The 281,368-nt window shown below is 51.3% G+C and overlaps 2 protein-coding genes across 3 annotated transcripts; one reads left to right on the plus strand and one right to left on the minus strand.

Moving 5' to 3' along the window:
* The first annotated feature begins 6,327 nt into the window (after positions 1–6,327).
* On the plus strand, positions 6,328–232,526 carry NCOR2 (nuclear receptor corepressor 2). Its single transcript, XM_059484874.1, has 47 exons — positions 6,328–6,492; positions 76,341–76,541; positions 88,873–89,000; positions 97,671–97,848; positions 116,579–116,758; positions 121,847–121,960; positions 133,598–133,654; positions 138,272–138,324; positions 146,918–146,984; positions 151,980–152,167; positions 153,634–153,730; positions 156,040–156,218; positions 159,448–159,502; positions 161,614–161,712; positions 175,743–175,864; positions 176,721–176,893; positions 179,569–179,631; positions 188,607–188,749; positions 192,972–193,128; positions 195,532–196,087; positions 200,339–200,459; positions 201,370–201,607; positions 205,814–205,969; positions 206,381–206,520; positions 206,602–206,707; positions 207,384–207,488; positions 208,313–208,416; positions 210,819–210,969; positions 214,300–214,452; positions 214,776–214,862; positions 215,322–215,596; positions 216,383–216,746; positions 217,492–217,722; positions 218,125–218,370; positions 218,498–218,647; positions 219,063–219,197; positions 219,308–219,470; positions 219,998–220,431; positions 221,892–222,035; positions 222,134–222,276; positions 222,602–222,795; positions 224,265–224,411; positions 224,717–224,862; positions 226,117–226,170; positions 228,057–228,284; positions 229,900–230,079; positions 230,198–232,526. Exons 2-47 carry the CDS (start codon positions 76,437–76,439, stop codon positions 230,371–230,373), a joined length of 7,485 nt encoding a protein of 2,494 aa, XP_059340857.1. The 5' UTR covers positions 6,328–6,492; positions 76,341–76,436; the 3' UTR covers positions 230,374–232,526.
* A 15,585-nt stretch (positions 232,527–248,111) lies between these two features.
* On the minus strand, positions 248,112–258,958 carry RFLNA (refilin A). 2 transcript variants are annotated; one of them, XM_059485375.1, is made up of 3 exons: positions 258,734–258,958; positions 250,102–250,211; positions 248,112–248,445 (listed from the first exon to the last, which is right to left on the minus strand). In XM_059485375.1, exons 1-3 carry the CDS (start codon positions 258,941–258,943, stop codon positions 248,112–248,114), a joined length of 654 nt encoding a protein of 217 aa, XP_059341358.1. In that variant the 5' UTR covers positions 258,944–258,958. The 2 variants fall into 2 exon arrangements, with proteins under 2 accessions (XP_059341358.1, XP_059341359.1); XM_059485376.1 differs by having other exon boundaries at positions 258,752–258,943.
* Between the last annotated feature and the right edge of the window lie 22,410 nt (positions 258,959–281,368).

Raw genomic sequence — 281,368 nt, forward strand, 5'->3', positions numbered from 1 at the left:
AAATGAAAAACCTCCAGAAACACAATTTCCCAATTACTACATATTGCAGCATATCCAAAGCAGGGAAGCAGTTTCTCAAGGGTGGCATTGGAGGAGTGACAAGGGGATCTGACTTCAGCTCAGCTCTTTTGGCAAAGAAAAAACCCTGCTATCCCTGCAGGGCCAGGGGCTGGAAGGAGGGGGAATCTCCTTTTGGGAGATTTTGGTGCAGGGGATGCTGTGGGGCTGGAACACTGGTGCTGGGGTACCTGAGCCCCTCAGGGAGGGACTGTCCCATGTAGATGGGTGTCAGGGCACTGCCACCGAGCCAAGCAGGCTGAGGAGTTTCCTTCTGTCTTTCTCTCTGCATCCCCAGCTGAGAAAGAGCCAGAGCTGTCATCACAAATGCGCTTCACATCTCCTCCATGGAGGGGGAAAAGTGCCAACACGACCAAAAATATGCAGAAGATCAACTCACCATTTAGAAGTGGCCTGGCTACCACTTTCAGTCTCAGGGGTTCAGCTTTGCTGTGGGAAGCCCTCATCATTTTCTACTGTTTTACTCATAGCCAAAAACATGACGAAACCAGAACTGAATGTTTTTTTATGTCTCATTACAGTAAGCATCATAAATTATTCACCCATGAGTGAATTCAACCACATTTCTTACTCAAAAGGAGCCTCCTTTCCTCTTCAGGGCCCTGGAACCCAGAGCCTCTTGGGCTGGTGGTGGATTTCAGGGCTTTTCCACCAGCTGAGCACATGGGGACATCACTGCTGGCTCCTCTTTGACATCCCCCAGCCCCTGACTGTGGAGGTGTTTGAGGGTCCCCAGGACGAGGGAAGGGATGAGAATCTTGACTCCATGTTTCAGAAGGCTGATTTATTATTTTATGATATCTACTATATTAAAAGTAGATGATATATTAAAAGAATAGAAGAAAAGATTTCATCAGAAGGCTTGAAAGGAATAGAAAGAATGAATAACAAAAGCTGGTGACTCTCAGAGAATCCCAGCCAGCCAGACTGTGATTGGCCATTAATTAGAAACAATCAACATCGACCAATTAAAGATGCACCTGTTGCATTCCACAGCAGCAGATAATTATTGCTTTTCTTTTCCTCTGAGGCCCCTCAGCTTCTCAGGAGAAAAATCCTGGCAAAGGGAATTTTCAGAGAACATCATGGCTACACCTGACCCGAGTGCTTCCATGGTGGCACCAAACTCCCCTTTGGGGAATGGGCAGAGATGGGGCAGGAGAAGGTTTTGGGATAGTCTTGGCAGGCAGTGGGGATCCCCATCGCATCACCCAAAATCTGAGCCCCCTGATCCTTCTGGAAAAACACATCCCAGGACAATGCCAGCCTAATCAGCGCCCTCTTCGTTAGCAGGGCGCTATAATTAGAAGCAGCAGCCAGCCATCTGCTTTTATCTGTCCCCATCGCTCGGTGCCTCTCGCTGTCCCTTATTACCGGCCGTCATCCGAGATCAGCGTTTCCCCAGCCCCGCTCTGATCTCGCTCTCATTATCGCTAATGACCCTGGCTCTGTGCCGGGAGCCAGCGCTGGGGCTGCTCCCCAAACCTGTCCTCTTCCACCCCTGCCTGCCCATCGTTGCCTCCCATGGGGTGTTTTTGGGGTTTCACACTCTGGCCAGCACGCCTTCCCCAAATATCCTCTGCCTCATGCCAGGAATGGGCCCTGGGGTTGAGAACAGGAAAGTATTGGGGAAAATATTGCTGGTTTCAAATATTCTGAGGGTTTTCAGCTTGTAAAGTGCTTTCCTAAGTTTCCCCTTGCGCCCTGCTGCCAGTGAGTATGACACCTGGAATAGGAAAGCATTGGGGAAAATATTGCTGCTTTCGAATGTTCTGAGGGTTTTTTGCTTGTAAAGTGCTTTTCTAAGTTTCCCATTGCACCCTGCTCCCAATGACAATGGCATCTGGCATCTGGAATAGGAAAGCATTGGGGAAAATATTGCTGCTTTTAAACATTCTGAGGGTTTTCAGCTTGGAAAGTGCTTTCCCAAGCGTCCCCTTGCACCCTGCTCCCAGTGAGGATGGATCTGGCAGGACATCAAAAACAGCACCTTGTCCACAGCCAGCAGCTCAGGGCTGCAGGGTGCTCAGACCTTGGAGGAAAGAAAGGAGAAAACCTATTTTTATGTATCTTTAAACTCGGTGCCTAGACAAAAGCATAAGACATATAAATGGATTAACAGCCATGGTTTATTAGCGCTCCTTAATTCACTTCACAGGGCTGAGGGAAAAGTTATTAGCAGATGTATGGCCAGTAATAAGCTAATTATAACCCTGTCAGATCAGAGATTTGAAGAGGTGGGTAGTTTTGTGTGTGAGATAACTGTAATTGTCTGTTAAAGATTATGAATTAATATTGATTTAATAAAGCTGTGGCCATTTATTTCTGCGGTAAAAACTAGTTAGTTATTCTGTGAGCTGCCCCATCACCGTGGGAGGCAGGAACCATCTGCTGGAGGTGTGTGTTGGGGAGGGCAGAATGCAGTGGGACTGGTCACTGAGCCTGTCCTGCGTGTCACTGTCCCCACGGATGGCTTTGACAGGGACAGCTTTGTCCCCTGGCTCTGAATTGACTCCTGGTGCCTCTGTGCAGCACAGCAGCTCAGCCCTGGGGTCACCACGCACTTCTGGGAGGGGAGAATGAATGCATTTGCTGCTTTTAGCTGGAGTTAAAACCAACCTGCGCTCATGTGTTTAAAAGGTGATCCCCTCAGCAAGGACATGACCCTTTTGGGGTCCTGTCTGTCCCCTGATGTTTGAAATCTCAGGGCAGGCAGATGGAGCATGAGCCACTGCTGGCCCTGGCACAGGGTGACCAAACACAACCCAAAGCCACCGAGGGAGGGAATGGGAAGCTGCTCAGGACCACCCAGCCCAGCCTTTTGGGAGAGGGGGCTGAGGAAATGGCCAGGGAAACAGAGGCCAAGGCTCGGGAGCGGCTGGGAAAGCAGAATTTCATTGCAATTGCAGTGCCAGGGTGCTGCTGGGGTCCCTCTCCCTTGGTGGGGCTGATGCACAGGGTGGGATCACCCTTGCACCTCGGGAATGAAGGCAGCCTGGTGTTGCTTGAATCATTTCCCAGTTTACAGCCACCAGCCAGGATCACTTCAATTTCCCCTCTCTGCACGTAGCTGCGTGCCACTGACATTGGCGTATTTCACATTGCATAATTTGTTTCTGTAAATCATTGGCAGCTTGAGGGAGAACACAGAAAAAGGCAGGATTGGGGAGTGGGTTTGAGACCCCATGGCACCAGCTGCATCCTCGGGTTTTGCCTTTCCCCCTTCCCCAGGGAAACATGCAGAGATTTTTACTTTGGTTGGTGTTTTCCCTGAGACAGATCCACTTCCCCAAGGTGAACTCCATCCCTTCACATCTCCCGGGTCCCACCGGATTCCTGTCGTGCCTGGAGCAAGTAAAGGCAGGTCACCAGCGGCTGGGAAGGTGCTTTGGAGGCAGCTGTGTTGCATCATGCAGGGCAGGGCTGCGAACCTCCTGCTGCCTCCTCCCTTTGCCAGACCTGCCCCCAGTCCCTCCCTGGGACCAGCAGCTCCAGGACCCCTCATCCCTCATCCCTGTGCCTGGATGTGTGGTTATGGAGGGTAAAGCCCTGCCAAAGTTCTCACTCACGCTGGTCCTGGTGGGCTGATGCTCAATAAATTCAATTGCAGGTTGGCTGGGGCTAAAGGCTAGGCTTGCTTTAGATGTAATCACTTTCCCCTGGAGCTTTCTATGGGAGGGAGGTTTCAAAGGGAGGGTGGCTCCTGTTTTGCATCTCACTTCTTTTCCTGGAGGAGTTCAGGTCAAGCTAAGCAAGAAAACACCCCAATTTCCTTGCATTTGTACCGGGCATGGGGCAGGTTTAATGCAGACCATCTCAAATATCTGAGGCAGGACTCCAGTTTTCCACTGAGAGCTGAAATCCCCCTCTTTGCTGCTGGCCGGCTCGCATTACCATTTTATCTGATGGAGCAGCTATCAACGGCAGCTTCCAAGGAAAATCTGTGTAAGCTCTCTGCAGCACAGACACACCGGGACTGCAGGACAGCCAGGCTCTGCCTCCCGGCTCCAAGGGCAGTGTTTGTGTCCCTCTGCAGCACAGCACCCACGGCAGCTCTCCCTCTGCTCCGGGATGCTCTGGGCAAGCTCACCCTGAAATCTCAGCTCCCAGAGCCTTGAGATGCTGCCACGATCCTATCTGTGATATCTCTAGCTCAAGAAGCTTCCAGTTTCCAGGGGAAAAAGGTTGAAAACAAAAGCCTCAAGGCTCCAAGAGCTAGCAACGCACAGGGAAATTATCCCCACTGTTCTAAGAGCAAGGCCACTGGAAAAACACATATTCCCACTGGAACACCAGCGTGGTGATTCCCTTTGGCACCATGGCCTTCTTCACTGCAAGAACAGGCAAAAAATCCATCTGTGCTCTGGCAGGGTATTCGGTGTGGCTGGAAAGTGTGTTCAGCCCTAAGGGGTTTATTTAGACACATTTGATTCTAATGCTGTTCTAAGGTCACTGGGATATAAAAGCCTGGCTCCTGTAAAATTAAAGTCCTGGGACATTTTGCTGTGGTACAGGACTTACCTTCCATTCATTAAGTGAAACGTCACAGATATTAAAAAAATTTTAAAAAAAGCTCAGAAAATGCTAAATGGAGCTGGAGCAGAGAAGCCTTGCAACGCAACAGGGATAAATTCAGTCCTTTATCTACCAAGACAAACATATTTTTCAAGAGAAAGATCTGATCTGCTCCTTTGCTTTCACGAGACAGCCTGTTGTGGATAAACCAAAATTCCGAACCGCACCAAAGGTGCTGCCCTGAGCCAGCAGACACACAACTGCCACAGGCACGGCAGGGCAGCTTTTCCTGCTTTTTGTGACGCGCCAGGCTCATCTCAGGCAATTTGCCTGCTGCTCCTGGTGTTTGTGCTCGCACAGCAGCGTGCGCCCGTGCTTACACAGCGGGTGCGGTGACTCAGGGAGACCGAGCCCAGGCCTGGGAAAGTGCCTGTGCCCTGCAGCCGTATTGGGACAAGGAATGCCGAGAGCTGCCCGGGAGATGCGGGGAAAGAGCAGCGAACTGCAGGGCACCCCTGCATGCCCGCATCTGCTGCTGCAGCGGGGTTAGGGCTAGGGTTAGGGTTAGGACACACTGAGGTTTTTACAGCTGCTGGAGCAGGGGAGGTTCGCTGGATGCTTTTCCAGCTGTTGGGGTCATGCATCACTCGTGGCAGGGAGAGGGGTGGGCTCGCCTGGCAGGGAGACCCAGCAGAGCAGCGGGAACAGTGAGAACTGAGGAGATGTGACCTTCCTCGGCCCCCCTGGCAGGATGGAGGGGAAGAAAAAGTGTGGAAAAGCAAGGTATTAGTTAAAATCTGTCAGTGACCTGGGTTGCCTCAGTGCTTATTCCTGTGGGAATTTGCTCATTAAATTATTCAGATTTTCCTGCAAAGATCGCACACCGAGAATGTTTTTTATGCAATCGGGATCACAGCACAGACACTAAACCAGGGCTGGGAATGTGCATCACGGGGTCTTCTCCTGAAGTCCCCCACCTTCCCTTTGCGGGAAAACTGAAGTTTCATAACTATGGAATGCTTAACTATGTTGCCGTGCAATGCTCTGGACAATTTCTCAGGGCTGAACCTTTGTCAGGGCTCAGAAAACCAAGCGCTGCCCGACCTCTTCCTCTGAAGTGTCCGAAATACCATCGGCACGAGGGGATTGTCGGCCAGCTCACACCACAAGTGAGAATCCCTGATTTGCACCCAAAATATCATCAATGACACGCAGGGACACAAACGCACCGGTAACGCTGGGAACACCAGCGGCAGCACCGAGGTACCCGGTGGCACTGATACAGCGATGGCAGGGGTGAGACGAGGGCAGCGGCGGGGACAGGGATGCAGCTGGTGTCGCGGTGCTACAGCCGGTGTCGCGGTGTCGCGGTGCTACGGCCGGTGTCGCGGTGTCGCGGTACTACAGCCGGTGTCGCGGTGTCGCGGTACTACAGCCGGTGTCGCGGTGTCGCGATCCGCGGCTCGGCCGGGTCCCGCCGGGCGCTGGGCGGCGCGGGCGCGTGCGGCCCCTTTAACGCGCGCGGGCGGCGCGGCCCCGCTCCGCCCCGCCCCGCCCGGCCCGGCTGTGGGGCGGCCTTAGGGACCGACCGAGACACCGAGCGAGCCACGACCGAGCGAGCGAGCGACCGCCGCCTCCCGCCGCGCCGGGGCGGGCAGGGCTGGGCTGGGCAGGGCTGGGCGCTGCGGGGCCGGCGCTGCGGCGAGGGGCGGCCCGGCCCCACGGACGGACGGACGGACGGACAGACGGGCGGGCGGCGCGGCTCGCAGCCCCATGGCTCTGGATTTATAAACACGGCGCAGATGGCGGGGCCGCGTCCCCGCGCCCAGCGCTGCCCCGCCGGCCGCTGAAGCGGGAGCGGCGGCGGCGATGGGGGGCGGCAGCTGCCGGCGGGATTAGGTGAGTCGGGAGGGGGGAGCCCCGGGGAGCCCCCGGTGCCGGGGTGCGGGCCGGGCTGGGGGGGCCGCTCCGCTCCCCGCAGGTGGGGGAAAGGCGGCCGCGTTACGTAAAAATGAAAATGTGCCACGGGAGCTGCTCGCCGGGGAGAAACTTTCTCTTATTATTTTCTTTTTTTTTTTTTTTCCTGTTGGTTTTGCTGGTTTTGGCCTCAAGGGAACGCGGCGCCCGGGAGCGGCGGGGCTGGGGAGCGCGGGGGAGCCCCGCACTGGGCAGACTGGCGGGGACACCCCTCTGCGGGGTGGGGGCACCCAAGGGCCTTTTTTTACCCCCCATTTCTCTTTTTTCCTCCTTTTCGTTCAATCCCGCTGTGTTTGCGGCTTCAGCCCCCCGCACGTTGGGGGCCGGTGGGTTGCAGCAATGAATGAGGGGCAGCGGGGCGGCCCTGCCGTGCCCGGGGTGCGGGGGCACGGCCGGCTCCGGGCCATGAGGGGGCACGGCCGGTCCCGGCCATGACGCGAGCCGAGGGCTGGCTCCTCGGGCCGTGTGCCGTTCGCCGTGTAAATATTTACGCGAGGTAACTGAGCCGGGTGTCTGCAGGCAACAAGTGCACGTTTCTCTGAACCCCAGCTGAGGTCTCCGGAGTAATCGCTTTTTTTGTTGTTTTTTTGTTTTTTTTTTTTCTGTTGATTCTTATAATTTCCTGTTCCCTCTTCTCCCTCGGCCCTTCCTCCTGCTCCCTTGCCCTGACAATGCACAAAGAGCAGGCTGCAGTGGGTGCAGGCAGCTGCCTGCCATGTGGGCTGCTGCCAACACCACTGAAGCAGCAAAACCTGCAGGGCTCGGGCTGGGGCTGCCCGGGCCGTGCTGACCCGACAAAGCCATCGCTGCTTGCAGCGCTTTGAACCCTCTGGAAGCCCAGCACGCCTGCGGGCACTGCTGCCCGCGCCCGAGGCTGCGGCTGCTCCCTGAACTTTGTGTTTTGGGTCAGCTCAAGAATGTGCGGGAGAGGACAGAGCTGTGCTGTGGGTGTTTCCCAACCCCTCGGTCCACAGGCGTTTATGGTTTCCCTCGGTGTTCCTGTGAAGCAAAGGTTGGCGCTCTGGATGCCTGAAAACCGTCAGGGTTTTGCTGAATCTGGTGGTTTTAATCGGTTTGGTGGGTGTGATGTCGTTCCGCTGGTATTCCTTGGTCATGTGGGGTGAGAGTTTTTCCATTTAGTATATAGGGGTTTTATCAGCAAGGTTAAGTTCAAGTTTGCCGTGTGCTTTACTGAGCAGTACTACTACTGATTCATAAAGGGAGCCAGTGTGAGTTGGGACAACTGGGTGAGCATTTCCCTCTCTTCTGGAAGTGGTGACAAAACTCTTCAAGGGCTCTCATGAAGCCATGTATTCCTAGATGATTTTAATCAAATCATACTTAATTCTCTGAGTTTCAGTGCTGATGTTGGGTGACTTTGGGATTTAGCTCAAACCTCCTGTGTGTCTGGGTCTGTGCAGGACCTGTGCCTTGGGTGAGGAATTCAGTGAGCGAGGCTCGCAGAGTGTGTTGGGGTTGAGTCTCACGGTGCCATGGCAGGGAAGTTTTGCCTGTGACAAATATTTTATAACTTTAGTTGAGTAAGTTTCACTGTGAGAGAGACTCTTGCAAAACGTGTTTAGTTTATTGAAAGCAAATGCACTCAAACCTCAGTTTGTTGTTGCCAAAAGGGAAAAAGTAGAAGCTATTTTTGGTGTGAGAGAGGAGATGGGGCACGCACATGTCTGGGGCAGGAAAACACTGGTACTTTGTTCTCCTGGCTTCATGTGGGTGGTGGTTTCTGTTACTTAGCTGTGTGTTTCTGCCAAGTTGCAAAACATACCTGGTTCTGAAACCCCTGCGGAGGTCAGGGCTGGCTCTGGAGCTGGTCTGGGCCCGTGTGGGAACACCTCCCACATCAGCATCTCCAGCCCTGCAGAAGCATGTGGGTGCCTCTGCCTTCACACCTTGCAGCTCCAGGGAGGTGACTGGCATTTTTTTTGCGACAGGATCTGCACTGAAACCATAAACTTGTTTTGTGCAAGCCACCAGCCAGCTGCTGCTTGGCAATACTTTTCGCTTGCTAATGGCTGTGGTTGGAGCTGAACCAAGCTGCCTCCAGTGGAGGTTGTACTAATCCCTGGAGCCATCCTGCGCTAAATCCGAAGAGGGTTTGGTTCAGGCCGTGTTCATGTCTTGTAATTAGGAGATGCAGTGTGGTGAAGGCAGTTCTGTTGTGATTGGCAGCGATGGTGTGCAAGCAGCTGTGCTGATAGCTGCACGTGGTGAGAGCTCCTGTCTCATCTCCACGGCTGGAATTGGGTCATAGGAGATATCTTCATCTTTTGTGACATGGCTGTGAATTATTTGTCCCCCTTGATGGCTGCCAGTGTTCCTGGTTCTGGTTTTTAGTGGCTCTGCTGCAATACAGTCCTTTTTGCAATGTGTTTGTCCTGGGAGAAACCTGTTTGAAACTGACTGTAATTGATGTGCCTGAGATACCATCATCGTGTTGTCCCTGCGGGGGGAGGAAAGCTACGATCTTGTGTCAGTTTCTAGATGAGTGGGTGCAGAAGGAGGATTACATCGGTAACTTTTCCGAGGTGCGTTTAGGGTGGTTGATTTGAGCAGTGCTGAAGGGCAGTGGGTTGGAGGAGAGCCTTTGGGGTGCTGTACTCCCCATCCCTAACCCAGTGTCTCATTCTGACCAGATCACTTCACAAGTCGCTAAACTGAGGCTGGTGGGGTTATGTGAAGTTCAATGTGTCAGAGCAAGTCTGCTGGAGAGCTGCTCAAGAGTCTCTTTCTCCATGAGTGCTTTGCTTGTTCAGTGTGAGGGCTCGTACTCCCAGTGGCAGAGTGCTGGTTCCCCCCAGGTTTTGTGCCTGTGAGCAGGGGTCCCCAAATGCAGCCCCTGGGCCCGGCTGCAGGGGTGCACAGGGATGGGAATCCAGGCCAGGGTGTTCTCTGGAGCACTGTTACTTTTGTGCAGCTGCGTTTTGAGGAGCTGTGGCTCGCTTTAGTCTTCGCTGAGAGTTTTCAGCAGAGAGCAGGGTCAGCTCTAATGGAGCTGGAAATGAGGTACAGCAGCACCCAGTCGCCTCTCTGATTAGTGACTGAGGCTTTTGCAGCTGCCTAAGGATTTGGGCATTGTGAGGTCACGGATTCTCATCGAGGCTGCTGTGGCACAGGCTCCTGCACGGCTTTGAAGGGCCCTTGCTGTGTATCGACATGGGAAGCAGCAGAGAATTGCTATTTATGGCTGGGCTTGTGCTGGCACACAGGTGTTGAGGGCTCTGATTTGCCCTGTAATGTCAAGGGATAGATCTTTGCATTGCAGTAGAAAATGGAAATGTGTGTCATTTAATGAGCGTGACTAGGGCAGAGCTGCTTTCCCAAAAGGAAGATTGAAGAGGGAGCTGGAGCTGCAGAACAGAGGGCATGAAAATGCCTGTAAAAGCTTGATCAGAGTGAGGGATGGATCTGGCAGGAAGGGAAGGAGGACAGAAGAGCAGAAGGAAATGAGTGATTCGTCAGTTTTGGGAAGTGATCCCTGACCTGAACACGAGGCAGCTGCGGGACTTTACTGGGAATTGAGAAATCTGGGCTGCACCCCCAGTCCTGCTGCCCACCCTACTTGTCACTTCCCTTCTTGAGGCCACCAGTTCTCTGTTCCTGCCAACCTGCCTTTGGCAGCTGGAGTCTCTCTGGGGTTGGACTGTTCCTGCTGAAGGTGAGCAGGGTCCCCGGGAGGGGATGTTTCTGGTGAGCAGGCAGTGCTCACACAGTGGCATTCCCCTGCCACCTTCAGTGTGTGGAGCTGAGAAATGTGACCTGGCTGACGAGGCAGGTGACGAGGCACTGATTGCTGATGATCTGAATCTGGCCTGGAGAGGCCCAGAGAGGAGCCCTGCCTGCAGGGGAGAGGAAGAAAAGCAGTAAAGATGGAGGTGGTTGTCCATGGCTGTGATTGTGACCACAGTGCCAGAGCTGGAGGGGATTTGGGGACGGGGAGAGCACAGCAGTGGTTATGTGCCTGCTGGGTGCATGCAGGATGCTGATAATGGTTGGTGCTCTCTTTATAGCTGCGGAGCACTGAGCAAACATTAATGAATGTAAAGGATAGCAGCTCTGTCTAGTTACAGAGAAGGGAAGTTGCTCCAAATTAACTTTATGATCCGTGAAACTGAAGGTTATTTAAAAAAATAATAACGTAAATGGAAATGCTGAAGTTTTTCAGAGTCGCTGAGTACGCTGCTTGTTGTTTAATGCCTTCCATTTTTTCACTCCAGTCTGTGTTTTTGGCTGGGGAACAAATTATAAGCAATATCAGCTTACGCTTGGATTTGAACCCGCATTGCTCTTAGTCAGCTGAAATGTTTCCCCTTATCGCTGCTCCCATAATGTTTATTTTAGACCGGATAGCATCATGGCTTTTCTGCTCACTGTAGGGAAGAAGCCAGTCTTTGAAACAGCCCAGCACCTTGGAAAGAAATGATCTCATAGCCAGTTTGGTTTCTGAATGAGGTACAGCTTAATTTTCCACCAAGAGGTTTATGCGAGCCTGGATCCCAGAATGTTTTGCGGCATTAAAAACCCAGGAGGTGGCAGATGGATGAATTGCTGACAGATTTAAAATCGTACGACAAACATAAAGCATTGAGACGTGAAGCCAAGGCAGCAGGAAGGTTGCAGGGAGAAATGGAGGCAGAAAGGTTGAGTAAGTTATTCTGGGCAGAGGAAGATGTGCAAGCAAAGTGGGTTCAGCTGGGAGGGGAAGGGAAGGCCATCAAGAGGAGGGATGTGTCCAGGAGGGTGTTCCCATCATAGCACAGGGAACCCCTGGTGTCCTGGGCTGATGGTGAGAGGAGGATGAGGAAGGGGGCCAAGCTGGGCATTGGCAGCAGTGGTGAGGCTGGCAGCGGGGTTGCCCTGGGAGGAGGCAGTGTGGTGGGGTGCAGATAGTTTCCTCCTGTGGGAAGTTTTCCTCCCATGAGGGAGAGTGGCAGCCTGCAGGGAAGCCAGGGGTGGTGTGGGTATTGTCTCTGGAGGCTGCAGGCCTGGCTCTGGCTCTTGGGGTGGGTGGTGCGTGTGTCAGGGAGGGAGGCAGAGCCGGCAGGATTTCCTCTCTGCAGCACTGGCTCCTGGGTTAATAACTAACCAGGCAGCCTAGGTTTATCCTTTCATTGTGGAAGAGAATTATTTACATAATACCACTCCACGTAATCTTTATTTAGCATTGTTTCCCTGGCGTAACACTGGACAGAGCGGCGGTGCCCAGAAACGCAGCTTTGGCCAAACGTGTGGGAAGTTAACTCTTCCAGTTGGGTGTGCTTCTCTCTGCCTGCTCAGGGAACTGGCTGTAAACTGAATAAATACTTCAGTGAATAAATACTTCAATCTATCATGTAGTTTTTGGGACTTCTGCGTCCTCTAAACTCTGTTTTCTGCAAGCTCTGGCTGGTGCTCTCTGCTGGTGCCCAAATGTTGCCTACCAGCTTCTTAAGCAACACAGTTTGGGTTTGTCCTGTGCATGTTAGGGCAGGAGAGGACTTTGCAGTGTGCTCTTCCTTGTCTCTGTGTTGAAGAAGGCAGAAGGAAAGAAATGTGTCAGCCCGTGGGTGGAGTATGACAGGATTTGGGAAGGTTCCTGCTGCAGATCGTCCCATCGTCTGTGTTCAGCCCCTGAGGACTTGCTGCCTCCCAGGTGGGCAGGGTTCATCCTCCTCAGGGAGCGTTTAATTGCAAGGTCTGGAGGCTTAGGTGGTTGTGTAAAGAGCTGGGGCCTGATTATTGCAACAGAGCACGGTGAAGGACAGAGCCCTGTGCTTGGGTGTCAGTGGGATGTGGTGGGAGAATTGAATTGCTGAGTAGGATGACAGGCAAAGAGCTTTCTGAAAATCTGCCTGTGCCTCCAGCCGTGCAGTGCTGGCTGGAGAGGGTGGAGGGTGTCTTTTCCTCTGCACTGCGGGATCTGTGGGCTTCTAACAAGCTGTGGCAAACAATGGAAAGTTGGCTTTCTTCTGAAAATATTTTAAAACCTTATAAAATTACTCCAGCGGCTAAATTTTTATAAGACCAGCTCTCAGCTGCATGGTACTTGATCACTTCATAAATAGCTCAGTCTTTGGCCTCCGCAAACTTCTCCAAGCCGTACCTGCAGCGCTGCCAAAGCCCTGGAGAGCAGTGGTTTATCAGAGGCAGCACCTGGCTGTGCAGCACAAGCTCTGTGTGAGTGTTTACTGCCGAGGCCGCGTGATCTCCTTGCTGTGGTGTTGCAAGGAGCTGGTTTGGGAGGCTGTGAGTCCCCAGTGAGTTACCCTGGATTGCCTGATGGTGCAGGCAGGCTCTGGGCTGGATGTTGGCTCTGGAGGCCTCTCTGCCAGCCTTGCCGAGGGCGATGCAGGTCCTGTGGCAGTTCGTGCTGCTGATGTGGACGTTACTCGCTCAAGCCTGAGACTTGCTGGGACAAATATAGCTTGTGAGCACCCTCTTTGAACCAATTACACCTGGCAGGGTGAGTTTGGATCAGTGCTGAGACTGTGGCGTTCCTGATCACTGCTTGAACAAGCTTTGTCTACTGCCTCCTCAAGCCTGTGCTGTTACCATCATACATTTGTGACATGGTGTGGTGTGTAAGTCTTGGGTGTCATCAGAGCAGTGGTGTATGGTACCACAACTGTGTGCTCAAGAAGTTTCTTCAGTGGTTTTATTGGGGTGTTTTTATGGCATCTGAACCCCAAATAACTACGTCCCCTCTTTGGTGTAAGAATTTCTTGTGTTTAGCAAATAACTACGTCCCCTCTTTCCTATTGGAAAAACTTCCTTGATCAAGTCCTTGCTTTTCTGTGGGTACCACATAGTTTATTTCCATTATTCCATTAATAAACTTTTCAAGCTCCATCTTGAAAGCAGCTACAGCTTTTTTTTCCCCCCCCTTTGCTGCAGAGTTTCAAGCTCATGCCAGAGTGTCAGCTTCATTTCTAGGTCACCGGTCTGCCCTTTCATTTCCCCCTCACGCTCAAGTTGGCTGGCTTGTTTTGATTTGGTAATATGTGAGGTGGTGTCCACAGACAAAACCAGGCAGGCCAGTGAAATTCATGTTTCCCTGCAGCCTTGTTCCTGTTGTGTGTGTGAATAATAATTTCCAAATGCTAGACCAGAGGTGATTAAAAACTGTCAAAGAAATAAAATGCAGCAAAGTCTGCATTACAAGAATCTGTGTGTTCAGTGTTTTGGGAGAACTCTCTGAACTGGCAGTGGAAAAAGCCTTCAGAATTCTTATTGAAGGCTTCCTAGTCTTAAATGTCCCTTATTCAAGAGGTGCTGCTGAGGCAGCCTGAGCACACCCAGGCTCTGCTGGAGGTTGTTGCTGCTGTCTGGGGGCACCTGGAGTCAGTAGCTCTCCCTTTGCGGAGTGTTTTGGGATCCAGAGCTGCAGCTGAGGTGTTTTTGCATGCTGTGGGCACAGGCACCTGCGCAGCCAGCTCAGCTGCAGCCTCGTGGCTGGAGCTGCTGAGCGTGACTGGCAGAGGGCGGAGGGGTGAAATGCTGCTCTGCAGCCCGAGTGGAAATGAAGCTGAAAACCTTTCTGAGGAGCGGCGCACGGTGTCTGTTGCTTGCTCTGAGTGAGTAGAGTTCTTTTTTTTTACTGAGCTGCAAGGCAATGGGTATTCAGAGGTTTTTATGCAACTTCGGTGTTGGGACGTGAAGCAGTTGTCATGTCATCAGTTAAGATGTGTTGAGCATCCTTATTTTTGGAGCAAATGATCCTGCTGGCAGCATGTATAGGAGGTGTCAGCCAGCCCTTTTTTTCTGCTTCCTCTCTATTTTTTTTCCTTCATTTGTAGGTTTTAGTTTTGGCTTTACTTTGATATCTTGACAGGGTTGCTACTTAAAAATTGTTGGGGTGGGTTTTTTTTGGGGTTGGTTTTTTTTGTTAGATTTTTTTTTTGGCTTTTGATGTCTACGTGTCTTGAGATGCACATAAAGAGCTGCTGTGGTTTTGGTCCCAAACCCAGCCAGCTGCCAGCAGCGTTCCTGAGGGCTGTGTGGTGTTGGAGTGAGAAACACTGCAGGGTTTTGGGCTTTCTCCAGCATTATGAAACAGAAGTAAAGAGAGAAGTCAGCATGTACCTTAAGGCTTGTGTTTTTATTTTAACTCTCTCACTGTGCAGAGCTGAGGTTTGCATCTTCTCCACCGAGACTGGTGCTCATGAAATCTAACGCGCTTTTGTGAACGTCCTTAAACTCTGCCAACAGCAGAGAGGGCTGAGAAATGGGGAATTTGCTTTGCCCTGAGGTGGAGGAGTCGTGCTGCAGAGGCAGACACAAGCACCCTGGTTGCTCCTGTTTCCCCTGCCAAAGGCGGAGTGAGTTTTGGTCTGGCTCAATGAGACGAGCGCTTTAAGCTCCATCTGTGTCTTATTTTTTTCTGCATTTTGCTCGGTTGTGCTTTTTAAACGTCTGTGGATTTCTTCTCAGCAGGAGGTTTCAGTCCCCACACAATGTATTATTGTGTTTGCCCCGCTCCAGTTCCTTGTTTCATGCGGAAACACCTTGAACCTTTGGCTGAGTTGGAAGATGATGGGTGCAGAGTCAGGAACAGCGTGTCCGTGCACGACTGCTCAGCCCGGGCTCACCCGGCTGCTGCTCCAGGCACAAAATGTGTTTGGCTAACACAGGCACTCCCCTGCCTTCTGATCAGCCAGCCTGCACACACTGAGTTTTGTTTGAGAGGCTGATCCCCAGGGTAAGAACACCATACTCAGAAATAATGAGTGTTCACACTTGCCTTTACAAACTTCTTGAGTGTTTTACCAATTAATTCTTAGGTAACAATTAATTACTTAGGTAACTTAGGACTTAGTTCTTAGGTAAAATATCTATGATAAAGGACACAGCCAGGAATGCTGCTATCCCTGCTATTCTTCACTCATTCCAGTTTATGCAAAACTTGAAAAAGGTATCCGTGCTGTCTTGGCTGTTTGCAGTCTGCCTGATGAAGCTTCTTAACCAGCAGGAAAAAAAAAAGTGTAAATAAATAATAAATACAGCAGCTTTGCCTTGCAGCTTTGCCAAGTCAGTTTGGTGTGTGTTGAGGGGGCAGAACAATTAGAGAAGTGAATGGTGTTCTCCATGTTCTGTGCTCCTGTCGCATGGCCACTCCCAGGTTTTTGGTAAGTGTAACAGAGAAATCTGTATGAGCAACTATTTATGGCATGTGCAGAGATGGGGGAGGCTGACAGCTGAACATTAACCTACTGAGAAAGGTGGGGCTGATGGTAGCTCGTGGTGGGCTTGGCGCTGTCAAACAGGGGTGATTGTTGTTCCCCTTTTCACAGCGCCTAGCTCACTTTGTTCAAGCTGTATTTCTGGAACTGGGGGACTTTGGCTGTAGTGCTGGTTGAAGGAGTTTGCCACCTCCCTGACATGTTCATGTCTCAGTGCTTCTCTCTCCTGTTACTTTTGACCTGAGTAGTTGAATCAATGTCTTCACCAAGCAGCCATGGTTTTGTTTAAGTCAGTTCAAAGTATTGGTGCCGCAAGGACAGATGTGCCAGGAGACACAGGGCCTGAAATCAGGGAAGAGTGGCTGTGCTTTACACAACCTGGTTGGGCTTCAAGCCTTTCTTTTGCAGGAGTAAATTCCACAGGACTGAAATACCCTCCTAAGAGGGGAGATGTTCCCCCCAAACTTGTGCACAGACCTGTTTGCAGACATGCCGTGTGTCTCTCAATGTGGGACACACCAATCAATTTTGCACCAGGTGACAGAGACCCTCAGGGAGGGTTCTCTTGGTGTTCCTGCAGCAGTTTCAGCTTGGGGTCAAGCTCAGGCACTGCTGTAGCAGCTCAGTCATTTCTGCCATGGTCTGTGGCATTTGCTCCTTTGCTGTGAGCTGGAAATGAAGTGCTTGGCTGGGAGTGGTGATTGAGAACGTTCCTCTGTGGCAGGCCTGGGTTTTTCACATTGTTGCTGCTTTCTGCTGGCTGCAGCACCTTTGTCCCTGGAGTCTTCTTGTGCACCCAGGAGAATCAAGTGTTCTGTGCTTTTGTGGCGTGGCCCTGCATGCCCAGGGCCGGCTGATGGAGAGCAAAGTTGGGCAGAAACCATCCTCTGTGCTGTGTGGCAGCTTCTGAACCTGGCTCAGCGAGGCACCTGAGGAACAGAGGGTGAGAGCAGAGTCCTTGCCTCAAGGGAGTTTAAACCTGCTCTGCCACAGCAGCCTTGCTGAATTACAAATTGCTTTTTCTCTCCCACTCTTTTCTAAATCTGCTGCCGTTCCTGAAGTTGCAGGAGGTTTTACTCATGGGTGCTAGTGCTTGGGTGAGTGTTTGCTGCAGAGTAGCGTTGTAAGCAACTGACGTGATGTTGATCATAATGTAACTAATGACACTTAAAATGTTTGTTTGTGATATGCTGTGGTTGCTTTCCAGGCTCTGGAATTGACAGACAAGCTTCAGCTGTATTTGGCATAGTGTTTGCAGAGATGGACAGCTTTCTGTCACTTCTTTGACAGATAGGCATTGAATTTTTAAGAGAAAACAGAGCAGCTTTTTGATTTTTCTCCCCATTCAAAACCAGCCAACCAGAAGCCAGGTGGAGGGGAGCTCTCACATGCATTCTGTTTATTTTTATGTGCAAATGCATCTTCTCGATGTGTCATTAACTTGGTTGGGCTCGGTGCTATTTTTAGCAGCCTTCTGGACAGGGAGCAGTTCCAGTAAAGGGTTTGTGAGCAGCCCAGCCCAGGGGCTGGCACAGAGCCCAGGGTGGCAAGTTCCTTCCTCCCTGCCTGCCCGGGGGCCTGCAGGGGCTGGATGGGCTCCCCTGTCCCCAGTCCCACACAAGGAAATCTGTGTAAAGCGCTGCTCTTCAGTTCCCGTGGCCATGGTAACCGACTTGGATACATCAAACTTGACTAATTAACCTAATGGAGAGTGGTTTCCAGGCTCAGTCTCTCCCCTCGGATTTCAGAGCTGAACTTGTGCTGTCTGATCAGCCAGCGCAGACTTTTTCAGGGTGGTTTCTTTCACAGATTAGTTTGAACTGGGGAGGATGGCTCAGATCAGTCTTGGGTCAGTCTGATCAGACTTGGATCAGTCTGATCTCTTGCTTTTCATTCCCCTCTCTGGGTAATCCCTCAGATTCCCAGGGAAGGAAGGTCCCAAACTCAGATGGCAAAAAATTGCTCTGATTTCTTTCTTGGACTAAGTGAGGTGAAAGTGGATACTTTCCTGCATCTCTGCTGTTTCTGTACTGCAGGATCTCTGCCACCCTGACTTTCTGTTTAAAAATCTGTGAAATCCTCAGGCTTGAAACAGAACAGCACATCCTGGAGATGTCTGTGCACATCTTCAGGTCCCCTCATCTTAATGTACTAGTTAAAGGCATTGCTGCTTTGCACTGTTTCTCTTGGGTTTAATTATTATTTCAGTGATTGGAGCTGCAGACTGCAGCAGGGACTTAAGAGTTCAGCCTCAATTAAAAACCACCCTGTGCCAGGCAGATAGCAGCAGGCAGCTCTGCTATTCTCAAGTGTCTCCAGCAGTCCACCGAAACACCATGTGATTGGCTCAGTTGAGAAATCTGAGTAGGCAGAAAGCAGTTTCTGGGATAAACCTTGTGAGTGCTTCTCAAAATAGCCTGAAAGCAAGGTTTTGCTTTCCACAGCCCCTCTTGGTCCTTGAGGCTGGTCAGAATTTTTTGTGGATTACTAAATATTGCGAAGGTCTGATCCTCAAACACCATAAAATCCTTTTTCTTTTTCTTCTCCTTTTTGATGCTGCCTCTGGTATGTTTAAACTTAAAGGATTTGCATTTTCATGTCTTTTTTAGCCTTAATTGTAAGCACTAGGACCTTCCTTACTTGCAGCTCCAGCTTTTTCTATTTTTCAGCAAAGCTGATGACCTCGTGTTTGACCCTTGGAAACCTCTTGGGCAGCCCAGCAAACAAATGTGGTGTGAGAAGAGCACATGATAGTAGCCTGAGCTATTACCCTGGTCAGTCATTGACCAGGACTCTTGTTTTTTTTCCCTTTGAAGATTTGCTTAATCATTGGCATTGCAGCCCCTGCTGTGCAGGGCACCTGGAGGGGTTTGGGGCTGCTCCCCGTGATGTCTGAGGTGGCAGGGGGGCTTTAGAGAGTCCAGCACTGTAATCGGGTTTTACTGGGGAGGAGATTGTCATTGATATCCCTGGGATTTGGCATCTATATAAATACACCAGCCAAGCTCTGTTGAAGTGTGCAGGTTCATGTCAGTTCATTTGTCTGGGAATGGGGCTGGGAGCATCTCAGCACCATGGTCCTTGTGTGTGATTTCTGTTCCCAGTATAACCCGCAGCCTGCTGAGGGTAAATCCCTGGAAATGCAGCTGGAAGGGAGTGACTGCTTCAGACATGGCTGATTTTAGGATGAGTTGAGAGATGGGGATAAGAACTGCAAGGCTAAAAGTGATGAGGACAAGTGCCCGTGAGCCAGGGTGCTGCATGAATGGCTGAAAGCTGTGAAGCAGCTCTGAGATCTCAGAGCTGGGAGTTGTTTTTCCACCCTTGTTTACTGTGGGACCTCTGGGTGACACAGAGCGTTCAGCAGATGCTGCTAAACTGAATTCTACAGCTGAATTCACACTGGAGAAATGAGAATTGCTGCTTTTTGTTGGGGGAAAAAAATAAATCTGCTTTTATCACATCCTTGTTATCCTTACAGCTTGTGGCTTGGAAAACGAGAGAAAATTGATAGTGAGGTCTGAGTGGCATGTGGAGAGAGGTAAAATCCTGGCTTTCTGAGGGCCTCATTTCATGAACTTTCTTGTCCTTCCTCCGTTTGCTGATGTGTCAGTGGAGCTGAATTTTGTTGGTAAAAATATGATTTGAGTGGATATCTTAGGTTAACTCTCAATTGCCTGCCTAAGGGTGATTTTAAGCGAGGTTTCCAGCAGCATCCCTGCTCTTGCTGTGTCTTTGGCTGTTGCTCCCAGACTGGCTGTCTGCACCAGGGGCTCTCTGCAGAGAGCAGCCTGTGTTCTGTGCCCACGTACTGTGCACAAGCCATGAAAAATGTTCCTCAGATGACAGTGATTTGGGGTAGCTCTAGAAAATAATTTTCTGCTGGTGGATAGTACCAAACTATTTCCTTTCACCCCTCCCTCCCTTGCCCAAAACAAAAGAAGAGATGAAAGGATTCATTAGGAATTATTCACTCAGCCCTGCCGCCTGTCTGAGATCTGGCTGTCTGCGTTCATCCCCCAGCTCAGGGAGGGTCAGAGGGCATCTCCCTGGGGAGGATTTGCTGTTGACTGAATTGCACTCTGTCATTATCCTGCTGGATAACGAATGCAGTGGCCTCATTGGCACTGCCTTCAGAAAAAGCACGGTCATCTGCATGTGGCCTTGAGGCGGGAGGAGCGAACCTAAGGGGAGCAGGGTGGAAAACCTCATCTTGTGGGAAAGATCTGGGACAGACCAGGCAGTTTGGCACAGTGGTTTAATTGCTGTGTGATGCTGAGCAGGTCTGTAGCTGTTCTGGACCTCTGTGTTATCTTCTTTGAGGTGGGGGACACAGCAAGTGGCTTAAAGGACAAAATTCCATCTGGTGAGGTGAAACTAGTTAAAGCTGCTCCTGTTTTCTTCAGTAGAAAATGTGGCATTCTTGCGACACAGTTTGAGGTATTTTAATGAGATTTAAACAATTTTTCCCCCCCTCTTTGTTTTGTTTTCAAATAGGCTTCCTGAAAGAAAAACATACAAATCCCCCTGAGCTAATTGGTGTGTGATTTGAATTCAGCTGCTACCTTGGAAGAGCTTTTCCAGCAGCTGATCTGAAAACAGCCTTTCCTGCAATATTGTGGGTTGTCAGTCAGTGCTGAAGGATCTTGAAGTTGCTGGTGGGAAGGAGAGAGATGTGTTTTGTTTGATATGCTGCATCTTTTAGTTTGAGTGTCATAAAATACTGAGAGATGTGGGAAAGACCCTAATGGAGAGGAGCTAGCAGAGGGATAAAAATCACGGTAGCTAGAAATGTGTAAGAAACGGTTGTGGGTGCTGGAGCCCGTTGGGCTGGCTGAGGAAGTAGACAGACCTGAAGCAAATTTGCATTTTAAGCACCAATTTCAGATGTTACCCACTGCCTGGTGCCTTGATCTTGTGGCAGCCACAGCTTAGGAGGGTTTAATGCTGTGCCCTTGCAGCATGTGGCTGCACCTTGCTGAAGCACGCTGGGGTGGCCAGATGCAGCCCTGTGAAATAAAGTATTAAAGCTTCAAATGTTGGCCTTCATTGCCTTCGGGCTAAGTCGGTTCCCTGGAAGACGCTGTGATGAAATTGCTGGCCCAGGTAATTTGTGTCCTGATGATGAGCAGCAGAGAGGAGGGCAAGAGTTTGTGTGCCTGCTTATTGCTGTCATCTGTCTTGCAATCAGATATTTATGAAATGGCCTTTTGTGTTGCAGTGCGGGGTGTGTGAGTGCATATTTAAGTGCTTAGTAAATATAGTCAGTTGCTAGATTGGATCAAATCATCCTCTTAACAAATATAGACAGTGATGTTTTGCATCTGGGTGTTTTGACAGTAAAGTACAGGAGGAGGTGGTCTTAGTGAGTTTAACGTCTTGTACCCGAAGCAGGGCAATAATTGCTTAAAATCACTGTAATTCTGCTGCCAGCATTAAAGGATATAAAATTATCCTGTGCTGTAATAAATAAAAAAAATTACCGCTGCCTGGAAAAGTCTTGTTGCTGTAATCCAGGACAAAGTGTGTGTGACTGGTTGTGAGTCAGTTTAATTTCTTCTGGGGTCTGACCCTCTGGATTCCTCTTGCTGCAAGAAATCCTCCTTGGAAGGCAATCATCCCCAGGCTGGTGCTCAGCTGAGCCATGCATGACCAAGTAGTAGCTTGTAGCATTTATGAACTGGGGCAGAAGTAGATCCCTTATTCAGACAGAGCTGTATAAGCCTCCAGTGCTCTACACTAGGCCCCAAATTTGCCTACATTATAAATAAGTCTGTGGCTGTGTGCTTGTGTGTTTCTTTTTTTAAGCTGAAGGCAACCCCTTAAGCTCTTTTCTGCAGGTCTGTTCAAGCTGGGGCATGGGGAATTCCTAAGAGGATTATCATGGTTTACTTGATACAGAACTTGAACTTGAGCAATGGCTTATCTTATCAGTGATAAAAGACATGGAAATGAAGTTTACGTAACCAAAGAGGCCTTGAACTGTGGCTTTTTTTCTTTCCTGGAAACTGGAATGACAGATCTCCTGAGTTCTTTGCTCACAACTGCAGTAGTGTTTATCTGCTGTGTACTGTCTGCTTACCACTGGCATTCATTTCTAGTGCTGTGTTTGGAGCTGTCCTGTGAAAAAAAAGGGGTTGAGGCGGAGGCTCAGCAAGAGGAGTTGTGGGCATTTTCTGCTTTTGCAGAAAGCTTGGTGTCCTTGCTGGAGAGATTGGTGCCATGTGGCTTGGTTGCAGGCCCCTGTGCCACACTGAGCTCCGGAGGTGATTTGAAGAACAGCAGAGAGCAGATCCACGTCACCAGTGGGCTGTGAGCACGGGGCTGGAAAGGCTCTAAAGCTGTGCGTGAATTTTACCCTGGGAATAGATGGAGATGCCCTGTCTGTTCCCAGTGGCAAAAGTAAATGAGTGGGGAGGGCCAGGATAATCTCTTGGGTGGCAGCTAGAAAATGAACGCAGACAAATGAGCACTGCTGTGCTCTGGCTGTGCTGCCTCTGGCACAGGTGGATGCAGTGCCCAGCCCTCTGCAGGGGTGAGGGAGCTGCTGCAGCACCCCAGCAGGAGGAGGGTGGCCTGAGCATCGCAGCTCTGGTCCTGCTGGATGGGCTGAGCAGCTGCATGCACTGCAGGGCAGGACAGCCTGGGCCACCTGCTCACCTGCCCCCTCCCCTCTAAAGGGGGGACACAGTGCTCAGCAGGCAGCCCTGTGAGCAGGCATTGGCAAGGAGAGAGGAGCCTTTCCACCCTGCCAGGTTACAGTGGGTTTGCCTGCCCCGGTGTCCTACACCTGCTTTGTCTGTGCTGCGTGGGAGGAATTTTATTTTTTGAGCTCTTGCTGTCACAGATTGTGACAATGCCACAGAGGCCGTGCTTCCCACAGAAGGACTCGGCAGACAGTCGAAGGCTGGCAAGCTGACAGCACTTATTAGAGGTAACCTTCAGGAAATGCCACACACAGCCCTCGCTGAGCTTTCTGGCTCCAGGCACATACAGTATTTACACCACGCTTCTTGAGTTTCCCTGAAGGCTCTCAGCCTGCAGCTGCCTCTCTGTGCTCTGCCACTGCCCTGTGTCCTCATGCTGCAGTGCCTGGGTTGGGTTCTGGCTGCTGGGCTCCTCTGGCAGCAGCCCACCATGCTGGGGGGGCTGTCACACCAGCTCTTCCTCTGTCCTTTGGCCTCCTGAAAGGTGCTTGTCATAATCCAGTGCTGGAGCCTGGGGTAAAGCCAGCACCAAGTTTTCACAGTGGTGTGTGCAGGGAATGAGCTGGTAAGAAGTGCAGCCCTTGCACAGCAGCCCTTTGTTAAAGTGCAGGGGAATTACCCAGGATCAGCTCTTTTGATTGAGCAGGTGACTGCCTTGAGTGGCTGTGTGAGGAGTTAAAAGCCAAACTCTAAGTATTAAGATATGAAAAATTTTTCTCAGGTTGTCTTGATGGTGTTTTTTCATCCTACATGGGGTGGGAGGAAGGAAATGTGATACTATCTGGTTCTAGTAAATGACAGTGCTGAACAGCACCTGAGCACTTTGTGGTGCCAGAGCCTGGACTGGGTAGGTGTGGGGAGGCAGTGCTGTGCACCCCATTGGGACATTTGCCCCAAAAGCAGTTCAGGTATTTTCTCTGCTTCCTGGCTGAGAGACTGGGGAAGGTATATCTCAATGGTGGGCTTTCAGGATGTGCTCAAGCCTTGCTCTGCTGCCCCTAGAGCTGGTGGCTCATGTCTCTCCTACAGACCCAGAAGTGATGTTTTTCCAGCAGCAGGTGGCTGGAGTTTGATCCACCCACTCTCATCCTGCTGCCTGCAGTGTGCACAAGTTGCTTGGTGCTCTGCTCCCCTCAGTGAAGGGTCAGCTGTGATCCTTCATGACTGGATCTGCTGCATGAGAAGGAGAAGCCTGCTGTCCTGCTGGATGTTACCCTGTTTGGGGAGATGGGAACTCCCTGGTGGAAATGTCCTCTGTGATACACCGAAGCCTGTTTTGGCACATGCACTTAGAGAGATTTCTTCCCTGCTACCTTGTGAGAATTGTCAGAGGGGGACCCACGGAGTGGCATTAAAAACCCACTTTATTGTTAATTTCCCATAGTACTCAGGCTTGGAGTGCCTGGTTGCTTGGCCTTGCTCAGTGGGGAAGAGCAGGACAGACTGCCTCAAGCTGAGGTCTCTTGGCTGTGTCAGCTCTGAATCCTCTGCTCCTCTGGTGTGGATTTAATTTCCACGGTGCTGCAAATGCTTCCCCAGTGCCCAGCTAGAAACTGAAAAGCAGTGGGGGGGTCTGCAGGGGGGTGGTGATGGTGGGAAATGACTTGTGGTCTCCATGGCAACCCAGAGACGATAAATGGATCAATGTGCTGTTCTGCACCATCTGAAACTCCAGCAGCTCTGGCTAAATCTGGGGGCTGCCTTTGCCTGCCAGATCCTGCTTGTGGGGTCATTAGTGTGAGCCAGCTCAGCCCCAAAGCCTTCCCATCAGCCTGCCTCCAGCATCTCTGGGTTTGCCACAGAGCAGGGGGGTTTGGGCTGGAAACCCACACTTGGCTCACCCTTGGCACCCTTGGGGGTTTGGGTGTTCAGAGCTGCCCCACTGCCTTGGGTTTAGGTGCTGTTATGGGCAACTGGCCAGGCATCCCAGTCCCTGGGTTTGGAAAGGGTAAAGACAAATGCTGGCTTCCCTTCCAGCACTTTTAAAAACCTCCAGCTCTTTCTGCACAAGCACAGTGAGATTTATGGGTTTTTTTCTGTGAGTTAAAGGCTCAGGATCCTGGATTTGGTTTGTGTTGGGTAAGGACAGCTGCCTTTGTTCTCACTTCTGCTTCTGGTGGTGTGGATAAACAGAAAATCTGTCTTCTGAGCTGCTGCTCCAGTGTTCCCAATGACCACATTTACCTACAAAAGAATATTGATCTTTCCCCACTAGATTTCATAAAAACTTACCTCGTTCTGAAGTTCCAATCCACTGCTTTTTAAATAAGAGTCTTTCCAGTGCTGAGGTCTTTTCCATGCTCTGGAGTAGGTTCAACCAGAGACTCCCCAGTTCCCAGCCAGGAGCAGGGACTGGTGTGACTGGAGCCAGTGGAGGCAGTGGCTGTGTGCTGCTGGCTGGCTCAGCAGTGCTGTTTCTCCCCTTTTCTGTCTGTGTGAAGGGATAATCCCAGGTGTCTCCAGTGGTTTGAGTGCTGCAGATCTAAGGGATTGCTTTGTTTTGGTGTCAGAGGTTGGCTGTGGTGATGAGGATCTGTAGTGATGAGCTCAGGATCTGAGGCATTGCCTGGCCTGGGCTGCTCTCACATCTGGGGGCATCAATGCTTCTCCCTGGCAGCAGGAGGAAAACTGTTGCCTTCTATTTTGCAAAGGGGCCTGGAGAGATGAGTTGCCAGGGGCTGCACCTGAGGCTTGTGGTGAAGCTGGGAGTACCTCACAGAGCTCTTGAGCTTGAGTTTTCTGCCCAGACTCACATCTGAGATAAATACTGGTGTCTGTAGTGCTCTTCACACCTTGATTTCCAAGTGCCTTTTGGGGTGATTGGAGGGACTTTGATTCTTTGGCCAAGTCTGTTTGGGCAGGGATATGGGCACATTTCACTTCCAATTCGTGGTGTTATTTTGTAATTTTGTTAATGCAGACAGGAAGACCTGCTGTCTGCAGTGGGGTGGAAAATCCTCAAAGTGTGCTCTGAAACCACTTTGTGTTGTGGTTCTGTCTGTCCAGCTCTGCCTGTAGCCCCTGGCACATCCCACAAGCTGCTAGCAGGGCTGTTGGCCTGTCACACATCCAGAGGCCCCTTTGGAGATCACTGTTGCTGTTTCTAAAGGCTCAGTTGTGGGACAGTCTGGCCAAATGATCTGAGCTCGTAATTCTGTGCAGTGCAGCACTGAAATGTCCAAGAAGTCTGCCATCTCTGTTGCCTTGTGAATAATTTATGGATCTCTTGACTCCAAGCTCATAAAAATCGATAACTCTTCTTGGATTTTTTTTTTCCCCAGCAGCAGCTTGGTTAAATTCTCCCATTCTTTTGAGTTGCTGATATTGAAAGGCTGTGGCTTGTTCGCTTACCCTGAGCCATGTTTTCTTTTTCACAGCAAAATTGATCCAGGCTTTTCCACAGAGCTGTCTGTTGCTGTTCTTCACCGGGGTGTTTGGCTCAGGTTACTGAAGGAGACAACCTCCCTGCACCTTTTCCATGGGCTATTGCAAGTGTTTGGGCTGTTAAAACTTCTGCTCTGGGACAAAGCTGCAGAGCTTGGAGAGGTCAAAGTGCTTCTTGAGTGTTGTGCACTGGCTAAGAAGAGGTTTCAGCCGCTGCTGGGAGCAACTGGCAGCACCAGGCCAGTTCCTGCCAGTAGAACTTGCAGCCCCCTTAGCCTGATAATTCAGAAATGGATATGTTAATTTATTCCCTCTAATTTCTAGGCCTGTCTCTGAACACTGAAGCACTCTGATCTTTGCTCCCTGTCAGGCTTGGAAATGAAGCCTGAAGTGTACCAGTAACAGCTGTGCCCTCTGTGTTGGGTTATTATCCTTTCAGAATTTAATAACGTGACACCCATTTTTACTGGATAGCTTGTCCTTCCCTCTAGGAACAGATCGATAACAGACTTGTATCTGCTATTTGGATGTAATTGCTAGTGTCAGCTGATGTCTGGTGCTGTTTCTCCAAACAGCCCTCGGAAGCTCAGGAGGCTGTGGGGAGTGAGGATTTATTTTCCACACTGGTGTTGCACCACATCCAAGAAACCTGAAATAAAGAGGTGGTTTTGCAGAGAAGTTTCCCTGCTGCCTTCTCTTCCTGCTTGTATTTGGTGATATGTGGGCTGTGAGCTGGGGAGGGAGAGAGGAGAAATGGAGCCTCCAAAGGCAGTGCTGGATAACTGTGTCTGAGCACAGTGCTGTGTTTGGAGGACTCCAAGGAAATTAAAGCTGACTGTTTAGCAATGGTCTCGGTCTGCAGAGCATACAGATTTCATAGGCTGGCTGTAGATGGTGGAGGATGGGTTTGGTTTTGAGGGGGGAGAAGGCAAGAGGGTTCTCCATTGCAAGCAATTTATTCTTGCGGAGTCTTTAGGGTAATTGAAGAGGGTAATTGCTGTACTTTCATGCATCTAATCCATGGGTTGCCTGGGGAAGAAGGAGGAAATTATTCAGGTGTAGGAAATAGGGGAGGTTTACTCCAAGGCCAGCCACCCCCTGCCTGGTCTGGTCCTCTCTCTTCCTAGCTCCCGTTTTCTCCCTGGTTGCTGGGAGCTTTTGCTGGGGTAACTGATGGCACCGCTCTTAGCTGCTGGGGAAGAGAGAGGGTGAGTTGTGGGTAATCTGAGGACTATTTTTCAAGGGAGCAGTACTTTTTTTCATGAGTGGGTTTGAGGTGAGGATTATGTGCGTGGAAATATAGTACGCAGAAAATAGAGGACTATAGTGACTATAAAAAAAGTCTGCAGTATCTAGAACTAAAAAAAAAAGACTTTATAAATACTTCCTAGCCATGGGGTTGGCCTGTGTAATCCTACAAGGAAAGAGAAGCTGAGTGATTGATGGTTGGCTCCATCCTGCTTTATCCCTAGATACAGAGTACTGTATTAAATATGGTTGCCTCTTGGTATGAACACGTAACAAGAGGCATAATATTAAGTTACAGCCCGTGGAGCTGTCTGGGGGAGGTCCATGGGATGGCATTCCTGCCTCATTTCTCCCATAGATGGAGTCAAGGCTGGGCTCGTGCTCTGTGTATTTGTTTAATCACCCTGTCTCCAGAGAATGCAGAACTGCTGGGAATTGCAAAACCGTTTCATTAAGAATCCTTGATGCCCATTTTACTAGCTGAAAGCTGCGTGCCAGCATGGGCATATTTTTGTTTATTTATAACACCTGCATTTACAGCGCTGCGCAAATCATCTGGAGAATGGGGATGAGTACTTAAACCCCCGGGGGGGGCGGGAGGTATTTGGAAATATAAAACCTGCCCTGTGCAGCTGCATGTGCTTCCACTGACCAGAGCTGTGACCCACAGTTGGCCTGTGCTATGTGCTGCACTTCCCTCTCTTTTCTTTGCTTTTTTTTAAATTTCAATTTTCATTATTATTTCTATTTTTGTACTCAGCTAGACCGAGAGGTGGAGGGGTGGGAGAGTGGAATGAGATAGATGCATATAATGGGGCTAAATCCTGCCCAGCTGTTTTCTCAGCAGCCATCTCCCTTACAATCCCAAGGAAATAAATGCTTCTCTTGAGGGTCCTGGTGGTTAATGATGATTTGAGGAGTGCACACAAACATCTCTGCAGATGCAGCCTGCCTGTGAGATTCCGGTCATGCAGCGAGCCCTGGGACCCCGCTCCTCCCGCATTCAGTGCGATGATAAATCATTCATAGCCTCAGGAAATGCAATTCTCTTCCCTGCTCTGCACATAAACAGTCCAGGACCCTGAAGAAAGCCTGTGTTTGTAGTCCTTGGAGGATGAGGCAAGTGCTGTGACAGCTGGGAGGATCTGAAATTGAAGTTATGGGAAAGGCTCTGAGTGCATGAGTGTAAAAGCAATTTGGTATGGATGGGTGTTTTGTTTTGTAGCTGTTCCAGGGTGATGGAGGGTGAACAGGGAGGTGCTGGTGTCCTGACCACTCAAAAGTATTGCTGTGCTTATATCCCTTGTTTTGTAGGGCTCTGATTGCAGACGTTGATTGTGATGTGTTGGATGTGGTTCTGGTGTTCAGGGTAAGGGGAGAGGTGAAGAGGTGCTGGAGGGAGAAGTGGAGGAGCTCTTATTGTAGTTGAGTGCAACGCAGGCTGGTGAAGGTCTCTGGGTTCTGTTTGTTTGTTCCAGCCTGAAGTGTGCAGCAGGTTGGCTGGGTAAAGGGTGAGCCTGGAGTCAGCTACAGCTTGGAGGAGCAGCCTTGTGTAACATCCAAAGCAGGGAGCAGTGGCAGCGGTGTCCACATGAGCTCCTTGTGCTGAAGCTGGGGAGGAAAGGGAGAACATTAGGGAGGAATAGACCCTGTGTGGACACCAGAACCTCCCTTGAGGTCTGATTTGACCAGGCCTGCTCTCTCCTGGGCTCAGCTCATGGCCAGCACAGCCCTGGTCCCGTTAACATCCGTGCTTGCTGCCCCCTTTACGGGCAGTGTGTGGGTTCCTTGGTATTTCAGCACAATCCCCTGGAAACTCCAGCAGGGGAAATGCTCTTGGCCACTAACAGAGTGTGGGGAGGAGGGACACTGGCCTGGAGAGCTCCATCTCTTGCTGTTCCAAGCAGAGATCCAGCCCCTAATCTTCACTTCTGTGTGATTTGGGTTTCTGGTAACGAGCATGGCGCAGCTGCTGCAGGGAAGGGGAAAACACACATGCACCTACACAGGCTCTGGAAATATGTCAGAATTGGGCTTGCTGAGAAGCTCAAGCCCAAGCATGACCTACTTTGAGACTGTTGTAATCTCTAGGGGAATGCCCTCTGGATTAGATCAGTGTGATCCTATCAATTTGTGCTTCAGGCTGGAGGAAGCACTGACAAAGTTGCTTATTTTCCCTTTTTGTGCAGGAAGTTTGTTTTCTTTTTTCTTTTTTTTTTTTTTTTTTCCTTTTCCTTCTAGCACTGAGACTTGAGAGCAACAGAGGTGTGTTTGACAAGTACAACAGCCTTGGGCTCTGCTTTTCCATTATGGGTTTGTGTTGAGCACCTTCTTTCTAGATGGCTTCTTTCTGTACCATGGAGCAGCAAAATCCACCCTTGTTTGTGTCTCTGTAATGTTGTCTGGTGGAGGCTCTGGTCCTGGCCATGGAAAGATGCTGCAGCTGATCCCTCCAGTGCCATTTTAATATTCAGCTGTTTCAATCTGTTTGTTTGGGTTTGTTCTTTTTGTCTGATCTGCTGCACTGAGAGACGCTTTAATAAAATGTGAGAAATTTTCCAACCCTTGTCTTTCCTCTCGTCACCAGCCATTGTTTATGTAAGAGCTTGGAATCTTTATTTTTTCCCAACTAAAAAATTGCTTCCAGAGCTCAGCAAGGATGTGCATATCCCCAGCAAGAAGGAAATAAACAGGGAGGCTGCATTTAATTTCAGTGTCTGCCAGAAAGTGGGAAGCCAGCACTTGCCAAGGAGAGATTTTTGGAATAGAGGTGTACCACACTTAATTTTCCAGGAGACTTTGTGAAAATAAAGAAGCTGGAATGGAAATAAAGCTTGCTGTGATGAAGAGAAATCGCTACCCTGTTGGCTGGAGTTTGGCCTTTGATTGCAGAGGTAGCTTTGCCTCGGGTGGCTCTGGGGGGCTTATAAAGAGGCTTTTCTCCCATCTGCACTACCTGGCACATGGAGAGGAGTGAGGGCTGTTTGGTCCACTGGTGTGAATTGTTCTGCCAGACTTCAAAGAGAAGTGGAAATACCTAATCTGTCGCTTTCAAAGGGAGGAATAAAATATTCTGATAGATTCTAAATGGAATCACATCAGCGGTGCCTCTTCCACCTTTGCCTTTGAGCTGCTCACTGATCTTTCTGATTGGGGTAATGCAGTGAGGAGGATACAGTATTCCCTTGAGGGGAGCAGCTTGTGAACATTACTGTTCAGTCAGCCTGAAAAGCTCTATTACAGACAGATTTAGACCCGTCTTTGTGCGCTGAGAGGCACAGCCTGGCTTCCGGGAGCAGGCTTTGTCTGGAGGACAGGTGCACATGGGGCTGAATTATATTTACCCTTTTTATCTGCTGCCTGCACCACTTTCACCTGCCAGCTCAGAGAGGGGCTGCTGAAGGGGGAGAGAGGCTGTGGTTATGGGATCTGTCCTGCAGCATGGCTTGCTCAGCCCCAGCTGGGTTTGGCAGCTCTCCAGGCACCTAATGAGTTGTCCTCTGTGAGACCGGGAAGGTGAGGGGAGAAACAGATTTGCAAACAACCCAACCGGTATTGATTTTCTTCATTTCCCACATCCCCTGCCAGGTTTCTGTGCAGCAGCCTGGCAGCTGGGAGCTCTGCTCGTTGCCAGCGAGACTGGGTTGAGTTCACAATGTCTGCGGGGTGATGTGGAGGGGCTGCCTTGCCCTGGCCAGGGGTTCCCTGTGAATGTGGTCAAGCTCAGTTGGTTGTCATGTGCAAAAATGGGTGAGACGTGCCTGATATTAGCTGCTGCTTTTGCTGTCTTATGTATTTCCATGCCTTAGTACTTGAATTTCCATCCTGAGAGCCTGGTCTTGCAGTGAAAAGCACTTTTTCTGTACATGGAAAAAGTCCCAGAAGGTCTCTGAGTGTGTTACTGAGAGCTGCTGAAGACAAGCGGGGGAGATTAAAGTCAGGTGGATAAACCATCAGCCTCGTTAAATCTGCTGTGAGAGTGTCTTCAAGGTTTTGTCTGTGTTTCCAGAGTTCTGTAATAGCTTGCATTGAGCTTGAGGAGATGTCATGTAGGAGTTTTTGGATCAATATGAATATGGAAAAGGGAGAGGATTTCCTGAAAGCACAGTACAGACTGTTCTCTGTGTCTTGCAGCCACACTGGCGCATTTGAGATCATACCTTTTATCTCTCTCTGTCGTTGTGCTCTTTGTGTCCATCCCTTGAGGAGTTCCAGCAGGACAGATGGGATTGTTCAGCCTTCACAAAGATGCAGCTCTTCCACGCTTCCCTGTAGTGGCCCTATCTGTGATGCTCTTTGAGTGCTGAGCCTCCCACGTGTCCTGGGAAGACCACAGGCTTCCCTGCCTTGCTCTGCAGAAGCAGCACAGCTGGAGACAGCAGGGCCAGTGCCAGCTGCTCACTGACATGCTGTGGGATTGGGCTGCAGCAGGGAGCTTGAGGAGAAGCAGGCTGTAAAGCTCTTGTACTGGAAACTGAGGGGGAGGCATTCCTTGGATAGCCACAGAAATCAGTTGCCAGGGTGGTTTTGGTGCCCTGGCTGCTGTTAGAGGAGCAGAACTGTTTCCTTCCATGCCCTGAGGCCGTGTCTGCTCTCAGCAGGAGGGAGCACACATGGTGCTGTGCCTGGGGTCACAGCCTCTCCCATGGCCCTGCCTCTGGATTGTGTCCACTGGGGTGGGAGGGTGCCTTTGGGCAGCCTGGCCGCACAGCACAAGCAGCTCATGGAGAGCTCCCAGCTCTGGCACGTCGCTGTCCCAGGGCATGGCCAGGGTCAGCTCCACTGAGCAGTTTGCCAGAGCTGGCTTAGCACAGCCACAGCTGTCGGTTTGGGTGCCAGGGAAGATGATACAGAAGGGGAGGGAGGAAGGAAAAGTTCCCTTTGAGAAATGGCAGGGGCAGCAGGAGAGCTGCGAGGGTGAGGCCTATTGATTACACGCTCATCTCAGCTTCTTTTGTGCCTCTCTGAAGACACAACTGTGTGGACAAAGCAGCCCTGTGCAGCACTCTGAGGAGGGTGGTGGTGGTGGAGCAGGGTCTGGTGTGGCCTCTGGGAACCAGAGCTGCAGAGTCTGATCTGTTTGGACTTTAACCAAGCTTTGCTGGCAGTGCTGACCTCCTGGAGGCAGCAGGATGTCCATGGTGAGACAGATTTCCTGGAAGAGTTCTGGTTTGGGCTGGGGTCTGAGCGCTCTGGTGAAGGCAGCTAGCGTGTGGGCTCACAGAGCAGCTCTGAAATGTTGAGGATGGCTTTGTGCGTCACTGCAGGAATCCATAAAAGTCCTATTCATGCAGTTGGCATTATAAAGTTTAAAGAACCATTTATGCAGGGAACTAGTCTTGCCCCTAGAAAGAGATAGCTGGCTCAGCAGCTGTGTGCAGCTCAGTTGTCACCACATGGTCTAGGATTTATTCTGCTTGTAAAATGCTGCATTTAAAGAATGCTTCCCCCAAAGCCACTTGTACCACATTCTTTGTATCTGAGTATATTTCCTTATCTTTCAGCTCCCTACTTTCCAAGTACAATACAGATAAGCTGTGGAAAATGTCCAGTCCCTCTGGAGGATGTGGGCAGTGGCCACTGTGAGCTATCTTCTAAATTGAGAAGCTGAGAAGAACCATCAAAATGGTTTACCTGTTTGGAAACTGGGAGACCTGTGGTGTCTTCCTAATTCACATTGACATGTGTGGTTGTCTGTTTCAGTGTGTTTGGGTTCCTGCATCAGAGGCCCTTCAGTGTGAAGATAGTTTTGCTCCTCCAAATGACACCTTCCCTAAGTCTGGCAGCGCGTGCTGCATTCTCTTGTACTTGAGGCAGAAGGTGAGACCTGCAGGGTTTAGCATTTGGAGGGCATGTCTGTCATCTAGGAAGTGTGCAGGAGACAGATCTTAGAGCAGTCCCCTCCTCATGTTGTTCTGTGGCTGTTCATTTGTGTGTGAGAGCTGGGGGCAGCCTGGTCCTGGGAAATGCCTCCTTTTTAGGAAGGAGTGAAGAGCCAACATGAACAGGAGAAACAAGCTGGTGCCACCTTGGCAGCTGCCCTTGAAGAGGTTCTTTGGCTGGAAAACCTGAGTGTTGCTGGGTGTGGGCTGTCTGGAGAGGGACAGTTCTGGCTGGATGTAATGAGTGTGACCAGCTGATGGGAGCAGATTGCCTTTCACTCTGTGCACTCCTGCTAAAAATACCGGGGTGTCACGGGAAGGGAATGGTGTAGGTTGGAGAGCCTGTGTGTGGGCTGAGGTTTGGTAGCAGCCTGTTCCTCTGGAAATGCTGAGGGAGCCCAGCACACAGAGAGCCAGGCACTGCAGCTTCTCACCGAGGCATGGTCTCCTGGAGGAGAAGGGATGCTCCTCGTGGTGTTTGGGAGTGAAATGTGGTGGGTGATGCAGCTCCTTTCCCAGGTTTCTTAAAAATCTGGTTGTGTCCTCTGCATGTCGCTGACCGAGTAACACACTTGTTTTGTTGATTTGGAGTGGGAAAACATAGCTGGAGTGGGAGTGCACATGGCAGATGCTTGTGTTCTCTCAGAAAGCCTGGGGGTAGTAAAGACCTAATTAGCATTCTTGTGAAGGCAAGTCATAGGGAGACTCCAAGATTTAGGTTTGCAAGGAGGGAATTGGCATCAGTGAAAACAACAGATTGCTGGAAATGTGCAAACAAAGTACTTGATGCTCTGGTGGAGGAGAGAAGGCGGCGTGGCAGGGGCGGTGGGAACAGTCAGGTACGTGGTACAAGGGCACAGACTTGGTTCAACACTGATGGAATGGTGGCCTGAGTCAGTGCTAGTGCCTTGGACTTTCTGGTGAACCCCCCCCGGTGGTGCTGAGGTGTCTCAGGATTTTCCTTGCGGAGGGAAGGTGAGCTGTGCAGTGCCAGAGGGTCACCAGGTGCCCAAGTACCAGGCTGTTGACTGTCAGGAGTTAAGTGGCAGATTGCTTTGTCTCTGCAGTCCCGTTTCATTTGTTGTTTTGGAAGGTTTTCTTTGGAGATGATCCAGGAATAAAATCCTTGTGTGAGGCCAGTGATTTCCAAAAGTTTGTGATTGTTTTTCCCTGTACCCTTTTGTCTCTGAAGGAGAACTGTACGTGTGCTTATGTTGGCTGGGAGTGATGCTCTTGGAGAAAGAAAATTAATGTTTAAGACGTTGAACCTCCGGTGTAGAGCTAATCATCATATTTCTGCATTTGCAGTATGTTTTCTGGCTTTCATTTATCATGGTGAAGTTTAGTTGAGCACAGCTCTCTTGCTGGTCTTCTAGTCCTCTGCCTGAGGCACATATGCTTCCATTAATTTTCTGCTATTATCCACTCGGGTGTCCTGTGTGATCCAACATGCTTAATTTCATTCTACTGAGCACCAGCTCTTCCGATCTGAAGTTAGCAGTGTGATTTGCAAGCACCATAAGGAAATGAATCTTTCTTTTCTGGAGATAACTGCTTCCTGAATTTCTGTTCTATTTGTAATGCACTAATAACCTACATCCACCAAACCCTGCTCAACTGTTTGTGTCCCCTGGGTTTCTGTTGGGCTGGAGTGTTTCTTGTTGTGTTGTTGTTGCATACAGAGCCTGCTGAGGACCCTTTGTGCTTGGGGCTGTTCCAGGTCAAAGCTGCTCAATGTTCTGGACATGTTACAGGCTCCTCAAGGCGCAGTGTTGTGCAGAGCTGCAGCAGATGCTTGAAGAGTGGGTGTCAGAGGCCTTTGGAAAAGGGAAAATTACTACATCTCCATAGGCTGGGCACACGAATCCAGGGCACGTGGACTAGTGGTGAGTGTGGTGTAAAGCTCTGATGTAGAACAGAGTTGTTGGTATAAAAGCTGATTTTAAGCAGGCTGAGTTTCAGAGGTGGCCAGCCTACAAAGCATGACCAAGGGCAGAGTCTCTTTGGGAGTAGGAGAGCAGACAGAAGGCTGTGCCGTGGATTTGCTTGATGGTTTTCAAGTGTGGCTTCAAAGATGCAGTGCTTTGGGTGTCTTTGTTCCTGGGTGAAAGGGCTGGGCTGCCCTGTGGCTCTGACACCCTGAGGTCCTCTGCAGCATCCCTGTCATCTGCTCTGGTCCTCAGATAACTGTGTCTGCTTCTGATGCATCAGTCTGTGGGGCTGAGCTCGTTCGTAGCCTGGATTTCTGAGCTGGAAATGCCTGATGATCAGGCCCCAGAGCTGGACAAAAAATGCAGGAAACTTGTGGACTGAGCAAATACCTCTCATAGCAGACTGTTTGCACAGAGAAGTGAAGTTTAGAAGCAAAAGCAAACATGCACTGGCTGACGGAGAGGGCGAGGCAGGGGAAGAACACTGAGACACGTTTCTCTGTCTGCAGGTTCATTTCTCACTTGGTTGCTCAAGGATTTAACGCTGACGATCCAGAACTTGACAAGGCAATGTTTTGGAATATACTTGTTAAACCCCTCAGCCAGTGCAAGGCGTTGAAAGCCAAACAGTTTGTGAGACCTTCTGCCTGTGCAGACCCCTGTGGGCTTGTGTGACCTGGGGGGCTCTGGGTGAGCAGGGAGGGACCTGTGTGTTCACATCACCTTGGGAGCAGCAGAGAAGTGTGGCTGAGCCGTTTGTCTTTGGCTCAGGCAGTTTTGCTGTTCAGGGTTGTGTACAAGATGCCTAAGGGGGAGTCTCTGTGTTCCAGAATCAAGTATGAGCGGGCCTGTGGAGGAAGGAAGAGCAATGAGATTTTCTTTTACAACTCCCTTTATAGTGCTCATGTCTTTGAAATGCTTATGTAGATTCTCTCTTGGTGGTGCCAACCAACAGAACTACAGGGAGAAAATGATGCATAGGAAGTACCACCTAAATGTGAGGAAAGAACCTCTTTACTATGTGGGTGACCACGTGCTGGAGCAGGTTGCCCAGAGAGGTTGTGGAATCTCTTTCATGGGAAGTATTCAAGAACTTTGTGGATGCAATCCTGTCCCATGGTCTTCAGAATCACCCTGCCTGAGGTTGGACCAGATGATTTGCTCTTGTCCCTTCCAGCTTGACCAGTTCTTGGTTCATGGACAGTGGGGGTCTGCGAGGCAGCAGGAGGTGTAGGGATGTGTAATGATGGACCAGAATATTTAATTAGCTAATGATGTTCTATAATTTAATTAAAAGCATCTTAGAATATCTAGGCAGCAGGAGAAGTATGTCTTTGCCTCCCCTCAAGCCTACTGCTGATAAGTGTGTTAATCCATTTGCATTTGTTCTGTAAAGGCATGTTTCTATCAGGTTTTCAGGAAAGTCTCTTTCCTTTTAAATGGAAAAAAGATAAGGCAAGACACTTGAGTCCTTTGTGGGTAGAGCCTATAATCCTCCACATGAGGGAAGTTCTGTTTGAGGCTTTGTCTACCATTTCAGTGGTACAGTATGTTGCTGACTATTCTCAGCCTGCTTTGCATAGGTAATTAATTTGTCCCCTGCAGTCATTTCTCTGTAGTGATAATGCGGTAAATGCCAAGCTGAGGTGGTTATGTGTGAGTACATGTAAAAGAACTAGTCATGGTGTAAAGACTGAGATGATGAGATGGGTGTGTAGGAAATACCGTGCATTGAGCATTAGCAACAGACTGCACTGTTTTCAGCAGGTAATGCAAATAGTTCAGGCTTTGAACAATTCCTGGTCTGAGCCCTGATAACAGTGAGTACAAAGAGTGCAGGGCACAGCTCGAAAATCTCTTTTATGGGTGTTTTCCATTTAGCCCTTGCACTGGCAAAGTTTTTTTTTTTTTTTTTTTTTTTTTTTTTTTTTTTTTTTTTTTTTTTTTTGCTGTTCCTTTTTTTTTTTTTTTTTAAACAGATAGAGAAGTTGAGGTTTGGAGACCTTAAGTGACATGTTCCAGGAAGATGTTATCAGAGCTGAGATTAGCCGTGGGGTGTTTTGTGGCTTTCCATCTTGTGCTTGTGCTGCTGAACATCCTGCAGAGAGAGCACAGGTTAGACACCCTGAGACATGGCAGCTCTGTGTTCCTTGGGCTGCGTGGCAGAGTGCACAAATCCAGCTTTGCCTTTTTCCTTGGAGGGGCACGAGGGGCTGCTTGCCAGCAAAGAGAGCAGAGCTGGAGATGCATTAAAGAGGAGGCCCTGTATGCAAAGGGCACTGTATATAATTGGGCTGAGCTGTGTGTCAGCTGTTTCCTGCTGTGTGGCATTTGATCTGCAGCAGAGATCGAGTCCTGGTGACGTTGCCCATTGAAGCTTGTGCTGTTGCTGTTTCAAGGGAAGCCTGCATTACTTATTCATGTGGTTTTCAGAAGTTGTCCCGCAAGAATATGTTTGAGGGTCATCTTGTTTTTTGTTTTTCCTTCTTCAAATGCTTTCCATTTATTAGACATCCTCCTTGTCAGTCATTTCTTCAGAAGGAAATATTTCTGGCATTCTTGGTAGTTTCTGCTTAAAGGAAAAAAGTTGAAGATCAGCAAAGGCTTCAGTTGTGCGTGCATTTATTTCTTCGCGTGCAGGGTCTTTCAGTGCTCAATTCTAAACGGTTGAATTATTAAACTTGAAAAGCATCTGCTCTTTAGAAAGCATTCACGTGTCTTGTAAACATGATGGATAAGGCAGAGCCTAATGCAATTGACAGAGCTTTGTTCATGTTTAGAATATGGGTTTATGTGAACTGTTATTTTAAAGCTGTGGGGTTTATGCTTTACTGCTGGGGTAGCTGGTGACTAATATTGTCAAGTCAGCTCCCCTCTTCTGCAGGATTGAGCATGCTGTGTGGAGCTGGCTTCTCCTGAACCAACATGGTGGTAGCCCAGGGATGGCTCATGGTGGACATTTCACTTCAGAAAGCCACAGCTCCCCAGGCCAGGGATGTTTGCACAGGTGATGTTTTGGATGTCACTCTCTTCCCCACAGAAACAGCAGGCACCCATCATGACCTTCAGGGAGGCTTTGGGGACTGATGGATTTCCACTGAGGCGTTCCTGACTCCAGGGCTGCCTTTCCTGTGCTTTTTCCTTGGTGCCTCTGCAGCTCATTTCTTAAGCTTATGGATGTGCACAACAGTCAGTTCTGTCAGCAGCTGCCTGGGCAGCACAGGACGCTGAGCAGTCCTACCTGGAGTGTCTGAACCTCTGCTCCAAGGGACTTTTCCCCTCCTCCCACCCCTCCCCACTGTGAATAACCAACCAGTGCAGAGCTGATGGTGGTTGGGAGGCCAAACCGGACTTGAAAACTTTCCCACATGAAAGGCACTGGCAGTGCCAGCAGAGATGAGGGTGAGAGGAGATGGCTCTGCTGTGCCAAAGCACTCTTTCATCTCTTTTCAGCTCTCCCTGTGAGGGGTCCTGGCTCACAGCACATAGATGCGTTGTGCAGATGTCTTGGCTGGGAAAGAAGTGGCCTCTTTTCCCTCCCAAGCAGAGCAGAGAGATATAAGAAAGCTATTGATCTGCCTCTAGCCAAAGTGAGCTGAGCCAGGCTCTGCAGTGCTTTATTGAGCTGGCTTAAGGCTTTGTTTCTTACTGGAATTAAAACAAACAAAAAACCCTAACAACAACAACAGAAAAGAAGGAAAGAAATAAAAGCTGAAAGGTAAGGGTTTTCTTTGTTGGTAAACAGATGCTGGGTGTTGTTTACCTGCTGGTTATTGCCCAAGCAAGTGAGAGGAAGGAGCAGACACTGAACAAAGGCTGTGCTTTCTCCTCCTGCTCTGGAGGGAAGCAGACAGCCGTGGGATCTGCCAGGCTCAGGGCTGGCAGTGGGCAGCCAGAGCTGTCTCATGGCACAGTGTGGCAGGAGTCCAGTTGTTAATGGGCAGGTGCTTCTCCTGCTGGTGGGAATTGCAGTGGCCTTGTTAGCAGTGGTGAGAAAGATGCCAAGGAGAGGCTGTGATGGGAAGCTGAGCTCCCTTGTGGCCCATGCTGTCGGTCACTTGCCCTTGGTGGTGTGCAGCAGATCTGCCTGGCTGGGATTTGCAGCTCTATTTCACTTCTGCTGGAGAAAAAACAGAGCAAGTGCTCTCTGGGGTTCTTAATCCAGTCTTTTTCCTGAGCACTAAATTCAGCCTTGAAGTCTTTCCCCTCTGGTAAGCAAGTATTTTTGAGGAAAAACGGATTTTGGAAGCAGTGTAATTTATTTCCTTGGTACTCTCCTGGAAAAGTCATCAGTCTTGGCTCTGCATTCCCTTTGCTGCTGTTGAGAAATGATGTTTTGGTGCCACGCTGCTGGCACTGCCTGCCTCAGCCTGGGCAGGTTGGTTAGCACAGGGAGCCATGGCTGTGGTGGTGCCAGCATGGATGAAGAGCACTCTGGATCTCGTTCAGTGTTCACTTGGCCAGCTCTGCAAAGAGGAGGAATTGGAACTGACACTCTGTGTCTGAATGTGTTAAAATTTAACTGTAATTGTAATTTAATCTTGCTTGTGTGGTGAGGTGTAAGCATAGAGTCCTGCAGAATTCTTCTTTGGTCTTGCAGGCTTGAAGCTCTCCTTGGTGCTCATGGTGCAGATGGTTTTGCTTTACTCAGTGGAGCAGGAGTTTGGCCAGGAGCAATGCCTACTGCCTGTCTGAACTGCCCTGCCAAACTCACATTGTCTTGTTCCATTTTGGGGAAGGACTGTTGATTTGTGGTGCCGGGTGAACTCCAGCTGAAATGTTCCCTGCTTGGTGCTTGTTGCAGGAGTTGGTGTCACCTCCTCCTCCTCCTCACTTTGCTCACGTGCAATGGAAGAAATGCTCCCTAATCTTGGGAGGGGAAAGGGGCTTTTCTGGGTGCTTTCAGCTGCTACAGAGCCACAGTGATCTTTAATCCTAAGGTGCAAATTGCCATTGCAGCATTTTGCAGGGAAAAGCAGCCTTGAGAGGAAATGGAGCTATAAATGAGCCTGGCTGGGCTCCTGGCTGAGTGTTTTGAATCAGTTTGTGCTCTCCCTTTTGGCTACAGGCCAGGCTTTCAAAGGCAGCTTGGCAGAGCTGTGCTTCGTGCTCAGGTACCCCCTAACCCTCGCCTGCTGATGTTCTGATAAGCAAGTGTGTGCATGCTGTGTTGGGGCTGATCACATGTACACTCAGCCCGGCTTGCCAGTGCCGTGCTTTGAAGGCTGTAAGAGTGTGCTGGCATCATGCAGTTCCCCCACAGATTTTGAGAATCTAACCTTGTAATTTTAGCAGCTGGCTCAGCGCTGCCTCTGAGCAGATAGGCTGGTTAAAACAAACAAATAAATATACAGGCCTGTTTCCTGTGCCTGTCAATATTGGAATAATTTTAAATGGTGTGTTTTCTCCTGGTCGCTGACCTATAGTTTATTCCATTATCGACTGCTGGGTTACTGGCTCTTTGTGTTCTGTGGTGAAGTGAACTGTAAGGCTGAAATCACTTGGCTGCGATGGTGTTGCTGGGCAGGAACTCGGCTCTGGCTGACTCAGATCGGGGTGAAAGTGTACCCTTTGGCAACTCAAATCCTCATTTATCTCCACCTCCCCCCTAATAAACGGGTTAAACAACATAGTGCAGTATTGATCCTGCTTTCATCTGGCGACCCTAGGCTGTAGCAGTTACCTTTGTGCCACATTCCTGCTGCTTTCCCAACAATGCCTCGCATTTTCTGCAGAGCTGCCGCCCTCCCCTCGGTGACCTGCTCTTGCTTTGGCTGGGATGGGCTTGGCTGGGGACGCCTCCAGCGCTGCGGAGCGCGTTCAGCACCGGCGTGGGCAGAGCTTGGCAGCCGCTCCTGCTAAAGCTGTGCTGGCTTGGTGTGATGCTGTGAGCCCTGCAAAGTGCAGTTCTGTGGCTTGGTTCATGTGCTGTTGTTCCTCAGGCTCTGCTCTAGGAATTGCGGGCCTTGGGAAGGGTCCTAGAATGACCACACAGTTCTTTTGGGGTGTTACAGATGGAGTGAGGGCTGGGTGAAGACCTCAGTCTTTGTTGGTGCCACGGTTACTGGTGGATGTTCAGTGGTTGTCCTGGTCCTAGGACAGTCATGGACCTTTACCAATGCAGTGGCTTGTTTAAAACTCCGATTAAGACTCCAGTATTGCTGCTCTTATAGCAAGGCACTTCCTTCTGACAAGTGCCTGAAGCTTCTGACTGCTGCTGACCTCCAGGCTGCTGCTGGGGGATTTGAGCACAGCCCAGTGAGAGCCCCCAGACTGCCTTGACTGTGCCTCCTGTGTTGTGTAAAGGCTCTGCAAACCTGGGTGCAGGCTGTGCTAACACTCAGTGAGCCACCATCCCATTCCACACTGGCAGCCTGGGGCAGGTTACACAGGCCTGGGGGCCCCAGCCTCTGTGCTGAGCTGCACGTGTTTATTTACAGGGGAGGAGGGTGATTCACTCTTTTTCCCTGTAAGTTAGTGTGAACATTCACTCTGAGCCTGCACGTCCTGCCTGGGACTGCCTTAGGCTCTCTGGGTTTTTTGGCTGCTGTAGAAAAGTAGCTTTAGTACACAAATACTCAGAAATGCTGTTCTGTATGATCCCTTCATATTTCAGGTCTTATGAGGACTTGATCTTTGTTGGTGACTGCTTTGCGTGTCTTGCTTGTGGGCTGTGGGGGTGTTAGAAAGGCCTGTTTGTGTGCTGCTCAGCTTCCCACCAGATGCATCCATCATCTTCAAAAGAAGCAAGGGAGAAAGATGGCTTAGAGTTTTTTTTTTTTTTTGAGCCATCAGATTTGGCATAGAAATAAACAGGTGTTCTGGCATGGGAGCAGAGGAGTGTTTGTCTCTGAGCTCCTGTCTCTTGTCACGTGAGGATCTTCAGGGAGTCTCTATCAAAGAGCTGACTTTAGTAATGATGTAATTTTTTTTTTTCAGCTAAGGGATTGATGAATAACTGGATTCCTGGTGTCTCTGGCAGGGTAGGCTGGTGCAGGAGGTAAATGTCTCTGGAGTGCAGCCCAAAAATTGCCTTGGGTAGAATGAAACTTTCCAAGTAAATAATGTCTCTGCAACCTCTGGCCTTATGAGGCAAATAATTGAGGCTGTGAGTCCCAATGTTATGTGCTGTGTTCAGCTGAGGTCACATCTGCTGTTTCTGGTAGACAATGCTGGGAGTGACCCTTCAACCTCTCAGGAACCCAAGTCTTTTAGAGACTTGATTTTGGCACCTTGGCCTGTGAGATGGAAGATGCACCAACATTTTGTGTGCAGTTTTCCCCAGTCTGTTGTCTTGCCTTTGGGGTGTGACTTCTGAGTCTGGCCATGATGGTTGCTTGATGTGGAGAAATCCATCTGGATGGTTGAAAAAGCTTTCCAATGCCAGTGCCCTCTTGCCCGAGCCCTGCCAGGGGTGTGGCAGAAGAGAGGCTGGGCTTGGAAAGAGGAAGACAGCCAACCTCTGATCAGTGTTAACTTTGTTCCTTGGCTTCCTGGCAGTGCCAGTTTCAAGATAAGGCAAACACTGCGGTGACCTTATCCAGGGACCTCGCTGACGTCAGCGTGTGCCTGTCCCTTACCCTCGCTGGACTTTGGGTCAGGTTTCTTTGAAGGCTGGACATCGACAGCAAAGAGCGAAAGGCTTGCTGGGGTCACCCCGGCCTTCGCCGGGGTAACTGGAGCAAAGGCAAGGGGCAGGCTTGGGAGGGTCAGCCCACATGTGACTGAAGGCAGAGGGCTTTCCCATGGCCTTCTCTCTTGAGTTCTTAGCCAAACATCTCTTACAGACTTGCTGCTGGACCTCTCGACACGCATCTCCCTTTAAATGTTTGTGTGTGTGTGTCCTTGGGGGCACTTTCGGGCATCTCCAGAGATTTTCAAAGGATTGAGGCACCCAAGCGTCTGTGCACAGGGTCATCACGACATGCTTGGTTTTATTTTGTCCTTAAAAACACCCAGGCTCTGAGCAGATGGAAACATTAGCGTGAGCACTGTGTGCCTTTGTGTTTTAATGCTGTCTCCCAGAGCAGCGGGAGATGCATTACAAAGTTCTTGCTTTAAAGGGACCTCAAATGGCAGCAGCCAAGCTGGGGCAGCCTTGGAGAGACTTGTAAGGCATTTTTGGGTCGTTGTGGAGTGCTGTGTGACTCAGGGATTGCCTGTGACACTCTTTGTGACTCCTAAGTCCAGGTGCAAGCCTAGGTTGGTAAGTTTTAAGTGAATGACATTAGCTGGGCAGGAAATGTTCCTGCTTGGCTTTAGAGCTCTACAGAGCAAACAAAGGAACAGAAATAACAAACATTGGGTTTATTTAGGAGAAGTGTGACTTTGCTTTTCATTGTTAGCCACAGGAGAACAGCAACTTTCACGTAGTGTGATCTTCTTGTGAGCCACAGCCTCTCTGCCTACAGGCACACTGGTGGATTTCTGCTCCTCCAGTTGCCTGCTGTGCTCATCATGTGGATACCTGAAGTGTTTTGGTGCCTTACTGATTCTTCTGCTGCTCCTTTCCTCCCCCATGGGTGTGCTGCTTGCTCAAGGCATTTTGGCACCAGGGAGAAGGCAGAAGTAGCATTTAAAACATAAAGGATTCCAGATGTGAGCATGTCTTGGACACTGCTAGAGGAGGAAAAATGTGTAGTGCACACAGTTGTTCACATTATGGTGTGGCCGCATGGTTTGTGTGATAAATAGCCCAGATAAAGTTGATTGTTTTTGTAGGCTAGTTTCCTCTCTCTTTTTTTAAACTGTAAATTGAAATCCACAGTCTGGAAGCCTGCAACTGTATACCTGTTAGTTGCATTCCCTGCTGCAATGTCAACTTGATGGCTGAGGCTTCACATTCTTAAATGTCAGCGATTAGGTGTTGGAAGTTCCCCCTTCCTGCTGGAGGAGGCTGGAGGAGGCCCCTGAGAACTGTTTGCCGTAGGAAATGAGAATTGCCAGGATCCTGTGTTTCAATGGAGTCCATGTGATCCTTTCCCCTTGTGAGGACTGAAATAATGCTGATATTGCCACTGCAGCCTTGCCAGATAGCAAAGCCTGTTTTTTCTTCTGCTGCAGTGATTTGCCTCTGCCACCCCTCTACAAGGGTAGGTCAGCAGAGATGGCTTTGGGACTGCCGGTCTCCTTCCCCACTGATGGGAACTGGAATGCTTACACTTCCCTAATGCTGTGCAGATCATTTTGCAACTTTATTTTCACAGGGAACACGCAAATGGTCCATGCTGCACTTGCACGCTTATGAAACCAGATACTAGATTGCCTTGGTGAGAGGTTTCATTTTGAACTTCCTGAAGACAAGATCAGAGGGGGGTTGTGAGCTAGACAGTGTCATTTTCATGGGAGGTGGCTGGAAAACTCATCACTTGTGCTGCTGGTTCTTCTTGAAGGTTTTGTAGTGACTGAGGTGTTACTGCTGTTGGTTACATGTTGGTTTCATGACTTGTTGACTTTTGTTGATCATGATTGTTGATCTCTGTAGAGATGATTTTAGTCCTTTTGTTTACCAGGTAACCTCAAAATAAAAAACACTACCAGTGGGTCTGTATCTTTTCCATTGAGGTAGCAGATTCCCAAATGCCAGGTGAGGATTGGTCTGCACTCTTCTGAACTTCTGATGCTTCATACAGGGCCTGTGCATTGATTGGAGCAAAGTACATTGAGCTCCTGAATTCTTAAATTATTTTTGGGTCTGGAGTTGATTTGGAGAGTGAAAAATGGATGTCACAAGTGTGTTGAAGACACTGCCTGAGGTGATGATGTTCCAGGCTGTGCAGGGCCTGTGGTGAGCAGCACCTCCCTGCTAACAGGGCTGTTGCACAAGGAATAGATGGCTGTCCTGGGGTGCTCCTGGCTTTGTGCTGCTCTCCAGCTTTTTGTTCACGTGTTTTTTTTTTAATGGATGGTCAGAGTTCTCAGAGCAGTTTCATTTAAAGAAGAAATGTTGAGCTGAAGGAATTAAAAAGCCCCAGTCCAAACGCAGCAGAGGATTGCCTAATTTGAGGCTGGTGTCTGTACCATGTCACACTCTCTTACTCCTGTCAGTCAGGGATCTTTTAAAATGTGTCTTTTTAATTTTCTGAGACAGACCTTGCAGTCTAAGGCTGAGGTATCTTCCTACATACTTCAGGCTGTGTCAGGAATCTGCTTGAGGTGCTGCTGCCTCTTTTCCATTTCACAGCATGCAGCTGCATCCCTTCTGATCAGGGAGTTGAGGCTTTGGACTCCGTCCTCCGAGGAGACTCCTGAAAATTTCCCTGCCTGGGAAAATTCTGCTGTGTCTGAGCAGCTGCTGAGGGCAGGCAGAGCTGCCAGAGGAGCAGGGATGTGACTGTCTGAGGCACTCACAGTGGGGAGAAGGCTGCACACACTGACCAGAGAGGCTCTGGGAGCTGGATCCTCCGTTCTGGCTTTGATTTGGTGTGAAAGGTTTGGCTCCAGGCTGTGACCTCCCCAGCCCAGCAGTGTGCCACAAGCAGTTGCTTGCGTGAGACCTTTGCTGGTTTCTGTCCTGACCTGATGTGTCGTGTTCTGGAGAGGTTTTATAAAGATGCTCTTGGGTGATGAGTGAAGTGCTCTGATATATATTCCCCCAAGCCCCATGCAGTATTATTTTTCTGTACTTTTTAGGTGAAAAAGAAGAATCTGGCAACTGTGTAGGAGGCTGATGCTTTGACTGGAGTACACAAGCATTAAAAATTATAAATCTGAGGGTTTTACCTGGGATTTTTTGTCTTAATTTTTTTAACTCTTTCAGCTCGTCTTCTTTGCGTGCAGGTAGAAAAATAAAACCTTAGGCATGGTCAATGCCTTTGTCCCAGGAGAAATGCTGAGTGTCAGGGGATGGGCTTAGGGCTACAGAGTTCCCAGTTGTGGCTTGGGGCTACAGCATTCCCAAATGTGTCCTCTTGTGCATTTCCCACTGCATGGGGCCCGGAGCAGTTATCTGGAACAGTAGTAATGTAAATTGAATGAGCAGTCCAGTTAAATAAGTAATGAAGTTAGCAGGGTGCCTAATTAAATTAAATTCAAAATTATGTATGGATGATGCCTTTCTAATAATTGCTGTAGGTTTGTCATTGAGGAACTCCACACTGCCCTCTTGGCTGGAGCTTCCCCTTTCCCAGGTGAATGTTGGTACCACTGAGGGATGTGTTTTACACTTCAGTTTGCTTTGGCTCCTGCCTGATGCTCTTGTGACTGTTGCAGTAGTGCTTTCTGTTTTGTGTGGAGGGAGTTTGGGTGATAATAGTCTCTGCTGATCATATGATGGTTTTTTACATTGCTGCAGGGGGTTTCTGGTTTGCTTCCAGACCAACCTTAGAGCTGTTTCCTTGGTCCCTGTGCCCCACTGATCCCCTTGGTGGGACTGTTCCCTGTCCTTCCCATCCCTGTGGTGCCTGGCAGGTTGCTCCTGTTTCCACAAGCAGGATGGCACATCTGGTAACTCTGGGCACAATGATTTAGCCCATTTCTTTATTTGAAAATAAATCTCTTCATTTCCATCCTCCTGGGCTTCTCTCAAACAGCAGCGCTTTGAAGGTGTGTGTCAGTTGGGGGATAAACATTAAGCTGAGGCAGAAGAACAATTTTGAAGTGAGGAAAAGCTGCTGAAATTGAAGACACTTGAGAAAATGCAGCCATCAGAGCCACCAAAGGGAATTCTCTCTGTAGACAGCACGTTGAGGGCAGTCTCTCCCTGTCCTGGGCACACTCAGGCACTCTGCATTTTGAAGATGGGTTGTCAAGGCAGAGCTGGCTCTGGCTGGCAATTACTGACCTTTGAGGTAATGTGTCCTTAATAGGAGGATGTGAGTACATCAGAGGAAGAATTGTCATTGTCATTATCATCTTTTCACCTCCTTTTGAGAAGGGCAGGTCTATTAAAGGGCCTCTGCTCCAGCAGAACTGGTCCTGCCCCTCCAGGAGATGACTCCTGACTTTTCCGAAGAAAATGTGTGGGGAGGAGGGACAGCCTAAATGACCAGAGCTCTGTGGCTGCTTTTTTAATTCCCCCCCTGCCCCACTGTTCTTTTTGCACCAGGATTTATGTGCTAAGTCCCAGATGGTGTCTTCAGTGTAGTAGCCAAGCTTGCCTGATGCAGGGGCTGTGCTCCTGGGGACCCACAGCTGGCAGTGTGTTTTGGGCAGGGGGGTTGTTCTGCATGAAGCAATAAATGCTCTGTAGGGAGACACCTGGGACAGCAGCCACAGGTGATGAACGACAGAAGATTTTTGTCACGTTCAGGGCAGTCTGACTCTTCCTTGTTGATGGTTTCCCTGAGAAAAGCTCCAAGTGATGAACAGCAGGATCATGCAGCCGCTTTTTCTCCAGGAATGGCGAGTGCTCCCCCTGTGCTGCTTCATCAGAGACTCTGGAGGTCTTTTGCAAACCTTCAATTAGTCCTTGATTGGCCTTGGCACCTCCGTGCCCAGCGCCCCTGTGACAGAGCAGCAAGATTGGAGACCCTTGTGACCCCCATCTCCCACGTGGGAGTAGAAGGATCTTGGCTGGAGTCCTTGTGAAGGCAGAGGAGCTTGGTAAACCACAGGGTGTAGGGAGGGGTATAACAAAGTGATTTGCATGGGTGCAGTGACCTGAGCAGGGCTCTGCACATTTCATGCGCAGTTGCGTTAAAGGGATGCTGATCGTTTTCAGCATGACCTGCTAATTATCAGAGCAGATGAAAGCCTTTTTTTCCTCTTTAAATCCTCCTCCCCCTACATGCTCTCTTCTTCTCCCTGCTCCTTCCCCAAGCCCTTATCTAAGCTAATCAACATGACACAAACAGCCAAAAAAGCAGGATTCTTAGAGCAGCTATTAAGTAGAAAGGAGACAGCGGGTGTCTGGAGCCCCTCGGGACGGACTGGCCTGCTATAACCCACTGCTTTTAGCAGCCAGAGTGAGAGCTGCAGAGTCAGAGCAGAAAAGCTTTAAGCTTCTTTTTTTGAGGTCCTAATACTCAGTGACCTGTATGCTATGATGCAGATTTTTTATGAGACCCAAATGTGGAATTTTAGTGGTGATGAGAGGTTTCTCGGATACCTGATACATCCCGGATTGCATACAAATTTATATCAATAGCTTTTTTTTTTTTTTGGATAAGTTTTCAAAAGTTTGAGACATGGCTATGTCCTTCAAGGAGAGTCTTTCCATCCCAAATGTCTGTTTATTGTTGATAAAGCGTCCCTCAGCAGCAGAACACACAGCTAGAGGAGGGTTATGTTAATCTGGTGAAGTAGTTTCTGTGATTGCATCAAGCTGGACACAAGTTTGTTTTCTCCCATATTTCAAGCATTTGCTTTATCTGGAGCTGTGGGAGGGATTTTCCATTGTCCTCTGCTCTGTGCTAGATGAATACTTAAAAGTTGTGCTTGTGGTGTTAAGGGAGCAGGCTGAGACAGAGGACAGACGTGGTACGCTGGAGGGAGGCTGAGCAAAGGGACACCATGTTTAAATAGTGTGTCCTGGATTGCTTTAATTTGGTTCTTATTTTGTAAGCCGTTGGCTGGGTTTTCTGTCCTTTCAGAAATCAGCAGCTTCTTATGAAATATGGAGCTGTTTAAAAACAGACAGCAGCTGCTCCATCCTTGCGTCAGCACGGACTCGGCAGAAGGAAGGGGAATGGTAGACGCTTGTTTAGCTGTGATATTCTTCCCTTCATTGCTGTTGTCATATTGTGTTAACAGAAGGTCTGATCAAATATACACCAGGAAAGTAAGACTTAATGTTTCTTTGTTCTCCTGGAATGGTGTTGGGAGGGGAGTGGGGGAATGTTTGAATGAGACTTTTATTTATGTGGTTCAGATAGCTCAGCGTTGCCTGTGTTGGTAGAGATGTTGTTCTGCTCTTATTTCTTAGGCTGCTTGCTGTATTTTTAGCTGGGAAAAGTCTTTACTTTGTTTGTACAAAACCTCTGCTATGTGGTATGGAAACTTTGGGGGGTGGTGGCGTGAGTATTTAACAGGGAGAGTATGATCTATTCACACTGACTTCCTAACTTGTTTTAAACTCTCCTCTAAAAAAAAAAAAAATCTCAGCCAGATTCTTTAAAAAATAAAATGAAAAATGAGGAACATTGTTGCACAAGAACTGGAAAGAACCCAAATAGTTTGCTTACTGTTAAAATTGCGACATGACTGGAAACATTTGGTAAAGAAAAATTAATTGCGTGGTGTATTTGTGGTTTCCTGTTGAATCTCAATTTCTAGAGGAGGTTGAAAATCCCATGGATGTTTCCTCAGATTACTAGATAGCATTATACCTTGTGTGCATGATGAAAGACCTTCAGTAAAGCGTGCCAGATATCCATGGCTCGCTATAAAAAGTCTCTCCCATCTGGAACATGACTGTTTTCTCCTTTTTAGTAGGATGATTTGAACAGAGATAAGCATGCAATGAAATTTAGCCTGGTCCAATCTTATTCCTCTACCAATATGGGTTTCCTTGCAGTCTGGGAGTCACCTGAAGGAGAATGCTCAGCCTTTTAGTGAGCTTTGAAGCCATGGGCAGGGATGGCTGCTCAGGGAGGAGGGGAGGGCCAAGCAGTTGTCATTCAGCAGAGGATGGGCTTGAATGTGGTTGAAGATCTGCTCTGGGTCATCTCGCATCACTCCTGGTAATGATCCTGTGCATGCTGAGCTGCAGAGCCAGAGCTTGGGGAACCAAATGGGGGGACTACCAGGAGTGTTTGGAGTGCCCTTCAGCTGCCCTGTGAGAGTCCCCAGCATGGCCAATCACCAAGCCATGTCACCAAGCCATGTCACCAAGCCACTTCCATGCAGTGCTGGAGCACCTGGTTGTGAACGCGGTCACTCATAGGTGTGGCAGGATGGGAGGCAGGGTGGTGAATCTGGGGCAGAGTGCTGAAGAACATGGTGCTTTCCCCTGTCTGGAGGCTTGGGGAGTGTCTGAGAGCTGCTGGGTGAAACCCTGTGCTGGAGACATCTGGCCAGGGGTCAGATCAGAGCATTACATTGGCCACAGCCCCTGCTCTGCCTCCTCGTTTGATCACACACAAGATGTTTGTGTATGCAAAAGCATAGCTCATGATGACACAGGGCTTAAGGTTGTGAAATCTTTGAGGCTCTTCTGGGTATTCCTGTGGGAAGGGAAGAGTTATCCCTCAGATGATTTCCATGGGGAAATAGTTAATCTCATAAACACCAGAGGTTGTTTTGTAAAGCGAAGGCAGGGCTGTGGGGGAGCGTGGTTAACCATGTAGAGTGAAGACAGGCTGAAGCTCATAAAGGAAAAATGTATGTAGGAGTTTATAGATGTATATGCATGTATTAGAACTTCAATTTGAGATTGCTGACTGAGATTAGAATGAGCTGCTGTGGAGCTAAACCACTTACAGAGAGCTGAGAGCAGCTTTTTGAGATGGATGGTGGCCCCACAACTTGATGACTGAGAACATGCACAGTTGTTTAAAGTCTGCTTCTTTAAAGTGTTGGGGTTTTTGGTGCAGTTTGAAATAATGAAAAACTTATTTTAGGATTAATGCCATCCAACTTCCTGAGAATTCCTATCCAGTTTTGAATGTCTGTGTTCACTCTTGGGCTGTTGGGAGTTAAATTTTCCTCTTGACTCAATTGTGGAAACAGTCATCATTTATCGTTTCCCAGTTTAGCTCCTGTATTAAAATTATAACAAGGCTGGGATTTATTTTTGTCTTGTGTACATTTATCTCCTGTGTATCCTGGTGTCTATTTTTAGAGTCCTGCTCCATTGCTAAATGGATTGGCCGAGTTCTTGGGGACAAAATATTGAAGCATATGACTAGACTGCAATACCCCTCAGCCACTCTGCTCTGCAGTATTCATAGTGCCTGGGTTTACCCAACTTGTCACAGCTTATTTTAAATGCTGAGGATGCAGTGGGCAGAGCCAGCAGATAGGAGATCTTAAATGGCATATCAGTGTGTAAGTGAAAGGAGGGAGGAGGTGGACGTGGAGGGGAAGCTCCAGCTGAGAATAAACAGCTAACAGTGGTGTGTGTTTGGGAAGCAGCTGACTTGCATGGCCTGGGTACAGCCCTCTTGTTTAGAGTTTATTTGGACTTTTTTTTTTTCTTGACAGGATATTTCTGTTTCAGGAAATATCAGGAAATGTGGAATACTCTGGAAGGGCACTGGTGTGGTGGTTGGATGGCTATGAATTTATCATTTCCTGAGTTAAAAAACAAGCTTTACACAGGTTCCAACCATGTTTCAAAGCCCCTGTGACTTCTGCCAGGCGGTGGCTGAACACTTGTCCTCCAATTTCTCCCTGACTTCTTGGCTTGCACAGGAGTGATTTGTGTTTCCACTAATCTTTCCTTCTGGTTCCACATCCAGTCTGAGCTAGCTGTTTTTTTTATCTTTGAGGAGTTTGCTCTGTTTATAACTTTGCTGTTGAGTATCTTCACCATGTTCTTACTTTGCTTTCAGTATCTGTTTGTCCATGTGGCCTCTTACATGTCTGCAGCTCTCTCCCAAGTGTTAGGAGGATGCTCAGGGCTCTGCACAGTGTATTGTTATACCTTTCGGAGATCTAGTTTTTGATGCTTTTAAAGTATTTTTTAAAATTGCTGAGGCAGTGCTTTTGGCAAGGACATGGTCCAGAACTTACAGAAACACAGAGGGCTCTTACTGGAGTAAGGCATAGCTTGGGATCGGATTCTTGGTTTGGTTTTTATTCTCTTCCACTTTGTTTCACTAAAAGATGTGATGAGCTACTTCCCTACTCTGATTTCTTGGATATTTTTTCCCTTTCTCTGCTGTCTGCAGGGTATGCTCTGCTACTGGACTTCTTGATCCACTTGGAGAGGCATTGCCTAGTAATGCCAGCTTTTTTTTGCACAGATCCTTGAATGAGTCGTCTTTTTCCACCTCCTCCCTTCTTTGTGTTCCTCATCCAACATCCTTTGGTTCCTACGTACGTGCCACATGCTTCCTTTGTTTTGCCTGTGTTAACAGAATTTTCTGACGTTGGAGCCTGTTCTGAAGGATGTGGCTTGGCCCTTGCAAAGCCTTTTCTGTGCTGCAGGCTCTGGTGGAGGCAGGTGTGCCCAGTGTGCAGTCGTACCTAGGTTTGGGTGTGTGTTTTGGAGGCTCTGGCTTGTGGAGCAGAGGGATGGTTTAGCCCTGGCCATGCAGCTGTGGGTGTAGGGGACTTGGAGCTGCAGGGTAGGATCAGCACAGAGGGCTGAGTTCCCTAAAGGATTTTTTACTGTGGTCACAGAATTGCTTGGCAGGTGGAGGAGAGTTGATCAAACAAACCTGCTTCCACCAATTGTCCAGCTTTTGTATTTCTTTTGGGGATTTTTTTTTTTTTAAATTTCATGGACTTTAAAGCATGCGTGATTGAACAGTTTAACTGTGGGAGCTGCTGGAGAGAACTTACTGGGATTTTTGTGCAAACCTTGCTGTCCTTTTCATGTTTTTGGCTCAGCAGAGTTGCTGTGAGCAGGCAGGAGTGCCCGAGGATGTGGCCCAGGTGAGATGTTACCACCTGAGATCAAAGTGCCTGTGCAGTTGACTGTGCTGTGTAGGCTGGCTGTGTGATGGTGGAACCAGTCCCTGCTCTGGTACCCCCACCTGGGCAGGCTGCTCCTGGAGCCAAGCTGCACCTTGGGCACTCTGCTAATCTTTGGGTCATCTCCTCTTCCACCTGACACCTCAGGCTGTGTCAGAGGCTGTGAAACTGGCTACAGGAGGAGTATTAGCAGTGGTAGTAAAGTTGTAGGAGCTTTATGGAAGCCTGGAGGTTTGTCACGGCCTGCCAGCATGTGTTCAGAGGTTGCTAACAGGTGATATTTCAGCTTGCTCTCCCTGCAGTGGGTGGGTGAAGAGAGGTTCCCCATCACTTTGCAGAGGTTGTCATTCAGACCAAGTTCTCCTCCTGCTCCTGTCGGGAAAGTCTCCATGTCTGGGTCCCTTGGCATGGCTGAACTTGTGTTCTCCAGGCCATGGGAACCACCTGAGGGCTGCTACAGGAGCTGCAAGTGGCTGCAAGTGGCTCCTTCTCCAGGGAGAGCAGGAGAAGTGAAGACCCACCTTGGAATAATGGAGGTTTTAACAACAAGGTTCTGGCTTGTGTTTCCAGCTTTATTAGCAGTGATCAAAATTGATTTTCTAATGTGTTTCTCTTGTGATCCCAGTGATTTTCTGTGGTCAAATCTGCCTTCTTGTTTTGTCCCTGTGCATGAATGGATTGTATTTGGAGCTGGCTTTCAGGCTGCAGAGTCTGCTTCATCCTGACACCCAGCACTGAACGTGCCCTGGCTGTGCAGTCTGTCCAGAGGCTGTACATGATCAAACATGAGCCTAATTGCTCTGGAATTGTTAAAGGTCAAGGATATTACTCCAGAAGATTCATTTAAAAAAACCCAAACAACAACATTCTGTAAGAGGTGCTGGTGGTTATTTCCTTTAAATCCTTAGATTTGGGGTTTGAAGGGAAAAATTATTAAATGATGTCTTAAAGCTGAATAAAGAAGTTGGTATTGAATGTTCTAATGTCTTACAGATGCTGTGGGGTTTTGGGGTTTTATTTTAAATTTAACAATAGGAGTTGGAGTGGCTCCAGCACCATAAAGAATAGTGTGTTTAATTAAGGGTTTGAGCTGGAAGAGTGTGTGTAGTGTGATGCCATTTTAAAGTTTCAGCAGGGTTTTGTAGTTGTTATTCCTCATCTTGCATCATCCATCCCTGTGTCTGGGGTCATGGTGGGGCTGGGTGCTCCTTACCCAGAGAGCAGAGATTGGTCTGTGGAAGAGCAGGAAGGTTTCTCCAGATGTTTTAGCCCTGACTTCACTATTTTCTGTTTCTTTTGACTCCTGACGCCCACTTAAGGTGCTGTCTTTGCAGGCACATGCACATGGTTTGTTACACACAGGAGGAAATACCAGCTTTGGTTTTCCCCACTAGCTTGGGGGTTTTCTTCAGGCTGGGAAGAGTCACATTCATAGATGTCATCTTGGTAACAGCAAATTGGGATGGAGGGGAAGGGGCAGGAGACTGGGATCAAATGCAGCCTGCTCAGGAAGGTGTCCTGAGACACACTGAGGTTTCACTGGAATAGAGGAGTGAGAGATAGAGCTGTGTCTGTGGCATTCAGCAGAGCAGGACTAAGTCCCATCCTCATAGAAATTCTTAGAGTTCTCTGTGCCTCATTCACCTGTAACCTGCTGGGGTGAAACCCAGAAAATTTACAATTAAAAAGAGACTAAATTATTATTCTCACCTACAAAACACAAATGTTCCAGTCATGTGACAGAGTCCTCATTAGAAAAAACAACATTAAGGAGATTTAAGGTTGGCACCTCTTAATTTCATCCCATTCTGAGCTCATGAGATATTCAGCTAGATGCTCCATGACAGGTCTGGTTTTCTCTCCTTTCCTGTGTGGCTCTGCTTGGCTTTCTGGTAGCATAACGTGTATTTAATTATCAGCAGCAACAGCTGCTGCTCTTGGCCATCTTTGCACACTTTGGTACAGGAACCAGCATCTGCCAGGGTGTGCTGCATCCTGGCTTGTGCTGAGATGATTGCTTGATTTTTTTTTTTTTTTTTTTTTTTTTTTTTTTTTTTTTTTTTTTTTTTTTTTTTGGGAATTAGGCTCTTCTGTGGCATTAGGAATTGTAGCCTTGTATCAAAGGCTGAGCAGCTGTGAGCCTGACATGTACCAAGGAGCCTTTATGGTTTGCATTTAGTCTCTCCTGGTATGTTTATTCCCATAAAATAATTAATTGAACTAGAGCTCCAAGCAGTGTTATCACCTCTACACATTAGAAAATCATAATCATGCTCTGCAACTTAATGAGATTTAGAAAGAAATGTTCTTTTTTTGTTTGCCTCCTGGTTTTGAGTGTTAAAGACTCCCAGGGGTCGTGCATTCCAGCCTTTCCTGGAGATCAGGGGCCAGTGGGCTGGCCATGGAGAGTCACCAGTGCAGAGCAGCAGCCTTTGGGTTTCCCAGCATTCTTGCCAGGAATGGAGCTGGATTGTGAACACTGGCAACACTGTTTTGGGAACTGAGCACTGGGAATGGAGTTAACTCTGTTTTTTGTGGTGGCCTTGGCTCTGCTGTTCTTCAGTTTTCCCTTTAATTTCTATTGTTTTCTTTGCGTATTTGCTAACTTGCAAAATTCAGCAACTTGCGGAGGATCTCCCAGCCCTCGGGGTGAGTTTTCCTCAGGGTATGGCACTAACTGAGCTCATGATCAGCGGAGTAAATGCAGCTGGGACCTGCTGGCCTTGGGGTGCACAGAGTCTGTGCCAGGTGTGGAGGTGATGGGGTCATCCTGGACACAGTGTGGGTAGTCAGGGTAAATATTAACTTCCCATGATCTTGGGGGCTGCTCTGTGTGTGTGTGTTAGCTGCTCATTTCAGTAGGATTTGGTTGAAATGCAATCATAAGTCTCCTTAACTTCATCAGTCTTCCTACACCACTGGCATTAATGATGGCTTTGAGTGTCCGTTCCTCTCCTGTTGGAGTTTTGTTGCTGTTTCTCAGCCTTGCCAGGATGTGTTACTGCTTTTAACTCGTTCAGCTTCAGCCCGAGCCCCAGCAGTATGGGCAGGTTGCCCTCCACTGCCACAGAGGCAGAGTGCAGCTGGTTCTCCAGGACATCCCTGCAGTGCTGTCCCTAAAGGACACATGACTTCTCCCAGCATTTGATGAGGGAGGATTTGTGAAGCATCTTGCTTCCCTGCAGCTCTGCATATCACACCCAGAGCCCCACCAGCCTGCTCACAGGAGGGCAGTGACAGAACCACATGCACAAAGTGTTATTTTGTGGTCTGTTTTCTCTCAGGCCTGGCAAGCTGGAGGAGAACCTCGCGCGCAGCTCGCTGGAGGCAGCGAGCAGAGCAAATGTACCTGCTGAGTAACAGACTGAAATAACCCCAGAAGAGCCCAGATGGGCTTGTGGCACTTACTGCAGATGCTGTGTCTGTGACAAATCAACAAATCCAGTAGATGGGGAACGGTTCCTGCGTGCTGTCCCTGGGAAGAGGAGCGTCCCCTGCTCCACTGCCCCGTGACCCTGGAGCGTCTGGGCAATTCCTGCTCGTGGTGCAGGAAGGAAATGGTTAAAGGAGGCGAGCTTGTCAAGTTGGGTTAGCCATCAGATAGCTAATATTTTAGAGGTTTTTCAGAGCTAAGCTATAAAAAGGCCGTAGCAGTATTTCAACTCGCCCATTGTCTGCTGGAAGCCAGCCAGCGTTGCCATGCCGACGAGGAATTATTACTTGCTGCCAGAGCTGGAGGAAAAGCTCATACTTTTGGCTTCAAAACAGGAGGGGTGGACTTATGTAATCCACTGTGTTTATAGGCTGAGACTGGCAGGAGCATTGAGAAATAATTACAGGCTTTCCATTTCATTTCCAGATTGGTTTTAAGGCTGTGTGGCCTCGCTTTATTTATTTATTTTGAAGTTAAGAGAGTGGCTGCTAAAGATGCAGGAGGTGATGTGGGGATGCTGCTAGGTAAGTACCCCCCACTTCCCTCCCCCGGCTGGCTGGGAGGCTTTTGTTTTGGTGGCATTTTGTGTGGAGAACTAAACTAGGCCACAGCAGAAAGAAGTTGCTTTGGAAATCTGGGACTTGGCCCGGCGACACAGCGTTCAGTGCTGGAGGCTGAGCTCACACTCCTGCGCTCGCCCGGCTGCTTGCTGCTGGAGGTGAAGTGCAAGGTTTTGTGAGGCCCTGCTGCTTTCTGAGGTGATTTTTTTTCCCCTCCAGCCCTCCTTGGCAGGGAGCATGTAATTTTATGGGGAGGGTAGCAACAAGGGAAAAGGAGAGAAGAAGTTTAGGGATTTTTTTTCCCCGGACGCTTTGGTCTCGCGCGTCGGCTGGAGAGGGGATTTGTCAGTGGGATCAAAGCAGTTCTGTGCTTTTGAGAGGTGGATTGCAAAGTTTAGCCTGTAATTAATGTGGGTTTGTTCGTCCTGGAGCAGTCAGCAGATGATGCTGTAATTTGGGTTTGCCTGGAAAGCGGCGCTCGGTGTGTTTCCACTTGGGTCAGGCCGGTGCGAGTTTGCAGCTGCTGCTCTGGTGCTGCTGTCACATACAGGAGTTACTGCTGGAGAACTCTCCTGCAGAACTTTGAGAATGGGTGCTTCTGCTGGTTCTGAGGGCTGTAGTCCTGTAATCCTGGGGAAGACACTTGTGGTGGGGTGGGGGTTCCAGGAGAGATGGTGAGACGGGGCTTTAGCTGGGCTGGGAGGTGGCAGCAGGGACAGGGATGGGATGGGAGAGTGTGCTGGGACAGCCAGAGATGGGCTGAGCTGTGCTGCTCCTCTTCGTGCTCAGTTCTCCTTCAGTAAATGAGAATCTTGCAGCTGTGGCTTTCTAAATCTCTTTAACATTGGGTGTAAAGCTCCAAAGAGTGAAGGAAGCCCATTTTTGGAGGGGATGAAGAAGAATGCTTTGATACGCTGCAAACTTGCTGCAGGGGTTACAAAGGTGTATAGAATCTGCAGTGTGCTGTGATTTTTATTTTTGTTTTCTTTCATTGCACAGCATCCTACTAAGGAGTTACCTTCTCAGTCCTTGCTAATCTGCCTTCTTGCCACTGTTGTGCGGTGTGTACAGATGAAATATCCCAACTGCTGTGCCAGACTCCTCTTGAGAGTGGACTCCAGTGTTGACCAGCACTTTGTGACTCTTGCACTTCTTAGGGCAGCTGCAGTCCCAAATGAACATATTTGGGCTCTGTGTTGAAGCACAGGGGTGTCTCAGTGGAGCCGATGTACACAACAGCTTGTTGAATGCACACTGCAGAAATAAGCTGCTTTTTCCACAGTTTCCCACAGTTATGGGTAGGAACTTGGGAGAGTGGTGACATGCTTTCCCTGGGGAAATGTCCCTTGAAACAGCAGGTTTGCCTGCTGTTATCAGAGACTCATGGGTGTGTTACACAAAATAATTCAATCATTTAATGATCCATAATACTGCTCTAACTCCTACCACAGATGCTGTTGGATTCAATGCAAGTTGGATTTGTTACTGCAGGGGTTTTTGGGGTTTTTTTTTTCCTTTCTCTGGGATTCCTGCCAAGATGAACTGTATGTTCTGTTCGTAAGAGCTATGAGTAATGTATGTGTGAATCTATAACATAAGTAATAGGAGTATATAAAATGTGTGAGTGTGCAGGATCTGTGTGTCCTGTGTCTGCAGAGCACCGCACACATGCTCCGTGTGCGTTCTCAAATGGGGTGTGATACATGTCTGGGCAAAATTAATGACGTGCCTTGGAGTTCCTGCTCACTGCAGAGCCCTGTCTGATGGCCTCATCACAGAGAGCTGAGCTGAAATCCCAGTCACAGCCACGCTTTGGCTGCTTAATTGCCCTTTTGGAGGAGTTACAAATTAGAGAGAGCTGGAAGTCCCTCCCTGTGCCTTAACGGAAGCCAGCCTTAACAGGGAGGGGAGGGATGCTTGCTCCAGGGCCTGATGTGCTCTGTGGGGTTGGAGCATCACTGAGGTGTCTGGGAGTTTGTTCCTTGGAGCAGGGGGTACAGGGAGTCCTGGGGATCCCTCTCTGCATCCCCCCAGGTGGGTGCTGCTCCAGGAGCTGCTGTGTGAGTGATGCACTCCGAGGCAGGTCTGCTTCTTTTAGTACGATTTTTTTTTTTCAGATGAATAAAATGGGCTTTCACTCATAAATTATTTTTCTTATGTGAAAAATGAGAAGGTGGCAAGTAGCCAATTTCCCCGCCTCCCTCTTCCCAGCTCCGATGAGGTCATTGCCTCTTAAAGTTTATACCACGCACTGTGAGACATGGCTGGAGGAGCAAGAAGGCAACAAACGCTTCTCTGAGAGCGGGTGGGAGTGATGGCCGCCCATCCCTGAAGGGTTAGTCAGCCGTAAGTGATACCTGGGCAGACACAGAGGGGAGGGGGCCTGGTGCAGGTCGCTGGGAAAGCCTTACAGGGTCAGATTTGTGTGGGAGGGAGTGCCCTGGTCACTGCCCAGCCCTGCCGTGCTCTGGGTACCTGGCACAGCAGGGCTGGGGTGCTTTGGGTGCAGCCCCACGGGGTGGTCGTGCTGTTTGGTGGGCTGCCAGGGGGAAGGAGACTGGGCATGGGCTTTGGTGAAATGGGGCCAGCAGCAGTCCTGGCATTCCTTGTCTGAGCTTGCTCTTGTGTCCATTTACTTTTCCTCGGGAATTTCCTCAGCGCTGTTGTTGCAATGGGGTTGCGAAAGTTCATGACCCAATGAAGGATCTCTCCAAGACCTTTGTGTCCCTGCCTGAGTGGCTGCCTGGAGAAGCTGTTTTTCTTTTCCCTTGAACTCTATGCTGAGCTGTGTGTGGATTCCTGAGCTATTGTTTTCTCCTTGTCTGTCCCCCCCACCATCCCATGGTGGAAGCGACACGGAAACAGGAGTGCCCAGAGCAGGAGCTGGAACCTGGGGCTTTCCTACACCCTGAGCCCAGGAGGGTGGGTCTGGAGAGCTCTATCCTCCTCCCCACAGCCTCCACTGGCTACCTGGGGACAGTGGCCTGCGTTGTCTGTGGTTCTCAGGTGTAGCATTGGCCTGAAAACACTATTTCATAGGTGCCATAACTGATTATTGAAATGTCAGAGCTTTTTACTGCCTGGTGCCTTTGCTGTAGCTCTGATTTTGGCTGGGGTACATTCTGGGGTGGCCAGGGAGAGGACTCTTGGTGTGTCTCTAACTGTTTCCCAGCCCTGTCATTGCTCTGTGCAGGTGTGATGGGCTGGAGAAGTACAGGTGGAAGTTAGGGAGAGGGGGGTCCTACATAGCACTGGGCTTTTAGGCACAAACTTCATAAAACCCAACCTGTATTAAAATTGCTCTTCCATTGCAGCTTTTCTGTTCCCTGGAGATCATTGAAGTGTCCTGTTACTCCAGCTGCTCTTGTGCTGCTGCACCCCAGTGATATCTTCTGTTCACCAATTCTTTGTCTTTTCTCCTTAGCAGCCTCGTGGATTTTTTTTTTCTCTGTCGACACAATGCAATCACTCCTTGTTAGCCTATCTTGCTCTTTCCTCTTTCAAGGAGGGGAAGGAGCAGGGGAACCAGATCTGATAATTCCAGTGAGTAGAACTGTTCCCCTGAGCCCTTTATAAAGAAATAAAAAGGCTCTCCTTCTCTCTGCTTCTCTTTGAGTACAAGCACTTTACCCTCTTGGATTCCCTGCAGGCTCCTCATACTGCTAAAATTGAAACATCAAGATGTCTGAGGCAGCAGGAATTACCATCAGTGTTTTGACACCTGGAGGTACAATTTCTATTAGCTTTTATATAAAAACAACACCAGTTTTGCCAACAGAGTTCTTGTTAAATAATGCATGAAGACCCCACTCCTGACAGTAGGTATTTTTCTTCCACTTCCCTGGACTCTTGGAATATGGCTTAATTTTTGTGACCACTGGGGAAAACGATATGCACTCTCACACATGGAAATATGGATGTGGACACACACGTGCTTAACTCCCAGGCAGAGAATTAATTACCCCATTTGCTAATTAATGTGGGGAGATAGGGGAGAGCAATTTGAGCTTGGTCTGCTGAGCAGGCTTGGGTCATTGTTTTATTTTTTGGGAGCAGCAGAGCACAGTCCTCCTGAGAGCTTTGATGGCAAATAAGATTGTTTGTGTGTGATCTGGGAGGGTGTGCCTGCTCCCAGGCAGGGATGAGCACGAGGGTCATCAGGAACAGAAATGGGAAACTTGTGGGTTTGCCTGGATGATGCCTGGCATGGAGCATATGCTATGTGCTCACTTTTGGGGGAAATGAAGTACAACAGAAGGGCACAGCATGTGGATGTGACTGCTAATAGTGAGAATCAAAGTACAGTTTTGACATTTCTAACCTAATAAGTGGCACTGCGTGCGAGAGCCTGCTTATTTTCCTTTTTCACCATGAGATGCTTTGACAGAGGAGTAAAGTCCCATTTTGACGTTTCTGTCATTTTAACTAAAGAGAGAGATTACAGTAAATTGGATTAAGTGAAAATCTTCTTCAGATGTTTGTGGTTTGGGCTGATTTATGGATAGATGTCATTTGAACGTCATTCTGCATTTTTTAAGCATCTGCTTGATGGTTGCTTTAATGCTGTTTCTGCAAATAGTCCACGCAGAGGAGGGAAGGCTGAGCAAGCAGCAGCACCCCGTGACAGAGCTAATGCTGGTGTGTGGCATGGGGACAGCCAAGCAGTGTCCTTCTCACGCTCCTGGATCACAGTGCCAGACTCTGTAACGGGTGCTTGCCTCTCATTTCAGTTCCTGTTATTCAACTTGGTTATCTTCTGCTGAAAGTCATTTAAACAGGCTTTCAAAAGTATTTTTCCCACCCTGGAGAGTGATGGTTGAGCACACACATTCCTTCTCGTGCTCTTGGCCAATTTGGGGTTGCCTGTTGCCCCATGAGCAGCAGTGACGTTCTTCTGGTTACGCTCACGCAGAGCCCTCGCTCACCGTGCCTGTGACTTCTCCAGAAACCAAAATACTCTCCTGAACGTGTGCTGGCTCACTGACATCAGCAACAGCATGTGAAAATACTTTGTCCATGCACAGATATTTCCAAAAGATAGTGTTGAAAGTTCTTCCATTAAACTTACAACCTGAGACTTCTGAAATTTATACGTCCTTCGTGGCTTCCTCCACCTAAGCTATTTAGAAGCTGCTGGTGCCATTTGGAAAGCTGCATAATCTCTTGTGGGTGATGATGTAATCAGTGCTGTAATCAAATCTGCCAGTGATGTCATTGCTGGAGTAGTCCAGTGTTCCCTGGTGCAGTGATTAGTGGGATGGGATTGAAGTGTCAGTGCAGCTGGGGATGGAAAGTGGGATGTGTCCCCACCGAGGGAGGTGTGGGGCAGTTGTTGGCCAGCCCTGATCCTGGAGCTGCCTCTGTTCCACACCGTGCTCCGCACTGGGGTGAGACTGTAAAAATTGCCTTAATTCTCTCAAGAGATGTCTTAGGCTGTGTCTGTATTTATTTTAAGTGTCTTGAGGCAGGAGGGCACTGCCTATATGTAAGAAAGATGCCATCAGAAGCAGAATATATCAAACCCCAGCTTCTTGGGATAAGTTGGCTGCTGATGCTTCACATCTTCCCTCCCAGCTGAGCCCCTGGTTTGATTTGCAGGGTCTCAGCACAGCCAGAGTTTTCTCATGCTCGTGGTGACACCAGAGCTGTGGTGTTTTCTTTTCTGCCTCTCTGCCCACCTCAGTTCTTTGCAGCATCCTTGCAGTTACAAGACAAGATTTTTGCCTTTCACCATGTGAGCATTTTGTGTCAAAGGGCAATTCTTTAGACATTTTCTATGTTATTTTTCATGATACCATTAATAGTAGAAGATCACACTAGTGAGGGAAGATGAATTTGTAATCCTGCTTAATGGCTGATCTTATCCAGCTGAGTAACTCTCATTGCATAAGGGACAGTGACCTGAAATCTTTTTAAGCTGTTGGACTGGATGCCTTTCCCTTCTCTACTTAGCACACATGGGTGTGATACAGACTTTAAATGGTTTAAAGTTTAACTGTTTTACTTTGAAATTTGAATACCTGCTGATAGCCAACCTTTGGGTTGGTGTGCCAGAGAGGACAGTGGTGCTGCAGGGTGTGAGTGACTTTAATGTATCACTCTGTGTTAAACTGCATCTCTTGCTCTTTGGGATTGCTGAACAGCGTTTACAGAAATTCCCTGGCATGAATTACAGGAGAGCTTGATCACAACCCAAGGACTTGACAGGGGCTGGGTGGGAGCTCTGAGGATGCTCTGGCACTGGGGACAGCTCTGCTCCATCCCTCTCCATCCCACTGCTGGGTACCACAGAGAGGGTGGGTGGGTTGTTGGCACTGCTCCTTCCTTTACCCAAGGTGATGTCCTGGTGGCTGCCCCGGGAAAGGAAGAGGGTTTTTCCTCTTAGATCTGGGTGAATCAGTGCTGCCTGTGATGGATTCTCACTGCGACAGGCTCTAAATGGGAACTCCCAGGGGAAATTAGCCTGCAGCTTTTGCCTTTATTAAATATTCTCCAGTGCCATCCCAAAGGACAGCTTTTTAGTGCTCTGCAGTGTTTCATTTGTATTTTTAACATCACCTACGTGGAATGTGGCAATATATGGTCTATATTTACATTAAAGCTTATGCAAAATAGTTAAGAAATGATGGATTGCATGTTCTGTTCTTCAGATCTGCAACATGATGGGGTCCTGTACGTAGGTGTGGGAATCTCAGCTGGAGATACTGCAGATTATTACCAAGTCCAATAGCTTACTTAGAGTTAGGGCTTATAATGATTGATTTAGCCATTTATTCAAACACCTATTTAATGATTGATTAAGCCTTTATAAACTATTTGCAACTTTTAAAGTGGGACCTGATGTATTGTAACTCCATTAGCACCCAGCTAATAAAATAGGCTGTGGACCTGCAACACCGATTTTGTTGACAGAAATGATATTTCATGTGTTGAAGTACTAAGTACGTTGTTACAGTGTGTTTAAGGCACAGAAGTACAATGTGCTACCTTCCTTCTGTCCTTCCAGCAGCTCTGACAGAGCTCTTTGCTGCCTTGGAGCAGAGCTGGTGACTCTTCACGCACATCCCGACAGGCCTGGCTTCTGCTGGAGCAGGGGGGCTCCTGCACTTTCCCCTGGGGCCCTGTCTGATCTAGGCTGAGGGAGATTAAAGGTGTAAAGGGAACAGGGTGGTTTGTTTGGAGCCCTGGGACACCAAACTGGAACTTCACTGAAGAGGCTGGGTTGGAGTGGGAGAGCAGGAAGGCTGCTTTGAAAGAGGAGAGGTGCAGGCAAAGCTCTGCATCCTGCTCCATGTCCAGAAGTGTGCTGTCTTCTGAGTTTTACTAGAATGTCAGGATGGCTGGGGTTTGAAAGGACCTTAAAGATCATCTGGTTCCAGCCCCCTGTACCTTCCACTAGATCACATTGCTCAACTCCTCATCCAACCTCTCCTTACCTTTATTTAACCAAGCACCAGAACCTAGAGGTGAATTCTGTACACAAGATTTTAGAAGACAGGCTTTTTCAAATCTGACTTCTTTGTCTGTGTATAAAAGCACTTTTTTCCATGAACTGCTCAACTTTCCATTTGCTTGAGCAGTACAGAGCTGGCAGCTGGGATGAGCTGTGTAATGGGATATCTGAATTGCAGCAGGAAACCAGCTCCAGTTGAAGTAGACCTGATTTAAAAGCAAATTCAGTCAAACCAGTACAAGCTCCTGCTCAGAGGAATTAAAACTGCTTTGTGTCCAATGGATGGCACTTGGGCTCAGGTCAGGAACTGCTGCTGAGGGATCCTCAAGTGAACAAGGAGCAGAACCTCTCAAGGAGCAGGTTGAGCAAGGCACATCCCTGATGCTCTGCCCTTCTCACAGGGCTGTGGGAAGAAGGTAAATTTGGCAAGGGCTGACTTTTCCTCTGTCCCCACTCCTGCCTAGTGCTGACTTTCTGCTGCATGGTTAAATGATCTTGGTGAGTGGTGCATGCTTGGATGGCAGTGCTGTCCTTTTCCTTGGCAGGCTGAGCTTGTAGGACTTGGAAATATTTAGGCAAGGCTGATGATGTAAATGAGCACATGGGGACGTGGGGACGTGGGAATGGTCCTGCCCTGTGGGTGGCTGATGTAAAAACAAAACTGGGAAGCCTTTTCCAGACTTGGGCTGTGGAGCAGGGAGGTGGTTTTGTGGAAGGCTGCAATTAATATTTCTCTTTCCATGTTGTTAAACAGCTCAGCATTCATTTCTTTACCTCTAGCATCTGTCTGCAAGATTTGTGTGTTTGTTTCTGGAGATTTCCTACTCCTTGGCAATCAGGCATGCTGTAGGAAATGGAGGGAGAAGGGGTTGGCTCCAGTGGCCTGAGCCCATTGTTCAGCTCCCAGCCAGCTGTGCTGCAGCTGTTTGCAGGGCAGAGACCACAGGGACTGGAACAGAGGGGGATTCCCAGAGCTTACCCCAGGCTGGCCAGGAGGTGACAGAGGAGGGTGCCCTGTCTGCCTGTGCCCTTCCACAGGGATGTGTGTGGGTGTTGTGTACAGTGCTGCTCTGGGACATGGTGATAGGATGATGAAAATTAAGGTTTATTTACCCTAACTGCTCTAATATTTTCTTTCCTTGATTTTTCTCTCTCTGTAAAGTTTATCACTTTAACCCAGGGATAAGAAATAAACTGTGGGGGACACTAATGAACTGCAAGAGGGGAAACAGCAAATTCCCCTTCGGGTAAGAGTTTACTGTTCAGGCCTTGACCTTGTTAAAACTTGTTAACTCAATAAAAGTTTGAGTATTTAAAGACAAGCGACTTCTTCCTGCCTTGAGGGGCATAATTAAGTCATTCCACACCCCTTAAACCAGAGCTGTGGGAGGAGGACTGAGGAGCTCCCTATCCTACCTGAGTCAGTCAGCAGCCTTGCACCTGGGTCACCTCTGTCCTGCAAGGCAGCACTGCTGAGCTCTGTGGGGCTGCTCCTGGGACAGTGCTGGTGTGGGAATCCTGCTGTTTCCCAACTGCTGGCAGGATGGCATTGCTCCTTCTGAAGGGCGGGCAGTTCTTCCATTGGTTGAAACTGTGGTCAAGTGTTTTGTATTAAAGCAGATTCAGTTTCCTTGGTAAAGCATGCGACAGAGCTTCACAATGTGCGTGTTGTGTTCATCCATAAAAATTCCTGCGCAACTTAAAAGCTGGAGAGTTACCCAAATACAGAAACTTGCTGTTTTTCCAGTTTGAAGTGGCATGTCTGTGCCCACTGAGCACACCACAGTACCCAGTGGTGTGAATTCTTCTGGAATTGCAGCTCCAAAGATGGACAAATAAGGACTTTGCCATGCCAGAGGGGCCCAGGAGCACACACACACTGCCTAGCTGTGCAGAGAGTAACTCCTGATGTGATTGCTTTACACCTGGGGTGCTCTGATGGCCTCTTGGCTGTTTAAAAAGAATTTGGCTTCATTTTTAATTTTTTTTTTTCTTGGATTTGTGTTCCCTGGGTGGGCTCAGAGGCTTTGCAGGAGCAGTGGCAAGGGCTGTGTGCTGTGGTACCACAGCTGTTTTCAGTGAAATCCACCGTCACTGGCTACTCCCAGTGAAGCAGCAGGGCTGTTCAAGGCAGCTGTCTCATGGGCAGCTCAACTGCCCAAGTTGTGGAGATTTGGGGGCAATAATTGTCCGAGCTATGCCTGTGTAAGCTGCCTTGTTTCAGCTTTACCCCAGGAAACTCATTGCCTCAGCAGAGACAATTTTGGATGCCATGTCTTTTCTTGCTGTGCATGATCAGTGTTCATCTCAGTTTAAATGTGAGGCCTTCATCAAGGTTATTAGCTCAATGCATGGAAGTACTGGGAAGCATCCTTAAGTACCTCCCAGATGGACTCTGGAAAGATTATTATGCCATAATTTGTTTCTATAGCTCCACAAAAGCAGTATTTGACCTTGAGGCTGTGGCTCTCTCCTATTTCCTCTGCTGGCATCCCCAGTGCTCGTGTCCAGCCCAGCTTGGTGTGAGCTCAGTGAGTCGGGGGCAGAGCTGCTGTGCTGCCCACATCAGGAGGATTGCCTGGTGTCACACGCTGCCCTCGTGGTTTGCTTTGTTTCTGTGACATGGCTGGAGGGTGAGGAGCCCTCTGGAACCTTGGCCCCAGGACAGGCGGAGGGGGACAGGAGCTCCCTGTTTGTGCCTGTGCAGTGGCAACAGCAAACCGGGCCAGTGACTCACTTTAGGAATAGCTTGGCATTGGCAGCTCAGGGGTTTTTAGAGTAGTTATTAATTATTATTACTAAATAGCTTGGAGTTCAGCAGTTGCTAAACAGGATGGACTGATAGCCCAGGGACTGGGCATTTTGCCAGCACACAAGGCAGTCTCCCCTCCCTCCCATGTGACAGGGCAGGCAGAGCAGAGTTTTCTGACCCCAGTGCTCATTGCCTCTCCCTGCAGCAGCAGACCCTGTGAGATACCTCATCTGTGCAGTGTGAATTACAGTCACCTTTCAAGGAGTCCTGCAAACTGAGTCCTCAGGCTCCCAGACACCTGTAAATGACAGGCTGAAAACCATTGCCCCAAGCCCAGGAGAGGTAAATGACAGAGGTCTGGGCAGGCTGCTGTTGGAGAAGTGTCCTGATGGACAAGGCAGGACTGCTGGGGAGTGACTGACAGCTTTGGACAGCGTGCTGTCAGCAGGACTGAGCTGGCAGGGAGGCACTGAGATCCTGATTGTCCACTTGCATGAGTTCAGTTATTAAACACACCAGGAATCCCCAGCTGTTCTGTAAGCCTGTCTCTGGAAACACAACCCAAAGCCTGGCTCCTGCAAAGTGCTGTGTGCCTTGGAGTGGAGCTGGAGGGAGCTGGAGCTGTGCAAGCCTTTCCTTCTTTCCAGGGTAAGACTCCTCTGTGGATTCAGAGCAGGTTTGCTGCAGTCCAGGCCTCCTGCTGCACTGGGCTGTGGTTTATGTATGGGGTATCTGACAAGGGGAGGGAGGAGGAGGTGGAGGTGATGTTCTCCTGCTCCCCTTCCCTCTCTGCAAATTGCCCTCCTTGTATGCAAACATTGGAATTTTTTGGTGCCTCTAGAGAGACTTTGACTTTCTGTCTAGAAGCTATTAATTACCTAGACAAGAAAAGCAGAATATAGCCAATTAATGGCTGCTACTGCTTGGACCTGTCTGACTGTGAACTAATGAGCAGCTCCTTTCTCTGGGCCACCAGCGAGCCAGAACTTCTCATCAGTGTTCCTGGGGAGAAATGAAAGCAGCAGCAATATGCAGCAACAAATAGCTGGGATTCAGTTATTAACCTGGGCTGAAAATTGACTCTATCTGCTAGTAATTACCTGGAGGATGTTAGGAGGAAGGCCCAGGGGAGGGTTCAGAGCTGGTATTTGACAGACCATCACCAGTGGCTGAGGTAGCATTACCTCAGTTCCCATCTGGATTCTGGGGTGCAGGGCTGTGCTGGGTGTGTGGAACAACTGCAGTGAAAACCAGGAGTGAAATGGGTTAGTTTAAAACAACTCTGCTCCCAAAAGACCCCTTCCTTTAGTGATATTTTATGGCACAGTTGCATAGCATGTCATATATTTTTGAGTACCTTGGTTTACAGGTCATTTAATTTATTTGCAGGCTTCGTTTCGGTTCCCTAGGGTAATTCTGTTCCTTTGCACGTGTCTTCCTAGGGAGGCATTAAACTGTGCAGTTTGTCACAATAGTTCAGCTTTTATGCTGGCAGTTGGTGCTCTTCAAAGATCCTCATGTGAAGTTTAGACTCCTGAATCATTACAGGATCATGAAAGAAAAGGAATAATTTAGAAGGCAAAGATGTTTTGTCGCCTTTGAAAACTGGGAACGTGCGAAAGGAGAAAATGTTTAGTGGTACAATCTTCCTCAAAGAACTTATCTTAGGAACTCCAGAAAATGAATTTCCCTTCTTTATTCAGGATGTAAATAACTGAAAATGTCACTCCTGAGCTGAGTAATTTGTTCAACAAAAGGATCTGGAGGAGATGACTCCCCTCGCTTTCATGAATGTGCCCAAGACATCAGAGGACCTGTCTCTTTAGCAACATGAACTGAAGGGTTTGAAAATCAAATGAGCAGCGTGTTCTGCGCAAAATATATAAATAAATCTCGCAGGTGCTTTGTAATCTGCCTTGCATTTTAAAAGCCCTGTTTGTCTGGGCAGCCTGGGCTCTGGGTTAGCTCCTGGGAGCAGCGAGTGGACACAGTGGTGATGTGTTGTTACAGTGATGGTTGTTAATGTGCTGTTCAGTGCACTTGGGAGTGGGGCTGGAATTCCCAGATGCTTACACAGTGTCATTGTCAGCAAGGAATTGCGTGGGGTTTTTTTGATTTAAACTTGCTAGTGTGTGTTTATTCAGTGGAGATTAGAGCTGCGTAACAGCTCCAGCATTTAAGTCCATGTTTAATGTGAGATGGTGTAGAGTGTGAGCAGGGAAAAGAGAGAAATGGGGTCTGGGAGTGGGGAGAGAAGGAGCTTTGCCCTGGAACGGGCTGTCTGCACTTGCACCATGGTTAAAATTGCCTGGGTCCCATCCCAGGTGGATGTGGCAGCACAGGGTGGGTATTGCAGCATGCCAGGCTGCCAGACAGGGGGTTGGGCAGGAGGAGGAGGGTTTGGTTTGTTGCTTTGCACAGCCCATCTTGCCCCAGCAGATGTGCTTTTTAGTTTCAACTCTTGCATTTCTGGATCTGGGACTTTGGGATGTGTTTCCACAGCAAAATGGGGCATTTTTAGCTGTTTGTCCATCCCTGAGGTTTTACCAGTCAGTTCTGTTAGTCTGCTTTTGCTGTCCTGCACTGGTTTTCTTATCTGTCTCCTTTTTGGCATCTGATTTGTCACTCCTTTCCTTTCCTTCTCCACTCCCCTGCCCTGTTTCCCTTTGCAGTCCCAGTGCCCGGGTGGTTTCATGTTTGGGTTTTTTTTTTAATTTCCTCTCCAGGCGTTTCCATTTGTCTTTGCAGATCATCTTCAACAAAGGCCTTGCATGGTCTAATTTGTTTTCTATTTCCAGCCCAGCCTTAAAATAACTCCTTTGTTCCATGAATGGCCTGTGCATGGATCCAAATCCCACCTCCCCTTTTTACATTTTTTTTTTTTTTTTGAGTGTGGATTCCTGTTTCACTGTTCTTTGTCACTATCTTTAATTACTGCAAGTGTCCCTTAGGGCATGTGGGTTGCGTGTGGCCGTGTGCGTGCTGGCTGTCCCTGCTTCCCTCGGAGCTTGGGAAACTTGGGAATGGGTTTGCAGGGCTGTGGGTGCCTTGGCACAGGAGCAAGGATGCTGTTGCATAACAGGAGCAGCTCTGCCATCGCGTCCCTGCTGACAGGCTGGCTGCTCAAAGAGCCATGCCTTGTCTGCATGGTTTACCAGTCTCAACGGCAGAATCGGGAGGTGCTTGTGTTCTTCAGATGGATTCCAAGGGGGAATCCAACACTGGGAGTTGGGAGACTAAAGGAAAAGAGGCACATTAGGACTGGATTTGAAAAGCAAAGACTCAGACTGGCCATGTTGATGCTGACCTGAGGCTGGAGCCATGGCCAGGCTGGCACTTGGTGTGTGGCTTGTGCATTTTAATAAGACAACGTCCCTGCAGCTGGGGAGTGACGGCCAAGTGCTCCTGCAAAGAGAAAGGGGTCAGTCTTGTTCTTTTAAGCACATACGTGTCCCTCTGGGAACCATCACAAGGTCACTTGCAGCCCCTCCGCTGAGGGCTGGGATGTGTTTAAAGCGTGTGAAATCCCCTGCAAGTGCTCCCCTGAGGAGAAGGAGTGCTGGGGTGGGTGTGCAGGTGTCTCCTCAGAGTCTCCTGTGGGCTGGGGTCTGAGCAAGGGCTGTCAGGGACAGCAGTCACAGTGCACAGTCAGCATGTCCTTTCCAGAAGCATCAGGCTGGGAGCAGCTGGCCTGGCAAACCTGCATCTCAAACACTGCTGGGAATGGGGCTGGCAAAATCCAGCACTCTGACCTTGCTCCGTGCGGTGCCAAGATCTGTACACACAAATGCTGGCAAAGGTTATCTTGGGGCAGAGCTAAACACGGGTCCCATGCCCAAAATAGCTTGGAAAGATTGAAAAGGAGAAATGCAAGTGGCAAATCCTGCTTTGTGGCTTTGGGCAGCGATAGGAGCAGGGCAGAGAAGTCATCTTTCATCAGGGCTTGGAACCGGTTCTGTGTGGAGCTGTGCCGTGGCTGTGAGAGCTGATGCAGCCTGATTGCAGCTGTGAGACAGCAAACCAGCACGGGAGGCTTCACTCCTGAGCTTCTGTCAGCCCCTCCATGGCCTCAGGGAGCAGCTGTACCTTCTTACAAGGGCGACACCCTGCTCTGAGCAGCTCTCTGGTGGTGCTGCAAGGTCCCTTCTTCCCCCAGATCTGCTGCCATAATTGCTTGTGCATCCGCACCATTGGTCAGGCAAGGAAGAATCTAGTTCAGAAGTCATCTGGACAAAAGAGAAGAGGGAGGAGAGCTCTGCCAGCGGGTGAGCTGGGGAATGGGACCAGAGCTGTTTTGGTTGCTGATGTTGGGGGAGCAGCTGAGGAGTGTGACCATCGTGTGCGGGATGCTGCCAGTCTGCCTTGAATTCTGTGCTCCTCCAAAGCAAGGAGAATGTGTTAGGATCACATGCAGGTACAAGCCTTGATCCCTGGGGTTGAAATAACCTCTCCTTCATGCCACAGAGCTCAGGATGTGCCTGATTTTTCCTGTTGACCCCGTGCTGCAATGTTAATGTAAAACCTCTGTGCTCTGCTGTGATTGAACTGTGGGTTCCCGGACTGCAGACATTGACATTGTTATCTTTGTTGTTCTGAATAGAGCCCTAAATTTGTGGCAGACAGCCTGCTTTCCTCTTGAAAGGACTTCATAGATACAGTACAGACAAATATTTGTGTATAATGTCAACTGTCTTCCAAGAAAATTTCATGCACATATTGATTAGACAAATCCATTAACGTTACGTTGTGGTGCATTTCTTAGGAAAGCTCTCTACCCATTTTCATCACATCTAAATTATTTCTGCTTCCACTAGTCCTTTAAAGAAAGAGTGAGTAAATCTCTTAGCTGCTTTTTAGGTCTGTTTTTGATCTGGAGCTGCAGTCAGTGGGGTGGAGGCTGACAGGCAATGCTCTCTGCTGTGCCACACACAGCTGGGTGCTGGGGATTTTTAGGCACCGTGGTTGGTTGGACTCCTGGAGGTGGATGTTACAGCTTGGTATTAATTAAGCATCATTACAAAGGTCTCCTTAACTTTTATTTGAAAATGCACGAGTTGACTGGAGGATATGTACCTTTTATTTCTTCTTTGAGGAGGAAAATTGTCATGTATTTAGCATTTGATTAAAGATGACTTTGTTGTTTTTTCCAAAAACTGCATCATTTAATGTAATTAAATATGAGCTTTGTTGTCAATACTCTTCAGTTAAATGCACTGGTGAGTGCCAGCAGTATTTCTCTTATTTGCCATGTCTGCATGGTGTGGTGGTAGTAGTTGTTGCCTTTCAATAAGGGGTATGGCAGGCGTTTTGTGGGCTCCTCTTAACGTCTTCTGCAGATCACCCATGGTCCGTAGACCACAAGTTGAGTAACGTTACTCTGGGCTTAGGAAACAAAATATTCTGTTAATCTTATTTCAGCATGTCCTTGCTTTAAAAAAAAAAAAAAAAGTGTGTTTTGAACTGGAGCCCTGTGTTTTCGTTGGGATCTCTAAAACTCCTCTGAGAACAGGTGAACCAGTATTTTCTGTGAGCTGGGAGTGTCTTGTTGTTCTCACCTTTCAGATAGATGAACTCAGGCCCGGGGTAATTACAGCAACTGGCCCACATTTGTGTTGTACCAGTCAAGCCAGGGACCTCACCTGGGAATCCTGCTCTCCCTGAGGAGCCCAGAGCAAATCAGGAAGGTTGTCTCTAACTTTGAAGAGCAACAAGTGTGTTGGATGATGTTAATTAATTTTTTTTTTTTTTTTTTTGCAGCTGGATGTAATTGCAAGCCCCTTATTTTAGAGCTGCAGGGTTTAGCAGGGTCCTGCCTGTATCAGTGAGGCTTTGCTGTGGTAGGAGCTGCACTGAAGGTCCAGGCTGGAGCTGTGCCCAGGGGCTGTGGGCTGGGAACCCAGAGGTGGCTGCAGGGTGCTGTGGACTCTCTGTGCCCCTCTTTTGGATGTGAATGTGCTTGGCCTGGTGCTGTGCTCCCCGTTGGCACAGGCTGAGGACACTGCTGGCAGCTGGCTGGTGCTGGGGCAGAGCTTCTTGGCATGTGGGCCAGCCTGCAGCAACTTGCTGTGGCCTGTAGTGTGATTTTGTGGTGAGAATTGGGAGAACAGGTGATGGGGAAACAGTTTTAGATGGTAAATGGCACGTGAAGAGGGGAAACAGGAGAGCAGGGTGGTGGCAGGGGAGGATGGGGCAGTTTTGAAGGCTTTAGCAGTGGGGTGGAATCCTGTGAGTATAAACAGGTACAGGAGGCTCCATAGGCACTCACCTCCTCCACAGGTTCATGTTGTAGCCCTGATTCTGGTTGTGGTGATAACCTCCAGCTTTCTCCTGTTCCTAATCAGAGACCATAAATCTCCTGGTACCTAGAGCTGTAATGGCTAATGCAGGTCTGTGGGTAAAGCAGTCTCAGATGGAGACTCTGACTGGGGGGGGAAATACCTTTCCTGTGAGACAATGTCTGTTCTTCATCAAAATCAGTTGAGAAAGTAAGAACTAAACAGTTTGATTTTAAAGATTTAAGGAGCCTGGCCCCACTCTCTCTCTCATTCCATTAATCTGTTCCTATTGTTTGCGTTCCTCTCTTAAAAATAATTAATAGAGTTTGGGAGGAGGAGGCTTTTGCTGGGAATAGGTGTCCTGGTGGTGTCCCAGCTGCACCCAGAGAAGGGCACCAGTGCATGTCCTGCAGCATGTGCTCCCACTTTATCCCCAGTGGGAGCCCCCACAGCCCTTCTGCCTGCTGGGCTGGGCACTGGGGTGTAGAAATGGGACCTGAGCTGTGATCTGAGGCATCCGTGGAGCTGCCCCAGTGCTTGGGTGACCTTGTTTGGCTCCAGCTCAGTCCTGCTGTGGCAGAAACAACCAGGGCTTGTGCTGGGACCTTGCTGGTGACCTGCTGTTTGCAGATGTGGGAATGCATGGGCAGTGCCTCTCTCCTGCCTGCAAGGACCATGTGATTTCTACTTTTGTCTTCCCAGGGTTTCTAACGAGAAACCTCAATAGAGGCAGAGGTGGTTTGCTGCCCTTGTTAAGGAAAAATCCTTTTGTGCTGCTGCTGGCTTGTGATTAATGCAGGGCACAGCTCACAGGCACTGTGCCTTGGTGCAGGACGGTTTTGTTGGCCCCTGTGTTTCATCCTGTGTCTGTATTCCTCTAGTAGACTGTTAACTTTTTTTAGTTGCACAGACTGAGGCAAAAAAGCTTTTAAACTGTTTTAGAGCTCGACACCATGTGGCTTTGCACCTGGTGCTGTGTTTTAAGCTGAACTGCTGATCTGAAGAGTTAAAGAAAAAAATAATCCTATTTCTTTTACTGTGGACAGCTGCCTCAGCATGGTCAGGTCTACCTGCTGTGCTTCCAGGAAGCCTTGGCTTGCTGAAAGCCGCCATGGACTCTGGGTTGGAGTGTGTGTCTGTGTGTGTATATGTATATTTTTACATGTGCTAATTAACTTGTAGGTGGCTGTGGGCCAAGATGTCTGAGTTTGAATCTGTTATTGGGAAAGTACCTTAAATTACAGCAGATCCCACTGAGCTTTCAGAGCCCGAGAGCCCCGTGCACATGTCCTTGGCAGCTGCAGGGAGGGTTTGCCCTAGAGCTGGGCTGCAGGAGGGCTGGGAGGGTGCTGGTGTCTCCCGGGAGGGTGAGCACGGCAGGTTTTTGGGACCACGTGCCCCTGGCACAGCCCCCAGCTTGGGCTGGGAATGGGTGAGCACAATCCCATCCAGTCGGAAGCACGAGGGGAAGTGGGACAGTCATACTGGAAGTATAAATGCGCCTGTTCTGGGTATCTCTGAATTCCCCCGTGTGCTCAGGGGCTTTCCTGCCCGGCTGGATTGCGCTGAGCACGCCAAGCTCTTGCAGGGGGAGGCTGTCTCCTCTGCTCCAGGCCACCGGTGCTTCCCTGGGCTAAGGTAAGGTGCCCTGGGTCCAGAACGGGGGTGAATCCCAGCCCTTGTGCAGGGAGTAAGGGAAAGCAGGAGGGACCTGGTTGCCCCTTTGCACCCTGCCTGGAGAGCTAAACCTTGTCTTTTTCCATTTGTCACTTGGTGAAATACTTCATTCAGAGAGACTCACCTGTCCTCCCTCAGGAGTGTGGTGATGTCTTTGTGTGTCTGCCATGCTTAGGCTTCATGGGGATTTGCTGAGATGATTTCTGTAAGATTTGACCTCTGGGTGAGAGGGCTGCCTTGCCCTGGTGGTGCCTGGCTGCCAGGGACAGTTGCTTGGTTTGGTTTATTTCTGGCTGTGAGGTGCGTGGCTGCTGGCAAAGCAGAGAAGCAGCCCTGTGCCTGCCTGCAGCAGATAGCGAGGGGTTTATCAGCACGGGCTCATCTGTGGTCTCGCAGGAGAGAAAAGAAATAGAAAAAGAAAAGCTTCCTCTTTCTTTTTTCTTATTTTTTTCCCCAGCTTTCCCACCCCCTTTCTGGTTTTTGTGCATGCCAACTGCTGTTTCAGTTGAAATTGCGTTGGCTGGGGCTGGCTGTGCTCCCCATGCACAGAGACCACAAGTGTGGGGAGAGGCTCCTGGGAGCACTGCAGGTTTCCTTTGCTGTTCCTCATGTGCTGCTGGAAGAGTTTGATACGGCCAAAAACCTCGCACAGATCCATACGTAGCACATACCTGCACTGGGGAGGAGCTGTGTGAGCGTGCACAGCCCTGGCTGGGATGGGGAATGGGTCCCAGGGAGCTGATCCCTGCTTGGGATCAGTCCTGTAACATCCCCTGACCCGGGCAGGCAGCAGAGGCAATTTATGCTTTGTTAACTAGCTGTTAATTTGAGAATAATAGTTAATGCACCTCACACTCACAGCCATGAAGGGCAGCATTTAGACCTTTGTTACTTTTTGATTGTAATCCAGACAAAAACCAGGAGGCTTAAAATCATCACCAAGCAAACAGTGTGAAGTATCTATAAAAATCAGTAACTTGTAAATCTCCCCTTGGGGCCAAGAGGCACCTTCCCACTTTGTTGGTTTTCCCGATTTTGTTGCAGCTGCTAAAGGAATTGCAGCAGGTGGGAGAGGAGTGAATGTGTGGGTGACAGGGTGTTTGTGAAAATACCCTCGGGGCTGTGCTGTGTTCTCTGGCACTCTGGCCCCATCACAAGGGGTTGATGCAGGTGGCACTGAAGGTGTGTGACATGCTTTAGTGCTGGGTTTTATTGTCGCTTCGTGGAAGGACACAGCTGCAGGCGAGGTCAGTGCCTGGTGTCCCTCCTGCCATTAGATCAGGGCTTATCTCAGAGGGCTGCAGAAGTGGCCACAGCTTGGAAAGGATCTCACTGACATGTGAGACTGTGGAGGTTGAAAGGGATGGGCTGGGGAGGGACCTGGTGCCTTTTTGGGCCTTGTGTTGAAATGCCAAAACTCTAGACTGTGTTTTTGGAAACTGAGTCACCCTGAAAAAAAATACCTATCTCCAAGAGACTTAGAGCTCAACAGGACCCAAAGAAATAGCTGGCAGTTTGGTTTTCTACTCCTGCTGGGGGTGGGTGAAGGCTTTCCGGGGAAATTGGGTGGGATAAATTTGGAGAAATCTTACGTTTGGACTTCCTGTGATAGGAGTAATCTACAGAAGAAACTTAGCAGTGGGGTCTGCCAGATGGAGAATGGGGAATTGCGAGGGCAGTGAGGTTTTGGTGGCAGCCCAAGCCCTGACGCTCGGCTGTCTCACAGGACTGCGGCTGACTGGATTTTAACCTGCTGTTTTCCCGCTTCCTTCCAGCTCTTGCACGACGTGGGAAGCGCACACACGATGAAGAGGAGCTCTCTGCTCTCCTAATCCTCTGGTGGTGATTTGGAGGCAGCCTGGTCGTTGGCCATGTCAGGCTCCACGCAGCCCGTGACGCAGAGCTGGCGCGCGGCCGAGCCGCGCTACGCCCCGCACGCCATGTCCTACCCGGTGCAGATCGCCCGGCCACACGCGGTAAGGACACTGCCACATTTCCTGGAAAATCCCTTTGCTCGCGGTTTTTATCCTGGGAGGCTGAGAAGCCTCAGAGAAAAAGGAAAACAATTTTATCTCATTTGCTTCTCCTGTGTTTTGCTCTTTTGGAATGTGTTTGGAGGTTGTTTAGCCAACAGGTGGTTGTTTCATTGGGTTTCTGGTGAGTTGTTTTGACTCAATGGCCAACCAGTGCCATGCTGTGTCAGGACTCTGGAGAGAGTAATGAGTTTTCAATATTATCTTTTTAACCTTCTGTAAGTACCCTTTCTGTATTCTTTAGTATAGTTTAGTTTATTCTTTAACATAATATAGTATCATAAAATAATAAATTAGCCTTCTGAGAACATGGAGTCAGATTCATCACTTCTTCCTTCATTGGGGCACCCCCCCAAATACAATAGGCCATGGCTTTCCTACCCCAGCCCCTGGCAGGATGGGAGCCCACAGGGGTGTCCCCGGTGCCGCTCTGGGATGCGGCTGTTACATTTCCGTGTCTTTGGTACAGGATTTCATTGTTCCTCTCTCATGGGATCCTCTTTTGTTTCTCCATATGGTGCTTTCAGTTTTTCTCCCTCTTTCCAGCCTTTTCCTAAGCACTTGCTGTGGTGGTGCTCATGGGCTCTGGCTCATCATTTCTGAGTGCCTGTGTCTGTTTGTCCTCCTGGCAAGAGCACCCTTGGTTGGGTGTATCCAGCCTGGGGGCAAAGGGGAAGGTTTGACCATTCTTGTGGAGCAGGAGCACATGCCCTCCAGCCCTTTCTGGAATGGCCTTTCCTTGGCACTGAATCACAAGGGAAGGACCATCTCCTATGTGTGGGCTCGCTGCTTCCCAGTGAACCCAGTCCTTGCTCCTCACAACCGCAGGAGAGCTCTCCTGGTTCCCAGGCAAGCTGCTGAGAGTGAACCTGCCTCCTGCCCTCTGTTAGCAGGTCTGCTTCTCTTTATGCAGCTCTCCTGGGGAGGAAGCAGATAACTGAGCTGCTGAGCTTTCCATTTTATCCTTCCCCCTCTTTTCCCCCCCCTTAGTCTTGACCTGTAATCTTTTCTCTTCTTGGATCAAGGCATAAGCTGGAGATGATTTTTTTTTTTTTTTGGCTCTGCCTTGTTGAATGTACCAGAATGCACAGAGGTTAATTCACCTGGATCCAACCTCTCCTTTCTGTGCTGTCTCACTCATGCCTGGGTTTGCTCATCCTGGATGGGTGAATGTTTTCCGTTTAAGCCCTTAACAGAGGAAACTCTTCTTAGTGGAACAGCTTTAGTCAGCTCAGGCTGCTTAAAGGAATCTTATTAGGTGCTGAAGTATGGCTCACACTTCCAAGAGTCTTTGGAGCTGCTTCTTGGGGGATCACAATGAGGTGGAAGGTCCCTGAAATGCAATCAGGCAGGAGACCTTGTCTGGGGGTTGCATTTGAGAGTCACAGCTACTGAATGGTCAAATTCAGTCTGTGCTGGTTTTAGTGTTTGACTTGAGAGCCTGGAAACCCATGAAACCAGTGAAGGGCTGGAATTCCCTTATTTGCCCTCTTTGCCTGGCTTCAGCAGAGTGGCACAAGGAGCAGACCTGGAGATTGGAAAGGCTTTGAAATAGAAACGTTAAGGAGGGCGCGGGACGAGCTCTTGGCTGCGTTTGCTGGCTCATCTACATCGCTCGGGGCCTGCGTGCTGCTGCACAAAGGAGCTTTTCATCCTGGCTATGAGACACGCTGACCTGGTTCGATTTATGGGAGCTTTGCTTCCATTGCTGTGAGCCTGTTTGTTTGGGGGCTGGAATGTAACCAAGAGCATTTGTTTCAAAAAGAAAATCCCAGTTCTCCTTTTTATAAGAAACCCGAGCAGGAGGAGGATGCAACCAGGTGAGCACAATCTGCAGTTGTTGCAAGACTGTGGTTTAAATGCAAACCAAAGGAACCTCCATCTGCAGTGTGGAGACAGATATTAAAAAGAGTGTGAATGGCTCCTCTTTGGAGTGCTGAGCCCTCGTCTCCTGCGGAATCCCAACTGCTTCCCCTTAGTGCTGCAACAGCAGGATGAGCAGAGCAGTTGTTTGCAGTGGGCTGGAGCTGGGGGTTTCTGCAGCCTGCAGTGAACACTGGTTCTGTTCTGCTGTATTAATGTTGGAAGAAGCTGCTGGCATTCACTTCTAGAAGCTATTTTTACAGGCACATGTAATCACCCGGAGTTATGTGATACCTTTTGGGTGTCTGGATGCAGGAGAGCTCCGAGCTGAGATGTGTTTTGGATGGAAAGCCAGAAGATTGCTGTGGGCAGCAGCGTGCCAGCCCCACACAAAGGGACGCACCTTGCCCGTGCTGGGAGGGCAGGCAGTGTTTGTGGGAGCGTGTCCCTGCGTGATCTGCCCCGCCGCTCTCAGCTGTTCACAAACACGTGGCTCTTGCTCGGCGGCGCCGTGAGCTGGAGCCTGGCCATGGCTCTGGGGCTGGAGCTGATCTCTGGTGGGATTGCTTGGGAGAGGAGAGCCCAAGCCCAAAGAAGTTCCTTTGAAGTTGCTGTGCTGTTTAATATTAAAAGTCAGTGGTATTTGCTTGCATGTCTTGGCCAGGTCAGTTTTGTCATGGGGTGTGTTTGCACAGTGAGGGCTTGTTTGGAAGAAACCAAGAGAGGCCAAAACCAACCCGACACTAACATGTCTTGCATCTAATTAAATTTTGGTTCTGGTTTGTTGCGTTCCAAGACATCCTTTCCTGAGAACTGGGAATTCGTCAGCTCAGGGATCCTTATCCTGGTGGTGGAAACGCCCTGGGTCACCTCCTGGGCGCGTGTGCAGGGCTGAGCACAGCAGGGCTGCAAATGCTATTATAATATAAATAAATAATCACAGCTCAACTGTGACGGTCGCACCCAGGGAAATGCGGCGCGGCAGGAATGCTGAGCTCAGAAATGAGCCGTGACATTATTTTAGGCTTGGAGACACTTTATGAAAAGTGATTTAAAGGATTGCAGCTGTTTGATTTCACAGATGAGGCAAGTGAGAGGAGATGTTGTGAAGGGGCAGGAGGCAGTGGAAGCAGGCTGAGGGATTTTTCTTCTCCCATCGCACAAAGCCTAAGGGAATATCCAACAAAATAGGGGAAAAAAAGTGTATTTCAAGTAAACAAACAGAAATATGCTTTGTACATATGGGCACCTCCTCCCAGCAGCATGTTCCACGAGCTACTGCTGAGTTTGGAGCTGGCAGAGAAGACCAGTACTGGTTGAGTGAGGATGTTTGTTGTCTGGTTTCACTCTTGGTTGCCAGTTTTGGGCAGGGCTGTGAACCCGTGGGTCTGACCCAGACTGAGCTCTCTCCAATGGCTGACGCAGCAAACGAGTGCTTGTATTCCTCCTCTTCCTCCTCACTGAGAGACACCTGGTCCCAGCAGCTGTTGGGAAGGCTGAGTGTGATGTGAAAAGGGTGCAAAATTTTATAATGACCCTGAGTTTAATTCTGCCTTAGTAGACAATGACTTGCAAAAAGCTTTGACAAGTTAACATGCTTTAAACGGGAAGAAGGAAGCTTAGTGAAAAGGTTCTGGTTTGTTTGACTTTCTTGAGGTAAAACTAAAACCTCCAATAATCAGCAGTTTCTTCTTAAGGGCACAGAGTGGTTCTTGGCCAAAGTGCAGGGAAAACATTTCTGTTTTCCATATTCATTAGCTGTAATGTTGGGGTGTGCAGTTGACTTCTGTCATGTTCAGCTTGGAAACAGAGGAATTGTTTGAATGCTTCGTGACCTTTAGCTAAAGGTGAAAAAACACATTACTTACGCTCTTAACCTTCTAATGTGTCCAAAGTTCATGCTCTCTCAAAGGAAACTTTCACATGAAGGATATTCATTTTCAGGCAACCTGCAGATATTTTCTGTAAACAGATCAATTTTCCTGTGTAGTGCACGTCCCCCTTTCTTTTTAAAACCTCTTCGTGATCAATATTCCCTGGGAACAGAAGGGTTCCCCTCTTTGTCTCCTGTGTGAATCCAGTTTCTTGCTGTGACCTCCTTACCAGCCTTCCTGCTCCTGCTAGTGCCCTGACATTTCAGAGCAGGAATGGTGTGGCTTGGGATGCAGATTGGAGGGTGGTATCAGGTGCTGGAGATGCTGGGGGTCAGGGCACACAAGGTGTCCTCAAGCAGCAGCCCCTGTGACAAAACAGCTTCTGCTTTTGGGGTGCTTTAAGTGTTTCATGTACTAGAGATGCTAAACAGGATTAGGGATTGGGGTGTGTACACATTTATATGAAATTGGTGTTCCATCATCACTTGAATTCCCCTTTGTGAGCACTTTTCCCTCCCTACCAAACAAGAGGCTTATTTTGCCTCCTTCCTGCTGTTTGCCCCAATTCCCTGCACACAGCTTCATCTGGGATGGAAAGGTGAGCTTGAGCCCTCCTGAGCTCCTCTGCTCCAGCTTTGAGACCACTGTGCTTTTCCCGTGCCACCTCTCCTGGCTGGGGCAGCTCAGCAGCTCCTTCATTAACTCCCCATTCTCAGCACAGCCCTTGTGCAGGAGCGTCCCGGCCCCATCGCTCGTTTGCTTTGGCCCGTGATAAATAACTTCCCTGTCCGCGTGAACCAGGGACAAGAGCTTGGTGCAAGCTTGCGTGTTGATTTGGTGTCCAAGCCAAAAAGTGGCCTGGGGGGAATGGAGTGCGTTCCCTGCCCAGGCTCCTCCTCCCAGCAGTTTGAGCAGGGCGAGTTCCATGCAGTGTCCTGCTCTGGAAGGTGCTGTTGGGAGGCTCTGGGGGATGGCAGGAGCTCGCTCCTCTCCACGGTGACATGGTTGGTGTGGCACAGTGGCACCAGGTAAGCCTGCACAGGGGCGCTGTACTGTGCCTTACAGCTGCTGTGGTGGTTTTCCTTGGAGTAGTTACTCACACTTTTGTCTCCTGGGAGCAAAATGCTGGTCTGTGTCAGTGGCCCAGGAACTGGAAAAACAGAAGAGTTTATGGTGCAGCACCTCCGAGCACAAAGAACAAACTCCCTCTACCAGCTGAGTGAGGGGACTCCTGCATTCTGCCTGCTGGGCTCCAGCTAATGTTTTAAGGAATGACCTGAAAATAAAAGGCATGCCTTGGAAATACTGACTCTGATCAGGTCTGTCACAAGAACTCAGCGCTGTCTCTCTTGAGTACCTTTGCAGTGACAGATTGCATTAGCTCTGAGCAGCTCAGGGGTGGATTTCGGGAAATTGGCTTTCTGCTCTGGGACTGGGAGAGCATGGAAGTGAAAGAACAGGACACCTAATTCCCTGCCCTAGGGTCTCCCTCCCATTGCTGGGAAGAAGTTGGCTTACAGCAGTTTGTATTTAAATCTTGTTTTCTTTAGGATACAGCCTTTATCCAAAACACTTCTTTTACTTCAAGTTACAGTAAACCTCTGTGGTTGCTCCCTAATCTTCTTTTTGGACATGATTTGATGTAGAAGGTGATGCTTTGCTTTTGGTTGATCTCATGATTGCAAATCCACAGGGGAAGAAAGAACTTGCACTGCTTATGTGGTTTGGCAAAGCCACTAGAGCCACTTCTGGAGCCTTTTCCTGTTCTTCAGGCCTGACTCTGATCATGCTGCCCCACCAGCCCCTGGAGGCAACTTCTGCGAGACTGGGGACTTTTGCTGGTTGTCATTGTCACAGCATTTATTCAAAATACTGAGTAAGTGAAGGATTTGCTGTGGAGGTGTAAGGAGGAGTAGGGGACATGGAAAGCTGAAAGGGTCCTATGTGGATCTGCAGATAAGGTGTGGGTGTTATATGAGAGCAGGTGTGGTAGGAGGTGGTGAGGGCTACAGAGGAAACATGATGATGAGCTAAATGACCTGCTGTTTTTTATGGTAGAGAGTTTGTGTTTGTTGTGCGAGGAGAGCTGCTGAGCCTGGGTGTGTGTCCATGGCTTCAGGAAGCACAGCACCAGGCGTGGGGCTGGAGGAAGGGCAGACGGGTCACTCCCGACTCAAAGGCGCCTGGATGCGACTGGGACAAAAGTCTTGTGATGGGGAGAGGCTGAAAAGCAGCACTGTAGTGGATGTGCTGCTGCTCTGTGGGCACCTCTGGCTGCTGGGGAGAGGGCTGGCAGCTGGCTCCAGCACCCGCACCGGTCAGATGACCGGGGAGCCACAACAGCTGAGAGCTGTCCTCACCGAGACGTGACTGCTCCATGAATGGCACATTCAGCCAGGCACTGCGGACAGCCCTGCTGTGCTGCAGAGGTGGGACAGGGCAGGGAGGAGGGTGCAGTGCTGTGCAGCTGGTACAGATGCCATCAGTGCTGGCAGCAGGGATGGCAGCAGGAATTGGTGCTCTCCAACGAGGGGCCACGCGCGCTGTGGTCACCTCCTAAAACAAAAGGCCAAGTCAGCAGCTTCTGAGAGATGGATGGCAATGAGACTGTCTCGGAACAATAAGGGCATTTGTCTTTTCAGCACATGTTGCATCCCTGTAGGCAAGATAAAAATGCATGTATTCAGCCAGGTTTTTATTACTGACCTTATCTTCAGCAGGAGAGCTGATTGTGGAGGAGTTATTGTTTAGTTTATGTTATTGGTATTTTTTTCTTAAGCCTGCAGTGAGCTCCTCACAGGGTTTTGGGGGAGGAAGTTGAGCAGACAGCCTTGTGCTTGTGGACAACCTGTTTGGATCAATAATCACCTCCTTTGCACTTCAGAGGAGGCTTTCAGCAGCAGGGGATGGTTCCTCCGGGCTGGGGAGGCTGAGCATGGTAGGTTGTGTGCCACACTGGCCCCCTCACAGTCTGGACCTTATGCAGTGACAGCTCTGCTACCACCCTGGTTCCTCCCAAACCTTTCCCCTTCCTCTTACCTTTGAGAATTGACTTTGGGAAAAATTATTTTCTTCAGGCAAATGCTAAAAAGTGCATTTCTCGGTCTGATGAGCAAATCTGTGCTGCCAGTGCCAAGGGGTATCCAGGCACCAGAGAACTTTTCCTTTTATTGCTAAAATAGGTCACACTCGCTGCTGGCAGAAGGAGATGTTAGGGAACTTCTCTTTCCAAAGTCGAGGGTGTGCAGAGCAGGGCTGGGTGACATCCCTTGTCTCTGACAAAGCCACCAGAGTGGTGGCCGTGCTGCTTTGTGCACCCCACAGATTTCCTGCGGGATGATCTGAGGCCCTGGCGTGTTCCAGGCTGGGATGTGCTGCTCCATGCTGGCTGTGCCATTCTGGGGGTGCAGGAAGCTCAGCAAGCCCCGTGCTTCCCCAGGGGCTGGGGTGGCTCTGCAGTGTGGTCATGTCTTGGACACCGTGTTGCTCTGGACCACGTGGACATGGCAGAGCAGCAGCTGTGGAGTGTCCAGCTGTGGCTCTGCGTGCCACCAGTGCCACGGTTTGGGGGCACCAGCCCAGTGCCATCACCCATCACTTCCCCTGTGGTTAACCGTTCCCAGGGCGGCACACGAGCTGCTCACGAGCAGCAGGGACAGAGCAGGCATCCTTTGTGAGATTAGATAAGGGTGCCTTCATGGGAAGTGAAATAAATAGGGATGTTTTGGCATTGTTTGTGCCACACTATTATTAATTGGCGTCATTGAATGTTTAAGCAGAAACACACGTTGTTAGAAAATAAAAACTATTTGCACTGCAGCTCTGGGTGAGCTTGCAAGGAGCAGCCCTAACCCGCGGTGGCGGTGGCGAGGAGCCGGCGTTTGCTCCTCGAGGAGCGTGGCAGCGGCCAGGCCTGTTTGTCGGGCTGTGGAGGGTGACGAGGACAGTGTGGGGCAGTGCCCTGTCACGGGTGAGCTCGCAGGTGCGGCGCTGCCCGTGCCCGGTGCCGCGCTCGGGGCCGGTGCCGCCGGAGCCGGCCCAGCTGGCGGATGTGGTGCCTGACCCCGGGCTGCTCCTCCTCAGCCTCACGGCAAAACAAGCCCCGGTGGTTTTGAAACAAAGCTGTCTTACACCGAAACTTGGCGGGGAGCTCCCGGCTGCTTTCTCGGGTTGAGGACGTGGTAAGCAGCAAGGAGGGATCTCACGCTTTGGGCTGCTGGAGCTGGGCTGCAGGTTCTCCTCTGGCTGTGCTCTGGGTCTTCTCCATGGCTTTGCTCCAGAGCTGTTTCCCAAGGAAGCCACAAGCACTGGGTGTTTGTGCTTGCTTTTCTGCTGGTGGGAGGAAGAGAGGAGGAGCAGTTCGCCTTTCTGTTGCAAGAGCAGCTCCAGGCTTCCTTTCTGCAGGCCTCCTGTGTCTGAGGTATTCTCCTCAGAGGCTGATTCTTGGAGCCATGGAAGGCCATCGGGATGGAGCAGTCGGTGCACGCCCTGTCTGTGTGGATGTGCCTGGTGCTGGAGCTGGGAGTGCAGGGTCAGAGGTGCTGCTGGCTGAACTGTGGTGTTTCTGGTGCCCAGGTCAGCACCTAGGGATGCTCTCAGACCTCCCTTTCATCCTCCTGTTGGAGATCAGGCAGCCAGGACCCAGCAGCTGCAGGCAGGGGAGGAGAAATGAGGCACAGCAGCAAGTGCACGTGTCCCGAACAGAAAGCGAGAGAGGCAGAACTGCTGCCTGCAGTTGTTGGCTCAGTCTGGGGTTACCCTGAGGTCGGGGACAGCACTGGAGAGTTTGCTAGAGACTTAATGGCAGGTAAGGCAGCAGGCTGGAAGCTTTAAAATAATTTTAAAAGGTGGAGGTGGGTGGCTTCTTCCTTTTTCATTCTGTTGGGCTTTCTCTGCGTGTTGTCATAGAACTTTTCTGTAATGCTGTGTTCAGGAGCCTGGCTTTGAACAGTTTGATTAGCAAATCTCAATGAGCCTGGTAGACTCAGGTTATTTGGGGTCGAAGGATTTACCAGGAAGGGGATGGAAATAGTGTTCTTGGCACTCTCAAATCAAGGGATAGCTCAGAAGCCTTGAGACTCAGGGTGCTTTCCCTGGCTCTCCCTCCCAGCACCCCACACAGGAGCAGCAGGGACGTGTCCAAATTCCCTGGTGGGCAGCAAAGGATGCTTTTGGTCCCTTAGGCTGGGCTAAGTGCCTCTTCAGTCTGCTGCATGAAGGAGTGTTTTAATGAGGCCACTTTTGGGTCTTTAGCTTTTCATTTTATTCATAGGTTTGCCTGGTGCTGCTGGGGTGGTCTGTGGTGGTGCTGTGGCACTCTTGGTGTCTGTCTGGCCTTGGCAGTGCTGGCCTCCTCCCCCAGATCTGATTTGCCAGAGCCCCTGACTATCCATGGTGTTTCTGCTTCCTTGATTTCTGTCATGACGTTTACTGAATTCATGAAATCTGCTCAGCTTCCCAAAGTACATCCATGTGGCAGCACCAGAACCACAAGGAACAGCGGGAAAGTTGATGCAAAAGGAAGAAAGTCCTTACTGGAGGCATTTGGAGATTTGAAAGGTCTGGGAGGGTGCTCTGGCAGATCAGCAGATTTGTGGGGTGGGAGGAAGGTTTGCAGAGAGCAGGAAGAGATGCAAAGAGAGGGAAGGGATGAGCAAAAAATAGAACTGAGCAAAACTCAGCAAAACAATGGAGAGGAAAAGAAACAGCACATAGTTTGGGGCTGCAGGTTCTTTAGTTGTTTTATTTCAGGTGTCTTGGAGTTACCCATGAGCAGGTGCTAGAAGTTTGAGGTCAGGGTGAGGGCTGCACCACATTTGTGTGATTCAGTGGTGGGGAATCCAGGTGGCACCCACTGGCTGCTGCTCCTGTGTCTGTGAGGAAGGTGCTGGCAGCAAGGAGCCTCCCAGCAGCTGTCCTTAAAACTCTGTAAGAGAAAATTGAAGCCTCTTCTGAGTCACAGAATCATTTAGATTGGAAAACACCCATAGAATCATCAAATCCAGCCATCAGCCCAGCACTGCCAAGTCCACCAGGCAGTTTGAAGGCAGCTCATAAACCTTTCTGGTGTTTGCATTTGAAAAGCACTGTCACAGCTCACAGTGCAATTTACTGGAGTAACTTTCTGAGCAATTAATCCACCTACATCTTCCAGGGCTTCCACGGTGCCTCTTAACAGTTCATCACAGGGCACAGAAATTTGTCAATTTTAATCCTCCTCACTAAATTTTAGGTGTTCTTTTCTCCTTGTACAACCCAACAGGGATGTAAGGAAGGCAGAGTAGGTCAGAGTCACTTCAGGCCATGCCAGCGGGTTCTGAGCTCCACCAGCCACTTTCTGGTGGGGTTAGAGGAGGCAAAAGCTGAGTGTGGGCAGGGAAAAAGGAAAAACAGACGGTTCTTGGGGCATGCAAGAGCCTTTTTTTTTTTTTCTCAAGGGCACAGCCTTTGAGCCTCCCAGACGGGTAATTCTTGTTTATACGCCCACAGAAAGTGATGGTCCTGGTTTTGGGCCTAGTGGTGTGTCTTCCCAGACACGATGTGTTTGTTTTGTAGGTGGATGTCAGGAGCTGCATCACTCTTCTATTTAAATATTTATTTTTCATTTAAAACCAGGACAAGTGTGAACGTGGGGAAGCTTGTTTGTAGGCAGGGATTTTGGAGGAGCTGCTGGGCTCCCTCACTTCAGATGTCTGTGTTTGTCCCATCTGTGGTTGGAGTGATGGCGTGTTCTGTCCCTGGCATCCTGCATGGGGAAGCAGCTTTGGGGGCTGCATCCTCCCCACACCCCTGGATTTAGAGCAGGACAGCCCTGGGAGGATGAGTGGGCACTGTCCAGGTCATGCCCTTGTAAATGTCACAAGAACCTGTGTGCAGACACCTTGGACAGAGGCTGAGGTCTGGGATGGCCAGGCTGGAGATGGAGCTGGGGCTGGCAGAGTCTCTTGTTCCTGGTGTTCCCCAACATTGGTCAGAACAGGGAAGGAGCAGCATCACTCCATTGCCGGACAGTGGGGAGAAATAAACTTGATTCCAAAAGCCAGCGCAGCTTTCTAGGCACGAGAAGTGGTGGCCATAGGACGCCACAATTCCCCTTCCTCCTCCCTTTGGTATTTGGCCTTTTCAGCTTTTGTGCCAGAGAGGCTGGATGGGAGGTAGGGGATCTGCTTTTCTTGGCTCTCCCAGGCTGAATGTTTGTAATCTCTGATTTTCTTCCTGGCTTTCCAGAAAAACTCTCATTTTACTCTCTGATGGTCAAATATGTTGGACCTTGATACTCCAACTCCACAGCTTGCTGGAGGACAGCATGACATCCACTGAAATGCTGCTCTTTTCACTTCCAGCTTGGGAGAGAGCGTCTCCAGGCTCAGGTTGTGGCTGCTTAAGCTCCCAAGCCCTTTATTTTCCTGCCATTCATCTTTCTGGGGCAATTCCCCAGTTTTCATATTGATCTTCACTACATCAGATCAAATAATTCCTGTTCCAGTTGTTGGGGCTGAGACTCCCCCTGCCCACATTAACTGCATGCATGTGGTGTCTTATTTATTGATTTTTTTTTTCCCTGTAAACCCTGAAATTCCTTCTTTCTTTTTGAGGAAGTTAAAGCTTCTTTCTTGTTCCAGTTGAGAACTGTTCAGAAATAGACTCCCAGGTGGAATTGGTTCTTCTGAGGTAAATGTGTGTCAGTGTTACCAGGGTTATTCTGTGACAGGGTTTTCTATGCCATTGCTGAAGGTCTTAGTTAATTAGATGATTAGTCTGCTGGTCAAGTATCTATCTGCAAATAAAAAATAGCAGTTGAATGTAGCTGCCTAAAATACTGCTGCTGGAATCAGTCTGTGGCACAGACCAGGAGGGCTTCTTATTTAATTAAAATCAGGAACATACTGTACTGTACTCTCCAAGGGTCAAGGAACAAAAGGGACGTACACATAATAAGTAGCAAACTGTCCTTTCAAACCCCTTGAGCTCAGCCCAGGGGAGCTGTGTTTAAAGGAACATTTTCAAGATAACATTTGTGATTTTTCTTCTGTTCTTTTTTCCCCCCTGTTTCTTCTTTCTCCATGCTGCTACGTGGACTATTGAAGCTGAAAGCATCCTGTGACTTAATTTTGCTCTTACCTGTTCTTACTCTTGGATTCACAATTGCCATCGGGATTGCTTGGATGCCAGAAATCCATGTGTGGATTGGTTGGGCTTGCTGGGGTCCTTTCCCAGGAACCTTTCTCTGCCTGCAGCCCCAGGAAAAGGCTGGGTTAACAAGGGCTCCTTTCCCTGCCTGCAGCCCCAGGAAAAGGCTGGGTTGAACAAGTGGTCCTTTCCCATGAGCCTTTCTCTGCCTGCAGCCCCAGGAAAAGGCTGTACTGAACAAGGGGCTGAGCCGCCATTCCAGTAGTGGGACTGGGAGTTACTGGGGAGGGCAAAGCGCTTTGTGGCCCAGTACTTCAGAGGAGGAATATCTACATGGGTTTTTTGAGTTGTTCTGTTTGTTTGAGAATTGCCAGCAGGCTGATGGTCTCTGCTCTCTGTTCCTGCAGGACGTGGCCCTGTTGGAGTACCAGCATCATTCCAGGGATTTCGCGTCCCACCTCCCTCCAGGCTCCATCATGCAGCCGCAGCGCCGGAGGCCGTCCCTGCTCTCCGAGTTCCAGCCGGGCAATGAGAGGTACAGCCTGCCTGCCTGCACCTGCAGGGCTTGGGGCTGGGGGCAGCAGGGTTGGGAGGGACCCACCCGGGCCGTGGGACACTGGTTTTGGGTACTGACCACCGGTTTGGATTCCTTCTGCTAATCAAGCGGTGTCTTTGCCTCCTGGTTCCTTACCTATGACTGGCACGCGTTGTAAAGAAGTCTTGAAAACAACAAACAACAAAAAGAGCCACCCCCTCACTTCTGCAGAGGTTCACGTGGCTGTGACTGGTTGTGTTGGCTCCTTCAGCATAGGAAGTGAAGCCGTGTGGTTGCTTTGGTCTGTGGCTCCCGAGGCTGCAGGGAGGAGTGAGAAGAGCTCATTTCCTCCCCCATCTCCGCTTCCTCTGCTGCTGCTCTTCCTCCCTGCTTTCATTGTTTTTGTTTCTCTTTCTGCATTCCCCTCACAACTTTCTCTGAGCCCTTTTTTCCTCCCTGCTCCCTTGGTGCCTCTCCCTGTGTCCCTGTTTCCTGTCCTACCCCCATGGGAGGCTGGCAGAGTTTTTAGGTGCAAGTCAGGCCAGTGCTGTGGCTGGGAATGCTGAACATGCTTCAACCACAGCAGCTGATTTGTTTGAAGGACCTCACTCTCACTCTCTGTTTCAATGCAAAACTCTGCTCTCTCTCACAGTTTCTCTTCTGCATTTCATGTTTATGGTTTGGGGAAAAAAACTGCCCTGGAAGTGAAATAAGAGCCTTGCTACAGTAGGTACACACAAACCAATTGTTTTAATGCTTATTCCTAAGGCTAAGAACAAAACCAGTGCAGAGTCAGAGATGAATCTGTTTCTCTAAAATCATCACTGTTAGGGGAGAGGAGTAAGAGCTCAGGGTGCTGGATGCATAATAAATACAGACAGCATCCTCTTTTTCTGCTAAGGTTGGGTTCAGCTTGGTGCTCAGCAGAAACAAACCTGTGAGAATTTGAAGGCAAAAAATAGCTCCCAAAGTTCATTTTGCATCTGGACATGCCCTTCTGGGTTATGCATGTGGCACCTGCACATACAGAGGGTTGTGGCACTTTTGATAACCCATAATTTATTGCAGCATGTTGCACTGCCTTGGCTCGCTTTGATTTCTCAGTGCTTTGATTTCTTAGCACAGAGTAACACGGTTAACTTGGAATTGGGTCAGATTTAGCTAAATTTGGGGAAGATGGGTAAAGAGGACCCTGCAACATGCTCCTGCCTGTTTTTGTTTTTCACACTACTGATGGTTTGCAAAGTGGAGAAGCAGTTCTGCTCTCCAGTAATTTGCTGTTTAAAAAAAAAGTATATTGGTTTTTCTGTATCACTAAAAAAAAGCCCAACTGCAAACCTTGGTGTCTGCTGTACTACATGCCTGATCTGGTGTGGTCACCCAGGCATCTGCCTTGACTTACAAATATTTCAAAGTCCCCAAACTTTATTTTTATGTTGACAATCAGATGAATGTGGGTAAATGTTAATAAAAGTTGTCAGGGGATGTTATACATCCACATGCTTACCGTGGTACCACATTTTCAACCTGAATGGTGATGTTTTGGCATGCTGTAAAAAGAAACTCTTTTAATAACTTACATTCCATCCCTTTTCCCCTTAACATTAAAAAAATAGTACTTTTGCAAAAATTATATTATGTAGTAAAGCTATAAATGCTATTTCAGTTCAGTTGACATCTTGTGCCAGAATGCTGAGACATAGACATTGAAAAATTTTGGGGGCATCTGGGGATGCAAAAAGGAGAGGGGGGTGATTGAAGAAATTGTAAAGAAATTTTCAATCCAATGTAATCAGTTATTGAGATTATTCAGATTGGGTAATATTGGGGCTGGGGCGATTTTATTCTGTTTTTCAAAGCCAACTGCTGCTTCTCTGCGTCTTTAAGCTCTAAACTTAACAATCCATTCTCTGGGGGCTTTGCTGGTTCACCCTGGTGGTCTGAGGAGCTGCTGTAACACAGTTCTGCTGTGTTGTAAGAGGAGCCCTTTGGCTGGTGGTCACTCCCCTGAGGGTTCCAGGGCCAGACCCTGCAGCAGGTTGGGTTGGTCATTGGTGCCCTCCCCAAAACATAGCTGTGGCTGTTCCTGGTGCAGAGCAGAGCCTGGCTGAGCGAGGTGGTGATGGCAGCCGTGGCTGCAGCTGAGTCCCCTTGGCAGGCTCAGAGCCTTGGCTTTGTTCCTGGGCTGGGATTGATGGTTTCAAGCAGAGGCAGCTGGCTCTCGGCATGAGGGGCTGGGAGGAGGGAGCCCAAGGCAAACAACATCCCCAGCACGGCTCTGGGGTGAGTGCAGGCAAGCACAGGGGTGTGCTGGGCCTGAAAGGAAGACCTTGCTGTGGTTCCCTGCCTGACAGCCCAGCTGGCACTCAGGGGTGGTGGGCACGTGGCAGTCCTCCCCTTGGAGCAGTGTCAGCACAGGGGAGCCCTTCCAATCCCCCGTTGCTGAGAGGAAGCAGCCTGTCTGCTCTTGGTTGTGGTTCCAGGATCCCTCTGCTCCTTAAGGATATCAGCTTGCAAGTCTGCTGCAAGTGGGATGTGGCAGGCAGGCAGTGCTGGGGCCTGAGCCCTGGGAGCATTCCCAGGTGGGCATCCCTGCCCTGCCCTCAGCACCGTGCCTTGCACTCATCCAGGGCACTGCCTGCAGCTGCCACTGGGTCCCAGTTCCTCTGAGCCCACCTGCCTGGTGAGTGCTGCTGTTTGCCTTCCTGTCCTGGAAACTGCAGGGATTCCCTTTGCTCCATGTGCTGCTTTTGGGCTGTTATCCCCTATTTTGGCTTTACCTTCCCTTTGGACAAATCTCTAAAGCCTCTGCAGGTTGTCTTTACACGTGGTGTTGGAGGCTTGACCCTGGGGATGCTCAAAATCCCACAGAAATCATTTGGGCGTGCTTGGATGGTCTTCTACAGCTGTGCAGGTTTTCAGTCTCTCCTGCTGCTGTTTTGCTGTGGGCACCAGGATGGTGGTTAGTTGTGATTCAGTGGAAAGGAAACAAGACGTAAAGCACAATGGGCACAATGTGTTAAGGATGAATCAAGAGTTGTTGGCAAAAAGTGAGGAGTGGTGACTTGCTGGAAGGAATGGAATGCTGAGATGGTCCTGCATTTTGGGGCTTCCTGAGCAAGAAGCTTGTTGGGAAGTTCCAGACTGCCCTTCTCCATGTTGTCATCACCCCTTGGTGGCTGGGCAAAGATTTGAGCTCCCTGTGCAGCAATTCTGGCTGGAAGAAGGAAGGAAAACCTGAACCACTCTGAATCTCTTGCTGCAGGGAAAATTGGCTGTGCCTGTCTTTGCAGGGATGTGCTGCTTTCCATGATGGTTTTTTTGGTAGCAGGCTTTTTCTTGGAAGGATCTGCAGACTTCCCCTTAGCTTGTTCAGTTGTGCCAACTGGTCTGCAGGAGTGAAGAGAAGTATTTCAGGATCTGCTGTTGGTACAAGTCGTACCATGAATACTTGCAGTGGAATGTCCTGGCAAGGTGACAAGGATTAGGGCTTTTTTTCCTTCTTCTATATATATTTTGGTCCTCAGAAGAAGTGAGAAAAACTGGGTTGAGTGTTAAATGGCAGGTGCTAGAGGGTGAGGGATCTGAAAAATGAAGGAACTGGATTTTTCTGACTTTTCATATGTGTTAGGATTTTAGAGCAAGGTTCCATATTAATGCAGGAATGCCAGGGTGGATACTTCTCTCTTCTTCTCTGGCAGAAAATGTTGCTGTAAATAAATGGAATAAATGGTCTGTGTGTTAACACAGTGTATTCCACCTTTATCCAGAATGAGTCACTATTTTCATAGATTATTTTCCCAGTTCAGGAGACCATGCTCCTCTTTCAGAGCCGTTCTGCTCAGCAGGCACAAGGAGTCTGAAGAGCTTGCCCAGTGTGGATCTGCAGGGTGACATTTAGGATACATTAAACAGCTGCTGTGTTTCTGCAGCCATCTGAGGTAGCCATGTGCAGTGTGGCACATGGAGAGCAGGCTGCATCGCTGTGCCTCTCGTTGGGATTAATCCTGCTGGCCCGGGAGCCTGGGGAGGGCTGGGAAGCTGGGGCAGCGTGCGTGGTGCTGGAAATCACACACGGCTCTCAGCCCTCATCTGTGCTGGGCCAAATGGCACCAGCTGCTCCCAAGGTAACAGCACGACCAATTTGGTTTTATTTATGGTTTTTAATTAAGTTTCCGTTTTTAAAGGTGATCCTTTTCTCAGGAGTGAGCGGCGCTGTGGCTGAAATCCCCACAGCCGTTTATCTGTGTCTCTCACACTGGAAATTATGTACCAGGAGCTGCAGTTTTTTCTTCCCCATAATTGAGCACAGGAAAACAACATCTGGAGAGGGCAGATGCTGGCGTGGAGGCACTTGGGGACAAGCCTTACCTCGCAAGCTCTGCTGTGGGCTGCCTGGCGTGTCCATGGATGGGCATGGGATGGCTCTGAAGCCATTGGTTCAGGATGTTCCAGCCACCCAGGAGGGCTTTACTGGCAGGCTGCAGTTTTAAATACTTGGAGAAGGCATGTGGGGGAGCTTGTGGAGAGAGAAATGTTCCTTCTCTTCCTCTTCAATGAGGCAGTGCTATTGTGTTAAAGCTTCTGCTGGTCCTGTCCATGAATAATACAGGTTCTGTGTATGGGGATCTTCAATATGCAGTTTTAAATAAAGTATCTGCTCTTATCTACATTGCAGTTGGCTTGGAAGGTGGCTGAGGGGTTGTGCAGGGCAGCTGAGCCACTGCTCCCTGCCCTTGAGTGGGAATGCACAGCCCAAGCATCCCGAGGGTGCACGGGGGTGCTTGGTCAGAGCTCCTGAGGACCTGGGAGTCCTTCAGCTGGGCCACACGGTGAGCTGAGCATCCTGCTCCAGGCTGTCCCACACCTTTGGTTTGGGAGGACTCAGTCCTGCTGCTGGCAGACTTTGCTGAGGGTGTGGGAGCAGCTCCATCTTCCCGCCCAGACATGCAGCTCTTCCCGTCAAGTCACGATGGTTTATCTGCCTCCCCACCTACATGACAAAGGGAATATATCAGCTGGTCCTGGACATGTTTCTGTAGGTGCCTGGTGGTGGGTTTGGTTCTACAAAGCCTCCAGTTTCTCTCTTTAACAGGTCCCAATTTGCCCAGTCTCACACTGTCTCTCATTAGCCGTAAGGAGGTTGTTGAAACCTCTGACAAATCTTAGCATTGGCTATAAATAATTCACTTCAACACCCGTGTTTTCTATATTACTGTTTCTCAAAAGCATTTCATTGTCTGTCTGTACCTGTGGGGGTTGGATACTCTTTTTAGAACTTTTTTTTGTGTAGACAATTTCCCACCAAACCATCTCAGCTGGAGGAAATAAACAGCCCCAGCAAGGCCATGGTTTGTCTTGGTTCTGGTTCCAGAAGACACTGAGAATCATTTTGCCAGCCTGGTTATGTTGTTTGGCCCCATGGTAAGGGAGAAATGGGAAGGTCTGAAGAGCAGGGGAGGATTGTGCTGCTCTGAGGAGCCAGACAGTGGATTATTGGGGAGGGAGAGACTTTGGCCTCCTGAAAAGTTTGTGCTTGCCCATTTCCCAGTGATTTGGCTTCAGGAAAGTACAACTAAGATCCCTCATGGTAAGATCTCATCATGACTGCTCTTAAAAGTCCTAACCAAGGGCAGCTCAGGATATTGCATCTGATCCTCTCTCCCCAGCTCTCAGCTTCATGATTGGATTCAAAGATTGTAGACATCTTTTCCGGCCTTAAGGATTCTTTGATTCCTTGATACCCATCTACCCAAAACCCTGTGTTTTCAGCCCATCTTGTACACTTGCTGGGGTGAGCTGCAGGTACCCCACACTGCTGTAGGAATTTATCTGCTCCTGCCTTCCTTCCACCCTCTGTGAGTGTGCTGAGGGATCTGCCCCGGTGCATGAGTAACACAGCTCTGCAGCTGGGAGGGTGAGTAATAAACCAAAGGTCTCCTCTTGGGTTATCTTGGCCCTCTGGACCTGCACCTACCCTGAGCAGAGATGTGTGGGGGTGGCTGCAAGTTGGGCAAGCCCTGGGCACCCAGCCTTGTGTGTCAGCACATCTCAGGCTGCTCTGCTTCCCCAAAGTGTTCAGTGTTTGTGGTGAAGGACTCAGGTGAAGACTAACCTGTCCCACTTCATAATTAATGCTGGCATTTGCTTTGCTTCGTTTAATTATGCACAACTCACATGCAATTAAAAACACTCTTTCCCTTCAGCAAAGTAGGAATCTCTGGAATAAACCAGATGGGTGGGAGCTGTTTGGAAAACGCAGCAAGCCCCGAACTCGGTGTAACAGGAGGGTTTTTCAGGCAGAGTCATTTTTTGCACTGACAGCAGCGTCGGTGCTGTATAAAAGGCTGTTGTAAAGAGCTTGCTGCAGGTGTGGATGTGAGGAGTGAAAGGTGTGAAGGCTTCAAGCAAAAGCATTTGTGTTTGCAGCCAGGACAGGCTGAGCGGGTTGTGTTGGGCAGAGTAATCTCGGGAGCGGCTGGAAATTCCAGTGGATAAAGTTAATGGCTGTTCCAGTGGATGTGGAAATGGAAATAAAATAGCACCTTATAACATTGCAGCTGCTTTCCCTGGCGTGGCCCCTGCCTGGCTGTGAGTAACTGCCTTTGTGAAGCTCAGTGCTGCTCTTATCTTCAGAATCCTTGGGTTTTTTCTGAGTGCACCAGTTGTGTGAGTTCCTGACAACTGCAGAGGTCTTGGAGCCCTCCTTTGTCAATTAGCAGCTTCTTGGTAATATGGCCTTAAAAAGGGGGAAGAAGGGAAAATAAAGACATCTGATTTTTAATTGCCTCAGTAGAGCAGGGCCTTGGGTGTTAGCACCTGCCCAGCTCAACAGTTGCCTATTGTTCGTGGGTTTTACAGCAGAGCCTGAAATGCTGGCATGCAGCTGTGGGCAGGCAGGGATTGCATGAAGGGCTGGGACCAGGAAACCTGAGAGGTGCCAGGAGAGATTTCTGGGCTTGCTGAGAAAAACTGAGGATCCTTCAGCAGGGAGGTGTTTGCAGGTGAAGCGAGCTGTGCTTCAGTGCCAGATTCAGGGCTGTTCAGCTCTGCAGGGTTTGCTGTGTGAGCTGTACATTCTGTCTGGGATGTTGGAGCAGTGCTGGAGCCTCCCCATCCTCCTGTCCCCTTTTTGCTGGGCAGGAGGAAGAGGATGAGCCAGATTCTCTTTGTGTGTCAGCAGCAAAGCTGCTGCCCAAACCCACAGCAGCAGAGCTTGCCATGCATGTGCTTTGTGCCTGCTGTTGATGTTTAATTAAAAAATAACCCTCCAATTTTATCTTGATTCCCTGGGGCTGGGTTAAGGTGGCTGTGCTGCAGCAGGGAGGGCACAGGGCAGTGCTCAGGGTGGCAGCCCTGAGACTGTGGATTTCTGCAAAATCCTCTCCCTGGATGTGGGCCAGAGCCATTACAGCTGCTGGCTTCAGGGCACTCTGGATCCTCCCTTTGTGCCTCTTCCCTGAGATTTTTAATGTCAGCAGTTGCAGTTTGTGGATGGGGGGCAGACAAGACTTTAGACCCCCTGTCTCCTATGCTTGTTCTTTCTCCCTCCCCTTCAAGCAGCTCCAGAGGCTCTTAAGTTTGTTAGTGTTTGGTAACTGGGGAAGACACTTCACCACCAGCTCAGGAGAATTGCAACAATCTTGTTTGAGGGAAAAGAAAAAAAAAAATGCGTTTTCACAAGCTTTGACTCTCCTGTGCTTAATTTTATTTTTTTTAAGGGACACTTCTGCCTGAAGTGTTAAAAACACACCCTTGGAGCTGCTGCAGCAAAGCTGATCCTAGGGCATAGTAAGAGATTTAATGCATTTCTGTAGGATCCCTTTACAATTCCCACAAGAGAATCCTGCTGAGGAACACAGAAGTACAAAAAAAGTTCAACATTTCTTTAAAAAAACCCAAGCCTAGTCTCCAGGTGTTACCAAGTGCATCATATTTAGCAGGTAAAAGGTGTTTGAGCTCGATGTGACTCGTTGGTGCAGCTGCTATCAGTGGATAATGTGCCTGTACAGCCTGCCAGCTCTGTGTCAGAGACGTGCAGCTACATGTGCCTGGTTCCTTTCCTCCCCCATCCTGGAAAAATAAATCCCTGCTGTCTAGCCATGGAGGACTAGGCATTTTTTCCCCAGCATACAATCTTTGGTATTCCTATAGAAGACACTAAATATAAACACTGAAGCAGGTACCTTTGACTAAATAAGAGAAATGTGGCAGAAGGGGGCTCTGCCTGCTCTTGGAGGATTTATGGGGTAGATTTGAGGGTTTGCCAAGCTTTGCCTTGTTCTGACCAGCCCAACTGTGTGTCAGGGCTCAGACCTGGAACCGTACTCACTTTGTAGGTGTAGGGACAGGCACCCGCTGCAGTGGTGGCGCAGGAGGTGACAGCAGGGCTTTCCAGGTGGCACAGCAGCAGTGCTGGGGACAGCAGGGTGGCCCCTTGGCCTTGGAGGGGTTGGTGCTCCTGCTCCAGCACGTGCACCATGCCCAGCAGCTCTGGGGCTGTGCCTGTGGGTCTGCAGGGACCTGAGATGCTGGAGCAGGGCCAGCTGGCCTCCCCACGTGGATCCTTCTGGAAAACTGAGCCCTCTCCTCCTCGAGTGGTTTGCAGCCATGGAGCAGGAGAGAGCCGAGGTGGTTCTTGTCTAAAGGCTGCTTTCCCTTTGTCCCCAGATCTCAGGAGCTGCACCTGAGAGCCGAGGGCCATTCCTATCTCTCTGACCTGACCAAGCCATCGGACTTGGAGTTCATGGAGAGCAAGAGGCCCCGCCTGGAGCTGCTGCAGGAGCCGCTGCTGCGGCACTCGCCCCTGCTCAGCCAGGGCCAGCAGGGCACCGAGGACCTCTCCAAGGTAAGGGCTGGGGGTTTGGGCCTGGCTGGGTGTGGGGTCTGTGTTCTGGGCTCGTGTGGAGCTGCCTTGGAGGCTCTGAGCTGCTGCTTGTGGTTCCCAATGCATCCAGCAGTGCTTGGAGGCACTGGATGCTTTTCCCTGAGGTGGGGTGAGCGTGCAACAAGTGGTTGGTTTCTTTCCTCCCCTGTCCTGGAAAAATAAATCCCTGCTGTCTAGCCATGGAGGAGTAGCAGTAGAACTGCTGAGTTCAGTGCAGATCATGGTTCCCAATGCATCCAGCAGTGCTTGGAGATACTGGATGGTTTTCCATGAGCACTTTGGGGATTGAAGCATATCAGCTTTCCCCATGACTGTTACAGTGCTGGGCTCTTTTTACTGGGCTATTAGATGCACCAGAACAATTTGGAAGCTCCTGTAGGCTGAATTAAGGATGGTCATGTCTGGCTTTTCTGGATACGCTGCCTTGATTTGATTTTTACTTGATGCTTCTCATTTATCACATCTCTTTATTTAATATTGGTGTTTGAAGGGCTGGAATCGGTTTCTGGTGGTTCTTTAATATAATCTTCCCCAGGAAAGCCTCTCTTGTCCCAGTCTCATTTAACAAAGCAAATCATTTACTTACAATTGTCCCCTCTGTGCATGGAATAAATGTTGCAAGGAGAAATCCCTTGCTTGTGTGCCTGTTTAGTTTTACTTTCATCTTCTCTTGGGGTAGATTCTATTTGATTTTACCTGCAGTTTGGACGTGCTCCTGGTTGGCAGGAAAGCCTTGCTGGATAAATGTGCTGGGGGCAGCTCTGCAGGCTGGGCTTGGGAACTGCCCAGGCCCTCAGTGAAGTGAAAGGGAAGTCACATTCATAGCCAGGAAGATGGGGATGGTTTGCTGTATCCCTGTGGGAGTGATTGAAATAACACACAAACAAGAAAGCTCTTCCTTGGGAATGCTGGGATAGTCTGCTATTTTTTAATCCATGCAATACTGGTGGGCTTTACTTGAGATCCCTCTGGCCTCTCTGTAATGAGAAGGACATTTGACTTTAAAGCAGTTCAGATGCCAAGGAAGGCCTGAAGGCTCTGAACCATCCTCAGGGGATGTTGTTTGGGTATCTGGTGCACTGTTGTCCACAAAACAAAAAATAGCCTTCTCCAAGACATGAGGAAACTAGGATGACTTTTCTGTCTTCACATTATTCCCACCAGCAGTTTTGTTCTGCCTCTCACCAGAAAACCATGGTTTGTCTCAGCTATTTGTTTCTAATAGGCAGAGCTGCTCTTGAGGAATTAGTTCATCAGTTCAGGGGCTGCATTTGCTTCTCAGTCTGTGATATGTTTCCAAGAAGTACATGCATTTTATGGGACTTAAAACATTGGTTAATGAAAGAGAGAGCTGAGATACAATTCAGCAAGACAAGATTATGCTTTTAGTGGAGCCATTTGTAATTTTAGAGTCTGAAAGGAAGAAAATTTGGTGTCCTTGACTGGTGAGAGCCTGAGTGGAGCTGGGATTAGGTGCTCTAAACTAGCAGGAGCTGCTTCCAGAATGGGTTTGATGGAGCTCACTGCAAGCCTGGGTGATCTCAGTGCTGTTCAAGTGGCTGGGAGCAGAGGGCAGGACAGGGTATATCAGCCTTTGCAGCTGGGAAATTGGGTTAATAGCAGTCATTGGTGTTAGTGCTGAGCAGTTGTCCTCAGAGTAGGCTATAACCTGCTGGGGTGGCCGTTAAGGTGGTGGCAAAGCTCCTGTAGCCAGTGTGTGCATTGCTCTGAGCTCAGCGCCCAGGACAGATGACTGAGACCTTGCTGAGCCTCTGTGCTGAGGGAGCAGTGGTGGCAGGACGTGTGTCCCAGTGACCAGAGCTGGAGAGAGATATTTGCTGTTCTGTGTGTGCTGCTGACTCAGTGTCTGATGAAGTCACTCAATACTTTATCTGGGGCAGCTCTGGCAGCTGGGTGAGCTCTCAGGGTGAGATGCACCACGTGAGGCCACTATTGCTAAACACTGCTGCTTGTTTAGGCAGAGGATCCCAGAGCTGCTCCCTTACCCGTTAGCCCATTCCTCACTGCTGCAGTCACTGCCGGGGGAGGAGCTCCATTTACTCACCGGGGCAATAGAGCTAGGACTGCTCTTCATGGTCATTTTGCAGATTGAGCTCGGTTTTGCACAGTAAGAGCTCCACAAAGCCCTCAGTAAAAAGGGCAGGGGTTTGGTTACAGGCTCTGGGCGCCAGCCTGGCTGTCCCAGGGGATGGGGATGGAATGGAAGTTGCTCTCGGGCAGTGGATACCTCTTGGTCTCTCCTGGTTTCAGAGCAGCCCTTGAGCTGAGGTGCAGAATCAGGTCTGTGATGGGATGTAAGTTTAGCACATCCCTGATAACCACCGATAACTGGATTTACCAACCCTCAGCCCAGGGGAGAGAAGTCAGCACCATTCCTGCACATTTCCAGGGCCTTTGTTTAGAGCCATAATCCATGCTCTGAACACAGACAGAACAATTGATGGGGCAACTGGTGGTAACAGGCTTCAGAGTTTGGATTTCTCATGTCCTTTGTTCCTCATCTACCTCTCCCAAACAGGAGGAGAGCTGGGCCCCCTAAGCCCTGTTCAGTATCACTGCAGCCTCTCTCCAGGCAAGGCTGTAAGGAGAAGCTCTTGGATCAGTGCATTTTCCCTGCAGAAAACAGACACACTTTTGGGCAGCCTGCCTTTCAAAAGCAGCAGCTTTCAGCTACATCTCCCTTGGACAAGTAAAAGATATTACCTTTCCTTATGAACCTCACACTGCTCATATCCTCAAACTCTTTTCAGGCTGGAGGCAGAAAGTTTTCTTGCCTGCTTTACCCCACTTCAACATCTTTTTCCCTGCTGTTGTGTGTTATGTTGTGTGTTATGCTTCAGTGCTGTGGTCCTGGGCTCCTGCTGCTGGGGAGAAATGAAACCACCCTGTGCCCTCTTTGCCAGCTGGGGCGGGTGCTTTTCCCCAGGAAGGTTCTCCCTTTATCTGGCTGACAGTAACCAGAGCAGCTAAAGCAGGGCTGCTTTTCCAGTCACTGCAGGCCTGGACGTGGGATTCGCTGGAAAAGCTGCTGTGATGTGGCCTTGCCAGGTGTGTTCTTGGCAGAGAGGCAGGAGCTGGTTCCCAGGACCCTTGGTGGCTTCTGCATTCTTTGCAGCAAAGTCATGGACCTCCCTGGGGTAGCAACAGCCAGGAGTGCAGCAGAGAGCCCCAGAGCAGGCCAGTCTGATGTGCACAATCCCTGTCCCTGCACACACGTGCTGCCTGTGATCCTGCCCCTCAGGGATGGTGAGCATGGCACATCTGGTCAATCAGTGCCTGCTCTCCCCTCCCCAGAGCTGGAGCTTCATCCTGCCTCTCCCCTGCCATCTCTTCTTATTCCTATTGTGCTTTCACTGTTCTTCCCATTTTTAAGGCTGCTCTCCCACCACATAACGTGGTTTGCTGCTCCTTCCTATAGGATGTGAGTCAGCTGTGATCTGTGTTTAGTCCCCTTGCAAGGGCTGGCTGGCTGCACTTATGAGTGGCCTATTGCTCCAACAGGAATTCACTGACAGGGAGCCATGTAATCCCACGGGAATGGGGCTGGGTGGAGGCTTAGGAAACCTGAACCTTGCTGCCATCTGCCCTGGCAGGCTGCTGGTCACTGGGTAAGTCTCTTCCCCTTTCTGTCTCAGATTTCCCCATCTGTACAGGGACAATGCCACTTCCATCTTTTGTAAAATAATTAACAACTGTGGATGGAAAAAGGCAATTAAGAAGCCATGTGTTGTTAAGAATTGGACTCTACATTGTGCAAAGGTTTTAATTTCTTCCCTTTCTGCATGAGCATTTTTGTTCTGTTATGGACTGAAAAATGGAATAAGAAAAGTATGTGTGTGGGGGGGAAGTCTTTGAAAAGACAGAGCTGAGGTCAGGAAATAGGTATGGCAAAACAGAAATTAGGGCAGAGGGCATTTTGCTTTCATGCATATCAATGCAGCTTTAAAAGCAATTAATTGAAAAAGGAGGAATTAACACATTTGAAATGCCTTTTTAATGATGCATTGAAGCCAGCAGCATCCATGCCAAATTTCACACTGGCTGCCCGTTCCAGAGCCCAATTTACAATGAACTCCTGGAAGCTAGGCTGTGGGATGGAAAAGGCTCTTGGCCAGCCTGCTAACTCCTGCCCTGGCCACAGGCTGGCAGGGCACCAAGGACAGCAGAAAGGCCTTTCGGGAGCTCGGCTTCTCCTCCTTCCCTGCCCTGTGCCCGGCACCGCTGGTCCCTGGGAGCTGCTCCATCATCCCTGGGCAAATGCACCAGGGCAGAGCGGCAGCAGGGCTTGGAGGAGCAGTGCCACAGCTGCCAGCACAGATAGCTGGGCTGCCTGGTAAATCACCAGTTGCGTTTCTGCTCCGTGCCTTTGTTATGGGAACATCGATCTGTTGCTGGGATTAACCTCTCAGAGTTTCCAGTGGGTTGGTCTCGCAGTTATTAATGAAACTGGCTGGAACTTGTGTTCACCTTGGCAGAGGCCCCGGTTGGCTTGGAGGTAACTGGCAGAAGCATAATCTCTAATTGAGTGATGCGGGCTGGGGGCAGGGAGCGCAGGGGGCGGACACAGCCGTGCTTGAGCCGGGGGAGCGCTGCTGCTCGGACGGGATGCGGGGGAGGGAGCAGGGCTCGGCGCGGGGAATCGGCAGGCACAGCTCGCAGCTCCGTTCCGGCACCCCGGGCTCCCTCCTGCAGGAAGCAGGCCGGAATTCCAGCGCCTCCCCGTGATTTATTGCTGTGGAACAATAGCGCACAGGGGCCGCAGAATGGAACAAGCTGCGAGCGTCGGTCCCTGGGTGTGTGTCCTGCCATAGCCTCTGAGATTGCAGCGGGATCACTCTGGGCTCTCCCTTCCCCACGGGAGGGTGTTTTTCACTGAGCAAAAGAGCTCTGGGCTTGTTTGTTGGGCTTTTGTGGAATGTCTGAGAGCAGGGACCGGGAGACAGTGGGGCTCTGGTCCTGCATCCCTGCTGGGAGAGGGGGAGATGCTGCATGGCCAGCTGTGCCCACATCTGGTGGGGAGGGGCTGGCTGCCCTGCAGGATGCCCAGGCAGAGGGATCCTGTGGAGCTGTGGTAGCACCAATGCACAGGGGACACACCAATGCTGCCAGCACCCTGTTATCCATCCCATTCCATCCAGCTCCATCCCAGTTATCCAGAACCCAAGTGAGATGTAGAGACCTGTACCAGAGCATGGCTTGAGCAGCCCTGTGGAAAATGAAATTCCTCAAACACTCTGCCATGAGAAGAACTTCTTGTCCTGAGGCCTGTGGGGTTCTCCACAGGCTGTGTGGCCTCCCCACAGCTCCTTGGAGGAGTGGACTTCTGCAGAAGCAGCTCTAACCTCAGATCTGAGCAGTGAAATGAAACAATTTCAGCGGTTCCAAAACACCTACGTCTTTCCTGCTTTTGTCCTCCTTCCCCTGCAGAGCACAGCAGTTCTTGTTAACTCTCCTTGCAGCTGGGCTGTCCCTCTGAAGCTGAGCCAGTGGACCGGTGTCCATCAGGAGTGAGTGGTGTGGGGTGGCTGAGTCCAGCAGCTCGAGTGGAGCTGGGCTTGTGGAGCCAGGAGGATCCTCCTGTGACGTGTTTGACACCCACCCATCTGCCATGTGCTTGCTCACACTCTCGACTTGTGCCTGATAAAAATCTGGTTGCAAAAAAAAAAACCTATTTGGTGGGGTGGGGAATTTACGTTAGGGGAGCAATGATTCAAAGCTATTTCTGGGAAGATGAGGGACGTGTTGGCATTCTCTGTCATTCCAAACATATTTAAAAGCTGAAATATTTGCGTTGTTCACGTTGCCACAGCCCAAACACTTCTGGCTGGATTTCCCCCCCTGCTTTCCTCCCTGCTCTGAAGATAATTTCCAGATTATGGGAGGATGGGATGAGTGTCAGTGTGTCAAGCCCTGCTCAGCTGTGTGTGAGCACTTTTGGGAGTGTGTGCCTGTGTTAGCAGAGTGGCTCTCCTGGCAGTCCATGCCACTGCCCATTGCCCAGGATGGCTGCAGGGGCTGGTCAGCAGCCCGTGCCGTGCACCAGTGTGGAAGCCAAGGGAGCAGCCTGAGCAGTGTTGTATCTGGAATCTCCATCCTATGCATGGATTTGTGCTGGTTTCATTTGAGAAACAGATGCTTTTGGGCGTTGCAGAGTCCTTGTGAGATGTTTGGCTCCTCCATCTGGACCTGGGCTGAGGGGCGAAGGAGAGGAGCACCATGATTGCCAGACCACTGGCTTTATTCCATTTCTCAGCTGAAGCTCCTGTGGCCAAAGAACTGAACTGTGGTCTGAGAGACTCGGGCATGGCAGGAAAAGCCCTCAAAGGCTGCAGAAACATTCCGGAGGCAGGATGTAAAAACCTCTGACCCTTCCCTGAGCTGCCTGGCTCCCCCTGCCCTGTCTGCCCCAGCCTGCAGTGGCCACAGGCAGCAGGGCCAGGGCTCAGTGCAGCTGGAAAACCAACAGGAGAACTGATGGTGCCTCAAGCAGAGGTTGTTTCACACTTCTTCAGCTCGTTTGTGGTGATTGACATCCCAAACAACCTTTTAAATTGCCTTTCAAGCCACAGCGGTGGCGAAGGGCGGTGAGATAAGGCTGGCTGCTTCTCAGGAACCTGCTTCATCATTTGCATAATTGGACTTTTCTGTTCCACTCAGTCAATATTACAAGGCTCGTGCAGTGCCACAACTCACCTGATCTGCTGGAGGGAAAGAAAGTCCCCTGACTTTGTGAGCCTCACCCCTGTAATTGGAAGGAATATTTCTGGCTCTGTGCTTGCAGTAGGCAGTGTGCTGAGCTGGCTGTGCTGTGTGCATTCATGGGGACTTTTCTTCTCCATCTAGGAAGTGTTTGTACATGCTCTTTGTATCTATTTTATCTGATAGCAAGAAATTTAATTGTCCTGGAGATGCAGGAGAGAGGAGAGCTAGTTTGCTACTTTGCCTGTCCTCAGGTGGGACTTGGGAAATAATGTTGGTATGGCAGGAACTGATGCTGGGCTCCAGAGCATGAGGATGGTGTGGGGTGAGGATGGGCGTGCCAGCCACCATTTTTACCTGTGCTCAAGTGGTTGTGTTCATTTGTGTTAAACAGAATCCCTCTCCTGGAATGAAAGTCCAAGGAAGAGTTTGGTCCTGGTAGCAAGAAGGACATCCCAGCTGTTTTTTTCCTCTCTTGCAGTCTCTTCCTGATCTGTTTTTTCTTTTCCCTCATTTTCTGGGAGGGGGTGTGGGTGCTGCTGGGCAGGGAGCATTGCTCCAGCTCCCACCAGATCCAGGCACGCTCTGGGATGGGTTGTGTGGGATCTGTCCCGTTAGTGCAGGTGCCCAAGCAGCAGGAGGCTGTTCCAATTTGGAAGCACATACATCTCACAGATGAATGCTCCTCCCTCCTTGTTCAGCATCCTGCATGCCCCTCCTGCCCAAGGGTCTTCATGGGAACAACTTGAGTGATTTTTCCATGGACATACAGCACTGAGCACATTTTTGGCTCTGTACCTCTCCCTGGCTGGGCAGTGCAGCCCATCAGCAGTCCTGACTCACACAATGGAAGCCAGTAAGTTGTGACACCCCTCAGACTGATTCTGGGTGCTGTGTTTTGAGGAGGAGGAGGGTATTTCATGCTAATACCTTCCTTCCCAGCGTGGGGTGCAAGCTGTGGAGGAGATGCAACAGCAATCAATGGTGTTTGCCTGCTGCTGCTGGAGGGGATGGAGTGGGGGAGTGATTTCAGTGATGGATTTGGCAGAGATGAGGTGCTGCTCTTTGTGCCTGTGGTGATGGAGCTGTAATAACATATTGAACATGGCAACAGCCCTTGCTAAAGCTCTGTGACTTCACGTTCGTGCTTCGTGGAGCTTCATCTCCTAACAACACCCTCAGCATCCATAACAAGAGAGGAACTGTTGAGTGCCAAAGGGCCTAGTTAAAATCACTCGCTGAAAACCTCCTTTCTTTTTGGACCTAAACTTGCTTTTTAAACAGAAAAGCTCCTTGGCTGTGTTCTAGGCAAAGCACATTGAGGGTTTTTGGCTCCCCCGTGCTGCATGGGGGGGCTGGGGGTGCTGGACGCTGGTGTGTGTCAGGAATGCTGGCTGTGTGCTCAGGGAGCAGAGAGGGGTTGTTTTAGGACAAGCTGACAGGCCCTTGGCTTGTTCTGCTGCTCTCGAAAAATGTAATTCTAATTCTTGGCACCTTTTTCCAGGAGGATAAGGAGCGAGAGCACAGTGGAGCCTGTTCCCTCTGTCCTTGGAAATGGGCTTTTACCCAGCAGCAGAGCTGGCTAGTGAGCTCTGTCCTACCCCAGGTTTGGTGGAGCAAAAGGAGGAGTTAGTGGGGGAGAATCAGTGTGGGATGAAATGACCAGAATGTGGGATGAAATGACCTGAGCCACCTCCTTGCAGTCGTGGCCTCTGTCTAGTTGCTCTTTGGTCATCTCAGTGCTCTGACAGAGCATTTTCTGCCGGTGCCAGTGTTCTGCCCAGGCTCTGCTTGCCTTCATCTGGCGTAATCCTGCCCCTGGGAGGAGGAAGCACTGTCCTGTGGCAGTGCCAGGCAGGAGAGGAGGAGATGGGCAGTGCTGGTGGTGTTTCCCAGTGCTGAGGGATCCACCCGGGGCTGCAGAGCCCGTGCCATCCTGCAGCACATGCCCACAGTGAATTTCTCTGCTGCCATGGCACTGCATCCCTTCCTCTGCCTGCCCAGCAATGCTTCTAGGCTTGACTTTGAGCAATGTGTTCTGCTTATTGCCCCAACAGGGTCTGATTCCTCTCCTCCTGTGCTGTTCCTGAGGAGCAGCAGTGATCCTTTCTGCCTTCTCATCTCCACTTTGGACACTGTTGTTCCCATGACTGCTTAAAAAAGAGCCATTGCCTCGTGCAGGTCAAGCTGTCCCACGTGGTGACGTGACCAAACCAAGCACAGGCTTTTATTTCGAGCTGGTTTTCAGCTCTGTGTTATTTTATTTCATGCCAGCCATCTCAGGTATGATGTAGAACAGATTGCCCCCAGCAGCTAATGTGTTTCTGCCTCAGCAGCAGACAGAGTGGCAGATGTAAACACAGGAACATTGCTGGCTTTCAAACACTAAAAACTCCCAAAGAATAGGCAGGTATGTGTATATAAATATATACAGTGCATTATATGAAAGGCTTTCACTATATTTGGAGAGAGATTTGTAAATTCGTGAAATCATGTGTGTATATTTTCTGTAGGTTTTTAGGTAAATGAAAAGCCTACATTTTTGATATATCTATATATTTATGTATGCTGCCTCCTATTCTTGTAAGCTGTTTTTTCAAAGGCTTCTTCTAGCCTTGTTCAGTGATTCTGCCTTCAGCTGCCACAAAGAGAAAGACTCCCAGTCTCGAGCAAAGCTAAATATTGATTTGAGTCAATCTGGGTGCACTTGGAGACATCACTAGTGTTCATGAATGCAGCATAATCGCTGATTGGAGTGGGGAAATTTCATCATAAAGGCCCCAAAAGGGAGGTTTATTATTGCTTTCTTCCAAATGCCTGAATTTTATTAGCTTCAGTCATTCTTGGCAGGGCAGTGGAATGGGATTTTATAGTTAGCAAAGGAAAAGTAAACACAGTAATCATTTCACAGCCCTGTGCCTGCCAAACCAAGATGGAAATTCCAGCCTTGGTGGGAAGCTGCTGCTTTGCTAACAGATAATAACAAATTCACTGTGGGCTTATTCTTGCTATGGGAGCTGGGATGTTCAGGTTTCTGTGTAATTCCCTGGTCTGGGGAAGCAGAGGTGCTTCATGGTTTGCTGCAGGAACAGGCTGGGAGAGGTTTGTGGTTTTGAGCTCCCACAGCCATTCACAGGTAGAAGTGGTGTTTCTGCTCTGGGCCTTTGGGAACTGCTCTGTCCCGTGCTCTTGTGGTATTTGGTTTTTCCATGGTCAGTCTTGCTCTGATGGCAGAGTGAGTGATGCTGAAGGTGTGACAGATTTGAGACACCCAGATGCTCCCAACACCCTGAGCCCATCTCTGCTGCTGAATGGGGGCAGAGTTATTATGGCATAAAAATCTCCACATAAACCCAAAACACCCATGTAAGGTTTATGTTGCATGTTTTCCTGGGCTTGTTGAGGTGCAGGGCTTGGCTGCCAGCTGAGATCTGGAGCAGCAGATCCTGCTGTGTTTCCTCCCACCATCCTGCCCAGTGGGCTGGGGATGGCTGGCACTGCAGGATGCCACCTCCTGATGGAAAACCAGGCAGAGCAGTGAAGGAAATGGCTCCTCAAACAAGCAAAGTGCTCCTCAGACAAGTGGCCAGTGTCGAGGCAGCCCCTTCCACGTGTCTGCACAATTACTAGAACAATGAAGCATTGAGCATTGGGCTCTGATGGATGGTGCAGCTGACAGTCTGTGCACCACCCGTGCTCCTGTCAGCACTGAGCCTGCTGGGCTGCTGGGGCTGTGTCCCACATCCCTGCTGTGTGTGTGTCCCAGAGCTGCCTGTGGGGTGTTTGGGACGGTCACTGGATGTGCTCTGTGTCCCACATCCCTGCTGTGTGTGTGTCCCAGAGCTGCCTGTGGGGTGTTTGGGACGGTCACTGGATGTGCTTTGTGCAGCCTGGGGGGATTCCTCAGGCGGTGGAGAGGCAGCAGAGGTGTTGTCCCCACTGTGTCCCTCGTGGTTTTACAGCTCAGGGGTTTTTGATGTCCTGCCTCTTATACCTGAGAGCACAGGCAGAGTTGGTGACCCTGGGGACACCGGAGTGAGGTGGTGACAGCAGCTGGCAGGCACAGCTCGCTGGGTTCCGTTGCAGCAGTTACTTCAGTTTGGGGAGGTGACACAGTTGGAGTGGGAGCTGCTGGGCTGAACATCAGCCAGGACATCACCCTGGGACTCACCATCCTGTGCTGTGAGTCTGGGGAGCCTTGTTGGGAGCCTTGGCTTGCTGCAATGGCTCTTGCATGCAAGAGGAGCTCTGGGCTGTCCCACAACACAGCTCAGCTGCTGCTCAAACCATTGTAGATCTTGTTTGCATTTCCTTTTTCCATCAATCTCCTCCCCAGTAGGCAGCTCAGGCTCTGGGATTTGGGTAAAATAATTATGGGTGATGGTTGTGAGAGAAGGAGTGTGAGCTGCCTTTCAGTGTATCTCACTGGCAGCAGTAGTGGTTAAATAGAGCTGTCTTCAATCAAACCCTCTAAATTTGATTCCCCTTCAAGCCAGCTTCCCAATATTGATGTTGTATGCCATCCTGATTAACTCCCAGCCAAACCCTGCTTCCCAGGGCTGCCCTGTGTGCATCCCGCTGGGATGTGTGTGCTGAGGAGTCCCTGCTCCTCCTCGGCCTCCTGCCTCCTCCCTGGCAAGAGGAGGAAATTTAAATGTTTCTGAAGAGCAACATTTCCATTTCAAAAGCTGTTCGTTCAAGTGCGTCTGGAGTGGGATTTCTCTCCCCCACTCCTCTCTGAATGGGAGCTTTAGAAGTCTCATTTCCTCTGCTTGATAACACCAGGCTGAGAAGGGCTTTTGTCTTTTCATTTCCCCTCAATTTTTTATTTTTAAATCAGTGAGGTTTGGAGAAGCTGCCGTGGTGGATTTTCCCTCCTCCTCCCCCCATCTTTGCCCATGTGCTGGAGGATGCACCTGGCATCACCCAGTGAAGGAAGGGGCTGGGGCTTCCTGGGGCACAGCCCACCTGGGAGCGCCCTGTCAGTGCTCCTGGGAGCAGGGCGGGAGGGTTTGCTGTCCTGTCAGTGCTGTGGAGCTCCTGGGAGCACAGGAGGAGGAGGTTTGCTGTCCTGTCCATGCTGTGGAGCTCCTGGGAGCACAGGAGGAGGAGGTTTGCTGTCCTGTCCATGCTGTGGAGCTCCTGGGAGCACAGGAGGAGGTTTGCTGTGGCTGCAGCCCTGCTCACTGGTTGCCTGCCTGCATTTTTGGCTGATGTAGCTTTTCCACTTGGTGTGAAATTGTATTTTTATGGGATGCTCAGCAGAGAGCAGATGTGGTGCCCAGCTCCCACTTGTGCAGGACTGATGGGTGTGGATGTCACTGTCCCAGCAGTGCAGTGGCATTTGTGTTGTTCACTGGAGTATTGCATGGGTATAAAAAGGGATTTCTATTCTGCAGAAGCCTTTTTACAGCTCTTGAGCTTGCTTTTCACATGGCACCTAGGCCTGGAGGACTTTCTATGTGCTTGATTGGCTGCTGGGACTATTCCAGCACTGGGAACTTGCCTGCTGGGATTAATATGGACCTTGATGCTTCATCCCTGCCTGGTTGACATGCTGGGAAGACTCAGAAGTTGCTTTACTGCATGTGGTAATTGAAAGAGGATGAGTGGTATTGAAAAACAAAAAAAACAAAAAAAAAAAAATAGGAGACTAAAGCTTTTAAAGGCATGGAGTGAGTGTTCATTCCCCTGGTTTGTTGGGTGGGTGACAAGGTGCTCTCTAGGCTGCCAAAGGAGGTTTGGGGATTGTGCCTGCACCCCCAGGCAGGGCACCCTCCCTGCCTCCCTGAAGAAACTCCCTGAGCAGCAGGCACAAATGCAGACAGAGGCTCTGGTGGTGATTGAGAGATCCCTGTGAAAGCTGCCCAAAATGGGCTGACCCCAGGGAGGGCAGGGGAGGTTTGAGCCCCAGCAAGGAGGAGCCATGAGCTCCCCATTGCCTTCAAAGTGCTGTTCTGCAGCCGGGGGTGACCCCACTGCCTGGCTGAGTGCCAAATTGGGCAATTAAAAATTTCCCTCCCTGCCTCGGCACGTCGTGCAATCACAGTTTGCTCCTTTTTAGGAGGTTTCAAACGTGAGCTCGTGTGTGCAGTGTCAGCACGGGTGGCTGCTGGCTGAACAAATTACAGAAAGAGCTTTAAATTGCAAATGGAGGAGTGGAAGAGTTTGAGATTTTGTCCTCCCCTTGTGTGCTGGACAGCAGGGCCCTGTGTTGGCTGTAGCTCTGATAGAGCCTGGGACAGGCTGTGCTTGTGCTGAGCAGCTCAGGCTGCACTGCTCCATCCCGGCTTTCCATACCTGCCCAAACCATGCATTTATTCACAGCTCTTCTGGGGCACTTGCTGTTGGCCTGGAATGCTCCACACGTGCCAGCATCTCTTCCATCTCAGCCTTTTCCTTCCCTTTGTAAACTGCGATACCTTTCTGCAGCTTCCCAGAACCAGGACCTCGCTCTGCTTGCCTGCTCAGCTCCAAGTCATTCCCCTAAGGCAAGCACCAAGATGAGATTTTTATTAATTTTTTTTCTTAGACTTGGACACTTTTTCAGTGTTAACAAAAGGCAAATCGCTGGCAGAGAGTCTTACCAGATGTATCAACTGTACTGAAGATGCTCAAAGAAAAAGTTCCCAGAATCTTTCTGAATGTTGCAGAAAGGCATATTTTCTTGTAAACTTGTTCTTGGAAGTGACAGAGTTGTTTTGGCTGAGATTCCCTGTTTAGGGAAAAAAAAAAAAAAAAGAAAAAAGGAAAAAAAGAGTGGAAGTGTGCCTAAAGCCGATATTCAGCATGGAAAATTTCAGTCCAGACAGATACTGTTTGAACAAACTTAAAGTCAGCTGAAAATCAGGGATGCAGAATAGGCAGTGCTGGGGAATTCTTAATGAGAGGTGGAGCAATTAGCTCCTCGTGGTAATGAGTAGATGGGTAGGTGAGAATCCATCACTGCTGTAAGTCAGTGGGGAGCGTTGGCATTCAGTGCAATTATTATCCACTAATGGGGAGAGCAGGGAGGGAATGAGAGGCACAGCATCCATTTGCTGGGTAATGCCTTCGGCGGCGCTGGGAGTTTGCCTGAGTCAGGATTTCCGAATTTGACCCGTTATTTTGGGCTGTCTCTGAGCCCGTGAAGGTGTTTGTTTGGTGGTGCTGCTGTAGAATTGTGCCGTGTGAAATCCAGAGGCAGCAGCTGCTCACTGAACACACGGAGCAGCTCCTTAGAGCATGAGCAAGTTTTGTAAAACCAGATCCGAGGCTTTGGTTACTGCATTTACTGAGGCTCTGGCTGGCAAGGTTTTACCACCCTCGTAAATCTGCCGGGCAGGGGAGGCAGGAGGGAGGGGTCAGCATTTGGTACTGGTTTTGCAATTAAATTGCTTCAAGCTGTTGAAACATTGGGGGAAGGTTTTTGACCTACTTTCGTGCAGGCTTTAGAAATTGTTGGGATGTTTTCTGCTCTGTCTGCGTGGAATTCAGCTGGGTTACAGAGGAAAGGAATTTCGTGGGCCTGCTCATAAAGTCAGATCTATTTAAAAAAAAAAAAAAAATTAAAAACTCGGCTTTGTCTTCAGACAGCTCCTTGGTCTCCAGCTCCATGAATTCCCATGAGATCATGTAGTGAGTGAGAGAGATTCCCTGTTTTGCACATGCCATGGAGAGTGGGGATGGAGGAAGGAGGAGGATGCTGCCTTGGTCCCACACCTGGCATCCCTTGGGAGCACTGCTTGGCCTTGCAGGGCAACACCCAGGTGCTCCCCAGAGCACACTCAGGTCTCCATCCCGTTCTGGCAGCCCAGCAAGAGCCCAGCAGAATTTAAGAATTCAAACCTCATTTGGAGGGCCAGGCAGCAGAAAGAGCCGTTAGCACAGCAGATGGCCAGGAACAAAGGAATTGCAGTAACTCGATGTACTTTTCACTGCTCAGACTCCCTGACTTTTTGTACTCGTGCACCTCCCCAGGGAAAGGAGACATTAATTTTCAGCTCCATAACTTTTCCCCTCTGTCAGTGCTGTCATGCTGGGGCTTAAGATATGTCAGAATGTGTTGGACACTTTTCCAATTAAAAAACCAAATTCCTTCAGTCTGTATTTCACTCACTTAGGAGTTTTATATGTGTGTTTTTTCCCTAAAAACCTGACTGGGGTGTTGCTTTCCTGCTTGGTTCCCATCCCAGGGAGTGTGGGAAGCCCTGGGGGCTCAGAGTGTGATGCTGCTCATCCCTGGGCTGCTGGGCAGGGAGGATGAGCTGCTGGCTCTGCAGTCCCCACATGGATGGGCTTTGGGAGGGATATTGGCTGGGGCAGTGCTGGAATGTTCTCTGGCTGTGCTGCCATGGGAGGCTCAGGTGGTGGAGGCATCCCCACAAGGAGATCCCCAAGTTCATGTGAGGTTTTTTTTTGGGATTAATTTGAGCACAAATTGAGTGGCCCCAGCCTGTCCTCCCTGCTTTGGCAGTCTCCTCCAGCCCTGAGGACAGGAGATGTGTGAGTGGGCAGGAGTGGAAGACAACACCTCTTAATCCCTCCTGGTGCTGCAGCAGGAAATGCTGCTGCTGGCTGATAATTAGAAAGTGAACAGACTGTGCAAGAGATGATGTTGGCATCCCTAAATCTCTGTCCTGGGCTTGGGGGAGCATCACTAATGGTCTGGATTAGAGAGGCAGAGAGACCCGGGCTCAGGGAGGATGATATGTAGGGCAAACACCGAGTGCTGAGACCCTGAGCTCAGCCAGGCAGGCAGCTCTGCTCTCCTGGGACACACTGCTGGGCTCTGCAGCTTTGGGAGCTCCAGCTGATGCAGTCAGGGATCAGCAAGGTCAAAATGCACTTTGCAGTGAGATTCAGGTGCAGATGGAGCGGAGCTCCCCATGTGCTGTCTCCTGAGGGTGGGAAGCAGCTGAAAAATGACCCTGCAGGAAGGCTGGGCTGCATCCAGCTGTAGGTGCTGAGCTGAAGCAGGGCATAGATGTGTGTTTAAATCCCTCCACCTCACATGACTTCTCTGTGAGTATCAAAGGCTGGGTCAGTAATGCAAAATAAACAGGTGGAGATGGGCTGGGGCAGGTTCCACTGTGTCCTGGGACCACACTTGGGGTTCCCAATGAAATTTTTTCTTGTGACCCCAATGTTGGTGTGTTTGAAGGCTGGGACATCAAATTTGCCTAGAGCCTTACTTCTTCAAGGCCTCAATAGGCAGTTGGCTTTTCATTTTCCTTCCTCTCTTTTCTGCATGTATTTAAAGTCACTGCTCAATAGTGAATAGCAGGCTTGCTCCGTTAGCTGTGTTGGGAATTTTTATTCCTAAGCATGTAGAAGAAACCCACCCCAAAGTCTGGCCTTGCTCTTTGACAACCTCCTCAGTGATAATTGTTTTCTTCAGTGCCAGCACCTCCTCTTGCTGCGGGGAGGTTTGTGCAGCCTCTGCCCCCCGCACACCCACCCTTGTTATCATATAAATCACAAAACAAGGCCAGGGATAAACAGGAGCTGCAGTAGCTGTTAGCCATGTGTAAAAACAAATCACATGGAAGCAGTATAATTACTGAGAAAATATCAACTTGAGTAATGCAGTAATTGTTTTCTTCCCTCCAGCAGATTTATTCCACCTCTCCTGGCTCTTGCTGGTTGGGAAGTCTGTGACTTCACGTTAATAAGGAGAATTTCACATTTCACACTGCACTTGCTCAGGGTATGACACTGTCTAGAGCAGGGGAATATATTTTGAGGGTTTTTTGAGAGCTGTAGGAAGCAGAGCACTGGTTGAAATATCTGAGCATGGGGGTCTTGCCCATGCTCTAAGGAGACTCTGGTCTTGGCACACCTCTTTTCAAGCCACTTTTGTGATTTATGAGAGCTTCTTTATGCCTTGCATAAATCCCTGAGCTCTGCTTTTTGGATGGCAGCACTGCACAGACGAGATTTTTGTTGTTTTCTTTAGTTTTGTTTTTTCCTTCTTTTTGCTGCTTGTCATTTTGTTGATTTAGAGAGGTACTTGTGACATGACAGTGCCCAGTATGTGAGGAGCAAGGACATTGCCTCTCTCTATTGCTGTAATCATCTCCTAGTACCAGATGATGATGATGATGTTTGTGCTGTGACTTGCAGCTATTTCCCTTACTCAGCTTTGCTGCTCTTTTGCTTCACATTCCACAAGGTAAAAAGATAAAAATGTATCAGGACCCAGGTTCCCAAGGTGTTTTGTTCCAAGTAGGAGTTTAAAGATGCCCTGTCCTGCACATTGGCAGACAAGAGGAAGTATCATTTGTTTCATGTGCACAGTGAGGAGCCTTTCTCTCCTGCATTTTTGGCAGGTAGCTTCCTTTCCTTTAGAAAAACCTACCCACTGCCACTTCCCCTTCCTGTGCCTTAATCTGAGCAAGATTTCATGAACAGCTAATTTATCTTTTGCTTTTTGTGGTTGTCCTGCTCCTCCTGAGTTGAGAAAAAACCAAAACCACAAAAAAAACCCCAGTTGTGGAGATCACAAAGCCTTCCCATGTCAGCAGACTGACCATTTTTAATATCTAATGCTGGGAAAGTAAAACAAGACAGGATCTTCTCTTCAGGATTCTGCAGAAAGCTCTCGTGTCCTTCTAGCTTCTCTTCTGGAAGGATGCTGGACACAACCAGCTTAGCCTTGTGGTGCCTTTGTGCTCCTGGGTGGATGGGCTGAGGCAGGGCAGTGAGAGCACAGAACAATGTTGGCTTTCTGAGGGCTGCAGTTACAAAGGTGGCAGAGTTGTGTGAGCTCCTTGCCTTGTCTGCCTGCCCCATCCCTCCCTCCCTCCCCTCCCAGCAGCTGCCCTGTGCTGCCTGCCCAGCCTGGCACTGGTTTAGGGTTACCACTGGAGCCACGGCTCCTCCTCTCCCCCTCCAGGAAAAGAAATCCATCCACTCACTAAACAAATGAATAGATAAACTTTCAATTAAGGCTCTGGGTGGCTGCCAGAGAGGAGCATCCTGGGTCAGGGCAGGCTGGTGCTGTGCTGTGATCCCATCTGTGTGGTGGTGGCTGTTCAACAGCTGCCTCAGCCCAGGTGTGCTCACCTGTGGTGGGCAGGCTCATCCAGGCAGCTGGGATGGCAGAAATGGGCTGCTTTGTTTGGAGCTGCAGAGGGGAAGGGTGAGGCAGGAGAGGCTGTGGGTGCTCCTGCCATGCCTGAGGCAGTGTGGCTGTGGATGCTCCTGCATCCTGGGCTCAGCAAAGCTGTTGCACTGCTGGGGACAAAGCTGAATGTTTTGATGTGTTTTCCTTCAGCCCTGGGTCATTATTGCTGCTCCCTGTCATGGAGGTTTTGCTGATCTCTCCAGTCTCTCTGACTTGAAGGCTCTTGTTGAGCTGAGAGCCTCTTTACCTGGAATTTGAAAAATGTCAGTTCGGTCTGTTTTTATCTTGACTCACCTATCTCCTTTTTCTCCATATTTGGGTGGATGTATTCGACATGCAACACTCAGAGTATCCCCAGGGTTTGGGAAGAGATGGAGAAAGACAGCCATGAAGGAGCTAGGAGCCTGCTTTCCTCCCAAGGGCTGCCCTCCCAGCCCCTTTCCTTCAGCATGGTTCATGCTGCTCTTGTCTCTGTGGCACAAGGAGGATGTGACTGTGGTGTCTCATTTTTGCCTTGAGCCCTCTGAAGGGACAGTGGTGCTGGGAGCTCCTGAATATGGATGGTTTATTGATCCTGTGAGAACATGAGCAGCTCTCAAGGTGGTGGGAGCCACTGAGGCTTTGTCAGGAGGAAGAGCTGCTGTCGTGTCCCTGGGAGAATAACCTGGTTGTCTCTGGAGCTGCTGGAGGTTGTGGAGCCCTGTGGTGATGTGATCTGGCAGCTGGTACTCCCTCGTCTAGCAGGTTTTTTCAGGGTTCTGTGCATCTCAGGAGGCTGGGAATGGGCCAGGGAGCTGTGGGAGGATGAGAGAAGGATCCAGAGTCTCCTGGGAGAGAGCTGATGTGTTGTTTCACCCCTGGCAGGAGCGTGGCCTGCCTGGCAAGCTGGAGCCCGTGTCCCCCGTGAGCCCTGCGCACGGCGAGGCCGAGCTGGAGCTGCTGCCCGCGCGGCTCTCCAAGGAGGAGCTCATCCAGAACATGGACCGCGTGGACCGCGAGATCACCATGGTGGAGCAGCAGATCTCCAAGCTGAAGAAGAAGCAGGTAGGAGGCTGTGGTGTGGAGGGGAGCACGTGTCCTCGCTTCTGCATGGTGCCACAGGGCCCGTCCTTGTCCCTGCGTGGCCACAGGAGGGGAAGTGGCAGTGCCAGTGCACAGGATCAGCTGTTTCCCTGCTGTGACATGGGTGGTGGCTGCTGTGCCTGCAGTCTGGAGCTGCTGGTCACACGATGCTTTGGAAACCCAGCTCGTGGCTCTGTGCATGTCAGAGAACCTAAAAGAGAGAAAAATGTGCCCTCAGTGCCTTGGCAGTGGATGTGCAGGTGGTGAGCGGCAGAGCTGGAAGCACAGCCTGGCTTGTCCGAGTCACTGGACAGCCCAGTGCAGCACCAGGTCCTTTATTTCTCTTTATTTCTCCTTTCCAGCAATTGTCTCTCCCCAGTGCTGCTGTTGCTGCCAGTGTTCAGTACTGGGCTGTTTAACATTGCTGCAATGACCAAATGTCCCTTCCAGTGCATCCAGTCCCCTTTCTCTGGGGCTTGCCAGCTCTGCAGCCTTGAGCAGCATCTGGTGCAGCTCCAGTCAGGGCTGTGCTTGAGCAGGGATTGAATCTGATCTTCCTGGCTGCAGCTTTACCCTGCACAGGAGCACTTCTCAGCAAAAGGATGGCCCACTCAGTGCTGGCCTGTACATAATTACCATAAACCCATTAAGAGATTAATATGACAAAACCTTCAGGGACATCTGTGAAAAAAACACGGACTTAAAGGCTTTCACTTTTTAAAGCAAATCACTGCCTCTTTTTTTTTTCTGGTTGTTTTATTTTCTTTGCTTGGGATGAGTTTCTGAACTCCTTGATGGCTAATCCCAAACTGCCCAAGAGGAATGGCCTTTCCCAAGGGGCTGTAGCTGCATTGGAATTTGGGAATGGAGCAAAACCTCTACTGTTGAAGCTCCTTAGAATGAGCATGCACTTGCTCTTCCCCATCAGATCTCTATTTTCCCATACCAAACACAGTTCCTTTCTGTCCTGCAAGACAAAGCAGGAATATTTTCATTTTGTTTTCAGACAATATGGTTTAATTAATGCCAAGGACCCTTTTTGGCATGTGTTGCTGCAGAGGTGTCTGGGCAGAAGCAGCTGTGCTGGGGGTGAGGCAGAGCCCTGTGTGCCAGCTCACGGGGCCCAGAGGAACATCTGGAGCCATGGAAACCACAGAGGTTCCTCTTGCTGGTTTTGGGGTGAAGGCAGCCCTTCCCCTCTGCCACCTGGAGGGAACACCTGGCTGCTGTCCCATGTTTTTAACTCATATTTGAGCAAAGAGATGCCAACCGTGATCATTTCCTGCTCTGGAAAAAGGCTTCCCAAATGGGCAGGGAGGGAAGGTCCCTGTCATGGCAGCTGGGAGCACTGACAGCTCTGATGATCCACTGCCTGGCTTTTCAGGGGTGCTGAGGAGCTGCTGCTGGTGCTGACAGGAGCAGCATATGCTCCTCGCCCTTAAAATCAAACTGTCTTTCCGTGAGGAAATGGGGTTTTTATTGTTGGCTGTTCAGTTGCTTTATTTCTTCCCTAGGAACAAATTTTATGATTCTTCCTGCCCACAAAAATGCTCTGTTAAATGGGGAAGAAGGTGAAAGTGGCTGTTGGCAGTAAAAGTGTCCCCTCCCTTCCTTTTATTCTATTTTTTTTTTAACTTTTGGCACATGGTGGCAAAGTTATATGGTAGCAAAACTGACCCCCCCACTATGGCCTCCTTCCCCATCGCAGTCCTCCAGCAGAGCTAGCACATTTGGGAAAAAGTGATTTTGGAGCAGGGGGTCCTGTCTGAGATGCTCCAGGAACGTTTTGTGCATCTGTGCATCTGAGCTGTCAGTGCAGGAGCACGAGTGAGGGAAAGCAGTGAGCCTGGAACAGAAACTGCTCCTGCAGGAACGTCAGTGGAGCAGGGGAGAAATCACATGCAGCCAGAATATCCTAATGCTTTTCCCCTCTGTCTTTGGGAGGCCTTCTCAGGGTAATTAAACACACTTGTATGGAAAGGCTGCGCAAAAAAAAAAAAAAAGAAAAAAGCTTAAAAAAATCCCAACCAACCACAATCCACCATCTCTCTCTTTCTGGTTGTTCCAAAAATGGCAGGGAAGGCTCTGCCTGGACCTTGCAAGAAGCAAAGCTGAGAAACCTTCCCCAAACCCTGCACACCCCTGGCAGGAGGCCACCTCCGTCAGCCTTCCCCCGCTCATTCATGCGCCATATGCGCTCAGATCTCTCCGAGTCCTCTCTCCCCCTCTTCCTGACAGGGAAGGATAATCCTTATGCATTTATTCCTGGCAGCAGCACCGGGCTCTGAAGGAGAAATAAACTGCTGGGCTGCTCTGTGCAGCGGCAGAGCCTGAGCCTCCCTGGGCGCCGAGCTCAGCCAAGGGCTCTCCGGGAGTACAACACTCCCACCTGGTGATGGAGGTGGAGCTGCTGGCTGGGAGAGCTCCAGCCTTTCCCCTTCCATTGCTCGGTTTCCTGTGCTCTCTTTGAAATGGTTTCCAGAGCTGCCCTGTGCCTGGAAGGCTCTGCTCTGCCTGGGCAGGTGGAGCATCCCCAGTGCCCAGGTGTGTGTGTGACAGCCTTGGGTTCAGCAGGCAGGTGTCTGCAGCAAGGGAGCTGGTTCCTGCAGGGATGGGGCCTTCCTGAAGTATCTCCCACCTTCCTGAAGTATCTCCCACCTTCCCACCAGTGCTGCAACGTGCAGTGTCCCTCTGGAGCACATGGTCCAGCCAAAGGGTCTCTCTCCTTGAGTGGGCACCTCTTCCACTTGAGAATGGGCTGCCCTGTGGGTGATGGTGGCACCTTGCATCCCTTCCACACTGCTGCCCTGTCCTCTGTTTGGGGAGAGGAGGGAGGTCTTGGGCAGCCACTGCTGGGTGAGGGAGGCAGTGTGCAGCCGTCAGGACTCATCTCTCATCCTGCTCTCTCCCTGTAAAGGTCACAGTCCCAGCCTGGCTTTTGTGGCAGACCTTTAAGAAATCCATTGTGTCCCTGTCTGGGAACCCTGACCTATTTTGCTTTGCCATTTCCCACGGCTCCCAGGAGGAGCTGTCCAGGCTGCAGTCAGGTGTGCTGCCTCCAGCCCCTCCTCACATCCTCACCCAGCATCTGGCCCTTTAACATCCGTACAGTGCCCCACCACAGCAAGTAGAGTTGAATTCTCTACTGTATTTCAGCTATAATTAGATTTGTATTTTTTTCTTCTAATGAGCTGCTTTTAATGAGCCTCCACTTAGTGGCAAACTTTCGTTTCCTGATAGGCCATCAAACCCTCTCCTCTGAAATCCCTAGCTGCACACCCGACCACTTGGCAGAATTTTTGTGGGTTTCCAGAACGATGTAGCCAAGTTTTGGATGCTTTGACTTTTTTTCTTTTTAAACACAAATATTTTCCCCAAGAGAAGTAGATGTATCTGATCCTTTTTGCTGGCTTGTTTGGAGCTTTTGGAGTTTATCCCATGGGAGTGATAGGGGGCCTTAGGAGGACACCAGGGAAGAGCTGGCAGGTCCTGGAAGTGCTGCAACTGTGCCAAATTCAGCTTTGCAGCCCATGGTTTCAGCAGTGGCTTCTCAGGGAGCTCTTGTCCCCTGTGCTGTGGTTTGGGCCACCTGAGAACAGCAGAGGGCTGAGGGCTGTTCCTGTGGTTGGAGCCTTCAGAGTGCCACCGTGGTGTGGCTGTTTGCAGGCAGGAAGGGACAGATCCCTGCAGTGCTGGGAAGGGTTCATCCCCCTCCAGGCTGCGCAGTTCCTGGCTGCTCTCACTCATGGCTGGAGTAACTCTAAGGCCATTGGTGATGCCAATTTATGGGACACAGGCTCTCCTGCACTGCCAGAGCCTGCTCCTCACTCTGGCTGGCAACAGCAGCTTTTTTGGCCTTATCTTGGTGTTCCCTAAACTGCTGCTTCTCCCTCTATGGGGAGAGGTATCTACCTATGGGGAGGTGGAGTGCACAGCATGGGGGGGCTTCATCCATTGAAACACAATTTTAGGAGTGTGTGTTTTCTCAGCCAAGCCATTCAACCTGTCTGGGTGCTTAAGTGCTTTCTTGGGTTCATCCCAAATGCATCCTCCTACCCCGGTGTGCTTGAGGTGTCATCAGCAGGAGCAGAGGTGATGGGGAGGAGGAATAGATGCTGACCTTCTTCTCAGGCCACAGCCACCAGTGTCTCTGGGAAATCAGTGCTGTGCTCTGTGCAAGCCAAGTCCCAGCTGCATTTTCTTCCTCACTCGATTTTCCTCATGCTTCAACAGGGGATGCTTTAGCTGCAGGAAGAAAAAACAGCAAAGATTTGGAGATGAGAGCCTAGCAGGGAAAAGCCGTCAGTGTTTTTGAGAGGCGCTCCCTCTCCCGTGCCTGTGCTGCCCCGCAGCTGCCGCGCTCGGCTGCGCTCTCCCTCCTCAGCTCTCCCTCCTCGGGCTGGCCCCAGGAGCAGCCTGCAGCAATCTGGGATTTCCTCTTTCAGCTGAGCAGTTCCTCAGACTTATGGGAAGGGCTGGGATGTCTCCTCCCACCTCAGTGTTGCAGGTGGAATGTCAGGTTTAGCTGCTGACCAGGTGATATTGCAAAGTGCAGGGGCGGCTGGTGCACGAGTCATTAATGAAGCACAGTCATCCCAAGGCATCTCCTCCAACCACTCCATTGGAAGGGGAAGCTGAGGCTGGAGAGCAGCCTTGCTCATCACCTCACCCCTGGCTCCTCCACCTCTCCCTGCACGCAGCAGCAGCTCCGGAGGCAGGTAGCAGCAAGGAGCTGGGCTGGAGCTGTGGTTTCATTTAAGTGTTCCCAGTAAAATCGTTATTTCTAGCCTGGGGCCCGTTCCAGGAGGCTCCTTTGAGGCAGGTCCTCATCCTCCATACCCCAAGCACGCCGAGCCACGAGCACAGGGCCGGTGCCTGGGGCAGGCAGCGCTGCGCCTGCGTGGCCGGGGCTGCTGGAGCTCTCCTCCCTCTCCCCTGGCTGCCAGGAACTCTCCTGCCATGGCGCTCTCTGCCTCGCTCAGGGCACCTCAGAGTGTCTCGTGTGGACAGGGACGGCTGCGTTCCTTGCTGTGACTCACCCTCCTCCTCCTCCCCCCTCTCCTTCCACAGCAACAGTTGGAGGAAGAAGCAGCCAAACCACCAGAGCCTGAAAAACCCATCTCTCCCCCTCCTATCGAGTCCAAACATCGCAGCTTGGTGCAGATCATCTACGACGAGAACAGGGTGAGTCTGGACGTGGTGGAGGGGCAAATGTGAGATTGTGCCATGTCATCGTGGCCAGGGATGATGGGGAGCTTGGTGAGGATCAGATGGGGGATTTTCCTGGCTGTTACCTTTGGGGTGGAGGCCATGGGAGTGGGATGGATGGAGCTCTGTCAGGATGGTGTGAGGATGGTGCAGATGAGCACTAATGTCTTCTGAAGAACCAGGCCGGGGGGTTTCCTGTGATCTGCCTTAGAGATGCTTCAGACTCCTCTCTGCTAAACAGTTTGCTTCATCCTCTCCTTTGGAGTGAACCAGCTTGAAAGCTGCCTCAAGGGGTGGGCTCTGACGTGGTGGGTGGGCTGCATGGATGGAGGGTGACATCTGTGCTGCTCTAATACTGGCAGGCCAGCTGTGAGCTCTCCTGGCTGTCCCTAAGCCCCCCAGGCTGGAGCAGCAAGGATGTGGATGCAGCCATGGCTGGATTTGTGGATATTTGATGCTGTAAATAGCATTAGCAAAGGTCAGGCTGGCATCCCTGGCTCTGGATCTCTGCCTTGACTGCTCATTTATCAGCCCCTGCCTGTAACAGCAGCCCGAGGAGAGATGAATTTTGCTGTGTGCATCGGAGCGAGGCTCAGAAATTGGGCCCTTTGGTAGATAATCAAGCATATTCATTTTCATTTAGGTGTTGGATAAAAAGGATGATTTTGCATAAAAGGAAAACTACCAGTCACTAATTATTTTGAATTGCGAGGCCTGCGATTTCACTGGGAGCTGCAGAAATCCAGGTGCCTGACTCCTAAAAAGAAAAAAAAAAAATCGCCTACCCTGCGCTCCCAGGCAGGGCAATTTTCCTGGTTTTCCTTTTTCCATCTGCTGCTCTCCCTGAGCAGTGGGAACCCAGAGCTGGCACGGTCTGTTGTGTGAGTGGGTGAAGGCTGAGGTCGATGTGATTGCAGCATTAGCAGGCGCCAGCTGGTGATGGCTGCACAGCTCTGGGCTTTGGGGGCACTGCTGAGTGTTCTCAAAGCCATTCTCACCACCAAGGGCGCTCTCTGGGGGTCCTAGGATAGATGACTTGTGCCTCCTGTGCAAGGGGGAGGCTCAAAAGTGAGCTCTCAAATATTTTTATTCCTGTTCAATTGAGCCCCATCCTCCTTGGACAGTCTTGTGTAGCTGAACCACATTACAAGGGGAAGAAATGGTGAGGGTGAGGCAGGAGGGGAAGGTGATCTTCAGCCCTCACATCCCCCGCAGCCTGCATTGTGGCAGTCCCCATTAGCTGGGGCTCAGGGCTGGGTATCCTGCCAGCCCCCTGTCCTGCTTTGTCACCTCTTGTCTCTGCCCCTGCCAGCAGAAGGGTCACACACTTCCTGCTACCACCTTACAGCAGACAGGATCTGCTCTCCAGGCCTCAGGGTGGTCCCTTGGCATTTCTGCCATGGGTGATGGCAGAGATTGTGGAGGGCAAGCATGGAGTTCTACATTTCTCCTGGAGTGTCCATGGCCATAACCCCTGGGACACTGTCACACAGTGCCCATGGCCATAACCCCTGGGACACTGTCACACAGTGCCCATGGCCATAACCCCTGGGACACTGTCACACACAGTGCCCATGGCCATAACCCCTGGGACACTGTCACACAGTGCCCATGGCCATAACCCCTGGGACACTGTCACACAGTGCTCAGAGCTGGTGGTGTCCCTTTGTCAGAATGAGGGGGATCCCAGCCAGCTTGGTGCCAGGGGTTTCACCATGAGCCTTTGTGATGGGTGCGCTCATTCCAGGTGGGTGCCCTGCAAACAAAGGTCACATTGCACACCAGATTTGTGTATAATTTCAAATCTGGCTCTGTGTTCATGTCTGAATTCTGCCAGGGATGGGCAAGCAATGATTCTTCCCTGTTCTTGTCAAGTTCCCTTGCGTGTCGTGTGTGAGGAGCCCATCTGTGGGCAGGAGACTCCAACCAAGAACCTTCCCTTTGGCTCGACAGAAACCAGAGCAGGCTGCAGGCAGGTTCCTCCTTTGGAGAGGTCTGTGGGCCACAGAGCACTGGCAGCATCCCTGGCCAGCTGGGATGGCTGAGGGTGGAAGGAGCCTTTCCTGTACCACAGCAGGGAGAGGCTGAGCTGGGGCTGCAGGGAAAGGTGTGCTTTGTGTTGTCTTTGTCAGAGCTCCAGTGACAAGGGTGGGAATCAGGATGTAATTGCCCTTCTGAAGAACATTCAGGGGCTCAGCTTTCAGCCTCTCTGTACTGAATGTTTGGGATGCATTTTAGTGGTGATTGCTCTGCCTTTGGGGCCAGGAGGAGGAAAGCTGGAAGAGGAAGGGTCTTGGGATTAGAGTCAGTTGAGATTGTGAGTTGGAAAAGAGTGAATGGTGGTCAGCAATAGGGTGGGTTTGATGGCAGCAGATCCTCCAGGTGTTTCTATCTCTGTGAATGTGGGAGGGGCCCAGACACTCCTGTGCTGACCTGCAGCTTTGTAATTAATTGCAAGGTGAGTTGGTAGGAGCAAAGGCTGCAAGCCAGATAGAAATGTATTGATTTAGAGTGATGAAGGTCACTGAGCCAAATTTTAAGCTTTTCCGCCTCTTCTGTGCCGTGGAAAAGCAGTGAAGTTGATGCCTGGAGGTCTGCTTGTGGGAAAAGCGTTGGTAATGGCTGAGCCAGGGCTCCAGCCCATGCACAAAGGGAAGGAAAGCCAGATTTACTCGCATGGCTTGGCTTGTGGCTTGCTTGAGGGAGGCAGTGCACGCTAAGAAATGCAAATAAAAAGAGGATATTCAAGCCTCAGGAGGAGGCGAGAAAGGAAAGCACCCCAGAAGTGCTGGCAAAGCCTGAAACGATCTTTAAAGAGCAACGTTGTGGAAGGGGCAGCAAGCCAGCCCTTGTGCCAATCCCCGAGCAGGTGGGAGGCAGCAGCTTGGTGCAGGGGCTTCTGCTGGCTCTGGCTGGGCTCTGTGTGTGAGGCTGGGCTCTCTGTGTGTGAAGCTGGGCTCTGTGTGTGAAGCTGGGGCTCTCTGTGTGTGAAGCTGGGGCTCTCTGTGTGAAGCTGGGCTCTCTCTGTGTGAAGCTGGGCTCTCTCTGTGTGAGACTGGGGCTCTCTGTGTGTGAAGCTGGGCTCTCTGTGTGAAGCTGGGGCTCTCTGTGTGAAGCTGGGGCTCTCTGTGTGTGAAGCTGGGGCTCTCTGTGTGTGAAGCTGGGGCTCTCTGTGTGTGAAGCTGGGCTCTCTGTGTGAGGCTGGGCTCTCTGTGTGTGAAGCTGGGGCTCTCTGTGTGTGAAGCTGGGCTCTCTGTGTGTGAAGCTGGGCTCTCTGTGTGTGAAGCTGGGGCTCTCTGTGTGTGAAGCTGGGGCTCTCTGTGTGTGAAGCTGGGCTCTCTGTGTGAGGCTGGGCTCTCTGTGTGTGAAGCTGGGGCTCTCTGTGTGTGAAGCTGGGCTCTCTGTGTGAAGCTGGGCTCTCTGTGTGTGAGGCTGGGCTCTGTGTGTGAAGCTGGGGCTCTCTGTGTGTGAAGCTGGGCTCTCTGTGTGTGAAGCTGGGCTCTCTGTGTGTGAAGCTGGGCTCTCTGTGTGAAGCTGGGGCTCTCTGTGTGAGGCTGGGCTCCGTGTGTGAAGCTGGGGCTCTCTGTGTGTGAAGCTGGGCTCTCTGTGTGAGGTTGGGCTCTCTGTGTGTGAAGCTGGGGCTCTCTGTGTGTGAAGCTGGGGCTCTCTGTGTGAAGCTGGGCTCTCTCTGTGTGAGACTGGGGCTCTCTGTGTGAGACTGGGCTCTCTGTGTGAGGCTCTCTGGCTCTGTGTCCCCCGGGCACAGGCGCTGCCCTGCCCGTTCCCACCGCGCCTGCCAGCCCCTCAGAGCCGCACACTGCCCGCAGTCATAGCCCAACAAAGGAGGCACCAGAACGGGCCATGGGAGAGGAGGGGTTACCTGAGGACACGCAGCTAGAAAAGCCGGAAAATCAAGTTAGCCAGCCATTCTGTGACCTACTTTCCTTTTGGCGATAGCTGTGGCTTTGCAGGCGTGAATGGTTTCTAATTTTAGCTTATGGTTCATCAGGGAAGTCTATATATTTTTCTCACCACCGAGCTGGGGATGGATGCGGGGTTGGGATGAGGGCGGCGCTGGGCTGGATCCCATTTTCTCCAAATTCAGGTTTTCTGATGCTAAATGCCCATCACGCTGCCGTTCCCTCTTGTGACCTACTTAACGTGTGTGATTTGAAAAGTTCCTCGGTGTCAGAGAGGATAATTATGGAAAATGTGACCTGTAATCCCCTCTTGCCACACTCTGCTGGACATGTAATTGATTTCCAGAGAAAAAAGGTGACTGTACAAATTCTGCTGGGGGAGAGTGGAGAGAAGCTGCTCTTGACTGCAGTCATATCCTGGATTATGAGGCTGTGGTTGCATTTGGGAAGCTTTTAGGAGACTTGGATTGTAGAGGAGCCGTTGATGTTCAAGATCCAGGTGCCTTTTCCCCTGCTGTGTGCTGACCCAAGCCATTTTCTCTTGTGTCCAAAGATGGGCTGTGAAGTCGCATCCAAAAATGTACTTGTTGGGAAATCTTTGCGGTATAACACAGAAAACCACACATTTGTGTATCTGAGCCAAAATTTCAACCATAAGTGTCAACTGTACCATTTCTGAAAGGATTATGAGAAAGGGAGTTAACATTTTTGGTACTGTCTGTGGACTAACCTGACAACAGACAGTGGGCAGCATTGACAGAAGCATTTGAGTCATATTTTCAAAAGTGTGTTCATCCTTGAAGAAACAAAATTGTGTTTGAAAACAGTTCTGGGGGCTAAAATTGCCAAGAGCCATTGAAAAGTGCCATGGGAAGCTCAGGGGACAGTTTTGGCTGCAGGGTGCTCAGGGGCTCCTCTCCAGGAGCTGGATGCTGGGAGGGTGGCGCAGAACTACCTGGAAAAATCAGATTGGGATGGATGCCTCAGTTAAGAGGCTGACAGTGATGGAGACATTGGGGATCTCCTAAATTAAACCCTGTGAGTGATTTTAGTGTCTCCCCTGTGGAAGAAAGCTGATCTCTGCTGAGTCTGGCGCCTCAGAGGTGGTGGCTGTATGACACAGCCTCCTTGAGGACTTTAATTTGCAGCTCTGGGATGTGTTATTGTATCAACAGAATTTACCCTTCTTCCACCTCAAATCCCCACAACCTGGCCAGATCATCTGTGTGTATTTTTAGCTGTAGCTTTATTCCGCTGGGCATTCACAGGATTCCTTGCACCTGACTTCCCTTGAAATCAATTGAACATACCCAGGCTTGAAGATATTTTTGTGCTTTAAACAGAAATTTCCAAGTCCCTTGCTGTGCTCAGGGAGGGCAGCAGCATTGCTCTGTGCTTTTCCTGGGATACAGGGCTGGCAGTGTGTCCTGAAGGATGCTGCTACCCATCAGCCCAACAAGGCTTGGCTGGGTGAATTCTCCTGTGCATCCCAAAAATTCCTGCTTATGTGCACAAGAGGTACCTGTGCCATCTCTCTGACCATTGTGGTGATGTGGAGCCCGCAGATGAGGGTGGTTGGAGGTCCCTGTCGTGCAGGGCTGCTGCTCAGAGGCCAGCAGACAAAGCAGCTCAGTCAGCTCCCTCTGAGACATTGCGCTCCTTTATCGCGGACGCAGAGGTCGCGTCAGGACGTGGCGTGACTCCGTCCTCTGCCACCGTGCCAGGGAGGGGACACCTCGTGCTGCGCCCCACCACAGCAGGACCAGTCTCCCCGTGTCACCCTGTGGGTGCCAGCAGCCAGGGGAGCCCATGCCTGCCCTGGGAAAACTGGGTTTGATGCAGTGCAGGCAGCGCGAGCAGCAGCAGCAGCGTCTGTCTCGCTCTTGAGATTGAGCTGGTGGAAATCAATAAGATTAAATTTTAATTCGTTTTCTGTCTTGATGCTTGTTCCTTCAAAAGGGCACAGCTATCTATCTATAAATCCAGCATTATGCTGTAAAATTGGAATTCAAAGGACTGTTTGGAACTTTTTCCATCCCCTGCTGCTGTTGTGTCTGTGCAGAGCACGTTCCCAGCTATCAGTTTACCCTCAAATACCTCCATAAAGCATTAATGCCCCATCCATAAATAAGAGAATAAATAAATGAAGATTTTTAGCATTGCAAAATATAATCTTGTCGTTAACCACTCACAGACACTGAGTGTGACTCAGATCCTACAGGGATTTGATGTCTGTAGAACTCTGATTTTCTATGAACTCCTGATTTACATGAGAAAGGGAGGAATGGGGCCTGCCTCGTCAGCACGGAGCTGCTGCAGTAAATAAGACCTTAACAGTAAAAGTGCTTTTGAGCATTTAATCTACGAGGCTTTTTTCAAATTCTGGTTTACATGGTAGTTGGGATGGGGCTTTTCATATTCGGCTGATGAAAGGGTCTTGTTTGTTTTGCTTTTGTTTCTAATAACTTTTATTCTGCCTCATCTGAGCTTGGTGATGCAAAATGGGCTTTTGGAAAGTCTGGAGGAAAACCAGAAAGGCAAGAATTCAGATACTATTGACATTTCTACATAATAAGATTTTTAAAAAGATAAAATGTAAACAATTACCCTGGAGTCATTGGGAATTTTAATTTTTTTATTGCGTTTTAAGGAAACTTTCATTTGTTTTGGCTTTTTAAGGGTCCTGGTGTCTGTTTCAGGATCTAGAGTTTCCAACAGGTGTATTGACTTTGAAGATTTGTCTGTGATTAAATGTAATATCTTTTCCAGACCAGATTAGGCCATGTCCTGCTTTTCTAGGTCTTGGAAGTAGTGATGAGAACTGCAGAGATCCCAAATCTGCTGGAGGCTGGAAGGCAGACTGCAACACAGCCCTGGCTCTTCGGTTGGGTGACTGGAGCTTTCCTGTAGCTGCTGCAGGGCTGAAATGTGGATTTCTGGAAGTTTTCTGTGCGATGCCAACACTTCCAGCAGTTTTGGGGTGGTGGAATGCTCAGCCATGGTTTGCAGTGGCTGGCACATCACTTTAACCTTAGTGTGTGTTTGAAGGGCACTGTAGAAGAGAGCAGAGTGGGGTGAGAGTGAGTGTGAGTGGAAACCCAGCTGTGTCTGGGGGCTCCCCACTGGCTGTGGATGGGGTGTGAGCAAGCCAAGGACTGAAACTGGCAGTGATGAGCCAAAGCCAGAGAGCAGCAAAGAACTGAAACGAGTGGTTTTGTCACACTGTGCAGGGTGGATGGGGAATGGTGTGAACTGGTGTGAACATGGCTCACATGTCACCGGTTTCCTCTGTTTTCTTACTGATGTGATGAGTCATCTGTAACCCCCATTGCATCACCTGCTGGCCCCAGCCTTGGGGACAGTGCTCTGTCACTGCTGGTGGGGTGGGGAGATGGCTCCAGCTCAGCACAGGGAGCTGGGGGAGCTGCATCCCGCAGGCAGCCCTGGAGAGCATCACCTGGGCCAGGTGAGAGGGGCTGGGCTCATGCCGTGGAGGCTGGCTGAGGTTCCCTGTGCTCAGGGAGAGCCCAGGGGAGGGCACTGGTGCCTGGTGTGCCCAGAGCACCGTGCTGGCCGTGCCTGCAGGAGCTGTGGAGGGAGGAGTGTTAGAGCTGCTTTCCCTTCCACAGCACTGGGGCTCATCCCACCTGCTCTGTGTGTGTGGAGAGCAGCAAATTGCTGGGGTGGTTTGGCTCTCAGAGAGAGCACGCTGAGGTTTAAAGGACAGAAAAAAATAGCGCTTGTGGTTGTAGGAGTGAAAATCTTTCCCCATGGAACGGGCATTGCCAGGTTGTGGTTTGGTCCCAGCACATTTTGGCTGTGCTGCTTGCTTTCTGCTGCATGCACAGAGGTGTCTCTGAGGGTTTCCATGATTTCTGCTGACTTCAGCCACACTTCTCCTGAACTTTGTTTTAAACAAAATCCCTCTCCAGCCTGCCTCTTTGCCATGCTGCTCCCACAGCCCTGCCTGCCCGGGTACCAGGACAGGAATTTTTCCAGCACCATCCTGTGTGCAGTCTCTGCCTCTGGAAGGGCTTTGCTTATCTGTGTGCAGGACATGGCTGGTCCCAAGCAGAACCCCTCCCATCCCAGCCCTGCAGCCTACGGGGTGCTATAAATAATCCCGGGAGCACGGTTCAGCTGCAGCAGCTTTGTGCTGCATGGAACCATGGCTGGAGCCGGTCCAAGAAAGTGCCGCCTCCTAATTTCAGATCCGCTTTCTCAAAATAACTCCCGTGTTTCCTTCTCTTCCATTTTTAAACTTCGCTTTAAGAGGAGCCCACGCAAAATCCCAGGCTCTCCCTGCTCTGGTTGTGGTCGCTCTGCTGCCTCGTGGGGCTGGCTCCTCGTCCCCACGGGAGCTCACATGGCCGGGAAGTTGCTCTCCTGCCTGCTTTCCCCTCCCAGGCCTATTTTAAGTTTCTTCAAAGGAAAAGCAAGGGGCTGGAGTTTGCTTTGGAAGCCAAATGCTCTTCAGGCAAGAATGAAGATTTTTTTGTAGTCTGCAGGGAGGTTTTTGCTGTTGGTGAAGATCTCTTCAGCTCCAGGCCCCTTGGAGGAGCATGAGCTGGGGTAAGAGCACAATTTCCCTGCCTGTACCCCTGCCCAGGGGGAGACAGATTCTGTAGGGGCAAATCCTTCTGCCTGATACATCTGTGGGTTCCCTTCTGAATCCGTGGGCCTTGCAGCAACCAGGTTTTTGTTTCAGACATGTTTCTTGAGGCACTGAGCCCTCCAGAAGTGGAGGTCCCTTCATGGGCAACACTGCTCCACTGCTGGGGCAATATTTCAGGATTCTCTACCAGATCAAGAAAAGGGATCTTGGCCTGTGTGCTGGGGAGCTGCAGAGGGACTGTACAAGTGCTGGGCATCTTCATGTATCTCACTAGAGGTAAAGGCTGGGGTTTGCTTCTTGATGAATTTCCTTCTGTTAAACAGCAGGAATGCAAGTACAGGTGGGGTCATTCAGCAGATGTAGGATGAACCCTGTGGTTTTCTTCTGCAGGGTCCATCACTAAACATACTCCTAACAAAACCAATATTGGAACCAAGTTCTAGGTGGCCATGCCTTTGGAAGGGAAAGGATTTACCAGGACTGCTGGTGGTCTTTAGCAAAGGTCCCACTGCTGTGGGAGGGCCTGGGGAGCTGCCTTTGTACCTGAACAGTTTGGGGTTTGCATAAATTCTCCAGTCAGGTTCTGGCTTGCTGTGTCCCTGGGCAGGAGCACGCCTCCCTGTGTCTGTCTGCCCCTAGAGATGAGCCCTGGCGTGGTGGGAACCCTCAGCTGGGTGTTTTCTGTTCTTCCCAGTTGCACTGCCAGCTCTCACCTCGCTCTGCCAGGCCTTTCAGACAGCTCGTTATGGTTCTGCTGTGATCTGATAAAGGCAGCAAGGAGCATCAGCAATTACAGTGGGTGTCAAGTGTTAATTGGGCAGCTTTCAAGATAGAGGAATTTCTTTGTGTACGTACAAAGATATGACGTGCTCGGAATTGCTTCTCCTCCTGATCTTTCGTTCTGGAGACGTGTATATTGCAGTTGGTTAATGCAAGACAAATTATGTCATTCTTCTTGATTTGCCACATGTTCTGCCTGTGGTGGTTTGCCTCTGGCTTGTCTCATTAAGTTGTCTAAACATGGCAAATGCAGCGAGCTGAACATACTCAGCTTTTTCTCAAAGTTAATCTCATTGTACACAGCATCACCAGTCCTTGCTGTGCCATCCCTGCTGCCAGGGCAGCTTCCACCAGCCCATGGTGGGACTGTCAGCCTTTAGTGAGGCTACAGTCTTCTACCCATAATTATGCAGAATGCAGTTAATTACTTTGCTGGTTTTTGTCCCAGTTTCACATAAAAAAATTTTGGTAAGCTGATGCCTCCTGCTCACCAGCAACCAAAGGCAGGCAGGAGGGCATTGGCCAAATCGTCCTCTTGGCCACTGATGTAGAGTGGTTTTAGTGGTTTTAATGATCCTTCCTCTCCTGGAAATCTTACCTCCTGGATTTAATTCTGTAAGACTTTTCAGTGCCACAGTGCTGATGTTCTCCAAGGCCAGCAGATTTTATCACTCACGAAGACCAAAATATTAAGCTCTGGCTCAGAGTTCTCTGTTGTGTGATGAATTTTTCCAAGGGGCAGGTCCCTGGGCAGACCTGGCTCATTCCCATTCATGGAATCAGGTGGGCAGTGTTGGTGACATCTGTGACCACCAAGATCTGCTGTGGGGATGCTGTGGGTACCAGGCAGGGATGCACTGACAGCAGGGGGATGGTGCCAGAGCAGGCTCCCTGCACAGTCACATCTCTCTTAGCACCCTTGAAGTCCCTGTTATATTGCACAAAAGCTTTGTGTACAGCAAATACAGGACCTGGAAGCTCTCCTGGTCGTGCTGTGGTGAGGCACCTGCTGCAGGCTTTGCAGCTGGGACAGGGCTGGGTTTGGCCAGGGCCATTTGCCTGAGCCCTGCCACGGGCAGGGTGACTCCCACAGCTGCTTTTCTGCTTGGGCTGACTCTTTCAGAGTGCCGGTGTGCTCTGTGTGGGTGCACAAGGCTCTGGTGAGGAGTCTGCACACCTACAGCTGCATCAGTGCTTTTGAGGACCAGCCAGCAGTGGGGGATAGATGAGACTTTGGAAACTCTCCACGGGGGTGGATGCGGGGGCAAGCAGCAGGGCTGTGTGCCAGCCTTTGGTGAGACAATCCTTGGGAAACTCATCCTGCCCTGAGACAGTGTGAGAGGTGCCTGATGCTGGAGAGCTACGTGAGCTGGACCCCTGGAGCTGAAATCCCTTTCCCTGGAAAGTTTTCCCAGATTTGCCCAGCCCCACTGGTTGTGCCAGGAGCCCAGACCCCAGCCCACCCCTGCTCCCCAGTCTGGGGCTCAGCTCCCTGTTTTAGGCAGCTAAACTGGGATTTTCTCTCTCCCTTACCCCAAAATAGCTAAAACTGCTTATTTTATCTGAACCTCTGAAAATCCATCTCCTTATCCCCATCACTGTCAAGTACTTGGCTGTAGCAGCTCAGCCCCTGGTGTCGGCAGCACGCAGTGATCTGGATTTATTGGACTGTCAGTAACCCCCTGAACAGCCTGGCTCTGCGAGGAAGTGCTGTTTACTGAAAATGTCATCTTTTATTTAGACTGCTGCTACAGCCAGCCCATGTCTTTTTTTCAGGCTTGTTTAATTAGTAAGCACTGCGCAGCCCCTGACACGTGTTCCTGGGTGGTTTTTGTGCCTGTAATAAGCGCTAGGTAGCGTGGCCGGGGGCGGGAGGGGACGGGGAAGGGCTGCTCTGCGGCAGGGAGGGGAGGGAAGCGAGGGCAGCTCAACTCTAATGATCACATGCTCGTCAAGAGATGAATCCTAGAAAGGGCATCTCTGCGTGCGTGCCGGTCTGCCCGCCCTCCTCCTCCTCCTCTTCCTCCTCCTCCTGCTCCTCCTGGCAGGGCAGCGGCGCAGAGGTACCGACACAGGACGGGTCAGGGCTCCGGGTCACTCCTGGGCACGGCTCGGATGCTTTAGGGCCGTGATAACCCGAGTGCCGCTCCGGAGGCTGAGCTGAACCTTTTCTCTCAGGCAGGGATGGGATTTGTGCCGGCTCCGTGGAGGTTTCAGGAGTGGTTTGAGCAGAGAGCCGCGACTCGTAACCGATGGCACAAGTAACTTTTTTCTTCCTGTCCCCTTTCCTCCCTGCAGAAGAAGGCGGAGGCTGCCCACCGGATCCTGGAAGGGCTGGGTCCGCAGGTGGAGCTGGTGAGTGTTGCCCGTGCTGGGGGAGCCGTCCTGTGTGGCTGTCCCTGTGTCCCTGTGGCTGTCCGTGTGTCTGTCACAGGGAAATGCGCTGCTGGCCCGGACCTCTCGCTGGCACCGCACCAAAGCAGGAAGCGAAGTGACTGAGATGAGTACCGAAACGCAGGCAGACACACACACGGAGCCCTCCTCGCTGAGGTTTAACGCTTTGGCTCCCTCCTCCCGCGCTGCAGTGGAGCTGGGGGGTGGAAGGGGCTCTGGCACAGTCTGCCTCCACTGGGGATGCTGAGGCTTCGTCTGCAGAGCACCAGCACTGTGGGGCTGCTGCCTGCTCAGCTGCTGCCTCTCAGCCAGCCTCAGTGCTGTGGGGAGGGATGGGTGCTTGCACTCTCCTCTGTCCCACCCACTGACAATGGAGGAGGATGCTGAAGGGTGCTCTGTGAGCTGCCACAACCTGCAAGTATCAGCACTTGCACACTTCTGTTTCACTCTCTCTCATGCACGGGGAAGCTGAGAAAAAACTTAGGACAGATTGCCAGTTTGGGGCTTCTCCCTCATCTGGAAAAATCCATCTGTAGTCAAAGGACTGACTGCTGGAGGGGCAGCTGGAAACAGCCCCTGGAGCTGAGTCCTGGAGAAAGGTGCGCTGGCAGTGATGCTGCTGGAAGGATCAGAGCCAGTCTGACAGACAATCCCTGCTCTGCACCAGCCGTGGGATGCAGTGGATGGAGTCTGCAGGAGATGGGAGCAGGCAGTTCAGGCTTCCACAGCTGTAATTTGCACTTGCCTTGTGGGGGTGGCACTAATTGCCGTCTTCCCCTGCGCAGAAGGGAGAGGTCACACGTGACAAAGCCCACTTCCTCGTTGAGGAGGTAACACTCATTATTATTCCTCTGAGTCACCAGGGTCAAACCCTTTGCTCTTTCTGCTCTGAAGATTGGCAGTGCCCAGGCTTGGTGCTTCCTTATCCAAAAGATGTTGCATTTCCTTTCCTTCCTCCTCCTTTCTTTGCTTGTTTTTTTTCACTCTGTTTTTCCTTTTTTCATTTTGTTGATGTTTTCTCCCTGGCTGTTGACACTGCACAGTAGGGGCTGTAACAGAGACCAGTGCAAACCTTTCCTCTGTGTCTGTGCCTTGCTCATTGGAGGGCAGGGGAAAAGGGGAAACCTCACTGAGAGAAGCCAGCTGGGCATCCTACAGACTGTCTGGCCCATCTGCCATGGGAGGGCCACTTCCTATGGCCCAGCAGTGCCCAGGACCTGCCAACAGCCTCCAAGAGACAAGATGAATGGTCACAGCTCCTTCTGAGCTGGAAAGGAAGCAGCTCCAGGAAGAGGAGCACGCTGTGCCTGATGCTCATGCCTGCCCCACCATGTCACACACCACATGCTCCAGCCCTGGAGCTGCCCCAGCCCACGGGTCTCCTGCAGGGAGGTTGGGCATCCTGGTGCCAGTCCAGTCTGTGCAGGGAGAGGTGTGGCTGTCACCAGCCGGGCTGTGTGTTGCTGTCAGCTCTGTGGGATGTGCTGTCCTGGCTGTTCAGAGGGCTCTGGTGGGTGACTTTGGAGCAGTGATGGTGCTGGATCCACGCTGGCTCAGGAATGAGCAGCGTGCTGGAGCTCATGGGGTGGGGTGGGAGGTTGTGCTGGGAATTGGTCACTCATGGCACCAGTACTGCTGTGCTGGCAGACAGGAGCAGGAGGCCAAGGATTTCTGGGAAGCAGGGATCCAGTTTGGGTCCTGGGAAGCTGGTGCTCCCTTCTGGGTCAGGAGCAGGTTGTGAGTCAGTAAACCAGGGCTCTGCTTGTGTCACTCCTGCAGTGTAGTGTTACCATTTAAAAAATGTCTGCGTGTTTTCCCCAGGAGAAATGGTTTTGAGATGTATAATCTGAACCCTGCAGTCCCCAGAAAGCAATTGAGACCTTTCTGGTTTATTTCTAAGAGCTTTCAGTAAATACAAGGCTTTTCCAGTAATAGCTTTGCATTGCAATTATGTTTTTCTAAAATGTCATTCTCCAGAGAAATGTATTACATGTTCCTAACCCTGGAGAAACACTGGGTATGTTTTGAACATCACCTTACCTATCTGACCTGTGAGCTGTACTTCTGCTTACTTACTGAGAAAGGTGGAATTGGGAGTTGTTGGTGGCTCTGAGGGAAGATGCTATTTCTCAGTCCCTGCCCTGCTGAGAATAAAGTTTCTTTAAGTATTTAGTCTGTAAGTTCTCTGTGGGTGAGTAGAACTTGTCTCCTGGGCTTGCTCCACTGCTGAGGCTGTTGTGCAGATAGAAATCTCTTTGAGGTACTGGTGTCATGTGGGTCTTGGGTTCTGGTCCCAGAATTTCATATTTTTGAGTGTTTGGGCATTTCTTTTAAAATGATGTGTTCCAGTGCTTGTCGGCTAACACTTAAGTTTTCTAGCTAAGACTCTAAGTGTTCATATCATTTATAGGTTGTAGTTGAGAGGAATCATTTGGTCATCTGGTTGGCATCAGGGCATCTGTAATGTTCTTGTGGACGTGAGCATTTTCCAACGCAGGTCCAAACCAAAATGTTAATTGCACTGCTTCTCCCAGGAGGAAGGTCTGTGTGACCTGCAACATGGAAGCTTCTTTGCTTTGATATTTATGAGCAAGGAGGGAACGGAGATGATCATTCCTCAGTATTTCCAGTTCCTGCAGTCCTCTCCCAGAAGACAGTCACTGGTCAAGGCCTGCCAGCTTTCCAGGGTGACTGAGGATGTGATGCTCTGGAGCTGTGGCTGTTCCTCCTGCCTGTGGTGCAGACCTGCCTCTGGAGCTACGTGATGAGACGGATGTCTGTGTTCCTCTGAGCTTTCCAAGCATGAAGTGCACAGCCAGCTCTGAGCCTGGAGTCACACCAGCAGATCTGAGAGGATTCCTGAGAGAAACACCCCTGGGGAAGGGATACCACTGAGAATGTCACCTTCACGAGGATCTGCTCGTCCCTCTCATCTGCCCTGGCTCTGCCAGCACAGGGTGTTCAGGTGTCTCCTGGCAGGCTTGCAGCCCTCAGCCCCTCTCCAGGTGATGGGTGCATGGATGGCTGTCAGCACTCCTGGAACACAGGGGTTCATGCCCTGTGCCTGTCTGCCTGGGGATTATGTGCCTCTGCCTGCCCCTGCTGCCCAGGGTTACGTGTGCTTTCACAGAGGAGAGGGACACGTCCAAGGACAGCCAGAGAGAGAAGCTGATGGCCTGATGGTGCCGCAGTGATGGAGCAGGGACAGCTACACCCAGTCTGTGTTCTGTGAGGATTGATGTGGCTGTGCTGTGTGGTGAAGCAGAATCTGTGTTTTACAGAGAAGTAGAAACAGGCTGTGTGGAAAAACAAGCTTCTGTGCCAAGCACCTGTGATGGTGATAGGGAGATACCACAGAGGATGTGGGAGTAACACCTTCTTCAGACTGGAGGGGAAAAGGACCCATCTTTGTTTACGTGTTCTGTCGCCTGCAGTGCTGCTCACCTGGTTGAGCAGATGCTCAGCACATGTTTTGCTCTTTTCCTGTGTTTAATCTGGGGTGAAATTGGGTAAACCCAGAGCACATTCTCAGCCCTATTGACCACAGGAGCAGGGTGAGCTGGTGTGTGTATCTGAAGGCTGCACGGTCAGGGTGCTGCCTTCAGCCAGGCCATCACATGTCCCTCTGCTGTGTTGGTCACAGATGTGAGATGCTCACAGCTGGTTTGGGGAAGGTTGGTGGATGAACTGCTTCAGTACTTGGTGATGTTTTTGTGGTCAGACCTGAGCTGTGCTCTTTAGGTGATGGTTGCTGGTGATGGTTGGGCTATGGCAAGATTTTGGTTATCCTACTCTTGGACATGTTCCCAGCAGCTTAAGACAATGAATAGAAGTGTGGAAGGGCTTAATCCTGAGCACCCTGTCAGCCTGCTGATGGGGACACAATGGGTGGCAGCTCCTGGAGTGTGTGCTGAGCTGGGTGGGATTGAGCCTGGTCTCTGGCATCTCTCCCTCACAGAGGTGGGACCCTCCAGATTGCCAAGGATAAATCCCTGGGAAGGCAGAGGTAGCGGGGCAGTGACCAGGGATGGATCCAAATCTCCTGCCTCCCCATGGAGCTCCCTGCCATATCCCCACTGAGGCTGTGGGGCACAGAGCAACCCTGGGGAAAGCACATTCTGATGGCAGATGGGCATCGCTGTCCTCAGGTGTGCAGGGGGACCTGGCAGCGCTGGAAGCCCCAGGAGCAAACGCTTGTCCTGCCCGCAGTTACCCGTGCCTGGCTCGCTGGGCGGGCTCAGGCAGGCTTTTAGCGCGTAGACATAACAACTCGCAGCTCACAGACTGTCTCTCCGCGCTCCCCGAGCCCCGCTCTCCCCTCGCCTCCCCCGTGTCATATGTTGCGAGGCGCAGTGCGTTTCTTAATCGGTGAATAACAGCGCGTCCCCGCCGCGCCGATCCGAGCCCAGCCGGGCTGCCCGCCCTCCCCCGGGATGCTCCGGGATGCAGCGGGGCTCTGCCGGCAGCCAGCAGCCTCCGGTACGGCCGGGAGAGGGGCTGGGTGCCACTGCTGGTGGCTTTGAGTTCCTAAATGTCAGACCGCACCATTTATGCCTTCGTTTCTCTGATTTGTTTCAGCCGTTATACAACCAGCCTTCAGACACCAGGCAGTACCATGAGAACATTAAAATGTAAGTATGTGGCGATGAAGCTGTTGTAAATGTCAGGCTGGGCAGTAGAGGGGAGCAGGAGGGGTGCCAGCTTGCTCCCAGACCCCAATTAAAGCTGCTGAGGAATTGTGAGCATCCTGTCGGAGCTGCTCTGGGTGCCTGGAGCACAAACCAGCTCCAGGAGCTCAGCAGTCAGGGGCTGTAGCTGAGGGTGGATGCTGAAGGTGCTGTTTGATTTTCTGAGGGTGGGGTGGATGGGGGTCCTTGATATTTTCCCAGACAACACTTACCTTAAGTGCTTTCTTCTGTGTTTCTCCCGTACTGAAATATGAAATCAGCTGCCTCTGTGTGTGTGTGTGTGTGTGTGTGTTTGCATGCGAGAAAGATGAGGTAAAATGAAAAGTTGCAATTACAATTAGATTTTCATGAAGGACCTCTTGAATGTCTAATAACAACTGGTTATTTCAAAGATACTTACTGAGACTTAGCAATCATTTAATTTGACTTATCACCTCAATACATGATTTAATCATCAGCATGTGTTTAATAACCACAGTGACTTCCTGAACATAGAAGAACTATAACAGATAATGAGAATAGCGATAATTGTGATTATTGTTGGAAATTTAAATAGTCAAACCAGATCTGAAACTTTTTATCTGCCTTGAATGAACTGATGATTGCTCTGAGCTGTGAGTCTATTTTGGTACCAGCTCGGTCAGCTGGTGATAATCATCTTTAATAATCTATTAACAAAAGTTAATAATCTCTTGCTTTTCAGCGGTATGTTAATTGATCCCGGGGGTTTATGAGGGAAGAGTTCCTGTACCTTTGCTCTAGGGGAGCATGGCAGGAGGTGGCGATGTTTAGGGGCTCTCTGTCCCCAAGGGCCGCAGGGAGGAGGGTTTGGTGATGTGACCCTGCTGCTCACTGCCAGGCCCTGCTCTGTTCCTGCTCCACCCAGAGCTTCCTGTGTCATCCCAGCAATGCTCTCCCTGTAGAACATTCCAGCCCAGAGTCACCCCCAGCTCCTCAATTCCCACAGGGCATAGAGTGTCGCTGTCACTTTGGGGGCTCCCTGTCAGTTCAGGGTGTCCCTGTCAGTTCAGGGGGTCCCTGTCACTTCAGGGGGCTGATGAGTGATAAACCATCTTGTGTGGCCCAAGGATGGCTCTCTGCATTGATGGTCATGCTCACCCCCAGCTCTGATGGGCTTTGGGAGTCACCAGCTCTCAGGGATGCCTTGAGGGGCCCCACGGCCATCCCAGTGCAGGTGCTGAAGGTGGCGGCTTCAAGCTGATCCCTACTGTTGTCCTTCAAAGAATGAGTTAAAAGTAGATTCGGATACTTCACCCACTCTCCATTCCCCTGCCAATATCTGTGGGTTTGTGATCACATTTTCCTGTGATTTAAACCATTTCCTGTCCTGGGTTGCTGCCTGAAAGACGGGCGCAAACAAGAGGGAACTGACTGCGCAGGTCGGGAGTGAAACTGTGGTGAGAGGTGAAGCCCCATCAAACCAGCCAGCAGGGCAGGTGTTCCCTTCCATCCCTGCCCCTGCAGGCTTGTCCCCACCCCACACAGTGACAGTCCCCACGTGGCTGTAGCTGTGGCAGGGACAGACCAAGGAGAGGTTGGAGCAGGCAGGCTTGGGGTTAATGTTTGCTGTGATTAATGCTGCAAAAATACGGGAAGGAAACCACACATTTTAATGAAAAGCCTCGGTCTCCTCCTTCCAGAAACCTGGCAATTAGCTGCCTTCAGCTGGTTATTGATGCCAGCCGAGCACAGTTACAGATCTGGGTCAGTGAAAGGCCCCTGAGCAATCTGGGCTCCAGATGTTGGCTGGTTTTGGCCATGGGTCTGTCTTGGAGGTCCCTCGGTCTGGTCTGCACTTGGCTACTTGTTGGTGGACATGCAGAGAAATTGGTGTGTCTTTACTCCCATCTCCCTGTCTGTGCTGCACCTTAAAGGATATTTTGATGTTTGGGAGGCAGATAGGAAATGAAGATTTTGGTGATTCTTCCAAACAAATGTTTCAGGGTCCTTTGACCAAGAGCAAAAGATATCAGACTCCTCTGTTTTGACTGAGTTACACTTGGATGTTCACATCTGCTCTACAATTTTTCCACAAGCTGAATTTGAAGATATTTTTTGTCTTTTCCTTGTTGTTAATATGTTTGTGCCTTTCTGCTCCAGAAGAGCAGCTTCTGCTCCATAGCCTGGAGGTGGCTGTTTCCATAGAGGATGGAGTAAATCCTCAGGGTGCTGGGAGATACCAGCCAGATGCATTAGAACATCAGGACAGCTGCCAGGACACCGCAGGTTATATTCTGCAAGGTGTAATTGGATGCAGATTCTCCAGAACAGCTTCACCCTATGCAGATTTAACCATGATGAAAAAACCTTTTGACAGATTGCTGGAAAATCATCTGGCTTGTGATTCTGTCCACAAATCCTCACTGCATCCTGGCTGTGTTGAACTGCCCCATGTGAAGCTGGTTTGGAGCCCCATGGGCACAAGATGGCCAGGCTATTATTGTCACAAATACCTTTTATAGCTTTTTTTTTTTTTTTGCTTTGTTTTTAAACGCTTCTTAGTGTGAATTTTTTATTCTCAGTTGAATGTTTGCAAGTGTCAGTGGGAAGGCATTTGAATATCAGAAAGCCAGGATTCCTCGATTTCTCCACAGCTATACTCTGTGCCTTGCAACACTCATTTAATTCTCCCTTCTTGTTTGCTTTGCTTTTCAGCTGGGATGAGTCACGTATGCTAATAGAGCTGGCTGGGGACTTACCGGGAGAATTTCTGCTCTCACTGAAATGTTACCGGTCTCTCATATTCATGGAGTTTTATGGCCTGTCTCCTATTCAGTACAGTTAAAATTAATTTCATGCCCCAGTTCATTCCAGTGTTTGCAGCTTCAAAAGCTTTTAAGTCCTATTTAGCTGCCTGGCTGTGCTCTGCTCCTCGCCTGCGCGGTCCCTTTGGTTCACCTGTGAGTGCAGGCTTCGAGCAAACATGGTTAATTTTGTATGCTACATCTGCTGTGGGATCCAAGGCACCCTTGAGTGGTTTGTTCCAAAGCCTTGACCTACCTTTGATGGGACCGTGTCCTTTCTGTTTGAAATTCCTGTGTTGTTGGAGAGAAGGGCTCTGCCATTTCCCCATCAAGAAAAGAGGAGGGCAAGGTGGCATTTAGTGCCTCATTTCATAGGGATGGGGTGAGCTTTGCCCCCGTGGCTGGTTTGTCAAGGTGAGAATTTTTTGGCTTTGCAGCAGACTGAAAACTTTCAAGATGCATCACAGCCCTGAGCACAGCTGGAAACCACTCGAGTGATTCTGCATCAGTTGAGAAGGCTACAAAAGAGCCTTTTTCTACATCTTGATGAAACACAACACATGCAGAATGTGCTGGTGCACCAGTGAAGCACCATGCCTCTGGTCGGGGTCTTTATTTCAGGGCTTTGCCAGCTGCTTGTACAAGGATGAGAGCTGCCCTTCCCACCCTGCCACTGTAGTGACTCTGCGTATTCCCCAGGCTCAGGCTCCAAAGATATTAACCTTCTTTCCTCCAAGTGTTTGAGAAATGACAAGATGTTGTTCACATGAGCAGGATCAATTACCTGCTGTCTGTCTGAAGAGATATTCTCCAAGGGGGCCTTGGTCTCTAGGCAGGAGATTCCTGCTCGGTCAGCCATGAAAACACCCGGCAGGACTCTCCTCCCCCTTCCCAAAGCAGTCATCCTGCAATCACATTCTGTGAGACTTGTAGCTGAAAGCAAAATGTGAGCTTCCCTGAGCCTTGAAAAAGCAGACAGAAAGCAAAGGGAATAGCCCAGGGTACGTGCTGTTCACAGGGTTTGCTTTAAGCCTCCCCTTCAAGAGCTTCTCCTTGCTTTACACTGAAATTCAGGAATCTTGGGGGAAATCAGATTGTGTCCCCTCAAGATGCTTAGGGAGGTGTTGGAGAACCTCTCTGGATGTACAGTTAAAACAGAAGGAGAGCTCGGTGTGGTTTGGGTTTTCTCACATGCCCAGATCCAGCAGCAGCAGAGCTGGGTGCACTGTTAATATTTGCACATCTGGGTTCCTGTCTGCAGCTGAGAGCTTCTTGGGGAGAGGGCAGGAGATCTGCCTCTGCAGAATCAAAATCTGAAGTCAGGATTTTCACAGAGGTTTCAGGGCTTCTGAATCTCTTTTTGTTTTCGAAGTGCCCCCCCCAAAGAGTAGAACAGCTGTCTTCTGAAAATCTCAAACTGTGGCTTTCCAAATCACTTCACATTGGGAAATTTAAGTCATCTTTTCATTACTTGCTGTTTAGGGGATTTAGTAGCACTGGATTGCCTCTAAATTCACAGTTGAAGCCTGACATGTAACACAAATGTTCTTTCAAACCCTGTCATTACTAATGCATTCTCTTTCAGGTCTTTTTATTAGTGCTTGTAGACATTTTCCTCATTAGAAATTCACCTAGCAGCTCCCTGCTCATCCCATTCAAGGTTTCTCATCTCTTTTATTCTCTATTGGCATGCACCAAGGCAGCAGATTACCTGGTGATGAATTACTAAATGATGGAGACACACACTGCTACCTTCTGCTTCTTCCTCTTGCCAGTAAAAAGCCAATTCTGGTTTGGAGGGGGAGTAACATGCAACACTTGGGCTTGTGTTGTCCCTTTGGGCTTCAGGGCATGGCAGAGGTGTTTCTGGGCACCACCAGCCTGCCTGACTGTACATCCAGAGTTACAAACCTCTGCCCCTTCACCCTCAGAGGCACTGATGGTGCTGAGGGTTTATCCATCCCAGTGCCCAAGGGCTCTGGGGTAAATAACTAAAGATCTGCTTTGCTTCTCTTGCCCAGAAAGTGTTTCTAAATATTGCAAGGAGCTGCTCTGAACAGCTGGCTCTCCAGAAGCGTGCCCTGCCTTGGGGTCAGTGGGTTACAGTGTGTTAGCAGCTGGAGCTGTGTGCTGCAGCCATTTCAGAGCACGCAGGGAATGAGTGCAGTGACCTGTGAGCAGGGTGAGGTGCTCCTGCCCTCACTGTGGGACTCAGCCAGTGACTGCCCTGAGCTGCAGCTGGGGATCCTGGCACAGCCCTGCCCAGGAGCGGAGGGGAGGACAGACCTGTTTGGGTCTGCATTGCCTCTGGGCTGGTTTCAGAGCTCTTTGGGTCTCCATTGCCTCTAGGCTGGTTTCACCTCAGAGTGTTCTTGCTGTGCTCCTCAGATCTCCTGATCTGCAGGTCTCTCATCTCCCTGTGCTTTGTTTGGCTGGAGCTTCCTCAGTTTCCTACTCTTGCCTGTGTGATCCATCTTGCTGTACAATGGCTTTGCCAGCTGCTCGCTGCCTCCTTCCCATCACTCTTTGAGTTTGGTCCCTACTTTGTTTGCTCTGGCTGATGAAAGACGTTCCTGTGTAATTAAATACCCCTGATTAGCTTTGCTCAAATAGCAAACTTCCTTTCATCTCGTCTCGCACCGGTTGAAGGTCTCCCCAGGCTTGGCCAGGTGTGCATCAGCCCTTTGTGTCCTTTGGGAGCTTCTCCAGGGCTTTGGCAGCTCCCCACGTGGGCACACAGCAGCCCTGACGCGCAGGCGTGCACCCACATCCTTTCAACATCACCCTCAGGAAGGACCCGTGTGGACCTGGGCCAAGTGGCTCAAAAGTCAGAGCTACAGGTTCTCTCCTTGACTGGCTCCATTGTGAAAGACGTGAAACAAAAGCAGTCTTGGGCCATGGCAGGGAAGGTGGAAGCAGCTGCCTGCCACAGGGCTGGCTTGGCTGTGCTGGCAGTGGGAAATGGGTTTCACTCAGCAGTTTGGGCCTGGCTCTGAGAGCTGTGCTCCTGTGTGAGCTCACCAGGCAGTGGGGCAGGGGGGAGAGATGAGCTCTGCAGCACAGAGAAGTCAGGAGTGGAGATGGGCTCCATCCATGATGAATTGTTGACCACAAGGATGGGGATGTGCCATCTGGCAGCCTCTGGACACCAGCTCACCAGAAGCTGGGGGGCTCTGTGTCCGTCCCAGCCTGCCCAGTCCTAGGGACACTGCTGAGGGTAAGGCAGGGAGCTCACACATCCTCCCCACCCGGGCTGGTGTGACAGGCCAGCCCAGCAATACTTTCAACTGCCCACAAGAGTCACTGTTGCTTTATCTAAGGAGCACCATTCCTCCTGCCTGGGAGCCGCCTGATTCCTTCACCCCTGTGCAGTTCAGGTCTCCATCCTTGGTGCTTTCCCCAGCAAACGACAGGGCTCAGGCAGGGGAGGAGGAGAAGGGAGGAAGGCTGGCACCTTGCACGAGCAGCCCTTACCATGTGCCTCTCCTCAGTGGTTGTTTCAGTGCCCAGCTCCCAGCAGACAGCCCTCACCTTCCTCTCCTGTGCACAGCAGTTGTGCTGGGCTGGCTGATTTGCCCAGGGAGCACAGCGTGTGCTTGGGAGACACATGGCCCGAATTAACCTCGCTGCAAACGGTTTCTAAGTAACAGCAGTACATGTAGCAAGATAAACTGTGAAGCCTATTTATATTTACCAAGATTGTATTAACCTTTGAAAGGTTGACCTTATGCAAAAACAAAACAAAACAAAAAGATAAAGTGGCAAAAACATTCAGGGCATGAGGGGGTTTGTTGTTGTTGTAATCCTTTCACTCTTTGATCACTTCAGCCTTGGTGGTGGTAAACATACCCTGGTTTTCAAGGCATTTCTGATTTTTGCAGCTGCAGAGCCATCAAGGCTTTGCCTGTATTCGCACTTTCAAGGTCAGCCATGATGCACACCTCAAGGCAACCCATCAGCTGCATAAGAGCTGCTGATTTCTGCATTTGCTCTCCTGTTTTCTAAGAACTTGTGCAGCACATCCAGCAGCAGCAGCAGGGTGTCAGAACCCCAGGATGCTCCTGGATGTCACCCAGGTGACATGGGGAGGGCAGGGCCTGATTGAGCTGGGCTGGCCCCAAGGGACAATCCAGGACCCATCTCACACATGAGCATCATTAGCACCACCCCAAAGGTTTCCTTGTGTTGGAGCTTCCATTGGAATCAGGAATAAACAAACAACAGGAATGTGTTTGTTGGGCACAGTGACCCTGCAAAGAGCTGAACCTTGGAAGGAAATGTGTCTGGCTGGGTCTCTGTGGGAGGGTTTGCTGCCCTCTGAGGCACCACACGGTGCTGGGGTCATGGGGGAAAGCTCACAGTGTGTGATGTGAAGGGATGCAGGAGCGTGTGGGGAGCTGGGGCTGGCAAAGCAGTGCTGCAGGGAGCTGTGGTTCCCAGGGCAGCCCTTGCTGTGGGCTCACTGTCATTCCTGTGAGTGCTCATGCATGGTTCAGTGGTGTAGCAAGAAGAGAGTTTAAAAAATGTTGATGCTCTCTGCAATGCTGATGCTTTCTGCAATGTTCTCCATCCCTAAACTTAGCCAGGACTGCCCCCAGTTCTCTCTGAGTGATCTGGGCCCTCTGCCCCTTCCCAAGCAATCCTGTTTGCTGCTCATTATGCTGAGGGATTTCCAAGGGCAGGAGGATGGGCTTTCCCTTCCTGCTAGCCACACAGGGGGGGAATGAGGAAGCAGCAAGGGTGTCTCTTCATTCAGCTAAATCCCACAGAACATGCCTACATGAGACTGCTAAGCTCCTGATCAGTAATTACACACTGCAGCTCTGCCTTTAATCGGGATAAATGACTTAAGGAAACTCCTCTGCCCCTGGTCTCTACCTTTTACCTAGAGACTTTATTGCTGTGAATATTAGCAACAGGAGCAGCCACAGGAGCTCAGCTCTGGGGCTCACGCTGCCTCTGGGAGCTCCTGCAGCCTTTTCAGCTCTGTTCTGCTCCCGTGCTGCTTCTCTTTGAGCAGTTCTTTCATGCTGCCTTTAGAAAGTAGAAAGAAGAAGAAAGTGAGGGGATGTTTGGGCAGACGCTGGGGTGGTTGGGGTTGTGGTGGCCAGATTCCCCCTTGAGGTCCCAATTCTGCAAGTGGCTGAACTCTCCTGGCTGGCTGTTTGCAGCTCTGTCGGGCACAGCTCCAAGGAAGCAAGAGGTCAGGAGATAAGTGCTGCAAGCCCTGCTGTGATCCTGCCTCCTTATCAGGCCCTCAGAGCCCTTGGGGGAACGTGTGTGCTCTGACATGCCCATCACTGCTGATCTGGGGTGCCCAGGGTGGGCTCTGCTCGGGGGTGCCACCTCCTGCCATGCAGAGCTTGGCCCGGGCCCCCCAGCTCTTGAGCACCCGCTGGGGTTCTGCAGAACAGTGTGAAATCACTGAAGGACCAGCCTGACCCATGGATAGATGCAGAGCTGAGTGTCTGCCCACGTGTGTGCTGAGAACACAGGGAAGGTTTGCAGTGGGACTTTATTAATTTAGTTCTCAGCTTTAGTCCTGGTTTGCCCACAGATGTGGGTGAAGTTGCCGGTCTCAGAGGTTTGTTGCTCTTTCTCTAAGCTGGCTCCAGGTCTGAGATAAGAGCATTTGCTGTTCTCAAGTTGATGCAATTCCAAGTTAAGGTGGAAACTGTGCTGCACACTCTTTTGGGAGTGGGGAAAGCCAGGCTGTGTATTTCAGCCGCCTCGTTAATCAGATCTCATCTTTTTTTTCTCTCTCTTTACAGAAACCAGGCAATGCGGAAAAAGTTAATTTTATACTTTAAGAGGAGAAATCATGCGCGCAAACAGTGGGTAAGTGATTCCCTCAGACCTTATTTTCTATGTATAAAAGAGCGTAATTTATTATGTGAGAAAGAAAAGGATGATTTCCAGCAGAGAGGTGCTGCTACTCTGTACTTTGCCTGTTACATTACTGTGGAATCTCTCCCGCTTAAAATAACACGAGAAGGAGAGGTCCCGGAGCCTGCTGCAGGCAGTGCCTCCCACAGAGCAAACGCTTGGGGCTGGCTTAATCGCAGCAGAGCCCATCATTGATCTCAGAAAGCCTATTCACAGCATAAATGTCTGCTTTGTGAGCAATTGAACCCTAAGAGAGGTGTGAAACAAGCTGACTCTGCTTCGGGTAAATGGTCTGAAGGCTGCTCTGCCTCCTTCCAGCTGACCACACAGCAATGTTCTAGGAATTTGTGGTTTAAAAACAAAACTCAAGCTCCGTGCCAGTTTGTTTCTAGGCAATGCTGTCTGCGAGAGAGTTCCAGTGACCTTTAAGGACACAGGTCCTGGTTGGGTAAGGGGCGAGGCAGGGCTGGTCATGAGGCTTCAAAGGCGTTTGTTGCAAAGTCTGCAGTTCTCAGGGGAGAAAGTTCAAGTGGGTTTCACAGAATTTGTACATTTTCCGTGCTGACACTTGCAGTGGTTCCCAGCAGGAGCTGGAAGGCAAAGCCAGCACAGAAGGGGAAATGCCAGGAAAACCAGTGGCTCCCACCAGGCAGGTGGATTTTGCAGAGTTCCTTCAGTGATGGGTGATTCTGCTCACAGGGCTTCACGTTTCACAAGGAAAATGTAAATGCTGTCTCGTGTTTTCTGTCCTGGGGCAGCTCAAGAGCCAGTGTGTCTTGCATTGGCAATGGTGCAGGTTTTCTCAGTGTCTTCAGGGCTGGTTTTGACAGAAGTGCCAAAACTGGGAGGAATTGTTGGAAAAATTCAAAATAACAAGCCTGGGAAGTGGTTTGAAGGCTGTACCTTTAAAAGTGACGTCCAATACATACATTTCTAAGGCAGATATCACATTATTTTCTAATTTATTTTGAATAATTCTTTTCCTTCCTCATGCTTTCTGTTTTCCTGCTGTTTTCTACCAGTATCCCAAAAGCCACAGACCTTGCATTCCCAAGGAATGGTTGTGTCTCCCATTTGTGTCCAAATATGTGTTCATTTAGACTTGTCAATGATAAAGCTTCTCCCAGGGCAAGGGGTACAGGGCTTACAACTCCATCAGGATGTGGCACAGCAGTCCAGTGATGCTCTGGGCACCTCCCCTCCTGCAGCTGAGGATTCTGCATGGTGGGAAGTGGGTCAATATTCCCTTCCTCAAAAAAGGGATTGCAGAGCACCACGTGGTTCTGTTGGAAGCAGGAGGGAAGTGCCCAGGAACTGCTTTCTGGTGGAAATGGCTGGTTACTGTGCTAAGCCTGGAGTGAGCTGCTCTGTGTGAATATCAAGGAGCTGGGGGAAAAGGTTTAATTAGGCTGCAAGAGCACAGTTCCTAAAATAGGACTTGCAGTAAAGTCGCCTGTCATGCAAAATAGGTGAATTTCTGCCAGCCAGTTTATTCAGTGTCCTTGAAAGGGGATTTTTCAGTTTAGGGAAGCATTTTGCCTATTCTACAAAATAGGCAACATACGGTTGCTGAATTTGCAAAGTGAATACATTTGCTGATTCTGTTTGCAAAATGGGTATGCTTAGCTATTTTTCTGCCTATTTTGTAGCAGACCCTATTTTTAGCAAAGCCCATCCACATGCCAGCATTTCTTTCTGGCTCTTTTGCTTTCTGGGGTATTGTTGCTGCCTGGGGCTGGCTGGAGCAGGGTCAGAGCAGGGTCCAGCCCCCAGAGCCCCATCCCAGAGGATCCACAGGGCTCCCTCCTGCCTGCACGGAGGTCAGCACAGCAGAGAACATTTAATTGCCATCGGGGGGATGATGCAGAGAGGGAATGGTGAAGGGAGCTGTTCTGCCTGTGAGAGGTTGGTCTGCATCAGCCAAGGGAGGAAAACCACGGGGCTTGCAGAGGGATTGGGCTGGTTCCTCCTGTCACCTTCGCTCTCCTCCTCCCTCCAGAGAGCTGCTCTGTTCCCTGGAGCTGTGGGAGGGCTGGGGCTTGGCACAGCCCACGAGCTGCCTTCAGCTGCTACGGCAGCGTTACTATCCATCCATTTTTAGATCCCTGCCAGGTCCGGCTGGGCTCGCTGTCACTCACTGGGGTGATGGAGAGGGGAGCAGAGGGGGCACCCCTGCCCAAAGCCAGCACAGATGGTTGCTCAGGAGTGGACACGCTTGCTTAGAGCTGCTCAGAGGAAGCACGGAGAAGGAATAGATGCTTCTGCTCCTGAAGTGCCTGACCAGGAGCTTCTCCTGGTGGTGGAGCTGTGATGATCTGAGGAGTTTGCAGTGCTGTAGGATGCCTGGAATCCTGGCTTTTGAAGGATGCAGGAGATTGCAGGGAGTGTGTGTCCCAGCTGGAGCGAAAAGCACTGGATGGGGATGCTGCAGCCCAGCCCAGCTGAAGTGGGGTTTGAAGTTTGCATGGTGGGGAGCTCAGGAAATGCTCAGCCAGTCCATTGTGAAGCCGTGCTCTGGAGGGCAGAGCTGTGCCTGGGGGAAGCTGGTTGGTACTGCTGCCCTGCTGCCAGGGTGTGAGCTGCTGGGGAATCAGCAGCATAACGTTGATGTTGCTTTCTCCGTCTTCAAATGCCAGTTCCTTAGGAGAGGAATTCTGGACAAAGCTTTTGTCGAGTTGTTCCAAGGAGTGGAAGAAAAGGAGGAAGAAGAGCTGCCCTGCTGGCTGTGAGGCAGCCAGGGCTGTGCCAGGTGGCTCTGCTGGGGTGGTGGCAATGTGGGGCCCAGCACTGGCTCATTCCCACGGGGAATCACAAACCTCTGACAGCCTCAAGGCTTGTCAGCAGCCTGAGCCCTCGTGCTGGGCTCTCTCCCGGCCGCGCCGCGGGCTGGCAGCACCGGGCACCAGCTTCACAAACTCCATGGGGTATTTTTAGCTTCTTCCCAAATGTGATGCTCTGAAAGCAGGAGGATGTAGCAGATTTGCTGGCAGGGTGGGAGCTCTCGTTTTCAGGGGGCTGATGGCATTGCTTTGGGAGAGGTGAAAAGCAGCAGCTGCGATTCTGCCAAGCTGCCGCAGGCTGTTGGTGTTACCTGTAGCTCCTCGCCCAAAGTGTGAGATACCCCATGTGGGCTTTCAGGGCATTTCAATTTCTGTTCTCCTTCCTTGTTTTTATCTCATGGCTGTTTCCTTCAGCTCCTGATGGAACCCCAGCACCTCCTGTGCATCCATGCAGGGCAGGACAGTCTCTGGCTCCGGGCATTCAAGTGGGAATTGATTTATTTGCAGGGCAAGTGTTAATCTGGCTCAGCTCTGGGGCTTCAGGTGCTCTGTCTGCCTCACATTATTGTTGAGGTGCCTCCAAAAGGCCAAGGAGATCAAAGATGTGTTGCTGTTCTTGGATTATTGCCAGACCCAGGATGGACAAACAAAACCCATGTGCCAGGAGTGGTGTGACATGGGCTGCAGATTGCTGTGCATTTCCCTTGGTTTGGGTTTTTTTTTACCTCTCCTGATTTTTCTTTGTGGCCAAGAGCAAACGGGATGAGAACAAAGTGCCTCTGGGAAATCCTGCAGCCTCAGACTTCTGGTCATAGGGCAGTGGTGGCAAGAGATGAGTTTATTTCTTAGAAATCTGGATTCCCTGTGTCTCTGTTGTAGTGCTGAGTGTGCTGGTGCTGAGCCACCATTCTGGAAAGCAGCATCAGGGTCAGGAGTGACCTGGGGTTTGCCATTAGAGCAACATCTGCTTTCACTTCCTGATTTGGGGCTTGGAAGGCATTTGTCAGACACAAACTGAAACCCTAAAGCCCCTCTGGTCCCCCAGCTGCTCTCAGCTGAGGCTGGGCACTGCTGCCACTGTGGAGGCTCTCAGACAGGGATCTTCCCACCATGGACCTTCCCTGTGCGTGGGTGTTCTCCTCCAGCAAGAGTGTGGCTGGAGGAGGGAGAGGAGATTTGGGGTGTAATGGGAGGAGACTCATTTGTGTTGCAAATCTTATTTCAGTGTTGCCAGGCTTGTCCCATAAATACCAGTCAGAAGTGCAGTGCTGGACCTGGTGGGTGTGCCATGTCACCCAGGGGCTCATGGTGTGGAAACCCTTTGCAGTGCCATGTTTTGGCAGAGCCTGGGTTTGCTGTGGGATGTGTTTGTCCTGTCACATGGGCCAAAAAAAGAGGAGCAGCAGCAGGAAAAGTACTGTGGCTTTTTAGGATGGTGAAGGAGCTGAGTGTGTGGCCAGGCCACCATGCTGTATGGCTTTGGGCCTGGGTGCCTGGCTCTTGATTTTGGGGAGCCAGGCCCTCGCCTGGAGCTGCCCCATGGCCCCAGTCCCATCATCACTGCAAGCACAGAGCTGTGACTGCTGGAGCTGGTGTGTGTGGGTAGGAAGGGGTACCTGGCCTTGGGCACCGTGGCAAGCTCTCCCCAGCATGGTGAACTGGTAGCTCCAAAATTATGGCCCTGCACACCCTACTCAGATAGTGGAGACCACCTCTGCTGCCCCCTGTGCCTCCTCCCAAGGCCATGTCTCAGTCCCTCCTTGCTCAGTGGCCTCAGGCAGGCCCCTTGCTCTCTGCTGGGGTGTGGAGCAGGGGCTCCTCCCCAGCACAGGCCATTGGCTGCTGAACCAAGCACCTGCTGGGCCAGAGGATGCTCAGTGAGATGTGCAGATGTGAGGGGTGGGCTGAGCCATGCTGGGTAGGAGTCCTGGTGCCACCAAACACATTGGATCTGGAGGGAAAGAGCCTGAGGGTACCTGATGGCCTGTTTTGAGAATTCACCCTTGGGTTGGCCCCAGGCCCTGGAGCATGTCCATGTCCTAATAAATTGTATTTCTTTAAGCAACATGACTCACGCTCAGCCTGAGCAGCCATCGCGGGCAAGGCCTGGAGGAGTTGCCCTTCCCAGGCACATCTCTGAGCTCCCTCTCTCGCTCTGCCCTTTCAGGAGCAGAAGTTTTGCCAGCGCTATGACCAGCTGATGGAGGCCTGGGAAAAGAAAGTGGAGCGCATAGAGAACAACCCTCGGCGGCGTGCCAAGGAGAGCAAAGTGCGCGAGTACTATGAGAAGCAATTCCCGGAGATCCGCAAGCAACGCGAGCTGCAAGAGCGCATGCAGAGGTTAGAGGAGAAGCGGTAGGAAGGGGCTGAGCTGGTATCAGACAGCCTTTCTTTTCTCTTTGGGAACGGGTGTGGGTTTGGTAGCGGGAGGAGCGGGCTGGGGCGGCTCTCGGTGCCTTTTCTCCCTCTCCGGTTAAAGGCAGACAGAGAGACAGACGTGAGTCTTGCTGCTTTTTCCCCAGTTTCTATCCATGATGAACTCTTCCCAGTATGAAAGGATAGGAAAAGTGAGGCCAATACCACAAGCAAGCCTTCTCCTTAAGTAATGAAAACAACTAAATTACAAAAGGCTATCACCACACCATGTCCAAGAACAGGACCAGCTAGTGTGGCAGAGCTCGGAAAATGCAAAAGGCTTAAGTTCTTTAAACTCAGAGGTTCAAATCCTCTCCCTTGCTGCTTTTTCCCCAGGGTGGCTCAACACACAGCCAAAAGGAGCAAAAATGTCAGCAATGTGACTGCCTCTGTCACCTCTGCTGCTTATCTCCCAGCTGGCCACATCAAGGCCAGGGCTAGCTCCCTGTCCCTGTCTGGGACAGCCCTAATTCCTGCCTCACTGCTGTGCCCAGATTAAGATGTACAAAACTTGCAGGTGCATTTGGTCACATTGATGATTTATTACATGCACGTGCTTTGATGGGAGCAGAAACATCTGCAGAGGTTGTTGGAATGACCACAGACAACATGAAGGGAGCAAAATGTCTCACTGGAAGGGATGTCCCCTGTCTCTCCCACCCCCTGTCCATTTTCTTCATTGGAAGTGCAATTGAGGTCATGTTGTTTTCTGCCAGGAGAAGACTCGATTTCATGATCTCCACCCTTTTTGCTGAAAACTCCCTGTCCTTCCCATTTCAATCCTGGCACCTTGCCTGGGGTCACCTGATATGCAGAAAACCTAAACCCTTCTGCCAACATCCCATCCTTGTGCCCCACTAACAGCTGGGTGGGTCCAAACTTCTAACTGATGGCTTTATTTGCCTGAAAGAGAAAGGGAGAAATGGTACTGAGAAATGCTTTAATTTTTTACCTGATTCATAAGAAAAGTTGTAATTCCTTGGAATGTGTGGCTGTTGCTATAAGGGGAAGATGTCAGTGGATGGGTTTGATTTAAAACTTCCCACAGCATTTTGCAAACCAGATGTGGTGGCACAGGGCTAATGGTTCGGTGCTGACACCAACACCTTTGTGCCATTGCTGTGGTGGGGTGAGCAGGGGAAAATGTTGGGGGGGAGAGTGTGGTTGGGAATGAAATGTTCTCGTGTTCTAGCAGTCCAGGAAGCTGACACAGGTAAGGAAAGTGGTTTTGAGGGGCTCTTGACCTGCGAGCCCCAAACGCAGGTGCCTTTCCCACAGTGTGGGACGGGGTGGCCTGAGTGGGATGTTGGGATATGGCTGTTATGGAGGTCAGAATGTTCTTGAAGGTGGTTTGCTGCTTATGAAGTGGAGCATCAGTGCCTGAGAGTGTCACTGCCCTTTCCCAGCAGGGTAGGACAGAGGGGCAGTGGCGGGCTCTCCATGTCGGCCGCGCGCAGCGAGCACGAGGTGTCCGAGATCATCGACGGGCTCTCGGAGCAAGAGGTGAGAGCAGCTTCCCCTTCCTCCTCCTCCTCTTCACCCCTCACTCTGTCTGCTCTGAGGAAGCCAAGACAGGACTGACGGGTCACACAGAGAAGTCCTGTGCCAAATCCCACTAAGTTTAGGTCCCACTGAGGTTGGGGAGGTTGTTGTGATGGCAAACACTTTCTGGATAGGATCCAAAGTCAGAGGTTTATTTAATACACATCAGCATCTTCCCAGCCATGTGAGAGATGTAATGGAGCTGTGCAATGGTTCTGCCAGAGCAAAACATGGAGCTGGTGGCCAGTAGGTTGGGTTTATCAGCATTTGGCTGTCTCTTAGGGACCAGAATCCCCAGTGTGCTGCTCATCCTGGGTAGCACCCCACAAACACCTCCTGGCTGTGGTTTATACTGGAAGTGAAGATGGGAAGGGGAAGGGCAGAGAGCCAGCACCCAGGCTGCTGGGTGGAGGGGTTTTTCTGTTTGGTTTTGTTTTGAATGGGCTGTGTGACTTGACACAGGGGAATCCTATGGAATGAATGGTTTGTACATGAGCCAGTTGGCCCACATCTTCTGGGAGTGCTCCATTCATCTTGAAACATCCCTGTGACCTCGGCTTCGTTTGGATCTGGTTTCACAAGGGTTCCACTCTTGGCACAGAGACGAGCTGCAGTGAATGGATTATGTTTGGGAGGGGAGAGCAGCCCTTGCCCAGCAATAGCTGGGATGTTTGCTGCCTGTGCACCACGGCTGATCCCTCTCTGGGATCCCAGGCACTTTGCTCTGAGCCAGTTAAGGTGACAGCATGGAGGACACAGGTCTTGGAAACAGAGGGGAATTTCACAGCCCTGCAGAGGTGATGGCCAAGAGGAGAGTTAGCTGATCCCCTCCATCCCCTGCGCAGTGTGCTGCTAAACTCCACCCCAGCAGCCTCCTGCTGAGCCCCAAATCTGCTTTGCTTGTCCTAGAGGAGACCTTCAGAGCTTCCAGCTCTTCCACAGGGTTGGAAGGAGCAGGGAGGTGAGAGCTGGGGAGCATCTCTGGCAGCAGGGCCAGCTCTCTGCCCAGCACGTTGCTGGAGAGGAGAGGGGTCTGGCTGGTGGGGTGTAGTGGCAGCACCCAGCACCCCAAGAGGCACTGTGCCCTTAGCTGTGGGCAGTGCTCCCACAGCATCCTCTCTGCTCTGCACAGGGGCTTCTCCTGTCAGCAGGGACAGTCTGCAGTTACCCAGGTTGATGCTCCAGCTGAGAGCTATTCCTCCCCTCCCACCATGAGGAGGCATCTGGAGCAGCCAGTTTCTGAACAGGAGGTGTCCTAGTGAGGATGGGGAAGGTGATCATGTGTTGAAATGTCCATGTCTGTGCAGAGAGATGTGCTTTAGGAGGAGGAGCAGGTTGGGTCTGATCGGGCACAGCAGGGAAGCAGAGCAGCACTGGGCAGGCTGGAGTCAGCAGCTCTTTGGAAGGGTTGGCCATGGCTGTTCTCCCAGGAACCAGCATGTGAGCATCTGGCTGTAAATTAAAATAGCAGCACCTGAGACCTGGCCTTCCTGGGTCAAGGGTTGGAGTTTGAGCAGTGACATCCCAGGTGACAGGAAGGACTCAGACTGATGGTGCAATTGAAAGGGGGTGGCCAGAGCATCCCTTTATCCCCACAGGTGGATCTGTGCCAGGGGATCACCAGCAGCTCAGCCAAAGGGACAGTCCTGGCATTTGAGACATCACATTGGCCTCCCTGTTGCAAATACTTAAGGAAACCAGTGTGCCCAGTCTGTCCTGTCCTGGTGTGCAGCTGGGGCTTTGGATGAACTTTGTGCTCCACAGGATGGAGTAAAGACATCAGAATATGTCCCAGGGTGTTGCGTTAAGGAATGACAGCCTCATTTCAGTGACATGTGAAACCTCCTGGAACAATTCCTGTGGAAGGGAAACATGATGTCTGCCTGTGCCCACCTTTTCAGGAAGCTTTGCAGAGCTGGCCCACTTCCCTCACAGTTGGAAAGGGGCTTTAGGACGCTGGGAGGGGGTTGGCATTCCCTGTGCCACTGCTGCTTTGACTTGTTTCTCATTATGGTCAGGACTCACTTAAGTCAGACATTTCCACACAGGATCTTGAAGCCTTTTATTCCAAAATGAAATATTGTTTCCTGGCTGACAGCGATAGCCTCTTTCAGCGTTTAATTTACAATTACTCCAGCAATAAAGCTGTCTAGTGCTTGCTTTTGAATTCTCCTGTTCCTCCTCCTGTCCTTTTCCTCTGGAACATCTGTCCCCCGTGGTCCCCACGGGGCTGTGGTGCTGACCAGCTGTTGTGTGTGCTTCCCCCCAAGAACCTGGAGAAGCAGATGCGCCAGCTCGCCGTCATCCCGCCCATGCTCTACGATGCCGACCAGCAGCGCATCAAATTCATCAACATGAACGGCCTCATGGATGACCCCATGAAGGTCTACAAGGACAGGCAGGTGATGAACATGTGGAGCGAGCAGGAGAAGGAGACCTTCCGGGAAAAGTGAGTGCAGCCCCTCAGCTCTGTGTGTGCAGCCCTGGGGAGCGCGGGCAGGATCCCTGCAGGAATGTCCCAAGTGCTTGGCTGGTCCCCCACAGACACAACCCAAGCTGCTGTGTTACCTTGAACCTGGTGATGCTTCTGCACAGAAACTTGAGGCCTTGTTCTGTATTTGGGGTTTTCCTGCCCCTGTGGAAAGCTGCTGCTCATGGCAGGGTGAGAACAGGAAGTTTTTCAACTTTTGCATTCCCTGTTGTATCAGCCAGTCTAAAGACAACACCAGGGAAACCCAGCACTCCATTCACGTTGCCTTTCTGGATTTTCATGCTGTCCTTCGGGCACTGTGTGTCCAGGGGATTTTTGGGGCTGTCAACATCCAAGCCCCTTATGTAGACCCCCTCAGGCTGCAGCTCCCAGCTGGTGCTCTCCCCCAGTGCTCCATCCTGCTGTCTGCAGGGTTTGCCACCGGCTGCTGTTTCCATGGATGCGTTCCCACATCACACACGTGCAGACTCTGGCTGTGGTGCTTGCTCCTGTTTGCAAGCAGTGCTTGAGAACAGCTTGGTTCTATCAACTGAGATCACTTGGGGAGTCACTGATTCCTTCCCTGGGAACCCCTGTGCTGTCAGCCAAGATGTGGGTGCTCAGCTTGGTCTCACGTCCAGATTCCCCTGAATCCTATAGCCCAATGGGGACCCAGGTGTGTTTGCATGGAGGACTGGAGTCTCCCTGGTGCCCCCAGTGTGCTGTGAAAACAGAGCTGGAGTTCAGCTCCCAGTGGGATGAGCTCTGCTGGAGCTCCCTGCTGTGCACCTGAGGGACATGGAGGTGCATGGATGCACCAGGACCATGTTGTCCTGAGCAGCAGCACCACTTACTCTCCTCTGGACAACCAGGGGATGGCTCCAGGGATTTCCAGCCATGCTGGAAGCCTCTCTGTGTCCAGGATCCCTCCTCCTCCCCCTGCTTGTCAGGACTCCTGTTTGCAGCTGAAATAATTAATTGCCAAGATGGACCGAAAAAGAACAAAACAAGCAAACCGGCTCCAAGCCTTTGATAGAGGAGAATCCTCATTGCTAATTAGCCTTAAAATGTGCCACTCCAAACAGCCAGGCTTGCCACAAATGACGCAAAGGCTAATTACTTGGTCTCTAATGGCAGGGCTGTGCCTGCCTAATGGGGCTGGAGGAATCCACACCCAGTGTGTGCATCCTGCAGTGCACGGTGCATTCTGTGTCATCACTGGGGGCGATGCAGGGCTCCAGGCAGGAATACAGCAGGGTTTCAGGGCTCTCACCAAGCTCATTTGGAGAGGTTGGTACTCAGGAGCTGTAAGGAGGGTGTAGGGAGCCCTGTCCCAGCTCTCCCCCAGCCTGGCATGCTGCTAGCCCAGCTGCCTGCTGTGCTGCAGCTTGTGGCCTGGGTTTTTAAGGTGAACTGGAGTTGTGTCATCCGTGAGCGTGACCTCGAGCTGGCCTCCTCCTGAGACCAGGAAAACTTGGTTCAACCTTTTGTTCAGTTGGCAGGGCTCTTGGAGTAAACAGGCAGGCACTGCAAGGCTGACAAGCTCCGGGTCTGAACTGTTTTAGCTGTCAGAACATAACCACGAGGAAGAACCTGATTTGATTTGCTTCTGGGCAGGATTTCAGGTCTCTGCTGAGAGCCCATTGCTGGCCTACTCCCAGGGACGCTGTGGTTTGCTGCTGAAGGAGCAGGGTGCTGCTCAGGCATTGAGGCTGTGTTGTGCTGGGCAGTGGGAGAATGCAGCATCCATCTCTTATTATGGGGAGATGGTCTGGCCCATAAAAAGGAGTGGATTGTTATCTGCATTGCCCCAGCAGTGTGTTAGCATTGTTGAAAACCCCGTCCTGTGGTCAGCTCTGGGTCTGTTCTGTGTGCAGAGTGAGGAGCCAGCTCTGGCTCCGTGCCCTCACCCCAGGTTGTCTGAGCAGCCTGTCTGGTTTGCTTTCTTCCTTTTTTTTTTTTTTTTAAATTTTTTTTTTGTCCCCCCTAGCATTTCTGGTTTCTATTTTGTTCTGGTGACCAGTTATGGTGACAGGGATCTTACGGTTCTACCCAAACCACATGGGAGTTCTGCATCAACGTGGGTGACAACACCCATGTCCTGCTGCCATGGCTGGAGTTGGTCAGGCCCTCCCTGAGCTCAGCTCAGTGCCTTGACTCCAATGGGACAGAGCAGCAAAAGCAGGAGAGAGCCCCAGGGGAGTCACTGGCAGGGCTGGAGACATGAGCTCCTCACCATGTCCTGCCCATGTTCCACCCACACCACAGCTCTCCCACCTTTTGCCTTGATCCATTTCCCCAGGGCACAGAGCTGTCATTTCCTGGGAGCTGGCAGAGCTGCACATGCTGAACGTGGCTCTCCCTGCCTGCTCAGCTCCCTGGGGCAGAGCCCGTGCTGGTGGCCACCTCTCCTGGCACAGAGTCACCACTCACTGGGCTGTCTGTGCTTTGGCAGTGCATTGGTTAACTCTGCTGCCAGCAGCACCTCCTGCCAAGGTGCTTCCGCACCAGCCAGGCACAGGATTTGGTGGAGGAGGGATCTCTGAGCTTCCCCTGAGCAGGCAGTGTACCCCCCTGGGCTGCCAGAGCCAGGGGGGAGCTTGCTGACAGCTCCTCCGCTTGCTGGGCATGAGGTGGTGTTTGTCAGAGCCGCTGTGCCACTGGGCATCTCTTGAGCAGCTCAGCAGTGTGGCAGCTCTGTGCTTCCTCCCGGGGTTTGGGTTTCCCTTCCTGTCCTTTGAAGCTGCTCCCAACAGCCCAGCAGGGCTTGGGGTCCTGCTCAGCACCAGGGCCACCCATGGCCACGATGTGGGGTGTGATGGCAATTCCTCACCCTTTCCTTGCCAGATCCTGGGGCCTTGGCCAGGTGTGCCTGCCCTCTGTGCCTGCTCTTGGTACAGGCTTGGGTGGCCATGGGGTCGAGCAGGGTGATGAGTAGCTATCCAGCACTTCCAGCCCCCCTTTCCTCTCCCACCCCCTGATGAACATTTGCACATCGAAGCTCCCAGCCAGCCCAGCCCCACTGGGCTAAATTTAAAGTTCCTGTCTTTCTGGGAAGCTGAGCAGCAGACAAATATTTTCTCAAAGCCCAGAGTCCCTCTGGGAGCTGGCCTTGCTGCTCTGGGCACGCAGGGCACGGCAGCCCAGCTGTGAGGGGGTCAGGGCCAGCAACCACAGTAACCCTGTCCCTGTCCCTCTTGCTCTGCAGGTTCATGCAGCACCCGAAGAACTTCGGCCTGATCGCATCCTTCCTGGACAGGAAGGTAAGCCTGGCTCTAACCTCAATTGTGCTGCCTCTCGTGCCATGCCTCGGTGCTGGAGCTGCCGGCAGATGCTGAGCACCTGTGGGTGGTGGTGGTGGTGGCTCGGGGCAGGGTCCAGACGGGCTCCTGCAGAGCCAGGGCTGAGTCAGCTGCGGGAGCTCGGGAGGTGCGAACGCAGCCAGCCTGGCGCGGGGGCGGCGCAGCCCCGTCATCTGCCTGGAGCTGCTTCCCCCCGAGGCATTCTGCACCAGCCAGGCTGGCACACAGCGGGTGGGCACCCAGCTGCCCAGCACAGACCGGAGGGGTCTCTTTGTTCAGGGAGAGAGGGGTTTTTGAGGGTGCTCTGAGTCCCATTTCATGCGGCAGTTCTGGTGGGTGTCCTGAGAGCACACACAGCTCCCCTTGGTGCTAGGAAGAGTTGTTCGCAGGAACTGCCTGACCTTTCCCAGACCTCGTGTGTTGTGCTGCTTGGACTTTTTTTTTTTTGCTGTTAATTGGGCTGATGGAAGAAAGGTTTGAGGGAAAGACCTGAGGGAGGAGTGAGTCTCTTGTCCCATTCTGAGCAAGGCCAGGTACCTTCCTACCTACAGGAAGACCTGACAGACCATATGGGAGATCCTGGACAAACCCAGCCTGAAAACACAGCTATGTCCATCACTTGAATGCTCTCCTGAGCAAGAAACATTTGAAAGTGGCTGCTTCTCTGGTCCTTTTAGTTATTTGCATCTTCTGGCCACCTCATGCAGAGTTTCATACACACAGTGTCCACTCACTCTGAGGGAACCGCTCTGCACTCAGGGGGTGGCCTGCAGAGGTCACTTCCAGCCTAAATTATTCTCTGATTCCTCATAACTCAGGCTGGGGAAATAATTTATAAGACCTTGACCTTCCTGTCCAAAGGAGCAAGGAAGGCCAGCAGCCCCCTCATGCTGCTGCTGCTGCTGCTGTAAGATCCCAAGCTTCTCATCTTTTCTCACTCGATAAAGCTGAAAGTGGTGGGACTTGGATGATGCTCACAATCCAGTCTGTGTTCCAAGCTGTAAAATGTCTTCTAATTTTATTTGTACTCGTTTGTAAATCAGGCTGTAATTATGATACAGAACACATCCATTATCCTGTTGGAGAGAGATGCAAAGTATGGCTCAATGTAATGAATTAATAGATTTTTAAATTGCATTATAAAAAAATAGTGATCTTAGCCCTTGGAACAGATGACTGTAAGTTTTTGTGTTCGCGTGTGTGTGTGTATAATCAGGGCTAAATTAGAAAGAGATCCAATTAACACTTTAAAAGTTGCAATCTGTTTTTGCAAATGGCTCCACTCCTTGCAGAGGGATGGGGTGAGCAGAGCCCCCGGGCACACACAGCTGCCCCAAGCTGCTGAGGACTCATGGCACGATGGATCTGTGGGATTATTTTTCTATGAAGCCACTGATCCTGAATGTGAAGGTGTAGCCCAAGGCTGGCATTCAGGTACCCACCCTGTTCAGCACAGGATTCCTCCCAGCCTGGCACACTTTGTGCTGTTCAGGGACAGGATGTGTGCTGGCTGCGACTCCTGGTTTTCCTGAGGTGCCCAGTCTGTGGTGGTGTTTGTGGAGCCAGCCACTGGAGTAGGGATGGCAGCTCCTGGCATCTCAGTTTGGCCCCAGCAGAGTCGCGCGCGCTCGAGCCAGCGAGCTTAGCGGCTGGAAGTAACAGCAGCTGACAGTGCTGTGGCAGGTTGTGCCTCCTGTAACCTCACACAGGCTGACAGGCAGCTCCTTCTTCTGCCTCTGCTTGCCACGGTCATCTGGGGTCAGCCCTGCTTTGCCTCCAGCCCGGGCTGATCTCTGCTCAGCGCCCCATCTCCAGCCCCGCACGCCTGCGGGACCGCCCTGCTCTGTCCTTGGAAGGGCTGAGCCTCTTTGCTACGACAGCACTGTCCCCTTCTCCAGCTGCTCTGGGAGCCTTGGGGAGGGAGCTGTGGGGAGGCTGTTGGGCTGCAGGTGCTCAGGAGCAGCAGGGACCTGGTGATGACCAGTTCTGAACGCTGCTCCTGAAGTCTGTGCCCCACCAGCAGCACACGAGGCCAGGACCTCCCGTTCCCTGACGTGCCCCTGTCATTGCAGACGGTGGCTGACTGTGTCCTCTATTACTACCTGACCAAGAAGAATGAGAATTACAAGAACCTTGTGAGGAGGAATTACCGGCGGCGCGGGAAGAGCCAGGTAAGGGCTGGAGGAAGGTGTGGAAGGCTCAGCTCATCTGTCAGGCTGAGCAAGGAGCTGCAGCACTTTATCTGAGCCCCCTAAAATGGTGCTTTGCCCCCTCCTTGCATGGAGATACTGCTTGCAGGCTGTGGTGGGTTGTGTTTGTGCTCTTTCAGAACGTGCTGTTTAATGGTAGTTGGTGTTTGTCCATCCCCATGCCAAGGCCACAATGTCTTTAAAAAAACCAAACAAATCCGAGATGCTTAGAAAAGGGGATGGAGTGACTGTGGAAAACATGGCTGTGTGTCAGTAGCATGGGGTTCCCATGCAGCCTGAGCTCTGTGCAATAACCAGGTGGGGTCTGTGTGTCTCTCATTGTCTGGAGATGGCAGCTGAGGTGACAATGGTGACAGGGCTCCTGGGAGCTGGGTGGGGCTCCTGCCTTGCAGAGCCTGCCAGGGCTCTTCCTATAGGTAAAGATGTGGGAGGAAAATTACCTGGGTGGGAGTGACACCTGAGCAGAAGCATATAAATCCATCTGAAGTGTCAAAGGGTGTCCAAGATCCCCTTGGGGGTCTCCTGTGGGGCTGGCAGATGTGGCACTCAAGCTAGTGGAGACCCCTTAAGCCTTTGTTTAAGGGCAGAGCAGATTCTAGGGCACCACAAGGTGCCTGGGGGCAGGTGACTGAGTCAGCCCTTACCATGGCAAAGATACAGATCTAGACAAGACCTTGGCAGTGTTGCTGCTGATACCATGATACCCAGGAACAGATAAGTGCCAACCTTTTGGGAAGGTGCCTTATCCCCATGAGTGCTTGCAGCCAGAGGCAAGTCCTGCTGGTGGATGCCCAGGTCCGTGAAGTGAGGGATTATTCATGTCACAAGGAGAATGAGGCAGCCACAAAGGGACTGTCTCTCCAGATAATGTGGGAATAAGGATGGAAAAACTGGCCTGGCCCGTGACACCACTGACATCAGCAGATCTTCACGCTGCATGGCCATAAAAAGCAGCACTTGGGCCTAGATCCTGATTGGGAAGCAGATAGGTAGCCTCACTCCAATTTGATTTCTGCAGCATTAAGACATCAGAATAGCTAGCACATGACAAATGTCATGGACAGGGCCCAATTTTCCCTTCTTTTTTTCAGAGACATTAGAGATGGATGAAGCCCTATTAGATGATCCAGTCCCTCTCCCAGCAAACACAGGGTGGTTCCCTCCAGTACATTTTTATAGTGTTTACCATGGTCTGTTTTGTTAGATCACAGCAACTAGAACATGAGGCCACATTTGTTTCTTGTTAGCGGTGGAGACATTTAGCACAGCTCATTCTGGTTTCAGTGTTAAATTGAGCAAATGTGGAGAGTGAGAGGCTTTGCTCTGCATCTGCCTACCTACCCCAGCAGCCACAGACCTGCCCATCCTGCACCCAGCAGGGACTGTTTGTGTTTTGGGGTTTGAAATTACCCAAAGCGTCGCTAGTTGCAGCATTTCCCACGAAGCTTTAAAGCCACATGATCCATCCTGAGCATGGGGATGTGTGCTGCCCTTTGGAGCCGTGCTCAGTGCCAGCCTGCAGAAGCAGGGACTTGCTTCATCGCCTGTAGGACTGTTTTTGCAAGTAGGAATGGCACCAGAGGGAACAATTTGCACCTCCCCTGGAGCAGACCTCAGCCAGAATGTCGCTGATTTTGAAAGAGGAGCCCCCCTGAGTCTGGGAGGAAGCGACACAGGGAATATTTCCCGTTGCTGTTGGATGCTCAGGTGGAAGGTGGGATGTTCAGACAAGCTTTGAGAGCCAAGGACTGGCTGCATGATTCACAGTAGGAGAGAGGTGCTGAACAGCCGCTGCTGCATTCAGCCTGGAGCAGCTCTCCCACAGAGATCTTGGGGGGTTTTGAAATTCACACTTTGTGCTGTGATACCTCTAGTATTTGCACCCTTTTCCTGCAAGACTGCACGAGGAGAGTGCTGGAAGAGGGAAGGGCATGCTGCTGCAGAGGAAGGCTCTGCTGGGGACAGACTCATTTTAGGGTGGCATTTTCAGGTAATAAAGGGATTAATATGTTGTTCTGGCAGGAACAGTGAGGCATCTCCTTTGACCTCTTCACGAGCCGGGGTCTCCCCTGGGTGTGGTGCTGATGGGATCTGCTTCCCCACACCAGAGTGGGTCAGTGTGTGCCTGCACAGACCATCACGGGAGAGGTCAGGTACTGGCTGCGATGGAGGGATGCTCCTGGGGAGATTTTGCTCTGTGAGTCTTTCACAAGCAGCTCAAATTCTGCCGGTGCTGCAGGAGTGCTCGTTTGGGAGTAACGTGTCCCAAAGGCTCAGCCAGCACCCTGCTTGTGCCCAAGGGGTCCTGGACTGTTTGGAACCCTGTGCAGATCCTTCATTCGGTTTTCCCTGTGGCCTGGTGAGGAGTGGGGACTGAGGAGCAGCAGCATTGGGCTGATGTGGCAGTGCCAGCTCTGCCATTACCTGCCCAGTCTCAGCAACCAGAGATGTGACAGGATGAAGGACAGAGAACACCCCGGGATGGGCAGTGTTCAGGGAGGAGACAGAATTGTGGACAGCTTTCCTGCAGCACATGGAGGCATGGCGTCATGTTCCCAGCATTGCCCATGCTCTGAGCACATATCTTCCTGCTGGTAAAGGTTCAAGTAGTTAAACACCAAAAGCTGAGCTTTAATTAATTTAGAGGAGGGGAGGAGAGGTTAGTTTTTTGTATCAGATGAGAGGAGAGCGGATGAGATCTGCTACAAAGAGCATTTCAAGTGGCTCTATGCTGCTTTCTTGCTCCTTTTCTCACGGAGAGGTTGGTGGTCTTATTTGCTGTTGGAGGCTGCAGGGAGCTTGAGAGCGAAGGGGAGATAATTACACAGAGAAAAAAGCTTCTCTGTGTCAAGACTATCTTTGTGGCCTACTTATTAAAAGTCCATTAAATAAGAATCCCACTGCTCCCTGGCTGATGGTCCCCTGGCAAAGGATATTCCTCATAAAGCTGCTACTTACTGCTAAAAATCTCCTGCCAAGAGCAGGGACTTCACATGATTCCACTTCCAGTTTGTCAGAAAGCGGAGCAGCCGCCCACTCCGAGCAGGATGCTCCAGCACTCCGCCTTCCATGGCACTGCTCAGTGCAGGTACCACATCCAATGGGTCATGATGCGTGATATGGAGGCTCCTGAGATTAAGATATTTCTAAAATAATCCTGTGTTTGTGTATGGAAGGGCAGTATAACCCTGTGAGGGGGGGAATTGATAGGAAGAGAAATTGCTTCCTCGTCATTTCACACTTGAAAAAAAAAAGAATTTGTGCCGTGGTAAAATAGTCTGATCCAATAGTCAATGTACAGTGATAGGCATAAATTTGCATGAGCTTGTAATGACAAACCCTTGTGTTGATGTGTCCATACAACTCAGGTCTGTGGCAGTCACTCTTCTGGGCATTTCAGTGTCTCTGTGAAACCTCTGCATTCTATAGCAGGGACACTGAAACTGACCGTGTGCTTCATTCTTTGGGAAGTTGTGGGGACACAAGTGTTGGGCTCAAACCGGGCTGGAAGGAAAGTGACTCTACTTCCACATAATTCCATTTGGAGTGTGAGATTTTTTATTCCAGAGTAGATTTGCATTGATTTTGGAGCAACATTGCCCTTGTGGTAGTGGAGCAGCTGCAGTGTGCCAGATACGCTTCCTGCCAGTGAATTCCTTGGGGGGGAAAAGCCATCATCTGCCACACACTGCCGTGATGGGCAGGTGGGCGACCATTCCACCGGGCAAAGCTGTCAATGGGTCAGTCTGTCAGCAGGACTATGGGTCAGTCTGTCGGTAGGGTCAGTCTGTCAGCAGGACCATGGGTCAGTCTGTCAGTAGGGTCAGTCTGTCTGTAGGGGGACCATGGGTCAGTCTGTCAGTAGGGTCAGTCTGTTGGTATGGTCAGTCTGTCGGCAGCAGCACCATGGGTCAGTCTGTCGGTAGGGTCAGTCTGTCGGCAGCAGGACCATGGGTCAGTCTGTCGGTAGGGTCAGTCTGTCGGCAGCAGCACCATGGGTCAGTCTGTTGGTACGGTCAGTCTGTCTGTAGGGGGACCATGGGTCAGTCTGTTGGTAGGGTCAGTCTGTCAGTAGGGTCAGTCTGTTGGTATGGTCAGTCTGTCGGCAGCAGGACCATGGGTCAGTCTGTTGGTATGGTCAGTCTTTTGGTACAGTCAGTCTGTCAGTAGGGTCAGTCTGTTGGTACAGTCAGTCTGTCGGTACGGTCAGTCTGTCAGCAGTGGGACCATAGGTCAGTCTCTTGGTAGGGTCAGTCTGTCACAGCAGCACCATGGGCAGCTGGAGGAGCCGCCTGCGCGCCCTGGGGATGACTCAGAGGGGATGAAGTCATGGTGGAGGGACGGTGCCGCCGGACAGAGCGTGACGCCAGCCCCTCGCAGCGCTGTCAGACGTTCCCTGGCCAAAGGCCGTGTGTCAGTGCCGACACTTTCGAGGACTCACTCGCGGCCCCGGGGGAGTGGAGCCGCCCCGACCCCCCTTCCTCGCCGAGAGCGGTGCCAGAGCCGTGCCGGCAGGGCGGGGACCCACGGTGTGACCTGGCCGGGCCCCTGCGGTCCCCTGCCAGCCCCGACAGCCTTTCCCAGGCCCACCCTCTTCCCTGTCCCCTGCCAAAACCCAAATCGAATTATCCGTCCCGCCGTCTGTCCCGCCCTCCCCAAACACAAACCATTCCCCTCACCAATGAGGATAAACAGCCCCAACCCAGATTTTTATAAACAGCCCGCTTACTTTTTTGGCAGAAGCACCGTCCCAGCAGGATCTGGCCATGTTTGATATCACATGGGACCTGGAGCATTAGGGAAAACCTGGCCAAGCAGGTTTCCCTGGCCACCAGCAGCCCTGTCACACTAGCAGGGGCTGGCAGGGCTTGGGGTTCCAGATAGTGCCTGCCCAGGGCTCCCTGCACCCTGTCCCCAGTGCTGGAGCACATCTCGTGCCCTGTTCCAGCCTTGCCATGCCAGTGCCTCTCCTCCCTCCCCAGGAATCAGATCCAGAGCTCAGCAAACTGTTCTAACTCTGTAAATTGTGCAAGTGCTCCCACTCCAGTAACCACAGCAGCTAATGAGAGGAATGATCCTTGTTTCTGGGAACCATTTGATCTTCATCAGTCCAGGGAGCAGCTCCTCATTAGTGATAAAGGGTTTGACAACTTCTCTTCCAGACTCAGGGACATACTTGTCACAAAACCCTGGTTTAATCATGCAGCACATCGTACAGACACAGCCCTGGATGTGGCCAGTAAACTTTGTGCCACAAATACCAAGAAATTATTCTGCAGGCACTTAAAGCTGTGCTGACTGGAGCGTTGTATCTAAAACAGCACTGAAATTATCTGTGGATGAGCAGGGGCAGTCTGTGAGGGAGGTTGCCTGGTTGGGAATGATGCCAGGGATGTCAGTACTGGGGCATGGGTTCATCTTCTGCCAGTGGAATGTCACTGCTGGGATGTAAAAGGGCTTGAATTTGGCTCATTTTCTGGACAAATCTGCAGTGTGGCAGGGCTGCTGATGGCCCAGGAAATGAGGCTGAGGCTACAGGACCAGTGAGAAGTTGAACTTGGTCAGACCCTGTGGTCCTGGTCCTGCTCAAGTGTGGCCTCATAGGAAGAAACATCTCACAGAATGTTTGTCCCCTGGTGCTCAGTGCAGGCTGCCACTCTTTAAACCTGTGGCCACCAGGGAGGTTTATGTTGGGATGCCTGCCCAGCAGGTGGATGAGGTGTGACACACAGTGATGCTCGAGTTGGGATCGATTCTGTAACCCCCCCTTGGCACCTGTTTTTTCAGTCTGGACTCCTGTTGCTCCCCCAGGTGTGCCCCGTAAGGTCCATTGTGCCTGTTCCCCCATCACAAGGGTGCAGCAGCCTTCCTGCAGCCCTGCCACCCCTCCAGGCAGCACAATCGGGCAAACAGAATGGAAACTTGCATTCCTGAAATCCCAGCTGCAGTTTTGGGGGTGATTTAATGAGAATGACATGGCCATATTTGGGAAAGGAATCAGAGGATGCGTTGCCACAGGAGGGTGGCTGCTTGTCCCCAGGTCCCCGTGTGGGCTGGTGACAGTGCAGGGACAGCAGGGAGGGTTGTGGGCTCAGAGCAGGGACAGGCATCAGCAGGCAGGGACACACAACCACTGATGGACCCTTTGGCCCTCACAGCTGGGCTCTTCAGAGCTGCTTGATCACATCTGCAGGTAGCAGTGACACAAGAGTCACTTGGGTGAGGTGACCCCATTCCAGCTGGCCCCCAGGTTTGGGCTGGTGTTTCTCCAGCAGCAGGTGGATGTATCCTTGCAGAGAGAGCTCCTCCATACCCCTGCCCACGTGAGTACCTCTGGGGCAGGGTCTGGGGTCCAGGCTGGGCTTTGCTGATCCCAGTGAGGGACCTGCAGCGCCTACAGTGTGGTTGGATTTTGGGATGAGTTGTTTTATCTGTTGTTGTGATCCAGGTTTGACTAGGAACGGATGGGAAATAGGTCATGTCATTGCTGAATTGCTTCCTGAAGCAGCACAGCTGAAAATCCCAGAAATCTGTTTCTACAAGGATAGAGGGCTTGCTTTGCCCCTGGTTGTTTGTGTGGTGTGTGTGGATGCTGCTCTGCATCCCACAAACTGCTGACCTGGCGCCTTCCTGTGTTGGCAGGGCTTGGAGAGGGGTCGGCGTGTGGCTGGGGGGCTGTGAGCAGGGGGAGCAGGGCAAGGCAAACCACAGGGAAGAGAAAACACGTGTTCCCAGCCTGGGACAGAGCGGGGCTCATCTCCACTGCTTCCAAACACTATGCTCTCTCTTCCCTTCGGGTCATTTTTCCCTTCACAAGCAATCAAATCACTTTTTTAAAAACTCAGCAGCGACCCAGAAAAGAAACATTTCCTCTTATGGAAAAGCCCTCAGTGGTGCAAGGAAGGATCTGGTGAGCAGGGTCCTGTAAAAATCACTTCAGTGTGTATCACAGAGTGAGTGGTGGGAGGGCAGCAGTCCCAGTGGTGCTGGCTGTGCCACACAGGGCCCTGCCTGGATGGTTCCTGTGCCCAGCAGGCTCCCAGTGCTGCCAGAGATGAGCCCACACTTGGGTGAGTGCACTTGGGCATGCTTGTCCTGTGGTCTGCCAAGTGATGCAGGGTCCAGCATGACTCCAGTCCCATTGCCAGCCCCTCTCCTTGCCCCTGACGTGCTGCATGCCCCCAGGACCCTGCTTGCTCCAGGGCCAGCAGCCTGGGAGATGGCACAGGGCTTTGCCATGGCATGGCAGGGCAGCCTGGCTGCAGCTGTGGGCACTTTGCTGCTGGCACTGGCCGTGTTTTGTGGCCTGTGGTGCCTGAGAGCTGTATTGGTGAGTGTGCACAGGGCCTGTCCACATCTCCTGGGACACTGGGTAGGCACAGCCTCGGTGTTCTCCATCCCTGCCATGTGCTGCCTGTGTTGCAGAGGTGGCTGTTTGCTGCTAGAGGAGCAGCCCAGCTCAGAGCTGTCACAGTTTGAGCTGCACAGAGTGATCCCCATGCTCTCTATCATTCTTATGAAATCTGAGCCTGGCCCTTTGATTTTTTTTTTTTACTTGCTTCCACAGCCAACAGCATCAAACCCAGCCCTGGGACACAAGCAATCAAAGCTGTGTTGCCGGCAGACATTCCTCTTCCTCCCGTTGTTGTTTTGGCAGGGCTTGTTTTGCTTTGTGGTTTCTCCCAGGAGCGGAGGGTGCCGCGCGCGGCCGTGAGAAGCCAGGCTGCGTGGCCGTGGGTGGCAGCCAGCCCTGAGGCCTTCCAGACCACTGCAGCAGGGGCTCCAGGCACTGCCAGTCGGTGTCATGACACACAAATGTGTTTCTGAGCCATCCTCCCTGTGCTGTGTGTCCAGCCTGCCTCGGGAGGTGGTAGGGATGTGTGGGGAGCAGTGTTTGCAGTGGCTGTATCAGAGGTGTGGCACTGGCAAGGAAGGAAAACTCCATGGGCACTTGGGGTGCCTGGGCAGCGTGGTGGCTAACAGGGAGCCTGGTGCTGAGGGTGCTCTGTGGCCAAGTCCCTGCCCTGGCTCTCACTGATGTGACCTGCCAGGGGCAGAGATTGAAAGCAGGTGGAAATACAGATGTAGGTGGCAGAGAGAGGATAGGAATAGGCGGCCCTGTTCCTGGCAAAGATGCCCTGCAGAGAATCTGTGGGGCTGGGAATAAGAGCCAAGTGCCAAGTCCTGCTCATTGTCCTGCACAGAGCATGGAGCATCATACCCCATGGTGCCAGTTCTGGACCCTGTGGGATGTTCAGGGTGATGCCATCAGGCACCCATGTGTGCCCACGGCCATGGCAGCTGTGCTGGGGCTCCTGGAGAAGCAGCAAAGCAAACCCCAGGCGTTCCTGGCCAGCCCAGCATTGGCCTTTTGTCTTCAGCTTATCTCGAGCTGGTTTTAATTTGCAACTCCCTGATTGCGTGCAATGACCTTGGCCTGAGCCTGCTCTGCAGCTGAGTGCCCCAGAGAACATCATAAATGCCATTGATCTGAAGTCACACGCCGGAGGAGTGAAGAGCTGGTGCCCTGCACGTTGGAGAGGTGGCACAGCCGAGTAGGTGCTCCCAGCTGCCAGAGGGGATGGGGCTCACACTGGTGGGATGCAGCTCCCTCCAAAGTCCCTGTCAAGGCAGACTCTGGTGTGACATGCCGGGGAGAGGGTTGGCACGAGTCCCTGCGCTGCCGCAGTGAGACTGTGGCAAGGGTGCAGAGCCGCTTTAAACAAAACCCGGAGCTCGCTGCCTGCAGTAGCTGGGAACGAGCTTGAGTGGCACCAAAACCATGTGCCTTGCAGCTCAGGCTGGCATGCACAGCTCCCTCCGCACCAGGGTGCACAGGCTCGCTCCCTACTGATTTAAGGGACAAACAGGAGCTGGTGGTTCCATCTCCTGTAAGAGCCCAGGGCACTGTAATGATGGCAGGGGACGTGATGCATCTGCTGGCAAGCAAATGGCATCCCCCATGCAGCCAGTCTGGCTTTGAAACCTTTGAAACCTGGTGTAGGAGGGAGAAGATGCCAGCCCCAGGGGCTCTTGGGCTCTCCCTCAGTGCCACCACCATGACCTGGTTCCCCACTAGCATATCCAGCAGCAAGTGGTGTAGTTGGGGTGGCAGGAGCTGGTAGTTCTGATTCAGGAACTGGACTGCCCGGGATGAGCTCATCCCTGCTAGCAAAAGTGATGTTTTGGTGCATGTTTTGAGGGTGCTGTGGCACAAGGAGTGAGGGGGGAGCCGGGGGAGGGCGTGGGTGCCTCAGTTGCAAGGTGCACAGTCCAGTGGTTAACGCTGGGATGTCCTGTGGGCAACAAGGGAGGTCTCTTGTTTCTGGTCCCCTGCCACAGCCTGGGGCATCTCGCCACTAAGGGGATGGGGAAGGCAGCGGCCGTCGTTTTCCGGAGGCTTGCAAGTTTGGAAAATAAATAGCCCTGCACTGTAGGTTAAGCTTGGCATCCTGGCGGATTAATCACGCAGGCTGCAGCCAGCACTGAGAGCCCCGGTGACGAGAGCTGTGGTTTATAGATGATGATTCATCGCTCGACTTAGAGCGACCACGTTATTCCAGCAGATTGCAAAATCATAAGAGGAATGTTGTGGTTAGTTTACGGCTTAACTATGCAAATCGTCAGGAAGCCTTCAGAGCCGGAGAACGTAAGGCACAGCTCGCCCGGATGGCTGGGCGGTGAGCAGGGGCCGGGAGCTGCCCATGGGGCTGTCGGGGACCGGCCGCTCGCGGGAGCCGGGGAGCGGGGAGGTGAGTGACGGGGGACTGGGGGCGATGAGGGGCCGGAGCTCCCGGGGAGCGTGCGAGCGGGGCGCTCCGGAGGCGCTGCCGGCTGCCGACGGCTTTCTGGCCGCTTTCGCCGTCTCTGTGCCACCGGCTCGGGCGCCTCCGGCGGGGCTGGGGAGGGCCAAGGTGGGGAGCTGCTTCCCCCACCTCCTCCTGCCCTCCGTCCCGCTCCCAGGAGCAGGCAGTGCCTCGGCAGAGGAAGTAAACAGAGTGGGAGGAGCTGCACCTCTTCCCCGCCAGGGCTTTCTCCCGGCGAGTCTCGCTGTCAGGACCCGCGGCAAGTCGGTCCGTTCTCAGCGGGGTCAGCCCGTCCGTGCCCGGCTCCTACCTGGAAGCCGCCGTGCCCCGAGCGTGCGCTGGGAGACGGAGCTTTATGGTGGCGGAGCTGGCGGTGCCGTGCCCGGAGGAGCCGGCCGGGCCGAGCCGGGCGCTGCGGGAGCCCATGCGTGCCTGCGGCGGGCCCCGGGCCCGGAACGCGCTGTTCCCGGGAGAGCTGGCAGCGCTCTGCGCCGCCCCAGCTGCTCCGGGCCCGGCGGGACCGCGGGGCAGAGGTGAGCAGGTGTTTGTAATTACCGAGAGGCTCGGGCCGCAGCGCAGCGAGCGGGGGAGGCCGCCTGTCCCCCCGGACCCGGGGCAGGGTCGGCCTCTGCTCACGCGTCCCGCGTCCGATTTTGTCCCGGGGCCTTTTTAAATAAACAGGATGCGTCGGCAGCAAAAACAAGCAGCCGCGATGCTGAGGCGGAGGAAGGGCGGTCCGGGCTTAGAGCGTCTGACCTGGGAGGGAGGGCCGGCCCTGCCCTCTGCCACAGGCATCTTCCCTGGCCTCAGGCACATCTCTTGGCCCTCTTGTGCAAGGGGGGCAGCACGTACCTGGTTTAGCTCTGGGAAGTGGCGTGCCTCATCCCCAGGATAGCAGAGATGTAGGTGGAGAGAGGTTTAAGTTTGAGCTAGCCGGGAGCTGAGCAGTTTTGGTGCCGGCCTTTGGGGGTTCCGCTGAGGGCTGAGCCACCTGCCAGTCCACCTCTAGCCTGGGCGGTGTGAATCACAGGGAAACATCAGCTGGTAATTGGGGAAGCATTTCCTGGCCCGTCACGCTTTGGGATGGCGTCCCGTCCCTTGAATCATCCCGAGCTGGTCCGTGTCCAGCACTAAGAATAGCCTCCCCACACACGGCGGGGGCAGCGCCGGGAGCGGGGACCGGCCGGCCCGGGGGCTCCCGGCGCTGCCTTCCCACCGCTGTGCCATGGCATGGGCCGGCTCCAGGGCCAGTCTGAGGCTTGGGGTAGAGCACAGGGCGAGGATGGGCTGGAGCAGCTGCCGTGGTCCCTCACTGGGGGATGGTCCCGTCTGTGTGTGCCGTTTGTGGCTGAGCTCTGAAATGGCCTCGTTCAGCACCCCAGGGTCCCTGCTCCCCACCCAGGGCTGGGTGCTCGGTACAGCCCCGCAGCTTCCAGCCCAGCAGCTACCCCTGGTGTGATGTAAGGGGGATGTTCACGAGCAGAGGCGTTTCCTGGGGCGTTTGGCAGGTGCCCTGCTCTGCAGCCAAGCTCCAGTACAGGAGATAAGCCATCACTGTGGGCTTGCCAGGTTCAGATCAGCATTTGGCTGGGAGCCTTCCCTCAGATGAGGACATGAGCACAGCCTTGGGTGGAGCTTGGGTGGCCTGATGGTGATGATGCTGCCCATTTTCTGTATTTCACCTGGCTGACAGGTGAGACCTGTCCTGTCTGTCTTGCTGGGTGCAGGGTGCTTATCCCACCCAGCTCTTGCTCCTGGCATTGGGCACCCGGCCGTGGCCAGAGCAGGGCAATCACTAGAGGGCAACCTTGGATTGAGATGTTCCTCTGCACTGGGAGAAACCTTGATTAGATGTCCTACCAGGCTGGGCTTGAAACGTTCAGGAGGAGAAGGATGTGCAGTGGCCCACTGAAGCCAGCCCAGTGGGGTTTGCCCATCCTGATCATGCCAAAGCTTGGCAGATGCCTCTGCAGGGGAGCACCTGTGTTGCTGCATGAGCCACCAAGGCCACTCTCATCTCTCCCTGTGTTTGCAGGCTGGTAGAGGGAGCTCCTTGGCATCACTGCCGTTCCATGGGGAAAAGCTGCGATGGCTGCACAGGTGGCAGCCCTCTAGTTCAGACAACTATAGAAACAGGATAAGGTGATGTTGAACCTTTCTTTGAGGCTCGCTCCTGAAGCTGGGACAGGTACTCGTGCGGCCATGGCTGGGTTTAAATCTAAAGGAGAGCTGGGATTTCTGGGATGCAGAATTTCCCCATCCCTCAAAAGAAAATATTTGCCGTTGCTTGATAGAAATACTGGGAAACTCACACGGGCTCCCCTCCCTTGCCAAAGCCTTTGGTGAGGGGAATGCAGGTGGGTGGTGATGGCCAGGGCTGGGCAGAGCCTGTCCTGCTGCCTGCCCAGCCCTTGGAGGTCACAGCCCTCACCTCAGGGCTGTCAGTCTGGGCTGAACCCATGCTCAGGGTTCACCACAGAGTGACTCAGAGTCAGAGAGTTCAGGGCAGTGCTGGAGAAATGCACATGATGGATGCCCTTTGCCCTTCTGCAGCCAGTGCAGGCCTCCACACCTTCTGTTCCAGCTTGTCCCCTGCCCTCCTTCTCCCCCAGCTTGGGGCTGACCAGGGCAGTGCCCAGTAATGGGGTTGACACTTCCCTTGGTCCCTTGCTGCATGAGACAGCCTGTTTCCCAGGCCTTAGTGATCTGTGGACTTTGGAAAATCAAAAGCAACTGAGTGCTCATCCCAACTGTTCCTGACTCCCTCTCCCCTGGGACGTCCCAGCCTTGCATCCCACGGAGCAATTCCCAGAGCAGCAGGGGTGTGAGCTGATGCATTGCAGTTGTGTTCTGCACGTGTGCAGAGGTGCTCCAGGGGCTGCCCAGGCATGCCAGGGTCCTGATGGCACAGCTGCCTGCCCCTGTACAAGGAGGAACTGAAAGTCACTGGGGTTTCAGTGATGGCTGTGCATGGGTTTTAAGGACTTTTGTGCAACCAGGGCCTGAAGGAATCAGCAGTTTTCTTGTTAAACTGCTCCATTTGACAGCTCCACGCCTCTGATTTTAGCACCAGCCCATGGGGTCAAAGAGCTCTACTTGCACCCAGTGCTGCTGCTGCAGGATGCCCATGTTTGAAGCAGCCTCCCAGTCCTGCAGAGTGGGACCAGGCCAGTCCTGCTGGCTTTGGGGATGTGAGGACACCTCATCAGTACTTGCTGTATGGCTGCGTGCCAGCCAGATCAGCCACCTTCTGCTGATAAATCCATTTTAAGGCCATTTTACTCCCCATTACATCACCAAACCCTTTCCCAAGGGGGTGGTGGAAGCCCTGCAGGCTGGGCAGGGGCTGGGTGAGCCCGGGTGGGTTTCCTGGAGCAGGCAGCCTTGCATTAGCCAGGAGCAGGATGGTTTAATAAATCATTTCCGTCTCTAATTTCTACTTCTCTATTCAACGCCTCTCGTTTGCTGGTCACCAGAGGGAAGGGAGGTCAGGGGAACCAGGCCTCCCCAGCAACCTCCTTCCTGCAGCTGTTGAAACAAAATCCAGAGCTATAATAATCCCTGTGTCCCTCCCTGGGGTACCACAGCGCCTTTGGCTGAGCAGCAGCAGAGATGTTGGGGTGGTTGGGCTCACGGCCTCTGCTGAAGGTGCCAGGTGGTGCAGAGAGGGCACCTTCCCTGCTTGGTGCTACACAGTCACAAACATTCCCCATGGGCTGTGTCAGACACTTTGGGAAAAGATCAGGAGTGTTGATATTGCTGAGCCTCAGGGTGTCACTGGTGCCCTGTCTCCTTTATGCTCCAGCAAAATGCATCCACTGGCTGCAAAGCACCGAGCCAGAACAGGAGGGTAGTTCTCACCTCCCTGCTTTACCCCCACGTCAGATCCTTGCTTGTTGCCTGACCCCAGGGGAGCAGCTGGGGCTGTCCCACTGCCTAGAATGGGAGCCAGAGTGCAGCTGCCATGCCTGATCATGAGCCACCTCTGATCCCCCTGGAAAGGAGATCTCTCAGCCCCTGTGGCCTCCAGCAGTGCCCTGCCTGCACCCTCTGCCTGCAGCTCTTTCCTCTTGGCCACTTGCCCCCAGCATTGTTTCACAGCAGTTGTTTGGGTTGGCCCAGGTGCTGCCCTGTGTCCGCCTCAGCAATGAGGGCTTGGTTTATTTTATGTCCTTTGTTTTGCAGCAGCAGCAAATGCCCCGGAGCAGCCAAGAGGAGAAAGATGAAAAAGAGAAAGAAAAAGAGAAGGAGGGAGAGAAGGAGGAAGACAAGCAGGAAACAGAAAATGACAAAGAAGAACTGACAAAGTAAGGACAGCCCTCGCTGCCTGGCTCCAGTGGGCTGGGCTGCACTGGTGGGATGTGGTGATGGGATGCAGCACGGTCCAGGCTGCCTGACCCCGTGCAGGACTGTGTGTGCCCACCTCACCTCCTCTGCATGGAGGGAAAGGCAGATCCTCCTCCTCATTCCTCTTCCCCGCTGCTCCCAAAGTGGGAAAGCAACACGATATGGGGTTTTTTTATATCAACCCAATCAATCTGCACAGCTCCTGTGATCCTCCAGCTTGTTCTGTTGTTACGAGAGCCTCTGGGAGCTGGAGGAGCAATCCGGGGGCAGCGGAGCACAGCATTTCACCTTTGGTGTTATTGATGTCACCGTGAGCACTCCCAGATGCAGAGCTCCAGCCAGCCCTGCCTCCCTCACACCGAGCATCAGCGCCGTGGCAGGGGAAGGTTGGCACGCAGACCGCTCGCTATCTGTAATGGGCTTAATACTTGCTTTAAAAGAACATCTGGCTTCATTATATCTAGGCTGCAAAGACATTTACCAGCAGGTCCCTTTCAGGAAGATAAATGAGGAGGAGGCAGGGATGAATTTGAATGGTCTGGTATTAAACCTGTCTCCGTCAGGTCTCTGCGTGCACTTGGTGGTGGAGCTGCAGCCAGCTGCAGAAAGAAAACCCCACTACAAATCACCCCACTGCCAATCCCAGCCAGGAAAAGAGCCTGCGTCTGCAAAAAAACTGCAGACCTGCCCCCCTAAAAAACCAACAACAAAAAGAAAAATCCCCAGACACGTGCAGAGAAATAATTGCTTGACCTAAAAATCAGACCAACCAAACAACATTTTATTATTTTTTTCTTTCTCTCCCTGTTTTTGCAGGGACAAGAACGACGACACGTCCGGAGAAGACAACGATGAGAAGGAAACGGTCACGTCCAAGGGCCGCAAAACCGCCAACAGCCAGGGCCGGCGCAAGGGCCGCATCACGCGCTCCATGGCCAACGAGGCCAACAACGAGGAGGCAGCCACGCCACAGCAGAGCGCCGAGCTGGGTGCGTGCCAGGGGACGAGGGCACCCTGCCCTGGGCTGGGCTTTTGGGGTGTCCATTGTGCTGGGATGGGACGTCAGCCTGCTCTGCTCCCCGCTCGCAGAAGAGGGAAATCCTTTGTGAAATGCTTCTTTCTGGGGAGTAGCAGTGATGTTTGTCTCTGTCACGTGGATTGCTCAGTGTGGTTCACCAGAATGAGTGGGGGCATTTGCAAGCCCGGGCTTTCCTGGCTGAGTGTTCGTGCGTTTTATGGCCTCAGAGGGAAAGTGTTGCAAAAGAGAAAAAGGGAAGCCTTCAGTTTTAGCAGTGCTTTGGCAAAGTTTTGTCCCTCCTGCACTTGGAGCTGATTCCCTTTGCAGCTCCTTCGGCTTCCCAGTCCCCTCAATGTCTGCGTGGGACCCCTGCTCTGCCCTCCTGGGTCTCTGCCACTTCTCCTACCTGCTCTGTTTTCAAATTTGTCTGGAGCCTGAGCAGCTGCAGCCTGTGGGATCTGCTCCTCCTTGGCCTTGGGCATTGGGCTGGTCCATTTCCATCCATGCCTGTACCGTGGCATCCAGGCACTACACCAGCCCACAGTGTGGCCATAGCCCTGCCATGCTGGCCTTGGGTAGATGGGAATTCATGGCAGCATCCACAGCCCCACACTGGGCACATCTGCCTCTGGCACCTGCAGCATCACTAGTTGCCACCCCAGGGAGCAGGCTCACATATTGACTTACAGAAGCCAATGCATCGAGGAATTTGGCTGATATTCCTATATATTCTACTCTGTCAAAGTACAGAATTATTGCTGTGCTACCTAAGGCAGGTAAAAATAAAAGCAGGGTGACTCCTCTCGGATCCCTTGCTCTGCAGTTTCTGGCTTGTGCTGTTCCATGTGCCATAAATCACGCGGAGGTGTTTCGCCTCCCTGTTCTCTGCTGACAACTGGCTGAAGCCTTGATTGCGAGCGCTCTGTTTTCATACAGGCGATATAAATAGTCCCCAGCACAACAGAGCCCTGCTCTCTCCCTCCAACTTGTTCAGCAGTGCTGCAGAGAAGCAGCAGATAATGCCAGTAACTTAGATGGGATTTTTTTATCCTGATATCTCAGAGTCCTTGATAAACTTCACTGCGAACACAGAGGAAAGCCTTTAGACCATGTTAAATTGGGAAAAAGGAATGGATCAATTCCAGTGACATATCTGAGCAATTGATTTCACTTTATGTCTCTCCAATAGCGCTTTAATTTAGGTTGGCTAAGAAAGTTATTGCATTTTAAATACCAATTGAACATTAAAAACCAGCACAAAACCGTATTGTGGTTTAACTGCAGCGTGCCGGAGCTCCCCGTGGGCATCTGTTTCATAACTGCGCAACCTCAGGCGATGCCATTAATCAAACCAAACGGGCCATTTCTGTGACATTTCTGCACCATACAATAACAGCCGTCACCAGCTGAGCCAAGGGCCTGCACGGCGTTGGGGACACTCGCTTTTACGTAAACGAGCGCTGTGGCCCTGGCCGTGCCTGCTGCCAGGGGGAAGCAGTGAGGTATCAGTTTCCCTCCCTCTTGGCTGGTGTCCCAGGGGCAGCACGGTTCTGGGGGAGGCAGTGACCTGTGCTGTCTTCCGGGAGGTGACACCTGCAGTCGTGCTCAGCCAGCTCTGAAGGAGATTCTTCTGCCCACTGCTGTGGGCACTGCAACTCACGCTGTCCTCCCACAGGGTCTCAGCTTCTTGTAGAGCTTCTTCGGAGATCCTTCTTTCTCTCCTTGCCTGTATTCTTTATCCTGAACCTATCAGCCTGTTTTCCATTTTGAAAGGACACTGTCAAAACATCTCTCATCACTGTTGAAATAATGCTTTGCCTGTTGTTTAGAGTAATAACCCCTTGGCAGCCTGAGCCGGAAATCTGTTTCCTTACCGAGTTGTTTTTTGTCTCTGACTCACACCCCAGTTTGTTATTGTAGGGTTTGCTCTGTGCCAGGCTGCCAGCAGGACTGGTGCATAGTGAAGGCTTTATACAGGACCTTGGTGTCTCCAGCACCTGCTTGGATTTGGGGAGAGATGCTGACACCCCTGCCAGCCTCCTGGCTGGAGCAGCATATTCCCTTCAATAGGCTCCAGATTGGCCCTCAGTGTTGCTGGCAGTGGCTCGGAGGTGCTGTCCAAGAGCCCAGGGGTGGCACAGAGGGAGCCCGTGGTCACACAGCCAACACCCTTGTGCTGTCAGTGGCCAGCCCTGACAGATGCAGTCGGCCAAAGTCACCACTGAGGTGACGCTGTTTCTCCGTCTCTGACGGTCCCACCCTGCGTCTGCCTCCTCCAAAGCACACAGCCCCAGGCAGCTCCATCTTAGGTACCTGTTGTTGGGCCAGGGTGCGTGCCACCACCAGCAGCAATTCTGCTGCCACTCTCAAGCCATCTGGCTTTGCTTCCAGGCCCGGAGTGGAGGTTTTACTTCACTCAGGTGCATCCTGAGGGGATGTTGTGCATGGAGTACTGTGGCGTGGAAAAGCCTCACGAGCCCATATGACAGCCTTTCTTGTGGGAGCGCTTCTGCACTGCTTGGGGTTTTGTCATGCCTCCCGGGGACAGGGCATGGGACCGGGTTTGGGTGTTGGGACACCTCCTCTGAGCTCACTGGGCTTGCTGGCTCCTGCTCACAGCTGACTGCTCTCTTTCCTTCTTCCCAGCTTCCCTGGAAATGAATGAAAGCTCTCGCTGGACTGAAGAGGAGATGGAGACAGCTAAAAAAGGTGAGACACTCATTTTCTTTCTTTTATCGACTGTGCTGGAGCTTATCCAGCAACTGGGGATGGAAAGAATCTGAGTGCTGGCTTTGGTGCAGTGTGGTGGATCCTGTGGGCCTGGATCCTGCCTGTCCTGCTGTTGGTTTGTTCCCAGCGCGCCTCAGGGAGGGTGTGGGGAAGGCAGGGAATGGTGCAGGGAGTGTGCTCAGCTTGTCCAGCCCTAGGAGCTGTGCCAGCACCAGGGATGCCTGGGCTGTGGCTGGAGCCGTGTGTGTCCCCCAAGGCAGGAGCTGGCTGTAGGAAATGGGGAAGGCGCGTTGTCCATTGCAGTGTTGGAGCTGCTGGTGCCTGTAGCATGGAGTGTAGTTTCACCCCACTCTTCAGAGCTTAGTGGCCTCGGTGTGATCTGTTCAAAGCACACACAGAGTGTCTGCCTGTGTTCACAGCTCTGGGATTCAGGGAGAGGACTGTGAACCCCAGCACTCTGCAGGCACATGTTGGGGAGCTCTCAAGAGCCAGGGCAGCGTGCGGTGACTTTACATCCTGGAGCTGATTCAGAGCCTTTGCTGAGACCGTTTTTAAAAAGTGCTGAGTGTAGCACAGCCCTTCTTGCCACTTCCCCTCCTCGTGCCACTCCTGCGCCAGCCCTTTCACTGCTTTAATTTTTTGCCAAAGTCACGTCCTGTTGATGGGCTGTCGAGCTCGCGTCCCCAGCCCGTGCATCCCGCTTGCGTTGCTGCCGACTCTCCTGGCCCAGAGAGGATTGTAAATGGGAAATTAAAATGGAAATGAGTGCTGTTCAGGGATGGCAAAGGCAAACGGGCGTGTTAGCAGGTTCGCCTCAGCTTGGAGAATGCACCTGCTGCTGGGATGGTGATTGCACGTTCTGGAGCGCCGGCTGCCCAGGTGCCGCTGGGAGCTGTGGACTTGGATTACTTTGCCTGTGAATATCCCAAAGTGTTTGGCTCGCTCGCCTTTAAGCTGTTCCAACCCTCTTTTACAACCCAGTGCCAATCCTGTGCATTGCTGAACGGGGCTCTCTATAGTCACAAAACTTAATAGATAGACTTTAATCAAGGAAACTGGCCTGGGGCCAGGTAATGGGCTGAGCAGATGCTGGCAGGGGAGGGTCGTTGGAGGGATATTTTCCGAGCACTGCTTTATTTTGGAGATCAGCATCTGGTTGTTAAAAAGTGCCTCTTGTTGTTTTATGCTGGATGGCGGAGGTGCGCTTAAGGAGTCTCAGCACCAGCTGCCAAAGCCTGTGTGAAGGAAGGATGAAGCGTGGGAGCATGCAGCACTATTCCAGCCCAGGGGCCAGGAGGAGGCAGGGAGATTTGCTGGTGTAAAGCCCAATGGCTGATTGTTTCTCCCTTCGTTACAACCTGGGAAACTGAGATTGCAACACCAGACTTCTACAGAAAAGCCAAATTCCCCTCTGCCAGGAAGCAGCCGCTTTAATGCTTCGAACTGGCTGCGTCTGGCATTTCCAGGGACCTGCGTGCTGGGGGTTTCCGACTCACAGCAACTGAAACTCCGGAGGTAGCCTCAGAGGCTGCAGGAGGCGGTGGCAGAGCTGCTGCCAGCACGGCTGGGCAGGGGCAGAGGGGGTGGTGGCCTGCTCCGGCTGGGCTCAGACACAGGCACAGTCCTCCTCACCATAAGGACTCAGCTACCCAAGGCGCCCTCCTCCATACTGGTACCAGTGAGAGCCCATAGCTGGCTGGTTTAGGGAGTTCAGCAAGATGTGAGTCCCAGGGGAGGTCAGCCCTACCACCCTGGGACTCAAATCTTGCTGTCCCCTCATCATCTTGAGGGGACAGTTGGTGACCTCTGCTCCTAGCACTTGCCAACCAGATCAGCCTGGCCCTGCTGTCCATGCCTGGGTTTTGTGTGTGGGGCATGAAACTGCATGTCATTTGTGTTCAGGGAGGTGAGAGAAACCATCCCTGGGACAGGGAGGCAGCTGAGCTGCCTGCTCTCCTCCAGAGTCACAGAGCTGTGCAGGGAGTTTCCAATCAGGAGAAGGCAGGATGGTGTCTGCCGGGGGAGACAATGAAGGGGAGTACCGTGTTACTAAACTTAAATAGGGGAACAAAAACCCAGCAAGAGGAAAGTTCTTGCTTAATGACACTTTCATTATGCAATGAACTTCGATTCAGTAGTCTGTCAAAATGTGCAGAGATTGGGATAGCGATGGGGGAATGTGTTTTTCTGATGTTATTTCCTTGTGCCACGGCTGTGATCCCTAAAGCAGGAGGTTTGGATTTACCCGGACTTGCTGGAGGATTTCCCCCTTCCCTTCCCAGGCCTGGAAGCAGCAGCACCCACAGCTTTGCGGCCGGGCAGGGTGCAGAGGCATTCAGCAGCAGGATGGGGCTGCTCCTTAAAAGGCAATGTTGAGGCAGTTCCTGCCTTTGGGGGACCTGCTGGATGAGCCCACGCAGGCAGGAGCTCAGGGTGGGCTGGAGGGGGGTCTGGGCAGTGGCTGAGCACCAGCCTCAGCAGTGGCTGAGGTTATTGTCCCCCCAGCCCCTCCACCCAGTGTCAGCACTGGTGCCAGAGGTTCAGGGCAGCCGCAGCCGCCCTGGAGCTGAACCCGATGAACCGGGAGGTTTCCACATGACCTTTGTTAGTCTTTAAAGTCTGGTACCTGTTCTCGCCGGCTCGGGGTTTTCCCGTGGCGTCTAACAAGTGGTTTTGTTCTTTGAAAAGAGGCAGGTCCCAGTGGCAGGTTCTTGCTGAGGCCCTGCCCAGGCTCAGTGCTCCTTGTCCTCAGGGCACAGCCAGCCTGGGGCTCTTTATGCCTTTTCCCACACTGAGGACTCGGGATGGAGTCAGGTGATGAGGCAGGGGAGGGTTGGGTATGGTTGTAAAATACTGATGACAGAGAGTTAAATAACCCATGAAAACTCCTATATAGTTCCTTTTGGGTAGATATAAAATATTCCCTTGGATACCAAAGACACTCTTTTGAATGCTTATTTTCAGTGCTGCCAACAATTCATCTGAGTTTTGGACTGACCTGAACCATTTTTTCCCCAGTCCTGTTCTGTTTACAAAACTAAAATAAAGTCAGCCACCTTGCATCACCTCTGAAATGCAGGAGCTGGCTGGGTGATGCTGGTGAGCTGGCAGCTCCATATCTTCCTTCTTTTGTCTCCCCAGTGCTCATATTGGAACCTTCCCTTCTCCCATCAGAGGTATTTACAGCTGTAAAAACCTGCTGATAGTAGTAAAAGTGGGCTGAGAAACTGGTTTGCTGTCCATGTCCGTCACTGCACATTGTCCTTCTGGTGGCCTTGGGGTGGGATGTGCCTTGGGGTCTCCCACTCAGGTGTCCTGTGTCCAGGCAGGGTGCAAGGGCAGCCCAGAGCAAGGAGAGCCCAGCCTGGCCACCCCAGTGTCCAAAGCCAGAGTGCCGTGGGTGCCTGGTGTTTGTCATGAACTCTGTACAAAGCAACGTGGTAAAAATCATTTGGATAGGGCAGATTGGGTGCCATGAGGGCACAACTGTGTCCAGGGCTTAAATTAGCCACATTTGCCCTGAGTGAGGCTGTAGTTGACTGCAGTCCCATCCCTGCCATCCCAGGCTGGTGCTTGGCTGCCTTTCAGCCAAGGTGTCACCCCCAGGACCATGCCTGTGCCCACCGTGCCCCCAGAGCTGCACTTTCTGCCACCGTTGGTTGAACGTTTCCCAAGTGTGTAGGAGCAAACTGCGAGGATTTGCTTAGTGAGTGTCAGTGAATGGAATACAAAAGGCCTGTCAGGAGGAACTGCTGGGTAATTACTATAATTTGCTGCCTACATTTTAATTTTGAGTATTATTTTTTCAACAATAAGAGAGCGGGAATAGTATCTGAACCAGGTGAAAGAAGAGAGCTAGGCCTGCCAGCAGTGGCTGCTCTGTGTGTACTCACTGCCATACTGGACCAGAGGGGATGGCACATCTCCAGGAGTGGGCATCCAGGGGGTCTTCCTGTGCCCTTGTGTCAAAGGATGGGACACAGCAAAAAAGAAAGGTTGTGGCAGGATTGGTAAAACCAGGCACGTCCAATCAGGGCACAGGGCTCAAGGTTTTGCAGCAGGTGCATGCAGTGGTATAGGAATTACCCATTTCAAATGAGAGATCTGGGAGTTGAGGGTCCCCAGCCAGGGCCAGCAGAGAGGGACATTGCACTAGAGCTGAGCTGGTCCAAGAGCCCAACTCCTTGCTGGTCAGGTACCCACGCCTTGTTTGGTGACACTGCCTCCCTGCAGAGAAGTGGTGTGATGGGTGTGAAAGGTGCTGGGAAGTTCAGCTGCAAGCTCCCTTGTAGGGCACATCAGAGGTGTGCTTGTGTCCAGCCACCAAATGAAAGGTCCACTGGGAGCACAGCAGGCTGGTGCCCGCATCACCTGAAGGAAGGAAGGGCATCACTCACCAAGGAAGAAAGGAAGGGCATCACCCACCACGGTGGCAAGAGCACACCGAGCTGGCTGCCTGTGCCATGGTCCCTCTAGCAGCACCTCAGCACCTTTGGGGATGTGGGCTCACCCCACACACCATCCCCTGCTTCCCTTGGCACAGCATCAGCAGCCTGGCGTGCACCTGGCTCTGCCGCCCACTGATCCATGGCCCAGCAGGAGTTACTCACCTTCTCTGAGCCTCTGCAAAGCCCCCCGGGGTTAGTGCGGGGAAGCGATGCAGAGCAGGCTTTCGGGATGCCTTGGGTGGTGTCGCTGCCTCCGTGGGGCTGCTCTTTCTCCAGAACAGGATTGCGGCACATTTTGGCGGTGCCGTAGCCAGAACTGCCTCAATGTTCGCTCCCAAGAGGGTGTGTGGGCGCAGGAGGGACTGGAGGATCACACCAGGTACCGTCAGGCGTAGGGAATGATATCACTTAGTTTTTCCCCTATAACCTTGCTCTGTTAATCCATGCGAACTCCCATTAAGGGACCCTTTTACGGGCTCTCCCCGCCCTCACCAAGCCCAGGGTGGAGCTGGGCAGCCGTGCCAGAGCGCCTTGGAATGTCTCTAGTAAAAGCCCCGAGCTGCAGAGAGCCGAGGGGCTGCGAGCCCACAGCCCTCGCCCGCCGCGCTGCCCCTCCGGGTTTCTTCTCAGCTCCCCGAGATGCCGAGCACGGAACCCCGCTCTCCGCGCTCCTCTTCCTTCCAGCCTCCACTTGCTGAACGGGAGCAGAGGCCCCGGAGTGCCCATGGCGACCCCGGTGCCAGAGCTCTCCGCATCCATCCCTGCTGTGCCAGGGCAGGGGCCGCGGTGTCCCGCGGTGTCCCGGGGTGTCCCGGGGCGCCAGGACACTCCGTCGGTGCGGCACTGGGCTCGCCGGCGCGCACGTCCCCAAAGAAAAGCGCCTTTGATTCACTTGAGAGCGGAGAAAACTATTAGCCAAGCTTTGTTTTCCTGGATCCCTCCCCCTGCCGCTGACATTCAGCCGAGAGCGAGGGAGACAGAAAGTGAGCGAGGGAGGGCGGGAGCGGGTGCCAAGCGCCGCACCCCTTGTCAGCTTGGGTCAGCGCCACGTTCGTTATTAATGCTCTGTCTAGAGGTCACATTCAGATGCAACGAGCCCCGGGTCAGCCAGAGGAACAGATTAGAGCTTGCTCGCTGCTCCGCCACATACCGACGGCACCGGCTCCCCGTCCCCGGGCTGGCAGGAGCGGAGCTGCCGCGCTCCCGCCCCTTCGCTTTTCTCCTGCCTTTTTTTTTTTTTTTTTTTTTTTTTTTAATTATTATTATTTCTTGGCAACGTCGGGCATCTCCTGAAACTGCACAGTCTCCCTATAGCCCCGAGCTGCTGAGCAAGGAGATGAGGTAGGGGAGAAAATACTGGCGGCGCTTCCATCCACCTTAACAACCGCGGCTGCAGCCGGCTGGAACGCTCCGGCGGGCGAGCGGAGGAGAGCGGAGAACGCCGTTCGCTCCGAAGGGAAGAGCGCTGGGGCCGGAGCATGTGTTCGCACCAACTTCTGCCATCGGGGTCAGGAGTCTGCCGCCTGTGACCTGGTTTCCAGCCTCGGTGCCCGTTTGCTCGCCGCTCCCGGCCGCCCATGGCTCTGAAATCCTCTCGCCCCCAGGATTTAAGGAACCGGCTTTGCTTTCTTCTCTGTCTCCGGCTGCTGCGAGGGAGCGAAAGCGAAATGCGTAGGGAGGGTGTGAGCGGAGCACTCGCAGCGCTTTGCCGCGGGCTGCCGTGCCCGGGGGGGCTTTGAAGAAGTGCCCTGAGAGCCGTGTCCTTGCCAGCCCACCCGCTGCACACTGCGGGTGTGCTCCCTGCCCGCCGGAGCACGTAAGTCGGGTGTTGGGGTCCGAAGGATGGGGTTAACCTCGAGGTTGTGTGTGGCTGCGTGCCTGCGGCAGAGCCTGCGTCCGGAGCCCCCGCCCCGAGCCGAGGAGCTCAGCCTTCCTGAGGATCTGATAACTCGGTTAGTCATAGTTTCAGTTGCGATGTGGAACCGAGGGCTGGTGCTGCCGTGCCGGGCTGGAGTGCGGGGCAGGGGGAGCAGGCTCCGGGGGTGGCTCTGCTGGAGCAGCTCATGGACATGGGGTGCCCGGCGAGCCCGGAGCTTACCGGGGTGTCTCGGCTGGTCCCTCCCGAGCATGCAGATAACTACAGCGTGGGAAGCCGGTGTTGCTGTTTCGCTCTGGTTTCATGTAGAAGAAGAGTGGCGGGGCTCCCTGCTGGTCCCGCGGGCAGGGGCTGCAGGCAGCCTCCTCCTCCTCTCCTCCCAAGCAGTGGCCACCTGCCCTGCTGCAGGCTTCTTCAGCAGTGTCCTGGTGAGCAGGGGCACAGCCAGCCGGGGCAGGGGGAAGGACAGCACGGAGCTGGCATTGCCTGTGGCCGGTAAAGTTCACACCACGCTGGGGACCACTCACGCTGACATCCATCACCCCCCAGCCATGAGCTCTGCCATGCCAGCTCCTGCCTCCTGGCATCCTTCCTGCCAGAGCACCCGTGCTCATGGCACATCCCCACCGCTGCCAGTGTTTCAGCTTTGCCCGGGGCACACAATCAGCCTTGGCCTGGCTGCCACACTTGCTGCTGGGCCACCAGTGTGCTGATGAGCAGAGGGACAGAGCTGCTTGTTTGCTTTGGAAGGCAGCAGCGGGTTTTGTCAGAGGGGATGGGTTGTGACACTGGGGACTGTCCTGTTTTCCTCTGCGGCACTCAGCAACGGCAGGGGGAGGACTCTTGCCCCACTCGTTGCCTCAGGATTGGTGGCCGGATGTGATTTTTTTAATCATTTTTTTTAAGCAGTCCCAGCCCGTCAGCAGGGTGGCAGAGGTCGTGGGTTTGGCTGAGCGAGGCTGGGAGCTGCAGAGTTAAAGCTCAAACTTGTTTCTTGGCTTGCCAGGGCCTTTCTGGTGCTCAGTGCATGTGATGCCTCGTACATGCAATTTGATAAGCGTGGTGCTGGGACGGGCAGGATACAGGCACCAGCTGGATGTTAACTCCTGCTGTGCTGGGTGCTGCTGGTTTTCTCCAGGACCTGGGAAGCAGGGAGGGGGGATTTCATCTCTCTGGGGGCACATGGTGCCATCTATTCAATGCAGCCATGCCCTCAGCCCCCAGGCCGTGCCCTCCCCTTGCATGGGCTCACAGAGCAGATCCTGGGGTGCTCCTTTGGGCCTGGTTATGTGTGGCTGTGCTGAGATCAGCCATCCCCTGGGGTTTGTTGTTGAAGCAGAGGTTGGGCTGCCACATGGCAGCAGCTTGGCAGGAGGCTGGCAGCAGGGCTGGGGCACAGCTGCAATGTTCCCAGGCACAAACAGAGCCATGCCAGGAGCCCCGGTGTGGAACTCACCATGGTCCCAAGCCCTGTGGTGTCAGAGCAGCCAGTGGTCAGTGCCCACTCCCAGCCACGCAGGGCTCTGTGGTTGGTGGCCTCTGGGCAGAAAGTCCCTCAGCAAAGGAGAAAGATGTTCTTAGCAGGTTCATTCCGTGCTGGCTTTCATCTTGCAGTTACCTTTCTGTGGCAGTATAGTAACTCTGGACTTACAGGCTCTGCATCCTGTGCCCTCACAAGGTGTAGGGAAGGGGTAGGGAGCTGTTGGCATGATAGTGGCATCACATGGGCAGTCAGGAGCAAGCCAGGCTGGCAGTGTCCCACAGACTGGTGGCCGCTCCAGCCCCACAAGACACCACACAAAGGACCAGGAATAACTGCAGGCAGCAAGAAAGAAATGTCCAGAAAGTCTGGGTTCTTCTTTCACAGGTCACCTCCAGGAACCTGAGGTGCTGCTGCACCCATCCCTGGGCTGTGGTTGTAACTCCTGCCTCCATCTGCAGGACCAGGGGTGCCCAGATACCCCTGCAGAGATGGCAAGGACACGGGGTGCTGACTGTCTCCTTCCTCCTCCTCATCCTCCTCCACCCTGTTGGGTTTGCCCCACACTCGGGTGGCACCATCTGGCCAGGATTGCCAGTCCTCGGTGTGATGCCTGACCTGGGAAGCTGCTTTTGCTCATGAGCCTGTGATGAGCACTAATCCCCTGGCACACCTCTTCCCAGCCAGGGACATCACCCGGGCTTCCCTGCCAGCATGCTGCCACTCACCTGCCCAGGCTTCCCTCCCTTCCCTGGCAGGGCTGTGTGCCCTGGGGTGGGAAGAGCCTTTGCTTCGTGTTCAGGGCTGAGAGCAGCTGTCCCAAGTTCTCCTGGGCGTGCCAGCACCTGCTGCAGCCATCCCAAGGGACAGGGAGCTCTGCTCAGCCTCGTGACTGCCGGGACGCGGCTGTGGGACGTGTTTTATTCCAGAGACGGTCAGCACAGCGCCTTTTTCCCTTTTGGAAAGAAAAACAGGCTCTTATAGGTCATCCCCTGCTCTAGAAGCCATTCAGACAGGTGCTGGTGAGCACATTGTTCCTGTGGAGTTTGGCTTGCTCGGAGGAGGTTTCCGGTCCTGTGTGGATAATGGTGGCCTTGTGCGAGTGCCTCTGGTGTCAAACCTTTGTCCTCTGTGCCTCCCCCACCTGCAGGTCTCCTTGAGCATGGGCGGAACTGGTCGGCCATTGCCAGGATGGTGGGCTCCAAGACCGTGTCGCAGTGCAAAAACTTCTACTTCAACTACAAGAAGAGGCAGAATTTGGACGAGATCCTACAGCAGCACAAACTGAAAATGGTGAGAGCTCTGTCCCAGCCCACTTTGGGCGCTGGGGATATTTCTTAGCAAGGGCTTGGATGCTTCCCACAGCCCAGGGCGGCCTTTGTCAGGTTGGGTGAGAGCTGTGGGGACTGTGGAGTGGCACGGGAAAGGGTTGTCCACCCATCTGTCCTGTCTGGGAGGTCTGGATGGGGCAGAGCTGCTGCCTGGGTGTCGGGAGCGTGGCTGTTACATGGGGAGATAAGGAGCAGGAGGAGGAGCAGGCTGTGTTGGCCAGGATGCAAGTTCTGATGGCTGTGCAAATACCTTGTTTCTGGTGAGATTGTGCTGTTCTGCCCCGGTGAGCAGAGAGCCCAGCTGGGCCACACGGGTCTGTACCTAGCTGGTTCTGCAGTTACCTGCAGGAAACCGCTTTGGTTTGCCCCAAAGGCAATCAGAGATTTAGGACAATGTGAGGAAAGCCTGGCTCTGAAAGAGGTTTTCCTCACCACTGCAAGTAGATGTGCACACCTCTCCGTGCCTCAGTTTCCCCTTCAGATGGGGCTAATGCTCTTCTTTCTTGGCATGTGGTGCAGGGTGTGAATGTAGCGGGGCTTGTTTGGTGTTTTGGAGATAGCTTGGACTGCTAAGAGACACTAAAGATTATAATTATTTCATTTGTAGAGTATCCTGGGGTTCCCAGTTTCTGGCTAATAGAATTCACATGGCTAAACCCCCAAGGGGTGCTTTGAAAATGCAAAGGACAATGTTCAATGCAGGAATCTTTCCAAGCAAGCTATTACAGCAAGAGTAAAAAGAAAGACAGGAAAACATTCAATGACTCACCCAGGAATTTAATATCCTAGTCAGTCTATAGGAATGAGAGAAAGAGAAGACATCGGCGATTCTTTTTTATTAATTCTCTATGCACAGAGACACTCCTGTGTTCCCATGTTTCACTGAATTGTTTTTAGAAACAAAGCAAACAAACTATATAAAAGACCCCCAGACCCATATAAAGGCTGGAATGAAATATTCTGTGAAATGTACATCAAGCCCTCTGAATATAAAAAGTTACATTAGAAAGATATCATTGTTCATTACTGGGGAGAATCTGAAATAAGATCATATGGCTTTGCTGGCAGTGGAGCCGGTGTGTATTAATTTACTCTGCTCCCTAATGTTGCAGAAATTATATCACGGAAGTGTTTTTCTGCAGAACCACATTTTTCCCTGCATCCGTCCCTCCAAGGCAGCCGCTAGACTTCTCCAGTCTAATTGCTCACTCTCACTTGCAGTTTATATCAGCATCATCATTTTATTTTTCGAGCATTGGAGGCTGTGGGATTCGGTCGTGGAGAAGAACAATGAACATTCAGCTGTTATTTATTGTACTCTATTGTTTTGTGGCAACAGCAGATGCCAGAAAGCTGAATAAAATGAAAGAACAACTGAGATTAAATTGCCATGAACCTTCCTTCCTGACTCCTGTATATAATCCCGAGCAAACCGAGCCTCCAAATCTCATCCTATAGCCAGTATCAGCCATGACCTCTGTGGAGGAAGCACATGTGGAGCAGTGTGGCATCACTTAGTTTTGCCATGACATCCACAAATTATTCCCTGACCTCACCAGCACCAGCTATCGCTGATCATGTGCAGGGAAATGCAGTGGCTCTGCTTTTCCTCTTCACGCTAAATGAGAGTAAACTTAATTAGCAGATCTCATTCATTTCCCAAACGGGGCTCATTAATATTGTAGCCTCCTCTTCCAGGTAGGTGTGAGAGCAGGATTCAGCAGTGTGCAGGTGGCTCTGAGGGGCTGTGTGACCACTGTAGGATGGGAAACAGACATGGAACCAGCCGGCTGCACCCTGGGACAGGCAGCCTGTTACTGCTGGGGCAGGGCCAGGCCACCTTGAGGCTTCCCTTCATCTGCCCTGCTGTGTGTTTTGGCTTGGTTTCGCTGCTGCGCCGCTCCGATGTGTCCCAGGCATCAGCGTCACTTAGCCTTGACCTTCAGCACACTGCACTCGCTAATCTTGGCATTTAAGGAGAGCAGGGCATCGGCAGACACGCTGTCCTCGGAGCTGCTCCTTCTGCCAGTGGCTGCAGATAGGCCCTGTCTTCACTGGTGTGACTGTCACTTTGGTCTGCTGGGCTTGTTTGGGCTTGTGCAGGAAAGACAGGATAGCTTGTGCCAGTTACCCCCGGGGCTGGGGCTTGTCCTGCTTGGAGACCAAGTCCTGTGGACCTCCTCTGAGCAACATTCCTTTAATTCCTTGCTTTTTTGGATGATGCTGGCTTTGCACAGCAAAAATGCTTCAGGAGTGTGCTCTGTTGGCCTCTGCTTCTGGGAATGAGTGTGTCTGGCTTGCCTTGGTCCTGCTGTTGAGACAGGCTCAGCCTGATGGGAGGTTCCCATCAGGGTGGTTCCTGTTGGTAGCAGGGTTTGGGAGCTGTTTGGGTTGTTGCTGCCACATCAGGTAGTGAGTGCAGGGGGAGGCCAAATTTATTGGGATTGCCTTTAAAGACATTGTGGAGGAGGAGGCATGGAGTGACCCCTTGTGCAGGGTTCTGTGTCCTTGCTGTGCTCAGGGTATATCCTCAGTGGTCTTGGTGAGTCAGAATGCTTGAGTAGCACCAAGTCCTGGTTGCTCCTCAAGAAATATCTGGTAGAAGGTAGAGAGCAGCAAGACTGCGCACGGAGTCTGGAGCTGTAGGCGTGATAAGAGCCGAAGTGGTGGCCTTGAACACATGTCCAGATGCAGGCAGGATCTGCTGCCTGTATTTCACATAATTTCCCCTAATACCAGCCGTGGGGTTTGCCGGGAGAGGGACCCATGGTGGCCCTGGGGCCGCTCACTGCTTTACTCTGCTCTGCTCTGCCAGCCCCGGGCTCTGGCCAAGTAGGGTGCAGAGGCAGAGGCTGGTTCCCAGCTAATTCCCAGCGAGGAGCCCGCTCTGCCCGCAGCTGAGTCACGGACCCGTGAGTAAGAGGCAGAGAAGTCTTTGCCATAGTAACGTCGGCGCTTTGTCACTGCCTCAGCGTGATGGGAACTGCTGCTTCACACAGGAACGTGCGGGGCTGAATCGCTGCCGGGGCAGCACCAGGACAGCACCAGCAGGGCTGGGCTGGAGAAAGGGAACCACAGAGCCTGGCGTTCCTCCCTCTGCCTCTCTGTGCCTGCACAGAGCCGCTTCTCAAGTGCCTCTTTCCCCTCTCTCCTGCCCAGTTTGATAAAAATAGATTTTGAGCAAGCAGCGTTTCCAAGCAAAAAGCAGTTGTATTTGTTTGTTTTATCTGGAAGTTTTCTAAAGGATTGAAAAGTTGGGGGTGGGGGAAGGGGGGGACCAGCTCTTCCCAGCGCAGAGATCCAGCAGCAAAGTTAACGTTTCCACCACGGCTTTATCTTTTCATCCATGTAAATAAACGTCCTACACACGTCACTCATGTGGGGTTTGCAGGGAGAGCCGGAGATGATGAGCCTGTTCCTACTGGTAATATTTACTCAAGCAACAAGAGCAGGAAACAATAGCAAAGCCGAGACTTTTCCTTTAGGTCTGCAGGAGGGAGCAGCTGTCCACACCCTCGTGGCTGTGGCACGTGCTCCAGCCAGGGAAGTTGGGGCTGTCTCAGGGCAAGCCAGGACACCAGGCAGTCACCTTTGGGATGCCGTGCTGCACTGAGCTTGCCCACTGTCCACCTGTGACAGCTGCCCTGGCACGGGAGTCAAAGTTCTTTGGCAGCTCCTGCCAAAGGGGTCATGAAAGCAGGTGCATGAAAATGTTGGCTGGGCCGTATCTGGGGCATCAGCTCTGTTATCTACAGATAAGCGTCAAGTCCCAGCCACGCATGTTTGTGTAGCTGGAGGTAGAGCTGGAAATGCGCAGGACCAGCGTGTCACGCGTGTGTCGTGAGCAGACATGTGACCCCCCAGGCTCTTGCCAGCCCTGCACTGGTGACCTCTGCATGCTTGTGCCTTGTCCGTGTGTCTGTGCCATTCTTCCCCTGATTGCTGAGGCTGGAGCTCCCTGTGGGACCAGGCTGGCCATTGCAGAGCAGTGAAAAGTTTTTGGCCAGGTGACACCACACTGCCAGGCTTACAACAGGCAAGTCTGGTCCCAAAGCTCAGAGGGTTTACCCAGGGCAGGGGGTTGCTGGCAGTGTCCCTCTTGACCCTTTGGGCAGGACCAGTGCTCTCTGCTGCCCCATTACTCCCCATAGGCTTTGCCTCTCACCATTCTTGTTCTTCTGCAGGAGAAAGAAAGGAACGCCAAGAGGAAGAAGAAAAAAGGCGCCGCTGTTCAGAACGAAGAAGCCGCCTTCCCTCCCGCAGCTGAGGACGAGGAGATGGAGGTGTCAGGGATGAGTGGCAACGAGGAGGAGATGGCAGAGGAGGCAGAAGGTGAGGCAGGTGAGGGCTGTGGCAGGGAATGGGCTCAGCTCTGCTGGCTTTGCTGCCCGGTTGTGGCAGAGGCACCGCACAAGGCCTCTGGGGCTGCACATTCAGCACTCACAAGGGGTCTGTCACCCCAGAGTCACACCAAGGTGATGGTGTCTCACAGCACTCATGGCATTTTGGATGCCTCTGGATTTCACGCTTGCAAGGAGTGCCCTGGATCATTGCCCTCCTCCCGTGTCTGTCTGGACAGATGGCTATTTTGGGAGCCCTTTGGTTTCTGATTTCCGTCAGTGCGCTTTCCAAGAGTACACGGCCTCCCAGGACCTCCTATAAATCACATTTCTTGGTGTTTGCTCCTAAGGAGGGTCCCTGCACGCTCTTATCCACCGCTGTGAGCTGTCGTGGAGCTTATCATGGGCTCAAGGAGAGATAACCCACCAAGGTCTGTCCCCATCTCATCAGGGCTCTGCTGCTTTCTGGACAGTGGAGCTCCCGGAGCCCAGCACTGGGGAGAAGGCAGGGGAAGCTGTGGTCTGCCACCAGCAATGCTGATGCACCTTGGTGGGGCTTTTCCTCCTCCTTTCCCTTTTAAGGCAGCGTTTTTCTCCCTCCCAGCCATACCAAAGAAAGGAAACAACTTGAAAGTGACAATTTTCAGCTCTTTATTGCTTAGAAAGCGCAGCAGTTTGGAGTTCAGAGAAAATGTGCACAATTTTCCAACAATGCCCATTTGACTTCTGTCAAAGTAATTTAATAACTTAACCATCACTCTGGCACCACACTGGTTCCTGGCCTTAGCACCCAGGCTAATGGGACTTGAAATGGGAAATCTTTTCAAATCGTCCTTGTGAGTGACTCATTACAAGGCAGATTCCAGGTAAATCTTTGTGCGAGGTGGTATGTGACTCACAGGAGCAAAGTAAAAGGTAGTTACTGCTCTTTGTAAGAGTGCCTGAGAGGAAACAACATGATTTTGAGATTAGAGACAGATCTCTTGACATGCTTCTGAGCCTTACTTCCCAAGCATCAGCTCTTGCTCTGCTGCTGGGTGCCCTACAGAGTTGTGGAAAAGCACGAGTGGCATGAAAAATGTAATGGGCATGGAAGTGCCAGGGTGGTGTTACACAGGAGATGGGCACTGGCTCCAGGGTGACATTTGGGGATACTCAGACAATACGTTGAAGTTGCAGGGGCCACGTGGCCAATCCAGGGACAGGGGGAAAGACTCAGTGTGGGAATTATGGTGTAGAGCATGGATTCAGCATCTGGAGGAAATGCAAGGAGGTGTAGAGCTTGGCTGAGTTTGGGATGAGCGATTGTTGGGTGTCTCAGGATAGCATTCAGAGCAGCATCAAGTGGCAGTTGGGAAGAGTTTTGCCAAACACACTGTGAACCTTGTCCTGGCTGGGTGATGGAATGCCTCAATTCTTGTTTGCAAGTGAGTAAGATTGGAGAAAACTGAGATTCCTGATGAGTGTGGTACAGTTTCACTCTGAGGACAGATGGGTGTGCTCTGATGTACAGCTTTTAGGAGACAGTCCCTCTGTGGCACTCCTCTCACCAGCATTAGAAAGTTGTCTGAGCTGCTGTGGAGGGAGGCAGGTCAAGGAATGTATGTGAGGAAGCCTTTGGGGCATGAGCGTGAGAGCCCTGCCTGGTGGGGACATGCTGGGATGGGACTGTGGAAATCTCCTGGTGTTCCTGGCCCTGGCCATGTTTGTCCGGCCGAGCCTTGGAGGGAGTGATCCTCTCCCCAGCTGTAGAAACAATCTCTTGGCAGCACCTAGCTCTGAGCAGTGCATGGACGCTTGTGCTTCCAGCTCTCATCAAGCTGCTGGTGGCAGATCTGGGAATGATCCTTCCCGTGTAATAATTAACCTGTCCTGCAGTGCTGCCAGAGCTTTCCTTTCGCTGACCCTGACCTCCTTTCTTCTGCCACTAACAACAAACACGTGTAGTGTTTTGGGATGATCCCAGCTGCTCCAGGGGTGGCAGAGCCAGGGAGACAGGTGATGTAAGTCAGCGAGTAGGGTGCCTGGTCTGAGGCAGCTGATCATGTGCCATGGGTAAGAAGGCGAGAAGGGAGCAGATCCTGTCCTGCCAGACCAGCCAGCAGCCAGGGTTTTCCCTTAACATCCAGCTTCCCAGTCACTCAGTCTGCAGGTTTTTGGGCGTGTGATTTTGTGTTTGGGTGGGGGTTCACAGTCGTGCTGGGCAAGCAGAGAGGCCCCCAGAACAGCCCTTTGCTTAGCAGGCTCTGGATCTGGGGATCCCAGCACAGTTCTCCCAGCCCTGGGATCATCTCCCCCTCAGAGGAATGAGGGCGTTCTCTTCCCAAGGGAGGGGGTGGAGGCAGCGATATGGGAAGCAAGAATCTCAGGCTGATCCTTATTTTTATTTCTTCCCTTTTCTCAGCTGCAGTAAATAACAGCTCCGACACCGAGAGCATTCCCTCGCCAAGGCCCGAAGCCAAAGAAGGAGGCGAAAACGGGGCCAAGGCACCACCCGGGCCGGGAGGTGACGCCGGCACAGAACCGGCAGTCAAGTGGGAAGAGGCTCCAACGCCCCCCGACGCTCCCCCTGCTCCCCCTGCCAACCCCGCTCCTGCCGCCAGCCCCCCGCCGGAGACGGCTCCCGAGGCGCCCAGCAGCGAGGAGAAGGTGCCCGAGGAGCTGGTGGTGGACGTGGTGAAAACGGAGGAGCCGGAGGAGAAGGCGAGCGAGGAGCCAGGCAAGAGCGAGGTGAAGAAGGAGGAGAGCGAAGAGAGCCAGGAGAAGGACAAGGGGAATGACAAGAAGGTGGAAAGCGGCGTCAGCAGCGCGGGGACGGCAGGGACGGAGGGGACGCCCAAGGCCGAGAAGAAGGAGAGCCACAAGGGCAGCAAAGGCCCCGGGGTGAACCCCGACAGCGACTCCAGCGCGACCTGCAGCGCAGACGAGATGGATGAGCAAGATGCTGTGGACAAGAGCAGGTAGGAGCGGGGAACAAGGGGACAAGGGCATGACCCAAGGGCCAGATGAGCTTTTCCATTGTGTCGCAGTGCCCATGGGTGCCTTTTTGAGCTCCTCCTGGGGATATCACTGCTCAGGCACTCCCTGGCCAAGGGACTTCCCAACTGTGTCCCCATGTGCCCCCAGCCCTTCGGCTGTTGCTTCCAAAGGGGTTGTGACACAACAAGCAGTGCGATGTCCCAACGCACGGGTGCTTCTAGGACATGGCCGTGGGCAGATGTTGGGTGCAGAGCCACTGCATTTGCTGGTGGCAGCTGCCCATCTGGGTGACGCAATGGAGCGGGGTGTGCTCTCAGGGACAGCCGAGCTGGGCTCGTTTGCCAGCATCCGGGGCTGGGAATGGTTTCTGTCTCAGTTGGTATTGGCAGGAGAAAAGTCACGTCAGGGATGCCTTTTACTGCAAGAGGGGGCGAGTTGCTCCTTTGGCAGAGATGTTGCTCAGATCTGTAGGGGCAAATTATCCATCCTGGCCATAAAGGCAGGAGAATGTGGTCTGTGTGAGCTTTCCTGGGGCCATGCCAGTGGGTCTTCACCTGAGACACTGCAGTCCCAAGCCCTCCACCCACCCCTAGACCTGGCCAAGAGTGCCTCAGACCCTTCATGGATGGCTCTTGGGACAGGGAGGAGAAACACTGGCCTCCTCCTTGGAGAAACATCTTGCTCCCCTCCCAGCCTTTCTCATAGGGCTCTCCCCACCCAAGAGCCTCATGGATGGAGAGAGGGTTTTCCTTTTTTTAAAGAATATGTGTGAATACACACATCTTTGTAGCACTGAATTTTTTGATGGCTCTTGGGCCAGGTGGGACTCCTGTGTACACCCTGCCATTGTATGGGGGGCAGCAGTCCCTCTTTGACTCAGCTGGACAGGGACTGAAGGCTGGCATCCTGTATCCAGTGTCTTGCAAGCCCTCTGTGGGCTCACAGGGAGCAGTTTGGCAGCAAGATGGGTGCTGCCAGGCTGGGCAGGCTCTGGATGTGTGCAGCGCTGTGGATGGGGTTGTTGAAAAAGCAACTGAGCAAAGTGGTGGGATGAAGTCAGAGGGAGCTGTTGTGCATCCTACTGCTCCAGATGGCCTCTGTTCTTCCCCTGTGGTGGATGAGCGCTGCTGGTGTGGGAGCATCCTCTGGGGTGCAGCCCATCTCTGCCGAGCAGCTGGAGCAGCGCAGGCGGTGCCAAGGGGTGGTGGAGGTGCTGCTGGCCAGCCCCGTGGCAGGGCTGAGGCCTCTTGGCTGCAGTGCTCCTCTCCAGTAATGGCCAGAGTCCAGCACCACCCCTCCCCACCCTCCCCTGCTTCCCAGACAGGAGAAAATCTCCCAGTAAGGGAGAGTGAGGCCAACAGGGCTGTCCTCCACCAGTTTAACGTTAACCCAACCGAAAGCAGGGCAGCAATGGCTTGTACCAACTTCTCAGCAGCAAAGCAGAAAATCCTCTTGGGAACAACTTTTCCATCGCAGCTCCTCGCTGAGTCAGCTCCTATCTCGCTTGTCAAACAGTTACCAGCTTCCAGGAATATTAAACACCAAACAGGCGTCCCGAGCTCCAGGGCCACTCCTCTCAGCCGGTGTGGCGATGAGGCGCGGGCGATGGCAGAGCCTGCTGGCACGGGCAGGCTGCAGCTGACGCCGGCATCGGGCGCTTCCCAACCCAGCGGCACCCACAGGGCTGATCCTCAGCTGGCTCAGAGCTTTTGGCTCCCAGTGAGGACTCGGTGCCCCTGCCGGCTGTAGCTGTGCTCCCCTGCCTTCCCCGTGGGCCCGGGGCTGCGGGGCCGCGAGCGTTGGCGCAGCCGCAGCGTGACTCGCGCGGAGCGGGGCCGTGGAGCCGCGTGAGCCGCCCCGTCACCGCATCACCCGATGCTCGCCCACCCACCCAGCGCCAGCGGGGCGTGGGTGCTCTTCCCTGCGCTTGTGAAAGCATCAAGCTGTCCCCGGCATCTCCCAGAAGAGGACAGAGGGTGGCTGGGGTGTCCCCGTGGTGAGAAAGGGAAGGGTTCAGAGTGGGGGCAGCCTTTTTTTGGTCCTGCAGTTCACACTAGCAAAGGCATGTCCAGGATTGAGGAGGCGCAGCCTTAACTCATCCAAGCTGAAGGAGGCAGCTGGTTGTCTGTGGTTCCATGCAGCGAGTGCTGCAGGAGGGCTGCTGCAAGCACAGCCAAGATGTGGTTCAGCAGGAGGTCACGCCAGATGGGGACATGTGAGGGAGGCCACACACAGATAGCACTGCAGACCTGCAGCATGGTGAGGAGACACCTGCACTGACCATCCCGGTGCTGCACGTCCCATTGCTGGCTCTGCTAGGAGGTGCAGGGACTCTGCCAGGCCAGTGCCACATTGGAGCCATGTCTCTGGCTTGGGGGAGCCCATTTTGGAGCTCTGGTAGCCACTGCCTTTGCACAACTACTGTGGAGTCTTGTTTGGCTGGGTCATGTGTCAGGGTGTTGGATCATCTGGAAGTTAAATTAGTCCCCATCCGTCTCCATGGCAGAAGAAGGAGGAGTGTGGGAAATGCAGTGTCATGGTCATCCCCAAAGCTTCATGCCTGGGAGGGGACATTTCCACACTGCTGAGGCTCAGCTGTGAGCCTGCCAACCCCTTCCTGCTCTGACTCTTTTCCCATCCTTCCCAATGCCATTGGCCATCTTAAGGCACTGCTCCTTGGGTTTGGGAGGTGCTGGGTTGGCAGCAGGTGGATAAGAATTGTTCAAGAGTTGTTCATATGGTGATTTCCAGAGCAAAGCACCCAACAGACATCCCATTGTCTGGCGCAAGATCTGCTGGGAGGGACGTAATAAATTAGGCAATTTGCATATTTATGAATTTAATACTGACTTTGGCTTCCGAAGCATCAGGATCCTGGAGGGCTTCAGGAAACCTGAAGATCTTGAGGGTGCTTAAAGGGACTTTGAGGGTGCTTCAGTGTACCTCTTCAAGCACCAACGAGTGCACAAAGCAGCTGCTGGGGTGGCAGTTCCACAGCTCAGCCTGGCGTGAAGGTCTCAGGAACAAGTGCTGGGTGCCCTTGTCCCCAGCCTTGTGTCTCAGCAGATTTTGGGGCACTGCACCCTTCCAGGAGTGCAGCTTCACAACACCTGAGTGGCTCCACGGGCAGACAAGATTGGATTATTTAGGGAAGAATTTTTTCAAATTTGCTGTCCCTTGTTTGTTTTCCCCTGGGTGCCTTACCCTGGTGCCAGTGTGGAGGTGGGTCCCTTTCCCCTCTGATGCCAGGCACTGTGCAGAGCGAGGGCTGGGGCAGCCCCAGCACCATGATGAATTTATTCCCCACACACGGCCCCGCCACGCTTGTTTATTCATCCAAGGGTGAGCATGGAATGACCTTGAAATTTATAGGCTGAAGAGAGCACTGAAATAACAGCTAAAATAAACAAATCAAGCTGTAAAGCTTGAAAACTATGAACTGGCTTTAACAAACTGGAGTCGGGAGGGAGAGAGAGCAGAGGTGGCCTGGGCAGATGTGGTCCCTGTGGTCTCAGCATGAGCTCAGGAGCTGGACATGCTGAGGGTTTGTCCCAAGGGCTTTGCACGTCTCCATCCCCACCCCATTTTGGTGGCACCATGGGGATGCCCCCCATGTTTGCACAGGGGCTCTGCACGGCTGGCTGAGTGTTACCAGGCAGTTCAAACAGCCAAGGGGAAGAGCAAGTGGTGAGAGTACAGGGCTGCACAGCTGCTGAGTGCCAAATCCCATCCAAATCCAGCCTCTCGTCTTTCAAGTGACCCAAGGGCCCGAGTTGCCTGCACATGGTGGCTTGCCCTGGCTTTAGCACCTTGATAAAAGACAGTCCTTGAAGAAGAGCATGCAGCCCTGGGTGAGCTGTATGTGTGAGCTCTGGAGGGTAACACGATGTCCAAATGAAATCTGGGCTGGTCACCTCACTCCATAGCACCCAGCTCTAGAGTCCATTTTCCCTCAGGTTTACTCTGGACAACAGCAGATTTGCTAGAAATAGCATGGCGATGAGGGAAAGTGGGCTCAAGAGCCTCTTGAGCCAGACATAAGGGTCTTGTTTGGACGTGTAGTCCCTTGGGGTTGTCTTTGAGCCCAGATTCCCAGCAGCCAGCAGCAGTCCAGCACGCTCCTCTCTGATGCAGAGGATGTGCTCTGGGTTTGGCAGCACAGAAGAACAGGGGTGCAGGGTGTGGGGGGGCCATGGAGCCTGTCCATGGCTGATGTCCTGTTTTGGTTCCAGGTTGCTGTCCCCCAGGCCCAGCCTGCTCAACACCGCCAGTGACACCCGGCTCAACTCCTCGCCGCAGAAGCCACTGGACCTGAAACAGCTGAAGCAGAGAGCTGCTGCCATCCCTCCCATTGTGAGTACCCTGCTGGAGAGGGCAGGGGCTGGGAGCACAGCCTGTGCATCGTGCATGCTCTCCCACTGGGCCCCGTGGTGTGTGTCAGGGTTGCAAGGATGTGCTCATCCCTGGGGATGGCCTCTGGTCCACAGAGAGCTGTGCCTGGGCGGTGTGAGTTCCCAGCCAGGCAAGGTGCTCCCTGTGCAGAGGGTGTTCCCAGCTGCTGGAGCAGCTCTGCCAGCAGCATTTGGATGTCTCTTGAGCTCTTTTATCAGAAAATCGTGGGAGGTCTGGACAGAAAAAGCTTCTCACTGCCACATGACTGCTGCCTCCCATGGGTTTAAAAAGAAGGAGTGCACCTTCCCAGCCCTGCACTTCATCTCGTGCTTGAAGGATATCACCTTCCTCACTCAGGAGCTTTGCTTGGTCCCCCTTTTTGACTGCTCAGTAGCCATGTATTGAAAGTACTGATATGGCGGCTTGGGCTGTGAGAAGAAGCATCCTGGTATCTCCAGGATCAGCACTGGAGGAGCAGTGATGCAGGGTGGGCAGGGAGGAAATCCCTGTTTGGGGTTTGCATGATCAGGGAGGACCCATTCCTGATGCTCTTCTACTTTCCCATGCTGCAGCTAGAGATGTGGCTGCTGTAATGTAACTTCTGGCAAAAGCTACAAGCACGTAACTATAGATTAGGGGTTTTGAACAAGTCTGACTCTGTCCTGTAGTATCACCAGCACAGAGCTGGTACTCTTTGTCACGGGCTTTTAAAATCTCCTGTGGGTAGTGAGCTTTGAAGCCCTGTTTGGCCTCTGCTAAGACTTGCCATGATAGTGTGGGGCAGGGGTTTCTCCTAACTCCTGATGTCCTTAAGATTGTTACAGATGTCAACAGCACATGATGAGCATCACCAACTCTTCCTGCTTTGCAGATTTCCGAAGGTTTCTCAGAGGGGGTATTGCAGAGCGGAAGCGCGAAGCCTCAGGTGCCTCCCCACGCCTTGGCTCTCTACCAGCAGCAGATCACAAAAGCCCACGAGTCTGCCCGCGAGGACATGCCCCCGAGCAAGCTGTCACAGTCCCAGCAGCAGCAGGCTGAGAAGGAGCAGCAGCAGCCCAGCAGCAGCCCCAGGGGGAAGAGCCGGAGCCCCGCGGTTGGAGAGAAGGAAGGTAGGGCTGTGTGCGCGTTTATCCGCGCGGAGCACCCGGGCTGTGCAGCTGCACGCAGCCAGCAGCTTTCCCCCTCCTAGGTGAAAGCTTGTTTCGACCCCTGAAAGCTCTTTAATAGCATCTTGAGGCAGGACGAGAGAGGCATGGCTAATTTCCCATGTTCATTAGACAGTACATGATGTCTCATTGAGCCCACAGCAAACCGGGCAGTGTGGAGCGCCAAGGAGGTGAAGATTGCCTTTATTAGCATCTGCCATTCACCAGAGAGCAGAGGGGCCTGGAGGCATGCCAAGGCTCTGGGTACAATGGCTCTTTTCTACCTTGCTGGCTTTCTCTAAAGAATGCTTTTAATGCACAGCGGGGACCATTATTTCATTTAAAATCAATGCTAATACTGTGACTTGGAGTCCAAAGGTTCCTGTAAAGATTCCCAGTGCTTTCTCCCCGGAATAGCTCTGATGTGGTTTGGCTGCCTAATGAGCAATTCAGAGGTTCCCACCATAGAGCATCTGAAGCATTATTAGCTTGAGCACCTGGGGATCAAGGTTAAGGAGAGACGGGAAGTCCTGATGAAACCATCCTCTAAATGTGTTTTTAATCTGAGTGTTAGAGTCTGTTCCAGTTCAGAGTCTGTGTCCATGTCCCCTGTAGCTAGCCTGTGACTCAGTTGTTAAGGAAGATGAGAGGCTGTCTCCAGTGGCACAGTCAGGGAAGTTGGGCTTGTGTGGTAGAGTGTCCACCAGTGCTGGATCCTGAACAGGAATGGGTGCAGCTGCAAAAATCACCTGCTTGTGCACGGAAGAGAAGGGTGGATAAGACTGCACTGAGGGGGCACTGAACTTGGCAGTGATGTTTGCTGGAAAATCACTGCACTAGTTCACCCTGGGGCAGCCGGGATTGTGGCAGCCTGCTCTGCAGTGTCCAGGCCAGGTAGTTATTCCTCAAGCTGTCGTGTTCCTCTGGACAGAAGGATTTGCTTGCATTGCTGGCACTTGGCCACAATTTTTTCAAACAATAAATAGCACAATGTGTGCATCACACCTTCAGAATGTTTTGCATATAAGCAAGGAAGGTGACTGCTCACCTTGCAAGAAAGGGAGTTTCCCCTAAGTCGTGGCGTTGCCACCCGTGAATTCCCATTTCCAGTAGATCTTATCCTGCTGTGCTCCTGTTTGCTGCCCAGGTGGAACAGTTCCCCTCCAGCTCTTCCTCCCCAGTGGCAGGTAATCAGGTTTGATCTCCTGTGCTGTAATCCTGTGCAGATCTGATGCTGCACTGCTCAGCTTCCTTGTGAGCTGGGTGCCACTGCCAAGCACTCCAGCCCTGAGCTCTGCATTGCCCATGTCCCAGTGCTGCAGCTCCAGCTTGCTCCTGGCCACAGGAGGATGAGGAGGTGAGGCAGATAAGTGGGTATGAGGTACAAGGCAGGCTTTAGGTGTTGAAGTCACCCACTCCACTCTGTGGCCTGCTGGCACCATTATCAAATACAAGGATCTGTTATCCAGGTGGATCTTTTGTTGCTTTGTTCTCTGCAAAGCACTAATGATATGAAGCACTTTATTCTCTCCTCTGTACAGCTCTGAATATTTCATGTTAATGAAAGTAATTATGCCTCCCTATATCCCTGCAAACATCTCAGTAGGTCTTGGGCTCCAGCTGTGTGCTCTCCAAGCCCTGTGTGGCTGTGCATCTGTGCTGGGTGCCACAGTGGCCTGGAATGCATGTGGACCCCAGGGAGACATAGGCTGGTCTCCCCTGTTCATAGTGGGAACTACAGTTCTCTTCTGAAAAGCAGTAGGTTTGTGATGAGTCACCTCAAGGGGAGAAATCAACTCCCCCAAAGCCTTGGTTTCAATGCAAGTATGGACTCATGCAGTGTCTCAGTTCTTTCTCTGCCTCTTGGAACACGTCCTGGCTGTGGGTCAGGGGTTAGAAGGGAGATAGCCAGATATTCCTGGCAAATCTGTGTGCATCCCTTCCCTCCCCTGCTCTCCGAGCCATCCCAGTGGAGTGGCAAGCCTCCAGACTGCAAACATGGCTTGGAGTTAAAAGGCAGAGTCCAGCACAGCCTGCAGAGCCCTGTGGAAAGCAGCCCTGTGCCACCCCTCAGCAAGGGGCTGACTCCACCAGAGCAGGTACTGCTGTTCCTCCCTGGCTTGATAAGAGAGCTGGAACTCCTGCAGCCGCTGCGGAGATCAACATCCTTCTCACCGCTCTGGATCCGCTTCAAAGCCAAGCCTTGCACACATCCTGGCCCAGGCCTTGGCTGCCTCGCAGCTGCTGGCTGGGGCTCTATCAGCTTGGAGGGTGGCCAGGCAGCCATACCTTCCTGAGCCCTGCCTGCCCTTCCACGAGGAGCTGCTGATCACGGGGCTGGGCAGAGGCAGGCAGCCCTGCCTGGATCTCACCGGCAGCCAGGCGGATCCCTGTGCCCGGTGCCGAGCTGCTGTCGGGCATATCTTTGGTTATCACTGGCGGTTGGAGAGCCAGCAGTGTGTTTTGTGTTGATTTAGTTGTGTTTCATTTGGCCTCTGTAGGCGACGGGGAGCCAAGAGCATTAATTTGGATGACGGATCATTTAAGCTCTGACTCCTTCGCTCCCATTCCAGGGACTTGATAAACGGTAATAGGAACTCTCTCTTCCCCGTGTAAGTGCTATTTTATCAAAAGCTGGCTGAATTATAGCCACCCTCTAATGCGGGGGCAATTAGGAACTGGCCACATTTCACAGGCTGGAGAGGCTCGCAGGGAGGGGACGGCTCCCACAGGGAGGGGAGGAGGACGAGGCTCTCCGAGAGCCATCCAGGGTGCACACAGCCTTGGCTGACAGTGCCTTGGCTTCAGGGAGCATCTTCAGCTGGAGATCCCAGCGCTGTTTGCCCCCACACGAGCAGAGCTGAATGGGGCCGAGCTGAAGGGGAGAAGATCAGGGAGTGTGGCTGTGCCAGAGACTCTCCAGCAGTGGGGAGGGTGGGCCTGGATTCCCCTCTGTTGGCAGGATGAAGGGATCCTCTCTGGGATCCTACAAGAGGCCACAGCCAGGGTCTGCTCCCACCAGGCTGCAGAGGTGTGAGTGCCTGCACACCTCTGTGTGCCCAGAATGGATTTCTTCTCTCACTGAGGCAGACAAGAATAATCTCCCAGCTTCTGAGTACACTGAGCATTAATAACGATAATGTAGTAAAGCCTCATTAAATTGGGCCTCTGATAATCTACTTGCCCTATTATTAGGCTTAGCAGGATTCAGCATCTATTTTTATCAAAAATTGATGGTTAAAGGCTGGGTTCATTTGTGATTGCCATTGTTTACTGCCCAGTTTCTAATTTCTGGTCAATGCAAACGTTACACAGGTGGATCTGGGTAGCAAGGGCAGTGCAAAACGAAGTGTTTATTGATTACAAGCAAATCCTACCAAACCTGCCTCTCCATCCAGAAAAGGCTGTCTCATCCATCTGCTTAGCCAAGCGTGAGGATGCACTTGGCATAGAGCTGGTGCAGATGAAGCCTCTCTTTTCCTCAGCATCTTCCAGCACATAGCAGGGTTCAGGTGTCCCCAGCACAGCTCCTCTATCATTAAACTCTTCTTGGCCTCCCTTCAGCCTTTTTATAGCCAGGATGAGCCCAGCCTGGTATCCAGGATGGGAACTGGGTAATTTTGGGAAGCTGCACACCACAGTGTAGTCACCAGGAACTAGTACCCTCTGGATGTCCCCCGTGCTCCAGAGGAATGCCAACATTGCTGCTTCTTGGCTTTAACCTCAGGGAAGGATTTGGCAGCATCATCATTAATCCTCCAGCCCTGCCATGCTGGGATGATGTGGAGCTGTGGGCACAGGCAGGAGCTGCCCAGGAGCAATTCACTAATGGCCAAGTCCTGGCAAGGAGCTGGACTCTGCATGTCAAATGTCATCTCTCCTGGGTGGGATGGCACCAGGTCCACAGTGAGCACCAGCAGAGTCACCAACACAGACGTCCCACTGCCCTTTAAATCTGAGTGAAATAAATGCTGTCAAATCCAGGCAGTGACACTGAGCTTTTTCCTTTTAGCTTGGTTGAAGAGTTCAGCCTCACCTCGTGGCCAAGTTGGACTGAACTGAAGCCATCTCCTGTGCTTGGAGCTGGCTCTTGCTTCCCTGCCATGCTCACAGGGACTCCTCACTCCTGCTGCCCACTGACCATGCAGTTTCTTTCTGTGTCCTTTGCAGAGAAGTCCGTGCATTTCTCAGCCATTGCAGAGGTTCAGAAGCTGAGTGCTGAGTCAGTGGCTGCCTCCTGCTGGCCCCCTGTTCTGTCCTACCCCCGGGATGTGATCAAAACTTCTCCCCAGACGGAGCCCCACTTGTTCCAGTATAACCCACCAGGCAAGTAAAACCCACTGGCTGTGTGTGTGTGCCCTCCCCTGAGCTGGGGCTGAGCCCAGAGGCTGTGCTTACAGCCACTGTTACAGGCTGGGCTCTTTAAAGGCCCCAGGGTGGTCAGGTCAGGTGTGTCTCCCAGCTCTGGCTGGGGCAGGTGTAGGGGTGTGGATTGTCACAGAGCAGGGTGGGTGCAAAGTCAGACAGGTTTCATCCCTCTCTGGCTGGAGGGCAGCTCATCCTCTGGCTGCAGAGGGGACAGGGCAGTAATTTAAACTATTCCAGTCCTTTCCAAAATGCCTGTGTGACTTGCAGGCTCACAGCCAGCTCCTGCTCCCTCCCATTCCCCTTCTGTCCCTGATGCTGCAGCTGCTCTGCCTGCCCTCAGTCTCACTGACATTTGTGTTCTCCTCACAGGACACCCCATCCCTCTGAACCTGCATGAGAGCTCTCGCTCAGGGCTGCAGAGACTAGCCAGCATCTCCAACCCTCCTCCCCTCATCTCCTCCACCAAGCACCCCTCCGTGCTGGAGAGATCCGTCGGATCCATTTCCCAGGTAGGGCAATGATAGGTGTGAGAGGTGGAGATGCCTCTCAGGGACCATCAGTTGCTCCTGACCTTTCCTCTTGCCCCACAGGGAATGCCCATCCAGCTCCACACACCCTACAGCCCCGAGCACACCAAGGTCCCCGTTGGTTCCATCACCATGGGCCTGCCACTGACCATGGATCCCAAGAAACTGGGTAAGGAACTGGGAGAGAAGTTGTTTTTCACATACTCTGAAAGCAGAAGGGAGTGAGCTTGCCAGAAGCATAGGGGAAAGGAGGAGCACAGGGCACAGCAAGGGAGCACAGAGAGAACTGCTAAGAGGATGAAAGGCTTAGTCCATCAGGGGAGCAGAGACACAGGGAGCTAAATTTGTGCAGTATAGGAAAGCAACAGCTCGGTCAGGGACACTTCCAGCCCATAAATACCCTTCAGGTAACACTGTGATCGAAGGAAGGAAATATATTGTTGCTCCCCAGGCTGGTAGGATAAAGAGTAAATAGCCTGAAGTGAACAAAGAAAGTGTTTAGTCTGCAGATTTGGAAGCTGTTGCTAACAGCAGGAGGGAATGGGTGAGGGATCAGGCCTGGGGAGGAGGGATATGATCTCTGTTTCTCACTGTATGTGGGTTCTGTTATAAACCAGCACAGAGTTTCCAGTGTCAGCTCTGGTCCTGGTGTGGGCAGTGCCAGGGTGAAGGATCTGGCTTTGCTGGATGGCATTTGTGCATTCACCACCCTGGGAAGCCCATCCCAAGGAGTTGGAATGGCAAAGGTGCCAAGAAGGTGCTGCCTCCAGGCTGGCACAGCCAAGGGTTGTGGCCCCGTGTCCTGCACCTCTGCTGATACCTGGGTAATGTTTTATGTTTTCCAGTGCCTTTTCCTGGAGTAAAGCAGGAACAACTTTCTCCTAGAAGCCAGGCCAGCCAGCCAGAGAGTCTGGTTCTGCAGCCATCCCAGGAGGGCTCCATCCTGCGGGGTGAGGACACGGAGTGGGGGGCACGTGCCCCAGCTGTGGGGAGAGAGGGAGGGATGCTGGTACTGCCAAGCCTGGTGAGTGCCACACTGGCTGCAGCTGCCCAGTGATCTCAGGGTTGACTTCTGGAATTGTGCCCAGCCAATGGGGTCTCTTTACCCCTTTTCTCTACCTCCCCAAATCAGGGCCTCAAGTGTTGATTCTGGTGGAGGTTTTGTGTTCAAAGGGCACCTGAAAATCTGTTGCTTAAGACAAAGCAAGACCTGTTTAAATTACATTAATTGGTATTTTCATGCTCTTCACTGTTGGTCCTCCAGCTGATCAGGGACCCCATTTTGGTTAAATACAACCCTGATGGGTTTCTTTTCCCATTAATCGGGCAGAAGAAAATAAATGCAGAGGTTTCTGGTTTGTGAACCCCCTAGTAAGACCAGTCAGGAGCCTGAGTGCTGTGGGCTGGATCCAACCCAGGACAGATCTATGTGAATGAACTCAAGCCACCCTGAGCTGCATTTCACCACAGATCTGCTCTGATCACATCAGGAGAGGCTGAGCCAGGCTGTGCTTTCTCCCAGGTCATAAATCTGCCCAGCACCTCCACAGAGACAGCAGGGAGCTGATAGCCTCAAAAGGCCTATATTTCCCCTCCTCTCCACCCCACACTCACAGGGAGGGGTTTCTCAAGAGACTTGGCACAAAGGGTTCTGAAAGGTTTGGGATTGAGCACTGACAGCTCTTGGAGGGTGTCCCCTCCAGTACCACAGAGACTGGGTCAAATCCTGCCCTCAGTAGTCTCAGCCCCAGCTCACAGTTTTTGTGTCCTACAGGTACTTCCCTCAGCTCTGCCTCGGGAGGAAGCATCACCAAAGGAACACCCACATCCAGGCCCCCTCCGGAGTCGCCCATCACCTACCGAGGCTCCATCACACATGTAAGTCCCTTGTCACCCCTGGGTGCTGCCAGCTGCAGCCTGTGGTGCTGGACATGGGCACTGGGGGTTGTGGGGCACGCTGGGTGTGCAGAACAGGGCTGTGCAGCAGCTCTGTGGTGCTCCCGCCCCATGGAGCCCCTCAGAGGGGTCTGCAAGCAGCCCCCACTGGAGATGGCACGAGAGGTGTTCCATGAGTGAACACTGCAGAGGAGCAGAGCCCAGCAAACAGCAGTGCAGCCTTACAGCACCTTTAAACCCAGCTTTGCCTTTTGTAGCTGTAAGGACCAGAGGCAAAGGAGCTGTAAAGGGCTCTGGCAAAATCATCTTGTCAGGGCAGGAAAGTGGGGCTGAGCAAAGGAGATGGGTGGAGGGCCCAGGCCAGGTGGAGCAGGGAGGAGACTCTGAGGGGCAGGTAAGGTAGCAGGAGCTCCTGCCAGGGCTGAGCACGCTGTGCTGGGGGTCCTGCCCAAAGGCTCTTTAGCAGGAGGATACTTTGGCTTAATCTCCACCATCCATCTTCAGAAGAGCAGCTGGCAAGCGGGCGATAGTTTCTTGCAGTGTGAGTTATTGCTCATCTGGTAACAGAGCAGAGAGCGTTAAAAAAAAAAAATCTGTTTCCCATGGGGATTTTATCTGGCCATCATTCAGATATTTAAAGACATTCAGGCTCCAATTTTTGCCTGCCTTCTTCAAGGAGGATGACCATATTCGCTTTGGCCCTGGGGACCTGATCCTGAATCCTGGCCCAGAGCAAAGGCTTAGCTTGCCTGGTGCCCTGTGTCCAACAAATGCCAGGAGTGGGTGCTCAGGGGCTGTAAATAACCCATCAGAGCAAACACTTGCTCCATCCTCTCAGATGCTCCTGCAGCAGCTGTGGGCAGCAGTGGGTGGGCGTGAGGGACCTTGAGTACCATGTGCCAGTTGAGGAGATCAGCAGAGTTTGTTGAGATACTGTTTTGCATCCAGTTAATGAATCCAGCCAGCTGATGAATCAATCCAGATTCCTTTGTTTGGCTGGGAAGTAAGGTATCAGGGCCAGACCCAGGGCATTGCCTGGTTCTCCTGCTGGCCCAGCAGCCTGCATCCCTCTGCTCCTGCTGGGATGAAGGAGCCCCCTGTTCTGGCAGCAGCTCCTGGTACCAGAGCTGATACTTGATCTCAGATGAGTCATCCAGTTCACAGGAAGCAGATCTTGAATATATGCTCTCTGCTCTGAAGCCATCTGTCATCACTTGCTTTCACATCCCCTCGGAGCACATCTGTGGAGGGAGGTGCCTTACCTGGGGCTGGGAGAGCCATTGCAGGTGCCCAGATCTGTAAGGGTGGGTGCCCAGAGCACTGAACCCACATGCTGGTATGCCCTGGCTTTGGGGACTGCTGCTGCTCTGAGGGCTTGGTGGAGAGCAGGGGCACTCCCAGGCAGGGGTGGGGAAAGAGCCTGAGTGGCACAACCTGGAAACACCAGCCAAGCTGGCGGGGGCATCACGTCCCGAGGCTTCCCCCAGGCATCAGTCCCAGGGCTTGCTGGGGTTAAATGAGCTGAGTAGGCAGGTGTCAGTCAGGAGGGTCGCTCTGACAGCGTCACTGTGCCTTCCCAGAGATGGGGAAGGGGGGCTGTCCCCCCATGGTGGCTGTTCCCAGCTGGCACCGACAGGTTACAGTGGCAGAAGGGTGTTAATCACCAGCAACTCCTCAGGGACATCAGCTCCGTGTGTGTTGAAGGGGATTCAGTGGGCAGGTGCTGTGAGCTGTGTCTGCTCGTGGTGAAGGAGAGGTTTCAGCTCACACTGGTGTGTGTGGGGAGCCTGCTGGTGTTCCTGTTGGAGATCTGAGGCAGGCTCTGCTCCCTGACCTGCTGCGGGACCGGTTTCGCTGTCGCTGCCGTCTCGGCCGGGCATGCTGCCAGCCCAGCTCCCGCACACAGGCAGCTCCCTGAAGGTCACCCTGCTGCCAGCAGCTGTGCCTGGGTGGGCAGGACATCTCTGTGCCTCCTGTGCCAAGCTGGGGAAATAGGCTGCAGGGAAAAGCTAATGCTGGAGCAGTGCCTGCTGTCACTAAGGTGTCCTCAGGGGAGCACCAGCCCTGTCCCCCAAACCTGGGAAGAGGGAGCCAGGCAGGCAGCTTACTCCAAAACACACAGGGTGAGAGCTGCTGTTTCTGTGCTCTCCTCATCCCCTGCCTCTTCCCAGCAGCCTCACACAGATCACGTACCTTTTTACTGCTGCTCGTTATCATTCTCATCAATAATTAAGCTGCAAGTCCCTGGCTGTTGGCTGCGCCAGGAAGCGGAGGCCGGGTGTGCTCTCTGCGCTCAGCTTCCCGCGAGGAACAGCCTGTCCCCGCACGGCGTTTGCTTAATTGGTTGTGACACTGTTAAATATGGATCTTGGTGGCTTTCCAAGGGCACCCCGGCAGAAGTGCTGTACAAAGGAACCATTACCAGGATAATCGGAGAAGACAGCCCCAGCAGAGCAGAGAAGGCGAGGGAGGATGCCGTGCCCAAAGGACATGTCATCTACGAGGGCAAGAAAGGCCACGTGCTGTCCTACGAGGGTGAGTCCTGATCTTCTCTGCCTTTTGAGGGCAGGTGCCAGGGGTTTGTGCCACTGTGGCTGGGACTTGGGAGCTGTTTGAGGAAAGGCTGATGAAGTACAACAGGCCAGCCTCCTGTCTCTGCTTCCAGTGCTTCTCTCCCTTCCCACCCTGGTGCCCTGTGTCCATCTGTCCTGTGTGGTTATCTTGTCTTAGAGATGGCAGGCGGGTTTGCAATGATTTTGGGAAACAGGGAAGAGGAGAGGACCAGATAGGAAGGTGTTACCTTCATCCCTAGCACCCTGTAGTGGAGGGGGACTGATTGAAAACATTACAAAAGCACTCCCAAAGTCTTGGGCCAAGGTGGACTCAAACCTGCAAGATGGAGGCAAGTCAGGTCGTTCAGCATAAAGGTTCATTTGGATGTCAGGTTCTCACCTGCATTGACTTGGGCACCCTGAGGCTTTTCCAGCACAGGACTGCCCTGCAGGAATCCTCATGGACCCAGCCTCAGCGTATGGTGAGTTTTGCTGGAGCTGTTGGAGGTGGTGAAGCCATTTCTGCATCCCACAAGGAGCCTATCTCGGGATGTGTTGGCTGCACCCCTGTAACAGGTGGTCAGCAGCTGCTCCTGCCTGCTCAGCCCATCACAGCACTGCCTCTCAAAGCTGCTCTGCGTGTCTCAGTGCCTCCCACTGGAGATGAGCAGATGTTGCTCTCCAGTGAGGCTGGGAACAGCCCCATTCTTGCCTTTCACTGTGTGCTGGGTCAGGCATCTCTCTTATGGAGCTGGACTCCTGCTGGTTTGCTTCTGTAGTCAGGAAGAGCCAATTTAGAGATGCCGCAGCCCTGAATCCTCCTGGGGTGAAGCACTGGCCTGTGCTCTGGTGTCCACAGGGATGGCTGTCCTCATGTGTCGCCTCCCTTCTCACTTGAGTTTGGAGATGACTAAGGAGCTGATCCCAACCTCAGCTGCCTCAGTCGGTGTCTCTGGGAAGCTGCTGTGCTGCCTGGGCGCTGTGGGCAGTGCTGCAGGCACTGTGTCCCACAGAATTCCCTTTCCTCATGGCCACAAGTGCAGGCAGCTGCTTTCATCACAGGCTTGTCTTATCCTGGACTGGAGGCAGAGGGTTCAGGTCAGGCCACGGGGACAAGCTCCAGCTGTTGTCACCTTTGTGTGTGTCCTGGGACCTTTCAGGACAGGGCTCTGTGCTGTGCCTCCCTCCTGCCACATGGAAACTGGCTCACAGCATGTCCCCCCCGGGGCCACTGTCAACTCTAGCCCAGATTAGAAATGTCACTGAGGAGGACTTGACTGGATGCCCTTTGGGACAGTTGGCAAGGCTTGGTCCAGGGAGGACTCAGGAAGCGTTTCAGGACTTGTTTGTGCAAGAAGCTATTTTAATCACCTCTGCCCGGGCTGGGGGTCGAACAAGGCTGATCTCAGAAATAGCAGCATCAGGGAGAGATGGGGAGTGCTCCTGGCAGTGAGGGCTGCCCGTGCCCAGAGCTGGGATCCCACTCCAGGCAATGAGGGAGAGCTGCAGACCAAACTCTCCCCTGTTGTTTGTGTCAGCCCGAGTCCCCCTGGCTGCAGCCTGTGTCACCTCTCATGCTACCCCCCATAGACACAGATGTGGAATTAATTCCTTCCTCTCCCCAGCAGCCTTTTACGTGCTTGGTAGCGTTTATCACATCCCAAGTGATCCCGTGAGCTGCTGCAGCCTTGCCAGCCCTGCCTCTCTCCTTCCCCCTGTAGAGCCCAGCGAGGCTGAGCAGCCCAGGAACAGAAGAGTTAAAAAAAAAATTAAATAAGAAAACTGAAACTGTTGGTGATTATGAATTTTGGCAAGCAGAAAAAAAATTGCAAATTCTTTAGTGTCATGAGGGTGCTTAAAATAAAAGAGCTGTAATGAGACGAGATCCTGTAGCATGTGTGAGCTGAATTGTGCTAGATTGGTTATTCTCATCCTGCATATGATTGCTGATGGCTTCTGCAAGGCGAGGAACGTGGGTTTGGAATGGTTTTCTTTCTGTTTAGTCTCTCTTCTCCCTCACGCCCTCCCCCTGCTTCCCGGTGGCACAAAGGGTGCCCGGGAGCACGTCCCCTCCTGCACAAGGGCTGGTGGCAACAGATGTGCCTTGATGACAGGGTGCACATCACCCACATGGTGCTTGGCTGATTCTGAATGTCACCCCCGGATTTCTGCTGTCAAATGGAGCTGAAGCAGAGGCTCAGGCACGGACCCCCTCTTGTTTCCCCACACACAGCCCCAAACACTTTGTGGATTGAGTGGGTGCTGATTGCGGAAACCAACAGTGGGTGTGAAGTTGTAATAATCCCATTTTATTAATTACTGGTTTTGCCGAGGAGGAGTTTTGTTCCTGATTGTCCACAGTAGAATGAATGTTTTTTAACTTCCCTGCTTTCTCTAATTGTACAACCACCTTCTCTACCCGCAAAGAGGAGGATCAGTGCACTGGCAATCCTTGGCAAGGGCAGCCTGGCCGGGGATGATGGGCAGAGGCGTTTGTCTCTCCTAGCTGACATCCTGTTTGGAGCTCATGGCACAAACCCAAGGCATTCAGCTGGATCAGAAGCTGCTGAATTCACAGCTCGCTGCACATGATGGGTGCCCATTGCCTGGGGTGGGCCTGGTGCTGCCTGGCACAGGCTGGGCTGTGCTGGTGGTGGGGCTGTAGCTCAGGACAGGTGTCCACTGCCTGTTCACAGGGAACCCACTCCAGGTTTGGATCAGGGGGCAGTCAGTGGTCTCTTCTCACCCTGGCACTCACTCCATCAGTCCTGCTTTGCACCATCTCTCCCAGTTCCTGTGTGTGTTCAGTGCTGTTTCAAAGGAATCATTCTCAGCTTCGCTTCTCCTCTGTTTTCCCTGATTTTCTCACCCAGGGAGTGTCTCGGCAGATGTTAAGGCTGGCCAAGATCCCAAACAGTAGGTGTCTAGCAAAAATCAAAACAAACAAGGAAAAAAACCAAAACTCCCCAGACCCAAAGAGTCAAGTTCAGTGGAACTGCAGCTGCTCCCACTGGCTCAGGGCTGTCCTGCTGCCTACGGATGGCCCCACCAGGGAGGGAGGGGATGGGACACGACTGGGTGGATGCTCCTACCCAAGAGGGAGGCACAGAGCTGGAGTCTGAGGCAGGCAGGGAGGGGAGAGAACACCAGCTGAATTTCCTGGAAGCCAGTCCCGTGCGATGTTTCTGGCACCGCATAGCGGCGGCTGATGCTGGGATGAGATCTGACCCCTGAGCAACACACACAAACAGCAGTAAACACCCTCTCCTGGCCCGGGCTGGCTTTCCATGCCTCTTGATGTTCCCCCCTGCAGGTGGAGTTGCTGCTTCTCAGTGTCCCAAAGAAGACAGCAGGAGCTCGGGAGCTTCCCATGAGACCACAGGAACTAAGCGGACCTATGATATGATGGAGGGGAGGATCAGCCGGGGCTTATCAGCCCGTGATACCTTATCTACCAGCATTGAAGGTGGGTCTGCGTGAGACCTTTCACCTGGGTTGTGTTACTGACCTGTGGAGATCTCATCTTGTCTCCTGTCTACATGGTGCATCTGACCAGCATGGGAAAAAACCAGAATGTAGACTGGTCTCTTTGCCTTGAGTGTCTGCCCTGACAGACCAGCTCCAGGAATAAAAAAAAAAGGGCACATTTAAAAAAAGGAGAAAATAATTAATTTAGAAATTGTTGGTATTTATCCTTGTTGTCCCAGGCATCCCTGGTAACACTGTCATGTATTTATGGTGAATGAATTGCTGTGTCACAGCCTGACTTTCCCTCTTGGGTCTCTTTAGGTCTCATGGGTCGAGCGATCCCTCCAGACCGACACAGTCCCCATAACCTAAAGGAGCAGCATCACATGCGAGGCTCGATTACACAAGGTAACACCTGGGAGCACAAGATGGGCATGGGCAGGGGAGGCACCTCACGTGCATGGCCCCTTGTTCTCATCATCAGGGTGGGACAGGAGGAAGCAAGGATGGGCACGTCAAGGTCCAGCTGCAGATCTTTGCAGCCCCTGCTTTGTGCTCAGAGAGATTTTCAGTCTTGCTCAGCTTCTACCAACCTGAATTCTGCCAAAGTCAGGGACGAAATTGTCAGTGATTCGCATGAAGCAGGTTGAAATTAGTGTGAAATGGATGCAGAAGGTGGTGGTAGGTGTGACGGGGACCAGCTGCATTAGTGCTATAGCTGCCCTGTGGGCTCAGTTGGGCACCAGTCCCTGAGTTACATGTGTTAACTGGAGACCCTCTAGAAGTAGGTATCTGCATGGGGACTGGGAGTCCAGGGTCTGCCTGGGGAGTCACCCTCTGCATCTGTCATCTGCCTGGGGGTTGCAGGAATACCTCGGTCCTATGTGGAGGCCCATGAGGACTACCTCAGAAGAGAAGCCAAACAGCTCAAGAGGGAAAACACTCCACCAAGGGACTTAACTGATGCCTACAAGGTCAGATCTCATGATCTGACTCCTCTGAAAATGAAATCAGCCCATGAAGACCTGGTAGCCACGGTGAAGGAAGCAGGAAGATCAATCCATGAGATCCCCCGGGAGGAGCTGAGGCGCACACCCGACATCTCTCTGACCAGACCTCTGAAGGAAGGTTCCATCACACAGGTGGGTATGGAGTGAAAGTGGATGAGATCAGTTTTGCTCAGATTGCTGCCCTTGCACAGATCCTGGGAGCCATTCCCATGGTAAAAGGAGAACAGAGACAGCTTTGTGTTGCATCACTGGTAAGAGCTGACGCTCTGCTTGGGTACAGGTTGTCCTGCCCCATCCTTTGAAGGGATCCATTCCAATCCAAACCATCCTGTAATCCTTCCCTGCAGATAAATACAAAGCCCAGGGAACTCCTGGCACATTAAGAAAGCAATGATCCATCTACACGTGTAAAGAAAAGGGGACACATTTGCCTCTTTTCCAAGGACAGAGTCAACTCAGTGCCCTCAGCATTTGTGACTCTGGTGCACATAAACTTGGTCTCCTCCCTTCATGGGCAAGTGGCAACCCAGCAGGGCCAGTAGTTAGGATGAAACACGGCATGATATCTCCTGTTGGTCTCCAAATATTTGCAGGGTTCCCATGGCACCTTGCAGTCCTGTCCCATTTCACAGTGTGTGTAGGAGAGAGGCGTGATGGGCACAGCCAGCCTTCAGCAGTGACTCATCATCATCATCTTGTTGGAGCACAACAAGACATGCAAGATGGGCCCTCCACCCTGCCCTGTTCCAGTGGTTATCTCTGCTCTGCCGAGGGCTGTTGGCTGTTTGACTGAGCAAAGCTTGTGTATTGACCCACTGAATGAGGCACCCTGAGTCCTGTTGGGACTCAGTGGGATGCAGTCACTGGGCTCCTTCTGTTCTAGGCCCCTTTGATGTCCCCTCTGCCTCCTGTCCCCAGGGTACCCCACTGAAGTATGACAGCGGCTCTTCCTCCTCGAGCACCAAAAAGCACGATGTGCGCTCCATCATTGGCAGCCCCGGCAGGACTTTCCACTCTGTGCATTCTCTGGATGTCATCCAAGACCCGAGGAATCTGGAAAGAGCTTACGAAGAGAGTCTGAAAAACAGGCCAAGCCCTGTGACAAACTCAGGTGGCTCTATTGCCAGAGGGGCTCCCGTGATTGTACCCGAGCCGGGCAAACCCCACCAAAGTGCCCTGGGCTATGAGGACCACCAGGCAGGGCACAGCACGGCCTTCAGCAGCCACTTGCACAGAGGGTCTCCAGTGTCCACACGAGAGTCCACCCCACGGCAGCACGAAGGTACTTGGCAAAGCTTTTATTTGATGGTAAAATGTCTAACAGACGAGCAGGTGAGGTGCACGGGAGGTGGCTGCTGACCCCACCTGCCCAAGTGATTCCCAGCAGGTGCCTGTTGAACCTGTTCTTCCCAGCACCCCACACCCACAGCTGACTCACAGCGCTGGGGTGGCTGCCAGGGACAGCTGGGGTTCAGTGCCCTTCCTGGGGGTGCTCACAGTGTTGAAGTGAGGGCACCTCACCTGCACCAGGGTAGCCAAAGGGAGACTTGGGCCAAGGCCGGTGAAGCCATTGGTGTTTCAGAAGTGTCCTCCCTGTCCCAGTTGAGGCCCACAGCACTCTTTTTTCCATAGGTGGGCAGGATAGCAGTGCTTGGGACACTGGGTGGGAGATGTTCACACTTCTCACTAACAGCAGCAGTGACCTCCTTGTGCTGAAGAGTGTGGCAGCAAGGCTGCACCACCATCAGCTTGTGCAGGCCAGGGTGAATGCACAGATTGCCCAGCATGGATGTGCTGGGGTGAAGGGATGATTTGGGAAAGGCCTCTCTCCCAAGGGGCAGCTGGGACTTGGCCCACCCTGACCTTGGTGGTGTAACAGGGCATGGCAGTGCAGGGAGGAGGGAAAGGCCCCTCAAGTTCAGGGTAGCTGCGATTGTCCCTGTGGGACCTGCTTGGCCAGAGGCATCCCTCAGGGACATGGCTTGGCCACAGTGCTCAGTCTGTGACTCATTTCCTTCTGCTCTCAGCAGGCAGCATCACTGCTGGGAAGCCGGTGTCCCAGGACAGAAAGATCACCCCCACATCGAGAGAGCTCAGCAACTCCAAGTCTCCGCATGCCCCCGTGCCCGACCACCACCACCCCATCTCCCCATACGAGCACCTGCTCCGCGGCGTCAGCGGCGTCGATCTGTACCGAGGGCACATCCCGCTGCCCTTCGACCCCGCCGCCATCCCCAGGGGGATCCAGCTGGAAGCAGGTACCCTGGGGATTATGTGTAGGGCTATGAGGAGATGTTCTTGTGCGGAGGAGTTTTGGACTGATGTGATGTGGGATGGGAGGGTGCCTCGTTGTGTCATTATGAGCATGTATAGGGTGTATGAGGCGGTAAGTAGGATTGCAGCTCCTGTTAGGATAATTCTGAAGGCGGATCAGTTGAAAAGTGCGCCTACAATGGTTAGTTCTGCTATGAGGTTTGTTGTTGGAGGGAGGGCCGTGTTTGGTAGGTTAGCTAGGAGTCATCAGGTGGCTATGAGCAGTAGAAGGGGTTGACGGCCTCGTGTAAGTAGGAGCTGGGCTGGGGGCACAGTTTTTTATTTTCCTTATGCTCCAAAAGCTTGAGATCTCTGGGGTTTCACATCTGCACCCTTTTCTCTCCCAGCTGCTGCTTACTACCTGCCAAGGCATCTGGCTCCGAGCCCCACGTACCCACACCTGTACCCCCCGTACCTCATCCGAGGCTACCCGGACACGGCGGCCATGGAGAACCGCCAGACCATCATCAACGACTACATCACGTCGCAGCAGATGCACCACAACGCCGCAGCCACGGCCATGGCGCAGCGGGCGGACATGCTGCGCGGGCTGTCGCCCCGGGAGCCCTCCCTCGCCCTCAACTATGCAGCAGGTCCTCCAGCACGGCGCTGCCCAGGGGTTTGGGAGCAGCAGGGGAGAAGGAGGCTGGGTCAGGCTGGCACGGCCAAGCTTGCAGCAGCTTGGCGTTGTCCTGACAGTGCTCTCGCTTCTCTCTGCAGGCATCATCGACCTGTCCCAAGTGCCACACCTGCCCGTCCTCGTGCCCCCTACCCCTGGCACCTCCGCCACCACCATGGACCGCATCACCTACATCCCTGGACCCCCCCAAACCTTCGGCAGCCGGCACAGCAGCTCCCCGCTCTCCCCAGGTAATGCTGCAGGTTGCTTTTCCAGTGGGAAAATTATTGAGGAGGATGCTCATCATCAATCCAACACCATGGGCTCAGCATGCCAGGACAGACTGGGAGACCCCAAATTAATTCTCACTCAGGGACTGACTCCCTCTCTTCCTGCTTTTTGAGGGCTTCCTTGATTTTCCTCCTTCTTCCCCAAAGCAAACAGCTCTGTGGAAGGTCATACCCTGGAGACAGCACGAGGACAGCTGTTCCATGATTTGTCTGGGTTTTGTTGCGCTGGTTGCCCTCGTCTGTCCCGCTCCAGGTGACCTTGGATGGAGCCATTCCTTATCTACTCTGCATACACAGTGATGTGAAGAGCGGGCAGCATTCCCAGGGGGAATTGCTGTGTCTGCAGCCCTCTCACTGCCTTCTGGTTGGGTTTCAGGAGGGCCCACGCACATGACCAAACAGTCAGGATCGTCGGTGTCCGAACGGGAGCGGGAGCGGGAACGAGAGAGGGAGCGTGAAAAATCCATCCTAGCCTCCACCACAGTGGAGCATGCACCCATCTGGAGACCAGGTAGGCTGGGGAGGAGTCCACCCTCCACCCTGGGACCTGTGCTGGGTGGAAGGTAGGGTTAGGGCGGTTGGACAGAGAGCTGAAGAAGCTGTTCTTTGTGGTCTCCCCAGGTACAGAGCAGTCCAGCAGCCGTTCGTCCTCCCACTCTCACAGCCACCAGCACTCTCCCGTGTCACCCCGCACCCACGAGACCATCCAGCAGCGCCCCAGCGTGCTCCACAACACCGGCATGAAGATCATCTCCTCGGAGACCCCCACCCCTTCCGTCCTGCGGTACGTGCCCCCACCATGGTTTCCAGTGCTTGCCTGGATGCCTGCACCAGCACTTAATTAATGAGCACCTCTGAGAGGAAGGACTGGGAGTTGTTTTCTCTTCAGTCTCAGTGTGAGCAGGATTGGGGCTTTCAGGGAAGTTGTGGTGGGGAGAGGTACATTTTGGTGCCCCAATTCTTTTGCTTTTCCTGCTGCCAGGAGAAATGTAGGAGTGTGCCTGTGCCCAAATACAGGTGTTACTCCTCACGCTGAAGATCGCCTGGTGGTGGAGTTATCGAGGTCTCTGGGACCTGTCCATGAGTTTTGGGTTTTCCAGTCAATGCATTCAGCCCCAATACTCTGTGGCCAGTTACTTTGGTGGAGGCTCCATCCAGTCCCTCCTCACTGGCCCTGCATGGTCCAGCCATATGCTCAGGAGGCCTGGAAGGAGCTCAGCCAGGCAAAGCTGAACACTGGGGCTCTGCTAACAGCATTCCCTTTCTCCACGTGCTTCTCTCACCTTGGCCTTGCCTTCATTTTCCTTGCAGATCCTCCTCCACCACTACCACGTCACCGATCCGCTCCGCCGCCTTCCCCTCGGCCTCCAGCCTGCGCTCCTCGCTCGGCGCGGCCGACGGCTACGCAGCCCCCCTGGAGCCAGCCATGCTGCAGAAAGAGTCCTCGAGGGGGAGGGAAGCCAAGGCAGAGCGAGGCCAGACTGACAACAACGTCTACACCTCAAAGCTGCCCAGCGGGGCCAACCTGGAGCAGTCGCCTTCGCCCATCAAAGCCATGGAGTCGAGACCTTTGCCCGCCTCCGGAGCTGGCTCCTCTCATCACTATGGCAGAGGACAGGGGAAAAGCCAGCAGCACCACCACCCTCTGGACCAGCAGCACGCAGCCTCGGGCTCCGAGCAGCACAGTAGAGAAAAAAGTCAGAGCAAACGCTTCTCCGTGCAGGAGCAGGAGCTCCGAACACTCGGTAAGGGCACCACGACAGCGGCCAAGTTCATAGATGTGATTATCATGCCCCCAAATGTCTTGTGATAAGGACGAGCAAGAAAAAAGCTCACTGAGTGACCATCCCCCTAATGATGGTCAGAAATTGGAGGGCAGAGGTGAGAGACCTGTGGCCTGACACCCATTTTATTTCATTGCTTCTTATTTTCAGTTGCACATTTGGATATTGACTCCATCGGCTCCCCAAGTGTGCTTGTCCCTCTGCTCCTTGGCCATTATGTTATTCCAGACTTTTTTATTTTTGCGTGTTTTAAGGATCTTCCCTTCTTCCACCCTCTTTTAGCTTTTCCAGTTGCCAAGTCCTGTTTTGCAAATGTTGTCCAGTTCCTGGTATTGCTTTTTACAGACAATAGCCATTTGCTAATTTTGATTTCCCCATCCTTAGAAATTCCCAGGCAGTCTGTAAAGAACAGTTGTGGGTAATAAATCAAAGGAGCAAAGTGGAAAACTGGGATTGTGAGCGTGACAAGGCTGCTGGCCATCAGACAAGCACTTCCCTGCTCATGAGCTGCAGGGTCTCTGAGGGCTTTGTGGGTCTCAGCATGGATGGGATCCCTGTGCTCAGAGTGACCTCACTCAGGGTCCTGGTGCTGGATGCTGCCCTAGGTGGGCACTGTGGCTGTCCTGAGATCACTCAGCCCAGCCATGCTCAGCAGTTGTTTCCAGAGCAGACCACAAGAACCACCTAAGAGCAATCTTGTGTAAGAGAAAAGCACTAGGAGAAGTTATTCCAGCAGAAGGTGGAGGGAGTGGGATGGATTTGAAGGTCTGGGTCATTCTTCATGGGACCAGCCTTCAACCAGAACACTCATCCAGGCTCCCACTAGCATGCAGAAGCAACAAGCAGCGTGTGGGGGTTTGGTGGGACCTCATCTTCAAGTTGCAGCAGCTGCCTTGGCCATCAGCATGGGGAGTTCCTGTCCCATTCCTCTTCCTGTATCCCAAGGATGGAGAGGATGCAGCAGCATGGCTGGGAGAAGAGCTGCATCCCATCCCACCCTTCAGTCATGTCTGGTCCTGGCACCTTCTAGCAGTGTGTTCCAGGACTGTGGATGCACTTGGAGACCTCTTGTGCAGCCTCCTCCACTCTCTCTGGGCATTGCTGTCCCTCTGGGCATAGTGGGGGTTTCAGTGGGTGGAGAAAATGGGGAACAAACTGTGAACCTGCAGAGGTTGGGTTTGGTCCCTGGATCTCATGCTGTCACCAAGAGCTGCTGAGTGTCCAGTTCTGCAAGAATGAGATATCACCTCTTCACAGCAGCCATCACCACAGCTGGACACCGGAGGTGGCCCTGCCAGGTCTTCCTTCATCTCTTTTTCCCCCACTTTGCTGAACATGTGACTCTCCCCACGAGCAGTGGTACAACAGAGCTAGGGAAAATCTAAGTGAGCTCCTGGTTGTAACTCCCTCCATTTCCTCAGGCTTTCATGGAGGCTACAGCCCCGAGCGGATGGAGGCCGTGAGTCCGGTGAGCTCGCCCAGCCTGTCCCACGAGAAAGGGGCCAAGCTGCTGCAGGACACTGAGAAGGGGCACGGGGAGCATGACCTGAGGCAGAAGCAGCAAGGTGAGAACAGGGGCTGGCTGTGCCCCAGTGCTGGGATGGCATTTGGAGAAGGGGACACAGATGTCATCTCATTCCTGCTCTCTCCTTGGTGCCCCCAGGCTCGCTGAAGGCTTCGGCCCCCGAAGCCGCTCACCTGCAGCACCTGCGGCAGCCCGACGGCCCCCAGTGCCAGCCCCTGCAGTCCAGCCAGAGCATCAAGGGCATGAACCAGCGCGTGGTCACGCTGGCCCAGCACATCAGTGTAACTAACTACCCTCATCCACCCCATCCCCTTCCTGCTGGGGCTCCAGGGGGAGGGAGGAGCTCAGTGAAACATGTCTGGTGGGGATGGGATGGGCTGGGAGCGGCACTGGAGACCTCAGCTCCTCTAGCTGGGGGCTGGAGAGCAGGGAGCATCACCAATGTTCGGCCCAGGTATTTGTGTCCCCAAGAAGCCCATCACAAAAGCTGTTGCAGACAGGAGGCAGAAGTTCCATATGCGGGGACAAATCAGCCTATTTCCCCCTGCTCACCCTCAAGACAAAAGTCAAAGCCAGCCCCATTTGTGACCGTGGTTTCTGCTGCAGGAGGTGATCACGCAGGACTACACGCGGCACCACCCGCAGCAGCTGAACTCGCACCTGCAGGCGCCGCTCTACTCGTTCCCCGGCGCCGCGTGCCCCGTGCTGGACCTGCGCCGCACGCCCAGCGAGGCCTTCCTGCAGCAGCAGGAGCACAGCACGGCCTCCCGCATCTCCCCGCAGGGAGAGGGGGGCAAAAGGTGAGCCCAGGGGCCAGCCCGGGCTGGCACGGGTGGGTGTGGGCCAGCCTGAGCTCACATGGGCCCAGGCGGCTCAGGGGAGGTCGGGTGGGTGTCCTTGGCTGCCTGGCACTGCGGTGAGGGGTTGCACCGTGTTGCAGATTGGAGTTGGCATTGCTCTCCCAAGCTTGGTGCTGTGGGGATTTCCTGCTTACGCAGCCCAGCCACTCTCTCATCTGGGCATCTTTCCCCTGGGGTGGTGCCTCTTGCCATCCCTGTTGTCCTAGAGGTGATCTTTAGACCCCCTTAGAATCCATGCATAATCCTCTTCCCAATCTGGCTGGTGTCACAGGATGGTTTAGGTGGAAATGGATCTCTTGAGATCACCCAGCTCAGCAGTGACCTCTTGCAGGTTACCCTGGTTGTGGCTGCTTGGGTTCAGAATATCTCCACTGTTGGAGACAGCACCTCTCTGGCCAACCTGTTCCCAGCATTTCAGCACTCTGACAGGAAAAAAGGGTTTCCTTGTGTTGGGATGGAATTTTATGTGTTTTGCTTGTGCCTGTTGCCTCCTGTCCTGTCCCTGTTCTCAGTCCCTGACCAGAGATTATTCCAAAAAACCTGAAGCAACATGTTTTCCATTGGTTCAAAATTAATTTTATCTTCATCTTTCAAAGTGAATTAGCAGTTTATTAGACACAGGTGCCCTGACAACTGGCATTGTTCATTTCAGGCACCACCTGTATTTGTTTTAATGTCACTTTCAAAACCCCTTGCTGCTACAAGGCAGGTCTGATTGCTGTTGTATGGAATTAAAAAATGAGTCTGTGTTCCCACCCAAACACCCACCCAGATGTATCCAGGAATGAGTGGTGCCTTGTCAGTAAATGGGATTGTTCTTCCTGGCTCAGCCTGGTCCTGGAGTTGGCTTTACAACACGAAGGAAAAAAGCCCAGCCCTGACCACCCAGTGATGAAAAAACTGGGGGAAAAAGAGAAACCACAGAAAGAACAAAGATGTAAATTCCCAGAACTGGCTGTGAGGAATTCCTCGCAGACTGGAGCGTGGCTGTCTCCCAGCTCTGGCCACGGGCAGGCATCAGGGGCCAGCAGCGATCCTCCCCAGGCTGCCCCAGCTCCAGGCAGCTCCTGCAGCCACCCAGCTCCTGTGTGGCCCTGAGGATGGGACATGCCAGGTTCTGCCTCTGCTGTGTTCACCAATAGAATCAAAAGCAGTGTCCCCAAAAGGTTACTGTCACAGCCCTCCACAGGGATCCATGTGTCCCCGCCACCAGCAGGTCCCTCCTGGGCGGCTCAGCTGTCCCACTTTGGGGGATCAGGCCCAGGGCTTGGCTCAGCCCAGCTCTCCCTGCCCAAACCCCGCTCTCCCTCTGGCCGTGCTGCAGGAATCCTTTCCCCTCCCATCCCCGAGGTGCTGCACGGGGACAGGGCTGTCACAGTGACCCCATGGCCTGTCCCCTTGCTGCCCAGGTCCCCGGAGCAGGCCAAGGCAGCAGCAGGGGGGTCGGAGAGCTGCATCGAGCCCGTGTCCCCACCCGACGGCGCGGGAGAGGCGGAGCACGCCAAGAGCGCCCCGTACCCCGTCCTGTTCCGCGAGGGAGAGCCCATGGACCAGAGGTACGGCCTGGGAACGGGCACTGGGGGCACCTGGGGAGGGGATGGCCCCACACATGGCCTGGCCAGGCTGCTTTCCTTGCTGCCCAAAGCTGTGCTCCATCCCAGGGGCTCTATTTGTCACAGCTTGTGGCTGTTCAATACCACGGGGTGCATTTATCATTGGGACAGGGAGAGAGGTTGGAGGTGCTGAGTATCCCAGGAGCTCCCAGCCTGATCCCGAGAGTCACACTGGGGGAAGAGGCTCTTTAGGTAGGACTTCGTGCAGGGGATGTTGCAGAGGTTTCCAATGGTCTTTTGCTCTGCAGGATGGGGTCCAAGTCCCCAGGAAACAACACTCAGCGTCCAGCTTTCTTCAGCAAGCTCACAGAAAGCAACTCTGCCATGGTGAAGTCCAAGAAGCAGGAGATCATCAAGAAGCTCAGCACGACCAACAAAAATGAGACGGACTACAGTAAGAACCTGTGGGGAATGCAGGACACTAGGGGAGGAAAAGCCTCGAGGACACATAAAGCACAGGAGATTTGGGAATGGGTGCTGCTGTGTTAAAGGGCTGGGAGCTCCCAGACAGCTCTGTCTGCATTGAAGAGTCAGGCTCAATGGTCCTTGTGGGTCTCTTCCAACTCAGAATATTCTGTGATTTTGTGAACTACAAGTTTCAAATGTTTCCTAGAATGCTCTGTTCTGGTGCCAGCAGTGACTGTGTGTATCTGGGGGGGCAGTGGGAGACTTCCCAGCTCTGTCTCTGTGCTCTGAGGCTGTCCATCCCACCCACACCAGATAACCTCAGTAGGAAGGAAATAATGAGCTGAGCATGGAGGACACTTAAGAGCAATTGATATTTTAATGACTGGCAAGCCAAGCTGAATCCTTCCTCCTTGAGATGCATCTCCCCCCAACCTTACTTTAAGTCCTGCATCAATATTGGTGCAGCTCTGTAAAACTAACCAGGCTGGCTCAGATTAGAAATTCAGCCTGTTCGTTCATTAACTGCTAATAGAGTAGATAGGATCATAATTTAATTTAGCCCAGCATTATCCAGTCAATACTAATTCAATTTGAATCCATCTTACAACAGCTGCATCGGATAAGAGGGACCGAGCTGTCTGGTCTCCTGGATGATGTTACCATGAGCCAACGGTATTGTTATGCCCCTTTGGGGACGTGTGGCTGAACCCCCTGACCTTCCACACTTTCCCTTATCAAGGAAAAATATATAGAAATTGGATACGCCTCTTATTTGATGAGAATTTCTGTTATTCTAAGGAAAGCAATATCCAAGTCAAGCAGCTCAGCTAAGAGGGAAAATATTGATTTAACATTTCTTTTCCTCCTCCTTGCCCTCTCCACTGCCCAGACCTGCTTGATGGATAGGGGGCATTGAGCCTTTGAAAATCCCATGGGCAGGAGAGAGGGTTTGGCTCCATGGAGCTTGTAATCCCAAGGGCAGGAGGCAGGAAGGGAGGGAGGCCAGCACTGAGCACAAAGACATTGCCCTGGCTTTCAGGGCTCTGCTGTTTTGCCCTTTCCCTCCTGGTGAAGGTGCCCACTGTGGATCTCCCAAAGGCACTGGGGGAAGCTGGGCTGCTGTCCAGTGTGCTGTGATAGAGACATGGGAGTCTTGTCATGGCTGCCATGGCAGGTCCTCCCAGCCCCTAACCTGCACGTGCTGCTCCCCGTGCTGAAGAGCTTCTTTGTTTTTCTCCAGATGTGGGGCAGCCTGGGACAGAGATTTTCAACATGCCAGCGATTACTGGAGCAGGTAACTCCCCACATACCTGAACCTCATTTCCCACAGGGCTTACAGCTATGGAGAGCAGGAGGCTCAGTAGATTTAAGCATCTCTTTTGTTCTGTTTTCCCTTAAAACCAAGTGTAACAGTTGCTGGGATACAGAAACCTCGGGACACACCATAACTCCCTGCAGTTGGGTTGGAGAAAGGGCAGTGTAATTCCTTGGAAAACCTGGCAGAGTTTGAGGTTAAAGGTGAAGCAAGGGTTGGCAGAGGGTTAAAACATCTTAGCAAGGTGGACCTCACACCTGGAGAGAGCACCCTGCCCTTGGTGGGACCGTGTGGGTGGGTGGGAGGGCAGTGGGGTCTGTCACTGTGGGCTGGGCAGGATGCAGGAGCAAACTGGGGCAAGAGCAGCACCCGGTGCTGGGCAAAGTGGCAATGTTGAGGACCAAAAGGGAGCTGAGGGTTGCTGTGGCAGGAGGAGGTGTCTCCTGGGAGCTGGAGGAGTGCTCAGGCCCAGGACCAGCCCAGCGGGAATGACAGTGGGAAGCTGTCACCCTGTTGCCACCTGCAGCATGTCCGGGTGGACTCAAAAAGCAAATTGGGAGCAAATTCCCAGTGAGGAATACTAATTGCTACTTAATTGATTAAGAATTAATGCTCTCCTACAGCAGGAATGCCTTCAGGTTGTTAGTTTTAAGTAGGAGAACAGCAGGTTTCCCACAGCCAAGGGCAGGAGATGCTGTGGGCAGGGGTTTGGTGCTGTGGGAGGGTCAGTGGTATAGGACTGCTTGCCTGGGGAAATGAGTTGGGGAGAAGAAGTGAGCTGGCATCAGCTGCTGGGGTGAGCAGGTGCAGCCAGGTAGGACCTGAGGGTCCTGGCAGACAAGATCTGAGGGTCAGTTTAGGCTAGAGGGGACCAGCAAAGACCCTGCCTGTTCTTACAGCAAGACAAGCGTTCAGACAATGGGAACCTGGGATGTGTCCCTTTCCAAGCAGAGGGGCAGGGATCCCAAACAAACTCCCCAGGATGGGCTCAGCTGGGGGCCTGGCAGTTCCGTGTCTGTATTTTGCCCTTGCTTGTTCCCTGTGAGTGCCACCCGGGAGTGGCGGTGGCGCGGCCGAGCCTCTGGTCCCTGTGCGGTGCTGCTCCATAACTGCATGGCTTGAGACTCACCCACACCTCGCCTCTGCATCCTGTCCCGCTGGGCCCCAGGGACCCCGGCCTGGGGAGAGAGGGGGGCAGGGGGCTTGCAGAGAGCTCCAGGAGGGACAGCAGGACGCTCCCCTCTCCCCATGTAGCCTGACCCACACCGGCAGCTCTGGGGGCTGCCTGCACCCTGTCACCACCCCAGGGCCAAATCCAGGCACGTCTTTCTTATCAAGTGTTTTTGTGGGGTACTCCTTCTTCCTTCCCTGATTTTCTTTATGGGAACCCACCCCAGCCTCCAAATTCCTGGCACACTGACTTCTGTTATGTGTGCATAGGGACCCCCCCATCCAAATGACTTTCCTCCTGTCCCCATGCCGAGCCTGGCTGGGTTGGGAGCATAGCCCCTGCTCCTTGGAGATGCTCCCTGGGGCTCAGTGACAAACCCTTGTCCCCTGGCCCTGGGGAACCTTCCCAAAGCCCAGATCCCAGAGTGAGTCCCATCCGTCCCACGCCAGCCCCCGCCGAGCCCCGGGGCGGGATGGAGATGGAGCGGGAGGAGGAGGAGGAGGACGGGTGCATCGCAGTGCTTTAAAGAACAAGATGACAAAGTTTGTTGCTTTGCGAGAATGTGCTGACTGTTTGTTTCTTCCCTTCTCCCTTGTCTCCTTTCTCCCCCTTTCCCCATCCCCCCCATCTTTCTTCTCATTTGGCTCCCCCCCATCTCCCGACCCCTCTCTCCTCCCTCTCCCGTATCTCCCAGGGCTAATCAGTTGTAGGAGCCAGTCGGTCCAAGAGAATTCCAGTACCAACATGGGGTTGGAGGCAATAATTAGGAAAGCCCTAATGGGTAAATATGACGAGCAGTGGGAAGAGCGCTCACCTCTCAGTGCCAATGCTTTTAACTCTCTGAATGCCAGTGCAAGCCTGCCCGCTGCTATGCCCATAACTCCTGCTGATGGACGAAACGAGGACGTGCGCTCCTTGCCAGGTCTGCAGCCCTCTCCACCTTCACTCTCTCTGTGTTATTAATTCTCAGCCCTTTTATCTCCCCATTTACAGGGGGATTTATTCCTCCCCTCCCCATTTTTGTTCATTTTGGTTTTCTTCTCTCCCCTCCCTGCCCCAGCTTTGAGCTTTGTGGATCTGCTGATTAATCCTGTTTGATGTTAATTTAATAGTCTCCAAAGGTGCTGTTGCTTTCTCTAAACCACTGACTTGCTCCTTTCCCTATTTGTTGGTTTTTAATATCTCCTTTTCCTATATTTTTTTACACAATGGAGAAGTTTATGGGGGTGGAACTCCCCCACACCCAAAAAATCAAAAAGGCATAAACTTAAATAGCAAGCCCCAACTGTCTTTAAACCCTGAGTGGGATCACTGCTGCCAGAAGAGGGGAAGGTGCTGAGAAGGGCTGGTGTGAAGGACACAGAGGAGGGTAGCATTTTCCCCACTCCAGTCTCTGGGAGTGTCAGGGCAGAATCCAACCTGGGATGAGGATATGGGATCTGGGAGTGCCCTGGAGCAAGAGGGAGATTGTAAGGGAGCTAAAAGTGATGCCTGGGGGATGATAAGAGAGGAGAGCTGGGGGTGAGCTGCCCCATAGGCCCTGGTGGGGCTTGCAGAGCCCCATGGCAGGGTCTGCTCAGCTTTGGGGAGACTTGAGCAGAGATGAGAGGGTGGCTGCACAAATCCCCACTTAAGAAAGGGAGGGAGGAGAGGGAGCAGGGATGGATGGTGGAAGCATTTGCCCCCCACACACAAGGGCTTCATGCAAATGCCCTGTCCCATGACACCACTGCCAGGGATCACCCTTGGGAATCCAGGCACAGAGACCCTGGCTCAGGAGTAGATCCTGGGTGCACACGTGCACCAGCTCACCCCTCTCTGGGTCACCTAACACCAGGCACTCTAAAGCTTTTTGCAGAAAAGCTTTTCTGACTCCTGCATGAAACCAGCAGCTTCTTCCAGCTGTGCCTCCCCATGCCTGGTGGATGGCAGGGTGGGATGCAGGGCCCATCCATCCCTCCCCCTTGGGAGGGATTGCTCCCCCAAGGGAGCTGAGCTCACCTGTCCCACAGAGCCTCTTCTGGCTTCAAACCTTTTAAAAACCAAACATCCCCAGGGATTCTGCTGTAAAGAGGGATGAAAGACCATCCTGGCCACACAGACCATGAGAATGGGGAGTGTGCTCAGGGCTCTGGCACCCCACAGCTCCGGGGGTTCTGTGTGTGTGGGGCAGCACACGGAGCCGTTTGTGAGCCGTGATTGTGGGCTGAGCCATGAGCCAGCTTGGGAGCAGATCCTGCAGGGAAACGGCCAAAGCCACACGGCCTCTCCTGCCCCACGTCCCTCCATGGGACAGTTGGTGGCATCAACCCCCAAAGTGGAGCAGCCCAGGAGGGAGCAGAGCCCTCCTCCATCCTCCCCACCGCCATTCCCCGCCATGCTGCCGTCGGCAGCATGCTCATGGGGCGAGCTTTCCTCCTGCCACGAGTCATTTTTGCAAAGCTCCTGAAAGGGAAGCGCTGGGAACCCGCAGCCCCTCCCCAAGCCCCGAGCGCTGTCACGAGGAGCCGGGTGACAGCGGGTGCCTCTCTTTGCAGGAGGAGGGGGGAAGCCAAAGATCGCTGCCAGACCCAACAGCCGCAAGGCCAAGTCTCCGGCGCCGGGTCTGTCCGCGGGCGAGCGGCCGCCCTCGGTGTCCTCGGTGCACTCGGAGGGCGACTGCAACCGCAGGACTCCGCTCACCAACCGCGTCTGGGAGGACAGGCCGTCGTCCGCAGGTAGGGCAGGAGGGGACGGTCCCCAAAGCGGCCGTGCCACCCTGGCAGGGCCCTGGGGAGGCTGCAGGGACGGGGACACGGCCGCGCCGGTGCTGACTCTGCTGCCTCCTCCGTGCAGGTTCGACGCCGTTCCCCTACAACCCGCTGACCATGCGGCTCCCCAGCGGGGTGGTGACGGCAGCGCCCAGCGCCCCGCTGCCACAGGGCACCCCCGGCAGCCAGCACCACGCCTGGGATGAGGAGCCCAAGCCCCTGCTCTGCTCCCAGTACGAAACCCTTTCGGACAGTGAATGAGAGGAGCCAGGGGCAGGGAGACGGCGACCAAACCCGGGGCACGGGGAGCGAGCGGGACACCCGGGGCGAGCGCCCACCACCCCGGCCCCGCCGGCTCTCACGAGCGAAGATGCAGGAGCAGAGCTGTTTCATTTTTCCCTTTTCCTTTTTTCTCTTTTTTTTTCTTTTAATCCTTCTCTCCCAACCAGCCAAATTGGTGGGGATGATGGTTGGTTTATTTTTTTTCTTTTTTTTTTTTTTTTTTTTTTTAATTTTGTTTGGGTTATTTTTTTTTTTCTTTCTCAACATCTGGAAATTTCTGCATCCTCTTCGGTCTGATAAAGAAAAGAAAAAAGCCTTAACGAGACAAAACCCAAGGAACCCATCTTCAATCTTGGCAGCCGTGCTGGGCGGTGACCCCGTGCTCCAGAGGGACCGTGAGCGGCCGTGTGTCCGTCCCGGCGCCGTGTGTCCGTCCCGGGCCACTGGGACGCTCTGCCGGCCCCGTCCCACGAGGGCTGCGGGATGTTCTGCGGAGCTGGCAGCGGGCAGGGGATGCTCCCCCGCACCCGGCCATGGGGATGTGCCTCAGAATTGCAAAACCTCGAGCGGGTTAAAGAGAAGATTTAAAAAACCACAAACGAACGGTTGAGAAGTGAAACAGGACAGAGCGCCCCGGGTCGGTTCCCTGGCTGATCCCAGGGCTGGTGCCCGGCATTCCCGTGTCACAGGACGGATCAGCCCCGCCACGACACGCCTCGAACATGGCTGGGAGGAGCGGGCAGGGGAGGGAGAGAAGAGCCGTTTCTTAAAAAAAACCCACAAAAATCCTGGTCCCTTGGATGGAAGCAATCCCGGGTCCCTCGGAGCGGGCAGGGACGTCCCGGGCTGGCTCACGCGCTGCCCACCCAGGGGCTCGGTTGCTTTAAGTGCATTGTTTTCTGAATGGTGAGAAAAGGCAATTGTAAATTGTATTGGTCTACAGGGTATATTTTTGATACCTTCAGTGAATTATGTCAATATTTTACGCAAGGAAGGACTTAAACAAAACACAGTATTACATGCTGTAAAAGAGGTTCTGTTCTTACATGGAGGCTTTGATGCATTTGTCCATTGTATGGAAGGGTTTAGAAAAAAAAAGAAGGTAACAATGATCCATCACAGTTATCTGGGAGTCAGGAGAATGTATGTACTTAGTTTAAAAAAAAAAACCAAACAAAAATCTTGCCATGGTTGCAGGGCCCCCCGTTACACACACCTTTGCTGGTTGTAAACGTTGATTCTCCAGAGCCCTCCAAGCTGGCCAGGGCAGGGGCAGAGTGGGCAGGAGGCCAGCGTGGCAGGGAGTTCACAGGAAGCTTAAAAAAAAAAAAAAAGGAAAAAAAGTTTAAAAAAAAAAGTTTTTATTGTATTTTTGTGATACACACGAATGCTCTACTTTACATTATTTTTTTCATTCCATGATGTTGGCTCATATCTGCAGTTACATGGTTAAAGAACAAAAATATTAGACTTTTTTTCATTCACTTCTGCTTTCTCGCTCTGGGGGGAAAAACAAATGGCAAAAAAAGGAAAAAAAAAATAAAATGTATTAAATGCTTTGCATTCTATACGCTAGAGGAGCCCCAGCCCGGCCCAGCCCCGCCGCCTCCGGCAGCCCCGCGGGCTCAGGCGCCCTCACCTTCCCCACGGATCTTTCTTTTCCCCCTGCAACGTTCCCAGGTTGATTCTGATTTCAAAGCAAGAGAATGATGGTGTTTGTTGTTTGTTTGGGGTTTGTTTTGTTTGTTTTTTTTTTCCTGTTGGGTTTTATTTTTTGTTTTGTTTTTTTACAATGTACAGGTTTTTAAATGTTCATCAATGTTTGTGTCTTTTCTGTTGTGCTTTTATTTTTTTTTTTTTAAGAAAAAAATCCGAGACAATGCACAAGCGATGTGGAAAGTTTTTGCGTTCCCAGATTATTGCTGCTGGTGTCTCTGTGGCTCTGAGCTGTACAAACTCACAGAGCTGATGTCTGGGCAAAACGCTATTAAAATGTTGCAGATTCTGCTGGGAAAAAAAAAGAATTATCCAAATCTGACCGATCTTCAAAGCCGCCTCCTTAGCTGATTCGGAAAAAATAGCGGAAAAAACCCCAACCACAACAAAGAATAAAGTTCCCACTTGGCACAGTAGCAATACTGTGTGCTGCTTGGTGTCTGCAGGCGTGCAGGAAGGCGCAGCGAGCGACGGATGGTGGCTGCAGAGCTGGCAGTGCCACCAGGCCCTGCCAGGGACCCAGCGAGGCTGAGCCGTGCCCAGAGGGGCGGCAGGAGGGCCCTGGAGCTGCCCTGGGCTCTCACCAGGGTAGGTGGGGAGCACGCCAGGGTGGAGGTGCTGGGGCGGCGTTCGGGTCTGGCACCACGTGGGCACCTCGTGGGCACCCCGTGCCAGCCCTGCAGCCGCGTGTGGGGACATCAGGGAGGGCCAGGGAGCTGCAGAGCTGCCTTGGCTCCCCCCAGCTCGGCAGGGTTGGGCTGCACTCCCTGTCAGCCACGGGCAGCACCCCGAGCTGTGGGTGGAGGGAAGAGCCTGTGCCACCCTCCAGTGCCACCCCAGAGCTCTGTTTCTCTCCTTCTCTCACTCCCACTGTTTTCTGTGTGTGAAGATGAGGGGCTGGGCTGTCCAGGGGCCCAAAACACAGCAATACCCGAGGCTGTGCCAGAAGCATGGCAGGAGAGTTCTGAGGTATTGGTGAGGGTGTTCAGCCCTTACGGGGTTGGTGGGTCAGTGCTGCTGGATGGATGGATGGATGGATGGATGGATGGATGGATGGATGGATGGATGGATGGATGGATGGATGGATGGGCAGATATCACCCAGCTGCTGGGCAGGGCACTGTGGGCTGGAGGGGACTGGGAGGACGTGAAGGTGACACTGAGATGCTGCAGGGCTCCAGCAGCCTCACCCCCTGCTCAGTGGGATCCTTTGCCATTGATCCTGAAGGGGGAACATGATAACACTGCTGCTGTTCCAACTCTGTGCAGGAGCTCAGGCCCTGGCTGTGCCTTGTGCCCCCATCCCATCTGCCCTGGGCTGGGGGAGCAGCCCAGGGGTGCAGGAGAGCAGCTGAGCCCAGCACAGGTGGGTTTTGCCTGGGGATACCACCTTGCTGAGAGCTCAGCCCCCCACTTGGCCACAGCACTGCTTGGTTTTGGCACTCTCTATCTTGCTGTGCCTCCATTGCTGGGCCTCCCCATGCACTCCATCCCCTCCTGGAGCTGCCTGCCCCTGGCAGCAGCAGGGACAGGATGGAGGGACTCTGAGGAGAGCACTGGAGCAGCAGCAGCTCCCACTGGGGAGCTCTGAGCCCCCGTGCTGTGGTGCAGGAGCAGAGCATCCTCCTGCTGCAGGTTAATTAATTTGTGTCACATCCATGAGCTGGCACTGAGTGGGCAGGAGGCCCAGAGATGCTTGGTGAGGATCTCTCCTGTACCTGGAGGCTGCAGAGGGATGGCCCCACTTCACCTGCTCAGGTGTGGACCCAGGGGAGGGTGGTTTTGAGGAAGGAGGAGCTGCTGCTCCTGTAGGTTGTGGTGTTCCCCCTCTGGCTCTCCTTCTCCCCACCAGGGCATCCCCAAGCACCCCAAAATCTCACAGCAGGGTCTGACAGCACAAGCTCGTGCTGTCCAGGAGAAACTCACATTTAAACTATTCCAAAACCCCAAGTTTAAACTTAACTTTTACCAACTTTGTAACTTGTACAAACGCAAACAAATCACTGCAAAATTTGTCTCTTGAACTGTACTGGGGGGGGAAATCTCTGTGTGTGTACCCAGCCTGGGCACAGCTGCTGTGGAGGGACCTGTGCAGAGCCCAGCAGGTGTAAATAATGGCACAGCTTGCTGCAAGGGGAGGGAGGTTCTGCTCAAGGTGGGTTTGTTCACTGTCACAGCGAGCAAGCTCTGCCGTGCTGGTTCCCTAATAAATGAGCAAACAAACCAACCCAATCCAAAGTTCTTTGGCAGCAGAAGGCAGCTCCTGCTGAGGGTGTGTGTGAGCTGCTCGTGGTGAGGGTGGGAGGGTGAAGGGACCCCTGTGCTGGCACTGATGGGGTGTCCGAGGTAGAATGGGCTGAGGGGACCGAGGGGTGATGGCAGCAGGGGTTTGTCCGTGTACGAGGGCACAGCGAGCACCCCTAGACCCCTGTCTCGTTCTCCCAGGGCTGCAGGAAATTTGGGGGGAGGCCAATGAGTGACTGCCTAGTTAAGAAGTAAAACCTAGTTAAGAAGCAAAACCTAGTTAAGAAGCCCTGGGATCTGTTTGTGTTTCTGAATTGCTTTACCTCCAACACCTGTCCTGTGAGGTGTGATTGAATTCAGCTGGGAGTGCCCAGGTCCCCTCCCACAGTGATGCCATGGGCTGGGGAGCACTTCCCACTGCTGAGGGTGGGATTGATGGGTGGGGGTCACTGAGCCGCCCAGGGAGATGGCTCTGCATGAGGAGTAATTGATGACTGTGTGGAATTCAGTCCCTTGAATGGCTGTTAGGTGGTTTGAGTGCCTTCTGCGGCCTTTCCTGGGGCTCAGAATTGGATTTTACACAAATGATGTTTTCCTGAGCACAGCAATGAGCATTTCAGCTGGGGTGTATCCCTGCCTTCTGCCAGCACTGCTGTGTCTGCCCAAGGGATGTCCAAAAGGTTTCTTTCTCCATGCTGCTGAGATTGACCCTGGATCATCTGGATTGCTGAGACACCCTCTGAAATCCCTCCAGGTATGTACCCACACTGACCAAATCTGCCTCCTCCTGTCTCCATGTGCTCCTCCAGCAACCAGCTGCCATGGCAATGCACCATGCAGACACTGCTGCCTCTTAAAAATCAGCCTGAAGATCTCTTGAGACCAGAGATTTTGTTGAAAAACTTTCATGGAAAGGCCTTTGCCACTCTGAAGGCAATTAGAGTAAGTTAATAACCAGTACAAACAGGAGCTGGGCTGTTCAACCTCTCACATCAGGGTTTAAATGCTGACAAGGGCTGACAGCCATCTCCCTGGTCAATAATTCACACTGATGCTGGAGAAAGAGAAGGTGGGAAAACTCTCAATTCAAGGCCAACACTTAGAATTTAATGATGGAAAACTTTAGGTCTACTTGCAAAGCTCTTACATAAAGAGATGAAAATGAAATGGGACAAAAGCAGATGGCTTTGAAAACCTGCAATAAAAATATGCCAGCAATCCACACTCACTTGTATTTTAAGTGACAGACAAGAGTTTTTGAGGAGAAAGGGAAGATAAAAGATGGCCCTGATACCTTTGCTCTTTGAGAAGGTGCAGGAGCATTGTGACCTTCTGGTGATTGATGAATTGGTGTTTAGTCAGGATTAGAGATATTTTTTTTTTTTTTTTTTGGAAAGAATTAAACAAGAAGATGTTTGTGGTTTTGGGGGTTTTTTTTAGCTAGGCCAGGCAGAGTGATGAGAGCAGGGAGAAAAGGGCACCAGGTGGAGGCTGCCCTTGTTGTGCACCCCAGGACCTGCACTGGGCACCAGCACCATCCCACAGGGGCCCTGTGGGTGATGAAAGGACTGGGATGCAGCTGGGGTACCCAGCCAGGAGCAGGGCATGTTTGTTTTATAAAAGGGTTCAAATCACAGCAGAATTCCAGAGCTCTGTGCTGGCAGCACCAGCCCTGTGTCCTGCCACCATGGTGGCCCACAGCCCTCACTCACCAGCCCAGCTTGGCCAGAGGCTGTTCCTGGGCTCTGCACAGCAGGAAGCATTTTACACTCCCCTGACAACTGCAATCCAAATAGCCATCCATCAGTTCTTGTGATTTGCCATGGAATTATATATGCTCTGTGATAATGATGCAGAGGGCTAAAGAGCTGATCTTGGCACGAGATGAGATGGGGTAGGCTGGCAAGTGACTTGGAAGGAAAATAGAGCAACTTTTGGTGGGATGCTGGCTCTTATCAGCCCTGGGGCCCTGGAGGGTGCTGGGCAGAGGTGTCCAGGCTGGCTGAGCTCTGCCTGCCTTCTGTGCCATCTGGGGAGAATCGGGTCCATGAGAGACTTGGGAATGAGTGTCACTATGTGCCTGTGTGAGTAACAGCTCAATTAATTGTCAGGTTTATTTATCCTCTCATGTTTTGGCCTCCTGCAATTACCAAAAAGGATTTGTCAGGACTCCAGGCAGTGGAGTGGTAATAAATCACTGGCCACAGACAGGAGTTGGAGCAGTTGTATCTGGAGTGATCTGAGGTTGGTGTTGGTGTTACTGAAGGGCAAGTGCTCAGAGGGGCTGGGAGCCTGCAGCACCAGCAAATAACCAACACAGCAACCAGCTAGCCCTGCAGAAATAGCCCTGAAATGAAATCCACGGGCACACAGCTCTGCAGCTGTGGAGAAACCCCCTGGCAGGGCTGCAGGGGAGGTGCAGCCTGGGCAGCCCCAGTGCATGGCACACTGCAGGCCCTGCTGGCTGCAGGTCCTTTCCTTTGGTGGCACCAGGGTGACCAAAGCCACCCTGGGAAATTCACAGCATCTGCCTGCATGCCCTGAACTGGGAATCTGAAGAGCTGAAAGGTGAAATCCTTGTGCTGCAAGCACGGCACTTTCTGACTCTGCCTTCCAGTACAGGAGGGTCTGAGGATCCCACCGAGGAGGGTCTGTGTCCATCCCAGCTGCAGGCACAGCTGGCAGGGGAGGCTTTCCCCTTGGACAAGGAGAGGAGGCAGCAAGGGCTGCCCGTGGTGCTGGGGAGGCCAGCCCAGAGTCAGCCCCAGCACGGTGAGTGCCTCAGTCGCACTCTGCTCCCAGGGCTGCTGTGCTTCCCTGCTTGGAAATCATCCCCCTGTCCCTCTGCAAATGCAGGGAACCTGACGGAGCCCAGGGTGTTGCAGGGGTGGTAAGCTCCATCTGGAGAGCTGTCTGCTTTGAAGTCAGATGCTGTTTTAAACTCTGCAGGGTACTTTTGCTTAGGGAAAGCAGCATTTGTCAGTACAGACTGATCTTGGTCCAGAAATTTTTGCTGCTCCCCAACTTCTTTTCATATTTATTAGTCATTTGCAATCTCTTTGATGACTAAATGCATGTTCAGCTTGGAGGAGACTGTTGCAATATTTGCTGAAGTAAGTCAGGGCAGAGGAGATGCTGGCCACACTGGCCATGCTAACGATGGTGCATCTAGATTAGTCATTATTAATTGCCATGGCAGCCCCAGTGCTCCTGAGCAGATGCTGAGGAAACTCATGGAGCCAGCAGGAGCCCTGGGGAGGTTGTTGTGAGCTCTCACCTGTGGGCAGTTGTTCCATAAGCTGCAGGTCAGTATTTGTGGAAAACATTGTGCCATGGGAGAGGGGCAGTGCCAAGAGCTTCTGGCGGTTCCTCTCCTGCCTCCAATGGCACAGGAGGAGGGAAGGCTGCATGAAGAGGAAATAACTGAGCAGCACCATGTAGGAGGCTGCTGCTGAAGGCACTCCATCCTAATTGAACATGTTCCTCCAACTGCTCTGTGCAGCTGTCAGCAGGTGTGGCCTGATGGGCCCCAAATCGGCTCCAGTGAGGGATTCTGAAGAGGTTTGGACTCCACTGACTCAGGTGTTTGTTTGCAAAAGTCTAGACTTCAGCTGTGAAATCCTGATCCAGCTCTGCCCAAGGCCCAGGAGCATTTTCTGCTGCTGTTTCATCCTGAGCCCTGTCCAGAAAGCAAAGCAGCTGCCAGAGGTCAGGCACGAGGAACCTGGTTGGTGTGTGCCTCAAGATGGGTGCCAGGTCTGGATCTGCATTCCAGTTGGACCAAAGCAGAGCTTTCCCCCATGGGGATATTAATCCTGGGCCTTGGCTTAGAGCCATCTCCAGCTTTCATGGTTTTGGAACTGGAAAAGAGCACCATTCTGTTCAAGGCAAGGACAAGTCCTTATATCCCAGTGAGAAGTCACAACTGGCTCCTGAGCACTGAAACCCATCTAACTCCACCCCACTGGAGTCACTTTTAAGCTACCAGTCTCCATGGGCTGCCAGAACATCCTGCTCCCCTTCAGGCCAGCCAGAGCCCCTGAGCTGGAGCTGCCTCCTCCATTCACTGCTGAAGGAGAAACCAAACAGCAGAGGCTGGAAACCAAATAGCAGAGGTTGCTCTTGGGTCTCTTTGAGGGGGAGGGCAGCCTTTTTATTAGGTTCAGATGTTGCTTTCTGCCCCAGGCCATGCTGGGAAGTAAAGCAGAGTGTGTTAATGTTGGCTGGAACAGGATCCAATGAAGCAGGTTTGTTTCCTGGGGGAATGGGGGAGATGGGCCAGCATGGGAGGCACACGCATGGGCAAGGAGTCACCCCTTGCTGAGCTTCTCTTACTCTCTGAAATCTCCCAGCAGTGAGTGTGGCTTTGGCCAGCTCTTGGGTACCTGCTGCCCCTGGCCAGTGGCACCCACAGGGAGAGCTGGTCCCAGTGCTGAGCTGATGGGATCCTTCTGGATCTGTTCCCTGTTGGGAGACGTGGAGGTGGAGCACTCTGTGAAGGGCAAGGCTGTTCTCCAGATGTTATTTTTCACCATTAGGCAGTGTTTAAACACATTGTGATTTCCCTCCCCGCTTCTTTCAGAGTGCACAGAGAGGAGAGACCCTGGGAGGAGTGCAGTGAGGGGCAGGGGGAGGACAAGGGAAACCTTCCCCAAAAGTGCTGAATGGGGCTGCCCATGGGCAGAGCTGGGCTCCAGAGGGTCCCTGCCAAGCCTGGGGGCCTTGGGAAGAACACATGGCTCATTACCAGAGTGCCTCAGCCAGGGCTGGGCTCACACATGGGGCTGGTGCTGCCAGAACAAGTCCTGGGGGACTCAGAAAGGAGAGGCTGCAGAGCTGAGGGCAGAGCTCTGCTCAGCAAAGCACCCTGAGCCTCAAGGGCTGCTCCTCCATCCCCTGCTCCACTCCACCATCAGTCCACGTGGAAAACAGGCTCCCACTAGAGCTGGAAGGATGCTCAACTCCTCTCCTGGACACTGAGGGACCTGCGTGGCTCTGGGTGCTCTCTCCTCCGGGTCAATGTGTCTCAGGGTAAAGCTGCTGCTCAACCAGCCAAGGGCACTCTAAGCAAGCATCCATCCCAAAATGCCTCGTTCACAGCTGGACTGGAAGGTAAAACCCCATCCAAGGCCATCCTCCTCAGCCACAACAGCCCCATAACATGATGTGCATCGTGGCCTCTGCGAGCCGTGCTCGTCAGCAGATAAAATAAATATCCTGGAAGTGCAGGCGCTAAAAAAGAATCACTGTCGGAAGCACAGCGAAACCCATCTGCGAGTGGAAGAGGTCAAAGAAGAATACAAAGGCTTTTATTTCCTGGAGGCATTTGTCAGCAAGACAAATGTGGGTTTTTTAAAATTTGCTGCCATTTCCTAGCTGGCCGCCCACGCGAGCGCCAAATGGACTTTCACTCACACAAAGCCGAGTGCTGGCTTGTGTCCTTTGTAATCCAACGCTCAGGAATCAGGAGAGGAGTCGGCTGGATCCCTGTTTGTTATCAGTAACTGGGGGCATATTTAAAGGATACGGGCAGATTTCAACACTACATCTATAACTAGTTTATTGCTGGCGTGTTCCTCTCTTGCCCGTATTATTTATGTTGAAAATGATAAATGAGGGATTGATGATTCTGGCTGGTTCATGAATAATCAGGTTATTTCACTGCAAAGCCCCAGGGGAAGGTAATGTTTCCACAATCCTCCATCAAAGAGAAAGCAGCTTGCACACGTGTGTGTGTCTGTTGTTCATTCCTCCACTGCTTTGTGTGGGTTTTGGTGTGGGTCTGCAACTCCCTCTGCAAGTTACCTCTGCCCAGGCACTCCATGCTGCATCCCAGCCCAAAATGTTCCCCAGTCTACACAGTCCCTTGGCCATCAACACGGGGTGTTTGGAGCAGTTTGGTCTCCAGAGAAGGAGTGATGGGGATTTCAATGTCCTGGGATAGGAGGATGCAGCCAGGAGCCCTGGGCAGAGGGGCATGGAGAGCCCCAACCACAGCAGATAACTTGAAAGGAGCCCTTTTGTATTTCAAGGAGCTGCAAATAGTTGCTGGTCTCAGGATTTGCTTGTGAGACAGGAAGAACCTTGGGGAGATGATCTGAATGTTTATGTATATAGAAATGTCTAATCACCAGGCTCAGAACAGGCTCAGGAAGGGAATCTGGAGGTGGTTAGCTGGAGAGGAGGATATTTTTATGCAAGAAATGTGCTGTCCGCCTGTTTGCAGGGTAGGAAGGATACGATGAGAATCAAAGGCTTGGCAGGATGAGCATTTTCATCCTCGTAGATGTGAACTCCCCATCTGCCATGGACTCCAAGGCGTGGAACTGTTTAGATCAAATATCATTATTAGAAGCAGAAAATAGAGCCCATAAAACTCCCTCCTTACACCCCAAAAAAGCAATTCCAGGACCCTTTATCCTGCTTGAGAACAAGCCATTCCTGCATTAATTTCCCTGCTGTGGCTGGGCTTGCTGCCAGCAGCAGGAGACTCAGTGCTTTGGCAGAAGATGCACGGCCTGGGGCAGGTCCTTGCTCCTCTGCAGTGTCACTGCTCCAGGCATTTAGAAACAGAGCTGGGGCTGGGCAGTCTGGGGCCAAGCCACGCTCCTGCCAGGCTGTGGAGGATTGGCAGGGGCTGCATCTGCAGTGGGAATTGCTCCCACTGGGATGGAATGGGATGGAAACCAGAACTGGATCCACGTCCCATGGCTGGGCAGACACTGTTGGCAGTGCCAGCCTTGGAAGTCACCATCCTGCCACCCTGCCAAGCACCCAGAGGCCCCATGCAGCCACCCTGGGGGCTCAGCTGCTGAGGCCAAGCTGCCCCTGGGGCACTGAACCTGACACATGGGACACCAGGAGGCTGCAGAGCTGCATCTGAAGCACCCCAGGTGGATTCAGCCATCCTGGAATGGTTTCTGGGGGAGGCAGTTGTGAAGCCACAGGGTCAGCTCAGGGGACAGAGATGGATCTGCTGTGACAGTCTTCCATTCCAGTCTCCCCACAGAGCTGCCTTAAGTGACAGTTCAGTGCCCTGTTCCAGAGGAGACCGTTCCTATAGGTGGCCATCACTCCAGGCATGCTTCTGGTGACTCCTTCACACTGCAAGAGATTCCTGACATTTTTGAGGACAATATAAGCTCCAGCTGCTTGGCATTGCCTAGAACTTCCAAAGACACTCCTGCAGGTCCAGGCTGTGCCGTTGCCATCTGCTGATGAAGAGCACAGACCCAGCCTAAGGTCTCACACATGGTATTTGGACTGATGGTTTGGCAGCAGGGGGACGTTTTTACTGCTCCAGGATCAGGTAAGGGTCTTTCTCTAGCAAATCTTTCCATTGTTTGTTAACTGTAAATAGCTGTGGAATGAAATTTGATGAAGGCATCTATTGTTTCCTTACAGCTCTGCTTTGTTGAGTGGAATAGGGACCCCAGCCATGTGGAGTTTTATTATTATTTAATTTGTAGCTGCCCATAATCAGCAAATTCTTTTAGGTGAGGCTTTTGGCATTTTATATTCAGCATTCTTGCTGTCTGTAAAACCAGCCTAAACCTTTCCTTCTGTTCCTAAAGGCATCTAGTTTAAATTCAAAGTCCATCCATTATAACTTCAGCACCTTGTAATCCCTCAGAGATATGTGCAATTACTCTCTGAAATATCCCAGGAGCAAAACTAATACCAAGCATCATCTGCTTAAATTTACAACATCCAACTAGCACAGTAAAAGCCACTAGCTTAGGGGTTAGCTCATCTGAGCACACTTGCCAAAACACATATCCTGCATCTAATACTGCTTTTGCTGCTGAGGCTTTAGCTGCCACCTCAGGAATCTTCATTGGACAGCACTCACATTTTATGGTTTTATTTAAATAGCAGGAGTGGACGCACATGTCCTTCATCTGGCATTTGGGTGTCAGCCAGTGAGCTCACCCGGCCTGCACAGCCCCTGCCTTCTCCAAGTTGTGTTTCCTCAGGTTCTCAGCCATGAGCTTGTCTCCATCCTTCATCCTAGGAGCAGTTCAGCCATAATTTCTGTCAGAGGCTTGGGATGAGGACACGGGCACTTGCGCTGCAGCTGAAGCAAATTCTTGCATAACATGGCTTTGCTTCTCCTTTCCATTCCTTAGAGTTTTACAGCCCTTTTCATCCAAGCCTATTGACTTCATCCCTATAAATCCACTGATTTTTCCATAAGGATTAGTGTCAGATTCTCCCTGCAGACATCTTGGGTCTTGGAAGACAAAGGAGTGTTCTACTGAGGGCTGGCTGGTGAGCCTGAGGCATTTACAGCCACGGCTTTGAAATGCCCTTCATGGCCAGGCAGGGCTTCAGCCCCAGGGCACTCATCCACCACTGGGATTTGGGAAGCCAGGACATGGGAGGGATCCCAAGAGTGCCTGGAATGTGGATACCTGGATATGAAATAAGCACTGTGTGGGTTCTTCCTGCCCTTGGAGGCCGTGGAAAAGCTGGGAGAGGAATTATCTAGATCCAACACCAGGGCTTCATAGCTGGGTACAAGATGAAGCTGGAGAGGGAAATTTAGAGTGAAGAAATGGTCAAACTGACAACCAGGGAAATCCTGAAAGGTAAAACTGCCTCTGAGAGTTCCTCCTCAGCTTTTCAGCTTTCCCTGGGCACACAGAGCAGAGTTTGCACATCACAGCACTGACTGTGCCACAGCCACCCATCCATGGGAGCTGGGCTGAAATACGCAGAAAGGGACAGATACACCAGAAACAGAAAAGGGGCATTAGGCACCAAGGGATATGGAAGAGGAAGGAAACTCTGCACACATCAGCATGAGGGTTTGAGCATTTTATTATGATATATAAATTTTGTCTTCTTAAATTACTCTCTATGAGTTGAACAGAAAGGGATTATGGTGGAGGAAGGAATATACAAAAATAAAAGGATATTGTGAGCTACTGCATCACCACATATACAACAGTAAAGTACTTTACAAGCACTTAGAGAATCAGACTTACAAAAATAAAAATATGACACATCCTTATGCATTTCCACCACTTTTAAGTTCTCTTCTTCCTTCTCTAACCTTCAGACACCTTTCAATCCCATCCTCAGGTCACAATTCATATGATAAGATACTTTGCTCATTCTGATGGCCATTACAGTATCTGAAAAAGAATTAGTGCCTCCCAAGACTTATAAAATCCACTGGTTATAGAGCTTTAGGGGAGCTGTTTAGAACAGATCAATTTGTGAGTGATCAGGTGATCCTCAGGGAGCAGACTTTATCTGGCAATAAAAATCTGAATATCCCCCAAGAAGATGCATCATCCCTCCAAAGCATTCCCCCGTCTCACAGAGGCACAGCTCTGTGCCTGTTTGATTGATGCTCAGAAAGCACCTCGTGAGCCTGGGGAATGCTGATGCTCACAGGCTGCAGCAGGGCTGAGTGACTGTGGCAGAGGATGGATCTGATTTTGTTTCAGCTCTAAAAAAGGCAAAGATGCCTTTTCCTACAGGAAAAGAGGCAGGTTAAAACCACAATGGCTAAATATCCTAGATCACAGTGTTCACACACAGAACCGTTCACTTCTATGTCAGTCTCACACAGTCTTTAGTCTTCAGTTTAAAGTCTCCACAAAGTCTTTTTTGCTCATTAGCCCTCTGGTGACCTTTCCCATTTTTTTTTAAGACACACTCAACATAAATAGTAAATAGCATTCACTTCTCTGACCAGCAGCTCACTCAAACACTGCTATCAACACCCAAACACCATTTTAACAGTCCCAGAAAGTGTGCACCCAGGGTGCAAACCTGTCTGTATTTCACATTGAGGAAAGTAGAGCTGGCTTAGGAAGGAAAAAAAAAAAAAAAAAAAAAGAAAAAGACAAACTATAAAGACAAGCAGTAAACTTTTGGTCAAAGTTGTTCTCTGCAGTTTGTGCAACATATTCCACAGCTTCTATAAGTTCAATATTTAGTTAGGGTTTCATCTTTTTGGCCCCAAATGCAATGACAGCAATGCAGGCAGGCCAGACAGGAGCACACTCTGTTGTATTCCAGGGCAAAAGAATCATAGGGAGAGATGGGAGAGACCCCCCCTTTGAGATAGGGACCTTCCATATTGAAAAAAAAAACCAATCTTCCCCTCATCAAAAAAGATAAAGGCAGTGTCTGACTTTACCCATCAGGCTTGCAGAGCTGTGGGCAACATGCACATCAGGAACCTGGGGGGAAATGGTGTAGCCACAGTCCCAGCTGTTCAAGGAAACTCACATTTCCATGGTCTAAATTTATCATTTGTATCTTTGAGAAACATATAGGAACAAACATCTGTTGGCTGAGATCAACAACACTCCATTTAAAAGAAAAGTACCTCCCTAGTGGGACTAATTGTTCCTTTCAGATGTACAACCACACTACAGGTATGGCACAGGCACTTCTTGGCTGCCCAGAATGATTCTTCATTGGCAACACAAAAAGACAATTCAGTTTCTGGTGTTTAAGCAAAACAAAAACAGTCATCACTTTTCCAGTCATGAGTAAGATGAACTTTGGCTTTTCTAGCACTGCCTAACTGAGCCACAGGGATGGGAGCAGCAGGGACAGAGTGGGCAGGAGTCTGGGATGTGAGGACTTGAGCCTCTGTGGTTTCCTTGACCTCAGGAAAAACAGAGTCCCTTTCCAACACCAGCCTTTGCTGACAGAAAATCAGCTTGTGATGGGCCCATGGCAGATACCATATAAGAAGGGATTTTTCAAAAATTTCTCCAGATCTCAGGCACTTGGCAATGTCCCAGTTTGGATTGGTCCAGGGTGACAGTCCCACCACAGCCACCATGGCTACACAGCTCAGAATGTGCTCAGCAGCCTAGAAACCCAAGCTGCTTTCTATCTTTTTTTTCCCCCTACATGGCAAAACCAGAAAAGCTGCTTAAACTCAAAGGAGCAGGAGCATGTTAGGTCACTTATGGTGTATTTGCAGAGAAAACAAAGCAAGAAGCTTCAAAGAGGCCTGGGCTGGGTGTGTGGGACCCTCCAGTGCCAAGGATGCAGCCCTCCACTGCACCCTCCTGGGGTCACATCCACCTGTGAGACTTTGCCTCAGCAGCCCCTCTCCCTGTGAGGTAAAAGTCCAGGTTGAGGTTCAGTCTCTCTGCTGGATTTGTATTTGCACACTGGGTTTTTTTGGCTTGCCTTGAATTTTCTTTTACTGCTGCAGCTGATATTTAGGAAACAGAACTAACAGTGGGCAGAGTGGGCAGAAACCTGCAGCCAGTCATGAAGAAAGGAGTTTTTCTCAGGAAAAGCTGTCCTGCTCAAAGACCACCATGTTCAAGAACAGCAGCTTTGTGCTCAAAGCAGGGGCATAATCCAGCTGTTCAAAGGGGCAAAGCCTGATGTGTGGTCAGACCAGGGAGAGGCTCTGAGGTCAGCCTGTCTCCATCAGTCCCCTCTGTCATCATGCAGGGATCTCCTGGGTGTGAGTTTGGCCTTGCTTTTGGACCTGGATGGCCCTGCTGTCAGCCTGGGACCCTGCCCTTGGCACAGACCCTCAGGGATGCAGGCACTGAGCCCTCCATGTGGCACAGGGGTATCTCCCCTGCTCCCAAGGCCCATCAGCAGCACGTGGCCAACAGGACAGACCCAAAGATGAAGCAGCAAGTAAGTTCATCACCAACCTCACTGCACTGGGGCCATGTTCATCCAGGCACCAACTCCCTGCTGCCTAAGCCAGCTCTGTTTGCTGGAGCCCTGGGGAGAAGGGTTGCTTCAGGCATAATAATCCCTCTGGAGGCAGATGCTGCTTTTCCAGGCTTTGATGCTGACAGACAGTGACAGCAGAATCTGACCACTAACAAATATAGTCCTTGTTTGTGCTGCTGTAAAGGATTCAACAGTAGGTGGAAGCCTTGGAAATCCTTTGAGGGGTTCTTCCTACCAAGCCTTAACTCCCAGTGGGCAGGAAGAGTTCAGCACTGCCATAACACACATCTTTCAGCACTAACGATGCTCCAGCTGTCAGGATTGAAGTTTGTATTTAAAGACTTTATATTTACCTCTGGTGGAAAAACTGTGCTACATTTTAAACAAGAGAACTCTGTTTCATAAAGGTCACAGTTCTGGTCACATTTACCAACTGCTTTTTGAAACTGATGGAAAAAGCATCTTTAAAAGTCACTAATTTTATTATTTTTTCAAATTTCTCAGACTTTTTTTTTTTTTAAATCTCAGCGGGTTTGTGCGTCAACTGTTCTGGGCAATCAGCTACGTCTTGTTGACATTGTTAATAGGCTTTCTGACTTGGCTGCTCAGCTGTGTTCTGAAATAACTCCATCAGACTCACAGCAAGTCAGGAACAAAATGGAAAGTTTAGAAGAGAGAAAGCTGGAAATTAATTTCCGGAGCTGTGTGGTTATTTCTAAGTCGGAGCAGCATGCAAAAATTCTTGGTAAGATTTTTGGAGACAATTCCATGCTATTTTCAAAGTTATATGTTTGTGGGAATCCAGGCTCTTGCAGATTTTCATCAAGAGACCGAAGTGAAGATAAAGCAGGAGATGGGACTCATGACTGGGGAATGTTTTACCCTAGGATGGTTGCACTGACTCCTGCTCACTGTTCCTTGGTCCTGTTGCAGAGACAGTTCAGCTGTTTGTGGAGTTGCTGTTTTTAGTGCTACAGCCTGGCTGAGTAAGGAAAACCCAGATGGATTTGGGCTCTTCAATCCTTCAAGCTCTACACTGAGAAAGTTTGGCTGCTCCTCTACAGGCAGAAAAGCTGCCCATGCCACAAATATGGAAACTATTGAGAGGGTGAGTTAACCCTGCCCTGGCTTCAAAGAAACCAGGGAACTTTCTGCTCTACACTCCTCTCTGCAATACAGCCACACCCTGAAACTCAGACGGGCTGCAAGTGCATACAGATCCCTTAATTAGGTGTTGGAGGCAGTGAACAGCATGGTACACTTGGTATGGCAATACTTTTGATAGAAGGGCATTGGGCTCCTAAATCTCTCAGTCACTTTTAGAAACTAGTCCTTCAGCTGTTCACTTTCCTCAGTCTCCCTCCTTGCTCCTGGCTGGGCTCACAAAAGATGTGTCTATGCATCACAGCAGGCCTTCCTCCCATCTCCTGGTTGTGCTGTGCTTTGCTATGGGACACAAACATCCAGCTGCTAGCAAGAGCTGGGAGACCTGTTTAAATCCTCTTTTTCTTGGGGTGACAGTCTCCACTCCTCTCAGGAAGTGAGGTGACTGTGGTGCTGTAATAGGGCAGCTCTCACTGAGAGGAGCTGTTGGAGCAAGCTGTGATGTACTGGTACAAATAACCACCTCCTCTGCATTTCAGCTCTCAAAGAGATCGGGCCTGGTGTGTGCTGGGCCGAACAGACGCTGACTCTGCAGTTGGTCTTCCCTTTGCAGAGACCAAAATAGCTCTGAAGCTTACAATGACTCTCACCTATGTGCTAGACAAGACCTACAGAGCTCATAAGGCATCACTCTGCAATGGGTAACAGGGTCCTTTGTCATCTTGATTTCATCTAAACACAAGCCAAAAATAGATACGCTCGGAGAAAAAAAAACCAAAACAAACAACCCAAAAATAAAACCCAGATCATGAATGTCAGGAACGTCGCAAAACACAAGCCAGCCTCTCACTGATCAAAACCATCCTGTGCCCTGCAAGCCTCGAGAGCTGCTCTCCGGCCGTGAATGTTCAGTTGCCACCAGGCAAGGCGCAGCCAGAGCCCCGTGCAGGCCGTGCCCCGGCGGGGTCGCACGGATCAGAGGGTCTCGCTGTACATGACGCACGGGCTGGTTTCCTCACACAGTTCCAGCTGCACGCTGGAAGCGAACCAGCGCTTGGCACAGCCCAAGCTGTAGTTGAGGGTGGTCCGGTAAATGTTCTTGGCACGCTTAGGGAAAATGATGGTCGTGCTCTGAAACCTCACCGGCTTCTGGCGGGGCTCGAAGATCAGCTGGGACTTGTAGTTGCGCCAGGTGCAGTTGGGAGCGGCGATGATGGTCTCGCTGTAGGTGGTGACCGTGGGGATGGGGCCGTAGAAGATGTCGTCCCGGTAGTGCTTCTCCGAGTCGTACTTCACCTCAGAATTGCATCTATGGAGGACAGCAAGGGATCAGGAGCACAGCCCAGGCAGCAAAGGAGGCCAGACAGGCAGGAATCCTCTCTAACCCTCTGAAGCTGGCAGCATTTACCACCTTGTACTGCACAGACACTGGGGAGGTGCCAACTCTACAACCCAAAGCCAAGAGGACTCCGTCCTGCTGGGGAATCTTGTTGGAACACCCTCCTTGCTGTGAATCCATCTCAGCATTTCTGCAATGTAGCAGAACCAGAGCAGAAAACACCTTGCTGCAGAGGCTCCAAGCAACAACTCTTCTTCCTCTGGTTTTCTCCAAGGGTCCCACTGCAGCCTCAGCTCAGCCCTAAGAGCTACCTACACTGGAGGCAGACAACCTGTAATGGACCTGTTGAGCCATCAAGGCTGTCTTTTCTTTCTTCATTGCACAAAAATGCCCAAACCAGCTAAAATCTGAGTGCTGGGAGGGGTGAGGATGCTTGTTGGAGCCTACCAAAAATCCAAGCAATGCTGAAAGAGCAGGAAAACCAAAGGGATATTGTGGGCTATGGCTGCTCAAGCCACTGGTCTCAAAGGAACTGGCCACCTGAAATGCCAACAGATGAAGAACCACACAAGGTAGGATACCATGACCCTGCCTTTTTTCTGCAGCCATCCAGAAAGGATGTACAGACACCGGGTCAGAAAAAGGGCTTTTCCTGGAATTCCTAGCCATGGGGAACAGGACTTCCACTGATTTTCCCCGCTCCCCAAACGCTCCTCCAACAATCAGCAGCCAAGGAATGTGCAGTTCCACGTAGAAAAGATTAAAAGCTGGGTGTGTGCTTGTCATTACCTCCACCCAGAGGGGGGCTGACTGATTGTGCACCGCCTGTAATCTGAGCTGCTGTAATGTATTTTGCACAGCTAGGGTGTAAGCAAGTCATTCAGCACACATAAAAAGAAGACTCCGATGTAATCACCATAAAAACATGCCCGCTGGCAGTTCCTCAGCCAGCAAAGATTTACTGGGGTACATTTCCAGAGAGACTTTTGCATGGGCTGAGGGGGTTTACAGTCCTCCCACTGTCCCTGACCCAAGCTGTGTGTAAGTGCTCCATGCTGTTTGCAGGATACATCCCACATCAGCAAAAGAGCAAATGAAGAGCAAAGACCAACATTTATCCATGGCCACAACACCAGCCCCACAGGAGGGCAGAACATCTCCATCACTGGCTGGAGGGACCATCTCCTCACACAGAAGAGCTCAGTCTCTGTGGGCTGTCTAATGCTGGTTTCTCTGTGGCAAGAGTGAACAAAAATGGGTGCCAATTAGAAGGGTGTTGCTTCTTCTGAAGATACAAGTCATCTGGGAACAGTATGAGGACCATCAGATTACTTAGTGGAGGCCATCAAGCCCACAGATGGTAATGGTTTTCTCTCATAGCCTTGGATTTTAGCTGGCCTTGGAAGGAAAACTGCCTTCTGTTAAAACCTCCCTCCAGTTCTTGCCTCCTCCTCCTCTCTGCTTGTGTTGCTGTCAGTGGCTTTAATTCAGGAATTACCCTCCCACCTGTCCTTCCCTTTCCATCAAAAAAACCATGACTCCCATTTGTAAACACATTTTAATTTTTGGCAGAAGCACCAGCAAAAAGACAGAAATCCCCATCTACCCACCCAATCCCATCTGTACCTGATTTCCTGCACGGGCTCAGGGTTGACCTCAATGCTTTCTCCAAAAAACACCGGGTACATTCGTGGCCTTATCTCTGGCATGGATGGGTTCAGGAGCAGATAAGGCATCTGCAGGGAAGGAGAGCACAGCAAGTGTTGGAACACGACAGATGGGGCTGGCACAGTTCATAACGTGCTGTGGCTGGCAGTTGAGCAGCCTAACAGAACACCTGGACTGTCCTCACCAACCAACACCTCCCCCTGCCCCAGCACACCTCCCAGGTACGTGACTGGGCCCACATCTCTGTCACTTCTTGCTGCAGTATCTGTTTGTTGAAATTTAACCTTGCCTTTCCTTCTTCCTTTCTTGTTCCTCATAGGAATTGCAATTGTTTTCCAGTTTTCTTTAGCCCTGATATTGCCTTTACTGATAGGAATTAACAAGTCTTAAAAAACTCAAAATGTGTCAGCATGGAGAAGTGCTCCATGTCTGACCTAACACAGCAACAGGGCCTAAGGCTGCTGACTTGAAGCATGTAGGTTTACTGAAGTGACATATACATGTATTTTTAAAGATATACATACAAATATGTACATAAAATCATGTTTCCCTTGAAACAATCCAGCAGAGGAAGTGATAGACTTGCTGTTCCCGAAGTCTCCGTGCCAAAAATGGCTCTTGTGCTCCAAAGGACATTCTTGTTAACCATAAAACTGAGGGTGGGGTGAGACACTGGGGCACCTTGTGGCCTCTGCAATGCAGGAAGCCAGTTACAAGCCAGCACTCTATAACGAATGGAGCAGCTCCAATTCATGACACCAAAAACTGGATTTTTAAGACTAACTGCAATGTGAACTTACTTACTCTGACAAATTGTCACAGACCAGCCTAGGCTCCTCTGCCCACCACAGAAATGACTAATCCCACTTCTCTATACTGAATGCTCTTAAACACCAGTTCCCACATATGGGGATCCTGTGTCTGGTGCCTGGACCAAACCCAGCAGCTAATTCAGCCTAATCCTGCCCTCCTGGAAAAATGTCACTGCAGGTTTCAGTCTCTGCCACAGCTTTTCTGTCAGCAGATATTTATGACGCACAGGGACACAGGATCTCTTTAAAGGGGATGGCTGGCAGCCTCTGTGCTGTCTGTAGATGGCTAGCTGAGGTCTGCTTTCCTCTGCTGGTTTGGGCCTTCTGCCTCAGGCTACGGCAAAAAATGTCACTGCTCCATCTGAATTTGCCAAGCCACTTAATTCCGTGTCCCAAAGCCACAAAGCTGTTTCTTCTTTTCATACTGAAATTTCCCTGCACTTTACAACTGTGTAAAGTTGTACTATTAAGTAAAATGGCCAACCCCTCTTTTTGATTGAATACTGTTCCATTGTCAAAACAGAACCGTATCTGCATAGTTATAGGGGGAAAAAAGAAAAAAAAAATATATGTTCACTCTCCCTAGCAAACACTGGCCAAAAGGCAAAGTTCATTCCTGAATTGCTTTCAACACTCTTGACAGGGGAGGGCAAGGGCAGCCTTTCTGGTCGTAAATAAAGCTCTTTGCTTCTGAAATGTGAATTGTTTACATCAGACAAGCCTCAGTTCACAAGGGTGCAGATGTCCAGCTTGTAACAGTCTGCACAAGGCCAGAGCTCTTTCTAAAGACATTCTCTACATAAGAAGAGGTTCCTTTGGGTGCAGGCGTCAAACACCATTTGCACATGGTCATGAGCTTTGCGAACAGCAGGCAGGCTCCCCTTGGGGGTTCACCTGCAGAGGGATGCAGATTGCTTGAACTGGTGAAGGAAACAAGGCTGGGGATGTGTGTCCCTCCTTTAAAGAAGCAGTTTCCAAGAAGTGCTTCCAGGCAAACAAGCCCTCACACTTCTTGCTAACAAATGCTGACACTAAGTGTGCTCCAAACATCCCCAGGATGCAGGAGATGTTATGAAGTCTTTCCCGTGGCCTAGCAGGAACATTGCTGGGGCATCTGGCCCCCAGTGTGTGCATGGGAAAAGCCTTCCCAGCCCCCTGAGCGCTGGGGTGCTGCTCGGTCAGAGCATGGGCACGGCGGCAATCGCTGTCTGTGCAGAGCTCAAGTCCCACAGCAGGGAACAGGAAACAAGAACACGCTGCAGAAACACCACCAGAGCGCACGGAGAAACAGAGGTGCTGGCATGCACGACTGACATCAATCAGAGTCAAAAATCTGCTGAACTCGGTGAGAGCAGGATTAAGTGTTCTCCAGGTTAGTGCTGGATGGGGTGTGATGAGACTATTTCCATTGGGGGTTACAGTTAACCTTGCTCTGGGCAGGGAAGGGTGGCAAAAGGCATTTCATACGCTATGGATGAGCACCAACTTCAGACTTGCAGGCTTGGCTTAGTTTAGACAGCTGGAACAACTGAGAACACTGGCAGGCCAAAGCCAGGACTTCTGCTGCCTGTCGAGACCATTACAGACTCAGGCCTCTCTTCTGTGAGCTGCTGTAGATCAGAAACTTTGAAGTAACCTGGAAGTCTGCACATGGAAGATGTAAATAACTTACAAATCATGGCCTAAAAATAGAGATCTCTAAGATCCTGCAGGCTGCTCACCAAACAGCAACTGATTTGCTTGCAGAGCATGAAGGGGTCACTAAACAGCAACCACAGGTTTCACACAGCAGCCACTGAGAGGCACCTCAGGTGACATTTTGTTTTCCCTCCAGTAATGGTCTGAAATGTCGGCTCCTGCAAGTCACCTGGAGCTGGGAAGCAAGGAACACGGGATATGAGCTTTCCAGAAGATTTGTCTTTGGGGCTGAAATGTTATATGCTTGGCACATGTCAAAAGCTGGCTTTTTGGCAAGAGTTTGACACCGACTCCTTCCAATCTGCTTTAAGGAAAAAAAACCAAAAATGTCCTGCCTGTCAAAAAAATACTGACTCGATTCTTTTTCTTTCTGCACAGGAATGGTTGAAAGAGGAGGAGCACTGGACTGCTGAGCTCCCTTGAGAAAATCAGGATCCCTGGCTTTTTTCTAGAAATCACCTGGTGATCTCCAGACACTCCACAAATGAGGTAGGTTTCTATATTATCCTGCACTATGGACAGACTGGCAGGGAACAGAGCTTGATGCACATTTCTGGGGGTCACTGTTGGTGAAGAGGAGAAGCCCAGATCACTTCAGACCAGGCTATCCATAAGTGATCCATAGTTGAGGTCTGTCTATCCAAGGGCTGCTGTGCTGGAACGCTGCAGTGGGGACCTGACCCATCTGTCCCCACTAACTGGAGCAGTGCTGGCACTTACCAGGTGCAGCTTCACAAAAGACACCACAACCCTGGCATCTTTAAGGACAGAAGGGGTCTGGCAAGGAAGGTTGAAAACACAACATGAAAGATACCAAAGATATCAAAAAAGTGACTCCCATGTTTACAACTTGATCCAAGGTGAATATTAGGCAGTAAATGAGCTTTTATTTTTATTTCTTCTCTAGTACATAATTTGTGTCAACCAGCAAAGAGTTACAGTAGTATTAAAAAGCTGAAGAGCTTTCTTGTTTGGCTGCATTTTTCCCTTTGCCTTAACTCTGATGCCTTTCAGGCATGTAACGGCCTGGGCAGCTAAACTCTGCTTTTTGCAAGTAGCAGATAGATAAACACAGATAAAATTGGTTGCTGAATGGAATTCAATCTACAGCTCATCGACAGCATTGACTGTTCTTTAGCTGCCAAATTCCAGGCAGCAAAGCAAGAAAAAGCAAAGGAAATTAACAAGACTTGAAGTAAATAAACCCCCAAAACCTTTCCCCAGAGAGCACAAAGAACCAGAACTGACTGACTCCTTTTGCTATGGTCATTATACGGAAGGCACTAAGATGTGGCATTAGATCTCTAGGGACTGTAAGGGGAAACAGCTTTCCAAGTGTCAGGGCTACAAACAGGATACAGCTTCCCAAATTCCCAGCTCCTAACTTAGCTAGGGTATAAGCAAAATCTTTCACCACATTTTCCCACTATGGTAACATGTCAGGTCCATGAAAATGTCACTTTACTCAGCTGTTATTTACAGCTATAATGAAAGATCTGGCTGAGTTATTTGACACACATCTACGTTCTCTGCTCTAGAAGATAAGCAGTATTTGTTTAACAGACCATTTATTTTCCCAATATCTGCACGTATTGCACATTACGAGTAATTTATACCAGAGCCGGATGAGATTATATTGGGAGGTGATAACAGAAAATGCAAAGCTCAGGTAGAAAGAAGGGGTTTATTATTTCAAAGAATTACATCCTTCCTGCTTATCTCCCTCTTTTATTTCAAGTGGGAAATGTGTGCTACTTTGCTTATTGTCCACAGGGTTATGTAGGGACACAATGGAAATTCAGCAGCTAGAAGACATCACCCTCAATGTCTTTCATCAGAGCCACACTTTTCAGAGCAGATGATGACATCCTCGTGTCTGTTTCCCTGATCTGCCCAGAAGGGACATCTGTCACATCAAGTGAGGCCCAGAGCCATGCCCTGTCCATCAAGGAGGAAGAGGAGCGGGTGCATATCCAGAACTGGGTGTGGCTGAGGGACAGGGAACAGCCAGGTGGGATTAGCCTTTGCCAGGAGAGGACACAGGCATGGACCTGAAGCTGGAGGAATTCCTGCAGGATCCAGTCCCGTGGGAGTGGCTCAGAAGTGGGTCAGGATGCCAGGCTGCCAACAAGCCCTGAGGCAAACCCTGCTGTGCTGCCAGATGGGTGCCCTGCTCCCTGCACCAGCCTGGGGCTTCCCCAGAGCTGCCGGGACCCACAGGGCCTGGGGAGTCACGTTCCCTGTCCCTGCCTCGTGTGTGGGCTGCAAGCTGGCTCAGCTCGGGGTGCTGGGCCTCCGTCTCATGTGTGCTTTCAGGGTAGGTGCTGACAGGTATGGAAATTACATATGGAAAACCTTTGATGGCCATGTTCCCCACCCAGCCCCTACAGATATTGCTCCATTCCTAAAGCATTTTCAGTGCAGGATGAATGCTGCATGTCAGGAAGAGATGTTTTTTTGAGGTTTTTAATATGAGCCATTAATCCAACAGGGTTGGCACAAATGCTGACTTGGACCACGTTATTGGGACCCCGCTGTTGTCTGTGAAGGCTGTGCCAAGGGACAAGGTCTCCTTCTCCATACTTGAGATGAAGCTGGAATCTCCTCCCACCACCCAAGAGTGATTCTGAGTCATTCTTGCTGCTGAATGTAAGTAGAAATTCCCTTCATCCCTACAGCTGATTCAATGGGATATAGTCCCACAGAAGTCAGGGCTCACTGAGGCAAGTTGAGTGCGCAAACACTTCAGTCTTACAAAGTAAAAGGAACTTTTGCAGTGGCAAAAGCTCCTTTCACTGCTGGGAAGGAACATAAAATCTGCTGCTTCAAGAACACACAATGGATAGTTCTGCAGACAAATGTGAGCTTGATGTCCCCTGATATCCATTAGGAGTTCTCTGATGGATGCAAAGCACTTATTTCAGCACAGTCCAAAACAGTTTTTCTAGCCTCAATCAGTAACCCAGGGCAAGAGCAACAGGGAAAACTCTAAGCAGATATGGGTACTTTGATGTCATTTCATTCCCCACGCTTTCAGCAACTGCTTATTTGTGCATATTATTAGGATTTATTTTGTTGTATTTCTGTTCCTTTTGACCCAGTTTTACAGACACAGTCTAGAGAATTCAGTAACCCAAGTCATAAGAATCAATTTAATAATGTTTCAGATTTAAAAGGCAGAACTAGGTAAAAGTCACTTTCTATTTTCCTTAGGATATTTGCACTTAAGCACAAAACACTTGACAAATTCCCTACACGGACTTTATTTGAAGAAATAAAAGCCAATTTATCCTGCACTACAAGTAAAATGAAAAAAAAAAAGGCCCTAAATGGTGTTGAACTTGTGGTATTTATGACTCTGGCCCTAAATTGCCTTTCATATTTTCTTGGATCCCAAAGCTGTTCCCAAATTGGCTGGTTAAATGTGAATAAATGGTGCATTGTCTTTGAAACAAAGTTGTGCTTATTAAAGAGCAGAGAGTTTACTTTTTCAGAGTCACAGTTAATAACACAGAGCAGAGAGAGCACAGATTTTACACACAAGAAAGTCTTCGATAAGAGCATGCAATCTCCTTTCAGTCTCCATAAGAAGGGCTGTCTGTCCCGAAGCAGAAAAATTTTGTAACATATTTGTGAAGTTGGAGGGAAATAGCTGACTGCAGAAGAATGCAACTGGGTTCAGAGTGGTGGTTTGATAGTTGTGCAGCAAAGAATAGTATGAAATACTTCACTCAGATCTGGAATGCTGTTTCCTTCACCTGACAGCAATTTATTGTAACTGTACAAAGTAGAACCTTGGCTGTTGGTGAGTTATGTATGGTTTTATAGTATTCCAACACAAAGAGTGCAGGTTGTGTTCCTGGCTCTGTCACGTTCAAACACTAATATAACAGGCGATTAAAACCAGCATTTCTTGGGGTGCAAATAGCTGCAATTATTGATTTGCCAATTCCGCATGCTCTGATGAACAGCAGAGGAATAGACTTAAACAGAAGCACATTCATGGGTTGCATAACTGCTCATAGATCTGCAAGCCCTTGTAAAATGGCAAAATTAAAGCTAATTAGACACTGCAATTTAGAAGTATGAAGCAAGCAATACTCTTCATATTTTTCCTGCTTTAATATCAGCTGCAAGTACAGTATATGCACAGTGGAAATGAGAGGAAGTGAAATTCTCTGTAGTCAAATAGAGTAAAAATTCCTATTTACTTCATTATTTTGCAGTGAACCAGAGTTAAAGAGCAGAGCCCAGCACCACTCCAAATAACACAGTCCAACTGGTTTCAGCATTTGGATCCCTGCAAACTTCTGTACCTGCTAAGAGCATGGAATTCCATACATTCCCAATGTATGGAACCCATACTCTAAGTAGGAGCCCTTGCAATGTGATTCAGAATTTGGAAACATCTACAGTGTGAGCTTTTCTGAAGTGTCCAAAATGTTCATTAATGAGCAAAACAATTGAAAAACTTTACACCGATCACAGGAATAACTTTTTTCCCTGTAGGAGTCAAGCACTAAAAGTCTCAATCCTAACAGCCCATGAACTGAAATGAATTTTCTCATGTTCTTTCTTTTCGATATCTAAAGACTTTCTTGGATGGTGTGGTGGCCAGCTGTCATATGACTGGAATGGAGACTGTCACATCCCCATTACAGAGTTTTGCAGACACCTTCAGCCCTGCTGTTTTTTGCTCCAGCAGCCTTCACTCACCTTCCTCCCCAATTTTATTTTACAGACACTCAGGAACAGCCTGATGCTGCCAAATCAAGAGACGTGTGGGTAACCTTGTACATAAACACTCCCATTGAGATGGCACACACCCAGGCATCTGCAGGTAAGGCTCCATATTAGGAACTGCAGCATTAGCAGGTTTGAGATTTGACTTTCATAATAAACCCTCACACCCTCTCCACTGTGAGGAGTCATTGTTCATGGGGAAGGTTTTGGCATGTTCAGGAGTAAAAAGGCAGTTTTCAGTAATATGCTCAAAATGCCTCAGAACTTGAGAAAGTGCACGAGGGTGTGAGGAGTCATTGCAAAATGTCTCTATGGGAAAGAAGTCTAAATTGTCACTAAACCAGAAGTAGATAAATTTTTCTAATGGAAAGATTTGTGCTGCAGTTTTAAACCAATTAACCATGTTGAATACACCTACAAACATCTTTTATACATGTTTAAAAAAATTTTAAAGAGCCCTGGGGAAGAACTTTCATCATTCTTTAAAAACCTCCACCACCATTGCTTATGCTCTGAACGCTGTGTTTTAAAAACAGGTTTTATAGCTCAGGGATAGAAATAAACAAATAAAGCAAAATAATAGTGATAATAAATCTACCCAGATCCCATATTCAAGCGTTTCACTGGCACTGCATCAGGCTGACCGAGACCCGCAGTGCTGTGCCAGCTGTCTGAGCTTACAAACCACCACCCCCGGCTCCAGCGGACAAACCTTTCACACAGGCTCCTGCCACAAAGCCCGGCTCCAGCAAGGGCAGCGGCACACAGCCCTTCCCAGACAGACCCTGTTCCCGGACACACATCCCTACCCTGGCCCAGCTAAAGGGCACTTTTGTCTCTCTTTCAGCCACGGCTCCAGCAAACGCGGCTGCACGCTCCTCACAAACCAGATGCGGGATGCCAGGGCGTAATGATGGCTGGGAGCCAGACCCCCCTGCCTCGGTCCGGATGAATGCAGCTCCAACCTGTACCTACCAGGCAGAGCAGTGTCACCGAGAAACAACTACACTTTTCCGAAGGTGGGCAGGGGAGCTTGGTTCAGGCATGGGGTTTCACTCCCACACCGTTATTAGAGTTTACCCAGCCAAGCTGCCAGCACTCTGTGAGTGTATCCAAAACCCCTGCCCGGCACCGGGCCAAGCCCTGCCTGGCACAGCAGCGGCGCTGCCAACACCGGACCGCAGCCGCCACGGGCAGCCCGGAGTGCCCTCGGTGGTGAGGGGCACTGCGGGGGGAACTCAGCCCAGCGGTGCCCGGGCAGTGGTCACAGGCGCCCTCCTGCCTTTCCCCCGCGGGGCCCGGAGGGGACAGAGTCCGGTGCCCGGTTTGGCTCTTACCACTTTGCCGTCCTTGGCCTCTCGCCGGTGGCCCGGGGCCGGGGGGTCCGCACCGCCGCTGCCCCCTGTTCGGCCCTCACCGGGCGACAGGGAGTAGAAGGGGGGGCTGGGGCTGGGGGGCAGCCCCGAGTCCGGACTGTCCAGCAAGCCTTCCCGGCTCTTCTCCTTCAGGCTCTCGTCCATCCCTTGCAGCTGGAGGTGACCTACCATGTCTGGGGGACAGCGAGGGGGCCGCGGCGGGAGAAAATCCTCCAGCGCCGCCCGCCGCGGAGGGAGGGAAGGGGAAGGGAGCCCGGGGGGCCCCTCCTGCGTCCCGACCGCCGCTACCAGCCTGGCGGAGCCTGGTGCTGCGCGGGGCAGCGCCAGCATCAGCCGGACCGGGGTGTCCCGGCCGCCTCCCCTCCACCGGCCCTGGCCCTGCCCGCCCGGCCGCCCCCGCCCTCAGGCGTTCCCAGGGGAGGGAAGCGAAGCCCGATCCCCCCGCCCAGCCCCGCGGGGACGCGGCCGAGTACGCGCGGCAGCGCCCGGGGCGGCCCCGCCGGCAGGGAGCGCTGGGCGCGGCGGGGACGGGATGGGGACGGGACAGGGATGCGCCGCGCTCGTCCACAGCCTGCGCCGCCCGCCGCCTCCCGGCGGCTCATTTATCCGGAGAGGGTGGGAGGGAGCCGGGCAGCGCCCTCCCCTTCCCCCGGCCCCCCAGCTCTGTCCCGGCCGCGCGTTCTCGGGCGCTTCCCCGGCACGGAGCGCGTTCGGCGCCGCCCGCCCGCCCTCTCCCTCCTGAGGGGACGGGGCAGCCCCCGCGCACGGCCGGCGGGAGAGGGGTGTCCACACACACCTCCCCGTGGGCTGTGGCTGCCCTCTGCTCATTCCCTCACCGCTGTCCGAGTTTTCCCTCAGTTATGTTCCATTTTCCCCTCCGTTTTGTCCCTCTTCGATCTCGGCACTCTCCAAGGCTGGGAAAGGGGCCTTGCCACATACAACGCGCCATCACGGGGGCACAGCTTCTCTCCACTCTTTCCCTCACTGCTGTCCCAAGTTTTCCCGCACTCAGAGCTGATTTTCCTCTCAGTTCTGATCCTTTTCATCATCCTTTTTTCACCCCCACACCCCCAAAGTAGCCTTTCCCCTCAGTGTCGTGGCTTGTGGGCATGAGGAAAGAGACTTTCCTCTTGAGAACCATCGTCCCTCTCCGCTTCGAGGTGGAAAAAGGCAGCTTCACCAAGGCAGCAGGTAACCATGGCAGTCGTGGCTACCAAGGTGCACAAACCTGCCATATCCCCTCATGGCAGCCCTCACACCTCCTGCCTCCCTCATGCCTGTTTCTTTGGCTCCACAGCTTCTGGTCCACAACCAAGGAATCGGCCTCCTTATCCCAGCCATTGTGTGGTCAAGGCCAACGTAAACACCATGGAAGGGCATCCCAAATCACAGCACAGCCTCTAGCCAGGAAGAGCAGCATGTGCCAGCACAGAGGAGAATGAAGAGTCCACCGTAACCCTCAGGGTTCAGAGAAGCAGCAGCGGTTAAACAGGTCAGGCTGGCTGAAGCCAATATGGTCATCTGTTGCACAATAACCGGTTGAGGCTAATGTTACCTTGTCCACAGCCCTGGCTGTGTTTTTCTCATCATGTTTTCTCTCTACATAGAGTCTAGACTGTGAGAAATCTGGGGCAAGCCCACTCATATGGCTCAGCTCAGTGGAGCTTTATTGATGGCAAATAGGTTTCCATGGGAAGCTGTTGAAATCCAACTGGCCCTCTCTCGGTCTGAGTTACTGGCTCAGCACTGAGTGAAATAAGAGTGTGTCTGTTTGTTCTACAAAATGGACAAACACAATGCTTGTTGTGGCAACGAATGAAAATGTGAGGGGTTTGATACTGTACTTAGTGATAAAGGCTTCACACCCAAATCACAAAGATGGTGCAAAGTCCTTGGAAGTTGGGTTGAACCTAAAAGTGCCCCCACTGCATCCTCCTGAGGGAGCAGATCCCACTATGTGTTCCTACTGAATTCTAAAGGGAAACTAAGGATGCCCAAATGCACCTTTGACTGAAATGAGGGGCCCTCCTCAGAGTTTGAAGCGATTTGTATGCACTGAGCTGTGCAGAGGAATGTCACTGATTTGTAAATGTCAAACAGGCACCGAGCAGCCCACACACGAACCTCAGTGAATTCTTACCTCTGACCCGCTCGTCGGCTCCAGCAGCTGCACAGGCGGATTTAGAGCCCCTTACTGTAAGGGCTCTCATGTCTCACACAGGCTATGGCTGATCTGAAAATGTCAAAGGGGACTGAAGGTCAAAATTTCCATAAATTAGTCCCTGGCTTGCTACCTATCAAGTAATAGGATTCTCTGGCCAGTTAACACTGTGAAGTCAGGCATTCAGCCCAGCAGTTCCCCTGCAGCCCAGTTCCCCTGCCCCTCTCCTGAACTGGCTCAAGACCATGTGTGCAAAGGGAAGGAGTGTCTTCAGAGCTGCTTTCCTCCTCGGAGAGAAAAGGAGCAGGACAAAGAGACATTGGGCAGGGGTGAGTGCACTGTCCTTTTGTCCTAGAAAGCCCTGGTTTAACTTGGGGAACAGTCGAGAGGAGACTGGTTTTTCTGTTTCTTGTTTTGAGAAAATTACAATCCAACCTTTCCCAGACCTAAATAATGTATGTTTCTAAAGGTAGATTTCAGTACAACACGTGTTCAGCTCAGAAGTGGTTGTTATGGTTTAGGAGTTGCTGAGCTCCAAACAGCTGAAGACACAAAGCACTGCTGAGCATCCCCCAGCACTGGTAGGGATGTTGAATTCATTTATGAATGGCAAAACTGCTGCTGGTTCTGCAAGGCATGTGTGCACACACCTAATGTTGATATTATTATTAGTATGGTTGTTGTTGTTGTTCTGCAGCACATGTGTGAGCTGTGGTGGTATTATTGTTGTTATGGTTATGATTAGTAATCTGTTTCAGGTTAGTAGTGGGTTGCTCACCCAGGCTGGAGCTCTCTTGTGCAAAGCACAGGGCAGGCAGGTGGTAAGAAATGCTCCTGTCCTGATGGTTGACTCAGACTTTGGTCAGAGTCCTCCTGGAGTCACAGTATTTTGCTCTTGGCCAGTGAAAATCAGCCTGAATGGAAATTTGGTGAAAGATTCAGTGTGCGGACACATGTGTATATATGGTATGGTAGAATTATGCCAGGTGAAACAGAATTTAAATATTGCACAGTGCCCTGACAATTGAGAAAAGGAGAAAAACAACAAATTTTTCAGCTGAGGCCATGTTGCTTTACTGAAACCCTCCTTAGTTCAGCACTTCTTCATTTGCTGGAAGGAATCGCTAGGGACTGGTGCATTCCTGTGTCTTGGCCTGGGAAAAGGGAAACTGGGCCCTTGTGTGCATGGTGGGATGAGGAGAAAGGAAAAGTCTGGAGGGGAGTTTTCTGAAGCAGCTGAGTGGAGACAAACAGGTGCAAGCACAGTGGTACAAGGGCAGCAGTGTGAAGGCACAGCGCTGGGGAGAGTGGCCTCCACTACCAGCACTGTCTCCAAAGGAGAAATCCTGCCTTGCTGTGAATTTGAGTGTAAAACTGCAAATAAGTAGTAGGGAGTCAAGTAGCAGAAAACTAGGGAATATTCCACCAGGACTGTATCTGTTAAGATTCACTCTCAGGCAGTGGTGCAATCCTGACAACAACAATTAGAGGGCTTTTTGAAGCACACATTTCTCAGAGCTTCTCCAACTTTTTTTTTTTTTTCATTGATCTATTTGTTATAAAACACAAAATCCCAGTCCTGAAACAGGTGGGAGGTCACAAGAGAGGGAGTGTGTGGACAGTGGGGGCAGGAACCCAGACAGCCCTCCTGATGTAAGCAGCCCTGCTCCTGGGATAAAAGCTGGTATCCTTCCTCAAATCCACTGGGATTCAACCCTCTCCATGCTTTTATGAGTCCTCTGCCTTCTGTTTTCCTAGCTGTTCTCTTAGCTAGATTTGAGTACTTTAGGAATCTGCCATCCCACAGACATGGCAGAGAGTCAGCATCACGTGCTAAGTTTCCTTCCACTGCTGCCAGGCTTGAAAGACAAATACAGTGAGGGAAGAAAGAGACAGGATACAAACACCTACATCAGGACTTTTTCTGAAGCAGGCTGGGTGGCAAAACAGGAAGAATGCTAGGAATGTCCATTCTGGTTCAGTGTCGAACCCGATCCCTGAGAACACCCACAGTGTAACTCCAGTCCTAGTAAGAGTGGCTCGGGCCATGGTGGGATGTAACTGCTCTCTGGTTCCCTCCAAGGAAGAGCAGCCTTCCCTCTCTGCCATGGCTTCCTGACAATAGTGTTGAAAGGCACCAAAGCAGCAGCATCACTGAAAGGAATACGACCACAGAGCAGGATCCAGGTCTGTCAGACCCAGACTACCCCTGCCTGGCACACTGCAAGTTGATCATCTCAGCCCAAAATGATTCCAAGCATGAGGGCAGAAAATCACTGCTCACTGCACAGGTCCAGATGTGATACAAAGAGCAGGAAGCACATCCATAGTGCTGGACCTGGAAACCACATGCCAATAATGATTAATTTTGCAGCATGGTAGAGTTCAAATCAAAAGAACCTTTCTGCCTGAAAAGCAGAGGCTATTTATCAAGAGATAAAATCACCTTCTGATAGGTCTACTCGTTTATTTTTAGGCAGCCCCTACATCAGAAATTTTTTCAACCTTGACTCCCAAATCTTGGCTGTCTGCTCCAGTGAAGGCCACAGCCCCCTCTAGTGATGGCTGCACCTGCTCTGGCCCTGCTACCCTCACCAGACAAACAGCTCTCCTAGCAGTGACTTGGAACAAACTGTCTGGCAGGAAATGGGAATGAAAAGCACAAGAATCTCCTTTTCTGGGGTCAGGAGTGCCTGTTCTTGGCAATAAATCAAAGGAAGCAAATTTCCTTTGAATAGCCTGGACTTGAACAAAGACGGTCCATCTCCCAGACAAGGCAGTAGACTTTGTGACTGCAGGAAAGAAGGATGATCTTTGAAGAACATGCACAGGGTTGTATGAGAATGTTGCCTTTTCATATTTGACTGCAGTGTGTAGATTTGTGCCACAATCCAGACAAAAAACTCCAACTGAACACTATTACAGAACGAGCAAAGGCTCTGGAGCACAGAAAAATTATCAAGACTTCTGCTGACCCTGCTTGCCTTTGAGTAGGGTGCCACATGATGAGTATTCAATTGCCTATGGTGTCCAGCCAGATATTGTTACAGACCTGAATCAAACCACACCTCCCTGCCTTACTGCCCCAGAGAAGGAGCTGCCTGTTATCCTGTGAAATTTCCTCTGCTTGTCTGTCAGGGCTGCTGTGCTGTAATCTTGGAGGATAATCAACAGCGAAACCATTCATAAATCACAGCAAACAGAAAAGACGCCGATAGGGTCTTAAATTTCAAGCCTGTGAAGCCATCATTTCAACAATGACAGTCAAAGGGGAGATTAAGAATTCTTTTACATGGAAAAGTTTTTCTTGGAAGAGCAACCCTCTCTTTGGTTGCCTGTAACTACAGTCATGTGGATTTGATTTTTACATGGCCCTTCTGCCCATTTGCAGGGAATGCTCTGCAGCCCCAACGGGCCTGTTCTCACACCAAACTGGCTTGTGGAGGGGCAGCAGCGGGATTGGAATAAGGCAGCAAAAATGAAGGACTAAGGCTTTGCTCAGTGCTAGCAGAGGCCAAATGGGCTGCCTGTTTGGGAGGCAGTGGCAAGATGTTCCAGATCCCTCTTGGCTCAAGTCCACCATGCCTCTGGGTCCAGCTGCAGAATGGGACTAAGACTGGTGCCTTGTTTTATGGTGCAAGTAAAGTATTTGGAGATTAACTGTACTTGCACCTCATGGTGCTTAAAGGTGTGAGGGTATTGTGAAGTCTGTTGCCAAAAAGGGAATGCAGGGCTGGATTAACACCCCACCTGGAGGGCAGGTGATTTATTTCTGATCCAACTGGAGTCTTGGTCCAAATGAACTTGCCCTGTTCATTTGGACCAAGTGCTGTGCTAGGAAGAAAGGAGGGAGACTGCACAGTTTTTGCCTTTCCTGCTGTGCATGTTGACTAGCAGTGAGAGCCTGGAGAAGATGCAAGGGGAGCAGAGGAGGAAATACCAAGTGGTGGAATACAGTCTGTATGCATCTACTGTGCTTCCTTCAGAGAGTCCTCCATTCAGAGTGGAAACAAGGTGGCTCTCTGCTGGTTTGTTTACTCTCCCTGATTTCTAGACAGACTCTGTGCTTTCTACTTACTTCTGCTTTTCTAGCCTGCTTAATCCTGTGACAAGCAAGGGAAAATATCGAAAAATATCACAGTGGGAAGGATGCTTCTGTTCTATGCATGATTAAAGAAGAAGAGAACACCAAAAGGTACTCGGAAGAATTAAAAACTCTTCAAAAAAGCAAGCGTTTCATAGCTTAACATTTCCTGGAATTTTTTAAATGGAAGACGCATGGATAACTGAGGATAACTCTCCCCTAGAAAATAAAACACATCTCTTTATTTCAGATTTTTCTTGTAAGCAATCATTTAAAACACAGGACTAGAACAGAGATGTAAAGCCTCACTGAACAGCTTAGAGATGAAATTCTTGACTCAACAAATAGGTGTCATTATAAGAACTCTTACAGTTCATATTCTTGGCTAGCCTGTTGTGATAGTGTTGTGTCTATTTGATTTATGACACATTATTCCCTCCTGTAATGTCTAACAGTCAACGGCACATTTCTCCTCCAGCTATCCACCCCATTTAGCACGTTTATAAAGCTTGGAAGGACAACAACAGCTCTCAAATTGCCTGTTGGGATGGGGCACGTTGAAAATGGCATGACGCAGTGACACGTGATGGACAATGGGGGAGATGTTCTCTTAGCTCTATTTCCTCCTGCTCTAAATCAGGTATGACATGAAAGAAATTATTTGGCACCATATGGTGACCTGAGGATTGGAAGGCCGTCTCCTTCCAAGAGCAGTAGCTGTCAACCTGTCACTTGTGGAAGAAAACCAAGAAAAGCAATTCTAGTCAGCTTAAATTCACTGTAGAGGAGCTGTGTTGCTGCTGAGAGTCCACGAATGGGGGGAAAGTCAGAACTCACTGTCCTAACTTTTCAGGTTAAAAGTCTTTGGTTCCCATGTCTAAGCTAATATCCCACTGAAAACCAACCTGAACATCTCTCCTAGTGAAAGAGTGGGAGCTGAGAATGGAGCCTTCCTGAAGGATATCGGTCCATAGATGCTGTAACTCAGTGAATTCGTTGTTGGAGGTCATTTGCTGAAAAGTCTCCTACTTGTTTATTCTCATCAGCAGGCTCTTAGCAGATCCCTCACAGACAGCCTTCCCCTGAGGCTGCCTAGAGGTGAGCCTGCATCACTGGAATTCACTCAGCCTTTTCTGATTTCTATAATCAGAGGCAGAAAGAGCCTGACCTCTGTGTGGTGCTCAGAGGGACTGACCTGTGTCCCTCTCGTCAGTTCTGCCCGTGCTGTATCCAGCTGCTCAACAGATGGGGCTGAGCCAAACCCCCCAGCACGGGATTCAGGCTTGGCCAGGCTGGCCAGTCAGAGCTCTCTGCACTCACTGAATTGCCATCAAGGTTTCGGCATTGGTGGAGGGCCAGGTGTGGTCACCTGTGCCCTGGCAGCTGGGCTGAGACCACTGGAGTCATCAGCCAAATTACCTTGAATTGATGACCTGCAGACTTAAAGCTCTGCAACTCAGTTCCCATTATGCACCCAGCTCCCATTTCCTTTTGTATTTCTCTCATAGAAAAGTAACAGGAAAAGCTATTACTGGCTTTATGAAATGTAAGTTCTTACAGTGTTTCCTATAGGACTTCAAGCAACTCCTTGTTAAAGCAGATAAGTTAATCTGTCTTTTGATTCAGGTCACAGTATGCTTTCAGCTTTAAATCACCACAGCACAGTAACTAATGGCATTTGCCATAGAAATGATGTTGAAAAAACAAGGAATCTGGGCAATTACTAGATGTATATTCCTGGTGAAAACAACCCACATAAAGACAGTTTCAGGGAAAAGGATGATTGATCATCTGGATTTTGCTCCCTTGTGCTTTCTTGCCAACTTTCTCCACAGTGTACTATTAACTGTTGCACAATTATGGTAATGGAACCTGCCAGTGGACTTTGCCACGTGAGGGACTCGGGCACTGTCAGGAGGGGCTCAGCAGGGTTTTTTATCCATGCAGGCTGAAACTGCACAGCCAGAGCACTACAGTCCCTTCAGGCATTCAACTTTCAAACATACCAAAGTAAGAGTTTTACCAGAGTTGGGTTTTTTCCACTTTGAATTCTTGATAGAATGCTGTACATTCCAGTCTTGTCTCAGAGCTCATTAAAGTCAGTGTAAAGACTTCTGGTGACTTTAATTAGCAGTGGTCTGAACCCTAAAGCTGATCAAAACTCCCACCAAACTGTAAATATGAAGGTGTTCTGTTTGCAGATATAATTGCAGATATAATATTTAGCTACAAGGCAGGGATGCTTGGAACTGTTTTCTCTATGCTCTCTGTGTGTCTTTCAGATGCCTGGTAGTTTTACTGGATTGTTTTTAATTATAGTTTTTTAATTAGGTTAAAAGAAATCGCCAGTTTCAATCTCACTGTAAAACAGAAGCAACTGACAGCTCCTGAAGTCAATGAGTGAAATTTGCTTCTCTTACAGTAGGTGTAGTTTTGTTCAGCTGTTGGCCACTGGTGTGAGAGAGTTTGTTCTCATGGTACATCTGCTCCACCCACATGCCACAGCCCCATGGAAAAAGTTCTAATGCTGAACCTGCACTGTGGATTTTGCAGTGTGCAGGGCCAGTCCATGAAGCAATGGAAAGCAAAAAAAGCAATGTGCAATAGAAAAAAAGTGCAATACAGAGAGATTTTATTTCAAGCCTGTTCAAGGGAAAAAAAAATGAGGGACAAACCCAAAGCTTTGCTGGATGGTATTGTTCTGAACTGCCTTGGAAAGGTGTGTCACTTGTTCTCTAGGCTGCCACAACACCCTGGGATGCTGTAAAAATAGCTGGCAGTACCTGACTGACAGGCAGGAGACGTGTGACCCTAAATTATGGTGTTTTTCTTCTCATGATGAAATGAATGCTGCCTTAGACAGAGGCTGAAATACATCTGTTTGCGGTGGGAGTGCCATTTTAGACCCGTTTCTTTTTGAAACTGGGGTTGGAATTGCCAGGGATCAGCAGAGCTATGGGCTCACAAAGAGGGCACTGTCTTTGAGGAATCTTTACATAAGCCCTGCATGACCAAGGCAACAGGAGTTTGCACAGCTGCTGCTGGAAGCAAACGTACTTTTAGCTGACCTGAGCTGATGACTTTGGGCGTTAAATCTGACGCTTTCCAGATGTACAGACCTCTCCTGCCACAGTCCCCAAACATTCAGTCCCCAGGTAAAAAGGAAAATAACAATAATAATAGCAATAGTAAAAAGGCATTTATAGATACCACACTGTGGTGTGTATTCCAGACCTGACATTTATAGGTTGCATGGTCCAGTTCAAAGGTGAGTGGCATTATCTTCTCTAAGAGCTGTGTTTTGAACTACACTTGGTTCAGAGCTAATTAGTGCTGCATCTGTCTTGCTTCTCATCTCTGGTGAAGCACCTTGTTCAGAAAAGGTGGCTAAATATCCAGATGTGTTGGGAATTGGCAAATAACTGTCTGTGAGCATAAGACCCCAGGGAATAGCCCTAAATCTTTGCTGAGCCTGAAGCATTCACAGGACAAAGGCATCTTGCCAAATAATCAGAACATTAAGTTTTGTGCTTCATGGCAAAACAAAACCATGCACATCAAGGGACAGGTTTACAAGTGGGGATGGGATGGGATGGGATGGGATGGGATGGGATGGGATGGGATGGGATGGGATGGGATGGGATGGGATGGGATGGGATGGGATGGGACGCGATGGGATGCGATGGTTGTGCAATATTGGACAGGTGGCAGGGAATGGGCTGGCTGCTCCCCCACCCCATGTCCTGACTCTGTGTGTGCTGCTGCAGGCTGGGAGTTGTGCTGTGGAAGTCACTGCTGGCTGCACAGCAGGCTCTGGGTTGACACTGTTCACTTGATTCTCAGAAGGAAGTGGAACCTCATCCTTGCTCCAGACCCAGCATAAATTGCTTTCCTCCCTAGACTGGTTATTTTTAACAATAATTCCTGCCCTCGTGCATCTCTGCAGCCTTTGGATGTTCATAGGGAGGGTGATTAAAGGGCGTGGGGTGCTTGAAGAGGATCATTTATTTTATTCCATTTTATTTAGGTGTGGTATTTATAAAGGCTCTAAATTTGGCAGTGAGAGAAAGGCACATATTCTTCTGTACTGGAGACTGCCCCAAAACAGACAGACAGCTGCAGCCCAGCCTCTCCTTATTTTCCCTGCCAGTTCTCTCAAGCATGACCTGGTTTGAGGACCACCTTCAGTGAGATCAAAAGGTGATTTTCCCTGTGCTTGCACCACATGCCACTTCACTTTCACGCCACCTGTCAGCTGGGTGCCAAGTGAGACAGCAATGAATTCTAGCCTCCCTGACTTGAACCATGAACATCTCCAAGAAAGATAACAATGCAGTGAAGGTTGAAATTAGATCTGAGAGCCTGCAAAGCCCTAGAGATGTGTTCTTGCCATGGTGAGCTGAGGCACCCAGGGAAATGGTTACTCAGAACTCTCTCTCATCAGCTGGGGATTCTTTAATCTCTCCTCCCTGGTGTGTTGCATGTCATCATGAGAAAGGATCCTGAAAATACAAAGGCATTCAGTAGCAGAGAACATGGCTGTTTGGTGCTCATTTCTGCAGGACTTTTCAGCTACTGATCAGTAAGCTTCTCACATCTTCCTTCCTCACCTTTCTTGCTTTCTTAATAACAGCAGTGCAGTCAAAGGGAGATTTGCTCTCTTGAAACCTTTGTTTTTCTCTCTGGCTGTCATGAAACACCCATGTTTCCAAATTTTTCATGGGATAAAATTTCAAAACATCTTGCTTTGCAGAGGGATATAAGTTTTGCTCCAACATTTTTTGATCAAAAGTTCTGGTATGCTCCAAATTGACGTGTTTCACTTCAGTTTGTTCAATTAACCCTGAAAGCTTTGCTTTAGCTCCACTCAATGCTGAACATCAGCCTTGAATTGGATTTCCTTCTAGCAGCTCTCATGCAGTAACTTAATACCTGTATTTTTCAGGGAACAATGTGTAGCTACTGTGATGTCTCACAGACCTTAAGAGTCTCTGCATCGTGGCAGATTGAGTCCGCGAGGAAACAGCCTGCAGAAAAGATGAGACATCTAAACCACAGCCCACTGAGACTGTGTACTTATAGGAAAATGAGGTTTTAATGGTTTATTGAACCATTCAAACCAAAACATAGTTTCTGATTTTGTTCCAACTGGCCTTGAAGAAAATACTTCTTCTTGACTTTTCTTAATTGAAAAAAAAGGGGGTGTTTTTATTTCTCTATTGTGAAAGGAAAGAAGGTTCAAAATCAGGATGTTTTTCTCCCTGAAGATTTCAATTTTGTGAAAACTGCCTCTTTACTGGGCAGCCTTCCCAAAGGGAATCCCCAGCCAGCCCCAGTGCTAATATCAGTGCACAGTGTTTGGAGCCGATCCAAAGGTCATTCACGCCATTAGACATTTTTATCGTGGACTTGAAAAAACTTTGGACCAGGCTCTTTTGGCAAGAGCATGCACAGTCTGGAAACCTAAAAATAAGTCCTGATTTGGAGCCATCCACAGCTTTTCAGTCACCACGATGGTACATTGGTATGAGCTTGTCAGAGAGGTGATGAGATGATCTGGTCTCCTCTCTGGCCAGAAAATCTTTAGCTGTTTGTTGAAATAAACTAGGGAGAAGATGGTGTTCCACAAGCTAAATGTTAAGATCTCTTGGTGAAGAATTTTCCTGTGAAGCATCAACCCTGGAAGGTTGAGATAGAAGGTGTTGTCTCAAGGGATGATCTGGTTTTCTCTTCAAGAAGATTTTCAGCAGTAGTAGCTCCTGGAATATGTAAGATTGTCATCCTCAGTCCTAGGAAATTGAGAGGACCCTCCATGATGCAGTTTTTTGCAGCAGTATTTTTGGGAGCCAGCAAAATGGGCTGTGCCAGAAGGGAAGAAAAACTGCCCAAAGGACAGAATTTACACTTTTTCTTGTTTGTCTCCTGTCCATGATCTGAGATGTTCACAGGAATCCAGGGTGAGAAGAAAACCCTTGGTAACAGTAAATCTCTATCCTGTCATTCACCATCACTGTGCACCATGAAAGGATAGCTCTGAACTTCTGACAGGGAATATCATGCTGTAATTACCATGTCTAAACCCTTTCACCTGGAGTTCACTCCAACTCTCTACAATGACCTGAGTCAGATCTGTGTGTGGAAAAAGCAGAGTGTTTCCAGCATCTCAGTTTTATTTCTACTGGCACAAGTGTTTCCTTGTGTCTGGTGCTGCTTGCTGGCTGATGAACCCTTGGCTGAACACAAATAACTGGTCACTTGCTGAGGTTGTATAAGTGGCCACACGAGGGAGAAGGATGGAGAAAGTTAGAGGCCCTTAGGTGGCAGTGGGCTTGCTTGTGCCTACAGGCTGTGGTCCTAATTCCCACAGTACTGGTGACAGCATCCTGCTGGAGCAATGCTGGTGGCTGTGGTCAAGCCATCAGGAAGTCCATCCAAAGGGTTCCATTTCAACTAGTTGTTCTATTTCCTTCTTATATATCTTTTTCTGTCCATCTGGGTATCAGATACTTTGTTTTCTGTCCACAACAGGAAGGAGTTTGCCCTCTCCATGAGGTTTGTAGCCACCACTATTTCTGTGGGTCCTTGTTGCTGTGATTCTCCTGCTTCCCAAGACAGCTCCCTCAGCTGCAGCAGTCCCTGTTTAAGGGTGTTAAGTTGTGGCAGTAATAATGCTGGCCCTGGTGAGAATACAAATGTGTAGTTTGTTGATCCTGGCCTGCAGAGCAGTACTACTGCCTGGCAACTACACCACAAGAGCTGGCAGGCAGACTGATTTCCAGCTCACTGCTCTGAAAGGGGAAAGGGTGTTTTCAAATTTCTTCTTTCCCTCCGTCTGCTCCAAGTCAGATCCTGCCAGGAAGCTTTGGAGAGAAGCTCTGGTGTTCATCTGCGCCTCCCAAGCTGAGTGTGATGGCCAGGCTCTTTCTCCAGCACTTGGATACCCAGCAGAATTTACTGGGTCTCAGCAGTGGGTGGGGATCACTGCAGGCTGAATATGAACAGCATGTGGGGCAGTGAAGAACTGAGGTCCTGACAGAACATGGTTTTGGGGGACTCCTGCCAGAAGTGGGGGTCATTTCTAATCATCCACTGGTCAAACAGGCTAATTCTAAAAGCAGAAACTGGGTTCCAGATGCTCGTGTGGTCACACATTGCAGGGAGCATCACACACTGGTTACCCATCACTGAAGAACTGAAGCACACACCAAAAATGCTTGGCTGAATCAGGATGTGCTTAGATGTCCTGTGGATTACTGTGAATTGCCCTCTGAAGGACATCAGGGACACGTTCTGGACTGGCAGCACGTCACACCTCCACTCTGCATTGCCCAAGGATGTGAAGTAATTCGATACCTCAAGAGGGAAAGATGCATTTCCGTCCTGTACCACTGATATTTTCTGAATCTACACCGTTCCATCCAGGTCCTCTGGGACACCCAGTGACACCTTACATTCAGTTATTCTAAGGTTGTATTTGGTACCTGGTTTAATGGGACTGTCCTGTCTGACAGGGAGAGGCAGGAACTGTAGAGAAATGGAGCTTATGAGCCATGTCTATTGTTGGCACTTTGCCACCACCACCTCTACAAGGAAACCTGCAAACCCTTTTTGGGAGCAGCATCTTGTCCTAAGCACAATCATGTGTTCACTGCATAGAGCACTTAAATGTGTGTGTGTGTGTGTGTGTGTGTGTGTGTGTGTGTGTGTGTGTTAGGGGCCAGCTTTTCATTGAAGCCTGGTCCTGTTTCAGTCTCTCTTCCTGAATGTTCAGTGTTCAGAGGCCTGAGCTAAATATGAGTGAAAATGTGCCAGGGGGCTTTGCTGGGGTTGCTCACCAGCAGAACAACGATGCCAGCAAATTAGGGAGAAAACAAGCACCACCTGATTTGTTCTTGCCCAAGGGCAACACTCATTTATGCTTCCTGTTTGCTCCATATAACATGGGTACACATATGTTACCATGTCCAACCAGCTACAAAAATGCTGTGGATCCTTGGGGGCCCTAGGGAGGCCTGGCATCATCTCTTCTCAGGATGTCAGTGAAATGTTTACATCCATGAGGCACAGTGTGAATTACACATTGCTCCATAGCTGAGCTTTCTGATTTAGTTTAGGGTGGGGCAAATGCAGAGCACAGAACAGCCCTCATGCACATGTTCTTGTGTTTCTTTGAAATGTTTAAATTATCTGCAGGGCTCCATAAGGAAGCAAAGCCCCAATGCAATGGAGTTAAGGTGACACTGCTTCCTATCTGCCCAGGGATAATGGTTTAAGTGCAATCTCGTGATCTATGAATTTTAGGTAGTTTTTTCTTTAATTCACCTTTTACAGCAATATCAACTCCAGCCTTGTCAGTTTGCAGTATCAAATATACATGTCAGTATCAAATTTATCTGTCAGTGTTGGTGTAGATGATAAAAAAACCTCCACACCTTATAGCAGCAGCATGAGTTAGGTTTGGAACTGGGTTGGGATGGGATGTCAGTTTGCACAAAATACACCCAGGAACACTTTCCCTCCCCTCAGGGAACAGCCACCTCAGGGTGAAAGGCAGCAGCTGTTTCATGCTTCACATAAATAGTGACAGAAGAATGTATGGCTGAAACTTCAGAGGGGGATCTATGTTGGCAAGAGTTAATTGCCCTGTTTGCAAATGGTCTAAACAGAAAGGTTAATGCCCAGGGATTGTACGGCGCAACCTTGATTTTCCATCTGCTTTGATGTCTCAATTAGTAGAACTCAGGGCAAGGGCAAGGGGGAGCAGCTCCTTGGATGTTTCCAGCTTTTTTGGGGGGGAAGAAAAAAAAGGTTCATTTATTAGAATAGGCAGGTCACAATTTAACTGAGAGATTGTTAAAGGAATTCAGAGCCTGTGGGATTTATGACAAGGTGATGAAAGAGGAACTCTGATAGTTACTCAATAAGCTTCTTTTTCCAAGAACATAAAGTTTAAAAAAAATAAATTTAAAAATGAGGATTTTTTTTTTATGAATGGGTTCTTGTGGTGTGCAGGCTGCTAACACTATCAACATTGTTTCTGGGGAACTCCAGGCATCTAATCAATCTTCATTCTGTAAGAAAACGTTCCAAATTATACGAAAACCACATGGCTTCTCCTGTTTGTAGGGAAAAACCTGACCTGACCCCATCTGTGCTCCAGAATGGCTGAGTTCCCACCTTAGGACTAATTCCAGCAAGAGCTGTGATCCATTTCCATTGTCCTAGCACAGAGAAGAAGGCACTTTGTGTAAAGACACAGCTTTCCTTAGGCTCCCAGTGAGGGAGCTGATCCAAGGAACGTGTGGAGGGAAGGATGGGACTGGGATCATTACCATGGACATCCAGGCCATTCCAGGCCGTTCATGTCTTTCTAATTATCTGCCTGAGCTTGTTTCCCCTGCAGCCTCCTCGCTGCCAGATCATTCCCACAGGTTCCATTCCTGTGTCAATGCTGGCATGCTGTCTGCCCTGCTCCAGCACTGCCCAGTGGGAGGCCAGCCCTCGCTGCCTGCTTCCACAGGGCATCCTGCAATCCTGCTCTAAACTGCACAGGGGCTGGGAGCAGCCACCTTTCATTTGACCTTTCTACACACAGACATCATGCCACAGGCATGGCGGGTGTAAAATAAATATTTGTTATATGTGTATCTGTAAAAACGCAAGTTCACAAAGCAAAATGCATTTTTTCCTTTGAAGAAAAGAGACTTCTGCTGAAAAGATGTTATCCTTTGAATACTAGTAGTTTGTGTGATAAATTATCCTGCTGTTTCCTCAAGATCTTGTGCTGTGCATCCTGGTCACTAGTTTCAAAGCCTGGTTCAAACCAAAGCAAACTGCAACAAGTCATCTCTGGAAAGCAACTGAGCTGTGAAAGGCTCTGGAGATCAAAAGAAAGAAGCTACTGACAAGACAAATGAGTTGGCTCTTTAGACATAGGCTGCAGTTACAGGGCTTGCTTCCAGTTTCCAAACTTCAGCAAACATAGGAGACAATTTTAGATTCTACATCTTGGCATATAAGAATGAGAAGCAATGTGTAAATAGAATTAAAGGCAACGTGATGTAGCAGAGCACTGGACTGGGATCTCAGGTGGCTGGACTAGCTGGGTCAAGGGAACCTCTCTGTGTTTCATTTTTCCAGAGGACATCCTGCTCTTTTGCAGCAGACTTTGGCAGACAGCAGGATTAATTAATATAAGAAAATAATCCTTCTTATGTGAAATTCTTCACATAAGAAAATCTTTTTCATGCATCCTTGCTCCCTTCTTTAGTTGCTTATAGCACAAACTGCCGTCACAAGAACTGAAATTTGTTTTCCTTCTTGTACCGCTGCTGTCCCTGCCCTGATTAGCCTCACCTGGGGTGGTCATTAGCCCTGAGGGCATCAGCGGTCCCTGATGGCCCTGAGAGCCTCACCTGGGGTCTCCACCCAAACTCCTCCTATGGGGTGGGCCCTTGAATCCAGCTCAGCTCGGACCTGAGGCTCTCCCCTCTCTCCAAGCAGTGCTGTAGGGATGGCTGCTCGTGGCCTTAGCTGATGTGGTCCCGAAATCGTTGACTGTTCTTGTCTTGACCTTGGACGTTCCTTGACCTTGCTTGGTGCTGACTGGGCTGTGTCTGACCCTGCCCTGCACTCCCAGGCTGTGCTGTGGATTCAGCTGAAGCTGGCTGCCACCTCCCCTGCTCTGCTCACTGCTCTCAGGTATGCTGGGGCTGCTTGGCACAGGCCTGGCACTGCTGGCCTTGGTACTCTGCTTGGGGTTTGGCTCCCTCTCCTGAAAGGAGCAGCAGGCTTTTGACAAACCCTCATGCAGAAGATGCCCAGTTAGCAAAGGGACTGTTGTGAATAATTGTAGCCTTTCAGGTCACAGCACTCTCAGGCTTTACTGGCTTTCCTGGTCAGATCTGCTTCAGGCTCTGTTTCAGGACTGGCTCTTTCTTCCCTCTGTCTGTGGGGAGCAGCAGGTGTCTGGAGAAGTCTGGCAGAGTCTGATGCTTCATGGGTTGGTGACACATTACTGAGTCCATCAGGCTGCTGCAGCTGACTCGGGTCACCTGCCCTTTGCAGCCTATCCAGGGGCCACAAGGCTGAGGACCTTTCCTTTGGCATTAAAAAAAAAATATATATATATAATTAAATCATCCAGGCAGCTGTATGGAGCTGCTTCTTGTGTGCATATCTAAGTCACATCTGGATTGTTGGACAAGATATCCATAATGTCACCCTCCTGCCTCAGCCTAGCAGTGCCAATGCCCCAGCACAGTGCCTGCCTGGACCTGGCAGCACAGATGTCCCCCACCTGTGCCTTGGCTCTGCGTGGCCTCACGTGCTCACAGGGTTAGCTAGTGAGTAGCTCCAGGGTCTGGTGCAAGGCTCTTTATTCCCACAAAAAAGGGAGAAGGAAAATAAGTCCTCTGAGGTGAACCTGCCTGTACAAATGTTTTCCTACTTGAATGTTTTCTGAAATATAAAACACCTGCCATCTGGGTAAATACACCTCAAGGAGAAAGGGGTAGTGTCTGGGGCAGGTAAGCCTGCCTGGACCTTCTCAAACACATTTGGAAAAACACAGTCAACTGGAAAATCCTAAATATTGTTGCTTTAGCACGGCTGCACTAGTCTTTGCTGCCCAGAAAGCTTTGGTAACGAGCATTCATATGACCAAACCAAAATATTTCATGGTATGTACAGGCTTAAAAATCTCTCAGTGGACCAGTCTGTCTTATCTGTGGCAGAAACAACTTCCAAGGCTGTTATCTGAATGCTGTGCTGAAAGCAATGTGGTCTAGGTGAGGGATGGAGAAAAACTTTACTATATCCTGGCATCCCTCTAGCCTTGGACCAGGTTTACTCCTCTCTTGACAATCAGTTTATATTTTTTTCCTGGATCTGGTGCCACTAAAGGCCCTGGCATTCAGTATGCAGCACAGCAACCCTGAAAATGTACAAAGCAAAGGTGGGTCAGGGAATGCTGAAGGCATTGTAGTTTAGATGGCTGCAGAAGCAGTGACACATGTCCCCTCATTGCTGTTCCTAAGCCATGTGAGCAAGTGGCTTGTCCTAGGTCAAAACTGGGGCAGGGTGAAGCCTGGATTGCCTGACTGCTGCTTTTTTACTTCCCACCCTGCAGGCTATGAAAAAACACCATGATTTTATTTATCCAGGAGACCAAGGCTGCTCTGACAGCCAGACTGGTTCCCTGAATGAGGAAAAAAAAAGAGGCATATTTTTGAACTCTTTCTGTGGAACACACATGCCTTGCTCTTTCCTTCTTAAATGTCATCAAGGAAAGTTGAGAAAATTCAGAAAGAAATGTGTTTTGAGCGTTCCTTGTCTACCTTCAGTGTGTTTTTGTTTCTTTCCAAAACAGTTAGATTTCCAGACAAAAAGAGTTGGGACTTTGCTTTGAGTTTCTTGGCTCTTCTCAGTTCATGTTTCCTTGGCCATTCCTTCATTCAAACAGAGGCTTTTGTACATAGTATATGAAGTTGAACCGAGGGCAAATATTATTACAGTCTCATGTTCTGAACTGACACCAACCAAGCCTCCCTCTGCAGTGCTCCAGCAGGATTTCATGTCAAGTTGTTCCCCTGCTCCAGAGGTCTGACTGTGCCCTTCTTCAGGGCAGTCATCTGAATCTTTGGCTCTGCAGGGCAGGACTGAGCAGGGCTGTTCAGAGAACACTCCCTGCCCAGCTCAGACTGGCTTGCACAGCTGAAATCCAGGTGCTTTGTCTGGGCAAGGCGAGTGCTGAGACTTTCAGTGGCCTTCAGAGTCAGAAGAGGGAAAGCAGCAGTTAGATCTGGCCCCTGGCTGTGGACGGGGAGCAAGACAGAGTTCAGAAATTAAAGTGGTTTGAAGGAAAGGCACTTCCCCAGGGACAGGGTGGAAAGAAATACCTGGAGGATAACATCCAAGACCAGCCTTGAAGCTGCTAATAGTCTCTTCATTATCTCTCCCTACTTTCATCTGACTCTTTTACCATTTTGCCTTTTCTTGAGGCCTTCCTCTTTCAGCTGTTCCACTAATTACTTCCTTGCTTAACTTTGAAGCTCTGCATGGCTGTTACTTATTTTCCCTTTCAGCTGGTTGATTGTTTTCATCCTTTGCTCTCCTCTTCAGCAGCAGCAAAAAGATGGCAAGCAGAGATGTGAGTAAAGGAGGCTAAGCTAGTAAGGAAAGAAGTTCTATTCCTTTGAGGAGACTCTGGATCTAGTCAAATATTCCTGCAGTAGCAACAGTTTTGTATCTGAGAAAACTGCCCTGAGGCATGTCACTGTGGTGGAGTACTTTTTGTAAGAAATTTTTGGTGAGTGTTTTGGAGTTATGTTTTTCCCACTTAAGCCTTTGGAACTTGGGATTTAACAGAAGTTATAGGTACTAGTAAAGCCCTAAAATGTACTGAAGTGCTGGATTTGATACTGGGAGAGGGAATTCTGTATGGCTGCCCCTGGGCTTTAGGAAAAGGGCGTGAAGGAAAAGAGCATTATGACCCAACAACTGCAATAACTATCCAACTGCTCACCCTGCCCTGGTCTTTTGTGTCCCTGTCAATGTTCTTGTTGACCCAAACCTTTCTCTGTTTTGGAGCTTATGGTTCAAATGCAGCCCTTGCCCCTCTGATGGGAGCCTTCATGCAGATGTACCTGGGTGTGGGTCTGGCTCTCCCTGGGAGCTGGTCCTTCTTGGTGCGACTGCTGTCCCCTGGGAGCTGTTCTGGCAAGGCTTCTTTAATCTTGTGCACTTTGGAAAGTTTCCAGACTGTCTTTTTCTGCCCCCTTGCAGACTCACAGCTAATATGCACATTGCTTTAATTTGTTCTTCAAATGAAACCCAATTATACCTGTAGGTGCCTGGCTGTTAAGGCAGTAATTTACTTCATGGTAGCTTAGTGTGTTTTTTAAATGCCTGGTTTGCTGTGGGGTGTCTGTTCATTGCAAGGCTGTGCAAACCTGTAAAACAGCACTGGAAAGAATTTCTTAAGGGGAATAAAAGAGGCTCAAGGTGAACCATGCTTCTTCTGTTTACCCATAGGGCCATAAAAGAACTAAAGTGTTGGTTCTGCTTTACAAGCTTTTCAAATTTGTGGACTCTCTCATCGTTGGTTTGTGTATTTTTTAAGGATTTGGAGAGGGAGAGGGACATTGCCTTCTCTCTGTATTTTCTATGTGGTACCAGTGTGGATTGTGTGAGGTGGGATGAGCTTCAAGTGTCAAAGCATCTCTAATCTCAAAACATCTTTTCCAGCCTCTCTGCTGACATTGCATTTTCCCATGTCCTGTGCTTCATCTTGCACCTGATTTGGGCTGACTCTGCCCACATAAACTAAGTTCCCTGGTAGAGACTGGATTTTTAAATCCCAAGAATTTTCCTGAATGACCTAAAAAAAAAAACCAAAAAAAGCAGAAGCCAAGTGATTCAGGTCATACGTGTTGGCTGCTGACCCGTGTGGTAGCTAGAAGGGGTGATGTTCAGATATTCAGATGCTTTTTGGCTCTCATTTGCCCAAGTTTGTCGTCACTTCTCTGCTCCTCCAGAGCTGAAGGCAGCAAAGATGGACACTCCAGATGGAGGCCTGCTTTGCCAGGGCTGTTGAGACTTGCTGAACAGATTGGATGTGTGTGTTCATCCTGGGATAAACAGAGCAGCCTCACTGGAACCAGCGAGGCGGGGCTGGTTAATGCGCTGGGAGAGAAACTGAGATGGGGGGAAAGCCCACAGCAGTGGGCCAGGGAAGGAGGGGTTTGGGCTAGGAGGAGGCTGCCAGGCTGCATTTCATCCTGCTCCATGGCAGGGGTGCTGCAGAGCCATCTGCAGAGAGCAGACACTCTGGGAGGAAGCGGAGCAGCTGCTGGCAGCAGTTGTGCTGAAGTGGGGGAAGCAGCCCTGCACAGCCCGAGGACTGCATGAGCAGTAGTAGGTTTATGCTGCAGCAGCCAAAACTTTAGTTTAAATAAACCAAATCTGTCTAACCTCAAAGCTGCAGGCATTCATCAGCCTTCACAGAGGCAGTGTGTCCCAGGGCCAAGTGGGACGTTTGCCTGAGGATTTATCCTGCAGGAGCCTTTAGTTCCCAACTGGGTTAAAATTCTTAAGCAGTCTTTTGCACAAAGCCTCACTGATGTGCTTCTGAGGATGCTTGAAACGGGGCCAAGGGTCTTTGTGGAACAATTCTACATACCCAGCAGCACCAGTCTGTGATGGCTAAATTGCACTCCTTTTCAATCTGTGTGATTTTACTTGGTCCTCAGATTTGTGATCCCCAAAAGTAAACTCTTTCCTTCTTTCAGCTCTGGTTTAGCACACACGTTTTTAAAGCAGAAAAGCAAAGTATTTCAAGGCTTTCTCTGTGTTTCTGGTGGTGTGGCCTGGGCTGGATTGCTGTATTCAGTAAATGGTATAAATGGTATTTGCCTTATTGACAGTATTCCTCTCTACTGCCTCTCCTGCCTACCCTCTCACAGAGTAACCAGCTACATGCAGCTTTAATAGGAGGCTCAGGCAATATCATGGACTGACTGTGCTCAGATGGGTGCTTGGAAATGAGATGAGAATCAAAGGACACTGCTGCCCTGCTGGGAACAGCACAGGGTCACCTCTCTTGATAACGTGGTGTGCTTTAGGTCTTTCTAAGAAACAAACAAGGTTACACTTTCAGCTCTGAAATCTTGGTAGCCTCAGGCTTTTGAAAAGTTCTGTTTCATTTAGATTCTGGAATTTACTTTTGTTTGCTTGGACTATAAAGACCTTTTTATTCTGATCCTCAAGAGCTGTTTACCATCCAGCACATGTGGTCTGCATCTCTCACACTAAAATCTTTTGAGGACTTGGCAACCTTTTTTAGTTCTCTGATCAATGCTGGCTAAGGAACAATGGTAAAAGCCCATGGAAGTTTGTTTCCCAAAATGTGCTGCCCCTGTTCTGATTAACTAGCAGCCTCTACTGAGGTGGAGGCTGCTGGCTTGATGGTTTTCTCAGGAATGTGGTGCCAATCTGGAGTCACTATGCTGAACTGGCAGCAGGTGTGTCAGTGTAAAACCAGGGGGCAGCTTTGCTACCTACTCTTGTGTCTGCACACTAAGCTGAGATCAGTTTCGCTTTTTACCCTGATTTACAGTTTAGTGCTTCTCTGTACTGTTGACACTTTCCTTTGGTCTGTTCCATGGACAGCTCTCAGCTAAGGACACATAAAGCTGGCACCAGGGCCTGTGTTCTGCCTGGACATACTCTGCATTTGGCCTGAGTGGAATCTTCTATGCAAGAAAACCAATGTTTATGCCTTGCAAGAGCTTTTCTATGAGCTCTTGTTACTCAGAGTATCCAAGAAACAAGACTTGGCTTCAAGCCTCCC

Source organism: Ammospiza nelsoni, chromosome 18 (assembly GCF_027579445.1).
Source record: "Ammospiza nelsoni isolate bAmmNel1 chromosome 18, bAmmNel1.pri, whole genome shotgun sequence".
NCBI lineage: Eukaryota > Metazoa > Chordata > Aves > Passeriformes > Passerellidae > Ammospiza > Ammospiza nelsoni.

Bases quoted from the DNA above. Each gene is read 5' to 3' on its own strand.
- NCOR2 (XM_059484874.1), top strand. From the start codon at position 76,437: ATGTCAGGCTCCACGCAGCCCGTGACGCAGAGCTGGCGCGCGGCCGAG. The intron at 175,865-176,720 runs GTAAGGACAGCC...CTGTTTTTGCAG, and splicing joins GACAAAGAAGAACTGACAAA to GGACAAGAACGACGACACGT. The intron at 210,970-214,299 runs GTGAGTCCTGAT...TCCCCCCTGCAG, and splicing joins CCACGTGCTGTCCTACGAGG to GTGGAGTTGCTGCTTCTCAG.
- RFLNA (XM_059485375.1), bottom strand. From the start codon at position 258,943: ATGGTAGGTCACCTCCAGCTGCAAGGGATGGACGAGAGCCTGAAGGAG. The intron at 250,212-258,733 runs GTAAGAGCCAAA...CCTTCCCTGCAG, and splicing joins AGGCCAAGGACGGCAAAGTG to ATGCCTTATCTGCTCCTGAA. The intron at 248,446-250,101 runs GTACAGATGGGA...TGTCCTCCATAG, and splicing joins GAGCCCGTGCAGGAAATCAG to ATGCAATTCTGAGGTGAAGT.